Source organism: Alternaria hordeiaustralica (assembly GCF_023758085.1).
Source record: "Alternaria hordeiaustralica strain BMP 2776 chromosome Unknown scaffold_34, whole genome shotgun sequence".
Lineage (NCBI taxonomy): Eukaryota > Fungi > Ascomycota > Dothideomycetes > Pleosporales > Pleosporaceae > Alternaria > Alternaria hordeiaustralica.
The window spans coordinates 57,918-314,768 of record NW_026056806.1 but is presented as its reverse complement, the minus strand read 5'-3'; the positions used below and the strand labels follow the sequence as shown (position 1 = coordinate 314,768).

Genomic DNA, 256,851 nt, shown 5'->3' with positions numbered 1-256,851 from the left:
GATCTTTAACTTATTATAAAGAACCTACTAGTTTAATTAAAAAACTAGATAGTAAAGCTAGTCCTTATTATTTAATAGGATTTAGTAGTTCTAATATCTATAAATTATATAATTCTAGTAATAATAAGACTATTAGAGCTAGAGATTGTAAAATTATAGAAAGTTATTATTATAAACCTAATAATAACGTAAATATTAATAAAATATTTATAAAACTAGAAGATCTTTCTTCTAATAATAATAATAATATTATAGAAGAAGACTTTAGTAAAATAGAATCTATTACTAGTAATAATAATAATAGTAAAATTATTATTAACAATAGTAATAGTAATATTATTATTAATAATAATAACTCTAAATTTAAAGACTCTAAAGATAAGTTATTAATTAATAATAATAATAATAACTCTAATAAAAGAGTTATTTCTTCTAATAATAATAATAGTTTAGTAGAACTAGACAACAATTATTCTAAAGATAAACTAGCTATTAATTCTACTATTATTATAAAAGATAATAGCTTTAATAGTATATTAAATATTAATACTAGTAAAAATAATTAGAATACTCTTTATAATAATTCTATTATAGAGAATATTTTAAATACTAGTAATAATAGTTTAATAGAACCTAAAAGTTATAAAGAAGTATTAAATAGAAAAGATAAAGATCTATATCTAGCTGCTATAAAAATAGAAGTAGATAATCTTATTAAAACTAATACTTAGAATATAACTAATAAACCTAATAATATTAATATTATTAAAGGTAGATAGGTTCTTTCTAAGAAATTAAACTTAGATAATACTATTAAAAAATATAAAGCTAGATAAGTAGCTAAAGGCTTTCTATAAAAATATAATATTAATTATAAAGAAACCTTTGCTTCTACTAGTAAGCCTAGTATTATTAGGCTATTATTAGCTATTTTCTGCTATTTAGATTAGGAAATCTATACTTAGGATATTAAATAAGCTTTTCCTAATGCAGAAATAGATAATAATAATATTTATATACAATTGCCTATAGGCCTAGAAGAATATATCTTAAAAGAAGCTTTAAAAGATATTACAGATAAAAGTTTAATAAACTTTATTAATAAAGCTATTTTAAATAAAGACTTTAATAATCTAGTTTATAGATTAAATAAAGCTTTATATAGTCTAAAACAAGCTTCTAGATAGTAGTAATTATTTTTAACTAAAATTCTAGAGCAACTAGATTTTAAAGTTTTAAATATAAATAATAGTATTTTTATACATAATACTAAGCCTATTATATTAGCTACACACGTAGACAATATATTAGTATTTACTAAAAATATAAATCTAGTTAATAAGTTATATAAGAATTTAACTAGAACTTCTAAATTAGAAATAACTAATTTAGAAGAAATTAAAGAATTTCTAGGCGTAGAAATAATTAGAGATAGATCTAAGAGATCTTTAATTATAACGCAAAGAAGCTTTATTAATAAACTATTATTTAAATATAATAAGCTTTTTAATAAGCCTAAATCTATACCTTTACCTATAGAAGTTAAATTATCTAAAAATCTAGAAGATAGTTCTATTATTAAAGACTATTAAAAAGAAATAGATAGTTTAATTTATTTAACTATATTTACTAGGCCTAACCTAGTTTATAGTGTTAATTACTTAGCTAGATTTATATCTAATCCTAGTCTAGAACATTATAAATACTTAAATTTTATATTTAGTTATTTATTAAAGACTAGTAATTATAGCTTAGATTTAACTCTACAATCTTTAAAATCTAATAATTCTAATAATAATAATACTATTAATAATATTAATAATAGTATTAATTTATTAGGTATTAGCAATTTAGATTAGAGGGGTAATTTAGATTCTTAAAAATCTACTATAAGTAATATATTTATTTTAAATAATTCTAAAAGTAATTATAATAATAATATAGCTATTAGTTAAATTTTAAAACTATAAAAAACTGTAGCTATTTCTAGTGCAGAAGCAGAATATATAGCTTTAAAAGAAGCTACTAAAGAAAGTTTATATCTTAATAATTTTATTAAAGATCTTTTTAATAATAATTCTATTAAAGAATTTAGTTCTATTTTTAATAGAACTAATATTATTAAAACAGATTCTTTAAGTGCTATAGAACTAGCTAAAAACTCTGTTTTTTACGCTAGAACTAAGCACGTAGATATAACTTATTACTTTGTTAGAGAAAATCTACTAGATAATAAAATAAATCTAGTTTATAAAAATACTAGTACTATTCTAGCAGATAATCTAACTAAACCTACTAGTTATTCTAAATTTAAGGATTTTATAAATAGAATTAGTCTAGTAAAACTAGATTAATTATTTATAACTAGTTATTATTATTATTATTTATAATAATAAAAATAGTATATTAATACTATTACAGGGCTTAGGTTTTTAACCTCTAAGTTCTTATACCTTAGAGATTCTAGTCTAGGCTTTATATTTAGTTATTATTATATAATTATTTATATTAGCAAATAGAAATAGACATAGAAATAGGTTCTTAGTTTTAAAATAGTTATTAAAACTTCTTATATATATTGTTATTAATAAGTTAGTTATAAAAACTACTTATATTTTCTTATTATTTAGTTGTTATAAACTATAGCTTAAGAGAGTGTGTAAAGATTATAATAACTTAGTTATTATTATCTTTTTATTATTATTAAGCTTTATTAAGATTACACTTATTATTATTTCTTAACTAATTAGAAAAATTTCTAGTAAATCTAATTACTTACGTAATTAAGATTTTAGTAGCTAGTTTTAATCTACTATACTAGAAGATTCTAAAACACCTCTATTTATCTTAGCCTAGTTAATATTAGAGTTATTACGTAATTTAATAACTCTTATCTTCTTATCTCTCTTTCTATAATTACTAAAAGATCTAGTAATAAACTAATTATTAGTCTATACAATACAACGCATAGACTAATATAATTAGTACTAGTCTAAATTATAAATCTAGAAGATAAGAAAAATTTAGCAGACTTAGATTATAAATCTAGGAATTAATAGGAATTAAGTAGATTTAATTATAAATCTTTATCTTTAGGCAGAAATAGGCAGATATTTACGCAATTATTCTAGTAGCTATTTTCTATAAAAGAAATAGCAATTCTCTATAGTTATTCTTTACCTAGCAATAATATTATTACTTTTTACTTATTATTTACTTTGCAATTACTTTATTACAATCTTTATTAGTTATACTATTTATTATAGTATTTAACTACTTTGTTCTAACAAAGCTATATTCTATTATTAGAGAATAGTTCTTGTTACCTATCTATTCTTTACATAAATAAAGAATATAATAATTCTTATACTCTTACTACATACTTATAAGTCTAATAGTTTAGTTAAAATAGCTAGGTAAGAGCCTATTACTAAGTTAAATAAAATCTTCTTTAGCAATAATCTTTTAGCTAAACGTAGCTAGTAATTATAAATATAGTAGGTTTATTATTAAGAGAACTAACTAGAGCTTAAAAGCTATTAACTTCTAAATTATAATTATATAAGAAGTAAAACAAGTACTTATAATAGTATTAGCTAGTAAAATATAGATATAAAACTATACATTTTTACTTAAACTAGAGTAAAGTCTACGCTTATAGCTATTATATATATCTACTTAATAGTTATTATAAAATAAAAATATATAGTTTAAACTTTAGATTTAAGCTTTACTATTATATTAGATAATTTATTAGCTATTAATTTCTAGATATATATTATATATAAGTTCTAGTAAATAGACTATATAATTACTACTTATTGCAAAACCTTTATTAGACAAACGTTATATTAATATAAGTAAATAAAGAAGCTGCCTAAAGACCTAATAATTTAGTATTAGTAATACTTACTTAGTAGAAAATAATTCTACTAGTACTATTTACGCTTTTAGGCTATTTTTTTAGAGTTTATAGTATAGTAGATATCTTAATATACTACGCTAGTTATCTATACTAATATATACCTAGACTTAAATAAAAAATTTATTAATAATTATAGTATTTTAGTTTTTTTTTCTTACTAGAATTAAAATTTCTGTTTTGTTATTAAAACGCTTTATATCTCTAACTTAATTAGCCTTTTATTATATTAATCTTATCTAGTTAAAATATACTACTCTTAGGCTTTATATCTAATTGTTACTTTACTTATACTTTAACCTTACTTATCTCTTTATTTTTATATTAATACTATATTATGTTTTTTCTATTATACTTAAATTTATAGCTAATAAAAATAACTTAGTTTTCTAACTAAACTTTAAGTTTTAGTAATAGCTACTTATACTAGAAAAGTAGCTCTTCTTATAACTAGAGTAGTATTTTAAGTACTTTTAATAACTTTATTAGTAGCTTCTTATAGTAGAGTATAAATATAAAGTAAAATAATTAAATATAGTAAGTAAATCTATATAATAAATTTAAAATAACTATATCTTCTAAAGAGTTTGTAATTACTATATATAGCTTTATATAATATTAAGATCTTCTTTCTAAGATTTGTTATAAATATAAATAGTAATAATATACTTATAAAGAGTATTAGTAAAAAGAGAATAAACTTAAAAATATACTTAAAACTAGTAATAAGTACGTTAAAGATAAGGCTTTTAAGCTATAAAAAGGTTTAATATTATTAGTTTTAATATATAGATAATTTATAATAAAGCTCTTAGTAAGATTATTAGTAGAAAAATTAGAGCTTAGAGTAAAAGTTAAGGTAAAAAAGAATGTAGTTATTCTCTTAGCTATATAGCTTAGTAAGTAAATACGCTATATAAGTAAAATCTAAGTCTTAAATAATCTTAAATTATATTACTACTTTTAACTAAAATAAATATCTACGTAGATAAGTAATAATATTAATAATATTAGCTTAGAAGAAATTACAAGAACTCTATGTATCTAGAATACATTTTTTTCTTTTTTCTTTATTTAATAACGTTGTATTCTAAAAGACTTCTTTTATTTCTAAATAAGTAAAAAAATAGAATATTATTCTAAGTATTATAATTATTAAAATTAGTATTAAAGTAGTTATAATAATATAAAATCTAAAGTAATTCTAGATAGAATTAGCTACTTTGCTTTCTAGCTACGCTAGTAGATAGTATGTAGATTTTTTTAAGGTATAAGGCTTTTATAGATCTTAAAGCCTATATTAGCCTACTTCTTTAGCTTACTTATACTTTTATCTAAAGTTCTTTACTTCTATCTATAGATATATTATATTATATCTTATAGTACGTGTAATTATTTAAAGTTTTTATATTACTTACTAAGACTTAAAGTAGTAATCTAACGTAAGCGTTATATTAGCTTACTACTATACTCTATATAATACGCTAACCTCTATAACTACTATAATTACGTTCTATAGCTAATTAGATAATTACCTTTAGTCTACTAATTTATAGGTCTACTTCTATCTTATATTATATAACTAAGATTGTCTTATAAGTAGAGTAATTAAAATATAATAGATTACTATTAAGTACTAAGTAGTAAGTAATTAGTAGATACTACTACTTCTCTATATCTATATCTATAGTAATAAAGCTATATTAGATAATAAGCTTATCTATAGTAGTAACTTATATCTACTACCTAATTTTTATTACAAGCGCCTAGAATTAAGATACTTTAGATTTTACTCTTACTATTTTAGATTAGCTTCTAATTATAAGTATAGAGTTAATAGTAATAATAATAATATTTATAACTTAATCTAGTAAGAAATTAGTACTATTCTGTAGTTATTATAATATAGAAGTTTAGTATTAAGCTACTATAGCTAGATAATATATATTAGAATTTTAGTCTATTAATAACAAAGTATTATTTAGATTATAGTATTAGTAATTTTAGTATATCTTATAATAGTACTAAGAAAGTTAAAAGTACTAAGAGTAAGTAATAATAATAAAGTATATTTTAGTTTATAGTATTAGTAATTTTAGTATATCTTATAATAGTACTAAGAAAGTTAAAAGTACTAAGAGTAAGTAACTTTAAGTAACACTTAAAATTACTTACCTAGACTTTAGAATATAATACTTTATAGTCTTACTAAGTAGAAGCTATATATAAATATAATATCTAAGATAGTTCTATTTCTAGTCTCTATATATATAATTAACTTTACTATAGTACTTATTATTATAATACTTTAATAAACTTTACTTAATTTAGAAAATATATAGTATACTATAAGTATAGCTATAGTAATCTTTATTAAAGCGTATCTTAGAGGTTTTCTAATTTATAGATTTATTATAGTATTTAGATTAGTTTACTATTATCTTTTATAGTTCTATTATTCTTTTTTAATATAATAATAGTATTAGAACTACTATAAATATTATAGCTTAAATAGTACTTTTGTAACTAGAGCTAAGATTATAATAGATAATATAATGCTACTTTAGATAAAACCTTTCTAGTATACTAAATAAACTATCTAAAACTCTTAAGTCTTTAAGTTAAAAAAAGCCTAATAATTATAAATTTATAACTTCTACTAATACTAATTAGTATACGTCTACTACTTAATAACAAATATTAAGTAAGAGTATTAATAATATTTATATATATATTAAAGTTATACTACTACTACTATAATATATTATATAGCTTTAAAGTGCTAACTATATAATATATAGTGCTAGCTACTATATAATATATAGTGCTAGCTACTATATTAGCTATAGTCTTAGTACTAATAATAGCTACTACTCTATTTCTAATAATAGCTACTCTTCTTTTAGTAGTAGATATTATTATATCTATACTAGCTAATATAATATTAGCTCTAGCTACTATAGTATTAGTTCTTACTATTATATAGTTTAGATTAGTTATATTAAATAGATCTACGTATATATTACTAGTATTATCTATAGTTCTATTCTCTTTAAGAGATAGACTAGATAAGGTTAAATAGCTTTATATCTAGTAGTCTAAGTACTAAAACTAACGTATATAAGTAATACTAAGTTACTATAACTAAGTATATAATTAGATACTTTAGAACTATACATACCTCTTTAAAACTTAAAGCTAGTTTTTAAACTTACACTAATAGTAAGTTATATAGATATAAAAAGCTCTATAAATTTAAAATAGTTAGAGTTATAGTAGAAGAAAAAAATTTAGTTAGTATTTTAAGGTATTAATGTATAACTTAGTAAAAAGTTTAGAAATTATATATTTATACTTATTATAATTTATATTTTACTTTCTTCTAACTAAGCGCTCTATAGAGTAAATCTAGTCTAGCTTAAAAATAATTAGCTTTTATACTAGTAGATTATAAAAAGTATTTCTTTTTATTTTCTTCTAAAGAAGAAAATACTACAAGTCTTAGAAGTTAAATAACTATATAGAATGTTTAACTAATTACTAAGTAGAATATTAGGTTAGTTTATACGTAGGTATATTAATAGCTTCTTAGTACTTAATACTTAGCTATTATTTAGTTTCTTTCTACTATAGCTTAGAACTATAGATATTACGAATTCTAATAATAATATAATATATCTAAAGAGTTTATCTAAATAAATAAAGCTTATTTATTAAGTATATTATATACTATAAAATTAGACTTATTTCTTTAAAGCTTTAGAAAAGGTTATAGAAATTAATATATAGTTAATAAAAGATTACTTACTATATATATATAGTAGCGTAATTATTAGATCTACTTTAGTATTTAGAAGTAATCTTTATATTATAGGTAGTTAAAGAAAAGCTTTCTAAGTTTACCTACTTACATAGCTCTTAACTTAGTACTTAAGATTTATATTACTAGTATATAACTAAAAAGCTAATTTTAAAGATTATAATAACTTAGTTATTATTATCTTTTTATTATTAAGCTTTGTAAAAATTACACTTATTATTTTTTCTTAATAAATTAGAAAAATTCCTAGTAAATCTAATTACTTACGTAATTAAGATTTTAGTAGCTAGTTTTAATTTACTATACTAAAAGATTCTAAAACACTTCTATTTATCTTAGCTTAGCTATTATTAGAGTTATTATATAAGATAATAACTTTTATTTTTCTTATCTCTTTTTCTATAATTACTAAAAAATCTAGTAATAAACTAATTATTAGTCTATACAATACAACGCATAAACTAATATAATTAGTACTAGTCTAGATTATAAATCTAGAAGATAAGAAGAATTTAGCAGACTTAGATTATAAATCTAGAAATTAATAGAAATTAAGTAGATTTAATTATAAATTCTTATCTCTAGGCAGAAATAGGTAGATATTTATATAATTATACTAGTAGCTATTTTCTATAAAAGAAATAGTAATTCTTTATAGTTATTCTTTACCTAGTAATAATAATATTACCTTTTACCTATTATCTACTTTACAATTACTTTATTGCAATCTTTATTAGTTATACTATTTATTATAGTATTTAACTACTTTGTTCTAACAAAGCTATATTCTATTATTAGAGAATAGTTCTTGTTACCTATCTATTCTTTACAGTTCTAAATTAATATAGTCTATTACTAGTATACTTAATAAAATTTAACTAGAGGTTTTATCTACTTTTAAGAATAAATAGACTAAAGCTTATAGTTTTAGTGCTACTAATTCTAAAGTTATAAAAGCTTTTAAATTTAAGCTAGCTAGAAAGCTATTTTAGTACTTAAGTACTATAAAAGAGAATTTTTATTTAAGTCTATAAAAATATTATAATATAACTATACGCGCTAATTAGCTTAAAATTCGTTAAATAGTATATTTCTAAAGCTTTTACTTAGAATGTATATACTAAAACTTTAGTAGAAGTATACTTCTTCTATTTATTAGAACTTTATTTACCTTAGAATAAAATAGTATCTAAAAGCTAATACTTAAAGCTATATAAATTTATTTATTAATTTCTTAGTCTTTAAGGTAATTATATCTTTAATCTAAGATTTATCTTCTTATTAGTTATATTATACCTACTAATACCTAACTAGATAATTCTATTATTAATTTTCTGTATTTACTTACTTCTAAAGTAACTTACTATTTCTCTATAAATTTAACTTAGATTTATATAATAGATAGAGTTATAGTAAAATTTATAATTTTATTTTACTATTTTAATAACCTATACTATTATATATACTTTTAAGAGGTACGTAACTTATAATATTATACTTTCTAGAATAATAAGTTTCTACTATATCTAATATATTCTTCTAAGTACTTTATATATATAGGTTTACTAAAAATACTTACTAGAACTTTATCTTACAAAATCTTATTAGTTAGATAAAGTAGTTTTTTTATAAGCTAGATCTAAATATTATAGATTACTTAGTAGCTAGAAATATATATATTATTAAAACTTTAGCGAAACTTATTTTAGGTATACTAATAACTAAGTGTTTTCTTTAAAGTTAAAATACTATTTATATTTATTCTATTATATACGTAATTAGAACTTAAGTATAGCTATAATTAAGTATAATTATAGAATTTTATATTTAAGAAGAGATAGTAAGCGAAACTATAGTAACTATAGATTAAAAAGAAAGTATAATTATAGTAGATATTAGTTAAGTAGCTAGATTCTAGTATAAGTTTTAAATTAATTTAAGTTATATATTAAAGTATAGTAGCTAAAGAGCTAATAAGAGAAGAAAGAGCTAGAAAATAAAAAGTCTACTTATAAGAGAGTAGTAGTAAAACTATATAAAAGAAATTATAGAGCTCTAAAAAGAAGAGTATATTCTTAAATATTCTATCTAAAGTAAAAACCTAGTAAGTAAGAAACTAGTAAGTTAGCTAAAGTGTATAGCTAATTTCTATAGAACTTCTAAAGAAAGCTAATAAATATTATAGAAGTATATATATATTTATATATATATATATAAATATAAATTAACTAGTTAAAAAACTAGTAAAAAGAGATTTACGTGTAGCCTCTTGCAAATAATAAATATTATTAATTCTAATACTTAGATAATTTAGAAGTACTATAAGAAAAAAAAAGTAGTAAGTTATAAAATAAAAATAAGAAAACTATTAAATATATAAGTTCTAAAGATACTTAGATAGTTATTTTAAAATATAAAAATATAAAGTATATAAGTATAAAGAGTAAGTAGTAATAAGTTTAAGCTAATAGTAAGTAAAGATAATATATAATAATAGCTTTATAAATAAGTAGCTAAAATAGCTAGAAAAGCTACTAAAAAAAGAAGTAAGTAGTCTTATTTTAGAGAGTAGTAGTATAGCTTAAGAAAAAGAAATAATAGTAAGTATAAGATCTAGATAGACGCTAGTAGAATATAAGATAGATTAGAACTATACATATATATTTAATTAGAACTAATAAAATTAGTATAAAATATTAATTAAATATTATAATATATAAATAGTAAAGTACTTTATTATTATAATAAGAATAATAGTATTCTACTATTACTAGTAATAGTATTGCTATAAAAGTAGCTAAATATAAGGCTTTGTTTAGAATATTAGTATTTCTAATTAATATTATATAACATTTTAAGTATATATAGATAAAAATATTTTTTATAGTATATAAAGTAGTAGATAAGATAGGTCTACCTACGTAAATATCTTTTTGTATTTTATAGTAGTAAAGTACTATAATTTAATATTACTCTAGACCTAGAGTTTACCTACGTAGCTATCTAAACTTCTATCTATCTACTTCTATAGCTAAAAGAAAAGTGCTATACTCTAACTTTAACTCTTTCTACTAAAAGCTTTTTCTTAGAAAGCTTCTACGTTAACTTTTAAGAAAATTTTAATATTTCTATAGCTCTATACGCTTACTACTATCTCTTAGTTAATCTTTAAGTCTACTAAAGATATCTTTATTACTATTACTCTCTATAAGTATATTATTACTATTTATATATATAGTAAACATTAGAGAGAAAGTTTTATTACTTTAAATTAACACTTTACTATAATAAAAATAAATATAGATATATTATAAAAGTACTAGCTAAGTAGCTATCTAAGGTAGTAGGTGTTAAAGATACTATATAGGTTTAGTAGACCTAAGAGCTTTAGAGCTATATTAACAAAGTATATAGTAAAAAGTTATTTTAACTTAGAAAAAAGAGAATAAATTAAGAGCTAAAGTTATATTTACTATTAGTAGTCTATATTAAAATTTCTTTTTAAAAAAGTAATAAATAATAAATTTAAGATTAAAAAGCCTTTCTAAACTATTATTAGTATTTAAATACTATTAGATATATAGTAGTAGTATTATAGTTCTACTAAAGTAGGTAAAGATATAACTAAAGAATAGTTATTATATTATAGTTACTAGTTAATAAAGATAGTATTCTATGTATAGTAGATAGATAATATATTATAAGTTCTAATAGTAGTATATCTATTATTATATATTATATTGTATTAAGCTTTTTCTTATTCTAGTGTAAAATAGAAAGTTATATAAGAAAGTATAGAGGTAGTTTATAAACTAATAAACTTATTTCTAATAGTAATATATATAAAGTTTATATAAAAGTAAAAAACGCTATTCTAAAAGATAATAGCTTAAAGTCTTTTAATACTTTTTAGAATTCTTAATAATTATTTTACTACTATAAAGATAATTTAAAGTTTGTTTTAAGATATTAATAAGTATAAATAAATATATTTTTAGATATATTTAAAATACTTAATATACCTTAAGAGTAAAAAAGAATAGATACTTATAGCTTCTTTATCTTAATTATATAGTTATAGCAAGAGTACTATATACTATAATAATTAAAAATCTTCTCTAAGATAATTCTTATATATAAATATAATTTAATCTTTACACTAGTAAATATAAGCTTATAGCTTTTAAGTTGCTTAGATATAGTAAGAATAAAACAAAGTCTTTAATTACTAAATTTTCTTACTAGAAAATTTTAAGTTAAAATAATAATTATTAGCATAAAAATATTTAATTAATATAGTAACTAGAAAGTAAAAGAATATAAGTAAATTGTAAGTATATAAAAATAATAGAGCACTAATACTAAAATAGTATTATTAGATAATTAGAATAAGATTAATAAATCTAATCTAAGATAAGACTAGATATTAAATATATATTAGCTTTACAGGTAACTAAACTTATAATAATTATACCTAGAATATAATAGAGAATAATAAGTTTTAGTATATAATAACTAAATACTTTTTAAAAAAAATAAAATTAAGTTTTTAGTAAAAACTCTAGAACCTAAGTAATTGTGTAGCTTTAGCTAGCTAGTAATAACTACTTCTTAACTTTAATTATATCTATATAATAACCTATTACTTTCTAGAACTAAGATTTAATTCTAATTATCTCTAAATTTAATCTTAAGAATCTCTAGATTCAGTCTAAATATATAAATTAAATCTTTTTTCTTAGAATACTTATATAATAACTACTACGTATAAAGATATAGTAGTGTTACTACTTTATAGCTAAGATCTTTTACTAATAGCTTTCTAGACTATTAACTAAAATTAGTACTTACACTATATATTTATAGAAAAGTAGAGAAAGATTTAGTAAGTTTACTATAGGTTTTTAATATATAAACTAAATTAAATAGTTTTCTTTTTATCTAGTATAGGTTTATAAAGATATATTAGCATTAAAAGACTTTTATAAGGTAGATAAATAATAGAGTATATTTATATACTTTAAATATACTCTATTACTAGTATACTTTTCTAGTCTCTAGTAGTATATATTCTTAGAGTAGTTATAAAGAATAAGTCTATATAATATAGCTTAGTATCTTTAAATCTACTATATAAGTAAAAGAAGGCTAGAACTTAGTCTCTAGAAATAAATAATAGATAAGTACTTTAAGTATTCTTTTTACTAGTAAGAAGATTTCTAAAAGTTAGATAAATACAAAAGAAGTTCTAAAGGCTTTCTAGAATTAAAAACAAATAAAAAGGTTAAACTTATAGATATATAAAGCTAATTATTAAAGAACTTTTAAGTAAATAAAGTAGTATTATATAGTAGTTTATTAGTCTAGGTTTAAGATATTAAAATGTCTATAGAAAGAGAAATATATTTTAGAAAGAATAATTATAGTTAAGTTATATACGTGTATAGATACTAGTATCTTAGATATAATATAGAACTATTAATCTTTTAATTACGCTTCTTTTCTATTTGTATTTACTTTGTCTTATATATTTTCTAGACTTACTCTAATATCTATCTTTATAAAGTAGATTTTTATCTACTATAATCTATTAGTAAGCTAATAATTCTATAGCCTATAAGCTAGCTCTAGAGAGGTAGAATCTATTACTAGTATACTTAAAATAGTATAACTAAAGATTCTATCTACTTTAAGAGGTATAATATAACAGAAGCTAAAGCTTAGAGTTTAGTATAGCTATCTTAAAAAATAGTTAAGTCTTCTCTATATATACTAGCTATAGAGCTATCTTAGTACTAAGGTATTTTAGAAGCGTAGATAGACTTAAGATACTTTTAGAGTATAAGACTATAATTATATATACTTCTTAGCTTATAACTAGCTTAGAAACATCTTTTATAGCTTTATAGTAACGAATTTTTAATACTTAAATATTAGTAAAAGTTTATCTTTACTACCTTTTCTAGTTATATTATTAGAACTTTAAAATATTACTAACTTATTTAATATATAGTAATAATATCTTATTAGTCTTATAGATAATAATAAGTTATTATAGAAGTTATCTCTTACTAGTTATATTATTTCTTTATCTTACTAAAAATCTCTATAAAGTTAATTTATTATTACTAAATTAATTATTAGCTATAAAATAATATTTCTACTACGTACTAAAGCTTCTATAAGCTACACTATACTAGGTTAAAAACAGAGTCTTAATAAGGCTAAATTTAAGTTATTCTTAGTAACTAGAGTATTTAATCTCTACTTTCTAGTTTAAGTAGAAACAAATTCTCTATATATATTTAGTTAATATAGCTTAAGAGCTTTTAAGTCTACTAAAGCTATATAGTATTATAAGTATCTACTATCTTAAGTAGCTACTTAGCTAGCACTTTTCTACTATACTTATACTAATATTTACCTTCTATGTACTTAATTTATATACTATCTTATATACTATTTTATATATTAATTCTAAAATAAACTTTACGTATTTTATTATATTATATATAAAATAATATATTAAATTAAGTTCTATACCTAACTACCTTTTAAAAATACTATTATTAGTAATATTATAATATAATTACTATTAGTATAATATCTTAATTTCTAAGTAATATTAAAATAAGTCTTAATATAATCTTATAGCTCTAGCCTTTATTAAAATCTAGCTTAAGCGCTTTTTAGCTTCTTACTTTATCTAATATAAAGTACTACTAAGCTAGCTATACTACTAAGCTAGCTACTTTTTCTTAGTATTGTAAATACTATATATAAAATATAAAATTACTCTATATTCTCTATAGATTCTTTATATAACGTAGCTATATTAAATTTAAAATCTTTTTTAATATCTTTCTAATATATATAAGCGTTATATTTAGTCTCTTTATAATTACTAGAGTATTATTAAGCTAACTAAGTTTTTTTTTAACTACTTTTACTACTATCTTTCTTAAACTTTATATAAGTAGTAAAAGTACTTTTAGCTACTTATAATACTTTTATACTAAACTTTAGTATACTATTAATTAAAATTTACTTATTTTTATACTTTTTATACTTTATTAACTTTACTACTTACTTTTTAAGCTTTTATATATAGGCTTTAATAAAAAAATAGATTTATTTAATTACTTTATTATAGTCTATAAGTATAGAGTAAAGTACTTATTATTACTTAAAATATAAGATTATAATAAAATAGTAATATACTCTAATAAGTAAAGCTTAAGACTTAAAAAAAAAAAAAAAAAAATAAGCTTTAATAAAAACATTTTTACATAGTATTTTTTTAGCTTCTTTAATAAGCTTTAAGAAGCTTTTTTAAGTACTTATTAGAGATTATATAAAGACTTCTTTTACTAGCTTTAATTATAACTTAAATTTATATATATTACTTAGTATTTTTAACTACTAAAGTATTTTTAGTAAAGTAACTAGTAGTAGTATATAAAAGTAAACTTTAAGATAATTAAAAACTCTCTATATATTAATAGAAACTAGCTTTACTACTTTAAAGGCTTTCTTATAGTTCTTATATATAAATATAGTAAAAAATATATTTTTAAAAGCTAAAAAAAAGCTTTCTTTATTAATATAGTAAATATATTAGTATACTAAGTCTTATATATACTAAAAGTACTCTAGTTTTAATAGTAAGAAATATACTATATTATATAGCTAAAGTATATATAATAAATAAGTAAGTATATAGAGAGTTAAAATCTTTTATATAAAGTAGTAGTTTTTAAAATTCTAGTTAAAGTAGCTTTTATAGCTACTTAAGATAAAAAGCTTATATAACTTTACTTAATATAACTTTATATACTTATTAAAGTACTTTAACTACTTAAAGCTAAGCTAATTATTTTTTTAGCTATTCTCTAATATAATAAGCTTCTAGTTATATAGTATTAAAGTTTTCTTATACTATACTAAGATATAAATATATTTTTTATAAATAATAAAAAGTAGAGTTATATACTTTATAGCGTAAATACTTTAAATAACTATAACTTACTTATAATTACTTAGCTAGATTAAGTTTAGTTTTATATAATACTTTAAGCTTATAACTACTTTTATTAAGCTAATAATACTTATCTAGAAGCTTATTTTATTAAAGTTATAAATATTAGTATTAAAAACTCTATACTTAGCTTTTATCTTTTATATAAGCTTAAACTAAATACTAATAACTTTTAGATCTTTTTAAAGTATTCTTTAGTAATTTTTTACTTAGTTAAAAACTATTTTAAGCTTCTTTATATACTAAATAAAGTACTCTACTTAGTTTTTACTAATAAGTATATTACTATATATAGCTAGTAGATTATTTATAATATCTACTACTTTATAAAACTAAAAAGTAAATTCTTATATATCTAGCTTAAGAATATATTATATAATAGTTTTCTTTTTTATAAAAGAAAGTTTTTAATAGCTTAGTAGTACTTAAGCTTAATACTTAATTTTCTTAAGCTTATTAGAAAGCTACTAATATTATACGCTAAAAGTAGTAGTAGTATATTATAAAACTTAAAATTAACCTAAGATATAAACTATAAAAGTAAGTTTAATTTTACTTTCTTACTAATTAAATTTTATTATATATTATAATTATAGTACTATTTATATATAGTATTTATAATACTAAGAAAAAGTAGCTAGCTTAGTAGTATAGCTAGCTTAGTAGTGCTTTATATTATATATCTTAAATAATATAAAACTTATATTATTACTATAATAGCTTAGTAATCTTTGCTACTTTAGTAAAAGGTTTCTATATTTCTATAATTAATATCTTGTTTTAAGTAGCTAATATAGTACTTTATTTCTATTAAAATATAATAAGCTAAATAGTGTTATTAAATAATAAATCTTGCTAGATTTCTTTACAGAATAAGATATTTGTAGAGTAGTTACTATAATAAAGCGCTTTAAGCCTACGTACGTGTTAGAGGCATCTAAGGTCTCGTTTAAGCTAACATGCATCTACGCGACGCGGACAACTCTCTCTGCGCCCTGCAAGGCTTGGTCCGCTCGTACGCAGAACCCAGAACAGTCCTCGTAAATCAGCTCACAAGCTTAATACATCCTTTCGCTCTCGTCCGCCAAAGTTCGTTCACCCAATAACCTATCTCCGTTTGTCAAATGAAAGGTGAACCTCTCACGCCATGCTCGTACGGAGGAGGGGTGCTCTGCGCGTCAACCTGAGAGACTCAACGTACGGCGTGCTTCTCCGCGCGTTTGGACCGTAGGCTACAGCCATGTTGAAGCTGCATTGCTCGCTGCGCCCCAAAGTCTCCACCATTTGCGCTTCAACTCTACCTCGTCCGACGCGGATATAGGATGCCGCATGTGCAAACACCGTCTTTATTGTTCTATTTAATGCTTCATGTCCTCGCATCTGAGTATGGAACGCATCACGCTTAGACTTGCATCAGTTCAACTTCCACTATGCCTAACACAACCTTTAGCCCCGACGCTCTCCCTGATCTCAAGGACAAAGTGTTTATTGTTACTGGAGGAAATTCAGGCATGTACGTGTTGCAAACGCCATTAGTGAATGACCTATTCAACTAACAATACCTTCAACAGAGGCTACTACACCGTAGCCCATCTCGCAGAACATGGCGCGCACGTATACATGTGCGCTCGCAACGTAGACAAGGGCACAGAAGCAATAGCCAGAATCAAGAAGATGCACCCCTCCGCCCACATCGACCTTCTACAAATGGATCTCAAAGACCTCACCAGCGTTGTCGCAGCCGCGCAACGTTTCCTCACGCTCGAGACCGCGCTGCACGGCCTCGTCAACAACGCCGGCATCATGGCAACGCCCTTCGAGCTGACTCAAGACGGGCACGAAGCACAGTGGCAGACCAACTACCTGTCGCACTGGGTATTCACACACCACCTCCTTCCCTTGATGCTGACAACATCCAAAACGCTTCCCCCCGGAAGCGTGCGCATCGTCAATCTCACTTCGTCCGGACACTTGCAAGCGCCGAAAGGCGGGATTAACTTCGATAACCCCGCGTTGAAAGATGCGGGCGACATGGCTCGCTACGGCCAGAGTAAGCTCGCTAACATCCTGCATACCAAGTCGCTTCACAAGGCGTACGGTCCGGGGTCAGCAAGCGCCACCAACAACGAGGGGGAAATCTGGACTTCGTGTGTGCATCCGGGGCTCGTGGAGACGAATCTGCAAGAGGGTGTTAACAAATCGAATCTTGCCATGCAGGGCGTGATCACCGTCCTGCGAAAGACTGGTATGTTTTGGTCGTCGGATAGGGGCTCGTATAATAGTCTTTACTGTGTTGCGGGTGGTGAAATGAAAGCGGAGCAGAGTGGCGGGTATCTTGAGATCTTCGGGCGTTTTGGGGAGCCAACGTGCGAGAGCAAGCCTGCGAGGGATGGGAAGCTTGCGGAGCGGTTGGAAGAGTATACCAAGGAGGAGATGGAGAAGGGAGGTTGGGTTCAGTAATGATGTTGTACATTTTCTTTTTTGCTTTCAAGATATAATGGGAACTTAGATGGGCTTTGTAATACATAATAGAAGTTTGCTAGACGATATGTAGAGCGCAATCATGATGCGATAGGAATGAAACGAGAGAACAGTCGCTAAGAATGGCGTAAAGACCAAAGTGTACGAGGCGAAAGCCCGCCACAAATATGATGCTCACGAAGTCCCGGACGTACGTGTGGCTTTCACCTTTCGAGACCCAGGACCGTCATCACAGCTCTGATCTTCAACGCAGTCATCAGCTTCCTCGATCTTCTTCCGCTTCTTGCCCTCCTTATGATGAACGGCTTTATGATGCTCATTCATCTTATCCTTCCTCCCCCTAAAGCCTCTGCCTTTCTTACCACCTACTGGATTCCTGGAGCGCACGCAGCCGGACTCTGGGCAGAAGTACTCGATCGAACGACGCGCGTGTATGTTCTCGTGGTGTCGCTTGAAGTCAGCATGACGGTTGAAGGTAAGGTCGTCACCATCGTCGAGGCAGGCTTCGTTGAGACACTTGAACTTTCCCGCTAGGGTGACTTGGCCAATGATTGGATCGGTGCGGGAAGACGGAGAGTTTGATGTGCGGCGCCGACGTCTGTTTGAGCGTTGTGGGCTTGCAGGTGAGGACCGGGTAGGAGAGCAGGAGCTGGGTTGGGAATAGCTCTCCGACGCGATGTGGGGGGTTGGAGTAATGCGACTAGACAATGGTGAGTCTACAATCATCATGGGCCTTTGTCTTCATGCTTACGGTTGATCTTGAAATGGCGCATGTTCGCCAAATGGTGCTTGGAAGGTTCGAGATCTGGGCGAAAATACGGTTGAAAGTGCTGAATGCCTACGTTGCTGACGTTAGAGTCGACTCTGGAGATCGAGAACCAAAGAACTAGGTCTCCATTGTGTTCCAGACGATGAGGTACTCAGGTCGAAAACTATCAATAAATACAACGACGGTCCAAGGTGTATCATGATCACGCCAGATAGGCAGGAAGTCACCAGGTTGAGTAGGGCTCAGCTAAGATGCTGATACAGGCAGATGGCGAGGGGTTGGTTTCTCCGGCTAATATACGTCGTGGCCAGGTAAAACACGATGAAAAAGTGCGAACTAGTTGCTCAATGGGGATCCTGGTACTCTGTGGAGGAGCGGTTCAATTGTATCTCTTGTGTAAGGTTTGGAGTGATGCTGTTGGCCGAAAGGCCCTGGGAGAATCTTTTTGCGATAGTCTGAGCCTGCTCGTGTCCTTCTCTTGCCGTGATATTGGCATTGTCGTTTGTAATGAGATGGTTCGCATTGAGAATAGACGGGAAGAACTAAACAAGCTTTACCTTTAGAAATGACACATCGGGCGATGATAGTCCGGAATATAGTAAAGGCAATCGTTCCAGTCAGATTGAGTCCTCGGAGCGAACAGCTTGGGTCGTGTCCAGAGAAGCCATGTAGTGGAAGATTGAATCTCTGATGCTGTACTTGATGTGAGAGTAATGAACGTACGTCCGTCACCTGATATCTGTGTAATAAGGCTGGGAGGTGTGGTCGTTGCCAGTGCCGCATGCCGGATATCTTGATAGAGTAACGATGCTATAAACCTCGCTATGTAGGAGACCAGTCGATTCAACCGTTGCTCGACGGTAGAGGCAGGCCCTTGGAAGTACCAGAAGAGTGCGTAGATCACAGTGTAAATCTCCAGAACGGTCAGCCGAACGAGTAGTCGGGCACTCCAGTCGGAGCTCGTTGCGCAAGGTCGTTCAATGTCGAACAATGAGCAACGAGTTGCCACGATGCAAATGCGTTTGTCGCCCTTCGTTTAACAGACTGGCCCTTGCGATGTTCGAGGTTGAGGATTCCAGAATACCAATAAAGAGTCCATTCACGCGTAGGTGCTTGCAAATGGTGCAAGACGTTTCCAGGTCTGGATGTAAATGACGGTTCCATGTTCCAGGTTGGATTTCAAACAATCCTGTGGCTTGTTGATCGCAAACTGAATATTCTGAAGGAAACTTACTCGTTATCGTATCCGAAGTGACCAAAAACCTTGCTCTCATTCTCATGTTCTGGCATGCCTTCGTCGATGGCGTCGTTGATCGCATATTCGAACGGGCTCATCGCTGTCGCTGCAAAATGCTCGTATTCCATGTTTGGCGAAATGTCAGATGACCGTCGGGGACGAAAGTGCACGGAATGTGAGTTTGATCGAAACGGATAAGGCTGAGGCGCAGTGCGTTGGCTTGCTGACGTGCTTGAGATGGAGCGGGACATTGCTGACCCAGTCGGAACCAAGATGCTTCCAAATGAACCGCGGGACGCTCGCTGCAGGGATGTAGACAATGATCGCTGACCGGAAGATACTGGTGAGTATTGCGAAGCCGATCGCGACATGTCACCGTTCACCGGAACTTGTGTGTAGCCGATGGGGCTGTGTACTGTTTGGTGTATATTGGCACAAGGCTGAGCCTCAGCCTGGTGAGAGATCGAGTGTCGTGGTGTGCCGCCTATTGACGAGCAAGAGAACATCGAGTCATGTCGATGAGTTGTCGTTGGCGAAAGCAGCTGCTGGTTGTTTCGATATTGTGAAGCTGATTCGATTGTGTTCTGACCGTTGATATCGACACCAATTCCTTGACCGTTGAACAGGTCACGCATATTGCCGCCCCCACCGAAGTATGTGTTGTTGTCCATGTGAGTGGAACTGCAGGATTGATATGTTGAGAAGTTGGCACTAAGAGGTAGTGTGAGGTAGCTGTGGGTGTATCAGGAAAAGTGCTAGGCTCGGATGGACTGAGGTTGAGTATAGACTAGAATTTTGGTGGCAGCGTGCATCAATATAGCTTCAAGTGAAGCGACTAGGGCAAGCGCCCTGAACATTCCTTTTTGAAGGACCTCTGCAGCCGGCCTGCATGTAATGAGCCTCGAGGTGGCTGTTCGCACTGAGGCATACCGAATTCCAAGGCAAACTAGGCAAATGGGGCTTACGCGGGTCTTTTAGCTGTGAGGGCTGCATGCAGACTGCGACCGCAGTCGATAGGCCGATGATCGTGATTGGACACATTGATTGCGACATGCGAGTACTATCTGCACGGTGAGAAGGCTGAGGAGTTGGCATGAAATGTAAGTGGGAGAGGTATTTTGGAAGTAGCCGCACGATCACATGCAAGCAGAAAACGGCAGGCGCACCCGACCGCCTCACCTTTCGTCGAGGTCCTTCAAAAGCTAGCCATCACTCCCCAATCTGAATTGAATCAAGTTCCTGTCATCCACACCATGATGGATCGTTAATTTCTTTTGCTCATCTTTCGACTATTGGTTGACGTCTCACGCCTTCACGCTCCACACCTTGATGCTCGCATCGCCTCCCGCCGAAATGACCTTGAGACCCTTCTCCCATGCGACACCATTGACGCCATCCTTGTGAGCGTTAAGAGCCTTGATACGCTTGCCAGGGTCTTCTGTGCTCCAGACCATAACATTGGTGTCCAGACTGCCACTTGCGGCGTAGTTCTCACTCTCGTCCCATGCCAGGCAGGTAATACGTGCGGTGTGGGCACTCCATCTGTCCGTGATGACCTTCCAGTCTCCGCCTACTTCGAACGCGTAGATCTTGCCGTTTCCTGCACCCACTGCTAGCTTCCTGCCTGAGGCAGAAAAGGCGAGTGCGGAGATGGGAGCAGTTGCACGGCGGAGCACTGTATCGGTCTCCTTGAGCTCAGTGCCAGAAAGGGTGTAGATGTGTACCAGCTTGTCGTCTCCACCAACAGCAACGGTAGAGCCGTGCGCTGCGATTGAGGTAGGGGCGAATTTGACAGGTAACGAGCTGACCTGGGCCCCCTTGGAGTACACTGCGATGGCATCGGTAGAAGGGATCAGCACGGTACTCGATGTCGCGGCAACGCCCTTGGGTTGGAACTTGAGATCGTGTGCCTCGCCAGTGAAGATCTTGTCCGGAACGGACATGGAGCGTAATGTGTCGTCCCAGCCAACACTGTACAGCTCCGCCTCATTCTTGCTGTCGGAAGTCGTAATGCCGGCGACGTAGCTCGAATGCGCTGCGCCTTCGACCTTGTCAGCCAATCCAGTTGTGGTGTCCCATGCGAGGACTCGGCCGTCATAGCTTCCCGTGGCAAAAGTAGATCCAGCGATGGCAGCCGATGTAATGTTCTTTGAATGGCCCCGGATGATGCGCGTTGGCTTTGGGTTGCCGTCGACGAGGTAGTTCAAGTTTCCTTCAAGATCCACACTGACGATCAGACCATCACTGCGGCCGGTGGGCCATACCACACCGACCTGCTGGTCGGGTATGCTAGCGACGCCTTCCTCGCCCATCCTCCAGGTCTGAATGTTCTTGCCTGCTTCCGGGTCCCATATCCGGACCGTCTGGTCCGCACTGGCTGTGACGAACTTCTTTGAGTCCTTGGACCACGACACGCCGAAGATGCTGCCGGTATGTACACTCTCGCCAATCTGTCCCTTTGCCTCGCCGGTTTTGCCATCGTATAGCCATATGCGCTTGTCGGCGCCAACGCTTGCGAATACTGAACCGTCGGGCGAGAAGGCGGTGCCGAAGACGAAGCGGTTGTGCTGACCTCTCAGACTGGTGTTGAACTTGAAGGGAGCGCCGTGGTAGAAGACCAGGCTGGTATCGTCGGAGCCCGTGGCGGCGCGGAGGGGTCGTTGCTGGCGGATAGACACGCAATTGATCTGTGACGAGTGGCCTGAGATCTCGCCCACGCTGTTGCCGCTGTCTGCCGTGATGCAGTGGCCGAAGCGCTCCTTGCCGTCGCCGACAGCTATGATGCGCTGCGAGTCGCCGTCCCATGCCAAGTCGTTGATGCGGCCTGCGATGATGTGGTAGTCGCCTGCACCGCGTCAGCTCCCTCGCTCTATGTCCTGCTATGCCTCACCCACCTTTTGTAGCTCCTTCACCGGCGCAGTCCCACACCTTGACGGTACCCGAGACATCTCCACTAGCAACGTAGAACCCCGAGGGCGAGAAGCGGGCGACCGTTGTCTGAGTCGTGTGTTGGGTGTATTGTTTACTGACAGCCGGGTCGTCGATGGAGCGCAGGAAGACGGATTTGCCTGACTACATGTCCAATCAGCTCCGCGAAAGCTTCGGATAGTCGAAACACTCACGGCATAGGCAATGCGTTCGCCCTTGGGGTCCGAGGACAGCGGTGTTGCCTGTCCGCGCGTTGTCGAAGGGGACGCAGCCCAGATGGCGTCTGTTCACGGTCAGTAGCTGCTGCGAGAAGCTATCTGGGAGCTCATACCTGATACTAGAGACATTGTACGCGTAATTTAAAGGACAGTGAGGTAGCAAAGGGAATGGGTTATGGCAATTGTAGAGGATGTCTGCCTGTAGTTGGCAGCGTTGGCGGTGGCCTCTGCTTCGTCACTCGTCACCGCCTACGTTTCAGCGACCAGCCACGAGTCGCGGGGCAGGTGGGGGTGGCTCCTTCCTGACAGCTCACCTGGGGGTAGCTACTGAGCATGTTACTCCAGGTACCAGCTCTACATGTCAGCACCCATGTTCCGCGTTCCTTTTGCTGATAATCCAGACTTGCTACATGCTTCAGTCAAATCGCATTCCATCATCGAGGCCAGGTCTAGAACGAAATACCGCCGAGACCACTATGTAAATAGCTCCTTCGATCAAGGATACATCCCAGAACCACATGCGCATGCTTGCAATTCACCGCTGACTGCATGGAAATATCTGGTTGCGAATTGAAGAGGCTGGCAGACGGAACAACCTTGGAATGCCCCAGCAAACCCTTGGCGCACGTCATTTCCGCGCGTTGCAAGTCGCGTTGAGATATCTTCAAGACTGAACTGATAGACAAGCGCATCCTGCATCGACTCTTTGTCTCGCACATCGCCCATTCTGGACGCTTCTCTCTTCCATCGTTCGCTGTCGCGTCGTTCGCTGTACAACGTCATCACCCGGGAACCCGGCATCCGGTAGCCTACATCCTCAACATCATCATCACCTTTCTCATTGCGGAAGAGCAAGGACATCAAACACCATCAACATGTGTCTTATGCGATCTTACGAAACGCGCGGTCGTACCGTCATTGAGCCACCTCCCCGACGAGGAAACTACACGTCTCATACACCAGCTGGCGTGATGCGTCTGCCGCGCGAATGGCGCCGGACCTCAGTCGAGAGCTTCAGCGACGACGGCCGCTACGTCGAGTACAGGTTCGTAATAACTTCAATGGCACCATTGGTTGTCTCACACTCACATCATCCAGGCGATCGCGATCTCGTCCCCGTGCTATTGAGTACGTCGAAGAGCCTCGCATACGTGCAAGGAGCCGTGCGAGGAGTCGGGCGAGGAGTGTGTCCAGGCGACGCATCAGCGACGTTGAGATTGTCAGGCCAGCGAGGACCAGCTACATTGATCCACGTGGAAGTGGTTATGTGGACGAAAGGGTGACGAGGCGAAGTGTCAGCCGCGTGAGACATTGAGGAGTCACATCTCTGCAGACGAGAAAATGAGGTATGTGTCATCACAGAACAGAGCAAGCTCGTGCGTGCTAACACGCTCAGGTTTTGAATTGAATATGTACATATGGGATACATAGAAGTTTTGTAATTACCAACGTTTAACTTTCAACAAACCAACAATGCTTGCGGCAAGAAATGTCCCGTGTTGCGCACCAACTTCTTGAAGCCTACCCACTTTGAAGATCATCCCTTCAGGCCTAACACAACCAGCCGTCGAACAGCTCAACAGCAATCTATGATAGACATTTCGCATAGTCCCATCCGGGGATAATTATTAGTGTACATCTTAGGGCGCAAGAACCCCTGTCGCTAACCGCTTCCGAGCTGCACTCCAAGGTGGGGCGCTACATCCGGCTCATAGCTAAACTTCGTCATCAGATTCTGAGTCACGATGGGTGAACGACATACAAGTGTTTGCAACAGCGCTCATTCTTCATATTCTACCCATCATCTACACCATGGCATCCAACCCCATGCAACGATGCTGCATCGTCGGCGTAAAGCACTCAGGCACACCACAAGGCCAAATCAAACACATCGACAACAGTACACCTCCCTTCATCTCCATCCCTTAACCCTTCCCATCTAACCCACAAACAAGTCCGCACATACACCACCTACCCCCCCAACAACCCCTCCCCCTCAAACGCCATCCTCATCATGACCGACGTCCTTGGCATGGACTTCCCCAACACCCAACTCATCGCCGACCAATTCGCGCAAAACGGGTACCTAACCGTCATCCCCGACGTCTTCAACGGGAGCGAAGTGCCGTTTCCGCCTCCGGAATCGTTTGACTTGCAGGAATATATTCAGACGACGATGCCGAAGACTGATACTGTGGATCCTATGTTTGAGACGGTGATTAAGTATTTGAGAGATGAGTTGGGGATCAAGAGGTTGGGCGGTGTGGGATATTGTTTCGGCGGGAAGTACGTATGTCGGTTTTTGAAAGAAGGGGGGTTGAGGAATGGGGGGATTGACGCGGGGTTTACTGCTCATCCTAGTTTTGTGGATAAGGAGGAAGTTAGGGGGATTAGGGGGCCGTTGAGTATTGCTGCTGCAGGTATGACTTTCAATTGTAACATTCGCGTTTCATTCCTTCCATTCATTCCATTCATCAAACCTACTCCAAAAAACCAAACTGTCGAGACAAAGACATAAACAAAAAGAACGCACTAACGATACCAACAACGACTCTAGAAACCGATTCCATCTTTCCAGCCGAGAAGCGGCGCGAGACAGAAGATATCCTCAAAGACCATACCGTGCCGTACCAGATGTTCCTGTATTCGGATGTCGAGCATGGGTTCGGTGTCAAGGGTGATTTGTCGCATGCGAAGGCGAGGTTTGCGAAGGAACAGGCTTTTTTGCAGGCGGTGGGCTGGTTGGACGAGTATGTTAAGAAAGCGCCGGGAGTGTAGGGGTTTTCTCGGGGAGGTTGGTGTAGCTCGTGAGGATATCGCCCGGGTGTAGTGTGGGTATCTCGGTGGCTGAGTGTGCGTCTTGGAGGGCGGTGTCGTATTCGTGTAATGTGCATTTGAGCCTGGTGATCTCATCTGCTCTGTTGATCTGCCCTGCGCTCTCAGCCGTGTATTTCTCCAGCCAAAAGTCGCCGCTCATCTCGACATCGGTACCAGCATCCGAAAATTCGCAGTACGCCCGTACGAAGTCAACAATCGTGTCGATCGAAGCCAAAACTGCCGAGAGCACCCAGGCGCAGAAGCTGATGGCGAAGTACGTGAAGAGGAACAGAGTTATTAGAAGACAGCCCCAGAGATAGCCTGTGAGGATACTGTCGAGTACTTCGTTGGGTTGCGGCATGGGTGTCGATGGCCGGAACATGACCGCTTGGTGGGGGAAGAGAGGTGGCATGGTCGAGTGATGTGGCAGTAGGATAGGTTCGGTTGACTTGTGGGATGTAAGACTGCGAGGAGGCGTGCTGTCGACAATGTGCCGTGTGTAGCAATATGTGTGCTCGTAGTAAAGCTTGCTGATGTCAATGTACTGTCTGGAACAATATGAGTGCCTGGCAATGGAGGTCGTTGAACCTCGAGGTTAGAGGTTTGGGTCTGTTTGTGATGACAAGCGAGGTAGGATGCGGACTACAGCTGCGCTTGCGTCGTCGTCGAGAGTCGCGCCTTACGACCGGGGTCTATCCATAACAGTTCTCATGTTCAGGTGATAGATAGAAAGTGCTACCGTCGGTTCAAGAAGCATGTGCCAACATACCATCATTTAAACTCCCCTACCCATTTAAAGTACCCTCCTCAATCAAAATCCCATCTCCCATCTTAACTTTCGACGCCCACGGCGGCTCACCATCCTCATCAAACTCCGCCCACTGAAAAAACCCACAACTCTCCCGACCCGGCACATAACCCGCATGGCACATCCACATATACCGCCCCCTCGATTCCTTCTTCCTCGTCGCGCACCTCAACACAGTCGAAACACCACACTTGCATTTCGGCGTAAACCTCGGATGGAGGCTATCCTTATAGAACCGATACGTGATATTAAGCCGCTTGTTCTTCGCAAGCGGATGAGGATCGATAGCTTGGGCCGGCGCAATCGAGTGTTTCCATTCTTCTTGCATCTCAGCATGCATGACCAGGAGCGAGTTGTGTGGTAAATGAATGCTGATTTGGCCTTGGGCGTCCGCGAGAGAACCGTCGTCTTTTCGGTGCGAGTCGTCTTCGGCGACGGTCTTGCGGACCCGGAATTCGCGCGCTACTCCGAGGCTTAGACTGCCGATTACGGCTCGTGGACCGAGGTAGGTGAGTTGGTCGGCGTGGTATCCGACGCTTTCTTGTGGTCCGTCGTAGCAGTTTACGAAAGCGGTGTTGGCTTTCCAGGGGTGAGGGGATTGGTATTTGAGTTTCTTGCCGTTGGGGTAGAAGTCGCGGATTCTGTGTTGGATTTCGCGGTTGACGGCGTCTTCGACTTGGGGGCATGCGTTGAGCATTTCTGGGAGGCTTTGTCGGACATCCTGGGTGGAATTAGCATCTTGGTGGTGTTCCTTGTCAGCGGTCTTACCTCGATCTGGCCACCGTTGTAGATGTATTCCGTCTTTTGTCGTTCCGCTTCTTCTAAGCTGTTGACGTAGAAGGAGTACGTGTGTGGGCTTACAACAACTCTGTCGAACAGCTTGAACTCGTACCTGTCGTAGGTCGACGAGGCGTCCAGTAATTGTGACAGCAGTGCATCCGCTTGCTCTACCGGAAGGAAATTGTGTATGATTGAACAAGGCGTATGTGCTTCGATGTCTTCTGGGCTATAGAGAAATAGTGTCTTGCCCTTTCTCACAAGTGGCTTCTTGTTCAGGGTTCCATTCGCCGGAGCAATGCGATACGAGCTCAGTGAGGATTGATAGCCCACTGTCGATGATGCGGGTCGCTTGCGTGGGGAAGCAACTTGAGGTCGCGATAGACACTCCGAGGCTTGTTCAACGGCCCCGTCAGCAGCGAGCAATGCTTCAAGCAGAGTCCCTTCATCAACTGTAGGATGTAAAGATGCTAGCAAGGCCAACTTGAAATCAGTAGATTCTTCTTCTGGGTCTTTAGCCTCTGAAGGCCGCGTGCTCGTACTCGCCACTGACTTGGGCGGCCCCTCATCCCACTTCCTCTTGCGCGACACGAACGCGTCCATACCGACTGTGGTGGGTTAAAATGGCGCGCATAGTCGCATCAACAAAGTGAAATGGCCTCCTCGACAGTGGCGACTGGCGTAACAGCAGACGCGCTGTCACGGGACAACCGCCCGACGGCGCCACACCAGCCCCGCCAGAACCCAAAGGCGCCTCGGTCAACCGACACCTCGTCATCCGCAACCATGCTGCAGCACAACACCAACTCCACGTCCCGGCGCGACATGACGCGCCGTACCATACCTATCCTCCACGCGCCGTAATCCCAAATCCCACCCCCACCTTCACCACCCACGATGCTCGAGTTCCGCACCCAAGGCTTCAACGGCTACTCGGTCAAATACAGCCCCTTCTTCGACTCGCGCATCGCCGTCGCAACATCCGCCAACTTCGGGCTCGTCGGAAACGGACGCCTGTACATACTAGGCCTTACAGCGAATGGAATCGTAGCCGAGAAATGGTACTTCCATCACCCCTCTTCCACTTCCACCTTAACTATCACATGCTAACCCACCCGTGTCCCCAGGTTCGACACGCAAGACTCACTCTTCGACAGCACATGGTCCGAAGCGCACGAGAACCAACTCCTCACCGCCGGCGGCGACGGCTCGGTAAAACTCTTCGACATAAACGTGCCCAACTTCCCCATCGCATCCTGGCAAGAGCACGCACGCGAAGTCTTCGCCGTGCACTGGAACCTCGTGTCCAAAGACACTTTCCTATCCTCGTCCTGGGACGGCACAATCAAGATCTGGAACCCAAATTCCGAGGCGAGTATAACCACCTTACCGACGCATTCATGTACCTACAGTGCGAGTTTCAGTCCGCACAGTCCGAGCGTGCTGTCAAGTGTGAGTAGTGATAGCCATTTGAGGGTGTTCGATCTGAGGACGCCGGCGAGTGCGAGTAATCATTTGACGATGAGTGTGCCGATTCATCAGCCGCCGAAAGCGAGGATGGGACATGCGCCCGGCGTGGGTGTTGCGCCTGCGGAGGCGTTGACGCATGATTGGAATAAATATAGGGATACTATCGTTGCAACCGCAGGGGTGGATCGCGTGATACGCACTTTTGATATCAGGATGCCGCAGCAGGGGCCTGTTGCTGTTTTACCAGGACACGAGTATGCGGTTCGGAAGTTGAGTTGGAGTCCGCATTTGAGCGATATACTGCTTAGTGCGAGTTACGATATGACGTGTCGGGTGTGGACAGATGGGAGTGCCATGGGTGTGGGGAGTGTGAAGCAGGAGAACATGCTGGAGGATCCCATGTTTTATGGCGGGGGTAGGGAGATGGGGAGGATGGGGAGGCATACCGAGTTCGTTACGGGTGTCGATTGGTGTTTGTTTGGCGCGGAAGGCTGGTGTGCTAGTACGGGGTGGGACGAGAGGGTTATGGTGTGGGATTGCCGGGCTATCATGCAATGAAATGACGACGTTCCATGCAGCATGCGCTCGACACTGAGATATATCTGTTCTCCATTCCCTACAAAAGTAACAATGCTCAGCGAGATACATCGCGAGTCATAATGCCGACCACCAACTCAACGAGACAACAAGCAAAAGACAGGGTATCATCCCATAGCTACACCCAGACACCGAAATGCAAATCCCACATGCGCCGATCAAATGCCGAAGCTCACAAACGCCTCTATGCTCCTTCCCTCTATCATTCGCTTTCATGACCTTCCTGTAGATCGCCGAGGTTCAGAACATCGTCAAGCGCATCGTCCATCTCCTGCATGTCTTGTACGCTACCTCCTTGCCAAAGCATGCCCACTTCATCGTCGATCTGAATCGGGTCGCCAGAGTCAACTTGAAGACCGTCCTAAAGGTCTCCAAGGTTCAGAATATCGTCAAGCGCATCGTCCATCTCTTGCATATCCTGTACGCTGCCTCCTTGCCAATGCATACCCACTTCATCATCAATCTGCATCGGATCACCAAAGTCAATTGTCCAAGTCTCGCCGTTGAGGTCGTGCTTAGTCCCATTTGTAATGCCATTGATACCATTCGTGAGAGTACCATTCGTAAGCGGTTTCGCGGGCGCATTGTAGATATCCTCGATGCCGTGCGTATCCAGAAACCTCGAGTTCATTATCGATCCCGCAATCAGTGGTGTTTGTCCGAGGTACGAGTCTCCGAGTTCCAGCGCGAGTCTCAAGTCCTCCATACACAGGAGTTTCCGCTTTCGTCGCTCTTCTGCTTCGACGGGGAGTTCGCCGCCGATGCCTCGGGCCAGCTCGCCGCGGTCTACTAGTCTTTCTTCTCGCGCGAGCTTCTTCTTGAACTCACCTGTGCGCACGTATCCAGGGCCGTTGCTGCTCACCTTGCCTAGTAAGTTTGCCAGTGCTTCTTTTATGTATGTCTCGGTAGCGATGTTGAGGTAGTCTGGGCAATCGGACGTATGGCCCTGAGGCAGCCCGAACTCGTAGCATATTGGTAGGAGGCGGTAGGATATCGTCGTTGCAGTGGGGAATTCGTGCGTCTCGGCGTAGAGGGCCGAGGTATACCGTTTCCGAATCTCAAGTTCCCAGTCTGAGACAAAGTTGTTAGCATCTCAAGACGTAAAGGAAGGGTATAGCAAATGTCATGCACGTACTCGTCTTTCCAAATCCACCGCCCTGGTTGCTGCTCGGCCCAACATCGAGCTGCTTCGCCCGTCTCGCATCAACATACTCCTGCACCGGCCCAGCAGCACCCGCGCCCAAGCCCTCGAGCCCCGTACTCAGCGGGCTCTCGCCTGCCGGTATACCCTTCAGCCTCTTTCTCTCCCTGCGACTCAATTGCATAACCTCATGCTTTAGTCTCTTCTCGCTCTCGTCCCCTGTCCCCTTGACCGTCCCGCTAGTCGGCTTATCGCTACTCGACACCCAACTGGCAATGCCTGCTTCGGGCGGGTCGCGCCATATGTTAGCGTATATAGCCGTGAAGAGTGCATTGTGCGCGTGTTCGAGGGCGGGTGTGGTGAGGATCTTGGACAGCTTGTGGGACAGCTCCTCCTGGTTGAGGTTGCCGAGGAGAAAGAAGGAGAGGGCTTTCTTGTAGATGGTCCAGTCTGCATCGCTTATGGAGCCTTTGACTGCGGCGTACAGGGGCTCGACGTCGACACGGGGGGCGCGCGGCGCGTTGGGCTTCTTGGTGAGGTCGGTCTGGAGAGATGCGAGGCTGGGCAGGGTGCCCGACGAGAGCGTCGGCGTGGTGGAGACGTTCATGTCATTGGGCCGTATGGTGCCTGCCATGATGGCGGTGGAAGCGCGCCGTGGTGGCGCTCAATGCGTCGTGATGTGCGCGTTGCGAGGTGGTCGCGCGTTGGACAGATGCGCGTGCGGGCTGTGGAGAAGGCTGAGGGCGGCGGGAGAGCGACACCGGGGTCTGCGCGACGCTTCAGGAGTGCCAGCGGGGTCGCACGCGGATGCAATAATCAGCCCCGATGACGGGCAAGTTTGGCAGGCGTTGTGCGGGGCCTACGCTGATGGACAAGCATGCAGTCGTGGAGAGCGTGAGGTCAGAGCTCGGGGGTTTGCGGAGTTGATGCTGGGGCAGCCTAACAACTTCCACGAGCCCCATGAAACCTCCACCACATGCACCCTTCCTTTCGGTCCCAGAACATCCAATGTAAATCTCATTCGCTATGCACTTATATACTAACATGATTCGTTTTCACATGCGCTCCCGTCCCAATGCTAGTGCAGTCGCTTTTATGCCATGTACACCGTCCCAGCCATTGTACGGTATCGCTAGTTTTCACCAAACACATCCCCCAACTCCACTTTTCCGACGCTCCAAATCTCTCGCTCATCTTCCATCTCGTCGCTCGACAAGCCGAGACCGCCTGCTCCACCTTCGGCCTCCTTCCTCTCTCTGGCTTGCCCAGCCAGCCTCATGGCAACCCTCTTGAAGTAGTCGCCCATGCTGCGCTGTTGACCAGCAGAGAGGCTCTTGCCAGGTCCAGCCATGTACTTGTCGAACACGGCCGTCTCTTCGTCCACCACCGAGAAGATGGCAAGGAACGCCGCTTCAGCCGACAGCTTGACTGGAATCACCGGATCGCGCACCGATGCGAAGACCACCGGTATGAGGAGCGGGATATGCGGACGGATCAATTCGTTGTGCTCTCGAGCGACTGTACGAAGCACCACAAGCGCCAACCGCCTCGTGTCGACGGGATGGCCGGGCTCGACTACTGGCGCAAGGGCCTCGAAAATTGGCTTGGTGTGGTCGAAGCTCTTGCTGCTCTTCTCCGATAGAAGGTATTTGCCAGCGGCGAGGATCGAGTTATCCGAGATGAACGGTTGTGAATGTCCAACACCCTGGCAGATAACATTCACAGTCTCGTCTGCAAACGATTCTGTCAGAGCCTCGGGAGCATCTAGTAGAATGGCATTGAGCGCCAGTACAGAAGATTTGTTGTAGTGGGTCGTAAGCACGCGAGCCTTGAGAAGACTGGACGCGACATCTTCTGGAAGGCAGCTGATGAGGGCCCCCAGAAGTCGAGCGTTTGTAATCGCCATTGCATCTACCCCATATTAGTCACACTAAGCAGGTCAGAATCAGTCTAAACTTACCATTAGAATCATCGCTCTCGTTGTCGATGAGACCTAGGATGGCGTTCCTGCTTGCTTCGCTCATGTTCTTGCCTGCCTTGCTTACGACCTCAAACAAGGCCTTCAGCATAGCCGTCTTGACGTTTTCGTCGCTCGTCTTGGATCCGGTCACCAACTCCGCGATGAGTGGGTCCACCCTTGGTGTAAGCTTGATCAATGTACCAAGAGCCTTGGCTGCTCGCGCTCGCAGTACATCTGAGGATGTATCGGCAAGCGACTTGGCGAACGTGCGCTGGAGCTGGGGCAAGAAGGGCTTGAGGAAGGTCGGGATCTTCTCTAGCAGGTTGTTGAGTGTGAGCAGAATAGCTGCCTTCACCTCGACAGAACGCTCTGTGACCACACGGATGAGGGGTCCTGTGATCTGAGTAACAAATGGCTGGAGTGACTTCGCGCTGGTGCGGTCAATGACGTCGGAGATGGCCAGAGCAGCTTGAGTTCGCTGGTCCACTGAGCCGTTCATGAGACCTTGCAGGAAGATAGGCAGGATGGCGTTAATACCCTTCGGCAGTGAGAATCCAGGGAGGTCTGCACCGGCAACACCAACTTGGTTGAGTGTCTGGCGAGTAGAGATGACAAGTGATTCCATCTCTTCCTTCCGCAGACGTTTGCTTGTAAGGGTGCTGAGGGCAGTCCATGCAGCCTTGACGACTTCTGTATCGCTATCGCCAAACGAGATGAGAAGTGCCCGGATTAGGTCAGGGTAGTATCTCGAGAAATCAACGTCTGCCTCTGCGAAGAATTTGGCCAAGTGTATGTCGGCACGTGCACGTCTCCGCTCATCGTCATGTTTCGACAAGGCAAGCATGACGCTCATGGCCGTATTAAGACCATCGAATTCATCCACAGATAAGAGGACCTTGTCAAACGACGTCTCGAGTTCTGACCGGAGCTCTTCGTCCTTGATAGCGATGACATTGTCCATGATGGTGTTGAGGATGTTGGGCAGTCTTCGGGTCATAGCGGAGCTTGCCACCTCAGCCAACGATGCAATAGCGCGGGCATTGAAGGCAGACATAGGCGAAGTGAGGAGTGTTGGTAAGAGATTTGGTAGAATGATGTTGGACCGTTGCTGATCTGTGAGGAGGGTGAGAAGCGCTGACAGCGCGTTCTGTGCATCGTCGTCTGAACGCAGAAGATTGAGTAGGTAAGGCAGGACCTGGTCGACAGCCCTCTTGCCAAAGATTTGTTGTAGAGCGTCGAAGGCTTCCGCCGCTGCTTCTCGCACATCCGCGTTGGGATCCACCAGAGCAGTCCGTACAACTTGGATAAGAGTCTTCTCGTAGTCCTCGAGTTGCTCTGGCGAAGCAGCTGCGATGATTTCGCGAAGGGCGATGCAGATACCCTGCTTGGCGTCTGTATCGGTGGTATGTAGACCTTCCTCGAGGGTAGGCAACAACGTAGCAAGTACACCGTCTCCAGCTTTGCGAATGAGCTCTCCCAGCGCGTTTCCGGCGATGACCTTCTGCTCCATGTTTGAGCTTGCCAGACGGCGGATGAGAAGTTGAGTAAGCGTAGGAATAAGCTCGCGCAGAGTACGAGGACTGGCCACCAATGCCTTCCATACGTTGATGGAGGCTGTTCGTACAAGGCCAGACGTGTCGAATCTGCAAATGTATAGAGCAGACAGGACCTTGTTGCGCTTCTCTTCTCCGAGGACTTCGAGTAGCGATTGACCAGCCTCTTTCGCGCCCTCTTCCACCTCTTCCTCTTCCACCTTGCCGCTGATACCTGTGAGGTTGAACAGTAAATCTCCAACAAGCTCCACGGAACTGAGACGAATCCTGTAGCTGTCGTCTGCGAGACCCCTCTCAAGCTCTGGTAGTAGCAGGTCAATTGCCTTGGTGGCAAAGTTCTTGACCAGGAGACGACCAGCTCGCAGGGCAGTTTCTCGGATCGATTCCACTTCGTCTGCAAGACCGCCGAGAATGGGAGGAATGATCTTGCTGAGGTAGTTGGCGAAACTGTTTCCGAAGCAAACTGGCAAGAAGATGAACAGAGACATGAAACCTTCGCGGACAGAAGCTCTGCTGCTGGCCACGTTCTGCAGGATGCTTGGCAGTGTCTCCTCCAGACGTCCGGTTCCAAGACCTGCAAGAACCTCTGACAGAGCTTGGGCAGAACCAAGTCGATCTCCTGCACCCGTGTCGGACTTGAGCGTAGACATGAGACTTGGAATAAGATCCGGCAGAGCATCCTCTCCAAGCTTTTCGACGAGGGAACCAAGCGCTTTTGACGCGGTAGCACGTGTAGCCGGTACAGGGTCCACGATCGCAACCCGTAGTCCAGCGACCAAGATTGGCAGATGGGAGGTGAGGTCTTTCCTTTCCGAGAGGTATGCCAAGCTGCCGATGATTTGTGAGGACTTCCGCTTGGTTCCAGAGCGATCGCCCAGACCACGCTCCAGAATGCGCACCACGAGAGCGAGAGAAGGCGCATCGAGGAAATGCGCGAACTGGATCTTGATCAGAGCATCGAGGGCATCGTCTGTGTACTTTGTCGGGTCGCTGAGAGCCTTCAAGATGATGTTGACGACGCTCTTGATCTCAGGATTGCTGATGACTTCACCGAAGCGCTGCAAACTTCGGTTTGCTGAAGATCGGACTTCTTTGTGGCTGTCTGTCAACACAACGGTGAGGGGTGGAATGATATCGGGCAAGCTAAGAGCCAGCTGGTTGGGATCGAGATATGCCATGGCTCCCAAAGAGTCACAAGCACCCTTCTTACTACGCCACTGATCCTCATCAAGACCTTCCAAGAGGATTGGTAGAACCTGTTTCACACCAAAGGAACTAAGCGTGGAGAAGCAAGTCTTGGCAGCATCGAGACAGGCTTCTCGGACGTCTGCACTGGTATCGCCGAATCCAGCAAGCAATTGAGGCACTAGCTGGATGACGTATGGTTCGAACAAGCGACCGAGGATCAGCGAGAAGAGCTCATATGCCAGGTATACTCCCTGCCTTTGGTTTATGTCCTTTTTGTTCTCGCTAGCTCCTTTGAGGGTGGACATGATTCGATGTTCTTTGAGCAGACCCAGACCCTTACCGCGTACGACACCCGCCAGACCATAGGCAGCACCGCGACGCGAGGCATACTTCTTTGAAGTGAGTAATTGATCCATCATCTGATTGATGTAATTCGACACCTCTTGCTCGGAAGTACGGACCAGCGGTGGCAGACATTGGGCAACGGCGTATTGCACTGTCTCGGAAGGCGTACTGAGAGTTGCCAGCAGTCTCTGTACAACCTTTGGAACGCGCTCATCGCCAGCCGCAAGATGACGACCCAGTGCACCATAAAGGATGATGACTGCTTCGTTGACTTGATCGTACATCTCCGACTTTCGGTCAGGGGCTTCAAGAGCGTTCTCGAATAGTTCCATGAGAGGCTCGACCTTGGTTTGCGCTTTGACGGTGATGACTGAGGTCGCAGCTTCGATCAACTCATCTCTGACCGCGGGACTTCGATCTCCCAAGGGGCCCTCATAGATCAGGAAGTTTAAGAAGTCTACAAGGTCATCGGGCTTGAAACCTGGTGTCATCTCCTTGAAGGCAAGCGCAATACCATCTCTACTCTCCCAAGGGTCGCGAAGATCGACCTTTCGTGGCATGCCGTACTCATCACGCTCCGGAACGCGTGGCTTGGCCTTTTCGGCGTAGGTCTCGCGCAATCTCCGTAGAATGTCGTCAAACGTGTCAGGGAATTTGGTAATGATTTCGCCAATAGCTCGTGCGGTTGCCCTTCTGAGTGGCTTGTCGAGAGAGTCCAGGTAAGGCAGCATCTGGACGCCAGCATCTGCTTTGAGTTCTAAATCGTTCTCGTCCCAGATTGTTCGGGCCAGCTCAGCGTTCTCAGACTCATCGTCATGGCAAGCAATGAAGATCTCTTCACTGAAGGTCAGGTCGTTCATGTCGAGTTCAGCGTCAATGGCTTGCAAAACCGCGGTTCGGACGCCAGTCTCCGGCACGATGGTACCACGCAGCAAGGCGCCCAGCTCATCATTGGTAATGTTCGGGGCCAGTCCGCTAGCGAGATTGGTTACGCAATCCTTGATTATCTTGTAATGCTGCTGGTATTTCTGCATGGACCATACCAGAATCTCCAGTAAAGCTTTGCGGGGGAGACGAGGGTCAGTGCCTTTCGAAAGTGTTAGCAAGGTATCAGTGTCCGTGCTTTAAGAACTCACAGGAGTTGGTGTGGAAAGTCAACACTTCGATAGCCAGGATCAGCTGCTCGTCAGCTTCTTCGGGCGCAGACTTGCCAATACCACCCTTTTCTAGTACAAGGAAAAGCAGAGGGAAGCAGTACGCTAAGGATACCGCATCGAGTGGCCTCTGTTCGCTCAAGAACCGGAGACGGTAGAGGACGCGTGTTACCAGATCTAAGATTATCAGTAAGGTCCAAAGCTGAACTATCGGTTGAAGTGTACTAACCACCAAGATCCTCGTCTTCATACTCGCTAGCAAGCTGTATAGAACCGATCGTTCGCAGTACTGCTACACCAATAAATGGTCGCATCATGCCTAGACGGTTGGATACGCGCTCGGAGCACGAGATCAAAGCAGTCGCTGGAACGTCTCCCAGCAGAAGACCAGCACCAGCACGAATGGCTTGGATCAAGAGATCCACGGCAGGTCCCATCCATTGCTCCGCCTCTGTCGGAGGTCCAGTAGCGAGACTCCGGATGATGCCTACACCTCGCCTCATCCTATGCTCTGTGCCAGTCACTTCCTTCCTGATAGCTGACTCTTTAGCCAGCTGGGCGTTGACCTTGGCCTGGTCGTCTGCGCTCAGCTTCTTGGCTTGGCCCTTCTTTTGTGCAAGCTGTGCTCGTAGCTCTTCCTCCCACTTCAGGGTATCGTAGTCCTTCGTGTTCTTGTCGATCACCACAGGTGCTTTCTTCGAAAGAACGTCGATATACGCTGTGCCCTCTGGTGTACGGAAGATGGCTGCTTCGGTCGGTCCTACAGATTCCATCTGCTTTGGGTCGAGGTCTTCACTGAACTGCTTGACCACTGCCGGCAAAGCTGCCTCTGGCGCCACGAAAGCCATGTCGGTATAAGCGCTGTAGGCTGCTGCATCAATAGCGGGTAGTTTCTCATTGTCTTTGTTCTGTGTCGGACGTTAGCAATAGTTTCTCGAAAAGGTTGATGGTTGAGCAATAATACCTCAGTTGCTTCGTTAATAGTGCTCACAAAGTCTTGCAAGTTATCTCGAACGACCTGGCCAGGATCTACACCCATGCGAAGGCATAGGTCAATCCAAGACACTCTTGGCATGATCTCTTTTCTTGCCAATACAACGAGACGCATGGCCTGCTTTTGCAGAGCCACAGTGTCCACGTTTGCGTTCTCTTTCTTCACTGTCTCTGCAGGCAGACATATGCAGCTCAAAACAGCGCCAAGCTCAGCTGAACCTGCTTTGGATGCGAACGCAGCGCTCTCCTTATCTTCTTGTTCACTTGACCTGTACCACGACCACAATCCTTCTATTATGATATTGCTAATCTTTTCGGGCGAGGTTTGAAGATACGCTTGTGTCAAAGCTTGCTTAGCAGCCGCCTTCGCCTTGGCGGAGACGCTGGGAGCGACGATGAGGAAGATGAACGCCTGTGCCCATGCATCTGCGACTTCTTTGGAAGCTTGTGTGACGTCTGGCGCAATGGCCTTCAAGGCGCGTAGAGCAATGGAAACGTCCTCTTCTGAAGACAATTTCGAATAGACTTTGGGGTTGAGAAGGATGGAAGGCTTTGGTTGGGTGGCGAGCGATTGCGAGATGACATCAGATTTCTTATAGATGGATCCCAACTTCTCGTCCTTCATGTTCTGTACTCTATCGATGAGGAGCGCGACAGTGTAGTGTCCTACCGTGACCAAACCACTCTGAGTCGCAGGCAGCGGGTTTGCATTGACCTCCTGCCAGATCTCAATGAGCTTCGGCAAGATTGTTTGGCAGAATGCAAGTACGTCGGGTTGAGCTTGCTGTTCATCGGAGAGATTCCACCAAAGGTCTGCTGCGCGGATTGCCCAAAGCTTCTTGACGGGTACGCGTTTATCGGCCATACCCTTGATGAAGGCATCTGAGACGGCCTTGTCAAGAGCAACTCCGTTCGCTAGGCCGAAGTTTAGGTGTGTTGTTATTGCGGACACTTCAGCTACGACAGCCGGCTCACTCGGCTCTTTCAAGGCTACTGGAGCGATACCTGCTGGGATTTTCTTTGCCAGGGCTATCGACTCTGGCAGCGCCGAGAGCATCTGAGCATGAAGGACCTTCTGGTCAGCACCGGAAACTTTGCCTTGCTTTAAAGGAGTAAGCACTTCGTCTGCGACCTTGTCAATCTTGGCATCATCTTTTGATCGCGAAGCCAATGCTTTGAAGGTTCGCAAAGCGCCTGCGCGGATGGCTGCGTTGCTTGATTTGACGTTGGAAAGCAGCGGCTTCAGCATGTTTCCTAGCAGAATATCGGAGAGATCCATAGACTCGGGGAGGGCCAAGAACATGGGTGAGACGATGTCGTTGAGTACTACTTCGGGTGCTCTCAGTAAGGCCTTTTCAATGGGTGGTATGACATCCTTTCGCAGCTCCTCCAGAGTAGGGAAGCTGTCGAAGAAATCGTGCAACGCATTGGAGATGTGGTCCGGCAGCTGGCTCCTTGATCCGACAATCTCTCGTGTGTAGTAGGTGTAGTAGTCTTGTTTGCGGCCTTCGAGCAGCGGCTTGACGGTCGGTAGACGAGATGAGACGCCAGCGATGACGCCGAGGAATACAGCATTTCCAGCTGTGGGCGCGCTGCCCTTTGCGGTGAGGTTCGTGACGAGTTTGTCGAGGGCATCGTTGCCAATTGCCTCGGAGCGGAAGATGGCGCGCAGGGCCCGGCGCGTCGAAACGAGGGCCGCTATGGAGAGGCGGCCAGCTCGCCGGTCGCCCCCAGCGCTCACGCACGTCTCGAGGACGCGCGCATTTGCCAGCGCCACATCCAGGCCGAGCTTGGCCCACCGTTCAGGCGACTTTGCAAACTGCAGCAGCAGCACGGAACACCAGTCGTTGAGCACAAAGGCATTGGCGTGCGCGATGGCCTTCTTGGAGCATTCCTGCGTCAAGAATTTGACAACCGGCGGCAGTACCTTGTCGCCATGGGGTCCGTTTACCAGCGACTTGAGGACGCCTTCGACGGCGCGGCGTGATTCGCGGTCGTCGTATAGCGGATATGTTTCGAAGAGGAGTTCGAGCAGCGCTTGGAGGTCGGCAGTGACGAGGGCTACAGGAAGAGTGTTGAGTCAGCCATCGTTCGCTTCCACGTGCAGTCCCCAGAGACACCTACAGTCGTCTGCGACCTTGGTCTGCAGCCCCGAGAGCTCGTTGACTCGGCGCTTGGTGGAGCTTGTTATGAGCTTCGGCCGCAGCTCGTCGCGGTGGATTGCCCGCGACTCAGCGTCCCCATTCACAGCCATGTCTTCCAGTCCACATGTGAAGGCGGGTGCGGGGTGTTGGCGGGGTTGCGTGTCGGCGTCGATATCGCGAAATGATGCGCCAAGAGTTCTCGTTTATTTGCTAGGGCAATGACATCGCCTCGCTCCTGCCTCCACAAGGTGTGGAGCGCCCTTCCACCACCAAACCCACTGGCCTGCGCCCTCGACCACCACCGACCGCCCCTCTTGGAACCGTTGCGCCCTATGCGTCCAATAAACTACGACAACTCGCCCAATCTTGATCTCGCTAGGGATCAAGCCCCGATATACTCTATACGGAAGCCCGCCTGAGACCCCTGCACCTCACATTACCACCACTCAACCAAACTAAGAGTTTTTGCCATGGCGAAGAAAAAGAAGCCCGCCGGCAACCCCGCACGTGGATTTGCAACGACTTCCGTCGCCAGCAAACCAAAGCCTGAGAGAATTTCCCCAGACGTCCCCGCCAAGGTAGTCGCCCCGGTGCCGTCAAAGGAAGCCGCGCCTGCACCAGAACCCACGGAGGTGCTCCAGACGTCCCAGCAGACCGAGGCGGTCAAGCCAGACGTCGCGCCCACTCCAGAGGAACTGGAAGCCCAACTAGAGCGTGATGAACTTCAGCTGCTTGTTGAGAAGCATGCGCCCAAGGTCCGCCGCGAATCTAGTCGACATGTCTCAAAATTCCAGACAGACCGTAGGCTCCTCCGCGGCCAGTCGCACGCCATGACTGTGCACGACTGGCTTCCCAGCGAAATCTTGGATAGCATTATCCTCCTCGCCCAGGCCGAGTCGAATGACTCAAATAGGAGACAAGGGCAACAGTCCCTGCTTAAAACCCTGACCGAAGAGGATGCCATGTCTAAACTCTGGACCCTTGATCTTACCCTACGTGAGCTAGGCTTCTCGCAAGACCAAATCCAGCCGGTTCTGAGATGGCTGTGTGCCAACGCCGCCGGTGTCGATGCATCCTCCGGTGTATGGGGGCTCCAAGAAGCGCTGGAATGGCTTGCATTGGACCAATGCGAGGATCACTCCTTTTCGTACGAAGAATCGCAGCCTAAGCGTTCAACACTCGAAGATATTGACACTTCTCGGCCAACCACACCGCCGCCCCAGCCATCAGCGAACGGAGCAACCGCAACTGGACCCTCACCTTCCGCAGCACTCAATGCCTCGGTCCCGGCGAATTCTGATGACTCTAACATTGACGTCAGTGACCTTGATAGCGACCTAGAACTCGATGAGCTCATTCCAGCGTATCTGAAGATCAAGGGCAAACTATTCGAAATCGATCCTCAACTAGTCGATGCTCCTGCACGAAAGTCGCAAAAAGGTGGAAAATCTAAAAAGTCGGCGCCTCCGCCACCTCAGACTCCGGCTGTTCGGAAGTTGCTTTCTCAGTTGCAACAACTGACCTCCGATGCCCTCTTTGACGAAGACCAAGCTGAAGCACAGTGGCCCGCGAAGCGTAACCAAATCGCACAAAGTCAAGCCGAAAAGAGGCAACGTCAGGACGCACAGCCCAGTGATTCGCCCGTGCAGACCAAAGACACCTCCCTCGACACTCCCGTGTCGGCCAAGGCTGAAGCTACTGCCGCATCGTCGAAACCTCCAAGCGAGCACGAAGGCGAAGAGGATGCTGATCTGCTCGGAGGCATGTTTTCCGCAGTGCCTGACGCAACGCCTGCCCCAGAGAGTACATCCAATGGTTCAAGTGCTGACAATATAACCCTGCGCGACTTTGGCAAGATGAGCGGAATGTCCCCCCGCAAAGTGCTCGAAGAGGCAGTTCGATCAAGGTAGGTCATTCGACTACTTCTTCCGATAATCACTAACAGATCCAGGGATGCTGGTGCACGGTTGACTTATAAGATGATCTCGCCTACTACGTATACGTGCCGGCACTCGCTGACAATCTTCTGGTCTAAGGAACAAGACTTCGAGTACGACACGGAAATTTCCGGTGTGGTCTGTACTCCGTACAGAAAGCAGGTCACGCTGGCAGCGAACGAAATCGCTGCCGTATCCGTTGAGCAGAGTGAAAGCTTCATCTCTGTCGCCGCCCTCTTCTCGATATCTGCCTCCCTGCTAAAGGAGGAAAAGGTATATCTGCGCCTTCCGGCCAACTGGAGGGAGGTCTACAGGGAGTTCTTGGAGCGACGAAAGACACGTCTAGATGCAGCAGATCGTGATGCTATCAAACACTATCGCTCAATCATAGAAGATCAGATCGAGAACGAAGAGTCGGACGGTGTTGTGCTTACGAATCGCTTCAAGGCGCGCAATCAGGCCGCGACAAGCTCTAGCACATCTAACTCTGGCTATAGCACACCGGTACGGCACTACGACGGTCTGAGAGAGCAATGGTTCGCCAAAGCATCAACCCCATCATACCAGCGCATGCTCGTTGGTCGAATGAACCTCCCAGTCTTCAACTTTAGGGATGAGATTTTATCCACTGTGGACAAGAACCAGGTCACCATAATCTGCGGTGAGACTGGCTGCGGAAAGAGTACGCAAATTCCCGCCTTCGTCCTCGAGCACGAGCTATCGCAAGGCAAGGCATGCAAAGTCTACTGCACCGAGCCCCGACGTATCTCGGCGATTTCGCTTGCCCAACGTGTGAGCGAGGAACTAGGCGAAGGACCCAAAGATCTAGGATCCATACGTTCACTTGTCGGTTACGCAATTCGGCTTGAGTCAAAGACTTCCTCCCAGACTCGCTTGGTGTACGCGACGGTGGGTGTGGTATTACGAATGCTAGAGTCATCTGGAGGATTGCAAGAGGTCACACATCTGGTCATTGATGAGGTTCACGAAAGATCCATCGACACAGATTTCCTTCTGGTCATACTTCGGTCACTCATGGAACGCCGACCTGAACTTAAGGTCATATTAATGAGTGCCACGGTAGATGCCGCACGCTTCTCAAGGTACCTGAACGACGCACCGATCCTGACAGTACCAGGTCGCACCTTCCCGGTTCAGACTCGATACCTGGAGGATGCGGTCGAGTTGACTCATTACGCTGGAGCATCCGACGCGACCAAAGCTGCCGCCACGAGCGACAACGACGAGGATGACGGTATTACGAGCGATAAATCCGGTATTCCCAACAAGCTTCCAGGTTACAGCCAATTAACACGCGATGTGCTTTCTAACTACGTCGAGTATGCCATTGATTACGACCTGATCACACGATTGATCGAGACGGTCGCGTTTGATCCGCAGCTGAGTCGCTTCAGTAGCGCTATCTTGGTTTTCCTCCCGGGACTTGCTGAGATTCGTCAACTCAACGATATACTGGCCAGTCATCCCTCTTTCAAGGCTGACTGGTATGTGTACCCGCTACACTCCACCATTTCGAGTGAGGATCAGCAAGCTGCGTTCCTTGTTCCACCTCCGGGCGTACGCAAGATCGTGCTCGCTACTAACATCGCCGAAACCGGAGTCACGATCCCGGACATCACCTGTGTTGTTGACACCGGTAAGCACAAGGAGATGAGGTTTGACGAGCGCAGACAGCTGTCACGTCTGACTCAGTCCTTCATCTCAAGAGCGAACGCTAAACAACGCCGTGGTCGTGCCGGCCGTGTGCAAGAGGGCCTGTGCTTCCATCTCTTCACGAAATACCGCCACGACAGCCTCATGGCAGAACAGCAAACCCCTGAGATGCTCAGACTTTCGCTCCAAGATTTGGTCATGCGCGTGAAGATTTGCAAGCTTGGTGATATCGAAGCCACTCTTGCTCAGGCACTCGACCCACCCTCCTCCAGGAACATCCGTCGCGCTATTGATGCCCTTGTAGAGGTCGACGCGTTAACGCCGAGCGAAGAACTGACACCTCTTGGTCGCCAGATTGCGAAACTTCCGTTGGACGCGCACTTGGGCAAGCTTGTACTGCTTGCAAGTACGTTCGCATGTGTTGATGTTGCTATTACCATTGCTGCTATCGTATCTTCGAAGTCTCCGTTCTTGACACCATTTCAACAAAAGCAAAGAGCTGACATCGCTCGTCTTGCGTTCAAAAAAGGCGACTCCGACCTCCTCACAACTTACAACGCCTACAGGGCTTGGAAAGCAGTATGCACTACCCCGGGACGATCTGAGATGCAGTTCTGCCACAAGAACTTCCTCAGTCCGCAAAACCTGGGCAACATCGAGGACCTCAAAGCACAGCTCTTCTCCTCATTGGTTGAGGCCGGGTTCATACAACTTACGCCCGACGAGCGTCGCGCGATAGGCCGCTACCGGAATACGACACGCCATCGTGTCTTCGTTGAGGTGCCAGCACAATACGACATTCACACCGACAACGACGTTCTAGTCAACTCGGTCATCGCCACAGCATTCTACCCCAAGATCCTGACCCGCGAAGGCAAGGGCTGGCGCAACATCTCCAACAACCAAACCGTCAGCCTCGGACCAACCTCCGTCAACAAAGGCTCGCGAACAGCCGACTTCCTATCCTACTACAACATCATGCAATCCAGCAACAAGTTCTACAACGCGCACTCGACCTCAATCGCCTACCCACTTCCCATGGTACTCATGGTCGCTGCCGATATGGACTTCAAGCTCCATGCAGGCGTGATCAGTCTACCCGGTAATGTCATCCGCTTCGCAGTTCGTGAATGGCGGGCTGCTGTCGCGCTGAAGGTCTTGAGACGCCGTATCAAGGAGATACTGGCGAATAGCTGGAAGAACCCTGCGCGTCAGCTGAGCGATCGCGAGAAGGAGTGGCTTGGCTTGTTCTATAGGATGTTTGAGGAGAGGTTTGAGAAGGACGAGAGGATTAGGGAGAGGGCTGGTGGGAAGGCGAAGTGAGGATTGGGTTTGGTTGGAATATGTTAGATGGATCACTTGTAGATGTGGATTGTGTTGGTGTTGTGTGTGTTGGTGCTAAGCTATTGCTTGCATCACTATGACATAAAGTTACAACGAATACAAGATCTCTCTAAGCCGCTTACAGCCCTCAATCATCGTTTTCTTCCTCTCCTCTACCCGCCGTCTAAATATAGCATCTCCGAGTAAAAGCCAAATGGTCCCCCATGTAACAGGCGCTGCTGCATACTCCGCTAGACCGCGGAAAAGAGTTTTAAAAAACCCACGACGGCCCAAATGGAAGTTTCGTGGGTTCCACTATCATGAAAACGAACCCATGCCTGGGGGCGCAGAGTGACGCTTTGATTACGTGGAATAGCTGCTCCAAGTCGGTGGGTATGGCGCTCAAACAGCAGTTGTGGGCTTGGAGTAGTACCGTGTCGTACCCTGGGTTATAGATAGCCATCGATCCGCGGGATTGTAGTTCGACTGCATTGCCCAAGCGGCATTCGTGGGGGTTGTGTACGTTGGCGTTACGCACGATGTTGTTCATAGACATTGAGCCGCGCGAATGTAATCTTTTAAGCGCGTCATCCGTGAATACTTGATGTAGGGGCTGCATGCGGAGGGCTTCGTTGCGGAATAGACGACTGGTGTGGTATACAGCAGGGAGTTTGGGTAGCCGTACTGTTGCGCGAGGAGCGGTGGATACTGAGGCGTCGCTGATATCGTTTGTTTTGCAGGATGATGGTGCGTGAAGGTGCAGTACCAGTTCATCGTTACGCTGCGCCATATCCTCATCTAGAGTGTAGTTGATGATCATGACTTGAAGCTCTGATGAGAGATCGGGGAAGCAGGTGAAGGTAGTTGGGGTGATCATTTTTGCTTGTTGCGAAATCTTTTGTGCGGCTTGGGTGTAAGTTGATTGGGATTCAATCTATCCAAGTGTATTTCATGCGTAGTTCGTGTGTACTTCGAGCGTGGTTCATGTGTGGGGGTCTTTCTTTTGTGTTTATGTATGTTTCATGTGTAGTATGTGTAGCTTATGTGTGTGTTGAGTGTGATAGAAGAACTTTGCAGGAATATGAGAAAAAGGCTTCCTTTTATACTCTTTTACTGCCTTACGCTTGACTCAAAGCAGATTTAGGCACTACTGTTCATACCATGGTTGAACGGATTGGTTGTGGGATTGCGTCGCTACCGCCTTCTCACGTCTTCTGACTCATACATAAGCCAGTGATAAACTCAGTATTTCCTCTTATATACCACATCAATGAATTTTTGGTTGAGACTGTCGGATATGGGCGCGATACTGCGGCAACAGCCCAAATGTTATATGAGTCAAATTGGATCCACTTGATCCATTGGCACCATTTTGACGCAGAGCAATGAGCCACTCACAAGTTCCGCATTACATGAATTCCTCTATATACAAAAAGATACTCTCGGGATGGAGCGGCCACCGAGCGCTAGCGGCCAGCCAATTCAGAGCGACCACTTCAAACCATCCCTAGCCACAGCAACCTCTCCCTCCTTCGGAAAGACAACATCACCCTTCCTCGATAACGAACCCATATTACCCTCATTACCGCCCAAAAACTCCAAAGGAATGAAGAAATGCTTCTTCACCAATTCCTTGACATCGTCTCCACGAGTCAATGACAAGCTCGCGAGATCAATCGAGCAGACCCAAAGATGATGGTCGAGAAAAACAATACTATGCTCGAACGTGCCCAGAAAATGCTTGATGATGGCGGAAGAAAGAAGAAGAGTGGGTTCCGTACTTGCGCCTTCGCTTTGAGATTCGATGGCGTCGGCCCGCCAGACTGCGAGACGTTCCGTTGCTTTTGAACCGAGTTTGTGCGCGAACTCGGCGACGAGATTGGAGCCTGAAATGTCGGTAGCAAGGGCCTTGAGGGTGAGATCGGTTCCAGTGAGGACTGATGTGCCGATGTCGATTTTGCGCGGAGGACCCGTGGTAGCTAGTTCGTCCAGCGTCTCCCAGCTAAATCGGCGGATAGTCTCATCCACAACCAGAATGAGTGTGTCTGGTATTCTGATGGAGGACATCCATTTCCATATAGATCTAGGCGAAGATTCTAGAACCTTCATTTGCTGAAAGCCGTTGTTGGCGCTTCGTACCCATAATTGGTCGGCGGTGGCAGTCGAAATAAGAAGCCTATCACCCGCTTCGTTCAGTAGGAGCTGTTGGGCTGGCTCTTCGAAGCGAGTTTTCATCAGCTTCTCGGTTACTTTCAGTTGGTCGTCCTGCCCACCCTCCAATGCATAAGCCATAACCTCGTTGCTCGCATCTTGAGTGACGACCACGTCGCCAGCGCTGACTGCAATCATCTTCACAAAGATATCTTGCTGGTGAGAGTACGCCACACTTTGTAGCTCTCCTGAACGTCCCGAGTAGAAGTTCACTGAGCCATCATCTTTGCCTACAAGGATGACATCGCGAGTTGGGTGAACACAAGTGGCTGTGATTGGCACGATGTCCTCCTCCCCTTCACCGACTACCAGCGCGGGCAAGGTCACGGATTCGCTGATGCTTGAGTCCTCTTCGCCAGCTTTACGAATGAGGACGGCGGGCTCCCAGACTTTGGTTTTGCGATCGCGTAGCTCGATGATGCGAGTTCCACACGCTGTAAACGACAAGGCTTTTCCTAGAGTTTCTCTCGTATTGATCTGGCATAGTAATGTGAGAGTTTCGAAATCCCACAGTCCGAGCACACCCCAGCTGGATCCTGTTGCAAGCGTGCGACCGTCCGGCGAACAAGCCATGTAATGACAGTCTTGCTGGACAGCCTTGACAGCTCGCTGGCTCCAGGTTTCGTATAGCACCATGTTGCCGTTCTGGAAAGTCACTACTACCAAATCAACGGCAGGATTGGAGTTGAAGATGACACGTTGTGGGGAAGAGTTGCTGATCATTGCTGAGGAGTCAGCTTCTCCTCCGCAAGCGCCCAATAAGCGATCGTTGTCCAAGCTCCAGAGAAGTACGGCTTTACCTCGGTAGGCGAATGCTACCATCTTACAGTCTGGAGAGATAGCGATATCTAGTGGTGCCTGCCGGCTAAGGAAAGACTGATCGCGAAGTGTGCTTCCGTCGTCGCAGCCTAGTGTAATGATATGACTGCTTCTAGTTGCTACTAGCAAGAAGCTGTCGTCGGGCGCGAACTGAAGTAGAGCAGGGCTGTCTTTGATGTTGTAGCTCCATACTAGCATCTCGCTGTTGAGATCCCAGAGACGAACCATGTGGGCACCTGCGGAGGCGAGTCGATGGCTGTTGTCGAAGCGCAGAACCTTCGCTGATTCTCCGTGGTTGAGTGACATTCTCTCCTGGCAGGTACCCTGCCAGTAGAGAAATATTTGTCCAGATTTAGTACCGATGGCGAACGAATAGTCACCAGCAGCAACAGACATTGCGCGGTTCTGGCGGAAATCCATGTAGGATATAGAGTCCTCCCAAGCACTTTTCCCTACCCCAGCGATGGTCAGACCACTGTGAGAGTCTGCGAATTGCTGATGAATGGCGGAGTCTCGTGGACATAACGGCGTCACTAGATAGTAGATTGAGTCCGGGTTGTCTAGCAAATTACGCCCAAATTTAGCAGCAAGTCGCACTAGGTCTGTCGCCCATTGATTGACGTATCGATATGCTTCACCAAGCGGCGGTGTATGTTTGGCCCTACGGCCAAGATATCGCTGCAGGTTCTTAGCCGTTCTTGTCAAATGGTAAAGGTTCTTCTTGCTCTTCGCGATGTACTCAATCCACGTCAAGACGTTAGATCTCAGGAACTTTTCGAGTGCTGCAAAGAGAGCAGTGTCGGAAGACGATGCCATCGCCAGATGTTCGGAAAACGAAACACATGCGTACTCGGCAATGGGACTCTTAGCACCCCGTGAGATGCTGATAATGGTCCTGTTGCGAGGCGACCGCATCTCTTCACCACATAAGTAGTTGAGGCAGGTAAGTGCCAGGCGTTTATTTCCTTCTTCCTTGGATATCGCAAACTCGGAATCCAAGGACCCATCAGTGAGAAACGTACGCGTCGTCATGTGCAACACTTGCACGTATCCAGTTTTGTCGACATGGAGAAGCTGGCCGCAGAGACCCTGGACAGACTTCTCCAGGCTTCGCACGCTCATACCCTCGTCTATCTTGACAGCATTGGTGAGTTCGGAAGTATGGAGAGGGCGTACCGCACAAATGGCCCAAGCGAGGAGTGTTTTGGCGAGGCGTGTTTCACGTACGCTTCGTGACATTTCGCCAAGGATCCGTTCGTACAGAAGACTCATCTCGATAGGTAGTTCTTCGATAACCTCTTCAACTTGCTCTTCGCTGTATATTGATTGAAGCTCTTGTAACACCAAGCGTGCCCACAGGAAACAGCCAGCCGATTTGGTCACTAGCTTCTCTACAAGATGTCGCCTGTCGGCTTCTTCTTCAACTGGGAGCTGGTCCATGTTCTGTTCGAAGAACAGTCTGATGTCGTGCGTTGTATCTTCTACAGGAATAGTATCGGTCACGCCTCGACGACCGAGACGGGCGAATTGTCGTTCGAAATCAGGCCAAGGCCCTCTGCTGGTGATAAGTATCTGGAGATCGTATCTACACTCTATCCGCGAAAGTAATGGGAATAGCTTCATTGGGTCGATGCATTCATCCAAAGCATCAACAACCCAATATTGCGGCCTTCCGAGATTGAGCTTGAACACAGACCCAACGAACAGTTTCCTCCAGACAACCCTCTCGTCATCTTTATCGAAAGCTAGACTGTGCTCTTGCAGATCGTACAGCTCCTTGCGAACCGTCGGGTGTATGAAGGCCATCTGAAGTGCCATAGATCGTAGCATTGCGCTCAAAGTGTTTCTTCCCTTTTGTCCGTGTTTAAAGAAGTAGTAGCTACAATCCCGACCCTCGGCTTGGAGTTTCGTGATGACATGGCCCGCTAACACGGTTTTGCCGGTTGCTGGTTGGGCGGAAATCCAGTACAAAGGCACTGATGGCGAAGGCGTTCCAAACCATGACTGGAAGCCATCACGCTTCTCGATCCAAGAGCAAGACCCCGAGACTTGATTGTCCTGCTCATTGTTGAGCTCATCGATAGGCCTATCCATCACATCGAGGTAAGTTTGTAGAGCTGAGATTTGAGCACGCTCTTCGTCATCATTCCTGGCTAATGTATCGCCAAGTATATCCTCCACGATACTTGCTAGGGCATTTTTCACTTTGATGTAGTTTGAGTCGTACACGCTGTCGAATTTGCAAACCGTTCGATGGTCGGCGTTGAGCGGTTGTATGCGTTCGTGCTTGAGGCCAATGGAGGCGGAGTCTTTCTCAACAATCAACGCGGATTGAACCCCAAGGTTTAGTTTGAGGGTCTCGTAGAAAGATAGGAGACGGACCTCATCCGCATAATGTCTGAAGTCATCGTTGATGATGTCAAGCCCAAGGGAGTTCTTCTCAAGGTCGGCGAGAAATGGTTTTGCGTTGAACATACCGGCAGCTCGAAGCATGTTACTGAGCACCGATGCTAGTCCAGCACCTCGATGTGGTGTCGCGAGAAAGACGAGGCATTGAACGCGAGCAGCAAGCGCTTGGGTCGCAGCATCTCTCCGAGCAAGTATGTAGGCTTTTTTTATCACTAGATGTGAAACAAATCAGCTGAATGCTCAAATGCGGCCAGATTAGTTCATCAAAGGCTCGATTTACCTAAGCCGCCCATACTATGTCCGATAAGTATTATAGGTAGGTTCTGCTGCGTTCTCAGATGTGGATTGGTGGCCATCTCCCCCAGAAGATCTTTCCCAAAGTCATGAACGCTCAATATGCTCTCTTTTCGCTCGCCCCAGTCGCTGTTGTAGCCGAAGGTATGGATGCGCACATGTTGCAGATCTGGTTCTTGTGGTAGCCATGCTTGTGGCCAGAAGTTGTCGTCGTCTTCGCCCTTCGTCCAAGTCTTTACAGACCCGCCTCGCAAGCCGTGGACGAAGATCAGATCGACACGAGGCTCTGGTGGCTCATGTAGAAGAGTAAGTCCGTAAGGGCCAAATGGACTGGTCGGAAATGTCGTGTCCTCTGGGGATTTCGTACGCGTCAACAGACTGAAGGATCTTCGAACAGAATAGCCGTTTCTGCTGGTGATTCGTGACAAGGCTGTACTCGAGCGGCGCCTGTCATTCGTTTGGGGGCCGTCTTGCGGGGTAGCCTATAAGCGAATCAGCCTCTACTACCAACAGCGAAGGTGCTAGATCATCGTACATCGTCCGCCATCTTCCATATCTCAAGCGCAGAAGTTAGACAGTAGGCGCTTACTGCTAGGAAGGTGAAGCGCAAAGGCTGAACATTCGTGGGGCACGTGCGAGCGGCACGTCGCATTCCTCAATGATTGCGGCAGTGGCATGACGCACCAGATCGGGTGTATCGCCCGCGATGGCGCCAAATGATTGGCCTTAGATGGATGAGCTCACCCATCCGATGCAGTCATGTCGTGCGTCCCGAATCCTTTGGGTGTGTTCAGCCTTGGAGGCACAGCAAACCCCGCAGTTGCAGTGCGGCGGTTGATATATGAACTGAGCCGCGTCTGCCAGCGTGTTTTGTCGTAGCTCCGCAGCTCTGTCAACAATATGGTGAAGATTGACGACGATTTTACACAGGCTGTCTTGAAAGATGAGGATAAGTATGAAGGAAAAGACCTCGATGCCAACATCGCCGCAGGTATACTCCATCGGCCGACTGGCATATCCTTGCAACCTGATAATGTACTGATCCAATTTTCCAGCTCTTCCAGAAGGCGCAGAGATAGAATGGGTTTGCACACATGGGGCGACGCATTGGTCTGTGTCAACTAAAATCGATACTAGAGTCGATGGGAAACCGACCTCGTTCTTCCTGAAGGAGTATCGGGACGCGAATGCAAAAGACATGGTGAGAGCGGAATACGAGTCCACAGCCGCTCTACACGAAATGGCCCCTCAGAACGTGCCGCGACCGTTAGCCTACGGATCGTTCGCATCGGATCCAGAGAGATTCTTCTACATTCAAGCCTTCTGTGACATGAACGACGAATTGCCTGATGTCGATGAGTTCGTCGCTATACTGGCGAAGATACATCAGAAGAAGTCACCGACTGGGAAATTTGGTTTCCACATTACCAGTGCGTGTTTCCGAAACGGATCACATTGAGATTGGTGACGCTAATTTTCGAGACAGCTTTCCAGGGAAATATTCCGAACCACAACGAGTGGTGTGACACCTGGGAAGAGTACTTCACTCGCAACCTGATTTCCATAATCGATCTGGAGCGACAAATCCATGGCGAAGACCCGGAAATGGATGCGCTATCTTCCGATATAGTGAAGAAGGTAGTGCCCCGACTCCTTCGTCCGCTTGAGACCGGAGGCAACAAGATCGAGCCAGTCTTGATGCATGGTGATATGTGGCATGGCAATGTCAGTGTTGACAACGAGACGGACGAACCGATCCTATACGACGCGGGGAGCTTTTATGGACATAACGAATACGAAGCAAATCCGTGGCGCGCGACGCGGTACCAGTTCAATCGTACGCATTTGCGCGCATACCATAAGCTCGTGCCTGTCTCGAAGCCAGCAGAAGACCATGACGACAGGAACGCCCTCTACGCAGTGTACGCATGGTCCATTTTCTTACGGTTGCAAGCGCTAACGAATCAGTCGATGTGACCTGATGGTGTCGTGTTGCTGGAAGCAGACAAAGATTACTCGGCAGTTGTAAGTCGTGCCACCATCGGTGGCTTGTTGAGCTCCGACTGACCGAATGTAGGGCGATTGAGGGGATGCGGCGCCTGATCGCGAAGTTCCCAGATGGATACGAGGGCTACGTCGCCACGAATGAGGCGAGGGGTAAACGCGATTCTGGGAAATTCGCCGAGGACGTATAGAGAAGAGGTCATGAGCCTACTTTTGCCCAGTCATGCGCGCAGTGTCTTGCGTACGTAAGGTGTTTTTCTCACGGGCTTGCCGTTCATTGCGCCATGCCATACCTCTTATTCGAATGAAAATTGTTGCAACAACACTCAGTATCCCGGAAGTTGCAGCCAGAGCCGTGAAGAACCAGCCCTCACCCATAACGTCTAGCAGAGGCTGCATGGCAGCAACTGCTGCTGCTGAAAGAGCGCACCGAGTGATGTTACCTGCTGCAGCGGCGGTGCTTGTGTTCTGCGGAGAAATGTCCACGATAAGAGTGTTGTGCGTCTGGAAACTTGTTAATATTGATGACAGTTGTACAGTGTGGCAACACCTACCTGACATATGCATGTAGCAAGGAATCCATGAAGAAATAGGAATACTAACGGTACGCTTATATGCTGCATGGTCGTCAGTTTTTTGGGTGTGTGGACAGTGCGAACGGCCTACAATTTCTTTGCGCAAGACCCATCCATAACCCACTATGACTGCAGTAGATGTCGGAATGAGAAGCCACGATAACCGAGAGCGCGCTTTCTCTATTGGAAATTTGACCAGATCGTCGCCAGCAACCTTGTCGACGGTTATGTTGTTCGCCTTCGCCGTGGAGCGATAGTTGTAGTCCATTAGCTTACCATTGATATAACCACCAAGGATGACCCCAGTCCCTATGGAAAAGTAACATAAACCGACTTGAAGCTCATCGAGACCGTACATTTCCGTGAAGATGGCTGGGATAGAGGCTTGAATGCAATAGTAAGCAGCGTAGTAGACGGCACTAATGGAAAGAACCGCAGCAGTGTCCCTGTGGAAACAGACTAGCAGGGCCTTGAAGGGGTTAGGTATGAGGCTTCTCTTATTCCAAGCCCTCGGTTCGTTGGGTGTTGTCAACTGTCGCTGCCGGCTTGACTGCAACAAAGGTTTATTCCATTTGGGTGCTGCAATACTGCCGTTTCCCACGACGTTGCGCCCAGTCTCAGGGAAGACGAGGCTTAGAACGGCCAGAAAGGCAGCTCCAATAATGACTAGCAACCAGAACACCCATCTGTATCCAGTTCTTGATGCCATTACACCGCCGACTAAAGGGCCTATGCTTGGACCGAGGTTTGTCGCGATCATGGCAGGCCCTAACATGCTTCCTCGGGTTGCTGGCGTTGCTACATCAGCAATCACTCCGTACCCGATAGCTACCGTTGCGGAGCAGCCGAAACTCTGGAGACCACGCAGGACCATTAGGGCAGCATAATCCTGCTGGAGCGCAAGGCCCAAATTGGCGCAGACATATATAGCGAAAGTGATGAGGTACACGGGTCGTCGTCCGAGGTTGTCGGCCAAGTCTCCACAGAAAGCTGGCGCAATCGCTTGAACGATCAGGTATGTCGTGATGGTAAGGTTTATCAGGCTGGTACTGACGTGCACAGCGTGTTGCAGTTCCTCGAGGCATGGAAAGTATATGTTGGCTGTAAAGGGAGAGAAGAACATGCTGCACCCGATCAACCATGTGATCATGCGCCGCTCAGCTTTTGTAAATACTGTGTACGCAATGGCTGTTTCCGGCGCGGAAACTGCTGCCTTGATCTCGACATCTGTTGTGCTCAGCACGTCTTTATCTCTGGCAAGCACGTCATTGTTGAGCGAATGATCTCGCGAGCTTCGGTCTTGCTGGGTCTGCATTTCGTCGATCCGCGGGAGGCGATCAGGGCTATCGATTTTGGATGCTGCTGGGCGTCAACAAGGCAGTTTTCCGTATGCTGATGTGGGCTCTCTCGGCTCGTCTCCGCGTCGGTTTCAATCGTGATAGATGTTAGCAGACAGGCATGCCTCGCGTGGCGTCGCGTGCTGCAGCCAATCCTGTCCTGTCATGCAAGTTGTATGCACAGGCGGGCACCCCGCCATTTTGACGGTAGGTGGGGGCATCACGCGCCCTCCGTTGCAATGTCGCGTGTAGTCGTGCATTTTTGACAAACCTAAGGTGGTAGCAGATGAAGTTGGTAGTGGCTCGAGTTCGTGAGCAACACGTCGCTGCCCCCGGGCCCAGTTGGAGCCGAAGCTTATCCGCGCTAACCCAATTAGTTTCAGATGTCACTTTTACGCGACGTGCTTCTGGACGCGGGCGCTTTCATGACGGATTCTCATGAGCTTCGCCCTCGAACTCTAAGTCTTTCTACGAGTAACTCTAGTTGTGTACCTCAAAGGTTTAGTCATCCTGACTTCTTCCACGACAATTTCGACACTGGTAGAAAGCTTTACCACACTTGGTAACCTTTTTGATGCTACCCACACTTGTTTACACACACTTCTTAATACTCAGTGACGGTCACATGGCTGTCATAAGTGAGGGCTGAATTTCAAGTGGAAGCTGAGGAAAACTGCGGGCTTCTGTGCAAAGCTGAGATCACGATTTTCCTTCCCTGATTGCGCAGGGTATCATAGTATACTTCGGTAACACCCAGGCAATGGCCCTTTACCACAAGTGATAGTTCCTCCAACACTGATGACCACTGCACCTTACTTTTCAAAGCAAAAAAATTGGATATATGCATCTTTTACCAACTTTAGGTATGAACGCTCCAGATCACGCGTAGGTGTCTTCTGTATGGGTCCACGTCATAAATATACATACAGTACAGATGCTCTATACCTTCACCTCCTCTACCTTAGGCTTCTCAAACTCAGCCTTGCCATCTTTCACGGTGGCATACCGTATTGTGCCCGACGCATCTGTGTTGGGTATCGGTGCTTTTGTGCCTTCTCCTATTGACTTGATTTCCTCTTTGATCTTCCGCGTGGCGGCGTCTTCAACGGCGCCTGGTGGGCTATCCGCGATTTCATCGACGTTCCTCAGGGTAAGGACATCGCTGATTCGGGAAGCGCGGGACTGGATGAGCATGGTGGTTGGGCCTTCGAAACGGAGGAATAACTATGTGAATTAGCATTTGTGACAAGTCTTTTGTTAGGCTTGTAGCTTACCCTGTCGCCCCAGACTGTTCTCCGCAGCCATGTCTTGAGGGTGTAATATAAGGTTGCCAGAGCCCGCCATGTGGCTGTCTTGCTCATGGTTCGGAAGAACTTGGTATTCTGGACCATTGAGCCAAAGCCAAGGTCTGGCACTTGGAAGCGGAGATTCGACGACTTGAACCTGAAAGGGATTGGTGGGGTGTTGGAGGCTGTGTACGCTACGACGTTGCTGTTCTATCATTAGCACAAGCATACATGTGGACGTATCGTCTCAACATACCTGGGATGCGCAACATAGCTTTCGCCAGCCTTGACCTGGACCTGGTATATTTGCCCGTTTCCTGCAAGCGCAAGTAATCCTCTGCCAGTAATGTATGTGTTTCCCCAGTGTGCCAGCCCCAACTTTACATTGTACTGCGGCTTCAACTTGAGGGTGTGGCCAGTCCAGGCAAGCAATGCGTTTCTTTGGCTGACGATCCAGTCGTCTCTTCCGTCCATGTTGACCGAGACGATACTCGATATGGGTGCCTTTGTGGAGACGAGAGCTGTGACGGGGCTTGTCGAAGACACTTTCTGGTAGAGGAAGGGGATGCCGACGGGGGCCCTCTGGAGGGGCTCGAGGAAGGAGAGGGTTGATAGCGTGTTTTCCGACTTTCCGCTGAGGCCGACGAGTGTGCCGCGGCGGGTGTAGAGCGTCTGGGAGGCGGAGAGGGAGACGGAGAGGAGGGAGAACGGAGTGCCAATGACTTCGAATCGGGCGTCTGACGGTTCTTTTAGCCTTTGTACAATAAATGTAGTTATATTGAGTCTTCTTACCTGGTGTGTGCATGGGCGTCGCGGTGCCCTCAACACTGACTGCCTGCTGCAGCGCGGGCTCATTGGACGAGCTGGTGGCTGATATGTTGATGCATCGCGCAGCAACGGGCGTCCGCCGTATGGCAGCGGCGGATGTGGGCGAGATATTCCTCCAGGGCGAGGCAGCCGGTCGTAACATGGCTGTGCCGGGCGATTGGCGCGTGACGGGCGGCGAAGATGTTCTGGTGAAGCTCGGAGCAGCGATGATGCAAGAACGCCTCGCTTCAGCCCTGCCGCCCAAAACGCGCTAGACAACGTGGGATGCATGCGGCTGTCTAGGTACTCACAGCAAACACTCTCTTGCAATCTGGTCCTCCTCCGCCATTGAAGCTCTCCACAGCTTCTCTCTCCTGTGACAACCTTGGAACGGCTCAGAGACTAACATGTGACATCGCCATGTTAATCCAACCACTCGCCCGCGCCGCCAGTCGGCCGGGTCTTCGATCGTCCAGTTTGCGCCCGCATCCTCTACACCACGGCATTCGCGTATTCACCTGCTCTCCGCTACACAGAAAGGATGCGCACGGCCAGCGGCCAAAGCCCGGCTCTAATCCCGCCATCGAAGCCACCAAACCTGCCGCCGACCCCGCCGCGGCCAAAGTCGCAAAGACGGACCCATTGCTGCAGGAGCAGGTCCTGACCAACAAGGAGCAGCGCAAGGCTGACTGGGCCATTATGAAAGAGATGTCGGCATACCTGTGGCCAAAGGACAACATGGGCACGCGCTTCAGGGTCGGCATCAGTCTGGGCTTGCTGGTAGGCGCAAAGCTGCTGAACGTCCAAGTCCCCTTCTACTTCAAGAGCATTGTAGACGCCATGAACATAGACTTTGCGGCTGTTGGCGGCACAGCGACCACAGTGGCAGGCTCTATGATCATCGCATGTAAGCTAGACCCAACAATGCATCCCATGTCCACCCTGGCTGAGACTCCCTTCAGACGGAATGACTCGTATTGGCGCCACTGTTTCCCAAGAACTGCGCAATGCCGTCTTTGCCAGTGTCGCCCAGAAGGCTATTCGTAAAGTCGCTTGCAGTGTCTATGATCATTTGCTAAGGCTGGACCTGAGTTTCCATCTATCGAGACAAACAGGAGGCTTGACGCGCGCCATTGATCGCGGTACCAAGGGTATCAGCTTCTTATTGACTGCCATGGTCTTTCATATCTTCCCTACGGCATTAGAGATCTCGTTGGTATGCGGTATCCTGACATACCAATACGGCTGGCAATTCGCTCTCATCACAGGCACGACCATGACCGCCTACTCCGTCTTCACCATCATGACCACCTCCTGGCGCACCAAGTTCAGGAAGCAGGCCAACGCTGCAGACAACAAGGCCGCGACAGTCGCCGTTGACTCCATGATCAACTACGAGGCAGTAAAGTACTTTAACAACGAAAAGTACGAAGTCGGCCGCTACGACAAGGCTCTGAAAGACTACGAGAAGGCGTCCATCAAGGTCGCCACCTCCCTCGCCTTCCTCAACTCCGGTCAAAACATCATCTTCTCCTCCGCCCTTACCGCCATGATGTACCTCGCAGCCAACGGTGTAGCCACCGGTCAACTAACCGTCGGCGACCTCGTCATGGTCAACCAGCTCGTCTTCCAGCTCTCCGTGCCCCTCAACTTCCTCGGCTCCATGTACCGCGAACTCCGCCAAAGTCTCCTAGACATGGAAACACTGTTCAACCTCCAAAAGGTCAACGTAGCCGTCAAAGACAAGCCAGACGCCAAGCCCCTCGCCCTCAAGACGGGAGAAATCAAATTCGAAAACGTATCCTTTGGCTACCGACCCGACCGCCCCATCATCAAGAACCTCAACCTCACCATTCCTGCGGGCAAGAAAGTCGCCATTGTTGGTCCTAGCGGTTGCGGAAAGTCTACCATCCTAAGACTTCTTTTCCGCTACTACGACGCACAGGAGGGCCGTATTCTGATTGATGGCCAGGATATCCGCGATGTTACGTTAGATAGCTTGAGGAGGGCTATTGGTGTTGTACCACAAGACACTCCGCTCTTCAACAACACTATCCAACACAACATCCACTACGGCAACCTAGAAGCGACACAGGAACAAGTCATCGAGGCGGCAAAGAAAGCGCGTATCGACGAGAGTATCAGCCGTTTCCCCGATGGATACGAGACCATGGTTGGTGAGCGCGGAATGATGATTTCAGGTGGTGAGAAGCAAAGACTAGCCATCGCGAGACTCGTCCTCAAGGACCCGCCGTTCTTGTTCTTCGATGAAGCTGTATGTTCATATCCCCCATCCCTACTGCCTTACCTTTTCACCGATGACTAACATAACATCCCACACACAGACATCCGCCCTAGACACGCACACCGAGCAAGCCCTCCTCTCACACATCAACTCGCTCGTCAAAGAGAAGCGTCGCACGTCCGTCTTTGTCGCCCATCGTCTCCGCACGATTTACGACTCTGATATTATCATCGTGTTGAGAGAGGGTAATGTAGCGGAAAGTGGAACGCATCAGTATCTTATTGATCGGGATGGTTTGTATAGTGAACTTTGGAGTGCGCAGGAGACTATGTTTGTGGAGAAGGAGGAGGAGGAAGGGGAAGGTGGAGAGAAAGATGGGGGCAAGAGGAATTAGATAGCGGTTGGGAGATTTGGGGTAGTGTAGGATAGTCAGGTTTTTGTGAATGGTGGTTGTAAATACGCGGGTTTCTTCGAGTCTTCGCGTGCGTCGAAGGTGCTGTTCACAAGGCGGATTTGAAGACTCAATTGGGCGTTCAAGTAACAGGAAATAGACCACAAGGTAGGCCGGGGTATCCGCAGTACGGAAAGGGTGAAGCGGACAATCAGAGTAATGACTTGGAGAAGCCATAGCCGTCCAAAGCCCGGGTGAAGAAGCGATGGTAACATGTCATTACTGTAATGGTCTCCAAAGTTCCACACCGAACACCCCGATAGACCATCCACCGTCCCTTCAATCCATTTTCGCAGGAAGCGACACCACCCTCTTAGTCTCCATACTCCCTTCCATATCCACATTCACACCCAACTTTTCCGCTACGGTAACAAACCCTTCACTCCCCTCTTTCAGATCAATCCACACATCAACCCACCCAGCCTCCCTCTCCTCCTTAACCTTCCCCTCACTCCAATCCTCCTCCTGTGCCCTCTCCACATACACAGTCCTCAACCCACACCCCTTCGCCGCCTTGAGATCATTCAAATGCGCAGCCACCATTGCACACTCCTCCGGTCTAAGCCCCAGTTTCTCCGCCGCGCCCAGGTATACTTTCGGACTGGGTTTGTACGTGCCGAACATCTCGGCTGAGAAGATGTGCGTGAACGGTATCTGACTGTACGCACGGAGATCGGAGAGAAGACTCAAGTTACCGTTCGACAGCATGCATGTGTGGAAACCGGCGGCGTTTAACAAGGACAATCCTGCGACGGAGTCGGCCCAGGGGGATAGTTGATGCCATATTAGACTCAACGCGCGGATTTCTTCGTCGGTCCATAGGCCGTCTAATTCCCATTCTGAGATTAGTTTTTTGAGCGAAGCCAAATGGTGGTCGTCGACAGATACCCATGGTATCGATGGGTCGGATGCGAGTTGTTTTGTAAAAGCCTTGTAGCTGTTTCGCCATTGTTGTGCAAATTGGCCCCAGTGTTCGTCGCTCATTTCTGAGGCGCGGAGGCGCAGGCGTGAGGCTAGGGATGCGGTGGCGGAGTTTAGTGATGTGTGGGCGCATTGTGATAGCGCGGTTGTGACGGTGGAGCGCCAGTTTACGCAGGTGCCGAAGATGTCAAAGAGGAGGGCTTTGGGCGGTGGGGTGAGAGACATGGTGTGTTGTTTGATTGGCTTCTGTGGTGGTTGATGATGTTGGTGTGGTGTGTTGGCGAGGTGGAAAGTTTATTTTGGCTGATGGTGTAGTTGGTGGTGGTGGTGGTGGTTGTTTATGTATGTACGTCACCGGTAGGATTCCCCGGAAATAGATGGTTTTCCGGAAATGTGCGTGGGTTAGATCTTACGGGCGCAACAAAAACCATACAGAATGTCGTATTCGTAATACAATACTCATATCACGACACTCTGGTAGCCATGAGGCGCGAACGTCCCATGTGGCAGTCGCGTGGAGTAGACGTCATAGCTCTGATCTCTCCAGTGCTAGCTCACCAGCCACTTCCGTCCCAACACCGTCCGCCTGGAAGACTACCATCTCCTGCATCTTAAGCGCTTTACACAAAAGAACACAATTCAACATAAAGTAGTTCTAGATCGAGCTGACAACATGCACAAAGCTCCTCTAGAAGCCTGCCAAGTAGACGTCATCCCCAACCGTGTTAGCACCCTACACTAGCGCTTTGCGGGGGAACTTGGGGTAGGCCGAGCCAGCTCCTTCCGAGGTCAGCGTCGTCGGTCCCCTTGGACCGATCGGCAACGTTCTAAAACATCAGTGCTCATGACGCCCATATGCTTTCCCGGAAGAGCTACTCGTGCTTGACCGCATTCACTATCCTCAGGTCCGGCATATCGCTTACTTCTTGCTCGGCTCATAGCCCCATTGCCCGCACTAGCTTCGTTGTTAGACCTAGCAGACTACTTGCATTCTCTGCTTCACGAAACCAATTAACACACTCGAAACGGACGGACAATATGCCTCAAGGACATATCCAAGACAAGGTCTATGCAGCCTCCATCGACAACCCCGAGGAGTTCTGGCAGCGTCAGGCGAACAACCTACACTGGCACAAGAAGCCATCCAAGGCGTTCCAGAGGAGCGTCAAACACCTGAAGAAGAGCAATGTCTCACATGAGCATTGGGAGTGGTTTGCCGATGGCGAGATCTCGACGACTTACAATTGTGTGGACCGCCATGTGGAAAACGGCAATGGCGATAAAGTAGCTATTTGCTGGGATAGTCCGGTAACCGGGCAGAAAGAGCAGTACACATACCAGCAGTTGCTACAAGAAGTTGAGACATTGGCGGGTGTTTTGAGAGAAGAGGGAGTCAAGAAAGGCGATGTCGTGTTGATTTACATGCCGATGATACCAGCTGCGCTCTTTGCTATGTTGGCTATTGCCCGGCTGGGAGCCATACACGCGGTTGTGTTTGGTGGTTTCTCGCCCGCAGCGCTGGCACAGCGGATTGAGGCAAGTCGCCCTGTCGCAATCATGACGGCCTCTTGCGGCATTGAAGGAGCGAAGAAACCCACTGAGTACAAGTCGATGATCGAAGGAGCAGTCCACAAGAGTAGCTTCAAGCCATCCAAGACCATTGTCTGGCAGAGAGATCAGCTTCGATGGGATCCCATAGTCAAAGAGGAGGGTCAAAGGAACTGGCAACGACTAGTCAAAAGCGCGAAGAACAGGGGGTTGAAGGCCGATGCTGTGCCTGTTAAGAGCGGTGATGGACTGTACATCATCTACACGTCGGGTACAACCGGGCTTCCAAAGGGCGTTGTCCGCTCAGCAGGTGGTCATGCCGTTGGGTTGAATTTCAGCATCAAGTACCTGTTCGGAGTCCATGGCCCCGGCGATGTCATGTTCACAGCGAGTGACATCGGCTGGGTCGTTGGACACTCTTACATCGTCTACGCTCCGCTGCTGGCTGGCGCCACTACGGTTCTGTTCGAGGGCAAACCCGTTGGAACCCCCGATGCGAGCACTTTCTGGCGCGTCATTGAAGAGTACAAGGTGACGACCATGTTCACCGCTCCCACAGCTTTACGAGCAATTCGCAGGGATGACGGCGATAACGAATTCTTCGAGGCGAGAGGACGAAAGGGTGCACTGAAGACGCTCAGGGCCCTGTTCCTGGCAGGAGAGAGGAGCGAACCGAGCATCATACAAATGTACCAAAAGCTACTCGCGAAGCACTGCGCTCCTGGTGCAATGGTTGTAGACAACTGGTGGTCTTCCGAATCAGGCTCACCCATCTCTGGAATCGCACTCAGCGCCTCTGCCGGACTGGACTTCTCTTCTCAAGAACGACCCGCGCCGCTTCCTGTCAAGCCTGGCTCGGCTGGAAAGGCGATGCCTGGGTTCGATGTTCGCGTTGTGGATGACTCGGGTAAAGAGGTGAAGAGAGGCGAGATGGGCAACATTGTCATGGCGATACCGCTTGCTCCAACTGCCTTCACTACGTTGTGGGAGGACGAAGAGCGCTTCTACAAAGGCTACATGAAGAGATTTGATGGGAAGTGGATTGACACTGGCGATGCTGGCATGATTGACGAGGAGGGCTACATTTCAATCATGGCACGGGCGGATGATGTGATTAACGTTGCGGCCCACCGCTTCAGTACCGGTAAGTGCTCTACTCATGTAATTGATGGCGAGCTCGAGCTGACAATATCCAGGCGCCATCGAGCAAGCCATCACGACCCATCCTTCCATCGCCGAAGCAGCCGTAGTCGGCATCCCCGACGCATTGAAAGGCCACCTCCCATTCGCCTTCATCACACTATCCACAAACAACCATTCCGACTCCGCCGTAGCAGACGACAAGCTCCTCGCCGAAGTCCAACGCCTAGTACGCGAACAGATTGGTGCGATTGCCAGCCTCGGAGGCATCATCCAGGGCAAGGGCATGATCCCGAAGACGAGGAGCGGCAAGACGTTGAGGAGAGTGCTGCGCGAGCTACTGGAGAACGCGACGCATGGGGAGTTTGACAAGGAGGTTAGCGTTCCGAGCACGATTGAGGACCGCGAGGCTGTCAATGTTGCGCGGGAGAAGGTGCGGGAGTACTTTATGGTTAAGGGCAAGGATTTGCACAAGGCTACGGAGGCGCGGGCGAAGTTGTAGATGTAATGGGATGGGTGGTGATAATATGTAGGGCTTCAAGGGTATATGTGGTCTTCCATCGTGCCTTTTGTTTGGTCAAGATTCTCCCATCGTGCCTGCCTATGTTTGGTGGTCAAGATTCCCCCCGTGCCTTCCTTCCATGTTCAGTGCCTTCCTCAATTGCCGCTCACTTCGCTTGTCGCGTATATGCCAACCTTGCTGCATTATCTTATCAGTTCGTTATATAGAGCGTTTGTAATGACGTTCGTTGTACGATCCAACGGCAGCTCGTATTCGCAGCCTCGCCGCCGGATGAATCAACGGAGTCGCAGCGGGCCGTCCCCAGGAATCGTTAGAATCGTTAGAAATCATTGTCAACGCCCCAGCGCTCAACGCCGCGTCACCATCACCAACAGGTACTCGAGGTCCAACTCAAGCAGGGCAAAAAGGGATCCGGCTCCGTCACAGCGCATGTTGGTGGCCCCACCTAAACACGTGCTTGCACGTTGCTGCGAGCCATGGCCCAGGCGCTGGACTGGGCTCCGGGCTGACCTACATGACGCTCGTGCTGAGCTACCATGTTCCCGCCCACCTGGGAGCTTGACACTTCATCAGCGCACATATCAAGGCATTCCCTGGGTCGCTCATCTAGTCAGTGACCTCGGAGCCTCGTCACAGTCGCGCTGGCACTGGCTAGTCGGGCGTCTGGTCAGGCTATGCCTCGCGCCGCGTCGTCTGCAGCTTTGCACAAGCTTTCTTACCGGCAGAAGTCGTCGCAGCCAGGCGTCTGACATGAGATAGCAGGCCGCCGCCCGCATTCATGGCCAGAGGCGTGCCGGCGACGACGTCTGTTGGTGCAGTGCTCCCGTCGGCTCGGCAGAATATCAGGAGCGCAACAGTGGGCCAAGCGACTATCGGCTACACGCTGTCGCGGCTTGGGGTCCAGTTCCCCGAAGCACCATGCCTCGCAGCCCACGCCGGACGACGACTGAAACCCTGGCGCAAAAGTGGCCGACCTGTCCTGCAATGTCGAAGCAGCATTCACATGTTGGAGTCGTTGGAGTCATGGAGGTGGCCGCCCTTGGTGAGCGAGTCCTGGACTCCTTGGTGTGGCTGGAGCCGGGAGTCAGCGTGCTGGCGGGCAGGCCGCTCGGCGGCTTTCTTGTTCCTACAGAGTCGAGGGTGCATGTGTAGTGCCTCTCTCCCCAATGGCACCCCCAAGGGGGCCCCCGTTTGCAGCCCTAGCATGTCCTAGGGCCTGCCGCCTGCGCTTGCGCACTGAGACGACGGCAGCTCTTCTGGCCGTTTGGTCGTGACGGCACCACCTTGGGACGTGACGGGCGCACACAGTGAGACCAGGCTTCCACGACCTGGGGCGGCACGGCGTCGTCGGCTTATATGGGCACGCAGCAGCCAGCCACGGGGCCGGGTCGGCGAGGCGGTCCTGAGTGCTTCTGGCTGCAGGCCCTGGGCTGTTTCTCGTCTGGATGGCTTGGATAGGACTAGGCGGATTGACGTTTGGCAGCCCCCAGTGCTGCAGCGCCGTCGCCCAAGGCCCAAGGTGCCAACTCGACGCAGAAGCGTAAAAACCCCGGAGGCCCATGTCGACTAATCGCGTTTCTTTTTGACCTCCCTCATCCATCACGCCGCTATCGTTGCCCCCGTCCTCCGTGCTGCCTGCCCATCCCACGTCGCCCGCGCTCATGCAACGGAGCCCCGATAGTAGACGCTGCTGCTGATAGGTGATGCCCCGGACTCGGACGCTTGCACCCTAGAAGCCCTGATCGCTTTGTCCATCGCCCGCTTCCAAATCCACATCTTCACGTGGGGACACGAGCCACTCCCAGAGAACCCTGACCACGTCAAGACGCCTCGCCCAACTTTCTCCCATCCCCTCGACCACCACCGGACCACCTCCCAACTCGACTTGCTCCAACGCGCATCTGCTCCCCGCTCGCGTCTGCCGCCCCTTCTGCGTCGGCCCAGCTGCACAGGCCTCGCTTCCGCCGAGACGTCTGCGTGCAACCATTGTGCTCACCCAAGCCGATCCATTCTGAAGCGCCTGCAGCTCCCCGTCGACACGCGCCCCTGTGCTGCCGTGCGAGTGTGGACCGCCGTTTGGGACCACGACATCGAGACGCTCATTCTGGCCGCGCCGCCCCCTTCGTCCCGCCCCTCTGGATCTCTCGCAGCTCCCAACCTAGGCTGAACCCGCTGAGCCCGCTGGTCAGCTGCAATCCCGCTGCTGTACACGAGACGATACTGCGACGACGTGGCGAGCTGCTTGCACCACGCCCCGTCCTTTATCTGTGCCCCATCCGCCCTTGACTCGCTGCCTGCATTGAATTGACGAGGCCGACTCTGCTCTCCTACCGACACCATGGCGGGGAAAATGACGCTGTACAAGCTGGTGGTGCTGGGCGACGGTGGTGTGGGAAAGACCGCCCTGACCATACAGGTAGCCCTGCCCTCCTGTTTCCCCCATCCCCTTGACATTGGCTGACCGCGGCTAGTTGTGCTTGAACCACTTCGTTGAGACGTACGACCCCACCATTGAAGACTCGTACCGCAAGCAGGTGCAAATTGACGGCCAGTCCTGCATGCTCGAAGTCCTCGACACGGCTGGCCAAGAAGAATACATCGCCCTGCGGGACCAATGGATACGCGACGGCGAGGGCTTCGTACTCGTCTACAGCATCTCATCACGCTCCTCCTTCGCCCGCATACAGCGATTCCACAGCCAAATACAGCGCGTCAAAGAGACGGCCATGGCTGGCTCACCGACCTACCCCGGCTCGCCCATCAGCGCATCAGCTCCCATGTTCGGCCAGGCCCCTGTGATGCTCGTCGGAAACAAATGCGACCGTGTCACGGAGCGTGAAGTCTCCACCCAAGAGGGTCAAGCTCTCGCAAAAGAACTCGGCTGCGACTTTGTCGAGGCATCCGCTAAAAACTGCGTCAACGTAGAAAAGGCCTTCTTCGACGTCGTTAGACAGCTCCGACGGCAACGACAAGGCAGCGGACGCAACCCCACAGACAGGAAAGAAGCCCGCGTACGTACCGGCCTGCACGAGAAGGACCGCACAAGAGGAGCCGGTGACCGTCGCACACGGGGTGCCGGCATGACGGGCGGCAACAAGCGCGGCAAAGAGAAACCGAAGTGCGTCATTCTATGAGCTCCCGGCTCGACATCCACTCGGTCCAGCGACCGATACGCCTTCCGACATACATATTTGGATTTACTGCACCATAACGGGCTACGACACCTCCCACTGTCGTGCCACATCACTGATAGAAAGCACTCAACAAGGCGTCGGCATATGAGCGGCGTTTGCATCGATGGTCTCACTTTGGTTTTGCATGAGACCCATGGAGTATCTGGAGTACTACGAACATTAGCCTATTCTTATTTCCTTAACGACCGAGATCTGCGCAGCAACTGAGATCTTGCATGACACTGTACGGCTGAATTGATTAAGTGGGCTAGGGCTGGCGGGTTGCGAAAAGAAGGCAACAACATGTCGACAATCTGGAAGACGGGTACTGTGGTAGCATGTGTTTATTGTCAGCAGCGCATGGCATATTTGGAAATCTCAAAACCTGGAATAAGGACGGAAAAGTCATGGGTTCAGTTTGGGTCACACATTCTTCTATAACGCCCCCCGAGATACCTTTCGAATTAAACGTCTATGTTTTTTGGTACATGACTACTCCTCCTGCTCCTCCTGCCTTGATTCTTCACATGTGTGATCTTCATCTTTTCGTCCCGGATAGTGTGTCTCCGATGTTCCGGTACGTCTTCCCCACAAAGCAACCGACCCGACTCCGGCACTGAGGACATGTGGAACCCCGAGAGCCAGCCCTTCCCACGCGAGCGACAAGCGGGGATTTTGTATTTGAATTAATGGCAAACCAGCCAATCGCTCTACTTCCTCCATCGACAAATGAATCAAAGCACAATGCAGCTGGAGACGAGAGCGGCAAACGGAGACTTTTGCTCGTGCAGTAACGAGGGAGGGGGAGAGACAATCCCTTGCCTCCCCTGCTGTTTCGTGCGTGCGTGCGTTGCGGCAGCGGGCCAACGTTGGCGATATCCCAGCACGTACAGGCGGCGAGTGCAGCTGGTAGCTCCAGGTACACCCAGGCGCCGTGCATATCGACTGCGAACGAACGAGAGAAATTTTCGCCACCGTGAATTTGCCTGCATGCGGGCAGAGTCTATTGTTGGCAGTCCTTTTTCTGACCTCTTCTTCCCTCGACGTGTTGGTGGGAAAAGGAGAGGGGCGTTTCTGGCATTCTCCTGTCAAGTTGGGCAGCATTGCATACTGCGGGTCATCAAAGTGCCCTGCAAGTCCCCCGAGACGGCAAGGCTAGCGATGGGACTTCACCCATGTGCACTGGCTGGCTGTTGCGACGATAACCAGGCGGCCCTTTGATGCATATACGTTCGAGAGGTGGATGTTGTGCTTTGTGGGATGGAGTTCACAAGATACCATCGCTACGGCGGCCCTTCAAAGCTGATCTTGATTCATCTCACGATACTTTGAGCAACGTCTCACAGCATCAGAATGAGTCATGATGAGTTTACGCCGTTTGTGCACTTGTTCTTGTGTACAAAGTAAACCGCTACCAACGCTGCTTAGGATAATCCCATCTATCTTGCACACCATCAGCGAGTCCAGACCTCACGCAAGAGACGAGCAGGAGGAACTGCGGTCAATTTTGCGTCAGGCCTTGACGCGTTTGCAGTTTCAGAAGGCGGGACGCTTCGTACCTGTCAGTTCAGTCAGTCAACCACTGCGGGGTCCAGGAAACGCACCTCATTACCAGCAACAAACCATACGCGTAAGCCCAGAATGTCACTACTATACAGTTGCCCGTCCAAATCCCATCACGCCATCGTTGGAACTGACATGCTGTTCAAAGGATCACCGCACGTATCCTAGTTGCCGAACATGACGCTTCCGGATTTGGATATGGATATCGACCTGATGGGTGCCCAGCCCGCTCTGTTCAAGCTTTATACCCAACTTGCCTTGTTCTTTCCGCTGTCGGAGGGGCTGGTACCAGCGTCACGGGATGGGATTACTGCGATCATCACCACCGGATTGGCAGAGCTAGCAAAGACTTTCCCGTGGGTTGCTGGTCAGGTCGTCAACGTCCACGCAAATTCTCATCACTCCGATTCCGAATCCAAGGCCGCGCCCCTTTACAGGATCCGGCCGTACGAACCGGTGCCGCAATGTATCGTACGAGATTATACTTCCGATGCGGAGATACCCAGCGCGTCGCAGATCATAGATGCGGGTTTCCCGATGAAGATGTTGGGTGAGCGGGTTTGGGCGCCGTGTCCTACGCTCGCTGCTTTGGGGTTTGATCCGAGGGAAGCGTCTGGGAAGGATGATCGACCTGCTCCGGTGATGCTTGTGCAGATCAGTTATATCCGTGGTGGTATGGTGCTTTGTGTTAATTTGCAACATAATGTGTGCGATATGATGGGACAGGCGGCTGTGATAGGCTGGTTGTCCAAGGCATGTCGAGGTGAGGAGTTCACTGAAGAGGAGCTCAAGGTAGGTAATATGGTAAGAACGGGTGTTGTACCGCTTATCGAGGATGAGGGCTGGGACCCTGGAATGGAACTGCAGAACCAGCTTTTTCCTCCAGCTCCCACGGTTGTCAAAGAGCTAGATACCGCCGAGTCAACGGTTACTGGAGCACCTGTCAACTGCAGCTGGATGTACTTCGACTTCTCAGCATCGTCCTTAAAGTCACTAAAGCACCTCGCAACAACCACACTTCCCCAAGACTCCACCAGCTTCATATCAACCGACGACGCCCTCTCCGCTTTCATCTTCCTCTCCGTTCTACGCGCAAGACAAACACGCCTACCCCCTAACATATCAACGACCTTCGCACGAGCTGTGGATGCCAGACGCTACCTAAACATCCACCCCGACTACCCCGGCATACTCCAAAACATGACATACACCACCTACACACTATCCACCCTCCTCTCCACTCCTCTCGGCCACATCGCCGCCACCATGCGCCAATCCATCGACCCCAAAACCTCAGACCTCGCACGGCGAACACGCTCTCTCGCCACGTTCCTCGCCCAATCACCAGCCAATGCAGCGAAAACTAGTCCGACAGCTACCCTCGATATGAGCGTGGATATTGCGCTTAGCTCGTGGACCAAAGTACCGGCTTATGAGTGGGATTTTGGACTCGGGCTGGGTCCTGCGGTTGCTGTCCGCAGACCGGGCTTTGTGCCTGTAGAGGGACTGATGTATTTGATGCCGAAGAGTAGGGATGGGAGTGTGGCTGTTGCGATGTGTTTGCGAGAGGAGGATTTAGAATGTCTGAGGCGGGATGGGGAGTGGGTGAGGGTGGCTAGGTGTATTGGTTGATAATGTTCTGGGATGCTTTGATTAGGATGCGAACAGCATGATGGTGTTTTCGGGCTGAGTTGAGGCGGAAAGATTACTAACAGCTCAGCTTATTTATTGATCGCTATCTAACGTAGTTCTTGGTGGTCTTGGGTAGACAAGCTAATCTACCTTCGGCACTAGGATACTCAGACGCTCTTGATGGAGTCACGCTTTTACAGCATCAGGATTCGGAAGTGCCTGTGGCATACGATAGCGTTCCGTTGTCAAAAGTTACATTACCGCCATAGATGTCGGCGCTCAAATAATGTTATCAGTGATAAAGCCAGCCAACATACACCATTGTATTCGTCCAGCCACATATAAATAAACGCGGGAGACACTTCCGTGAGAAGATGCCGTTGGCACATTTGTGGTGCCATACTCTTTCGATTGGAAGACTAGCAAAATTCACGTCGACACGAAACGTCCTTTGGCGATTTGCATCACGGGTCAGCTTTCATAGAAACTTCAACTGGTGAGACTTCTGCCTCGGCTACACTCTCTGCGAGTTGACAATAGTGGGAAGCTATGCTCTCCAAGTATGAAACTATCGAGATGGAGCTTGTGTAATCACAGAAGAAAGTGTAAAAAGAGATAGAAGATATGTGAAGTAGCGCGTTCGTGCATATTGATCAACAGCGGCATACGATAAGATGATTGCAGCACCTTGTTTGACGTAAAGAATGAACATTCCGCCTACAGAGGATAGAAGTGAAGACAACTTCAAAGCCTACGTTGCGTTGAGATTTTGCTGAATTCCGGTTTAATAATGATAATGTAGTCTACGAAGCACTTTTTTCAGTTTCTTCCAAAACTGAGGTGGTACATCATCACGAAAACGAACAATAACCATATCGCACACCGCCACCAACAACATCCCTCTCCACCCACCCCCTAAACAGCACTCTTCCCCCTCTCCTTCGCCTCCGCCTCCCTCCTCAACCGACTCTTCTCCACCGCCTCCTCAACCTTCGTCTTCCGCCAACTACACTCGTCACTAAAATCACAAATCCGACACTTAAACGCCTCTTCAATCTCCACTCCCCTCGCTTCCCTCCTCCCCTTCCACCAATCCATCTCGCTCGCCACATACCCATCAACAACACTCGCTTCATACACCGTAAGCCGGCTGCCCAACACATCCCCCGTCTTCGCATACCTAAACTCCGCGCGCAGGATGGGCGAGAGGCTGGAGGGAGGGAATGTGGCTTGCATTTCGGTGACGAGCAGGGACCAGAGGGCGAGCAGGTTGGGGTAGGAGGAGACAGAGGTTTCGGGGCCGATGTTGCTGATTTCGGAGAGGAAGAGCGGGGTGAAGGGGGTGAGGGGGTCGAGGGAGTAGCGGGCGAAGACGGTTTCGGCATCGACGGTGTTGAGGGAGAGGGATTCGAGGAGTTTGCGGTAGAGCATTAATTGCATCCAGGTAGGGCGGAGAGACGCGCCGGTCGGGAGGGATTTTGCGGATCTGGTTTTTACGTCTGCGATGTAGATTTGGCGGTCGGAGGGGGGTGTGGAGACTAGTGGGCTGGAGGAGGGCGGTTTGCTGGCTTTTGCAAAGGCGTCTGTGATGCTGAGTTGGCCTGGTGGTAAGGGGACGATGCCGCCATTTTTCTCGGCGCGGGTTCGCTCGAGCTCCTCTTCGAATTCTGGGTCGGGACATTCGTAGGAGATCTCGTCGATGACGCCGTTGATGACTTGGCCTTCGAGCACGCCCCAAACTTCCAGTTCACGCGTAAGGCCAGTCTCGCGGAGACAGCGCAGGCCAGATATAGCGTTCCACATGCGTAGGCCGAATCGGTCTTCTTTGCTCTCGACCTGCACTGGCACTGTTGTGTGAACCTGGTCTTCCAGCGTTTGGTGAATCTTGCTACCGGTCTTCATCGCCTGCGTTCGTGGTTTGCGGCCAAACTTGCTCAACGTGTAAAAGTACTGCAGTTCGCACCATGCTGGTGAGACGAGATCGGTCACCGAAAGACACTTCTTGGGCTTCGTCCGGAAACGCTCGATGGGCGGCCGGTTATCGGTTTCGGCAGCCTGTACGGCCTGTGTGGTAGAGGCGGCGCGCGTAGACTGCGATATGCTGCGATCAGATCGGAACTGCGAGGGTCTGGGGGGAGAGGCTGATTGTTCGTGAGGAACTAAGCGCTGTTAGTCGTCAGTCATGCCAATGCCAATGCCACTGCTGCGAGTCTTGATCAACGCACCACTCCACGCCCGTCGCGATCGTTCGTCGTACTCGACTTCCAGCGCCTTGCGCTCTCGCATGGGCGAGCTCTGTATATCCCTCTGTGCATCCGCGTCGACACTGGCCTTGCCCTTTGCAACGCGCAGGACCGTGGGTCTATGAATCTGCACGAAGCCGTCCACATCCTGCTCTTCGTCTTCGAGTTCGCCCTCTTCGAATTCTATGCTGGGGAGGACTGCGCTCTTCTGGGTTTGCGCAGCGTCTGTTATCGTGTCAAAGGCGTCGGCGAGTATGGTGTCGTCGTCAATGTCAATGTCCGAGCCGTAGTCGCTCAGCGTCGCGATGGACTGGATGTCGATATCTGAGCCATACTCGCTCGCGCGAGTCGTCAGCCGTGTGGACGGTGCAGCCATGATGCCATGATCTGGCCGCGGCGGGTCTGTTGTGTGCGTGGCGACACTTTGACGCGCTTCGAGTGTTGGCGTGTTTTCGCGTGTTATCGTGAGGTCATCGGTGGGCGGGCCAATCGAGGGGTTGTCTTTGATCATCATGAACAGGAAATTTAGGAATACGTGTTATGAGAAGGAGTCGGGTATCTTATCACGACCATAGAGCGTGTACTCTTCACATGGTCGCGAGAAGGATACAAGAACGCGTTGTGCTTCACGGTCATCTCGTGCCTCAAATGCGACACATAATCCGCGTCTTCACAACGCAAAACGCGAGAACCGCACAACCATAATACCAACTACAAGCATCACATACAATCTACACAATCACATCAAAACAACCACACCCCCCATCAACCCTGCATAGCCTCAGCAAATCCCCCCGTCTCAAACTTGCCGCCTATCACCTTATCCACCCCCTCCTTAAAATCCGGCATATCATCCGCCCTCCCATCAACCCTACTCCATCTCACAGTCCCCTCTGCATCAACCCCAAAATTGCCCGCCGTCTGCCACCGACTCCCACTCTCCGTCGGCCTCACACTGATCCCTTCTTTGCTCAACTTGCTCGTACCAGGTATACTACCCAGCACATGCCACAGACTGGATGTGCCTAGACCCCACGCAGCATATGCTTCACGTTCTGCATCAACGATGATGCTGAGGTTAGATTGGGAGTTCTTCTCCGGTTCAGGCAACGATGCGAGCCAGCGGTCCGTAGCCGCCTGGTCGCTGTGCGAAACGGCTATGAAATGGATGTCTGGGTGAGCGGGCGCGAGGGCGCGCATGTTTAGGAAGGTTTTTTCTGCGACTGTGGTGGTGTTGGTGAGATTGCATCGTCATGGTTTTTGAATAGTGTACGTACAAGGACATCCGCAGTGCCGGAGGAAGGTGACGATTGTCGGCTTGCCATCTTGTGCTGGTATGGTGAGTTTGGGCGTTGAGGGCGCCTTTTGGCCGACGGCTGGGACTTCAGCGGTCTGCACTGTGGGTGGCGACATCCATGACCAGAATTCGGTTTGCCAGGTCATCGTGAAGAGGTATGTGTTGGGTGTAGATGCGCAACTGCGCAGCATTCACGGGAAGGCATGATAGTAGTCTCAGTTGTTAGTGTACCGTTCGCCGAGGTGCTGCGTCGTGCTGGTCGAGTTAGTAGCTGCGATGGGCGTCATGTTGCGGGGTGAGAGCCGCATCGCGACCAGTCGAGATAGCGCAATGGCATGAACACCAAAGAGCGGGGCGAAGAGGAGTTGGCGATACACTGAAAGTCAAAGCAAGCATCACAATCAAAGATGAAGATAGAATGAAGTAGAAATCTGTTGATTTCGTGGAATATCGCCAGTGACCATCACTGATTAACCTGGATATACTACATGCTCAGCACCGCTCGTGTGCACTCATAAACCGAGTTGAAGACCGTGAACCATGAACCCAAACGCCTAAATATCCGACCCAAAGACCCAATCCATCACCGACCCGAAGAAGTTGTCATAGTCGTGTCGATATATCGAAGGTGAGAAGCTTAACCGCGCTCACCACGGAGGCGGCGGGCGAGCTGGATGTCCTTGCTCTGGATGGTGACACGCTTGGCGTGGATGGCGCAGAGGTTGGTGTCCTCGAAGAGCGAGACGAGGTAGGCCTCGACGGACTCCTGGAGGGCGCCGATGGCAGAGGACTGGAAGCGGAGATCCGACTTGAAGTCCTGAGCGATCTCACGGACAAGACGCTGGAAGGGGAGCTTGCGGATGAGGAGCTCAGTCGACTTCTGGTAGCGACGGATCTCACGGAGAGCGACGGTTCCGGGCTTGTAGCGGTGAGGCTTCTTGACACCACCGGTTGACTAAGAGGATGTTAGAGAGATGCATCGCATGATGAGATGATGATGGTACTGACGGGTGCGGACTTGCGAGCTGCCTTGGATGCGAGCCTTGAAGTGAAGTTAGTATGCTGCGATGAGGTGCGAAGTAGAGCTGAGGCTAGACTAACTGCTTGCGGGGGGCTTTGCCACCAGTGGACCTGAGAGATTGTTAGTAAGATAGTTATTGTAGAGTTGATGCGGCGAAGCTTACTTGCGGGCGGTCTGCTTAGTGCGGGCCATGTTGTTGTAGTGGGATGGAGATGGAGATGTGGATGTGGTAGATGGTTGTTGTGATGGTGAGTGGAGTTGAGTGGATGAGAGATGGAGGAGGGTGGGCGGGCGCAGCTTATATGGTAAATGGGGCGGGCGGCTGCCTGGAAAATCAATCTTTGTTGCGCTCCCTCACAGCGCGCACCAGGAACACCAAAGCCATGCTAAGCATGCTAACCTGCGCGCGCTGCAACTTCAAAACCACCAAGTCCACACCGCGGCGCGCATTCCCCATTGGCTCGCTTGCTGCGCGCCCCGATTGGGAAGGGGCACGGGCGTTGATCTGGAAAGCGCGCCCGTGCGCGGCTTTGATCTGGCGTGGCTGGCGTGTGATCCGGCGCGCAAGACGACGCGCCCCGCTGCCTCATAAACACGACGCCCGCCGCCCCAACTAATTCCCATCATCACCAAAGTATCCAATCCACTACTACCACTCTCTCACTCTACAACCAACAACTCCACCTCCCCAACACAACAACCCCCCACATCTATCATCATGACTGGTCGTGAGTATTCCCACCGCCTCCACAGTTCGGCGCGCTCAACGCGTTGTCCTTTACTATCAACACTTTACTGACGCGTCTCCCAGGCGGCAAAGGTGGCAAGGGTCTCGGAAAGGGTGGTGCCAAGCGCCACCGCAAGATTCTCCGCGACAACATCCAGGGTATCACCAAGCCCGCTATCCGTCGTCTCGCACGTCGTGGCGGTGTCAAGCGTATCTCAGCCAGTATGTCTCCTCCACACCTTCCTTGCCTACCTCGCTAACCCACCTCAGTGATCTACGAGGAGACCCGCGGTGTTCTCAAGACCTTCCTCGAGGGTGTCATCCGTGACGCCGTCACATACACCGAGCACGCCAAGCGCAAGACCGTCACCTCCCTCGACGTTGTCTACGCTCTCAAGCGTCAAGGCCGCACTCTGTACGGTTTCGGTGGTTAAGCGCGTCGTCTTCTTCTCGCTCTTACGGTTTTCAATGTTACGACTTTTGTCCGGCTGGCTTCTTCAGCAGTCTACGGTCGCCTCTTCGGTGCTTGGTGGGATGGTCATGGCCTTGTATAGTATAAGAAGGCTCGGAGTTCACGGTTATATCAGTCGGGTTCTGATTTGCATGGAATGATACCATAATAACTTCATCTACTTGTCTTTTGCTGTGATGTGCGACGCGTCTGCGAACTTTGTGTGAACGCGGTGGTCATTGCTGGTGTGCTCCACTTCCGCGGTGTGCTGTTCCGCCTTTTGTTCTGCTAGTGTGTATGTGATTTAGCGTCATGTACAGTTTGCCAGACCGACTTTCATCTCGTTTACGTTCACAATGAACAGGACGTTTCGTGACTCATTGACTGTGCCGTTTGACCGGTCGTAGCATGACTCATAGCTTGCGCTTACTGCCACCTGCGTGAAGACGGCTGTGAAGTTTAGCTGCTGGACGTATGACGTCACGTCTTCCATACGTACCCGCGGCCATGCAACGCGGAGTTCGATACGTGAATGATATGTAGCATTTCGTATTCTTGACGTGCGTGTGACTGCATTTTTGCTTCCATGTCGCGTTATGCATCTAAAGCGCGTCGTGTGGTTGTGAATATACGCGTAGTTTGACTGCTCCGGAAAGACGCTTCCGCAGACCTCCAACGCGTAGACTTCCACGATGATGCCCAAATAATTTCAAAATCTCGTGAAGTGCTCGCACGTGTCATCTCAGTTGATGTGCCAAGTTTGAGGTGATTTGAGAAAGATGTGGTTGTGTTGTAATTTTTTGAACATGTTACGTGTTGAGTTCTAAATACCAAAAACATGTTACGAGGCTTTGTGCACAATCTGAATCATACACACAACAACTCAAACTCGGATGTCATGAAATGATATCGGAACATCATGATGTGTTCCAAAGCACTAAGAGCTTCAGGGAATCTATCCTTCGCATCTTTCCGAGCGATATGGTGGGTTGCGCAATACTTCCGGATGGCAGACATGGTCGGTGGAAGCCGCGCCGAACGTGTACGAAAGGCGCGCAGGTCCACAGTATGCCACCACGTCACATAAGGGACACAGAACACGCTGAAATCGCTACGAACCTCAATATTGGATATTCGATTCATCTACACGACGCAGGGTATCACACAAGAGATAAAGTCTCAACAATGGTCGGTCAAGTTCATCATGATCGTTCCAAGGTTATCATTAAGCTGGCAATATATATCCGGAGAGGTCCAGATACCTAGGTACTATCCAAGGTCTGTATGTAAGAGACAGGGCAGAAGCGGCTCTCTTCACAACCGTACCGACACAGCCGGTCGCCGCCGTTCAGAAGATACAAGTAAACCAGCCGCAAAGCATTAGAAGCTTCACAGCCCCGCCGTCATCCCGAAAACCCAGACACCACCTCAACAACCCCTCTACTGCCCACTAGGAACCTGATACGGCCCATACCCCGGCTTAGGAAAGTCCGGACTCCCATCCTCATTCCAGCCAAACTTCTGCGCACGAATCGACCTCGCACTCCACCCATTCGTCGGATCCTGCATACCATGGTAAACGATCCAATCCTCAGACCCATCCGGCGACGTCGTAAAAGACGCATGACCAACACCGTACGCCTTCTCGCTAGGGTTCTGGTAGAAGACGGGGTAAGGATGCTTGCGCCAGTCGCTAGGGTTCATCGGGTCGTCGCCAACGAGCTCGAGCTGACCGAGACAGTAGTTGCGGTTGTCTGAGCGGGCGGCGCTGTAGATGAGGAAGTTTTGGCCGGTGGTGGGGTTGGTGAGTTGTTGGGGGCCTTCGTTGGAGGAGAGGCGGTCGTTGATGGAGCGGCCGAAGGGTGTCTTTTCCCAGGCGTACTCTGGGACGGAAATGATTTGGCGCTCGGAGAAGGGGGAGACGGTAGTGGAAGGGTCGGACATCTTGGTGATGCAGAGGTTTGCTGGCCAGCCGTCGTACTTGTGGTACCAGCATGAGTAGATGTGGTACAATTGGTCGGCGTGCTGAAAGTAGGTTCCGTCGATGGCGAATTGATCGTACGTCTCGAGTTCGCTGTGGTAGCGGTACTCGGCGGTCCAGGGGTCTTCGCCTTCGCCGACAACGGTGAACATGCGGTGATTGACGGCGGGGCAGTTGTACTCGCACCACATCTCTACCTCGGGTGGTGGGGAGTCGAAGTTGGGGTCTGCGGTGAAGATTACCCACCAGCTTCCGTCGATTTGGTGGATTTCGGGCGCCCAGAGATCGGTGGAGTAGGCCTGGTCGGGCTCGGGGACGAAGATGGTCTTGGATTCTGCGGCGTCCCAGGAGGTCAGGGACTTGCTGCGCCAGAGGGTGATGTTGACGTTGTTGGTGTAGGTCATGTAGTAGTAGTCCTCGTGGCGGAACATCCAGCTAGATGGTGTTCAGACGGATAGTAACATAATTTGGAGGGATTGACTTACGGGTCTGCGCCAGCGCCCACGATCGGGTTCATGAATGTAGTCGAATTGGTCACGTTGGGCATGGCGTACTGGGACGCGCCCACCGCAGCAAGAGCCGCAGCAACCAGAAGCTTGAACATGTTGCCGTTACAATTTCACAGATACCGGGGAAGGGAGGCGTAGGAGGTGAGTTCAACAATTTACCCGGCTGTTCAGGTACTTATGCGGAGAGGAAGCGGGGTGGTGGGGATCGCAGGGTGCCTAGCAAGTGAAATGGGGAAGATACAGAACCTTTCGGGCTATGCACGATCGTTTTACTGTGGCGGCATAGCGTAACTCTCGTACAGGGAAACAGGTAGCATTTCCCTACAGTAGTCTTGTGATCCTGCATAAGCAAGATCGCGCTGCAACCTTACAGACAGCCAGCTAGAGCCGAAGCGGCAGGGTACTGAAGACTATGCAAATCAAGGCATTGTCCGTGCCTCGAGAAGTCCATACATCTACCATCGTGATCGTGCTGACGCAATAGAATCCGGTAGTAGACGAGGCTGGAGTTGTGTTGAGCGCTCAAGGTTCCCCGCGTTGGACCAGCCACGCTTCTTTAGCGTAGCCTCGCGTGGTGCAGGCGCGACCCAGAGACGCCTGCAGAGGCTTGGCACATCTTTTGCGAATCACGACTCTCCACCAACCTCTCAACTCGCGCACCATGAACAACTCGCAATTCAGGCGGCTGCTAGTCGAAACACCAAAACCTCAGGATGACGGCAAGGGCAAGTCACCTGCAGCGGCTACGCCGAGGGCGGTGCTGGGCGCGCGCAAGCACTCGAGCATACCAATGACACCGTAAGTCTTTCTTATAGTTTCTCGCGCAGGACTGATGCTAACAGATACGCAGTCGCCAGGTAGGCAAGGGCTCAATACAATCAGATTTTGCGCGCCAACTCGCCGAGCGCAACGCGAAGAACAACCCACAAAAGAAGGCCAGGAACGTAGTGCCCAAAGGAACGAGGCTCGCCGCAGGCTACACCGACCGCACGAAAGCTTACACCGACGAGGAAGACAATGAGATTGCCAAACGCGTCAAGAACCTCGAGGAGTCTATGAAGAAGGGCGATATCGACCGCGAGACGTTCGAGAAGCTGGTGCAAGAGATTACGGGTGGTGATGTCGGGACCACGCATTTAGTGAAGGGCCTGGACAGGAAGCTGCTCGAGAGAGTGAGGCGAGGCGAGGATGTTCTGGGTGGCCTAGACAAGAAAGAAGAAGAAGAAGAAAAAGAGGAGGAGGAGGCTGAAGAGGTACCAGAGGTCGAAGACGCGTTCGACGAGCTGGCAGAGGCGGATGTCGGCCCCATTACACGCGAGAAGGCTGAGAAGAAGGGCGAGAAACTGACCGGACCGCGTCCTGTCGCTGGCGTCAAGAGGAGTCGCAACGACATCCTGAAGGATCTCAAGAGGCAACGAGAAGAGGCTGCCGCCGCCGCCGCGGCCGAGCACGAGAAGAGGTTTCCCACATTAGGACCAGGCTTTCGCAAGATCAACGCCCAGGGAGACACACGCATCGAGACAGACGAGAAGGGTCGTGAGGTGCTGATCATCACCGGTCCAGATGGCAAAGAGAAGAGAAAGGTCAAAAAGCAGAAGGTCGAGGAGCCAGCGCCCGAAGTGCGTCATGATCTGGACGACGTGAATAAGCCGATCAATATGCATAACCTCCCTGAGCCGAAGAAGGAAGAGTCAGAAGACGAGGACATATTCGCAGGAGTCGGGTCGAACTACAACCCGCTCGCAAACTTCGACGACTCGGATGACGAATCGAACGAAGAGACAGCGAGGCCAGAGCCTACTGCACCTAAGCTCGATGCCGCGGGTTCACAATCAGAAGGGGAGGTATCTTCAGAAGCAGAAGAAGACGTTCCAGCGAAACCCAAAGACAACGCGCCCGCCGCGCCCGCCGCGCCCGCCAAACGAGACTACTTCGCAACCACAGCCCGCTCAACCTCCACAGCCGAACCCTCCGACCTCTCCGCCGCCGACGCCACCGTCCGCGCCGCGCTGGCCAAAGTCCGCAACCTGGACGAAAACTCCACACTCCTCCAAAACCTCGGATCCACCGACCCCAACGACCCCGCATCGAAAGAAGCGCGACTCAAGAAACGTGCTGCGGAGCTGGCGGCTACAGATCGCGATATGGAAGACATGGACATGGGTTTCGGAGCATCGCGATTCGATGACGCGGAGGAGATGGAGCGGGAAGGCGAGAAAGTCAAGTTCAGTCAGTGGAAGGGATTGGGTGCCGAAGGCGACGATGAGGATGGTGAAGACGGGGGTAAAGGACCGAAGAAGGTGAGGAAGAGGGGAGGCAAGAAGAGGAAGGGGGATAAGAATAATGCGGATGATGTGTTGAATGTTATGGAGAGGCAGAAGGAGAAGAAGGAGAAGACTAAGACGCTCGGTTGAGGGAATGGTCTGACAAGATGTATGATATTGTCTTCATGAGACCTCGGGATGGGGGTTTGGTTCAAGCACCAGACGGGATGATGTAGTCTCTGGCCCCTTCCGTACTAAACAACACCACAACTGACGTCTCATCCAAGCCCAAGGTTTCTTTCATCCTCCTATCCTCACACACCCTCTTCAACGCCGTCATCGTCGCAGCTCCACACGGCCCGTTCTCTATCCCCTGGGCATGCAATTCCAGCAAGTCATCGTGTACATCAATATCTCGTACCGTTACACTTACATCCACGCCTTTCCTCAACACCTCCCACGCCGTCGTGCTCGTTGTCCCGCAGTTCATGCCATTGCAGATTGTATGGCCAGTGGAGATGGGTGTGATTGCGCCCGCCTCCAAACTCGCTTTCAAACTCGCTGCTGTATCTGGCTCGACGGTTACGACAGTGGCGGGTTGGGCGAGGGACGAGGCTTTGTAGTGGCTGGTTACGGCTTGTGCCCATGAGCCTACGCCTACGGCGGCGATGGCGTGGGTTACGGGTTTGATATCCATGTCTTTGAGTTGTTTGTCGGTTTCTGTGAGCATGGTTATGTAGCCTTGTACTACATACTATTACACGTTAGTTTCCACAGCATGCATAGCTAGGCGGAGATACCTATGGACTGTGGCATAGGAATAGGCATTACCTCAGGAATCTCATCATACCCCTCCCAACTCACATCCATAACCAACATCCCCCCTTTCCCTTTCCCCGCCTCCTCCTTCGCTTTCTCAATCGAAAAATCATAATCCCCATCCACAACCACCACCGTCGCACCCTCACTCCTAATCTTCTCCTGTGTCGCCTCATCCATAAAATCGGGCACGAAAATCACTGCCTTCACACCTAGATACATTGCCATCCGCGCTACAGCCCTGCCCCAATTCCCTTCCGTACACGTCACCAACTCCACTCCTTTTCCCCTCGCCGCCGCACCCAGTTCATGGAGTGTGGCGGTGATGGGTAGGGAAAGTTTCTTGGTCAAGGCGACTTGGATGGCCCATGATGCGCCGAGGATTTTGAAGGCGGGGAGACCAAGACGGCTGGATTCGTCTTTTAGGAGGATGTGGCCTAGACCGAGGGATTGGGCGAGGTCTGGTAAGGGGATTAGAGGGGTGACGGCGTAGTCGGGGAGGGTGCGGTGGAAGGGCGAGACGGAGGGGTTTGTGGAGGGGGTGGTGTGTTTGTAGGTTGAGGCGGTGGGGTTGTGGAACATGGTGGATGATGAATTCGGGGGAGTATATGTGTTGATGGGTTTGGGGCTCAATTGTTCGTCTGTAATGAGGTCGGTTGGAAGGCTGATGCTCGGTTTCCACTTTGGGAGATCCAAGTCCTATATACATCGGAACACACATGGATCGTTCGCAGGGCGTGTGAGGCGTCTACATCGTCTACACATGCAGGTTACTGTAAATTACTGCAAGCCACAACGAATGCCATGCGCGTCTCCTCCGACGGGAAACGCTCAAGTTGGGCCAGGCGGATGGTGCAACGTGGGGGGAATGTGGGACCGCTCAGGGTCTCACTGGCTACGTCACTCCCGAGGTCTTTCTTACGCAGCTGCCTTCGCGTCTCTGTTTCACGCAAGCTTCAGCATCACCACGAGAACCACCACCATGTCACAGCAAGGAGTGCATGCGGCGTTGGGGAATATACCGAGAGTTGTAGTGCGGCCAACGGTGGATAATGTTGTAGCGTCAACGTATCTAGTCAAGGTATTTGTACTCGTTCTGCTGTTGTTGCGCATGTGCTAATAGGCAACAGGGTATCGTCTTCTTCCTCGCGCACCCGTTCCTGTACCCTCTACTCAAAGCGCGACTACTACCAGCTGTACTTCTCAGCCTCTTTGTGCTCATAAACCTCTTCGTATGGACGTTGCTACCGCAAGTCCTCTTCCTCAAGATATTCCACACGGCGGGTAGTGCTTGGGTCAACGCCGTATTTCTGGTCTTGGGAGAGGGAGCTGCGATAGTCGCATTACTGTTCGAGTCTTTCTTGGTTGTACGTCTCCACGCACTGCATGCTATCTTCAGGTACTGACACTGTCCAGGACGAGTCGCAAGTCGATGTGTTCGACGCCGTCCTCATTTACAAAGGCTACGAAGACCTCGTTCGCAAACACCGACCCGTCACTGAAGATGCGCTGAACGATCCCGTCCGCCGACTAGGCAAGCCTACACGCTCTTCTGTCTACGCGCCGTTCTCCTTCCGCCAGATCGCCGAGTTCGTCATACTGCTGCCTGTGAACTTTATACCATATGTCGGGGTGCCGATATTTCTTTTGCTCACGGGCTATCGCGCGGGTCCGTTCCAGCATTGGCGATACTTTCAGCTCCTGGGCTATGACAAGAAACAGAGGAATCTTGCCATCAAGAAGAGGAGGTGGCAATACACCTGGTACGTATTCTGCGTATGGTCATTGTGACGCGACTAATCAGTATTCAGGTACGGCACCGTCTATCTCATGCTGCAGTATGTGCCGCCGCTTAGCATGTTCTTCCTCATGACGGCACCAGCAAGCTCGGCGTTGTGGGCCGCGGACCTGGAGAGAGCGCGGAGGGAGCAGGAGGCGAACCTGGCTCAGGCGCCGCAGTACACGGACGAGCCAGACACCGCTGTATGATAGTGTTATCTAGTTGGTCGGAATACACCGCGTTGGAAGACAGCACAGCATGTGTGTTTGGGATCATCTGAGGACCTGAGCGATAGCTTGCTAGCCCGAGTGCTGAGGTCATGGAAGCTTGACGCGCGTGATCACGGGATAGCTTGCGCGCTCGAAGCCCACCGTATCCTGATTTGCGCATGCAACGAGACACGTGAGATGTGTCGCTCAAGTGTGCGACAGCTAATCAACCAAGTTCCATCAACAAAAGTGGCTGGCAGAGCACTATGCAGACCTCGGTTCTGGTTGTCTGGGGCATGGCGGGTGCGCCTGGCGCAGGTACAATCCTCGAACAGGGAACGTGTCACGCTAGTCGCACTGTCGGCCAGGCAGCACTGGTCACATTCGTCATTCGCCCGCCGCGCCTTCCCCAGCCCCATAGATAGCTCCAGCTTGAGCTCCATCCCCAACACACCACTCACTCCCCCCATCTCTCCCTCTCCACCCGCCATCCCATCTCCCATCCATCCATTCTTCTTCCATACCCCATCCGTCTCCATCAAACGTCCGCAATCATGAAGACGGCGGTGCTCCTCGCAGCAGCCACTTCGGCCTCTGCGGCTGTCTACAAGACGCCGCTCAAGAAGGTCTCTCTGTCTGACCAGCTGGTAAGCCATCGTCGCATTCGGACGCGCAAGATCGCAGTCTAACCATGAACAGGAATTTGCCAACATCGAGACCCAAATGGCTGGCCTCAAGCAGAAGTACTCCCAGCAGCACATGACCGGCCTCAAGGCCCAGTCGCACATGGAGGCTGCGCTCAAGGCGCCCTACATCGCCGATGGCACCCACCCCGTGCCCGTCAGCAACTTCCTGAACGCGCAATGTACGTCTTTAAAGCTCCATGCGCTCCGCAGCACCGTGTGGCAAAAGCTAACAGGCGCCAGACTTCTCTGAGATCTCTCTCGGAACTCCTCCCCAGACCTTCAAGGTTGTTCTCGACACGGGAAGCTCCAACCTCTGGGTCCCATCGCAGAGCTGCAACTCGATTGCCTGCTACCTTCACACCAAGTACGACTCTTCGGCGTCGTCAACCTACAAGAAGAACGGCACCGAGTTCGAGATCCGCTACGGATCCGGCTCGCTCAGCGGCTTCGTCTCGCAGGATGTCTTCCAGATCGGCGACCTCAAAGTCAAGCACCAGGACTTCGCCGAGGCCACCTCCGAGCCTGGTCTCGCTTTCGCCTTCGGCAGGTTCGACGGCATCATGGGTCTTGGCTACGACACTATCAGTGTCAAGGGCATAGTCCCTCCCTTCTACAACATGCTTGAGCAGGGTCTCTTGGACGAGCCTGTTTTCGCCTTCTACCTCGGCGACACCAACGAGGGCCAGGAGTCCGAGGCTACCTTTGGTGGCATCGATGAGAGCCACTACACCGGCAAGATGGTCAAGCTTCCCCTCAGGCGCAAGGCCTACTGGGAGGTCGACCTCGATGCCATCACCTTCGGCAAGGAGACTGCTGAGATGGACAACACTGGTGTCATTCTTGACACCGGTACATCTCTGATCGCTCTTCCCTCCACCATCGCCGAGCTCCTGAACAAGGAGATCGGTGCCAAGAAGGGCTTCAACGGCCAGTACTCCGTTGAGTGCGACAAGCGTGACAGTCTGCCCGACCTCACCTTCACTCTTACCGGCCACAACTTCACCATCAGCGCGTTCGACTACATCCTCGAGGTTCAGGGATCCTGCATCTCTGCCTTCATGGGCATGGACTTCCCCGAGCCAGTAGGACCTCTTGCCATTCTCGGTGACGCTTTCCTCAGGAAGTGGTACTCCGTATACGACCTTGGTAACTCGGCTGTCGGTCTTGCCAAGTCCAAGTAAGCTTCTGCTCCCCATGTCACCCCATCACGGTTATCATACAACTCTGGAACGTCATGGAAATGATGACGGCGTTTGGATCAAATTGTAGTTAGGTTTAATGACTTGGGTATTCGGTTGTACAAGAGTACATCAGCCAATGAGAAGGATAAAGAATGATTGTGCCCTTGCATGTGATGCTGTGGATCTTTGCATGCACGTTTCTGCTTGCTGTTGCAACCTCGAGATGCCAATATAAATGTGACCACTACGCGATTTGCCAGAGCTTTGGACCTGTCTCCCACGAGATGAATTCATGAAACAGCATGCCATACACCAACCTGCGGGCACGGATGGCTTAGGCGGCGGGCACGGGCTTGGCGGCCCGTGGAGAAACGCTCTTATATACTGCTACAACAGCCATTCTTTCACATACGACCATAGGATCTTAGGACCTCAGCATCCCGTCCGCTCTGCTATAGATAAACAAGATACCGGCGCATTAGTAGCTTCGTGGGTGACCAGAAGCGAATTCGCGCTGTTGTATGTTTTTGCCTTCTTTTTGCCAATTTTTGGATTCGTGGAAGATACCTTCTTTTTGCCAGATCCAGGAACGAAAGGGCTCATGATCGTGCGATCCATCCGCAACCGCTTGTCTGCCTGTCTGCGCCTCTGTTGGAGTACCTGGCTGTCATCGCGTGGACTATTATAGTCCACGTTAGCGGACGGCAGCGCCTTGGGCTGGCGTTTACACGTGCACCTATCGATAAGTCTGACCAATGACGTCTGTAGACTGCCCCAACGGACCTGGGGGCTTGCAGCTCGCAACCTAGAAGCATGTGGGATGATAACGGATTCGAATGAAATATACAGATCAATACACTGCCTGTCACACTCCACAGTTACCGGTCGCGGTCGTTGCCTGGAGGTGTGCGTGGGTAACCTTATCGTATCGCGCTAGTAGGTACCCCGGACGCATGCAGCACGCTCCTCAGCCACGAGACAGCTACAAGTCATTCCCTCAACGCTCCAATATGTGACCTTTAACGATCTTCCCAACTGCCCTGCAGCGAGCGATACCTTCCCAAAACGTAATTCGCAATACACTTCTGAGTCCACATCTCTGCCTTGACCAACCGTGGTACATCCGCCAGCACATCCGCGAGCAACCTTGACGATCCAATAACTGTTGAGTGCAGGCGCACGACGCCCCATCCCGAGATGGCGTCCCAAGACAGAAGCCAGGACAGGACGAGTCGCCGAATGAGCAGAAAGCGAAAAGACTCAAGAAGAGAAACGCGCGGTGTGTCTATGGACGTACCGGAGCGCTTCCGAGATGGCGACGATGCACAGGAGGATGTCACGGCGCCGAAGCGGAACAACACCATGTCGATGAACCAGTCGCTCTTCTCCATGATAACCCGCGCGGGTCAGCAGTCGCAGACGGACCTGGGCACGATGCAAGAAGTCGACTCCGGCGATAGCGACGACGGAGGCAAGAAGGCACCCTACCGCAACCTCGACGGCGCAGCACGACTAAGTCGCTTGAGCTCAGCCAACGACTTCCAAAGTCCAGCTGGAGACTTGGATGGGCCGACGACAGAGAAGGGAAAGCACAGGCGCACACTCTCCGAGAACAAACTATTGCGCTCCCTGCCCAAATTGAAGCTCTCCAGCCGGAAGGAAGCACGCTCAGACAGCCGCCGCGGCGATCAGATGTCCTCGTCACAGTTCCTCCCCCCGAAACCGTCACCCGATGACCTTCCGACCCCGCCGAGCGAACCGAAACCGAAGACCAAGGACAAGACCAAGGTCGCGGCCGGCGAGGATACACAAGTAGACAAAGGGAGGAGCTCAGGTCGAAGGAGTAGACACGGAAGCTCCGTAGGGCTTGCTAAGAGCAAAGCCCCTGTCACGCTTGCTCAGAGGATACAGCAAATATTCGAGTTTGAAGAGGTGGAGGAGGTTATATCCGAGTATCCATGCTGGCTGCTCCAAAGCATCCTGCTGCAAGGGTACATGTACATCACCCAGAAGCACATATGCTTCTACGCGTATATACCTAAGAAACATGTAAGCACCCTCCGCCCCGCAGTCAACATGATGTGCTAACCCTCTCAGCACGACGTCAGCAAAACAGGCTACCTCTCCAAACGCGGCCGCTCAAAGTTCAACCGCTACTGGTTCGTTCTCCGCGGCGATGTCCTCGCATACTACACCAACCCTACCGAACTCTACTTTCCGCGCAACCGAATCAACCTGCAGTACGCAATATCCGCCGAAGTCATCGAGCCCACAAAGAAGGGAGAAGAAGAGACTAGCTTTACCATCACTACGGATGAGCGAAAGTATCTGTTCAAGGCGGACAGTGCGGCGAGCGCGAAGGAGTGGGCGAGGAGTATCCAGAAGGTTATATTTCGGACACATAATGAGGGCAATAGTGTCAAGATTAGCCTGCCGATTCAGAATGTGCTGGAGATTGAGGAGAGCAGTATTCTGGATTTGGCGAATACGGTCAAGGTGAGGGTCATTGACAACGACGAGACTTTTGCTATTGACGAGGTATGTGTTCTTCCCCATCATACGAATGGGATATTTGCTCACTGCGACAGTATTTCTTCTCGTTCTTCAACCAGGGACAAGACGCGCTCAACGTTCTACGCATCATGATCAACGACAACGAGCACCATCAAGCCCTGCAGCAAGGTGTTGACGGCGAGGCATCTACGCCAACCGGTCAACGCGAATCTGTAGCATCGCCAACCTTGACCGCCGACACACCACACATTCAAGAAAATGTTCGTGCAACGCTTTCGCCTTTGCAGGTACCGCGTGCAGCAAGGTCGAGCATAAGCGATGTATCTGCTCGGTCTAGCCATGATGCCAACAGGAAGAGCTGGGACGTGCGACGTAGCATGGACGCGAGCCGCACCTTTCGACGGCCGAGCGGCGAAGTAAAAAGACCAAGCAATGAAGCGCGACGAAGCTTCAGCGGTAGAGGTCGGCCAGGAGACCGAACTCCTCTGTCGCCTAGAGGAGCGGATTCTGAGTCAGCCAACCTTTCACTCGATCCGGGTACCGAATCGTCAGTCGCGATTCAATCCATGGACGAAAGCAGCGCTTCTGCCTCGCAAATACTGGACCGCTCCGACTTATTCCGTGGTCCCGCCAATCACGCAATCAATGCGCCTTTGCATAAGCTAGACACTCAAGCCAGAGATTCACAGGACACAGCGCGTTCGGGCCAACCGAAATCCGCAAACACTGCGAATCGATTAAAGCAACCCCAAACACCGACAGGCGCGACTGATCTGGAAGACGATACTGACACTAGCGCTCAACCTCGCCTATCAGGGTCCTCATCTGCTCTACAAGATCTCGCCTCCTACCCGCTTCAGAAAGCGTCGGGCCTAGCGGGATTCTTCAGGACCCGCTCGAAGAAAATGGGCAACCTACTCGCGACCGAATCCATGGGTTACTACGAGAAGGTGTCGGGTATGCTCGCGGGCGGGCGGAAGCATTACACCACTGCCGACGGACTGGAAACTGGAGATCAGGTTCATGGGTTCGAGGACGACGAGGACGCGGCGAAGGCTGCGGAAAACTTCCAAAATCACTTCGCTTTCCCCGACACCGAGGTGTTACAGTCGTCGTTCTTTGCGTCGCTGCAGCGCGTCTTACCAAACTACGGCAAGATTTATATCAGCGGTAACTACTTTTGTTTCCGCGGCCTGTTGCCTACGTCCAAGACCAAGGTCATTATCCCCATGCGGGATATCGAGAATGTCAACAAGGAGAAAGGCTTCCGACTGGGCTACCATGGTCTCGCCGTCGTCATCAAGGGCCATGAAGAGCTCTTCTTCGAGTTCTCAAAGGCCGAGTATCGCGACGAATGCGCAATCATGGTGCATCGCGTTTTGGAGAATAATAGGTATCTCGACGATGAGGATGATTCTTCTTCGGGCGTTGACAGCGAGGACGAGGCTGCAAAGGCGGAGCACGATCTGCTACAACAGGCCCGCGACCATACCGACACAGACAGGAAGGTGGACGTATCGGAAGTCGTACGCGCTGCAGAGCACGATCGCATTCCACTCGTATTCGACGACCCTCTCGCCTCTATCATTGATTTCAAGCCCGCGAAGCCGCTGAAAATCGTTTGCCTTACTATCGGATCTCGAGGCGACGTGCAGCCATACATTGCGCTATGCAAAGAGCTGATCAAGGAGGGACACGAGGCGAAAATCGCGACTCATGCTGAATTTGAGCCCTGGGTGCGGAAGCATGGTATCGAGTTCGCCGTCGTCGACGGCAACCCAGCTGAGCTCATGCGGATCTGTGTCGAGCACGGTATGTTTACGGTCGGCTTCCTGAGAGAGGCCAACGCCAAGTTCCGCGGATGGCTCGACGACGTGTGTAGTTCAGCCTGGCGGGCATGTCAAGGTGCAGACTTGATCATCGAGAGCCCGAGCACGATGGCTGGTATTCACATCGCAGAGGCCCTCGAGGTCCCGTACTTCCGCGCCTTCACGATGCCATGGACGCGCACGCGAACGTACCCCCACGCCTTTGCTGTCATGGAGAACAAGCAGGGCGGTGCTTACAACCAGTTTACGTACGGAATCTTCGATAAGATGTTCTGGCTAGCCATCTCCGGGCAAATCAACGCCTGGCGACGACGCGAGCTGGGGCTCCCGCCCACAACCATGCGTAAGATGCAGGCGAATACGCGACCGTTCTTATACAACTTCAGTCCCCACGTAGTACCGCCACCTTTCGACTGGCCTGACTGGGTCCGCGTCACCGGATACTGGTTCCTGGACGAGAGCGAGGGCTACGAACCTCCAGCGGACCTAACCGCCTTCATCAAGAAAGCGCGCGACGACGGCAAGAAGCTCGTCTACGTCGGCTTCGGTTCCATCGTCATCGACGACCCGGCCGCCCTCACAAAAACAGTCGTAGACTCCGTCCTCAAAGCCGACGTCCGCTGCGTCCTCTCGAAAGGCTGGTCCGACCGACTCGAAACCAAAGACGCGTCCAAACCCGAAATCCCGCTTCCACCAGAAATCTTCCAGATCCAATCTGCGCCCCACGACTGGTTGTTCAAGCAAATGGACGCGGCGGTGCATCATGGTGGGAGTGGCACGACGGGTGCCAGTCTGCGCGCTGGTATTCCTACGATTATCAAACCTTTCTTCGGCGACCAGTTCTTCTTTGCGCAACGCATTGAGGATCTTGATGTGGGGATTTGGCTGAAGAAGGTTAATACTAGTGTGTTTAGTCGCGCGCTTTGGGAGGTTACGAATAATGAGCGGTATATTGGGAGGGCGAAGAGGTTGGGGCAGAGGATTAGGAAGGTAAGTCATCCTCCATCTCCATCACCATCACCATCTCCATCTCCATCATATCACCAGAAGTCGGTTCTCCTAACATATTTGACTCATAGGACAACGGCACTCAAGTCGCCATCCAAACCATCTACCGTGAACTCGACCGCGCACGCACGCTCATCAAGACTCATGGCAAACAGCCTGGTTATGAGGATGCTGATGCCACGGACGATGGGTTCGGCGACGAAGACGACTGGACAATTGTTGATGATGGGGGCGAGAAAGCAGAGGTTTCTCATCCTTATGTGGTTAAGGAACCGGTGGTGGGGATGGAGCAGGATGCGGAGAGGATGGGGGGTGGGAGTGCGGTGTTGGGGAGTATGGTACGAGAGGAGGCGGGGAAGACGAGTAAGCGGGAGAAGTGAGCTGGGGATGAGGGAGTGAGGGAGTGAGGAGACGTTAATCATTGCGGCGCGAATATGGACTTGGTTTTGGACTTGGGTATGGATGGGTTATAGGGCGTTTTTTTTTGGGTTCTGCATGATGTTATAGAGTAGATTGTTACGATACCACGCGGTTTTGATGTGCCTTGTGCGCACATGTTTTTTTCATCGTGGGCGTGTTTAGGCGTAGGTAATGGAATGGAATGAATGATTACACAGTTCTATATTCGAGAGGAATTTTCGGTATGTTGCGCGGCGGTCGATGGAGATGCGTGGGGGCTGATAGATCGTCGTCGTTGCCTAAACGTGGAGATGGTATTGACGAATCTTTGACTTGACCAATCGATGATGGACACGGATGTGTTGTCGCTTGTTTGCAAGTAGGGATATGATAGGTCGCATGCTGGTGTTCGTGATAGTGCAGTCTTGGTAGTTTGTGTGTGTAGATATAGCGAATGCAATGCTACTGAAGTGCAGCCTGGAAGTTGCATTAGTATGTGTGAGGGCTACATCTATTTCTGATGACTCGAATCTATACATCGAGCACGTGTGTATGCGGCAAGAGCATACAACTGTTGAGTCATATCATGTTATGTCGCCGCATGGTGCACTCCAAAGACGTTAACTTTTTCTGAGAATGGGTTGCTAGCGGAGATGGCACGTGATGTGAGACTGCATTTCATGGAGAAGAGGCATCTCCCAGAGCACAAGATATGTTGCTCGAAAAAGGTCCGGGGTATCTTTTACGATTAAGTGCAGCTGGTTCTCGTGACAGTAAGGTCTTGATGTGTGTGTGTGTGTGTGTGTGTGTGAGGCCTACATGCATCTTTAGTGAGTCAAAAGAATACGGCATGCGCAGATGTAGGCATCAAGAGTATACTTGCATAGGACTTCAAGGCTATGAAAATCGTGCGTATACGTCAGATAAGCCATCTCCCACAGATCGATCGTGCAATGTCGTAGCCTGGTGTTCGCGAGGGTAAAGTCTTGGCATTCCTCGGGGCTTCAGACGCGTCTAGGCCACTACTACCCTACCAAGTCGAAGGAGGTATCGCGGAAAAAGCATTGCATCAATTCCCAATAATAGGCACCGTTGGACTCGTGGATGCACTCGTGATGACTGGTGATAAACGCGTCGTCCTATTTGGAGAGCGCTCTTTGTCTTTGGTGGCATGTTTGAGGTAGTGGCAGTCGCGCTAGTATGGTGGCTGAGAGGTATAAAGATGGCCGCCCCTCGCTCCCAAATATTTGGGGGAAACCGAGCCGCGACGCCATACGTCAACCCCGGTCGCGCAGCACCTCACCACCTCATACACGAAATAAACTGAACACACTGGAGCCTACATTGACGCCAGATCTTGCAATCTACTTGCGCTATCGTAGTGTAGTCTGCAAACCTATTCAGGTTTCTACTTCTCCGAGGTCTCACCCACGCTCCACCTAGCCCGTCGCACCACATCCGGAAACTACACCTTCACTCTCAACTTAATTTCAGCACGTTGGCGCCAGACGTCATAGCGCATCGCGACTGCGACCAAGCTTCCACTCACCACTCGTCGCCGCGGGAGTGCCGAATGCGCCGAGCCGAAGCACAACGCGCCCACGTCCAACACCACCACGTCGCCAGTCGCATGGGCTGCCTCACCTCGGCATGAAGATCGTTTCGCCTCGGGATCTCAGCTATCCCGTCACCGTCATCGACCTCCTTAAGAAGCGCGACGATGACGTCCAGCGGTCGGGCAAGCTGTTCAACTACAGCTATGACAGTCGCGTCACCGAGGGCGACAAGTGGGGAGGCGAGAAGACGGTCATGAAGAAGTTCAGGCAGACGTTTGCCGCGAGCACAGAGGGAAAGATCACGCGCTGGTTCATCAAGCCCGGCACCGTCATTGAGCGATATGGGTAGGCCTACCGCGCGCCTGCTGCGCGCGCAACATGCTAACACGGCCGCAGAACTCCACTCCTCGAGATCGAAGAGCCATGCACGCACGAGACACAGTTTGGCGGCCTCTGCGTCGACTGCGGCCGCGACATGACGCAGGTCGACTACCTCACCAAGGAGCTCGATGTCGGACGCGCGACGGTCAACATGGCGCACGACAACACGGCGCTCCTCGTCAGTCACAAGGAGGCGGTAGCGGCAGAGGAGGACGCCAAGAAGCGCCTCTTGAGCGCGCGCAAGCTGACCCTCATCGTTGATCTGGACCAGACCGTCATTCACACCACCTGCGAGCGCACCATTGCCGAATGGAAAGCCGACCCCGAGAACCCGAACCACGATGCCGTCAAAGATGTACAGGGCTTCCAGCTGGCGGATGACAATGTCTCCAATGTGGCTGCGAACTGGTACTACGTCAAGATGCGCCCAGGCCTCAAGGACTTTTTCGACCGAGTCTCGAAGCTATACGAGATGCACGTCTACACCATGGCCACCCGAGCCTATGCGCAAGCCGTCGCAAAGATCATCGATCCCGAGCGCAAGTACTTTGGTGACCGCATCCTCAGCCGCGACGAGAACTACACAGACAAGCTCAAGAGTCTGACGCGGCTCTTCTACCAGAACACAGCCATGTGCGTTATCATTGACGACCGAGCAGACGTCTGGCAATACAGCCCACACCTCGTCCGTGTGCCAGTATTCAACTTCTTCCCTGGCGCGGGAGATATCAACGCGAGCTTCCTCCCTAAGCAGCAGGAGCTTGTGTCATTCGCAAAGGACAAATCGCCCCCGACACCGAAGAAGGCCACAACTGAGAACGCGACGACGAGTGTCGTATCTGTCCCAGGCAAGCCGCTCGAGACCACGACCGAAGCCACGAATGGTGACCTGAACGAGCTGGGACAACAACTCATATCATTAGCAGCGACCGAAGACTTGGAGGAGCAGGCCAAAGAGCAGGAGAAGCTCATTATCGCGCAACAAACAGAGCGGCCTTTACTACAACAACAGCTCATGCAGGATAGGGAAGATGAAGAGACACCTGCCGAAGTGGAAACTCGCGACTCACGACCGGTCGAACAACACAAGGTCCGACACAGTATCCTCAACGACGACGACAGAGGACTCGACGTCATCGAACACAACCTCAACCTCGTCCACCGCACATTCTACGATGAATACAGGAAGGCCAAGAAGGTGCCAACAGGCGGTCGTGTGGCTGAGCTCAAGGGCGAGAAGAGCCCAAAGAAACGCTCTATGGAAGAGGACGTCATTCCTGATGTCGCCGAGATTATGCCGCGCATCAAGAGCGAGGTGCTCGACGGTGCGGTGGTTGTCTTTTCTGGTATCATTCCGCTTGGTGTGGATGTCCTAACGTAAGTACTCGACAGCGAAGTCGCAGAGCGCAGCTAACCCTCCCCAGATCGGACTTCGCACTATGGATCGGAAGCTTTGGCGCAGAAGTTACCACGAACGTTACCCGGCGAACGACCCACGTAATCGCCAACCCCGATCGAAAGACAACCAAAGTAAAGCGAGCCGCCCGATACCCCCACATCAAGATCGTGAACCCCGAATGGATGTTCCAATGCTGCACCAGATGGGAGCATGTAGACGAGACACCCTACATAATCGAGACCGATGCGGCAGAGCGAGGCGGCTCACCCATCGCCGACCTGGAAGATGAGAGCATCGACGGAACAGGCGATGAAGCCGCAGACAATGCGTCCCCCGTAGTCGAAATGTCAAACGACGACTGGGCGCAGCTCGACGACGAGCTCGCTGACTTCATGAACGAGACCGACACAGACGGCGGCGGCAGCGAATCAGATTCCGACAGCGTCCGATCAGACAACAGCACAGCATCAGATACCCAGCAACAAGCCGCCAAGAAGAAGCGGAAACGCACAAACTCAACCGACGTCAGCGAGACGGAGGAGAGCGATAGCAGTGTCAACAGCACCACCTCGCGCCTCCAACGGCGGAAGAAACGTACCATGGAGCGGGTGACGTCACTCACCAACGTCGTTACCGCGGACAAATCAGGTCTACCCAGCCCAGAGACGACGGGCCCTGAAGAAGACCAGGGAGACGTCGATGGTGACGACGAGGAGATGAAGAATCCAGAGGCAAATGGGACGACGGCGCCAGATCTCCAAGACGACTATGACGATGGCCTTGAAGCGGAGTTACTGGCTGGCTTCGGGGATAGTGATGGTGAGGAGTAGTATTTGATCCGTCGACCTAGGAGAAACTGGACACTATGAAGACTACATCACTATTTAGTTTTGTAGTTCTACTTACTCTATCCTGGTGTAGTCTGCAGACCTGTTCATCCTTTTTCCCGTACAAGGTGACTGGTTCTACGTCTTCTTCACACCGATCTGTTTTTTCTTATGCAAGAGGGTGTGTGTGGCTTGCGATCTCTAAGTATCTGTCTACCTATCTGCATAGCGAGGTGTTTTTTGGCTATTTGGCGTTGCTTATTCTTTATATATTTTGGTGGGTTTTGGGGATTACGCTCGCTTTTGGGTGGCGAGGGGTTTGGGTTTGGGTGTTGCTTGGGGTGTTGCTTCAAGGGGAATTGGGACTGGGTAGATCGAGCACCTCATTCAAGGAAAATTCAAATACCCTAGAGCCTACACTCACGTTGGGTCACCTACTTTGCACGCTTTCATCTTGATGTAGGTTGCAGACTTGGTACTATGTCTTATTACTAAAGGGACTGTTGAAGTGACCGCCTTGTGACTTTCCACGCGACATCGGGTACGATATGTGGTGGCGGCGGCGGTGGCGGAGCAGCAGGTCACGGCGGTGTGTGCATATGGGATAGAGATGACCTCGGAAACGATTTGCAATGACCGTTGGAGGTGTGATGTATGTTATTGGGTTCCTCGCTACCCCGAGTTGAGCATCCTTCGTGATGTTCGTTCGCCTTGATGTTCGCCTTGCACAGCCCTGACTCCGCCCACGGGTTGATTAACCGGGTAAATGGTGGGTGTGGTGTGGTGTGCATCGCTTAGGAGTTTGGAAGGATTCAAGCATGGAAGGGGGATATAAGCTTTTGGGGTTCTGCTTGTTTTGAGGATTGGAGTATAGGGACTTTTGGGGAGATACAGTACAGTATACATCGCGACTATCTCACAACTAAGACCTGTTTACCCACCTACCTACAAGCTTCACACACATTCCTACTATCGAGCTCACCTCTACGCGCCCCCATCCAATCGCATTATATCATCATACCAACACCACCAACACCCTTCCAACACCCACCCAAAATGGGCTGCATGACCTCCTCCCTCTCGCCCAAAAACCCTCATTCAGAGCAATGGGCTCCCCACCCCGACACCACCAACGCGAATCCCTCGGGCAACGGACACGGTTCAGATGACGATGAAGAGGGCCCAAAGAAATACGACCCTGCGGCTGCGGGGAGGGAGATGGCTAAGACGGGGAGGACGGCGGGTGGGATGGCGTATGCGGCGATGGGGTCGGAGGCGTATGGAGGGCCTGTTGCTGGGTAGAGGGTGGGGGGATGGGAGAAGGAGATGGGAAGGGAAGGATGGGGGATGGGGGATAGGGGTGATAGACGTTTGGAGTTACGATATTCATGTCTCTGAACATAGGTTACCCGGGCGCCTACAACTGCTTACTTGATGCGTATGTGTGTTGTGATGTGTTACCCTGATGCACTACGGTAGCTTTTTGCTTTGTTCGGGTGATGTTGAATGTGTTTGTAGATGTCTGGCGTTTCCGACAGCGGGTAGCTGATTGAACAACGAATGTATGAATGCGGAAAACCATGCTTTGATGCACGTGAAATGTATGCGTGGAGGTGACGTAGCTGTCAATATTGAAACTAAATCCAGGCTCAAGCGCGAGAGTTAGGACACTGTCTTGGACTGTTGGGACGATCGATTGCATTGCGACCGAGCTGTCATCCAAACCACTCCCCTCTCCATATTCCCCACCTCGCTCCAATTACAACCAGCCAGCGCTGCACACGCGTTCACAGCCCAAGCTTACCCCAGTTTGTCGCTTAGGTTAGCGCTATTCACCTCCCGCGTGGACCCTTGTTCTTGGGCGGAGCTACATCGGTGGGTGGGTCTTTGGCGGGACACAAGTGAGGCTGAACCTACGAAGGGCTGCTTGCCTGCGCGCTTACTTCCTTTTTCCTGCCCCATCAACCCTTTCCGCTCCTACTCCACTTTTACCGGTCAGTTTGCCGGACGTATTGCGATCGACTGCAGCTGCGTATCTTGCGGGCGATTAGGCAGCAGAGGAGAAGAAATACTCCAAAAGCCAAGAACAGGACTTACGTAGACGGCCGCGCATATCGATAAGGCGACGAGCGAACTTGCTACGGGGTGCTCTTTGTGATATCTGGAGGGTGTCGAGGAAAAGCACACATGATGGCGCCGCGGTTGGCGTTTATGGACCTTTCGGTCGATCTGAAGACGTTGATAGTCCAGCATGTAAGTCTCTGGGTTGATGGCTGGTTTAAGGTAGCAGAAGGAGCACCAGGCTGACACTAAACAACGCAGATCAACCGCCCAACCGACCTCAAGAACCTCTGCCTGACCTGCAAACAACTTCACGAGATCACCGTCCGCCAACTCTACTACGAAGTAACCCTCGACGTCGGTTCACCCCACGACACGCGGCTCGCAGCCTTCCTCAACCCCAAGAACATCGGCCTACAACATGTCCGGAAGCTGGACCTCTACCTCGCAGATGTCTTGGATAAATGCAATCAGCAGCAACAAGCCAACTTTGCTATTCGCATGATCTTGGAGTTGCTGCCGGAGAACCAACTGGAGAAGTTCTCGTGGCACCCGTGGTCGCCGTTTTCCGGAGACAACCTGGTGTTGCTGTACAAGAAGCAGAAGCGCATGCGGTGGATGGAAAGCATTTCGCTGGATCGCAACGTTCTGCCAGAACTACAGAAGCTGCCGAATATTGAGACGTGCTTTCAGGAAGTACGGAAGCTTGGCCTATACCCAGACTCACGCGAGGTCCTGGACTTTTGTCATTTCTTGCTAAAGAACGTGGCCGGGCGCAAGCTGGAGAAGATTACGCTGCATGCGAGCTTCGATGAGATGGATCCGACCGTTACCATGCGCGAGCTGAATGATACGGTCAATGCACCTGGACTCATAACTTCGACCATGTTCAGCCATATGCAGCCGTTTGCGAAGTGCACGCCCATCACACTCAATGAAATCACACTACAAAAGTTGCATCTGCGCTACGCTTCGGAAACATACTGCAAGCTGATCGACTTCCGGTCCATCAAGAGCATCCGCATCTTTGGCTGTTCTGGTGCTGATGCCCTGTTTGCGGAGCTCAGCAAAAGCTCGAAGCTGCCCGACAAGCTCGAGACACTGGAGTTCAAACACGATGATAACGCAGAGAACGACGGCTTAGGCGCTATCGACGGCTTCCTCGTTCTCGTCTCGGGTATCGAGACGCTCACTCTTGACCTGACATACGTCAAGGCCTTGCCAGCCGCCGCCGGCATCGTGCGCCATAGCAAAACACTCAAAAGCCTCAACGTACACGCCAGCACCGGCCCGGACAGCTGCGACGAAGAGCTCGTCTACGACTACGCCTCCTTCTCACAAATCTGCAAAGACTGTACACTGCTTGAGCAAATCTCCGTAGCCTTCCCCGGCGTCAGCGTCATCCGCAGCAAGAACGACAGCTTCGTCAACTTCGAGAACTGTCTGGGTGACTTGCGCAATCTAGCGACTCTCAACATCACCACCTGGCCTACCAATAGCCCTTCGTCGACTAAGCTACCACGCAAGATCTACGAACACTTGCTTGCTGGCTTGGCACAGCAGGGCTTTGACCGCAGCGCCGCTCATGCAAAGGAGAAGGAGAGGAGTTCGAAGTTGGGTATCATCGCGTTTGGCTCGTCGGATAAGGTGTATGACCGTGAGGATAGCCAGAACCAGATAAGTACGTATCAATCTCGAAGCTATGGAATACCTTTTACTAACCCACCGTCTAGTCTTTGTCAAAGGCCGTCAAATCGATCCACTCGGTAACGAAACCTCGACGGCGGTGCAGATCGGATGGTGTTTGCGCAAATTCATTGATGCAGGTTCCAAGTCGGACATTCTGGATTTCTCGCTGTCGCGTAGTTCGCGGCCGCCAACGAGGAGCTCGCCGGATAGCGATGATAGCGATTGACAGGGGGATGAGGTTGTCGAATGGGGGCAACCTGATGGGGATGATGGATGGTAGTGGTGTGGAGAGTGGTGGCGATGGGGGGTTAATGTTAAGAGGAACTGGATTATATGGCCGGAATTATACGGTGGGTTGAGATGTTAGAGGCATGGTGATGCGAGCATATATACCAATTTGAAGGGATTAGCGGGCGTTGATACAGAAAGTCATTCTTTTTATCGATGTCGTCTCCGGTCCAAATGTCAAATCTGAGCAAAATGAACGCGTCCATGACATGTTTGTCTACGCGATTCGTTCATCGGACGAACATGCGTTCGTGGATCTCGGAGTATACTCCTTTCGAGACGATCGACGCGCTAGGAGATTATCTGAATTGCGTCATTGAGCGGAAATGAAATCTGGACATGATGTTATGACAATGGGTCTACAATCATGCAGAAATGAGTATCATCACGCGTGGTGTAACGAGACTGGGGGTCCTGGAGAAGATGTTTTCGTCCTGCGGATCGTGCCTGCCCTAACATGATCTGTAGCTTGAAACAGCCTCTGAATTTTCATGCCATGAGCGTGCAATGTCCAGCACCAACTCTAAATCGTCCACGTCTTCCCATTGCTAGCATCTGGTCTTGTTACACTCAATCGCACACCGCGAGCGGTCTCAGACCATCTCTCCTTGTCCCTGTAACCATCTAACCGTGTCGGTAATTGCCGCGTGTGATCGGACCGCGAAACCTGTATGCAAGTAAGCCTACTAGAAACTCTACTAGACCTGTCACGTTCGGCCAGGCAGTTGATCGCGCCCTGTCGTCTTGATACATCTGGAAGCTACCGAGCAGTTGTTTGTTTAACCGGAAGCTAACGGGACATCAGCCAACGTCCTTCCCTCGTCACGGTAGAACTGCGGCTACGCCATGACTTCTTCTCCGCATGCGTCGCAGTATCCTGCACCACCAGACGGCCAGGACCCGCATAATTACACGCCCTTGTATCCCAACGGGCAGGTTCTCGACGGTCAGGCACCGTCGTCGCGCATAGCCTACCCGCAAGAAGCCGCATACCCGAAGCTCGAGAATATCAACGAGGTGCTCCAGGCCCAGCAGGCTCTCCAAGCGAACCATGCCTTGAATCCTCCGCTGCCGCAGCAGTCCAAGCCGAACCGCCTGCGCAAAGCTTGTGATTCGTGCAGCATTCGCAAAGTCAAGGTGGGCGCATTTAGTCATAATACCATGATAGACACTGACGTCTGTAGTGCGACGAATCGGGCCCGCCGTGTAGAGCGTGCCTCGCGCTGGAGATTCCATGTACCTTTGAGCGCCCGAGCCGACGACGCGGACCGCCCAATAGGCATGCCGAAGCTATCAAGAAGCGCAGGATAGGCGATCTGGATTCCGAGTCGTCGACGCCGCAGTCTCCTACCAATGCCGCCCATGCGCTGGCGCAACTGCAGTCGTCGCATCCAGCCCAGCTCTCTGCCGAAGAGATATGCGCCCTGCCCACCCTGAACGCCCTCATCGACGACTTCTTCACCTTCATACATCCGCTATGTCCCTTTCCGCATGAGCCGTCGTTCCGCGAGGCATGGGGGCATAGGGAGGACCTGACGAATCCTTCGTTCCTCGCCTTGCTGGCGTCCATGATCGCGGTCCTCGTCGCGTCCTTTCCTCGAAAACCACGTCTCCATCTCAACACACAGACGCGACGCGAATACCCAAATCACCTCTCCCTCGTCGACAAGTGCCGGGACGTGTGCGCGCGGGCGCGAGGACCCGGCTATCTCGACCGGCCGTCTCTGAACGTGTACGACGCGTGTACCAGCTACTTCCTCGGCTTGACCGGAGCCTACGTGTTCCAATGGCGGCAACTGCGACTGTACCTCGCCGAGTGCCTGACCATCATACGCTCCCTGGGTCTCCATAAACCCGAGGCTCAGGGCTATACCTATCTTGGTGGCATGCCGAGTGCGTGGGGCTCCAACGGACCGAACCACGATGGCTCGAGAGAGTTCAAAGTAGACTACATCACCGAGGAGATTGGTCGGCGCGTCTTCTGGACGGTTTTTGTGGGTGTGCGGTACGTTTGGGCATTCTCGCAGTGTCGACCATGACTGACTTTGACAGGACTATACAACAGCTCGGCGCTTCCTTCGGCGAGCTGATGATTGCGCCTGCCACACCTACCGAGCCTCTACCACCACTCCCGCGAGAAGTCGACGATGTACACATCTTCCCAAATGAGATACAACCGCAGCGCGAAGGGGTCGTCTCCATGCTCACTGGGTTCAACATCAACGTACGCATCTTTCTGTCATACTCGTCGCTAGCAACGGCAGAGATGGCATTTGGCATTGACGAGATATTCGACTGGGATCGACAACAACAGATCTTCACACAAAGCTTGCAGCGTTGTAGGCAGATTCTGGACAGCCTACCAGAGGTGCTCAAAGTCCGGCCAAAGTCTAGCAATAATAGTGGGCTTGAACAGCAGAAACCCTACTACCCGCCCATGCCCGAATATTCTGGGATGCGAGACCCCACCATGGATAACCATCACAAACCGGAAGCGCACGAATTGCGACGCTACGAGATCCAGAAAGCGAACATCTACGCCAGCCATCTGTCCACTCGCTCGCACCTTGTGGAAAAGTACTTCCTTCAACTGGATAAGTATCAGCGGTCGAAGGGCCAAGCTGGTGCGCAAAACACGTCCAACGTCCTCGCAGCAGGAATCGACAGGTTTGTATCCGGAACGACAACCGACTCCGACGCGCTCGAAAAGGCAATGTCAGAAGAGCGCGAACAAGTGGTCAAAGACCTCCTCGTCGTACTGGGCAGCATCGACATGGTCAACATGGAGCCCAACGGCGACTCCTTTGTAAGTCTCTACGTTTACTTGCAAAACTCAGATTTCCTCTACCCCGTCCATGAGATTGACGACTACGTCATCTCCATGTCGACTCGTGATTTCTTCCGCCCAAACACCATCAGCCCGATCGCAAGCTTACGGTTCATGTCGACACAGACGCAGAAGATTCGCTCGATTGCTAGTACCCTGCTTGAGGTGCCCAAGGAGAGGAGGGGGAGTGTGGCGTTGCAGCATCAGGACTATCTTTACAAGTTTCTTGATATTTTGAGTAAGCTGGAGAGGGTGAGTCCTGAGGCGAGTGATCCGAGTGGCGCGCTGGATGAGGAGAGTGAGTTGAGGCTTTGGGCGGATTTGAGGGATCATCAGTTGAGGTTCCAGGAGCAGGGGGGTGTTTATGGGTTTTCGTGAGGGAGAGACATGAGGGAGTTTTATGACAGCGCCGGTCCTTCATGAGGAATGACGAGATCGCATGGGAGTATGCCGGTGCTGATGGTGTGCTCAGAGCACTTAAGGTAATACTGAGCACCAACTCGAACGGATGGAACGCAGCTCACAGCGCCGAGTCTATTCTCGCATTGAGATTCATGCCAGGAAGATTTGGGGTGAAGTTGTAACAGTGGGAAGTGTCATTGCTATCATGTCGCAGTCATTGTTAGATACAGTCAGATATTTGTTGGCACCAAAGCCTCGTCGTACTTACTCTAATCACAAGCCTATCCCAGCATCCCAGTTCATATACAGTCGAAATTGATCATGCATCATGAGTCTATCCAGGTATACAATGTATGTACAAGCTCTTCTCCACTCAACACGTAAAGGCCCTCAGAGTATGCCATGTGCCCAAGCCTCGTCCCACAGCCATGTAATATCTCGCGCTGGCTCTAATGCTCTTTCATCTCTCTAGCCCCCCACAATCCCCACCTCTTCCTAGCACCTCCTCCCCCATCTACGGCACAACCACCACCCCAATACTCCCCGCCTGCCCCACCACACTCCTCGCCACGCCCTCCAAACTCAACCCACTCAACCTCGTCTCGCCATGCTTAATCTTCGCAATCTCATACACATGTTTCAAACTCACAGTCCCCACCGTCCCCTTCACAGCGTTACCCACCGTCGGACTACTCGTTGACGTCTTGCCCTTTTGACCATCGTGGTTGTTCATGGGCCCGGGCACGTTTCCAGCTCCTCTTATCTTGTTCTTGGTGGGGAGCACGCCGGCGGCGGAGAGGAGGAGGGTGGCTGTGGGGGGCGTGCGCAGTTGGAAGTGGAAGGAGCGGTCTGGGCGGACGGTTATGCGTGCGGGGATGGGGGTGCCGGGGGTGTAGTGCGCGGTGCGGGCGTTGAACTCCTGTATCATAATCAGTATACATGAATTGGGTATGCGACGATGTAGTATGAGGATATGCGACAGTCGGGGCGATTGGTAGACGTACTTTGCAGAAATCCATGCTCTTCACACCTTTACTTCCCAGCGCGGGACCGACGGGCGGCGAGGGCGACGCTTGCCCTGCGCCTACGATCAATTTGACGATTTGGTCTTTTGCTATTGCTTTTCGCGCCATGGTTGGGTGGGGATGTGGAAGTGTGTTGGGGTGGGTTGCTGGGGGAATTTGCGGAGATGGGCTCGGAGGTGTCGGTCACAGGGTTTTTCGGGATATGGAGAGGTGGGGGATTGACGCGTTGGACGTATGAAAATAACGGGAATGCGATAAGAAAGTAACTGAGATACGGACTCTAGGTATGATGGAGATTTTGGATGTTGGTGGGATGACGATGCTGCCTGTCGCGCCACGTGACGACGTGATTGAGCTAACAATCTACGCGTCGAGATTCCGCCACCTGCGAGCACTGATCAGCACTCCCGCACGACACTCCCTTTCCTCCCATCTCCCACCACATCGACCTGATACAGGCTGCCAAACCTCACAGTGCCTATCACAAGTGTCAATTCCTCATGCATCGGCCAAAAACTCTCGCAGCGGGCGAGGCCACCCCGGCGAAGCCCGCGGCGCGTCTTTATGGTGGCACTCCTCAGTCAACCGAACGCCTCATCAAGCCTTTCCGATGTCCCGGCTCAGCAACAGTATCCAGTGTCTCAACGAAGCCCGCAAGAAAAAGGAGGAAGGTCGATTACTCCGGTGCTGGAGGTGAAGATGGAGAGAGCGATAAGCCATACTCGAATGAAGACCGCTTAGCCCTCGCCACACGAGACGCAAACCGATTTCCCGTCTTCAAGCCTAAAGACAAAGATACTGCGTTCAGAACCAAGTTCATCGTCCCTTTAGTCAACAAGGATGTTGGCGCCTACAATCCAAATCGGCCAGCGCCGCTGCTTGGTATGCGAACCGGAACTGTCTTTGTTGCGCGACCGCTACACGACCCTAGCGGAGAGTTTGCGATAGTACTCTACGATCCCACAGTTGACGACAAGCCAATACCGAAGGAAGAGGCGGAACCGAAGCTGAGTCAGACAGAGAAGAAGGAGATGGAGGCGCCGCTGGTACACAAGAGTTTGGCGGAGATACTGGGGTTGAAGAAGAAGGTGGACAATGAGCGACCGCGCGTGCCAGTCGTCATTGATCCGAGACTTGCAAAGGTTCTGCGACCGCATCAAGTCGAGGGCGTGAAGTTCTTGTACCGAGCCACGACGGGTATGATCGATCCCAAGGCGAACGGGTGCATCATGGCAGACGAGATGGGTCTCGGGAAAACGCTGCAGTGTATCGCGCTCATGTGGACTCTGCTCAAACAGTCACCCGACGCCGGCAAGTCGACGATACAAAAGTGCGTCATCGCTTGTCCGTCAAGTTTAGTGAGGAATTGGGCGAACGAGCTTATCAAGTGGCTTGGGAAGGACGCTGTCACACCCTTTGCGATTGACGGCAAGGCATCGAAGGAAGAGCTCATCCAGCAAATACGGCAATGGTCGATCGCATCCGGGCGTGCAGTCGTCAGACCTGTCCTCATTGTGTCATACGAAACCCTGCGCCTCTACGCCGACGAGTTTGGACAAACACCTATCGGCTTGATGCTTTGCGACGAAGGCCATCGACTGAAGAACGGCGACAGCTTGACCTTCACCGCGCTCAACAACCTGAACGTACAGAGGAGAGTTATCCTTTCCGGTACACCCATCCAGAACGATCTGTCGGAGTACTTTGCGCTACTCAACTTCGCCAACCCCAACTACCTCGGCACGCGCATGGAGTTCCGCAAGCATTACGAGATCCCTATTTTGAAGGGTCGCGACGCGAACGGAACGGATGCGGATATCAAGAAGGGTACTGAGCGACTCACCGAGCTTCTCGGTCTGGTCAACAAGTTCATTATCCGGCGAACCAACGACATTCTCTCCAAGTACCTGCCAGTCAAGTACGAGCACGTCGTATTTTGTAACCTCGCGCCATTCCAGAAGGATTTGTACAACCACTTCATCAAGTCACCAGATGTCCAGAGTCTACTCCGCGGCAAAGGTTCGCAGCCACTCAAGGTCATCGGTATGCTCAAGAAGCTATGCAACCATCCCGACCTACTCAACCTACCAGAAGACTTGCCAGGCTGCGAAGACAAGCTTCCAGACGACTTCGTACAAAAGGACGCGCGAGGGAGGGATCGCGAGGTCAAGACATGGTACTCCGGCAAGATGGCTGTCCTGGACCGCATGCTGGCTCGCATCCGCGCCGAGACAAACGACAAGATCGTCCTTATCTCCAACTACACGCAAACCCTCGACATCTTCGCCATGCTATGCCGCTCACGCGGCTACGGCTGTTTCCGTCTCGACGGCACCATGAACGTAAGCAAGCGCCAAAAGCTAGTCGACAAATTCAACGACCCCGAGAGCCCCGAGTTTGTCTTCCTCCTCTCCTCCAAAGCCGGTGGCTGCGGTCTCAACCTCATCGGCGCGAATCGCCTCGTCCTCTTCGACCCTGATTGGAACCCCGCTGCTGACCAACAAGCCCTTGCGCGTGTATGGCGTGACGGACAGAAGAAAGATTGTTTCGTGTACCGCTTCATCACCACCGGTACCATCGAAGAGAAGGTCTTCCAGCGGCAGTCCCACAAACAGTCTTTGTCGTCTTGTGTCGTCGACAGCGCGGAGGATGTGGAACGCCATTTCTCACTCGATTCTCTCCGCGAGTTATTCCAGTACCGCGATAACACTACGAGTGACACACACGACACGTTCAAGTGTAAGCGCTGTAGGAAGGAAGATGGAAGACAAGTCGCGAAAGCGCCGGCGATGCTGTATGGTGATACGAGTACGTGGAACCACTTTGTTAATGATGGCGAGACGGGGCCGTTGGGCAAGATTCAGGATTTGTTGTTGAGGCAGGAGACGGGCGATGGGTTGAGGGATGTTAGTGCTGTGTTTCAGTATATTAGTCATTGAGTGGGTGGTGTGGTGTAGGTGTGGGATGAAGGTGCTGATAAGTACGATGGAGGTGTTGTCAGCATGTGTCATTTGCATAATTCTTTCGATGTTTTAATGTTCATGCAGCGTGGTGTTAAGATGGGCGGCGTTAGCGAGTGGGTTATGATAATGAATATGATATCTTTATGCTGGCGAGACTTTGTCGCTGCGCTTACGAACTCATGTCGCCCATGTTTGCATCTCGCATATGAACTTGCGAGCAAGCATCGCGGCTGCCGAAACCTACCTGTCGCGCTATGATCATGACGCACACTCGCCTATCTTGATGGGCACATATTCCTAAAGCGAACGTGCCGTGTAATCGCTGTTGCTCCATTCGCGGAACGCGTTGCGTCATGCTCTTTGAAACAATGACGGAGTCACATCGGATGGAGTGATCGATGTGGTTGGTGCGGCCAACCGCGAATGTTGATTTGCAATCCGCGGTCATTGGCGTGGTGGCTTCTTGGTTGGGAGGGAAGTCGCGACTTGATGTTGGGGTCGGACGGCAGGTATTGGGTACGGAGCAAAACGGCGAAGGGTTTCCAAGGTTGTGATTGTGGTTCATGTTCTGCCGTCGATGCGTGATTATGCCGCTTGTCATAGGTCTTGTGTGGACGTTAGTACTTTCTTTGTTTAGGTCGCGGATAGTGCTGCGCTTTAACAAAGGATGTTGAAGGTAACATGGTAAGCTCAAGAGCATATGCTATTCTGTGCCAAAGTACTGTTTAGCACTGTGAGTATGATATTGTTAGCGGGTATGGAACATTCCTCCGGGGCCTATAGACCGAGTGTAGTGTCTGCAGCAGAACCATGGTGTTCGCTCCATTCATGCCAGGCACAGTACCAAAGTCTGCGATGACTTTCATGCTGATACGTGCCACACTCTCACCATGCGCAAGAGTTCCAGTCAATGGCTACCATCAGTACCGTTCATACGCAAACTCACCTATCACCATCACACCATTCTTCTCTCGTCCCCACTTTTACCTTTACCGTTCCTTCCCTTCACGGCGGCTGCCTATGACGTAGCCCCACTGTTGTGACTCTTCTACACCCGCCCGGGCATGCTTCAGCCAACTCACCTCTCACCTCTCATCCATGGTTCCATCGGTACCAGTCTCTTACCTACCAGGCTGCTGTCCACGCTAGTCTCTGAGACGCCATATAGCTGGCTCCCCTCCCGCCTTTCTTCCTTCCTCCTACACTCTTCTTCCTCTCAACTTCCATCAGCCCACTCTGTGAAGACCAGCACCTGGAAAGCGCCTACCCTGAGGCTACAAGAACTTTTCATCTGACGAACCAACGAAACGTACGGCGTTGTATCCTCCAGGCTCAGGTTTTGTCTCCATCTTGTTGCGGACAAGTTGAGGATTTCACGAACTTTTCATCTGACGAACCAACGAAACGCACGACGTTGTATCCTCCAGGCTCAAGTTTTGTCTCCATCGTGCTGCAGACAAGTTGAGGATTTCACGAACTTTTCATCTGACGAACCAACGAAACATACGACGTTGTATCCTCCAGGCTCAAGTTTTGTATTCATCTTGTTGCGGACAAGCCTCGTTGTAGTCGGCAACCGAAGTTTCCATCCCGCTAGCTAGCTCGCGCCACCTGGTCCGAGCTCCAACATTTCGTAGTCCAGCTCCACCATCCGAGTGAACCCTCGACGCCCACAAACCTCGCGCGCATACGCATACCATACCCTCGACTCGACACCACGCTCCCCCCGAATCGCGCGACCGCCAACACACTCGAACTACCGCACATCATGGATTCCAAACGCCGCAAGACCGGCGACCAGGATGTCAGCGCCTTGAGGTTGGCGTCGCGCCAGAAATACCTTGCCGAACGCGAAGCGCAACAACTCGCCCTACTCCGCCGCCAGGTCGCCGAGGAAGCAGAAGAGGAGGCGAGGTTGGGGAACAAGCTGAGCGAGAGAGAAAGAGCCGAGTTTAAGAAGAATCGTCAGACCCTAGAGCTGGCCGAGGCGCGAAATGCCATCGACGATTCCCGACTACAGGATGGCTTTCATTTTCAAACGGACTCGGATAACCCCCTCCTAGAGGGTACCGCGAGTAAAAACGACGTACTTTATCGTCGACACAACGACGCGTACGACTCCAGGCCTCAGCATGATAATTCTAATGACTACATGTCTGGTCCAAATATCCCTCAACCTCAGGACCAAGACAACATGTACGAATACGTTTTCGATACAGCCAACGAGGTGCGCTTCACAGCGGAGGATGTAGCTCGCATGGACCCTGCCAAGCAAGCTCTTGAAGCTCAACTCAATGCCGCGGAGAAGCGAAGTTTGTCAATCCAAGAAACTCGCCAATCCCTTCCAATCTTCAAGTATCGACAGGAGTTACTCGATGCTGTGGCCAACCACCAGACCCTCGTTATGGTCGGAGACACTGGAAGCGGCAAGTCTACGCAAATGGTTCAGTATCTTGCCGAAGCAGGTTATACGAAGACGGGCAAAATATGTGTCACACAACCGAGACGCGTTGCGGCTATGAGCGTTGCCAAACGCGTAGCAGAAGAGTACGGCTGCAAGATTGGCAACGAGGTCGGCTTCGCGGTCAGGTTTGAAGATAAGACGTCGGAAAAAACTGTCATGAAGTTTGCCACGGACGGGATCCTGTTGCGAGAAGTCATGGCAGATCCGCTCCTAATGCAATACTCGGTGATTATGATCGACGAGGCTCACGAAAGGTCCATTGCTTCCGACCTTTTGCTTTGTCTTTGTCGCGAAGTTTGTCGCGCCAGACCGGAATTCAAGCTCCTCATCCTCTCTGCAACTATCAACGCCACCGAGTTCTCGGAATACTTCGACCGGGCGCCTTGCTTTTTTGTGGAGGGACGGAATTTCCCAATTGTGAGTTCATTGTCGATTCGCACATGAGACATATACTGATCTATCTTAGGACATCCGCTACACCGTTGCTCCAGAAGCAAACTACCTAGCCGCAGCATGCACGACTGCTTTACAAATTCACTTGGCATCACCTCTTGACCATGGCATGGGCGGAATCCTTATATTCCTCACTGGCGAAGAAGAGATCCTGGCTGCTGTGGAAAATCTCGAAACAACTATGAAGAAACTCGGGAGCAGGGTGCCAGAGCTTATCGTTCGTCCTCTGTATAGCGCGCTATCCAGTGATGCCCAAGCGAAAGTGTTTGAGCCGACTCCGCCCAATGCTAGGCTCGTTGTAGTTTCGACGAATATTGTAAGTTTTACCCATACATGGATTGATGAAGAACATGTGCTAACTTTGTACGCCTAGGCTGAGACATCACTCACAATCGACGGAATCAAGCATGTCATCGACTGCGGCTACGAGAAGGCCCAGACTTACGACCCCGTCAGCAACGTCAGTTCGTTGACTATCAGCCCTATTTCTCGAGCATCTGCGAACCAAAGAAGTGGTAGAGCTGGAAGAACATCACATGGTCAGTAATGCCCCTATATGAAATGCATTTGAGGAATATACTAATTTCGTACGTTAGGTTATGCATACCGCCTGTATACGAAACACGCTTTCTACAACGAGCTCCCCGAGCAGACAGAGCCCGAGTTGCTCCGTAGCAACTTGGATGGTGTTGTCTTGACCCTCAAAGCGCTGAACATTGACAACCTCCTCGAGTTCGAATTCTTCACAGCTCCCAGCCCCAGTTCTATGATACGTTCTTTAGAGTCGCTCTACAGTTTGGCTGCGTTAGACTCGACCGGGAGGTTGACGAAACTGGGACGGAGGATGGCCGAATTACCGCTTGACATCAGATTATCGAAAATGGTGCTTGAGTCAGAACGCTACCAATGCCAGCAACAAGTGCTCAGTATCATCTCGGTCCTCAGCGAGGCAAGCAGCCTCTTCCTCAGACCAAAAGACAAGAAGGTAGCAGCTGATGCGGCAAGAGCAAGATTTTCAAGCACCGAGGGCGGTGATTTCATGACCTATCTCAACATCTGGAACCAGTACGAGGAAAGCGGCTTCGATAGTCGTTGGGCTACTGAGAATTTCCTCCAGTGGCGATGTCTCAGTCGGGCTAGGAACGTTCGCGATCAGCTTCAGAATCTTTGCGACCGCGTTGAAGTACCGTATTCGAGTTGTGGCAGCACAGATCACGTCGCCATCCGGAAGTGCATAACTTCGGCCTACTTCGGCAACGCTGCGAGGCTTGCGCGCGATGGGCTGAGTTACCGCACAGTATCGAACAACGGGATGACGGTATTCATACATCCCTCCTCAAGCTTGATCGAAAACCGGCCAAAATGGATTGTCTTCTACGAGATCGTAGAGTCGTCCAAGACTTACGTACGATCCGTCCTACCCATCCAACCAGAATGGCTAGTCGAGGTGGCACCTCACATGCACACTGAGAGCTCGATATCCAAGCTCGGCGACAACAAGAAGATGCCCAAGGCGACGGCGAAGATGCTCAAGGAAAGATAGAAGGGAGGCTATGGGTATCAGATGAGCATCAACACGAGCATGACTTGGGGCGCGGCTCAAGTCTTTGGCATAGCAAATCAGAAGCATGCTGTGTAGAAGAGTTCGATTTACCATGTTTCACTTCCAACGGTTCGCTTTACAAATCATGTCATTTTTCGGCATGCGTGGTTTGTGGTACATAGCAATGTTTGCTATCTCGGAATGCCTTGCGCATAAGGCTGCGATGTTCATATGATACTGATTTTGCGAGATCGAGGAAAAGGCGTTATGGAGGAAGAAGGATGGTTTACTGTGTTCGATATGATACCCCATTTCCTATTTGTTTGGGTCAGGCACTTTCGGCTTTTAGCGTAGCATAATGCATGGAAGACTTCAAGTGCAGCAATATCTACATCTTGGTACCGTGAAATGACATGAACTCTTGTGTGGTTGTAGTTAAGAATGAGTCTTGGGGCGGTTAATATAGGTGGAAACCGGCCGGGAGTACAAAGCATGCGTTCGAAGGTTCTTTATGCTGCGTTTCCACGATAAGTAAAAAGCATATGTACGTAGCGAAGCAAGTAGCTGCGAATACCTTGAAGCGTTGCGATAAGTTAAGGTACGTTTGACCCTTGGTATGAGAATGAATCCCGGGATTTCATTCTATTCAAAGATATCAAGTTCACTTCATACCGCCTGACTAGCCCACGACATCTAGATACTCCACTACGGCTCATGTTGTATGCTTCAAACGGGTATATTGCAGTACGTATCTATGTTTCAACCTTCGCGGTAGTCGTATCGCACACCGCAGACTTGGTTAGAGTGCAGCTAGAGACTTCGTCGCGACTTGTATCGTATGCTTCAAAAGGGTATATTGAAGTATGTATCGATGTCTTAACCTTCGTGGTAGTCGCATCGCACACCGCAGATTCAATCGGAATACAGCTAGAAACGTCGGTATGACCTATATCGTATGCTTCAAACGGATGTGTTGAAGCATGTATCTGTGCCTTAACCTTCGCGGTAGTCTCAACGCATACCGCGGATTTGGTCGGAATGCAGCTAGAAACGCCGACATAACCCATATCGTATGCTTCAAACCTGTGCATTACCTAGGATATATACTTCCGTATCTGTGCTAATGTAGTAGGCAAGGCCGACATATTCCAAGCTAACAATGTCCATAATACACCGTCCGATCAGCAAGATAGCAGCCAGAAACCGGATCATGACCTATATCGTGTGCTTCACACGTATACATCAGAATGTATTCCTCCGTATCCACTTCGATGTAGTAGCCTGAGTCAAAATATTCCAAGCCAAGAAAGCCCATAATACACCGTCCGATCAGCAAGATGGCAGCCAGAAACCGAATGATAACCTGCACCGTGTTCTCCAAAGCGATACATGGAAGTACAGATCTACTTTGTAGTCTTAGAGTAGTCGCCTGGGCCTATTACCGCAGCGCGCACTACAAAGAAGTTGATGGGGGTAAGATGGCAACACCGTTCGCTGAGAGGCTATCAGAGGCCTCTCGACTGCTTTCGCAGCGTCTTTTCGGTGTTGTACGCTATGGATCGGCTGTGTGAGCGATGTGGGTAGGTGGATGTTTCACGCTTTTACTGCAAAGCAAAGTGATCCTTTGGTGCGAGTGAGCAGCATGTAATGAGCTTACATGTTGCAGCTACTTCTGATAGCCCTCTTGTTGACGTTGGTGGTGATGTTGGCGGGTGTTGCTGCGGTCGTGGCCGAGATGGAAGGAACGACCTTTTGACAGACTCAGAATTTGACATCAATCACACTCTGTTGGGCTAACAGCCCATAGTCAGCTGTCATACCTCTGACAGCTTTCCGCAGGTGTTTAGAGAAATGCGCTTTTTGGTTGTATGCGACATGGTAGTATGATACGAGGTGTGGCGTTTCTTACGCCCTCGCACGAGCGCCGTGGGGCCTGCGCAACCTTCAATCTCGTTTCCAGGAATCGCGACGCCGCATTCAGTATGCAACTGGAGTTGATTCTAGCTTTTTGATGCTTTTTGCGATGCGAGTACCGAAGAGAAAGACTTGTCTAGAAGGATACTAGCCTATTGTTTGGTGATCACTGCTCTGTCCGTGATGATTTTGTGACTCGAGTTGGTGGAGCCGAGGAAGTTGGAACCGGTTTCAGCAGGCCTTCTGCTATGGTTGAGCCCTACACTGGTGTACGACTTGCTACATATACGCTATCATAGCACTTGTAGGTGCCTCGCCGATCAAATAGGATGCCGCGGAATACCTGGCTTAAGGCTGTTGTCGGCAGATGCAAAAGGCGGTTGTCGCGTGTACTCAATGCTCGTACCACCGAACCGGAGCTGAATTGGGCGGCTGACGTCGCAAGTCAGATAGTGTAGGAAGGGTTGGTATTGGTGCACGATACGGTGCGCTGTCACCGGCGAAAGATACATGCGCTGGTGATGACACTGCCAGGCCTCATGTCGGAGATGCAAGTTTCCAGCATGCTGTATAGACTGCGACAACCGCTCACAACACTACCCACTGGCACCTTCGACGTGGATGTATTCGGCAAACCTTTTATCCTACCTTTGAATAAACTCGTAGCTTCTCTATTAGTCGCCTTGCTTATACCTAGATCTACTATCTTTAGACGGTTTCTAGCATACGAAGTATGTCGAGAAGCTCGTGCACCAGCGTGCAACCTACACCAGCATATATCCCATACTCCAGAACTATCCCGGGGCTCTTCACGAGCTTGTTTTGCTTGTAGGCCTTCGTAGGATCAGCTTGGGCAAACATGCAACCGCCAAGTACCGTGCCGTCACGCGCGGTGTTTGTGTCCCATATGCTAGCAGTCCAAGGCACAAGGTCGGGTCGCATCTGCCGCAAGAAGATGTACGTGTCCTTGATAACCTTCTGTCGGAAAGGCATGTTGTTGTACAGCTTTGAAGCGCAGACGAGTTCGATGTAGTCGTCGCCCCTCGGCTCCGGTTCGGTGTGGTCTTCGTTGTGGACATCTGAGGAGAGGAGGATAGGTGCGTTGACGGTCCCCATCCGCTGGCGCTTTCGCGGCGGCGCGGGCGACGGGGGAGGAGATGAGTGGTGGATAGGCTCCGTGCCCGCACCGTTTCGGTCTTCGCTATCAGCATGCACTGGAAGAATCTTCTGGTTGACTTCTAGTGCTAGGGGAGGCAGCGTCTCAGGCAATGTAATGCCGGCCCATATTGTATCGAACGCTCGCAGCCTTTGCTCGGTGGCGTGCAACTCTCGGTATTTCGTTCCTTCCAAGGTTAGGGACGCTTGCACCTGCTAATATGGAAGCTCACTTGGCGGAAGTAAACACCAGCGAGGCGGCTACAAAGACGTCGGCGTCGGTTTTCGAGAGTGCAATGCGCACACAAGCTGACTACATGCACAGTGGAGGAATCAGTGGAGGTTGCCGTGGATTGATGTAGTAATTTGGCGTTCTATTGAATTAGTGCACGATTGTATTCAAGACTATGGGTGCGGTATCTTCGCATCGTACCCTTGCGATGAAGGGAGGCAGCTGCGATAGAGAGCGTTCCTTCCCAGAACCCTGATCTCAGTTCCAGCTCTATAAAACACTCGGGATGAATAAGCGCATGGACAATAGCCCCGGAATGCTGGTGATAATGGTATACTTCTCTACTTCAGCCCTCTTCATCTGAATTCCTGGCAAGTCTTCTGTAGCCATCCGATGTATCTACAGGCGACACAAGATGCCCAAATAAGACCGAATAAACTTTCGTAGCACGCAACGACGTCTCCTTGGAGCATGGTTGGGTGACCGGAGGATGACAAGCTGAGCTGTAAGATGGTAGAAACGGCAGGCGCAAATGCACACGCATGCGGCACCGGTCTACCCAAACAAGTTCGCAATATCGCGGCTCTCGGCATGTCGTTTTCGTGAAGGAAGCGCATCCCACAATCTCGCCATCGATCCTACGTTCTCGAACAGCGCGGCACGCATCGCGCGAGCCACGCGTCAACCCTCACCCAAGCAAAAAAGCAATATATCCACTCGCCTACCCAAGTTCTGCAAACGGCATCAGGAATGGATGTACGCGCCGTGACTAAAACAAAGGGTCGCAAGAGCCGAGATGCCGTCAATTTATTGTTAGGTTGGACGAAAGATTACGCGTTCGGTTATTGGCGGTTGTTGGCGTTCTTGGGGCATGCACGGGCGGATGAATGGGTGGGGGGCCACATGCCAGGCACGAGTTGCGGCAGGGTAAGGCGGCCTGTGTAATTTCCCGGTGCAGGGTCTCAGGGGCGACCCGACTTGAACGATGGTTCGCGTGCGAGGATCAAGGTAAAGAAGGAAAGATTGTCAAGACGTCAGTACATTAGATATTTTTGGAGGTGAGGGTATCGGCTGTCGCAAGAGGAAGCATGTCGAAGTTACGATCAAAATGCATTGATGGTAAAATATGTACAGAAGGGTATCAGGTAGACAGTCAAGTCGTAGAGTAAAGGTGGAAATCATGTCATTAAGATAGCCAACTCTTCTCAGAACAGGCAAAGAGTCTAGGAACAAAAAAGACCACCGGGGACCACACGACTCCCTCCATAGGGCCAGTAAGCATTCCAACCAAGGCGTATTACAATACCAAGTATATCGATCCATCGAAATGCCGCTGCGACTTGATTGCGCAAGGAAGCAAAGGGCTCGTACCACTAACACCGCGCTCCCAATCCTAGACTGAATCGTGATGCAGAGTCGAAGTCGTAACCCGTGAAGCCATGTTTAATTTCCTCCTCTTTCCACAACTCGAGAAGAGACTAGCTAGGCCATGGAAGACCATGACCCGACGAATCACTCAAGAGCGAACCGCTTACAAGAAAGCAGCGAGGGCACCAGCGATGGCGAAGAAGCCAACGGAGACCTTGCCGGCGGCACCGGTGAACTCAGCGGGCTTGGAGGCGCTGGGCATAGCACCAGTGCCAGTAGGAGCAGCAGTTCCGGCAGGGACGTGGGGAACGGTGCCGTTGGAGGAGGGGTAGATGGGAGAAACCGGGGTGTAGGCAGGCGCAGTGTGCTCAGCAGCCGGGACGGAAGCAGAGGTGACAGTGGGCATGGGGACAGCCGGGATCTCGGGGGTAGGGGTGTGGACGTAGGTAGCAGTGTACTCAGGGATGCTGAGGGTGGTGCTGGAGGAGATGGTGTAGGTGGAGACACCGTAGGTGATGGTGGTGGGCTCAGGGCAGACGTAGCTGGTGGCGTGGACAACCTCGGTGGTGGTGTAGGCGGGCTTGGAGGCAGAGTAGACGGGAGCCATGGAGCTGGCCTCGTAGGCGGGCTTGGAAGCCTCCATGGAAGCGGAGGGGGTCTCAGCGGGGTAAGACGGGTACTCAGCAGCGGAGGAGGTAGCGGCCTCGTAGGCGGGCATGGAGCTGGAGGCCTCGGGGGTCTCAGCAGGGTAGGCGGGGTACTCAGCAGCGGCGGAGGAAGAGGCCGGGGCAGCAGGGTAAGCCTCGTAAGCCTGGGGAGCGGCAAGGGCAACGGCGGCGAAGCCAGCAATGACGGCGAAGGAACGCATCTTGATGTTTGGTTTGGGGGGGGTGGTATTAAAATACGGAAGGGTATTAAGTTGTAAGGCGTTGGAGGTCGTTGAAAACGAGTGTGATCGGTGATAACCGTGTATTAGTGAGTGTAGTGAGTGTGTGGTGAGGAATCAACTGAGGAGCAGCTGGCGAAGCCATTATATAGAACTATACACGAGCTGGCCTTACCAAGAGCGCCAGCGTCCATGAACAGGGGGCATTGGCGTAGTTGCATTCGGTTGGCAGTATCGCGAGGGCTCTGGCGTGCCGGTGGCGCCGTTTGGTGGACTGTGCCTGGGATAGTACGAAATAGGGGAACCTGTGGAAAGCTTCGACCTGGGCCGTTGTGAGCTGTTTATTGATGGAAGTCGAGCGGGCCAATCAAAAGGTGGATTGCGTGCAGAAACGAAATGAGGTTGACAATTTCCCCTGCCAAGGGGCCTTGCCGCCCCAACACATCGCCCGTCGTTCTAGCTGCTTTTGCCGCAAGCGTTCGATTTGTGCACGCGGAACATGTTCAATCGCCCGGTAGGTACCTATCTCCGGTTCGTGATCCGCACCTGCATGTCAGCTCTGAGCAGACAAGAAGCCGCGCGACTGTATCGAGGTGTAAGACACACTGGCAGCTGGCATTGGCGCCGAGCCGCTGACTGTGACAAAGAACACCTGAACAGAGCGACGATTAGGGGCTCCTTGCCAGAGGCACTGGAATCCCGATCAGAGTGGAGATGGGTAATCGTGACAGCATCTGGAGCAATCCCCGCGTCTGAGCAAAAATAGCTTCGCTGATAGGAGATGGGCCAGATTGGACCGGTCTGATGCTGGCGAGGTCGTTGGTTCACGATGGACTGGGGACGTGCGGGTTCCTGCATTGCCCTTGCATCTAGACCTCGACTAGATCCAGCGAAGGGCCGACAGCCCGTCCAGTGTTGCGAACTATTGTAGCCATCGAGATGTAGCGGAAAGCTGTTGCCGGAGCTGCTGTGATCTCGAAGGTCGGCCAGCTTTCAGCTCTGTCTCAGCTCTTGTCATACGGGGGCTCTTCTTGCGAGAGTCATCCACCCACAGTGTTCCTTGCAACAGTCGTAACGCAATCTCGCATCCAGCATTCCTCAGGAGAGGCGCATGAGCTTAGTGAGCGCCACAATGGTAGTCGCATGTCACGCATTAAGCGCGGCACCTGCTTGGGCGCAGGTGTTTCGTCGGAGAACGAATGACGCGCTGCTCAACACGAAGAATCCCGATCCTTCCGCGTTATCATATCCCACAAATAGTGATCATTTCCGCGCAGAGCTAGAGAGCGTCGCGTCGATAAAGGGCGAGGCGTAGTGTGGTGTTAGTGAGTGCTACGGTGAGCGAGAGTGGGTGTTCCTGTCGCTTCTAGCCCGTCCCGCCGAAGTGTTGCCGGTCGGGCAAGAGCCCCTCGGTACCACGCTGCCTTTGACTTTGCTAACACAACAACTTCTCCTCACCACCTCGCCGCACAATCAGTACTATGCATCACCGAAAGGCACAATAGCCAGAGATTCCACATCTTTGTCGCGAGCTTCTCGCAATTTTCCGAGAGGGACCAAGCTTGTCGTCTCGACCCCCGCGAAGGAACGACTGCCTGACTGGATTAGATGAAAGCTGCGCAACTCTATCAAATTCGATAGCAAGATGCCAAAATCATCAGGCGCTGTGCCGAAGGGGTGGGATGGGCAAACCATCTACCTTCACGCACCTTCATATTCCAAGAAGCTTTGTAGAGACAAAGTTAGCGCACTTATATTGCCAAAGTCCGATCTACCACCCGATACACAGGTTTACAAGCCGAATGGGCCGTACTCGAACGTCAAGATCACACCCGTCACGGACTCTGCGCATCCTGCACACGGACAGCATGCGCTTTATGCTAACCAGCATCTGCCACCAGACTCGTTCATTCTGCCGTACTTGGGCTATGTGCACGATCAGACTGACATTGATGAAGCATCCGACTACGACCTCTCACTCGACCGCGAACTAGGCATCGGCGTTGATGCATCCAAAATGGGCAACGAAGCACGCTTCATCAACGACTACCGAGGCGTCGCTGCCGCACCGGTCGCCGAGTTTCGCGACATATTTGTAGACATCGGGAACGGGAAGGTGGAGAAGAGAGTCGGAGTCTTCGTGCTCAGCGCTGGCAAAAGCGGAAAGAGAGCGAAGGGCATCGGACGTGGGCAAGAGATTCTCGTCAGCTACGGCAAAGGGTTCTGGTCAGATCGACACTCTACTGAAGAGTGACACGCCTGTACCACACCGCTCTCATGTCTTGCAACATACCGCATCACTTTCATATACATCCGCTAAATGCCGGTACACGCTTGCTTTTCGGTCAATCCCTTCCGCAGCGACCGGGCGTCGATTGACGACGCCGTATGATCTGCGCGGTCAGGCCCTCGATCTTCTAAGACCAACCCCGACCAGGCAGTGAGGTGTTTGTGCCGTACGCGTATCATGCGGAGTATGTCGCTCCGACATGACGCTTACTCGAGGACATGCGAATACCTGAATGTTGGGTGTAATCGCGGCGCGCCAGGGCGACGATAAGCCAAGGTCTTGTTCCCGCTGTCATGGTTAGGCGGTATCGTCCACAATGTACACGAATCCCACGAGCATGCTGTCACCAACGTGGCACTCCAGCGTGACACTTCCCTGCCGCGTGAAGGATCAAGGGTCTGTTCTGGAAGCCTTGTCGTGGAACCTTTACGGGGTCCTGATACGCTAGAAACGACGATCGAATTTCCAACAGCACTGTTATGCCCATGGTTGGGGTTTGAGGCTTGCACAGGGACGTCACACCCAAGCCGAAACCCGGATACACGTGGGACTGAGCCACTAATGTGGCGTCGAAACCTGATTTTTCGTGCTAAGCCTGACTTTTGGCCTCAAGACACGTTGAGGGGGATCGAAAGCAGTCAAATGCAGCGCCTAATCATCATTTGGGATGTCTCCAAAAAGCCACATGTGTGGTAGCGCTGCACTGTGAAGCCGCCCGCGCAGCAAAGTTGCCCAATGTCAGCTCCATGCAAATGTGACGTCGCAGGATGTCTCCGCGCCGCCTCGGCCTGCGCCGAATTGACTCAGACATAATTTTGGATCAAGCGAAACGTCATACTGTGTCACCATGGCATTTCCGGCAGCATCATGGCATTGTGATGGAGGGCAGAGAATTCGCATTACCCACAAGTTACCCACAAGTGAAGGGTAAGAGTCTGCAGGCAAAATTACTCACGATAATGCAGGTACCATGTGCCATCGACTGCTTCAAGACCTTTCATGTGCGATCCTGTTACTGGATCACGATCCTGCGCCGTGGCCCTACATTCAGGTTCTTACCAGTGACGTTATATCGCTTAGTTTACCTTTCGGGGAAGCAGGAGGATCAGCAAGGGGGCTGACTCCGCCAATCACAGCCGAACTACGCCCCAACCCCTGGCTATCCCAACAGGGTTCTGCGAAACGGGCCCCGTTACTCAAAGGCGTCTCGACACAGTGACCGCGGAAAGACGGATTCAGCCGCGCTGTGTTTCGGTGCAGGTGTGTTAATCGCACGTCATGGCCTATTCCGGGAATGTGAATGCGCGGCCCCATCACAAACTGTTTAAGTTGCGATCAAATCCCCAGACTCAGGAGACCGCATTTGCGAATCCGTCAAACTCTGGAATATTCTGTCGACATCACCGGCCTCGATACTTAAGCGTCAACCATCACCGAGTCGTCGCAGCAGCATCACCTTATCACCATCACTCCACTCTGGTCCACCACCAAGAACTTTTTCGTACCCACACTTCTGGGGCTCCGCCGATCTCCTAGCACCAACGCTCTTGGCATTGTCAACTGGTATTTCTATCAGTAACCCGACAACCCCACATCAGCTGGAATCAAATCTCCCTCCACGTTAAACGATCCGAGCACCAAGCAACACCATATCAGACTACACCATGGCTCCCATGTCGCGACCCACTTTATGTAGAGTGAGTTCCTCCGAAGTGCTTCCTTCCTTTACACATACTAATATGGCTATGCAGAACGAGTCGATGCAGAAGTACATGCTCCTCTCCGCCCAAAAGGAAGCTCTCCAACGCCGCATGGCCATGGAGATTCCGTTCAACGCCCCAATGGCAGCATCCTCGCCAGAGTTTCAGTCTCTCTCCTCTTCGCCCGAGTCCTCACCCAAGTACTCCACGCCCTTCCCCGCAGCCAGTGACCCTGTCGCCGTCAGTTCCAGGACCAGCTCAACCCCGCGCAACAGTGTCGACGACATGCACACGGAAGAATCCCACAAGCTCGCCGTGATCAACCAACAAATCGTGGCTACCCTAACCGAGCTCATGAACACAGAATGCATCCGCAACGACGAGAAGCAGCGCGCCTGGGTCCAAGGCCGCCTCATGGAAGCCGAGCACCAAATACGTCGCGAGCGCCGTCGTCACTCTTCCAATGCTGGCGGCGACTTTGCCGACGCCATCGCACAGCATCTCGAGCTCGGTCTCAACACTTCCAAGACTTGGGCTTAGGCCTATGTTCTGACGCACGTCCGCACCATGTAAGGTTTCTCATGGTGCAATGACGTGAGGGTTACGAGGATCACGATCGCGATTTTGTTCTCCTGTGTTTTACGAGCGGCGTTTGCTTTTTTTGGACAGGCAATTGGCGCAACAGTTCTGAAATGAAGTGCTCAAATCAGAAAAACAGATACCCCCTCTTTGATGCAATCGTTGCATCAAGTCGATGGAACTGCTAGGTTCCCGACCAGAACTCTGTATAGTTAGTTTTATGAAATCATGATCACTTTATCACGTATCATCACTGTCATTGCTACTGCTGTTCATCCCGTCCCGTGTCGCGTGCTTTGACGACGTAATATTTGCCGTTCACGCAATGCTTCTTATGCACTTTGTTTTATCATCCCGAAATAAACCTTCGTAAGCGTACCGGGGCGTTTGGCCGGTAGAGCGCTTCCCGTCCAATTGGAACTTTTGGCGACATGTTGGCGCGCAGTCCCTGCATCCCCATGGTTCTATCGTGCAGCGTGCTTTTTCGTAAGTTCTCTCTCCGCACCGCTGACGCGCGATCGCTCTGTTTAATAATCTTGATGACTTCAAACCGCGTCTTTCCAACGGTGTAAAGCGGGGGTATCCTTTGCTTCTACTTTCCGGCCCCTTCGGATGATGTCTAGATAGCGATAGCGATAACGTTCGCGACAACGTGGATGCCACACCTCAACCACGTTGCCCTTCGACCAAACAACGTGCTCATGACGTCACCCACCGCTTTCCCCCACAAACGCAATAAGCAACACCACACGCGACACACCCACCAAAACGCATCGCATCGCTCTACAGACACCTAAACGGTGGTTCAAAGCCGTTCATACTTTCCCAACAGAATCGGGCGTCGAATAGATGGTGGTTCGATCTCGCTTTAGATAGCGTGCAGGTGTGTTATCGGTCCGTATGCATGCGGTATGGGATCGGCGGTGCTGCAGCAGGCTTGCGACTGCTTTACTTGGGCGTCTTACCCCTCATTTTGGGGAGGGAGCTGGTGAAGGGAAGGTCTAGATGCGGGGCTGTTGTGGTTAGGTGGCCGTTTTGGGGAGGCTGGGATGGGAGGCTGGGGGTTGGAGGGTCTGGATGGGTGAGGGGGTGTGGTGGTGTGATGTGGTGTCCTGTGGGATGAGCTTGGTGGAATGTTCTGGAGCTGGAGGCATGCTTGAGGGAGTTCGTTGGGTTGCACGATTAGAGGCTGGGCTGAGGTGGTGAAATGGTCTGCTATGTGCGTTTTGTCTCCCCTTCTTGCCTTCTCCCCATCAGATAACAACAGCTGTTCGATCTGCGATGCGCGAGGCAAATAACTAGTGTATGTCTAGATAGCAAGGACATAAGCTCACTGGTGTTGGTGTTGCACTTCCATAAGTGGCTCTCGTATAAAGCAGTATAGCCCGTTGATTGTGAGCGAAATTCGATTCTGCCACCCTTTTCTGGAGTGCGGCATCAGGCGTTCGTATGGCTAATAGGCCGGAAGTAATTGCTTGCTGAGATGCGCCTCCCTTGGCGTAGGCAGCAATGATCGCGGGGCATGTAACACGTCACTCTCTTTGCAGCCTTCTCGTTCACACTCCAACTTACTCCCCTACGGATGTCTCTATGAACTGAACCACAGCAACCGATTTAGTTCTGTCCCGCAAACTACCGACAACCGTGGATATGGAAGGAAATGTTGAAGTTGCGCTATTAAACTCTCGAGAATCACCGGGCGCGGACGCTTTGTATTGCGAGGAGTGCTTACGTGCGGATCGATCCTTCAACGACATTCCGAACAATATAGCGTCCAGACACGATCACCAAAGACAGCTGGTTCTTTCGCTGAAAGCTAATACAACCGACATTAAGCCAGACACGACCTGCCCATCATGCAGAGATTTTCTCAATATACTCGACGAAGTGGACCCCGATGCGCGGTACTTTCAGCTTAAGATCAGCATGAGCCGCCTCCATCCGGAGGACAGGGGGATATGGTCAGCAGATTTTGATACATCAACATACATTTCCAGTCCTCCAGATCTCTCCAGTTACCTGCTACAGCGCTCGGACTATCCTACGCGGCTTCGAAATGATTCGGCCACTCAAACGGAGGGAAAAGATCTCCCCACGATGCTTATCAAATCGTGGCTGCATACATGCGAGCGCGAGCATGAAGGCTGTCGGTCTAATTCTGCCAACGAACTGGACATGCCGCTCTACCTAATCGATGTAGTCGAGGAATGTATTACCCTCAAGCCCGTTTCTAATGTGCACTATATGGCTCTGAGCTACGTTTGGGGTAACGTCAAGTCTGCCAACTTGACTTCTGGAAACATAGAGATGCTTCGAAAGCCTCGAAGTCTATCATCCGGATCTCATGTCGCTACTGTTCCGCAGACCATTAGAGATGCTATGCGTCTAACCGCAGACTTGGATGTCCGCTACCTATGGGTGGACTGCCTTTGCCTCATTCAGAACGATCCTAATATCTCTTTCTATCTGAACCAAATGCATTTGATCTATGCCAATGCATTCCTGACTATCTTGGTGGCAAACAAGGACAACGCAAACGGCGGCATCACCGGATACGATACCCGTTCGACTGGCCGTATTCTACCCGGTAGAGTGATAAACTATCCAAACTACGTGCTTGGCATAGGTGCAGAGACTCGAAAAGCAGCTAAACCTGCCTTACCATGGTGTTCGCGAGCTTGGACACTACAAGAAGGCTTTTCCTCTCGGCGGGTGCTAGTAATCAACGATCGCATTTGCGTCAAATGTGTAAACGACTGTTTAGAAGAAGGCACAAGTCTTGGATCCAAGATCAGTTTCGAAGTTTCGCACAGAATACGAGATCTTCTGCCAACCCTGTGTCAAGCGTCGCTGACTCAACGGAAACCAAACTGGAACGCATACTCGCTAGCGGCAATGAGTTTCGCTCCTCGTGAATTATCGTACGACCAAGATTCTATCAAAGCATTCTTAGGGGTCATCAATTTCTACACGAGCCTGGATGATCTCCAGTGTGCAGTTACCACGAGATTGCTATATGGTCACCCAATATGTAAGCTCTCACACACACTCTTGTGGAGTTCGGAAATGACTGTCTTGGAGAGAAGAATGTTGCTACGCCGAGATGGGTCATTTGTCATACCCAGCTGGTCGTGGATGGCCTGGCGACATAATCGTCAAACGACGAACAGGAAACCTCTTGGCTTTTGGCTTCGTGATGAATATGATGCCAAAGAGCTTCAAGTACCCGCTGTCATCTATGCGCAATGTGGTACTTGTCTGCAAAACCACCAGATGACTAGTGAGAAGTGCAGCGAAAAGGCGTCTCCGGAGCGAATCAACCTGGAACATCTTGATCCATATCTGTACATCAAAGCACAAAGAGGGCGGTTTAGTGTATCATGCGACGCCAGAAGATACAACAAAGCTAAAAGATCGCTGATACATCTGGGCACTACACAGAATGCAGAGCGCACCTGGGTAGGCGAGGTAACCTTCGATCACCTGCCTCCGCAATTACTCCTGGGCGCCCCTAATGCCTTGGATTTTATCGGTATGTACTATACTGTCGTTACTCAGCTGCACGATGTTAGACATGATAAAGTTGAGGCGCTTTGTGTCATACCAGTCAACGGTAAACCAGGCGTGTTCGAGAGGCTGGGTGTAGCTACAATCTTGAAGGACGCATGGGATCCGGCTGCTCAGCTCGATGAGATCATACTAGGATAGCGAATGACGTATTAGTGGCACGCAATACGGTGTAATCAAGCAATTGCAATGGATGAGAATCAGCTATGACTATCAATAAAATTGCCTTATCCACGAGGAAGTGATAGTATGATAGGACGGCCTAACCCTCCCGGGAAGTAGATAGAAACGGAATACTGGCACGAGTCGCAGCTGCAAATCCCCAAAAGACCCTGACAAGGAGCATCAGTAGTCTTTGCCAACGACATGCTTGGCCACACTTACATGCGTGAAATTACAGATCTCACCGCAAACTACAGTTTGGCGACCCAACATCTTAGTGCTGCGCGGCGTGACGGGTGCACGTCCAGCTAGGTAAGCGAGAAAGGCAGCGAGGTCGATGGTGATAGTTTGGGAGAGGGTTATGGTTGCGTCGGAATAGGGTACGGTGGTAGAAATGCAAAGTGATCTTGTACTATGTAGATAGCAGAGGAGGCATGAGCCTAGCTGGTAGCTTAATAGTTGCTAATCGCGAGCAAGAAGCCTTTCTTATAGATAGCTGGACGAGCACCGGAACAAAACTGAGTGACCAGCTCGGGTGAAAGAAGTCGAAATAGTGTTTTGGGTTGCTGGTCCGACACCCACAGCTCATCGCTGTTGTCTAACTTCGTCGATGCAGATTTGCAGCGCCCAGAGCCATTACCACCGTGGATGAAAGTTGACTTGCGCGTTCTGCAATATTCTTCGCCATCAGCCACAATATGCATATACCTAGCCCGTCAACGGCTGGTACAATGGCATGATTGATCCAATAATACTGCAGCTGATCGCGTCTCATGACACATCCGACTGCCCAGGCAGAAGTAGATCACGGCCATTGTATGCACTGTCGAAGTCGCTCTCGTGTATTGCATCAAACCACGAATGATCAGCGAGGTCGGTCCCTTCCAGCGATGTATGGTATATTCCTCCATCATGTTGGGTAGCGGAAGGAGTCGAGGAAATAGACATGGGCCTATTACTCTCAGAGACAAGCGCACCATTATCGTGACTTGATCCCATGCTGGCTTGACGACCCACCGCTGTAGCGGGTGAGTTGGTTTCGTCAGTGATGGCTTTCATTAGCGCACTGGACGACACATCGAGTGACACTAGGGCTCTTTCGAGGAAGTCTGCTGATTTGCTCGAGAGGCGTATGATCCATCTATACTGATCTAGATGAGCACGGTATCTGCTTGCTTCCTCGCTACCGGGAGATGTCACCCAAAGAAGTGAGATGAAAGAGCCAATGAGTGTGAAGTTGTAGGTGGACGATGAATACCAGAAGGATTGGAAGTGTTCGGGTCGGAGAGATTGCACGAAGCTCATGGCAGATGTGAGTCGGATCTGTGCTGCTTGCCGGCATATGGTGTGTATTTCGGGGTCGTCTGCTGGAGACAATGAGCGGATGATGCGTCGGTGAAGCGTTATTTCGACTGCGTAGTAACCAAGGTGAAGATAGCCGACGCTGGAGAGCTTCCTCGCAGCTATGTCCTGCGCTTTTAGCGCAGCTGGCATGTTGGCATACCATTGACGTAGGGTGAGCTGCAAAGGTTTTGCTGCAGTAAGCAGTGGTCGTACGCCTTCGTGCGCACGGCTGGCGAAGTCGCGCTCTGCCTTTAGCGTATAGAATGTCGATAGGATCTGTGCCAAGATCTGTGTAAGATCTACCATGTAGCAGAACAAGATCCGGCCTTTCTCCACCTCAGTACTCCCGTCTTCGTCATCCTCATCAGCAGCACTCTCTGGGAAGTCGGCTACCGTCAGAGGCTGTACATCCCAATCCATCGGCGTAATGTGCGAGGGGCGACCGTGCACTAACGCACCCCATTTATCCTGCATGAATACAGCCCATGCCAAACGTTTGCGAAGACCACACTCCCAGGCTGGGATATGCCACGTCGTACAGTCAAGTTGGAGTCCCATGTCCTGCGCTAGTCCGACCAATTGAGATGTCAGCGACCAGCTGTTACCCTCTGGTCGCTGGAGAAGCAGCAACCCTGCCTGTATAGTCGAAAGCTTAGGCCGGTGAACGATGTTGCTGAACGATCTTATCGTTAGTGACTCTAGATGCGAAACGTTTGGCTTCGACTGCAGTGCGAGCTCGCTGGAATACGACCACCAGTTGAGGGCTAGGAGATATACTGCAGCTAATAGCGGCGGCGAGAACTCTCGATGAGTCCGCTCATACTTTTCAAGGAACACTTTCTTATGCAGAATCGGGAAGCTAGGATGTACGATCCGAAAGAAGAGATGTATCAACGCAGCGCCATGCGGTGCGACGGCTATCTCGATAGCGTCGAGATCCGGAATGTCGCCTGCACTGTTGAGGGTGCCGGCATCGGGCGATGAGACGAATGTCGTTGCATGGGCGTCATCTACTTTTCGTAACTTTGGATGGCCAGCCAAAGCAGCAGCAGTGCCAGCCGGTTCAACTGGCTCAAGTGCTAATAAAAGACGTTCGTACTCCGAAGTCGAGCCGACAAGACGACTGTGCCTGCTGGTCTGCAGGCCCAATGTCTTCTTCAGGAGCGAAGGGCCGTGTAGATTTGCGTAGTCATCGATTGGCGGATCCTGTCGGATTCTGGCAGTAGTATCCTGAGGTGATGTAGACTGGGCAGTGTTACTCCTGTATTCGTTTGCAAGAGGTAGTTGGCCGCGGGTGGTTTCAGTAGGCTCAGAGACTTCGTTGGCAGCCACGGCACGCCTCTTCCGTGGTAGCGGGTTTTCGTTGAAGGTGCATTCTTGATCATGGAATTGACAAAGAACGCATGGTGGTCCGCTGTCTGATATTTCGCATCGTGACTTCCGGCGCCGACAGGGATCGCATGGACGTCGCGATTTTGGCTTCGTAGTGTGGACGTTGGATATACGCGGGAAGTGGTAATTTGGCGGCGAGTTCTCACCAGGCGTAAAGTTCATGCTTGCATCTCAGCACGCAGTATATGTCCGTCTCAGTAGCAGACGGATAACCCCAGTATGTTGTTGATGAAATCGCGATACGTGGAACGCGTCCGCGTGACGACTTCGCGAGATGGCTGACGATGATGATTTTTACATGAATGCATAGCATCACACTGCCATTCCTGCTTGACGCCAGTTGAACATTGCTACAAGTTCATTGATGTCGCTGATGACGTGGATGCCATGTGCGCTGAGTTGGTCCACCGGCAGGGAGGTTGGGGGACGAAGAGCACATCAGACGAGAGGTAGCCGAGGCGGCCCACCCTGGGTAAGCACGGACCAAGCGGAAATTAATCAGCGGCATCACCAATGGAACACAAGAGCTTCACATCTCGTTCACGACATCATCTGTAGAAGGCAGAAGAAGACATCATTTTGTTCGGATTGAAGTTTTTCGTGCGATATCGATTAAGCCATATTAGCCATCTCCTTCTCCTTCGCCACAAGAGTTTCCTTGTTCGATAATTCCTCGCCCTCGAGAACCGGCGCGACCACCTCACCCTTTTGCGGCGGATACACCGCGCATTCTACCAACGATCCTGTCGCCGGCGAAATGTATGTACATACAACGTAATGTGTAAATAGCGAAAGGAAGAACCCGAATATCCAGGCAAACGTGTATACTTTCCATGCGCCACCGATGTCCAAATCATTGTCGATGCTCTTAGCAAAACCCGGGAGGAGGGGAGCGAATCCTACAACGAAGGACATATACGCCCTCCAGTTCCAGCCTCCATTGTACCAGTATATTCCGCGATGCGTGTATAGCTGATCCACATCCAGCTTGCACTTCTTGACGAGGTAGTAGTCGCTGACCATGGTACCTGCGAGAGGACCCATGAGGCATGAGTAGCCGCTCAAAAATGAGAGCAGACCCGATGCGTTCTTGATGATGTTCCATGGCGTGGATATGATGCAAAAGACGGAAATGATGATCGTAGCTCGGAAGATGTTGATGTACTTTGGCAGCATGCCAGCTACATCGTTCGCAAACGGGTAGGTATCCGCTGCGATCTGGTTGCCGATTGTCGCGAGGAGAAAGCTGGCGGATACGAAGAACTTTGCAGCTCGAGAGTCAAACTTCGCAATGACAGTTGGCATATACCATTCGAACTCGCCCCACAGGTACGAATGGGCATCGGTGACAAAGATCGGTGTGAGTGCGCCCAATGTTCCGATGATGGGGAGGGCGAGGAACTGATGGTAGCCAGCGAGCTGATTCTTGGAGAACCTGCCGAAATCGGGCATGTTGACGGCCAAAGAGGAGAAAAGCCCAACGACAGCGTTGAGGCCGGTGAGCACTGAGTAGGTGGTGTTCATGTACGTTGATGTAATCTCCACCTTTCCTTTGATAAGCGGACCGCCACTGGAACCTTTGTCAGCATCGTCCATCATTGCGGCCTTGAAGAGATCACTTACCCTTTCGTCACTATGACGGCCCAAAGAAAGAGAGCGAAGAATGTGGGCGGCACGACGATACCCTTGATCCAGAAGAGGACGCGCAATTTTGAGATTGGCATGAGGGCGAGCGCAGTCTGCAGGAACCAGTACAAGAACAGGCAGAGCAAACCGGCCGCTACAGCACTATTAGTAACGTCCCAACATGATCTCAGAAGGTGGGCCTTACAGTCAATACCAGCGCTCTCTGGTAGGTGATTCGGAAAAGTGATGAAGCTTGGCCAAATCGCCTCAAGGCAGCGTTGCAAGAAGTTGCTCGCCTGGACTGTGAGAATCGCAGCCCACATCATGGCGACGAATGCTCGAATGCAGATGGCCGGGAACGAGCCATACATGCCAAAGACGCTTCGGATGATGACGGGGAAAGACACATTGTATGTGGCACCCATCTTGCCAGTGAGTGTGATCACAACGCTGCAAATGGCAAAGCCGAAAAAGACGATCGGGATCGTCTCTCTCGCCGTGAAACCAAGAGCCATGACACTGCTCACGGTTGATGCCAAAGGAGGTGCGAGCATGTCCGAGCACCAGTATGCCCAGTAGTCGAGACCACCCCAGGTACGCTGCTCTGGTGGCACAGGATCAAGATCTGGTGTTGGCGCGACGATCAGCTTGAGTTCATTGCATACGAAAGTAGCCAGAAGACATACCTTTGTTCGACCAGCGCGAGCCATACTTGCCGCTTTCGAAAGGCACCCTCAAATGAAGTTGAGGTGCAAGTCTCGCCTTTAGCACAGACATGGTTAAGGGAACAGCACGGTGAATTCGGAAAATGCGAATGAAGAAGAACTACGTCCACAATTTATCAAGCTCTAGAGTCTTGGTCTTCGTGCCGTGATGGCTACGTACATCTCCGTATCAAGATCGCCTCCAGCTTGATAGCCATATCGGCTCCTGGCTCGGAGATAGTCGCTGATTACATGGCGGGGTGCATGCGGAGACGAACATGGTTCGGCATAACTCTTCAGACATGAAGTGCTATAATCTGGATTTTTGGACAGGCATGCAAGAGCGTTGGGCGCTGGGCATGGTGGAGAATGCTCATCGGAGAGTCGAGCTAGGCTAAACTGGTTCTAGCGTGACCCGATACCGATAAGACACCTGGGCATCTCCAAATCCCGCCCGTAGGCCCGTAGGCCAGCTGCATACTCCGTTCGCGGCCCGTGTTGGAGTCCCCACGTTCATCCGATGGAGTCGATATCGAACGTAGATATGGCGCGTCGTCGTTCCCTGACGAATTCCCGTATATGTTGTTTTCCTACATGAGCGTGTCAGCACTTACACCACCTTCCAATTACCGGACTCCTCAATCGCCAAAGTATCACGAAGATGGCAAACACCTCACCCAAAGGCACGATGCTCTCTTTTGACGCGAAGCCATACGCGTTTTCTTTCCCTCTGGAGCATACCGCGTTACTCATAATCGATATGCAACGCGACTTCCTTCTTACCAAAGGTTTCGGCGAAATCCAAGGCGGAAACCTAGAGGCGGTCCAAGCATCCATCGCCCCAACGAAAAAGCTATTGGAAGCGTGTCGGGGTGCCGGCATGACTGTCTTCCACACACGCGAAGGCCACAGACCAGATCTCTCCGACTGCCCATCGTCAAAGTTGATAAGACAAGAAGCTGCGCCGGGCAACACCCAGCACAAACTAGTCATCGGCGACAAGGGGGAACTCGGTCGCCTGCTTACCCGAGGAGAACACGGACACGACATTATTGATGAGCTGAAGCCAGTTCCTGGGGAAGTTGTCATCGATAAACCTGGCAAAGGCTCGTTCTGGAACACGACTATACTGCATCAGCTCAAGGCGCGAGCAATTACACATCTCATTGTCTCTGGTGTGACTACGGAGTGCTGCTTTGCTACTACTATCCGGGAAGCGAACGATCGCGGTTTCGAATGCTGTGGTATCGAGGAAGCTACTAGTGGATACAACGATGCTTGCTTTAAGAAGTCAACGCTGGATATGATACATTGGTCGCAGGGCCTTTTCGGATACATCGGTAGCTTGCAGCCTTTACTAGATGCCCTGTCACCGTTGTCAAGTAAGGGGCCGGTCGCCAATTCGACGCCTCCTCAAACACCGCCGGTATTCGATGGCGACCTCACGATATCCACTTTGCAGCGAGCGTACAAGAGCGGACTTTCACCTGTAACCGTCGTTGAGGCGATCTACGAAAAGATCGAAGCATACAAGGAGATAGACCCAGCAGTCTGGATACACTTACAGCCACGCGAAGTAGCTCTAGACACGGCAAGAAAGCTAGCATCGACTTACCCCGACCGAAACGCACTTCCGCCCCTGTTTGGCGTTCCCTTCAGCGTCAAAGACAGTATTGACATCGCTGGTCTTCCTACCACAACCGCATGTCCACCACTTGCGCACGTACCCTCAACCTCCGCTCCCGTATACGACAAAGTCATCGCCGAAGGTGCCCTGTTCATAGGAAAGGCCAACCTAGATCAGCTCGCTACCGGCCTCGTAGGATGCCGCAGCCCATACGGAATCCCCCACTCAGTATACCACAAAGACTACATAAGCGGCGGATCAAGCAGTGGCAGCACAGTCTCCGTAGGAGCAAATCTCGTCTCCTTCTCACTGGCAACAGACACAGCCGGGTCAGGCAGAGTACCCGCTGGTTTCAACGGCATCGTCGGATACAAGCCTACACGAGGGACGATCTCGTTCCGAGGCATCACACCAGCATGCTTGTCGCTGGACTGCATCGCGCTCTCCACAAAAACCGTCTCGGACGCGCGAACCCTATGGCAAATCCTAGAAGCCCACGACCCTCTCGACCCCTACGCGAAACCTGAGATGGGCTTCGAACGCCACATCAACAGCATCGGCCCCCAATCACGAACATTCAGATTCGGCATTCCGCCACCCGAAGCACTCGCCATCTGCTCACCACCAGCCCGTCGCATGTTCAACGAAACGGTATCGAAACTCCAATCCATCGGCGGCATCCTCACACCAATCGACTGGTCCCCTTTCCAAAAAGCCGGTCAACTACTCTACGACGGCACATTCGTATCCGAACGCCTCGCCTCGCTTCCAGACGACTTCCTCGCCAAGAACCGCTCAGCCCTCCACCCCGTAACAGCACAACTCATGGACGCCGTCGTCGCGCGGAAGAGCTCAGCCGTAGACGCCTACCGCGACCTGCAGGCCCAAGCCCTCTATACGCGACAAGCAGAGAAGGTTTTCGCGTACTCCGCATCTGGCGTTGATGTCGTGGTTGTGCCGACTACGCCTACGCACTGGCGCATAGACGAGGTGCTCGCTGATCCGATTAAGAAAAATAGTATTCTGGGTGAGTTTACGCACTGTGGGAATGTGTTGGATCTTTGTGGGGTGGCGGTGCCGGCGGGGACTTATTCGGTTGAGGAGTTGAGTGGGAAGGAGGGGGATGGGGGGGTGTTGCCGTTTAGTGTTACGTTTTTGGGGGGGTCGAGGTTGGATGCGGAGGTTTTGGAGGTTGCGAGACGGTTTGAGGAGGAGGGTATGGAGTGAGGCAGCCATATAGGGAGTTGTCTTCGAGCAAGGATCGAGCATATGGCGTGCAGATATCGCATGCGATGGGTTCACCTCGCTCGTCGTGTCTGGAGTAAGACAATGAGAATATCTTCAAGATGTCTCACAACCCGGACAGCATTGTTTCCGGTCCCACCCCTACCTAAGAACTGGAGACATGACTTACAATGTATCACTCCCAGCAAAGTCATTGTCAATCCAATGTCTTAGACTTCCATTCACCAGATTGTATATTGCCTACCACACGGCTCATTAGGAAGCACAAAGCAACATCACCCGTTCAAGGTATCTTCCAAAAGCCACAACCGCCCTCTAAAGGCCGTCAATTCCACCACGAAGCCAACATCATGCCTTCAAACGCTGACGCAGCCGACTCTCAACTCACTGAGCTCCCCAACTCCTCCATGCAGGCCAACAACGCAAACCAGCCACATCCTATTAGCCCAATCAACCGCCAAAGCGAGGGAGTCCAGCACTCGCCTACCCATCCAGAACCCCAGTCTATCAGCTTCTTCCGCCCGCGCAGTTCAACTCTTCCGCAGCGCAGAGCCAATCGCTCCCATTCTGTCTCGCTACCTCCGCGCAGTCCCTGCCACCCATTCGTTCGCATGGGCTACCTCTCTCTCGCTATCTCTACCAAAGTTGAAGCACTGAACCTACACAAATACAGCGACTACTTAGAATATATACGCACTCATCCCACCCTCAATACGCACGCAGACACTGGATCTGGCCCAGGAACGGACGCGGATGCAGTGGCTGGAGGCCAAAACAGTCGTGAGGATGGTGTGTAAGTTCCATAAGTAGAGGTTGACTGAGGAGAAGAAAACGGGGAATGTGAGCAGTGAAGGAGTATGTGGGGGAGGCTTTCGTTGAGTACTTGTAGTCAGTTGTCGTAGTATAAAATTGGATAATAGATGAGATAAAAGTCGATAACACAGGTCCCACGAGCGTTTATCGAATTTAGATAAGATGGTACATATACAGTCTTATATCTCGCTTCCGTGCTCAACTCGTCTCCTAGAATAGTCCAGGAGAAGGCCGAAGGAGAAGGCTCAAGACTTCTAGAAACATCAATGTCAATGTATCGATATCCACGTTCTTATCAAACCACTGTCTTTGAGAATGCGTTTGCTAAACTATACAAGAGCCGCGAAAGCGTTCGACAGGGGCGCAGAAGCTAAATCTCCCACTCAACATATCTGCCACGAGCCCTCAGTAATGGCTATTGACGAAGTAGGTAGGACCGTGTCTTCATGGGGAGACTACATGGTCGAATGTCCTAGCGATTCTGAAATGATAGCCTACAAGAAGAATGAGCCCACCGTCACTCATAAAATCGAGCCCGAAAGCAACTCACTCCCTGTTGAGAGCGCCAACCGCTTAAAATACTACCGGGTCGTTCGTGAGCTTGTCTCAACAACCCAATTATCGTGTCCTCATTCACCTGAAAGCACACACTCTTCTTCTACTTCATCATCATCAACTCCATCCTCTTCTTCTTCGCTCCCTCTTTCAACCCCTTCCCGCTCCCCGTCCCCCTCCTCCATCTCCGAAGATGAAGACAGATCCCAAAACACAGAGAACATTCCCATCAACCCATACCACATCGACGCGCTCGACGCACTCGACGCCCTCGACCGAGCCACCCCCCACCTCCTCTACAACCTCCGCACCCACGCCGGCCGTATCGGAGCGCTCAACGCGAAAAAGAACAAACGCAACGGCCCCAATCTCGACCAGATATGGGATGAGTCATGGAGCAAGTTCATCAACCGAAAGAAGCCACAATTACCTAGATGCCTGTATGGTAGCAGGCGGAAACTGGATCAACGAGGTGATGATCGGCTAAGCGGGGTGTGTTGGTTTCACAGGTTGAATGTGGGTAGTGGGAGGGAGGATTGTCGGCGGGAGAGGGGGAGGAGGATGCGGTGATGGGGTGGTGAGGGAAGGGTGGGTAGGTGGCATGGGAGTGTGCGTCGATGTGGATCGAGGAAGTTGTTACGGATATCGACGTGGATGGTAGAGCGAGAGATGTTTTCGTATACAAGAATGTGAGGATTGAGTCTGGTCTGTTTGCGCATGGACAAGGAAAAGTGCTCGCTCACACACAAACAGTCCAGACTCAACCATCACAAAACAATCTGATAATTGTCCCAAGGATAGAAAAAAGCTATGCACAGTAGATATCCAAAACCAACGCGGACCATGCCGCTATGCCAAACCCCCAAATTACATAAATCCAAAAACCATCAAACACCATGCTTCATGTACAATCATCTCAAACCACCATCATCCCTACAAACTCAGCGCAACAGCCGCAAACAACGCAAAAACAAAGCTAATCGTCGCACCGCTCTGCAGCTTACCACCCGCACTATCGCCATGAATTCCCAAAATCTCCGCTTGCCTCGAAAACGTAACATTCTGCGGAATACTCTCATTCAAACACTGTCCATTAACAATATCCAGTCCCGCCAAATCATTCGGCTCACGGAAGAACATGTAGCTCCTGTTATTCAGACCCTTGAAACCTTCGGTGTTGTACGGGAACCACATGTCGCTATCCGTCGCGGAGGTGTTGCGCAGGAAGATGCATTGGACCTGGTTGGGGTAGTCGTGAGCGAGTTCGGGATACGCTTTCATGACATCGCTGTTCGAAGTATCGGCGACGAGGACGAACTTGCGCGTGGGGAAAGTCTCAAACACTTTGGTAAGGAGGAATTTGCGGATGGACAGCGTGGCGGATATATCTGAGAAGTTCAAGGGGCGCGTATCGAAGGAGCCGCCGGGGTAGGTTTTGTAGATGAAGTCCATATACAGACGGGTGGCTTGCTCAGGGGTCGTGGTTAGGTAGTGGAAATGTGTGTTGTTGGGGAGGGTGCGGGACCAGTTTGCGTAGATATCCGGCATGTTCATCCAGGGGGTGAAGGGGCGGGCGAAGGAGTTTAGGAGACCTTCTTTCGGGTCGTAGATTTTGGTCACGCGTAGGATGTCGTCGATGTCGGAGATGAAGGTTATGCCCTCGGAGGGGACGAGGAAGGCGGTGGCGTTGCCGCTGTTGGTGCCGTTGGTGTAGACGTTGAGGCGCTGGACGTTGTTGGTTTCGTTGCCGGGGATCAGGCCGTTGGATTGGATGGGGACGAAGACGTCGAAGTCGCCGAGCTCGGTGGTCTCGTAGGGGAGCGTGAGGTTCTGGACGCCGCCGGGGGCTTCGATGGAGTTACCGCCGCCGGGCTCGCCGTCGCCGCCCTGCATGGGCGCGGGCTCGAGCGACATGGAGACATTGACGTCGCCTTGCTGGACGATGAAGATGGAGCGCGTCAGGTTGCGGGCCTGCTCCTTCTGGTTGTCGGGCAGCTCGGCAACACTCGTGTCGATGAGGAAGACGTTGGCCAGGTCGTCGACCTTGTCCTGGCTGATATCCGGGAACTTGTACACATTGCCGTGGAAGCGCACGTTCCAGCCCTGGTCGGTCCAGTTGGCATAGGGCGGGATGTTGAGGACCTCTGTGGGCTTCGCAGCCAGGTCGTCGTCGCCGATGCCGAGGCTGGACAGGACTTCTTTGCCGGTGGGGAGGCCTTCAAACCAGCCGGGGATGCCTAGAGGAAAAAAGTCAGCACAAGCCTTCCTAGCGCGAAGCTTGCCATGCAGGCGTTTGCTTACCCTCTGTGAAGAAGCTGGGCAGATCTGTTCCCAGCACGCTGCCTATCGAGGCTGCGTAGTTATCCACGCCGCTCTTGATGTCGTCGATGATGTTCCTCTTCTCCACGTAGCTGTGCCGCCCTACGAACCGGATCGCCGCGGGAGTCACAACAGGCGCGCGCACTTCGACCTTGGCGGGGACAGCTGTCGGCTCTGGCAGAGCGAATGCATTGGCGAGGCCGAGTGTCGCGCTCAGCAGGAGAGCCCGCTGGGATGCGCGTTGGTGCACCATCTTGGTGGTGTTGTTGTGGTGGCAGGGGCTAAAGACCAAGGGGCGCTCGCGTGGTCGTCGCGTACAGGGAAATTAGAGTCGAAGCGACAGACTAAAGGGAATACAAAGAAATGCAGAGGACTGAGGAGAAGAGAAGAGGCGGACGGGCCGGGAAAGATGGCACGATGGCAATAATAGTGGAAACACGCTTGCCGCGTTTCGCACGGGGCTAGACAGCAGGTTTGCGGTCAAATTGGTGGTGTTGGTTGCTGCAGGTACAGCCAGCATGATGTCATCCTGCATTGTGGCTGGGGGCCGAGCCACAATGCGTCGATCGCCTCCCGTGACCCACCCTTACCAAACTCTCCACACCGCAACACTCCTTCGGAACTCGGCAGTCGCAGGTTGATGGCGAGACATATCTGGTACTAATGAAGGTTTTGATTGTTTTACATGCCGTTCGCAGAGACTGCTCCCATGGTGCGAACGAAGGGTGATATGGAGTACTTGGAAGTAGCAGAGCTAATCCAGTGTGCTTCGTTCGACTCCCCAACGACAACCCAAGGCCCCAATAGCGGCATATCCCTCAACGCATCCCCCATATGATGGTACCCCTTCCTCAAGGGCCAACACATCTTTGAGTCGCCCAGCAACGTCTTCATCTCCCACCCACCGCGTCGCCGACAAGTGTCCCATGCTTCCATTAGCACGTCGTGCACCTTGTCGTTCGGAGCAATGTCCTTGATAATATGGAAAAGCGACCTCATGCAGAACATAACCTGTTCTTGATCGCAATACCCCAGAGGCTTTATATCCCAGTGTCCGGGGAGCGTGCTTGTCCAGCGTGTGCCAGATGGATGTCGCGTTTCTTCGCCGTACCACCCTATCATGTCTAGAGTGAAGTGCGGGAGTGTACTTTGGTAGGAGGTGAGGGGGGGGTGCAACGCGGAGGGGGGCGACGGCGAGGGTTATGGTGGAGCAGATGGCTCTCTCGTCTTGTTGGGATATATGAGTCTTGGTGTTGTGGAGGAAGTGTCTATGCACCTTGCGTACAAGATCGGATTGAGCTACCAGGTCTGCGCGCTCAGAGTCGCAGAGTATGGTGTTTGTGTTGTCTGGTACGGGGATGTTGTACAAGGCTGCGTTTAGCGAGTCGAAGTCCGCGTTGAAGGTTATTGCAACGATTTCGATGAGAAAGCGACGGATCTGTTCGGTCTTGCATTCTGGTGGTTGTGCTTGCGATGGAGAGGTGTACTTGATCTCGCTTTCAGCGATGTCCGTGTACTCAGGTGGCGGGACTGATGGGACGTCTTGGTGCTCTCCTTGCGGTATGTCTGATGGCGGAAGATAGGATATCTGGAAGCGACCTAGACGGCCTAGATCGAAAACCGGCATGATGGTGATGTTGAGGTACGATCGAGGGAGGTTGAAGTGAGACTGAAGATGTGCAAGAGGGATGTTGTGCGTCTGCCGAAAGTGCGCTGGTAGAACCAAGGTTCAGGGTCACCTCGTTCAGCGAAGAGTCGGCCAGTACCAAACCCCGTTGTCAAGACGACATGGCCTCGCGAGGAGGAAGTTCTCTCGACCATCATGATGTTTGGAGACGACATGTCGAACGCGCGAAGCCAATACGAGTGGCTCAGGTCCAGTTGAAGCATACAACGACTTCGTAGATCGAGTTGTCGATAGCGTGTTTTGGATGTCTTCGGCAAACCGGGAGTGAGTTGTGAGCTGTGACGAGCAGCGCTCTCGCAAACATCTCCAAGCGCAGCCTCTTCAAATAACGAATAAGAATACCCCCGTCCGCACCACTCCCTCTCATCACCGGGAGTGGCCCCAGGCCTAACCGCGGGGAGTTGGGGTTCAAGGCCCTTAAAATATTCCCTAGATAACAAAGCTAATAGCTAACCATACTAAAAGAAAGATATGCTGAAAACGAAAGGACGAACAAAGGAAAGAAAAGAAATCAACTACATACATCGATATACGCACTAAACATACCGATCAATAATACCGTTCATGCGGCGCTCAAACGCCGCCAACACCTCCCTCCTCTCTCTCGTCTCCCGCCTCTCCCAGGGCATCTCCCAGCCCGCCCAACGGGCCCAGCGGAGCAGCGCTATGGCCAAAACGGCCGTGATCGTGTGTGCCACGAAGGCGTCGAAAACGCGCGTGGCGAAGGTGCAGTCGGACATGGTGAGGAGACAGCTAGACGTGGGTTTGTTAGTGAAAGTGATTTTCATGGAATAATAGGGTAGATAGAAAGAGTTACGTACCTAATCTCCTGTGTGTGGTTAGCTGGAGAAGAGAGGAGATGGGACGGCGGGCGGGAATTGGTATGTTAGGGGTGTGGGAAGGGGAGGTGTGAGGAAGTGGCTGCTAAGTTTATGGGTGGGTTGTTGGTGCTTGATGTGTGGGTTGAGGAGCGATTTCCTGTCTGGAAGCGGAAGCGGAGTTGCGTAGGGCTCTTACCGCGTGGTAGCCTGCAGAAGACATGTACGCTAAAGTGTTGGAAGAAGCACCTGTTAAGTATCTTTGAGGTATACATTGCAGGTAGCGGTAGTATGCACATATTCAGAGTTGTTTTTCATCTATACACAGTCTTCTGTAATTCACGTCTGTTACTGTAAAAAAGTGCAAATGCCTCCGCGATATAGTGATGTGTTCACGATCTCGATCGTACTAACTAAGATTTCTCTTAGAGATGGCACCTGCAGAGCGCTTGCCTCGCTATAGCCTAGAGGCAACATTAACCTTAGAATGTTAGCAAGCGCGTTCGCTGGGCACCTCTAGAGCATACGTTGTAGGTAGCAGCTACCGATATTTATTCTAGTGTATCCAAGGGGTATACATAATCCTAGCTACCCTCTGTATGTTGCCGCGAAACACAGTGAATACCTCCACGGTGAGGTATGACATCAACATAATCCACCAAAGCATCCAACGTCCCCTCCAAAACCCTATACACCCCTAATGTCGGCGCGTCGTACAGAACCAAACAAAAGCTATACCTGCTCCCTCTCCGCCTATCTCTCGCACTACTCTACCCTCTTCAAGCTTCCTCTAACGCGCGATACTGTAATACATCTCGAAAAGGTAGAGCCTGAACGAAGTCTTCGATATCTTCGTCGACTGGACGTACGGTGTTTGTGTCTAGTGCCCACTGTCGAGCATCCTCGCAAACGTTGGCATATGCCCAGACTCGTGAGACTCCGCCTCCGCAACATGGAAGTTGTCCATGGGCTTCGTTGTGTCCTAGAAGGCGCGCTTGGCCGCGGCCTTGTCTTCGGGGGTGATCGGAGCGGAACGCGTGTTCCTACGCGACCTCTTGCTGTTGGCCTGGAGGTCGGGGGTCTTGTTGAATTTGCGGCGCCGCTTGAGGTTGGGGTCGTATTTGGCCCTGCTGGCCTTGCGCTCTCTCTTGGGGGTGAGGCTGCCCTTGCGCTCTTTTCCGGGTGTCAGTGCTTGTACTTCCTCTTTCGACAGCAATTAGAAGCCTTTGGATTGCCAGATAGGAAACATGATCTGCGTGAGGGTGATTGTTGTGAGGCTGAGGCGACCCCTCTTGGCCACGACCTCTTCGCTGATCGTATCAAAGTCGACGTGGCCCATAGAGCTCACATGACCAAGTTGATTTTGGTAAACTGACGCTGGGCTTGGGTCTGCGCGATTGTTGTAATTGCGCTGGTAGTACGTGACTCACAGTCGTTCTCCGGCCTGCGATCTTGCGAATGCCATGAACCTGCCATCAAGGGCGAGTGGTTCCCGTGCCATTTTGGCTCTTTCTTGTGGAATGGATAAGTGGGTGGAGTATTGCGGGTACTCTGGGATTTAAGAGTCAGGGTGCCAGATTCCTAAAAGATGTTTAAGTATCGCTCGTGCTTGGGAATCTATTGGGATCCATCACCAGGGGTAGTTTTCTAGGTACTATCTGTTTTGCATGTTGCTGCGTACACACCACTATATCTTTATATGTTGTAACTGCCGAAGACAATGTATACTCCTACCTTCATGATTGTTTTGTGAAATGTGACACGAATCGTAGATGCCTCTTTCTGAGGGTGCCGTAAATCAGCATACGGGATAAGAGGACGAACTAGGTGATGCACATTGGCAAAATCCAAATGGAAAGCATCGATACCAGTCCGTCGACCATGAAAGCCAGAGAAGCGAGGAATGACCTGGTTGAACAGGTTTTGCAAAAAGGCGAAGAGTTTGGAGACCACGAGGACACTGTGTTTTAGTGAGAGCAGAGCAATATGCCATCCTAATCTACTTGAGCAGCCGTATATCTCTTACAAGGAACTTTATGTCTCTTCCAGTCCTGCAGTTGGCGTTGCCGTTCGCAGTAGAAAGCCGAATTGCATGCACCACACGCATTCAGTTCAGCCAACTTGAAGAGCCCAGGGCGGCCGTCGTTCTGCACACGGAACGCGTAATGTGCATAGGGACACTACATAAGCCTGTTAGAGGAATCACTTCATGCTTTCCCATGATCAACGTACCCGTGAACTCGAACACACCATCGTTCCGTCACTCGCACCTTGCAGTCGAATTTCCTTAGCATCGGAGATCTGGCCCAAGCCTTCAAAGATCAAACCCAACTGTTCCCTCGCCAATGCCGCGGAGTTTTCTTTCTCAGCATCGTTTCCTGCGGCATATATTTCCAGACTCTTCTCAGTGGCTTCCTTTGCTTCCTGCAGCTGAGAGGCCTTGAGATGTGCTGATCCGATCAGGCACCATGCACCAGCAACGGGTGGTGACTCGGGCTTGTAGGCGCGCAATCTAATACGCAGCATCTCTTTGGCGAGCTGAATGTATCTTTCACGACCACTTGCGTTGTCTGCAGCCATTTGTTGGTGGATTAGACGTTCTGTTTCCCGGTCCACTGCGTGGGCTTCCGCTGAGGTGACATCGTCGCGGAAGTCGGGGTGGATGGAGCTCGCCATGGAAGGCATGATTGCTGTCTCGTGCTGAGTCGGGCGTTGGTAGGTAAATTCTGGTGTTTGTGAAGAGACTGTACGACAGCGTTCAGAGGCCTTTGACTCTGCATGGTGAGGGCAGACCGCCTTCAAGCTCCTCTGCCGCTTGCGGAGCTGGCGCGCCCCCACCTCAACTTTCTTCTTCCTCTTCAGCGCAACGCGAACAACAGCATCGAGTTTCTTTGCGTTGAGTTTTCTTCACATTTTGTATCCGCGACCCAAGCGACTGCATGTCGCATACTGCGTTAGATGGCGGGCTTGTTTGCAAGGCTGTCTTGTCTGCGCGACTCTTTACTTACAACGCGCAACAAAGAGCGCGCTTGCAACGGAGTTATCGGTTCGCCAGCCATGCTGTAGTCTTCGTTTATTTCGCGAGCTTTTGCTAATATGAGGTTGCATCTGGGTACTTAGGTATCCAGCCGGAAGACGAAAGAGTAGACACAATGACGCTTTGCATCGATCAGGTTGCGCAGCGGGCAGACATGGTCTGTGCGCGGTTGCCTTGGATGTGCCACCGCCGTCCAGCATCCACCACGATGCTTACATGCTACTCGTTTCGAACAACCCTACAACCTTGCAATAGGATATCAGGCTGGCGATCAGTACTCGTCGTATCGCGATGATGCAGTGACGCACGCGACACGGTTCGCCTGCTCGCCATCGTGTCGCTTCACTCTGGCGACCGGTCAATACAAGTGGCGGAGTTGCCGGTAATGAACGATTGTGTGGCTGGCGGCATGCACTTCGATTCGCCTGGTTTCGATTCCACATGCAGTAGCAAGCTTCATAGGTGCACTTACCGCATAGTCTCGATTGGATGGATATGCAGCTTAGCACGGCGCCCGCGTGAGGCTGAACATTGACCTAGGTAATCTTTGCCGCAATGACTTCCCCGCAACTTCCTAACGACCTTGTCTCTTTCACGACCGCCTAAGGACTTTCCAAGACCATGCAACGGCCACTGAACGACTGCGAGAGCCGCGGTATAGGTTGTACCCGCAATCGTGCCCAGGTCTGGTATTGTGTGGACTGTGCCTGTGAGTTCTGCGACCCATGTTGGCAACACTTTTTGGCGCACCGTGGCGGGAAAAAAGGAAGAGATGGATCGCACGAGAAGGTAGAGTATCATGTGTATGCGAAACTCAAGAGCATACTGGATCCACAATACGACGAAGATAAAATGGAAGAACTCCACGAGGACGACCTGGCCACTACCTGGTTTGGTACAATTTGTTCCTTGATAAGAGCTCTTATAACTACTGACCTCTTTTCAGGAATAAAAAGAGACGACGATCCGGAACATTACGACAGCCTCCATAGAAGAGGCGACCAGTCAGACCGTCAACAATTTTTCGACTATGATGTGTATTCAGCCTTGTTGTGTAACCCGCTCAAAAATGGAAAAGAAAAATACCCGCAACTGGTATCTTTCATCGGCCAAACTAGTAACGGATCCATCAATTGTATCGTTAACTCTTCGAGACTAACCGCGCACCAGATGCTGGGAAAAGTACATTGATAAAGATGCTCATTCAGTTGCAAGGGACCAGTGGTCTGAAAGAACGCTATCCTTCTCCTGTTGTTGGCTTGAAGCGTCTAGAGCCACAGTCTGGACATGAGAGGCTCGGTAACGATCCAGTGGAGCACACTCCAACATCGGCCGACGTACATCTGTACGCAGACCCAATGAGCACCGATTCTCGAACACCTCTACTGTACGCAGACTGTGAGGGCTTAGAAGGCGGAGAGAATCCGCCGATCGGTGCCCATGAGAATCGTAGGTCGCGGTCGAATCCCGAACGCATCCATGCGCAACTGGGTGAAGGCCGTATGCGATCATTGGCATGGGCTACTGCAGATACTGAGAGGGCAAGAAGAAGATATATCGTGAAAGAGCTTTACCCACGCATTCTCTACACTCTTTCAGATGTTGTGGTCTTTGTTATGCATGGCACGAACTCCAAGTATGTGTAAGGTCTCCTATTGGGCTCTTTTTGCTTATAATTACTTAGAACATTCGAAGTCACGACTCTACAACCTTTACTGCAATGGGCAGAAGCATCATTGGAGACATCGGTTAATCAACCAACACTTCCACACGCCGTTATTGCACTGAACCAATGTGGGCCGAGCGCCAATCCATATGAATGGGACAACGAATCGGCAACAGACAGCTTGTTAGCGGCCAACAAACACTGCATTCATCCGAGACATGGACACCCCTTCTTCATCAGCCTCGTCAAAACCTGGAAAGAAAGAGGACGACGCGTCAGAAACATTCTGGAACTCATACAATGCTACTACTCCACATTTCAAGTCATACGCATACCACGCGGAGGTCGATATCGGCTATTGCACGATCAGGTCGATCGACTTCACCAAGTAATCACGAAATCGTGCGAAAGGTCCTTCAATACTCGGAAACGAGCGAACATGCTCTTCAAATCTTTTGAGTTGGATACGCATTTCCAGTCAGTGTTCAGTCATTTCTCACGGACACTCACTATGCCTTTCGACTTTGTTACCATGTCTCTGCGCAATAATCCGATACCCAATGATTTTGGTGGCCATATGCTTCAGCTCGCCCTGGCCATAGAGGCCCACGACAAGCAAATCGCGCTTAATACACCCTCTCTTGAGACGACGCGCAAAGCTACGCTCATATTCGATCGCATGGCTAGACTTGTGGCTTCTAGTATTTCTCTAGATTGTGTCCGTCATCGAAAAGGTACGTGACAGTTCTTTTGCATAGTTTTGCTTTGAGGGTCGACATACAAGATGCTCATTTCGAGCGCCTGGCCGACACGAGAATGCCGACGCAGCAACTATGGCCAGTGTAATATTATTGTAGCTATGAGCCTAGTCTCTGGTTACTGCCTTCTTCCGCGGGTGCTACTGGACTTCTTTCCGCCAATCGTTTCTCCTATTCCCCAATTATTCGTCTTTGCTACTTCTGACGCACGACAGGCTCTCCTCTAGATCACTTCGCTCATTACACGGACTACTGCCAGTTCTCAGTAGAGACTTTTTGGAGTCAACATCTCATCTGTGAATTCCGCAACGGTTCGTATCAATGCGTAAACGTTGCTGCCAATCACAACCCGAAAGGGCACCAAGACGCTAGAGGCAGAATAAAACCAGGCGAATTTGTGTCCAGGATCAACCCAGAAGGCTATCTACCATCTTGGAAGAAGGAAATTCGGTTGCAGATGCGCAACATCGATTGCGAACTAGAGAATGCCTCGCAACGAACCCCAAGCTATTCCAAGGAAGCTTACATGATGCAAATCCATCGCGACGACATGGTGAGCTGTTATGATGCTTCTTTGGGTTCAGCTGGTGGGATTTTGAGTTACGCCACATGCTTCTGCTGTCTTATGCAGTCACCTGAGCACGCTCTTCGTTGCGGTCATGTACTCTGCACGCAGTGTGTGCGAGCCCATGGACAACCTCTGCACGACAATAGTAGCACGAGGTCCGTTATCAGACTAGACTGCTGCCCTTTACACCCGAAGAAAACGGATTGGGAAGTGCCATGCCTCATTAGGTTTAAGCCTGAACACGCGGGAGTTCGCCTCCTATGTCTTGATGGGTAAGTCAATTCTAGCTTCTATTGAGAGCTCTTCATCGCCCTTCAACCCCGGGTGAAGCAAGCAATGGCCTCGTATACCCATATCCATCGATCTCTACCCCCATTTCCTCTTTCAGTTGATCGATTTTATATGGAACGCTGACATATATAAAGTGGTGGCATCCGCGGAATCGTTGAGCTCGAAGTGCTAAGAGCCCTCCAAAACCAAATCGGTGACAAAATTCCTATTCAGGCATTTTTCGATTTGATTATGGGAACGAGGTAAGGTTCCAAGTACTCACCAATACCACAAGACTCATACCTCGCAGTACCGGTGGCATTATTGCGCTAGCAATGGTTGCTAAAGCTTGGAGCCTTCGGCGCTGCTCCGATAAGTTCAGAAAGCTGTGCAGTACCGCTTTCACACCGCGGATGTTGCACAACATCCCTTTCTTGAGACACCTGATAACACTGAGGCTTGCTTCCAAGTATTCGACTGGCCCTCTCAGGCAGACGTTGTCGCGAGAATTTGGGGAAGAACACCTTTTCGGCAACTATGGAGAACGGAGCTCGTATCTTAACACAAAGGTCGCCGTGACCGCCACGGACAAAACCGGGTCTAAAGCGATCGTTATTGCGAACTACAGCCGGCCGGAGGGCGACAAGAAAAGACTGCGCCCCGCAGAGTATGAGTTTCTGCGACCAGATCGGCCAAAGTTCGGCTTCTCCATCGCAGACGCGGCAGCTGCCACGTCGGCTGCACCCAGCTTTTTCAAGCCGTTCGAGCACGCTCATACCTATCGCACATACTTAGACGGCGCGCTTTACCACAACAATCCCGTCCGGCTCATGAACCATGAGAGAAAGCTGCTCTGGCCCGATGTAGCTGGTCAAGACCCCGATCTCTTCCTTTCCATAGGCACAAGTCAAAACAAGGCGGACGTGCAAGCCGGCCAGCCCGACTCGACAGCAATGGCTTCTGAGTTAAAGTAAGCATATTCAACGTTACATGTCTTAGTCTTCCGGGTTCTCAAGATGTGCCTCAACAAGCAGTTAAGTGGAACGTACTGATGAAGAAAGTGCCCGACAACCTACTTTTCACACGATGCCTCAGATCGTTTCTACAATGGTACGTCCTTCCAAGATTTGCTTCAATTGCGACGCGAAGACTTCTGAGAACTGTGCTGAACAAATCGGCAGCGAAACCTCATGGACAATATTCTCGACGCAGAGAAAGCGTGGGATAAGTTTCGCTCTGACATGTGCGCAACGAGTAGCCGTGCTTCGCGCTACGTGCGCATCAATCCGGATATTGGACGTCGTCCACCATGTCTGGACGAGGTAAGCGAGATTGGACAATTAATCCGTGAAGTTCGCGCATCCATGAAGACCCCAGAAAGCCGTGCTCAGATTGCAAGAACTATGCACATACTTGTGGCTAGCTCGTTCTACTTCGAACTGCTCAATGGCCCTTTGCCGAATGACGACGGAACTTTCTCTTGCGAAGGTACGCTATCGTCACGGATAACAATATGAGATACATCTGACTGTTGTACAAGGCCAAATTTGCTGTCGATTCGAGAACGACTCGCCTTACCTCTCGGGCCTAGGCGACTTTTTCGCAAAACGGCAGACAAGTAATTCCCCGACTTTTTTCGAGATTGAGTCCGATCTCCATACCCACCAGGTAGGCCTACCGGTGATGACACCAATCCCCAGGCTAACCTTCCAAGATCCCTTTGACGTTGCAGATTATTTCGGAGATGCGGCAACTGGTGTCGTTTCAACTGCCTCTCATTACGATACGCGCAAAGAGGAAAGACTCAAAGATTAACATCTCACTGCACATTCGAAGCCGCGATTCGGCCCCCGCAAAACACCACATAAGTGGTTTCCCGCGTGCGGTCATGAATGACAATCAGCCGGGGTGTGAGTAGCAGCGATACTGCGGCTATAAGCAGGGTGCTAATATCGTGAAGCTTCCGGCAGCACAACTTTGCCGAGTGTAAGAAGGGACTCGCCTCGCGATCATCACGAGTTACCAACTTCGAGCGAAATATCTGAGCTGGACGCACAACCGCCACGGCCCGCAATTCCTTACAGAAGCGTCCCTGAACGGACTACCTCAGATAGTGCTGAGAGGTTATCGACTTACAGGAGGACGAGGCCGAGGTCGATCGATACCGTGACCAGTCATCAAGCCAGGCGACGACAGCCAACAGTCGAGGTACCAGCAGAACACATTAGAGGTACTCGTATGCCTCAAACATCCACACAGTATCGACCGGCGGGCCATTCTAACAGTGTGAAGCCAGTAGAGTTACCTAGCATCGATAAGCCCGCACTTAACAGGCCATTGAAGCAGCCAAAACGAAAAGGCAATACATCGCATGCCGCCACCACTTCTACTGACCCGTCTGGAATTTTGCAGACGCACGACTCACAGCAAGCTCGAGGGTTGCATAGAACAATGGAGATTGGCCATGTACCAGCTACCGAACGGCGCGCTCAACGACACGTCTCAGATACCCAACCAACAAGCAACACTACTCGGGTCTCAGACACCAGACGCATGAGCGATCAGTCAAGTGTGCGAACGACTAGACGGCCTCCCACTCTGGGCGAAGCACAAACTTCAGACAGCATCAACCAAGCACGGCCGATGCCGCTACCTAGATCCAGAGGCACTTCATACCAAGGACCGTCGCGCCCCAGCTACGCAGAGACGCAGCGACGACAGCCTTTCCTGAATCCAATGCCATCTTCTCTCAATCTTCCTACCCTAGAGCGCCCTCCTAATACACCGTCTCCAGGCATGTCTTCAGAAGCGAGTGCACCGAGCGTGCAAGCACCGTCTCCCTTATCAGAAATCTCCGATTATGAGGATGGCCCGCAGCGAGAGAGGCAGTCGCGGTTTTCGCTGAGACATATGGCTTCGGTGGTGTTTGGTGAGGACGATGGGAGTGAGGTGTCGAAAGCGTCTTCGCTGGGGCGGAGGAGGCGCCAATAATGTTTTTTGCCGCATGATAGTCTTAGCCATGCGCAAAGAAGACCGGAGTGAGCCAAGTTCGTATGTGTTTGTTGTGTTGTGTGGATGAAGAAGGGCCGTCTCATTTGGCGATGGCGACGTCAGCGTCCGCCGAACTTCGCGCTGGCGATTACCTGTCGCCGAATTGTTGTACAACCACAATCTATCCTCCAAGCAGTTGCACCCTTGGTAACTCATATCTAAGCAGCAGCCTATTTCTTAAGCTCTTTCCCTGACTACGTTTTACCCATCATGCGCGACAATACGCGCCACCTACATGGGGACAGGTTCGCCATGATCGTCGCTCAGCATCTCCGCAGACTTTCTAGCAGTGCGTTCGTCCGCTCGCTTGCATAATGTGAACGTGGGCACATCATCGGTGATGAGTTCCGGGTCTCTAAACTTCGTCGTCAACGGCCACCCTGATACCAGCAATCAAATGAAATATGCGCGATGGTGCTCTCGGTGTCTTGTAGCTAAAGAGAGTACAGATGGTTTCAAGGTGTCACAAGGCGACGGCATTTTACAACGTCGATGTCGCCATCAGGGTCCGCGGGGAGATTGCGCTAAGATTATTGCCGGCCGTAAATCCGACCCGGAGTCTGCCCGGGCAGCGGTGTGTGGAGTCGACTTTTCCTCCCCTCGCCATACATAACAAGCTCGCCAACCTTGACCATGGCGGCAAGCTCCTTCCGCTCGTCCAGCTTTGTTGAAGCATATCTTTTAGGGTACCTTCAGCTGGTATATTTGCACTACCCCGCGTCTCCTTCGACTAGGTAGCTTTCTTAATTTGGAGTCCGCCCTGTCATGACGACATCTTCGATATAACACCTCCGCGAGCAAATACCCGTAGCGTACCAGCCCAAAGCCACGCCTCCGCCATCGTCCAACCATGTCTTCAGAATACGCGAATAGATCGTGGAAGTCGCGTGTACTCCGACCATCGAAGCGCAATGCCACGTCCAACGACGATGCGATAGCTCGGGAACCCACGCGTCAGTCGCATGGAACGGCAGCCTCGAGCAAGAATGCTTGGTGGAAGACACGGCTGTTCAGTGGCATGATAAACGACATACGGCGGCGAGCACCTTTCTACCTGAGCGACTGGAAAGATGCGTGGGACTATCGCGTGGTACCTGCGACAGTCTACATGTACTTTGCGAACATTCTGCCAGCGCTCGCCTTCTCGCTGGATATGTTCGAAAAGACCAACGAGAGCTTCGGCGTCAACGAGGTCCTTCTCGCCTCAGTGCTGGCTTCGGTCGTTTTCTCTCTCGCAGCAGCGCAACCTCTAGTCATCGTGGGCGTCACCGGCCCAATCACCGTCTTCAACTACACCGTATACGACATCATCACCCCTCGGGGCACGAACTACTTCGCCTTCATGTGCTGGATAGGCATATGGTCCCTGATCTTCCACTGGATCCTCGCAATCACGAACTCCTGCAACGGCCTACGATACGTTACGCGCTTCTCCTGCGACATATTCGGTTTTTACGTCGCATTCATATATCTACAAAAGGGAATTCAGGTGCTGACAAGGCAATGGGCTGTCAGCGACGCGTCAGCATACCTTTCGATTATGATTGCGTTGCTGGTCACTGCGGTCGCATACATCTGCGGCATTGTAGGACAGTCGTCGCTACTGCAGCGGCACGTTCGCAAGTTCGTCGAGGACTACGGTACACCGCTTACCGTGATCTTCTTCACCGGTTTCGTCCACATCGGAAAGATGGCTGGCATTGAGTTGCTCAAGCTACCTACTTCGAAGGCATTCTTTCCCACTACTGATCGCGGGTGGTTCATCCACTTCTGGGATATCAGTGTCGGCGATGTGTTCCTGGCTATTCCGTTTGCCGTACTTCTGACTATTCTGTTCTGGTTCGACCACAACGTTTCTAGTCTAATCGCGCAGGGCACGGAATTCCCGCTGCGCAAACCGGCAGGCTTTCATTGGGATATTTTTCTCCTCGGTATCACGACTGGAGTTGCGGGATTACTGGGCATCCCATTCCCGAACGGTCTCATCCCGCAGGCACCGTTTCACACTACATCGCTTTGCGTTGCACGCACTGTCGCCGATTCCGACGACGAAGACAACAAAGGCCATGGCAAACGCGTTGTCGACCATGTGGTAGAGCAGCGCGTGTCAAACCTCGCTCAAGGCCTCCTCACCCTAGGCACGATGACTGGACCTCTTCTCATCGTACTGCACCTCATACCACAAGCTGTACTAGCTGGGTTGTTCTTCGTCATGGGAATCCAGGCACTAGAAGCAAACGGCATCACACTAAAACTCATCTTCCTCGCAAAAGACAAGCACCTCACATCACGATCCGACCCATTAGCACAGATCAAGCGGCGCTGGGTCATTTGGGCTTTCGTCGGACTCGAACTCGTTGGCTTCGGTGCCACCTTTGCGATTACTCAGACAATCGCTGCCATTGGATTCCCGGTCTTCATCTTCCTGTACATACCCATGCGGACGTTCTTGATGCCAAACTTCTTCACGCAAGAAGAGTTGAATGTTCTTGATGCGCCGACTGCTAGTCCTTTTACCATGGAGTCGGTGGGCGGTAACCATGGGCAGGTTGTGGAACCGGATTCGAATGAACAGGTCCTCCAGGAGAGTGAAGAGGCTGAGAGAGGGGAAAGGCGGAGTAGTCATGACGAGAAGATGGGTGTTCTTGAAGGGCCGAGTAGGAGGAGAGGTAGTTTCCAAAGGGCGGACTAGTCGGAAGACTCAAAGAGCAATTAGTAAAGTAGCCGGAGAAGGCCACAACGTTAGCAGAATCTATGGGCCTAAGCAACGTCTTGAGAAGCGAATGACAGAGATTTTCGGTTGAATAGTACACTAACTGCACATGTAGACATATCGCGCGATTACTCTCTTGGCGCGTTGTAATCGATGGCTGTGGTTCGGAGCGGAAAACATACCTAATCGTACCCAGCTGTACTTGGCAAGGGCATCGCCCAGACGACGGACTGTCTTGATCTCCCCCCACTTATCTACATCCATCAGCCAAGACTCCAGGATATTGCCCGCTCCAATCATGGATCGGCTGGCAGATGCGCCGAAGCCCAGCTTCCAGACCTCGGGATTTGGGATTACGTGCGTGAATGCCGGCGAGAAGTTGCTGGCTACGAAAACAATACCTTCGCACGTTGGAAGATCATTGTTTCTCGAGGACTCTGGAATTACGCAGAGATATTGGAAAAGGCTTTTGTGAAAGAGAATTGATATCATCTAGCAAGTGCTGACACCGGGGGTGGACCGGCGGCTTCTCGGTGAGCTCACACCTGGAGAAAAAGCCCACGGCACCGCACGATAACATCGCGGGATGACTGATAGATACTCAACAGTGGGCATCAAGGACATCAAGGTAGATACCAGCGATGCTTGGTATTGCCAAGAATTTCCTCTGAAGATTCATAAACGGGCATGTCGAAGAGCAATAGCATGAGGTCCTTGATTACCGACTTCGTCTTCCATCAGCCTCCGGTATGCCGTCCCTCACCAAGTTACTGCCGCTTCTGGCAAGCATTGCCTCGCTCTCAGAATCCAAACCCTTGAACCAGCCATCGGTCGTCTTCGCTCCCTTGAAAAGCACTACTCCCGGAAGCGCGCAAAACATCGTTGTCGACTACTACGGAGATGTCGATGGTGAACTTACGATCACATACGCGACTTGTGACGATGCTGCCGCTTCCATCGTTTCCGCGAAGCAACGCATAGGCCAGACGCATGTCGGCGCTCATCCTTTGGCGAGACGCCATGAGGAGCATGAGAACAGGCGGCCGAACAAATTCGTTTGGTTGACTCCGGCTGAGATGTCTGGGGGCTGTCTTCATGCCTTTCTTGATGGAGAGCTCATCGGAAAGTCTGACGAGCTCGTTGTCGCTAAGCGCTATGCTCGCCGACAGGAGAGGAAGTCGTTTGTTGACGTTGCGGGGACTGACAGCAATTGGTTTGATGGCGTTGCATATTTGCAGCAGAAGCAGCCTGATGAGGTTTTTGTTGCCTCGGCTAAGAACAAGTCTTTTGGCATTTTGGGTGGAGGTATCTCTGGACTTGCGACTTCAGTACGTATACGTATCAACCAAGATATCAAATTCGTGCTAACGAGACGCCCCATAGTTGATGCTGGACTCCGTTGGCATTCACAACTGGAAGATCATCGAGTCGTCTCAGCGTATTGGTGGTCGCATTCGCACAGCCTACCTCAACGGCACTTCCCCCGATGAAGGTCAATATCACGAGCTTGGGCCCATGCGTTTTCCGTATGAGATCACAGACTCTGAGACCAACGAGACCTTCCCCTTCAACGATCAGCGCATGATCTTCCAGCTAGCCGACGTCCTCAACGAGCTCAACGCTGACAAGGAAGAGCTTCACGTCAAGTTCATCGAGTGGATCCAGTCATCTCCCAACACCCCAGCCGACAGTCCCTTCCGCCGTCCCGATGGAACAATCCCCAGCAAGACTGAAATCGCGACTGACCCTGCATACAAGAACACCATCGCATACGGCAACGCCACTGCCGTCGAAGAAGCCAACGCCGCTCTCGATGAGTTCAAGGGTCTCGATGCAGAGCGCGTTAAGATGTACGCCACCAACATCTTCAAAGCCTACAAGCAAGCCAAAGACGACGGCATGTTCGATTACTCCGAGGTAGCCTACCTCCGTAACAAGCTCAAATTTGATCTCAACACCACCGACGAAGTCGGCCAATCCCACATCTACTGGCCCATGTGGGAATACGAAACCGTCTACTTCCTCGCCTCCAAATGGGTCACGATCAAAGGCGGCCTTTCCAGAATGCCTGCAGCTTTCGAGCCCCTCGTCAAAGACCGCATCCAATACAAAGCGAAGATAAATGGCATCCACTGGAACCCAAACAACAAAACCGTCTCCGTATCCTGGAAGCCCACAGGCTCAGAACCCTACTCTACCCCCGACAACGTCGAAAACTTCGACTACGTACTCAACAGCGTGCCCCTCAACCTCATGAAATTCTGGACTCTGCCCCGCTACTCCAGCCTGCTAAAACGCGCCATCGACCGCACCCTCTTCGCCAACGCGTGTAAAGTAGCCGTACAATTCAAGTCACGATTTTGGGAACACCTCCCCTCCCCCATCTACGGCGGCTGCACGCGCCTCTCCACGCCCAACCTAGGCCAAATCTGCTACCCCTCCCACGACATCAACGCGACCGGCCCGGGCACAATGCTCGCATCCTACCTCTCCGACTACGAAGCCACCGTCGCGTGCGCGATGCCCGAAGCCGAACACATGGCGTATATCAAACGCGGCTTCAGCCTCATGCACGGCGAGTCCGTAATCGAAGAGAACTGGACTGGCAACTACGAGCGGCAGTGTTGGGAGCAGGATGAGCACCAGGCTGGTGCGTTTACGATGCAGATTGCAGGGCAGCAGACGCTGTACTTGCCGGCGTTTTATCAGACGGAATACAATACGGTGTTTATTGGGGAGGCGGCGACGTTTACGCATACGTGGATTTTTAGTGCGTTGGAAGCTGCGGTGAGGGGGACTGTGCAGGTGCTGCTTGATATGGGGTTGGTGGAGGAGGCGAAGGAGGTTACGGGGACGTGGATGGCGAGGTTTATTGAGGTTTAGCATGGATGTAGAGTAATTGGTTGATGTGATGATGGATCGATGGACCGGTTTGGAGTCAACATAGCGGTATTGAGTGTCTTCTCTAGGCATTGCCAAAGTATTGTCGGGTTGTCGCGTATTCTTTGCCCACAGTGTCTTTCGCTTTTCTTTATCATGTCGTCGTCTTGGTAATGTTTTGCGTCATTATTCTATGCTTGCTTCATATTGTAGGCACGAAGTCGTCTGCTGTCTTTTTGAGACCGCCAAGGCCATGCCTGATTGGGCCTAGCTTCTGTTGCCCAGAGAATTCGGGGCTCCTTCCAAGGTTCGTCTTCGGTAACACCACTTTGCCGGTTCCTGCACCCAGCTGATCATCGACATCCGAATTTCCTACAATCTATTCGTCCATGTTTGCGCAACGCGGTAGCCGCGGCAATACTCGTACCAACTCCGACAGCATGCGTTATGCAGAGGGTTCAGAGTGCCACGTACGGCGCTTCCCCGAAGCTGCAAGCCAAACACCATGCATTGCAGTGTCCTTCTTGATTTGACGAATTCATTCCAGTTGCAATGGCGCGACATTGCAGCTTTTTTTTTTTGAGGACGATTGGAAAGCGACGCACTTAGTTTAGAGATGAGTATGAGTGCGACGTTGGCAAAATGTGCTGATGGTCGAAATTTATGGAGGATCGTTGCGGCGCATGTCGATTGGATCTCGTTCACAGCGGTTAACTGCAGGGTAGCTGCAGAACCCAAAGGCTGTGCAGCACGATAGGGGCGGTGCCCCGCCTACCCTTCGCAACAGAGGTGTTAGCCTTGCCACACGTCCTGCCAGGTCGCCAAACCATCGCCAGCTCCGTTCCTGACCGTGAATGGACCACATATTCAGCGTTCGTTACACTCCTTGAGCATACTTCCCGGACCTTGAGGTGTACAGCTTCCGCATATCTGCTCGCCGAACGAAACGGCCCTATGGCCCTGCAAAGTTTCGAGGAGGACCTCTTACGAAGATGGTTTCCTCCCAACGCTGAAGAGACGTCGGCACCCTTCACCGAGAACGACATTCGCGAGATCGCAGACGTGTTGACTCGCTGTGCACGGGAGCGCTGGAGCCGGGTCCCAAGAGTTTATAGCATACTCAGGAAGATTGGCCAGCTAGAGACGATTGACGCATTCATTGACAGCGACATAACAGACGTTTACTTCCCATTCACCAAGAGTACGCTACCGGAGGCGCTCCGCGATCATTCTGCACGACTCAGATTCCTCGAATTGCAACACCTCGTCTACAACCGGGAAGCGCTAAGTCTTGAGCGACATGCGCCTCACGGACACTTCAACGATTCTACAGAGGTACCTTTCAAGAAGGTTGGAGAGTTAGGCAAGGGTGGATTCGGATACGTCGATCGCGTTGTCAGCACTATAAGTCATAAGGAGTACGCACGCAAGCTCATATTGAGAGGAAAGACCTTCAAGAAGGACAAACAAGTCTTGAAAGACTTCACGACAGAGCTATGGAATCTCAAAAGGCTATCTCACAAGCACCTTGTTGAGTTGGTCGGCAGTTATACGGACAGGAAATTCGTAGCCATCGTAATGCTCCCAGTAGCCGATGCGAATTTGCAAACGTTCCTGGAGAGAGCAGACTTGAACGAAAACTCCCGGTCCTTCTTAAGACCCTTCTTCGGCTGTCTGACTTCCGCGCTATGCTATCTACACGACAATCGTATCCGACACAAAGACATCAAGCCGTCAAACGTACTTATCAAGGGCGACCAGGTCTACTTCACTGACTTCGGGACAGCACTCGATTGGTCCAGCAGTGGTAGTAGCGTCACAGCGACCGCAGCGCCTACGACTCCCCGTTATTGCGCTCCTGAAGTCATGGCCTACACCGAACGTAGTTCATCGTCTGATATCTGGTCCCTTGGCTGCGTATTCTTAGAAATGTGGACTGTCCTGGAATCGCGCACGCTCGAAGACTTAGGAGCACACATGATTGCGCATGGTTCTGGCGTGAAGGCGTATCACTCCAACGCCGAAGCCGTTACCATGTGGATAGAAGTTCTTCGACACTCCTCAAGACCACCAAGTGACCACATTCCCTCCAATTGGATTGTAAATATGCTACAAGATAAACCGACAAACCGCTGGAATATACACACTCTCGACGATCAAATCCAGGAAGTGAGCATAGACCCATCATCAGAGCATGCGTTCAAGGGTTTATGCTGCCTTGAGCCAGATGACGATACTACCAATGAAACAGAATCCTTTGATGAGTGTTTCGAAGCCGACGCTCGTACACAGCCGCTACATACTCTCGAACGAAGAGATTCAGGGCAGCTCGTAGGGCCTGCATCGTTGGAAGAGCACCGGCTTGAGGAAACAGTGGAAATTGAAGCCACCAGTTCTGCCGATCTATCGTCGCTATCCCAAGCCGATGCATCTGTTCCCCGGATATTGGTGAACGACTGCTCTGTTCCTCCTGAGACCTTCGTAAAAGATAGGAGTGATTCTTTAGCACGTGAGCTATATGATCCTTTGGTACCAACTAGATCTACGGACGACACGGAAGAAGCTGGTCCAAAAACCGACGATATCATGCATTCCGCCACGGACCACACTTTCAGTGGCTCGGACGATAAAACTCTTCAGGACGACGGGACGAAGCAGGCACAAACGCCACTGTCTCCGACTTATGTTGCTATGCCACCCTCCAGCACAGCATTTCCCTCGTTATTTAGAACAGTGCAGCCAACTCTTTATTGTCCAGAATCTGGGAAAATGCTCTATAACCCAGATACTAGACAGCGCCATTGTGACATTATTTGTAACATCTGCAATTGGCAGATAGCAAATGTAAAGTCAGATCCGGTCAGACTTCCCTGTGATCATTGGATCCACAGGAAATGCTATGCTCAGGACAAGATAGCCATGGATTATGCCTGTCCAGCATGTATCTTGGCGAGCAAGAAACCGGCTGGCCAAGCGAATCGCCACCTTTGGGGATCTTATGGTCGCGCCCAAGAACGCAAAGAAGCTCAAAACGGCTTGAGAAATGCTGGAGCCAACAAGCCATCGCGCGACAATCCTAGAGGATTTTCACCTATTGTCCCGGCGGCGGTAACCAGGCCTGACGACGTGGAACTTACATATGAACTGCCTCGGATACCTTACGCGCAACGCCATATGCTTCCGGAGGACCACCATCTTTACAAACGTACTGGACGGCCTATTCCGCGCTCAGATCTAGAATTGATGCTGCAAAAGTATCGTGCGGCTAGTGAGAGGAGATCCAAGAAGCTTGAGTCCAGAAGCTTGAGTACTGACGCCAAAGCGACAGTTAAGAGTGGCCGCTCAATATTCACCCCGCTGCAAACCTTGTTTGCAGAAAAGTTTTCAAAAAAGCAATTGCAAACGGAGGTGGAGGAACTCAGAGGGCGGCTCCCTTCCAGACCAATGTTCCATTTTGTGGAAATAGATTAGCCTGCATACTCAAATATTGAGGTCAGAACGGGCTGGAATAGACGCAGTAGTAGTAGTAGTACGCTCTCTTGATGAAGAGATATGGCACGTTGAGAGTGGGTCATCGGATTGCAACTGCGACCGGGAAAAATATACAACATCTACGGAATTTTGTATGGCAGCAAACTACTGCGACACGTGATGCGGGCGTTCTGTGAACTTGCGTCATTGATCATCTAATGATACCGTCTATATTTAGCCTGACCAAATGCCTCTAGAACTCCACCCGTCATAGAAGCTTACAAAAGAGTATCGCCAAGCGCGCACCTCACAATCGAAACACCAGCGCGAACAGTGTCGCCAGCACCCTCAGCATCAAGGCTGGGGTTAACCTCAACGAGATCCAGCGCTATAAGTTGACCAGTCGCAGCAACGCTCTCAGCGATGAAGTCGCCCTCGCGCAGCGTCAAACCACCGCGTACGGGAGTACCGGTGCTGGGCGCCCACATGGGATCCAGAGCGTCGACGTCGAAGGAGAGGTGGATGGGCGTGTCGCTTCCGATCCAACCCAGTGCCATATCCATGACTTTGCCAATGCCGTACCTGTCGTCCTGTTAGCAACCCAACCCCAGCTTCGGGGCAGGAAATACAACATACCTGTCAATCTCATGCATACTATACGCCTTAATCCCGTGTTCCCTCAAAATCTTCTTCTCCCCCTTATCAATATCCCTCAACCCAATATACACCAACTTCTTCGGACTAATCAGATGCTCTTTCTCCAGCCACGCAAACACATCCTCTCTCTTCAATTCCTCCTTCTCCTTATCCGCCACAAGATCCGCCAAAAAGGCAACCGGCATACCATGAATATTGCCGCTCTCGCTCGACTCAGGCGTATTAATATCCGCATGCGCGTCCACCCAAATCACCGCAATCTCCTTACCCAACCGCTCCCGCACGGCTTTTGCAGTCCCGGAAACGGTGCCGATGGCGATGGAGTGGTCGCCGCCGAGGGTAAGCACGAGTTTTCCTGTTTTGGCGTGGGCGTAGACTTGGTCGGAGACTTGCTTTGTAACCGCGGACACGAATCTGGGTTGCTTCATTCTGTGGACTTCGGGGTCGGAGGCGGGGCGTAGTTCCGAGTAGTTGTGCACTTGGCCGTCGTAGGTGACGTTGAAGTCGAGGTCTTGTTCTAACTGCTTGATGAGGCCGTTTTCGATGAGCGCCATGGGGGCGGCGTCGACGCCGGCTTTGGGCTAGAGGAAACATTGTTAGTTACTCTTGTTTTGGGTGGAAAGAGGTGTGGTGGGTGGGTGGGCTTACCTGGCCGCCGCTGAAGCCGACTGCGACGATGCCTAGGTCATGCTTGTTCGGCAGGAACTTGGGCTGTAGTGTGGGTGCGGAAGTCATTTTGCTGGAGGTGAGGTTAGTCATGTGATTTGTTGTGTGGTAGTGGGCAGAGATGTGGGAAAGATGGGATTGTACGTGGGTTGGTCGTCGCAGAAAGTGCGACTTCTAGATAGCAAACCACCACGTCGCAAACCACGTCATCAAAAGCAATTGCAGTTGTCTCTTACCTTTTGCTGTGAATTCGTATACCAATAATAAAATGTCTTCCAATCTATCATGCAAGAAAAGTGCTAATACCGCAATGCGTACAACAACACTCTTCCAAAATTATCCCAACTCAACTCAGTCAAGAAGCCGAAGAAATGCGAGATATGCAGAAACCAACTCCAAAACCGAGGGCGGGCAGCCTTTTATGCATTTTATCTGCGCCGGATACGCTTACAATCTCTTACCTAATTCCGTGTTGCTGAATTTTCCCTCCATCGTGTGCACCTGTACTTAAGGGAAGCGTCTGATGAGGCTCTCGTCAAATTTATCACTTAGGGGAAGTAGTCTTTATCTTAGGACCGGTAACGCGTTAGGTACCGTAAGAATGCCCCCACTACCGCCCCGGTTGCGCGCCAACACGCTTTAGGGAGGTGCGCATGGCTGGGGTGGTGTCAACGTGGCTTTTGCGCATGCTGTGGAACAGTGAAACTGTGTATGTATTTGTTGACCACGGCTGTGTAGAGGCTCGCCTTTGCTGGTAGGATGGCTCGGAGGTGCACTGGAAAAGCGATTGGTTGGGCAGGAAGGGGTCTAATCCCGGCGTGGAATGGCCGGCTGCGATCGGCTTTGCCGGCACCTGGGTTCAGCCGCATGCTGAGGCTTGGAGCCAGCTGACCTTTCTTGCACCGTTCATCGCAGTCACATGCACTCTACCGTGTCCAACGCCAACGCCAACGCCGCTAATGCCCGGTCCCGCAATACGTTTTGTGGCTTCCAAGTCCGCGAAGAACAGCTCAGGAACTGTTCATCTGCTGTGTCATGTCAAGCCTGGGGTTAGTGCGCAGCGCGAAGGCATCGCAGCAGTCTCTGATGAGCGCATTGAGATATGCGTTGCCGCTCAGCCGAAAGACGGAGAGGCGAATAGGGCGGTGAGGGAAGTCATTGCTGGTGCGCTTCGAGTTGCGAAGTCTGATGTTGAGGTTGTCAAAGGCATGAAGAGTAGGGATAAGACGGTAGTTGTTCGTACAGGCGTGGTTGGCACAGCTGAGGAGGAAGTCAATCACATCAGAGCAGTCTTGGAAGGCAAAGAATGAAGTTTCAAAATCGTGTCAAGGCATTACTATTATATTACTTTTGTGCCCGGGTCATTAAGGAGCGTCATATGTACAGCATGGATATCTCCATCTACCCCTTCATGTTCATTATCCAATAGACATTAAAGATCCCCACTACCACCATTTCCAGGTGTTAGAGCGACATCTAGTATTGCCAGGCACCAGCATCTTCGGTCGCAACTGTAGAGAATCGTTAGCACATGTTTGAAATGTCAGAAGAAGCAGAAAACTTACCAGTAAGAGCGCTGAAACCGAGGCACTCATCAGAGAACTCGCCGTCCTCAACGGCACCAAAGACTTGGTATCCCTCGCCCTCGCCAGCCGGGCAGGCAACGAAGCCAGTCTCGTATTCGAGGTATCCGAAGGCGTTGCCGTTGGCAGGCGCCGTGCGGCTGAAGCCAGTGACGTCGGAGCCTTCGGGCTTGGAGACGGAGTGGGCAGTGGTGTATTGGAGAGCACCGCCGGGCGCAACGTAGACCTCCTGGCCACCGGGGACGACAACGCCAAGGGAGAGAGTTCCCTGGCCGCCAGCCAGCACAGTGGTGTTACCAGGAGGGCAGCTTCCAGCGGGAAGGTTGGAAGGGCAGTAGGACGAGGGAGGGCCGCCGCCGAGGTAGAACTTTCCGCCGCGTGCGGTCAGGGACTGGAGGTGGATGGGCGAGGCGCTGCGCGAGGAGATGACGCCGAAGTAGCCGGTGGGAGCGGCTTCGGCAGGAGCGGTCGACGACGAGGCAGGTGCGCTGCCGGTGACGGTCGCAGTGTGCGAGGGCTTGGGGCAGTCGGAGGAGATGGCAGTCGCCATGGCGCTGGCGATGAGCGTGGTGATAGCGACGGTGTACTTCATCGTGGCGAGTTGTGTGTGATGTGGTGTGGAAGAACTTCGAAAGCGAGTGTTGTAAAGGGAGTTATAAACTAGTCTTTGCTGTGAATTGCTTTTGAAAGTTTGCTGAGGATGATGACCCTTTGTGCAGCGCCGTTCGCGGAACCCTTTATAGTAATGGCCAACAGACGGAGACGGTGCAGGGTGTGAGGGGTTTGTTTCTGTTCTACCGTCTTCCAACCTACAAAACGCGACTAAACAAAGTAACATTGACCCTCCGACCTGTGTTCCCCACCGTCATTCCTCGTATCCATGCAGACGCAGTCGCTGCACTGTCCCTGCAGGCTTGAACCATGCCCGTAGCAGTAATGTCCCGGCCGTTTAAGCTCACCCTAAGCATGCTTCAGGCACTGATCAGCCCGTCAATATCGCTGGAAACATGACGAAAACGGGTGAGCTAGCCTGCGCGCTGCATCCTCGCATTGAAGCTTCCGACACGCAGACGTCATATCGACTCTCTGACGTACCGTACCGTATACGCCTTCTTGTCGACAAGCTGATCACCTCGTGTTTCAATGTCACCAGACTGACGTTGGGCAGTTGGCTGGTTGTGTGATCTAATACGGTGGTCCCGGTCGCATCGGGCGAGAGTTTTCCCACCACACGATAACGGCATCATACGGCGGTATGTATGCGAAAGTGCCGGTGGATGCGGTGGCATTGAATCTTTCCGCATCCCGCATCTCGGTATCGCTAGCCGGTCGCTATTTGGATTTGAACATCAACCTTCCAAAACCACCTCGATAGCTCCTCTCCACCTCACAATTCCCATTACACAACAAATTCCCCCTTCGGAGGTTATCCGTATGGCGCCATCTCCCCAGCCTCCGTGCCACGAGGACGTGTTACCACGGTACCTGTGTTCGTTGATGTCGTACGAGCTGTACACGGTCGAGAGGAAAAAACGAGGCTGGCAGAAGGACACGATCCCCGCTGGTGCCACACCCGCTACCTTAGTGCTCCTACCCACCCATCGCCACATCCGGAAATAGAAACCCACCAAACCTCGTATTTGCAACCAGCGCTACCCGTGAAAGTAGCAGGCGACAGTAGCAGATACGAACCGGTTATATGGAGATCGTGAGGAAAGGGTACAGCGCGGATGGTGGTAAGCGGGCGGAAGGCGTCGGCACCTTTTTGTTGCGATAAGACAAAATCATGCCCAGGTGTCATGAAGTTTTTCTGCTTACGCCGGAGAATTGTCCGTCGGAAGTTCTATTCTTAACGACAAAGCGCGGTAGCGGAGATGTCTGTTTCTCCGACGGCAGACAGCAGACAGCACATGTTCCTCATGGCAAGCACGCGAGTACCGTTCTGTCAAGTTCATGTTCGCGCATGAAAAGACCGGGCCGTCCCCTGTCGCATACTATGGAGATACTGCTGCTTTCGGCCGAATGGGAAAAAACAAACCACGGTACGCGAATTATCTAGCCATGTACCTCACATGCGATAGTCGCATACACGCATGCGTTCGATAAATTCGATAATCGCGATGGCTCTGAAGTTTTTTTGGGATGGAGGATTCATGCATGGACTATTTAATTCCGCTTTTGGAGAGGGTGGAGAGGGTAGAGCGGTGTAAATGGCCGTGGATGTGGGGAATTGAGAAAGTGAGTGAGGGTGCTGGATATTCCTTTGTGGAATACCGAGGTTTGTGAGTATCGGAACATTCGAGAGTTTTCACTCTCATTCACTAGCTGGAAAGAACTCCAACGACGAGCACAAGAGCTTGGATGATATTGAACCAACGGCGATTCGATGGCAGAACTTCCTGCTAGAGATCCATACGAAGTGTTCCTTGTGTCCATACAAACAGCTATTGCGATCGCCCCGCCCACCAAGGTACAACCTCAATAGCCGGCACGACGTTACCCCACAGTCCGACAAGCGACCTCGTCTTCGACCACGGAAGCTAGCTTTTAAGCAAGTTTGTGTATCCTCTAGTAGTCCAAGTCCCCCTTACTAGCAAGCGCGAAGGTCGTGAAACTAGAGTTGAGCTGACCAGATGTTCAAAAAGAAGGTACGGACACATGACCAAAGCTACCGTGAGGGCGTGAAGTTCGTGAAGATGATAAAGACAACTGGTATGAGCGCATTCGTAGAGATGTTTCACACAGTCAAGTGACAAAGGGATTGTGATCGTTCCACCCATCCAGGTACAACATCAACGGCACCAAAGAAGGTCAGACGAACGTGTGAGCTGAACGCGCAAGCTCCTCACCATGATGTACGTATACATTTACGAAGCAATGCAGCTTAAGTAGTGAGAAGATCCAGATACTCTGGGACACTAGCAGCGCCGGACTCAGAGATTAGGAGATGCTTTCCATCTCATCCTACATCTACCAGTTACCCAAACAATACCCCAAAGCTAGCGTCCTACCCGCCAAACTACAAATCCTGAAGGCCGCGGTGTAGCTTACGCGGCAATCTGAGCTGACGGTTCCTCGCTGGTACACTTCCTCATGGTATCAAGCCAACATATCCGCTCCCTACGCTGATCGCAGAAGCCACTACAAACATTCCACCGAAGACGCAGCTTACACAACACTCGACTCCCTGCGCAAGCTTCAGACGGAAGCATAGTCTACGCCAATAACGCGTCTTACTTCTCGTACAACGCCTTCGTACATCCACCCTAGCCTGCCACCCTGCGTACTCAAATGTTGAGGTCAGCACGGGCTGGAATAGACGCGGTGGTAGTAGTAGAGTAGTAGTACAGTACTGGTAGTAGTATCAGAGATGTACTGCTGCTACTACCAGTACTGTACTACTACTGTACTACTACCACCACTGCGTCTATTCCATCTCCCTCCTCCCTATCCCATCCCTCTCACATCCCTACATCCACAAACACAACTTCCCACTCGCCGTCCCCGCCGCCACCCAATCCAACGTCGGATGAAACTTGGCCACCGCCGGCACAGCCGTAATGCCCTCGCCCCCCAGCTGCGCCAATTGCTGGCCTTTTGCGGTGTAGATATCGACGAAGCGGTTCATGTTGCCGATGCAGAAGCGTTGGACGTTGTCTTGGGGGTTTTGCTGCCATTGTGCTCGGAGGCTGTGGGGTTCGTTAGTGGGATGTTTGAATGGGGAGGGAGGGGGGAGGGGAAGGTAGGGAAGGGTATGAGGAATAAGGGGACAAACATAGTAACCCAGCGGCCTGTTTGGTTGTTATGCGGCACCACAGCCGTCGGTTCCATAGCCTCTTCTTCCACCGTCGTACCGACTTTCCACTCCGCACAGTTTCCAAAGTCATGTATTTTAATTGTATCGTCGTACGACGCAGTTGCTACCTGCCCCGCACTATTCCACGCAGCATGCGATACGGACAGTTTACTCGTGTGTTCTCCAACTAGCGCGGGGGCCCTGCTTTCTCCTTTACCGGTAGTTTTGCGTAGGTCCCAGATCTTCAATGTGCGGTCAAGGGAGGCAGTGGCGACGAGATGTGGATGTAGCGGATGTAAAGTAAACCCTCCAATTTTCTTATCGCTCAGCTGGAAGATTTGCAGTCCCGCTGCTTTCTCGCTCGGAGCGCGCATGTCGTAGATGCCGAATTGGCCGTCGAGCGTGGAGAAATACAGGGTGTGAGGATCGTCTTTGCTGATTTCCAGACCGGAAAGGGGTGCTTCTTCGTCTTTGTCACGAGGGGCGTAGACTTCGACTGCGACGCCCTTTGCCAGATCGAGTTTCCTGACCGATGAGTCGTAGGATGCCGTGTATAGCGCGTTTGCATCATGAGGACTGAATTGGAAAGTGTGTATCGTGCGTGTGTGCGGTTTGAGCGTCGTGATAGTCGGTCCCTCCCTATCCGCGTCTTCGTCGTCTTCGACTTTGACTTCTGCCACTTTCTGCGATGCATCACAGATGCCCAGGTTCCCCAGCTTGTCACCAGCAAACACCAATGGCTTGTCGGTTGTGGGGTGGAGGCCCATGGAGTATATGCGCTCGGGTGTGATCTTGATTTCGTTCGGCTCGAAATCTTCCCAGAGGGCTAGGCCGCTCATGCGCTCTCGTAGGGCACGTAATTCCTTGTCGGTGGTCTCCTTCACGTCGTTGTAGTCAAATGTGCGTGCGTACGGATCTGCTGGGCCGACAGAGAGGAAGTTCCCACTCCGATTCCAGTCCTTGCCTGCTACGACTATGTCACTGAAGTTGAAGGCATCACTAACGCGTTGTCGCTTTGCGCGATCAGCTGCTTGTATCGCGACGTATTCATTCTCGGCTTTGCGCTTTGCGACCTCGCTGTCTGCCACAATGCCCTTTAAGCGGGAGGAAGTTCTACGTGGCGCTTCTTCTTCTTGCTTGATCTTCTTAGGCGCGGGCTTCTTGACTTTCGGTCTTGATGGCACAGAGGTCTTCGCCTTGCCTGTGGGACCCAGACCGGCTTCTGCAGCCTCCATCTCGAGGTTGCGCAATAGCGCCTGCGTCTTTGCAATGTTCTCCTGCCGTTTCCGCTCATACTCGCTGACTTCGACATTTTTGCCGCGCGCCATGTTGGAAAGCAGGTCCAATCCCTAACTGTATACGGAGAGGGGTCTCGAATCGGGGTCGTGGCGGGGACGTGTAGGCTGCGATGCGCGTGCGGTCGTGGTGGGTTGGAGATCGCGTTTCGATTCGTTCAGATGTCGCCTCTGAGATTTGCGGGGTATCCGATGGGTTCCTGAAGATCGGATGGCAATTGTCTGCTGGATGCCAGGGGAATTGTGGACTACAGGCAGGCAGATGCTGGATCGCAGAAGTGTTGCCACTAGCGCGAACGCGTTCGACGCGTCGGTCACGTGGCGACGTGATTGACAAGATCTGGAACTGCAGTCGTATGCGGATCTTCAGCCTCCTGCACGATTTGGAATGGTGTCTAAGGGCCACGTGGTAAGATTATTTCGCCTCCAAGATCGATATGCAGACGTTGAGATCGATTGTCAAATTCAACGTCGAAATTGATCGACAGCTCTACGACGTCACAGGGTTAGTGTGAGATCTGATCGATTGCGGTCTTGGCAGATTTGCGGAGAAAGCAGCAAATGTCCGCATCGGCTGATCTCTACATCTTCAATTGCATCCACCATGCCACCATCACGACTAGCCAACTCGCTACTCGGGAGTGTCCGAGCAGCCTCACTTCGCCCGGCAGCCGCTTTACGACAACGATGCCGGTATCATTCGTATGACTACGCGCAGCCGCCGCCATTTCCTCCCGCCGAGTCCGCCATACTCTCCTCCGCATACGCACACGTACCCAGCCATGGGTTTACTATGGACGCACTGAAGCTTGGTGCTCGCGACGCCGGTTATCTTGATGTCTCTACGAATCTGCTTCCGCGGGGTGTCTTCGATTTGATCAATTACCATCTTGTAACGCAGCGCTTGGCGCTACAGAACAATGTTCAATTCCCAGACCAGGGAGAGCAAGGGAAGAAGATGGGCGTTGGCGCAAAAGTCAGGACGTTGACACTGGCGCGGTTGCGGGCGAATGAACCCGTCATACATCGATGGCAGGAGGTAGGACAGTGCATACACAACAGCAGAGGTCAGCGTGCTGATGGGTGATAGGCACTCGCGATCATGGCCCAGCCCACGTACGTTCCGGCATCTATCGCCGAACTTGCAAGACTCGCAGACGAGATATGGTTTCTGTCGGGAGACCAGAGTGTCGATAGCAGCTGGTACACCAAGCGAGCGACACTCTCGGCCATCTTCTCCTCGACCGAGTTATACATGACACAGGACAAGTCGGCCAACTTTGTAGAGACGGAGCAGTTTCTGGATAACAGATTACAAGACCTAATGAAGGTTGGCGGCTTCATGGGAGGACTGGGCGAGTGGCTCAACTATACGGGCCATTCTGCCGTCAATGTGCTGAGGAGTAAGGGTGCGCGCATCTAAGTTCGTCTGTCCATCGGAGGATGTTGACTGTTTCATGGCATGTTAAGCCGAGGCCATGATGTATTCTGTGTTTCTACTTTTTCCGCTACACTAGCGAAGACGTCACGGCACATACGATCTCGATGAGATGTTGAGTGTGACATTTCCAGTATGAAACCCCTTCAGGTTTTTGAGTGTCTAAACATCATCGTACGATTTAGACGAGCCTAACTCCAGCATCGCCGATGGTGTTGTGCATCCTAACGAGTTACGAAACAATATTGGTTGCGATTCGGTGATTAGACCGGGGCGACCTCCCGGCGCGCTCTGCCCTGCATGGTTGTAACGAGTAATCTGCGATCCGAGCTCAATCGGTGATCTGAAGTTGAAAGTGGCATCACCCCACCGTGAGAGTGAAAAATGTTGGAGATGGTCAGCGGTCGTCCCAGGTCAAAGCCCCTGAGGATCCAGGCGTAATAAGACCCTTTTCGTATGCTTGTCGGAGGGAGTCAGCTGCATGCCTGCCGTGAGATGCATTAACGAGTGTTCCAGCTGGACCCTTTATTGCGATGGCCCTCTCGATTGCGATGCTGGCAGCGATGAGGGCGGCACAGTGGGAGTCAGTCGCCCGCCAATCATGATGGCAGGGTGTCTGAGCCGAACAACCAAGGACAGATCAGGGTCCAGGAAATCGATTGCGCTTCCCAGCCGTTGCCAGCACCGTGCAAGAGTGACCTCATCTAGGGAGGGGACACGGGGAGTGTGCGTCAGGAGAGGGCCGGCTAGCATTTGCAATCTCGATGGATGCTGTGGCCGTGTGTGAGAGCGCGTGTGGCTGGTGAGGCTCTAGCGGCAGCGTGTCAACGGTTCGTGCCGCCACGGTTCTGCTGTGATGGGAAGCCATGGTGTGAAGAGGGTCTGGACCATCTCTATGCCGTGCAGCACTGGCAGCAACTGTCAGACGCGGATCTAGACGGTGGCAAGTGTAGATGTGTGCGGGCGATTGCATGTTGTTCGCAGTGCGGCAGTGCTGCTAGAAGGTTGTGTTCTCCGGAGAAGCATAGGAGAGGACGGCCATCACAGATATGGAGAGCCATCGAGACGGCAGGGTCAACGGGCGGAACAGAAGGGCGATGGTCTCCCTCCTGGGCGATGGTGGGCTGGAGATCAAGGCCCATCGTCGATTGCCGGTAGTTCTTGCGCTAGGCCCGAACGCCACACTTCCTCTTCGCGGCCAGGTACCCTCGATCTCCAGCTGCAGTCTTGGCAGCTTGGAAATCGAGAGCATCGACATGCTTACCCACATCAAGATCGATGCCCATCATGGCTCACCTGCACAAACCAGCGCCGAGAGAGCCCACAACTCTCTTCAGCCATCTTTCAATTTGCACGCTGAAACTGCCCTCGCACCATACGACGACGCCGCTACCAGCACCCTACATACCATTCGAACCACCGCCGCGGAAGCGTCTGATCCATTCGAGCCTGGGCACAACAGCCTCCCGGTCTACAATATACGCACACCTTGGACATTTGATCGCTAGCGGCCTGACATTCACCATCATCCACATGGGGAGCATCCTGCCTGTCTAGCCCCCAACTCTCACCCGCCTCTCTCCACCCGCCATGAACGACCGCCCGGGAACCATTCCCATGGCTGCGCGTTCCCACCCACGCCGCCCGCCAGCCCACCGCTCCGTCTCTCTCCGCCACAGCCCGCCGCCTAAACCTCAACCATCAAGACGCGAGCCCAAGAAGGCGCCGACTGCTGAGACGTCGCCCACCCTCGCCAGCGACAAGGCCAATCCGCCCTCGAGCGTGTCTCCCCAGCTGCTCTCCAACAAGACCAGCTCGGGCGAGAGCAGCGACGCCGGCCAATGGTTCGAAAAGACCAACAACACGGCCAGCCAGGGCAAGTCGGCCTTCGTCGACAGTGAGTGCCTCCGACAGAGTAGATGAGAAAGTGTGACTGACTATTAAGATGAACCGCCCTTCTTCCTCCGCAACTCGTCTTCGTCCGAGACGCCGCCCGACACCACCCAGGCACAGGTCGCCATGCCCTACCGCCCCCTCGGCCAGATTGGCACCGACGGCAGCAGCACCGAAGACTTCCGCAGCGTCATCGACGACCTGACCGTCGCCAACAAGAAGCTCAAGCAGCGGCTGCGGAAGTACGAGAAGCTCTACGATGCCCACCTGCAAGAAGAGAAGCTGTTCGAGGTGAGGTTCCATGGCCTGCCCGACCACAAGAAGAAAGAACTCGAGGAGACTCTGCGCAAGTTTGCATCAGATCTCGACGAAGGCACCGCCAACGACTACGCCGACATCTCAGCCTACACCCCGGCACTCCAAACCCACAACACCGCCTCCTCCACATCGCGCTTCGCCGAGTCGGGCTACGCTTCCCTATCTGCATCCGGCCCTAACTCGTCAGGCCAATCCAATCAAGACAACGACCACCGCAAGATGACCAAATCCGCCTACAGCCGGCAACAGCAAAACATCCAGTCGTACCTCCACGACATCCCCATGGGCCTGCTACCCAACAACAAGACCGCCCCCATGACCGACAAGTCCAAGAAGAAGATGGTTGTGCGCCGCCTGGAGCAGATCTTTGCTGGCAAGCGCTCTGCGCCCGGGTCCCACCCACACCCAATGCAGCAACAGGAAGTAGCCCAGTCGGCAGCAACAGCCGACCGTGCCCAGCGAGAAGCGACGGGACAAAATCAGAAGCCCGAGGGTCAGCGTGAAGCTCGCATCAGGAACGACCGCGGTGCTAGTGCTGCTCGGGAAAGTCATGCGGACCAGGACGAAGTCCTACAGGGCTTCCGCCCCAGCCTGCATATCGAGGAACAGGACTTCGCTGGCTCAGGTCTATCTCCCGACCAACGACCCACACGACCGCTAGACCTGGACCCTTACCGTGCGCAGGTGCCTACAGAGAACATGGACTACATCCGCCATCTTGGCTTCACCCCACCGGACATGGACTCTGGAGAAGCACCCCTCGGCCACGGCTGGATTTACCTAAACTTGGTCATCAACATGGCCCAACTACACACTCTAAACGTCACACCCGAGTTCGTCAAGGACGCCTTGCACGAGTACAGCAACCATCTCGAGATCTCTCGCGACGGTCGCAAAATCCGATGGAAGGGCGGCCTCGACATTACCAAGCACAGCGGCGACAGCTCGTCGGAGCATTGGAGTGGTGCTTCACCGAATGAGTCCGGCTCCCAGTCGCCTTTCAAGGGTATGAAGACTGGCAACAGCGGTGCCAGCAGCGACATGATGGATGAAGCCACGATTGCCAGAAGGCAAGCTCGTGCCCAGCGTGAGAAGGAGCAAAACAAGTTTGCGTACAAACCCATGTTCTTCCACAAGGATGAGTCGGAGAACGAAGACGAGTTTTACGCCTTCGACGCCGAATCCTCAGCCAACTACTCTTACCAACCCCAGCCCACGGGCAACTCCTCGGGTTTCAGCAGTTCCATCATGCAGAGCTCCTCATCAAAACCTCGCAGGCGCGATGACGGGCCCATGATCTTCTACACCAAGGCCAAGTTCTGCACTGACCTGAGCGGTGATCGTAACGGCGCCTTCCTTACCATGCCCGGCAATTATCAGCCAATTACGAACCAGCCGCTTGGTGCCAAACAGGGCACGTCATCCCCGACCAAGAGGACGTCGTTGGACCTGGCCGAGCCCCGAGGTCCTTTGGACACTACGCCGATGGATGTCGACAGCGGATCACGCACTGTCTCGAGTGGAGATGACCTTGGCTTCTCGCCCGAGGCCTTGAGGAACGACAGCGGTAATACCAGCCCAGAACTCATGGACTTTGAGGCTTCGGGTCTGGGCGGTGTACAGCCAGAGGACAATTTCTCCATCCACGTACGACGATCACAAGTACCCACCGCGCCATCCCATGTCGCCGCTCGCCGCTGGTCGACCTTGTACCCCAAGGCCATCCAGGATGCACTCAACAGGCAGTCGTCTCCCGAAGTCGAGTCTCCTAGATCAAGTCCTCAGCGTGTGATTGAGGAGAGGATTCTCTCTGCGTCACGGAAAAACCTTCCTAGCTCGACTCTTCCTCCCGCCTCCTTCCTTCCATTGGATTCTTGCTCTTCCGGCGATGTCGACTCGGACCTTGCATCCGACGCCTCATCCGAACCCGACAGCGACAGCGACTCTGGCGGCCCTACAACGGCCATGCAGATCCTCAACATCGCGCCCATCGCCTCCGACGTCTCTGAAGGATCCGAGTCCGATTACGAAGACAGCGACGACGGCAGCGTCGACATGCTCGCTACAGCCCGCCAACAAGACCCCAGCGCTGTCCGTGCCAGCGAGCGCGAATACGACGCTGCTCTCGCCGATCGTCTCGCCGAAGAGATTCCCGCAGGAAGTTCGGCTGCAACCGCTGGAGGCGGAAGTGGGTTCAACAGCCCCGCCGGTGGTGTTCGCATTCGCGAGGCTGCCAAGTTGGCTAAGCGTGCTAGCCAGGCTAGCAGTGGAAGCAGCAGGGCTGGTCCACCGGCGAATCTCAAACGCGCCCGCACGAGCGATTCTTTCAACCCGCCTCCGAAGAAGAGTCCCAAGACGCGAATGACGGGGGAGTGATGGATGATGTCTTTTCAATTCCAGTAAATTATATAGTGAGCGTTCACGTTCGGATGATCCACGAGGCGTTTTGGATCTTTTTCCTCTCTTTATGGATGGATGGGCGGCAAGGGACTTTTTCACATGGATGATTTGAAGCCATTTTGATACCCCCCTTTTTGCGATATCGTTGATTGGTTATTTGAGTACCACACATACTGAATGGTAGTACATAGCAATCCATGAAAGTATCAACTGCCAGCTTTGTTCGACCAGACATGTGATGGGCATCGTGATATGACTACATATCTTTCTATGGAAGTTGCAGAACAAAGACTGATTTCATTTCCACATCTCTTAACTACCCGAACGAAAGCCTGGATAGTACACATTACATGCTGCCACCATACCCCCCTCCATCCTAAGCCATGCACTTCGCCCCTAAAACCTACTCACATCCCTCCCAAAAACCCAATTAACCACCCAATAAACCGGCACTAAGACCTTATTCCGCCAACTCACCGTCCTTGTCAAATACGCTCCCCGCCAAATAATCCACGCCACATAGCCCTGTAGTCTGCCACCCCATTTCCCGCCTCCCTGGAACAACGCATTCCAGTTCCCGATGTAAGCTAGTGTTCCGAGGTCGCGGTATGTGAAGCCTTTGGAGGGGGAGGAGGGGGATGGTGGAGTGGACAAGGAACCGTCGTTGAGGCGTTTTGCCAACCAGAAAGCTTTTTGAGAGGCGACTTGGGCGGTTGCTGGGTAGGTTGTTGATTCGATTATTCCGCAGTCGCCGAGGGCGAAGACGGAGGGGTGGACTGCTTCTTGTGCGGAGGATTGCGCTGTTTCCGAGGTGCTGGCTGGGGTGGAGGGGATGAGTTTGACGCGGAGGTGGTCGTCTGTTATGATGGAGCCGGATTTAGAGTCTTTCTTTACTATCCATTTTACGTCTTTGCCTGGAGTGGTGGGTTGGGTAGATGGTGGAGAGGAAGAGGAGGAGCTTGATGGGAGGTAGAGGTCGGTTGGCGCTTCGCGGACGGAAGAGAGGGCGTGGTCGACAAAGGGGTTTTGCATTAGTCCTGTGCCTGGGGTGTGGGGTTAGTGTCGTTCTCGAGTGCGTCTGAATGGAGAGTGGGTGATGTGAGAAGAAGGAAAGAGAAGGGATACTTACTCCATACACACATGCCCACGCCAATCTCGCCCTCCTCTTTCACCTTGAGCGTATACAGATGATAGTCATCCACATCATCCGAAAAGCTCCTTTCCGCCGGCGCCCCCGGCCTCAACTCTTCGACATGGTGACTTGTTTTTATATCGATTCCCTTGCGTTTGAACTTCTGCATCGCGTACCCCGCAAGTTTCTGGTCGAACATCGGAAGTACCTTCTCCGCGACATCGTAAACAGTAATCTTGTGGTACTGAACGAGTTCGGGGTACAGTTTCTTCATATCCTCGTTGATCAGGTCGTGCAACTCCGCGCTGAATTCGATGCCAGTGGGTCCACCGCCCACAACAGCGAAGTTGAGGAGCTGCTTCTTCATTTCGATGGAGGTGGTGGGCAGCGCGGCGCCTTCAAAGCATGCTAAGATGCGATTCCGGATCCTGCGCGCATCGCCTACGTCTTTGAGAAAGAAGGCGTGTTCTTTCACACCCGGCGTGCCGAATGTCTGACTATAACACCCCACCGTCACAATCAACTTGTCGTACTCGACATCAAAAAGCTTCCCTACTTTCGCTTCCTTCTTCTTCTCCGCCTCCCTCTCTTCCGCTGTCTCTCCAGCATGTCGATCCGTAGTCAGCGCAACACCTTGTTTCGGATCGTCAACCGCCTCTTCAATCGTAATCGTCCTGTTCTTGAAATCGACATCGTCGGCCCATCCCTGGAAGAAATCCACTTTCGTTCGCCGGCTGCGCACGGGTTCGAGCGCGGTCCTGAATTCCAAGGTACCGACTGCGGTGGAGGCAAGGAGAGGTGTGAAAGCAAAGTAGGATCGTGGCGATACGACGAGCGTTTGGAATTTAGAGGAGTCGAGACTGCGGGCGACTGTAAAGCCCGCCCAGCCGGATCCTAGGATGACTACGCGCTCGCGGTCTGGGATGGGGTTGTTAGTAGCTGGGGTCTTGTACCAGAGGTGAGCTCAGCAAGGAGAACAACGTACTATCTCTCCTCTTATCCAATTGCTCAATCGTAATCATCCTCTTTTGTTCCAAGCTCTTCCCATACTTTGCGCTTATCAAGGCTCCTGTTCGACATAGCGATGCCGTGCGCGATCTCATCGTAGGCGCAGACACCAGTTCCCTAACACCACCCGGTAACAGCGACATTCGAGTCGGCGACAGCATCTTTCAGTCTTGATTGCCAAATTTCCATTCGCGATTCCTGGATATTGAACGAAAACAGTGTTTACCAAAACCAAAGTTTTATTTATCGACACCCACCCACTCGCCGGGTGCTTGCGGGTCGACCAACGGAAGTCGGCGTTGACGCCATGACGTATGGCTTTTGCAAGCTTGACGCGCCGAATGTTGCCGAGGAAGGTTCCCACATGTGATTGTAGACTAGGGGTTTGAAAGCGCGAAGCTCAAACAACTTGTTCGATTGAACAGAATGCGACAAAGTGGCAGGTGGTGTGGTCAAGTTGAGCGCAGGGTTGATAGGCGTGGTCAGCACCGACGAGAAGGGCCGTGAGATCGCGTTAGTCCTACGATGCTATCAACATGGTTTAAAACTGTGATCTCGCCAACTAGCATTGTGTGCAGTGTTGATGATGGGTTGGTGTAACCAACTAATTTGATAGACGATGTTGGCATCTTCGGACTGGTGACAAATGTGATGACGGGTGGCACGTAGATGATGAGACCATCTCAAAAGTCACATTGGGGTGGTCATTAATTTCAGAACAAAAGACGCCTTTGGCCACGTACAAGATACTTGCATAACACGCCTTCCTTTCAAAAACGACTCTTGTGCTATACATCTCATATTCACACAAGCAGCAAGTAACCTAGTATCCCGGCGAAGCGATATCTGCAATAGCAATACGCGTGGGTATCCCATAACCTGCCGATTCCCAACCAGTCCATATACTCCAGGAAAGAAAAACGCCCATAGCTGACCTCTCCCAAAACATCACTCACTTCTTCCCATTCCCACCCCCCAAGTACCCCACCACATCCCCCGCCCTCTCCAACCTCGCCCTCGTCTCTGGCAACCCCTTGTTCAACCTCTGCAATCCCGTCACCGCCCTCTCCCAATTCCTCTCTACCTCCTCTTGTCTCTGCAGTGCCTCCACCCCAGCCACATCCCCATCCCCATTCCCAGCAGCAGCAGCATTCTCCGCCATACTCTCCTGCAGCGCCGCCCACACCCTCTCCTCCTCTTCAAACCCCTTAATCCACGTCTCCGCCGCAACTTTCGGCGTTGTCCTCCGTTGCTGACTGATTTTCGCAATGAGCGCATCGCGTTTCGCTACTGTAGCAGATAACTGACTCCGCAGTTTATCGTCGAAAGGTTCGTATTCGACTGTTTCCACCATGGACTCCCCTTCTCCTCCTCCACCACCACCTCCTCCTCCCCCATGTCCATTCACAGCCCCATCCATCCCCTCCCCATCCCCACTCTCCACAACATCAATCCCATTGATGCTAACATTCTGCCTTATCCCCTGCAGTACTTTCGCAACAAATATCTCAACGAGGTCTTCAACCGAGCGCCGCAGTTCGTCTGGCGCATCGCCGTTTGTAGCGCTGGAGGGCACGGGAGGGAGGTGCAAGTCGAGTTTCTGGCGCGCGGCGGTGCGGATTTGCGATGTGAGGAAGGTGAGGTCCGAGGGGGATTGGAGTTCGATTTTGCGGTGGGAGGTGTCCATTTTGCGGTGGTATGGCAGGCGTGGTAATATGTGAGGGCTGTTGTTGCGCGGGCGCGCTGTGGTGGGGGGTTGTGGGTCGGGTGTGCTCTTGTAGTTAGATGAACGGTCTGCGCAGAGGTGTTGTTGTAACTGTTCTGGGTAGTAGCAGTGTGTTGAGTCGTGGAATGCGGGTCGTCGTTGTGGTGGTCGACTTTGTTATGGTTCTCGTTTGCGAACGCGGAACGTGGACCGCGCGCGTCTTCGTCGGCTTATCAGCCTGCCTTATCGGGGCCGAGGTGTGGGGCTGCCTGCATCCCTAGAAGCTGCGATGAGCACTCGAACAACGCAGTCGATACAGTCGGATGTAGGATAATGTATCGTTAACTGTGAATTGTTTGATTTGAGATACATCCTTATGGATAATCCCTAAACCCCAAGAGCAGTGAGTAACCGCATCCCGCAACGCCGTAACCCATCCAGTCCATTCTCATGATATACAGCCCTCAACCCAAACGCCCATGATTCCATACCAAACGCCTATCCCAACCCATATAAACATAACCTCAATACCGCGTAATCCATAAAATGCCAAAGCATATGCACATCCATTAACCAAGAACCCGGCGCTTGTATCATGCCCACGCATCTCTCCACATGTACTCCGCACCACCCAGCCAATCTTCTATGACGGGAACATATTCCTAACCTCCTCATCCGTAACAATAATATCCTTCACAGGATCCTGTCGTCGCTCAAGATCATCGAAGTGGTAGTCGACGTAGGAAGGGAGGAACATCTCTGTCGCACACACCGTCATTAGCCCAAATCCACATACCCATAACCATATAACCCATCGTCCAGCCCCGCCACCAAACCCTCTACATTCTACCGCTAAAAGAAGACGAGAGAAGAGGGAGAACAACATACCCATATTCCAATCAAACCCCTGACTAGCCTTGACACACGTAATCAGCCTCAGCGCACCCTCCCCCTCCTCCTCTCCCACATTAATAACAGTATGTTCCTGCCGCGAAAACGTTTCGCTCATCAGGCTCTCCCGGCGCCGCATACTGCTTGTGCCGCTCTGCGGGCTACTAGACGACGAAGAGGGTGTGGAGCCATAACTACCACTACCGCCCGCACTACCATACGAGAAGCGGTTCGAAGATGGCGTGAAGTTGTAGTTGTAGTTGTAGGTATTCGGTGTCGAAGGCGTGGACGCCGCGAACGAGGATGACGAGGAGGAGGAGTGGTGGTGGTGGTGGTGAGAAGAAGACGCAGGGCCCTTGCCCTTACGCTTTGGTATCGCGATGGCGGTTGAGGATGACGACATGGTGGGATAGATCGCTGGAGAGCTGGGTAGATAGATGTAGCGGTAGATAGGTAATGGAGATAAGGACCAAGGACCAAGAAGACCAGACCAGCAGAACAGCCGTTATAAATCAAACATGCAATTCCCCGAAAGACCAGAGAACAAGAAGAAGAGAGGAAGAACAACGACAACGAGGAGTAACAGTCATACGCCTCGGACATGCCAACCCCAACCCGTCCGCGGTATAGCCCGCACCGCCGCCCAGTCCAAGTCCGCATCGCGTCTGCCTGACTCCTCCCTCCAACCCTAACCTCGCAGCTCCACCGCAGACCCCGGACTCTTAGCCGATCTCCAGGCGCGGACGTAAGGTGTGTAGCGCTGTGATTGGCTGGCTGCCTACATTAATGGATTCCGCTCACGCCTCGCTGTATCGGCGTGGGGCACGTGTGACAGGCACCCACTCCGCACCTGGCCTGGCACCCACGCACCTTGGTGTCTTGCTTGCGTCTTGCGTCTTGCGTGTGCATGAGGCGGCCACGGGTGTGTTGCGTGGGTGCATGGAGCATGATGCATGCATTAGGTACTTAGGTACTGTAGAGGAAGTGTAGGGGAAGTGTAGCTGTTATCTATCTGCTTATCTATCTTGATGGATGAGGGTATGGAGTATTGAAGCCGACAACATCCGGTGCATTTTCCGCTGGAGAGATTGACTGCATTCATCATTCTGGCTATCATCGGATTGCACATGCCAGAGCCGCGATTGCGATTGCGAATATGTGGGGGAGAATCAGGTCATCCGGGTACAGTGGGCGAGACAGGTGACGTAGCGACGAGGGAGGCGTTATCGCCCTGTCGGTCCGTACCTGACGTGCGCATCGAAAACAACGCATGCATATCCATGCACTCACCACTGAGCTGTTCATCAAGGTGGATAGTCTTGTCAACATCACTTCGCGTACATCACGTACATCACATACACGAAAACCACACATGTAGAAGTATCAAAATGACGAGCTACAAACGCTCAATTCCATTGGAAGGGACAAGCATAAACCACACAACCAGCCCACTCTGCATCAGTCGGCAACCGCGCAGATTGCTTCCAAAAACACCCTCGCATATACTCGCATACGCGTTTCCTATATATCGTACAAAACCAACTGTGGATATCGCTCGTGTGTTTCGCTCGCAAGAAGGACTCTGTAAAAAACTGCCAATCAAAACAGCAGCGAGGTAGGAACTTCGGATACCTGCCGATGAACTCGTAATTAGTAGCGAGAGACTTTGAAAAGGTTAAAAAAGCAAAAGCACATGAACAACAAAAAGGACTGGCATAACCTCCATAATAAACAGAGCGCGCTAGAAACCAAAAACAAAACAAAACCATCGCAGCAGAACAACCACCAAAAAGGAAGTAAACTGCGAAAAAACGGAATCAGACATGTCCACCGTGATCCTCAGCAGCAGCCCAAACCAGTCCTTTCACCGGGGGTGGGGGGTATCCTCGAAAATATAGGAGATGCGCCCAATATACGCCTGTACTCCGGGCTGATGACTAGATGATTCGTAGAGACGGGTTTTTATGTTCCGCGTTGTTGTTGGGTAGTAGTAATAGAAAGGAATCGGGAAATGAGTGTAGGTAGATGGTGTCGGGGCGTCAAACAGCAGGAAAGACGTAGTAATAATCGGGGGTATCGTATCTTTTTCGTGACGTTGTGTACGCAATGTCGCGCGCAGGGAGGAGACGAATCTACCATCCCTTCTTACGTGCAAATCGCTTGTTGAGGAGGACCAGGACCTTGGTCACGTTGAACTGGACATATTCGAGGTCCAGATCTTCTTGGTTGTCCTTTTGCATCTCCAGTAGATCGTCGAGCTTGAGGTCGAGCTCGAGAAGACCGCGATTCCGCCCTTTGTAGTGGAGCGAGATGACAAAGGTGCCGGGTAGCGGGCTTGTGAAGTTGAAGTAAATGTTGGCTCTCCTATTCTCCGGGACATTGCTCTTCTGGATCACGCCTTCTCGCTCGAGCTGCTGGTGGGTGAATTTGTAGGGTCCGAGGACTTGGTGTTTTTGCTGTTTCCTTGTCTTGCCTTCAGATTGACTTCGGACGTTGTGGAGGTACGACTTGTACGTGTCAAGCTGGCTGACCAGGAAGCCATTGTGATCGCGGATGGTGCGGAACACTTCCTCGAGCTTCCGTGTCTCTTCGATGACCTTTTCCTTCATGGAGCCCAAGTGCACCAGCTCTTGTTCGACTTCGTCGCGGAGTAACGAGAAGCCGTCTTCCTTGTCAATCACGCCAAGATCCTGCAGTTGGCTGAGCAGCTCCATGCTACGGATACCCTTCTTGACCATGACAGAGTCGTTCTTGGTCGTGGCAGCTGCTTCCGCAATCCTGTCGAGGCGCAATGGCCGTCGCGTGATGGAAGTGTTGGAAGGAAGCGAACGAAGGATCATGACGAATGTCGACTTGGCTTCCATGAAGAAGATCTCTTCCTGCGTAATGTCGAGCGCTGCGGTCAGATCGTCAAGCGGCGTTTCCCATTTGCTGAATAGCGGGAGATTGATGGCTCTGTTCTCTTTTCGGGGAAGCTGTGCTGGAGCGGAGCCGAGCTCGTTGAGAATGACGCCTAGATGCGAACTGTCTTCTTTGGCCTGGTTTTGTTAGTACGGCAACGCGCATGGATGTGTGATTGCTTACCAGTTCAGCTGCATGTCGCTCCAAGAGCGAGTGCGTCGCATACACTTCGTTCAACGTGATGGACAGCTCTAGATCCTTCTTAGACAGAGCAACGTAGTTGTCCATCTCGAGAGTATCGTAAAAGTCCTGTACCTCGCACAGGTCCAACAAGAACTTATTGATTCGCTCCTTGTTCTGGTGGATGAATGGCTGCAGCTTGACCATGTAGGGCTCCTTGGCATACGATGGCTTGTTTGCGAGATTCTGCAGCATCTTGGCGATATACGTTAGTGTCCGCTTGGGGTTCTCTGCTGGCAGCACATCGATGAGCATGTACGATCTTGGGGTGACGATGGCGGGGTTGATGAAGCGCAGGAAGAAGAAGCCTCCGATGAGAGTGCAAATGGTCTGGTCCTGGGCATCAGGGTACTTTCGTCTCGACAGACTTCGAATCTGCTTGCATATCTATCGGATGCCGTATGGCGTCTCCTCGAGGCCTTTGATGATGGTTGTGAGGAAGTTGTTGGCAATCTCCATGAGCATGTTGACTCGCGGTGTGATGATGTTCTGTACCGTCTCGTTCTCGGCAGCCTGCTCTGCGGTAACGCCCTTGGGCAGGTTCGCGGGAAGAGTTCCTTGGATCTCAAGCTCAGTGACCATCTTCTCGTATACCTTGAGCGGGTTAATCTCAAGATCGAGGTCCTTCAGCTCAATGAGCGAGTTGATGCTGTCCTGCAAGACGACCTTGAGGTAGCTCTGACCGGGTCCTCGGCGGGTGTATGTGGTCATCATGCGCGAGACGGGTGTGTTGGCACGCAGGAGCGAGCTGTAGTCTGGGGTGTTGTCGAATTGATACGTGAGTACAGACTGAGCGAGGTTAGCTGTGATGCGCAAAGCTGGAGGCGCAACCTACCTGGAACATGGTCAAGAGCAAGTGCTCTTCGCGGCTCTCATACTGGTTTCCGTAGATTGTGAACATGACAGTCTGCAGTAGGGCATCAATCTCGGCCATGGAGACGAGTCGACACAGATGGGCAATATGGCGTGGCTCGGATTGGAGGAGGAAGAGCAGGTTGCCGTACTTCTGCGTCTTCTCGTCGTTGGGAAAGAAGCCTTCCTGGAGTTCGAGGCCGTCTCCCAGGTGGTCGGCGACTTCATTCTGCTGCAGGAGAGTCAGTACAGGCGCGGGGCGTGTGCAGCGTTGAGCGCACCTCTTCCAATGCCATGCGGTTCTGGATCAGCAGGGCTATCCGCGAGTCGAGATAGCGCACATCCTTTTCCAGGACGAAGTTCTTCTTGGACTGCGACGAGATCTTGGCCTTGAGTTCGCGGAGTATCTTCTGGGCTGCGAGGGTTAGTTTATTGTAGTATATTGCGAATGAATGGCGGCGTACCTCGGGCCAGGTCATCTTCAATCTCGAGCTCCTTGTCTTTGGCGGACATGGACAGGTACAGGGCTGTGACGGAGTAGCGCTTCGACTGGCGCACCGAGCGCGAGCCATCGTGCGACGACATTGTGTTCTGGCGCGAGACGGGGACAAACGACGACGAGGACGACGTCGAGGCGCGCGAGGGAGCATGCAGCATAGAGACGGCCATGGCGGGTCGGGGGTGTCGCGGCGAGGGCGACGGGCAGGGCGGAGACGGAGACTTTGTTTCTTTGTGTGCGCGGTCGCGGTCGGGCGGGTTGGGTCAATCAGCGACGGCGACGGGGATTGCAGCGACTACGACGGGGGAATTGCAGCGGGAGGGCCCGTCCAGCGAGAGGTCGACGGGTGGTGCAGCGTGCAGCGCAGGGCCGTGGTGTGCAGGCAGCGTGGGTGTTGGTTGGATTAATCTAGGGGGTGCCTCAGTCACCGGGAGTCGCGACGAGGGCGAGGGGTAGCTCAGACGGTGAGTGGTGGGAGACAATGGGCAGGCTGCGACATTCCAGATGGCGCGACTTCCGCTTCAGATGCAGATGGCAGGAGCGACAGCGACAGTGCAGCGACGGTGACAGCAACGGCGGGGGTGGGGATACTTGGTGCAGGCGGGAGGTGAGAGTCTGAGTACTCCTAGAGGGGAGAGTGAAAGTGTCTACCTGGGAGTAGTATGGAGTGGTCTGAATGGGTGTTTCAGTGTCTTGCAGAGTGGAGAGGGCCAAGCATGTGGAGGCCGCAGGTGGGACGTCAAACGAGGCAGGGGCAAACGGCCACCCACCAGACTCGCGCGCCAGATAGCAAGGCCATGGAGTCGGCATGGGTGCGAAACCGTCGTCAGCTGCTCGCCTGCCCCTGAACGTCCACCTCGACGTGCCTGAAGCAGCAACGTGGTCCGCGCCCAACCGACCAAGCTGGTTCCTGGCTAAGCCCGACTAGCACACGTCAAGCCCGACGCTCTCTACATTGACTTGGAGCCTGCATCTCATCACATGGTCAACATTTGAATATCCCCGACCTTTAGTCCATCCACCCGCGTGAATAACCCGTCGACTTGTGCAGCTACCGGAGGCCTTCGCTGCCGACAGCTTAGCACCTTAGCAACGCCTGTGGCGGCGGGCTGCACGAGATGTGGAGGTGGCCAAAGCACTAACCTGCCTTACTGCCCGCACAAGTGTACTAGGAAAATTGCCCAGCCCAGCATGCAGTCCGCCCGTCGTCGATGGACAAGGGCATGCCATCGCAAAGTCCGACCCGCCGCCATCGACTCCTACTAGACATGATCCTACCAGACATGATTACTCTGCATAGATACTGACCCGTACTGTACATACAACATTGTCCTCCGCGTCGATCAACCCATCACCATCTCATCTCGGTCCGATGATCTCTACCATTTGTCCGCCCGCTGCAGAATAGTTTCGAAACATACGTGGCGCACAGTGCTGCACAACGACGACTATCGCAATGTAATGCTCCAACATCGCTGATAGCCATGTCGTCCTAGCGCCGACCGCGGTGATCAAATACCGCCATACCAATACAATGCGCCACAAGACTTTTGATCGCCGCGGAACAACTGCCCAAACCGTACTTGCACTTGCTTGCACAGTGGTCTATAAATGACTCCGTCACATTCCCGCCGCCTGTCCATCACCTGCAGCATTTCATCACGCCATTGCCCCGCTCCGCGTCGCTTCCTTCAGAACTGGAGATTGAACTGATCCTGCGAGTCCTGGCGACTCATGTCACATGCTTTGGATAGAGTACTTTGGTAGCCGCTACTGGCTGGCGGGAGACAGCATATCCGGGCCTCGTTTACCGTTTACAGTTTACAGTTTACCATTAGATGACCACAAAGCAAAAAGACCCGAAGAAAAATATTGGGGCCAAGGTGAGCGCCAATGGAGCGGAACTCCAATATCTCTAGTGAGCTGCGCTGCATGCACACCTCACACCCTCTTTCCCATGACTATGCGCCGCGCCGTGCCGGACAATAGAGTGAACGCCTGCGAACCATATAGTACAGCACTTTACACACATCCATCTCGTACAGTACGCGACGCCAGAAGAAGACCATGAAAAAAAAACTGCAGTAATAACGAGAAAAAACGGGAAACCGAAAAACCGAAGACTCCACACTTTGCATGCCCATCTCCTCGGTCAGACTCGCTGTGCGGGAAGCATACGGTACCTGGACACCTTGACGCGCCTTGCGCAGCTGCTCCGCTTGCAAATAGGCCCGTGCGCCCGCGAAAACCATGGGCGATCATGGCGCCGTGGCCGCCAAACTCCTCCACCTCGCATGCACGCGCGCCTGCATGTGCCCTTGCGAGTCAAGCGACTATTCAGCCCGCCCGTCAGCGCACCACGGCTGCGAGGAGCACATTCACCCCGAAATAGCTGCTTGCGTTAGCCTCGTCATCTCTCACCAACTGCAGGCAAACCCGCGCGCGCGCGCCTCAGGAACCGGCCAAGGCACCGGATAATGCGTGGGTAAAAAGACGTTTCTGACATGTTTCCGTCCGAAAGCATGTCCTGGAAATTTCCGAACGGGGTGAGAGTTTCTTCGCCCCACGCGCCCGTCTTGCCCGTTTGAGCATGTAGACGTCACGGTGCAGACGTTGCGATATTGCATCGCGGGCGGGAATTTGAGAAAGAGAGAGAGGACTTACACTGAAGCTGCCGCAGCCCACTCACGCGTAGACAGCATATTCCTGAGCTGAGGGGTCGACGTGACCATCTTTAGCTCCGCACCAACGATAAGCACGATAACGAGGAGCCGTCCAAGCAAGCTGGGGACTATCGCAAACGCCATGAGGGGTAGTACCAGCGTTAGTGGAAACCATATTGCTGACTGATCTTGGCCGGCAGCCGGAGCTGCCGTGCTGGGAGGAGAAGAAGAAGATGAGGAGGAAGAAGGAACTTTCCGCGGAAGAGTCACTAGGTCGGCGTCTTCCTCGAGAAATTGGGATTCCTCCTCATTAATCGGGTCATGCTCATCCATCCACTCGCGATAGGCTGTGATATCCTCCGCAGACGCGGGATCGAGACTTTTGGAGAGCTTGCTAAACGAAGATAAAGCCCTGTCTGTACCGAGTCAGCGGAACACTCTTGATCGGTAGCAGCGACGATCCCCATGTTGACATGGCGTTCCGACTCGTTGCTTCCGGCTTAGCCACAACTTACTGTATTGCTCTAGCTTCTGGTAGATGCGCCCCAGGAGTTCGGTCCTCTTGAAGTGCATTTCACTTCCGTAGCGTGCGTCACCCCGCCGCGACGCAGGGTACGCGTACCCTGACGCATCTCGAGGCGACATCTGGGCTATGCATTCGTCTAGGTGACGCAGCTCTTCTTCGAGTTCGCACGTTTCGTCTTGGAGATGTAACAAGACGCGGTGGTTTAGATGCTCAAACTTTCGGTACATGGGCACGAGATTCTTGCGGCCGTGAGAGCTGGGCTGAGTCGATCCGCTAAGCTCGTTGGCGAGGAGTTCATATCCCACCACCGTTTGTCGGGTCTGGTTGGGCAGTGGCGCGTGCTGTTGATAAAGTGGCGGCTGCCCTGGATGTGGGGTGAAAGGTGACGGCACGTGCTGGAGCTGGCCGTCAGGTGGCCGTATCGATAGTGGATGCGCATGCACTGCTTCCGGGGACTGATGAGGCGCATATCCTATGGCTAGCGGAGCTGGGAATGAAGGCATAGGTGCCCATGCTGGTGGGGAGCTGATTGCCGCAGGCACTGGAGCCGGAGATGCACCAGAATAGCCTTGCTGGTTGTACATCGGCATCGGTGGGTAGCCGTAGGGGTGTTGCTCTGCGCCATATTGGTAGTCTCCGTACGGCTGTGGTCTCTGGAAGATGTGGCTAGCAAGTTCGCGTTCCTGCTGCTTGAGACGTCTGGCGTGCGGATCACTCTGATGAGACGTCGCCGACGGAGCTCGAGGAGGGGTTGTTACTGCCGGCTGTTTGTTGGGCATCTGGTTTCCTTGATTAACTTCCTCATCGCTCTCTGACCCACTTTCACTCTCCTCTTCACTGCCCTCTTCTTGGTTGGCTTCGACGTCATCTCCAGGGCCATGCACAAAGCTACTGGCGTACAACGGCTTCTTGAACGACCGATAGTCCTGGTTGGGTTGGTGTGATGATGTCTGGAGGGACCGCCGCGTGGAGGCTGGTGAAGTCATGGCGGAGTCAGGATGCTGTGAGTCTGCTGCCACAGATGATCGACCATCGTCATGCTGAGTGTCACCTGACGAGGATGACGATGACGAGGCAATAGTCGATGGAGGCATAGCCTGAAGATCCGTAGGCGTAGGACTTCCAGGCGTGTCTTCAGATTGCAGAAACTGAAACACTCCCGCTTGGGCAGCGTCCATGTTGTTGAATGTGATGCTTTGCATCGCCGTGGGTGCGGGCGGACTCTGGCTTTCTTCAGACTCTTGGTACTCGGCGACTTGGCTATAACCGCCGTACGGTCTCTGCATTACTGTAGAGTTACTGTCACCCGACGCATCTGACTGTTGCGTCACACTCGAGACCAGAGAGGGATCAGACATGTTGGCCATATTCCCCGCATGCCGTTGCAGAGAGCTGTGTTTACCACGTGCGTGTGAGCGTTTCGCGGCGTCGTCGCCAGTATGCCTGCGGCGCAGAACCCGCGGATCGACCGGAGTACCAACGGCAGAGCTCCCTCGTCGTCTTGAGCGTGTGCTGACCTTGCTCTTGCTTTCTCTTATTTGACCGAGCCGGGGCATGTAGCCGACGTTACTGCCCTCCTCATCTAACTCTTCCTGTTTGGCCTGTGAACTCGATCCAGTAGTGTCGGTATGATGTGAGTCGCGTCTTAGCAGCTTCTTCAAAGTGTTGCGAGGCTGTTTAGATCTCTGCTCGCTCTCGTCATGGTCGTCTCCGCGTGACGGTGAGGCCGAAGGTGGAGTACCCTTGGTGCCCGAACTGGTGCGTGATGGACGACGTCTAGTGTGTGGTGCGCTAGTAGCTGAACTCGTGCCTATGTCATGGAGGCCGTCGTAGTGGTATTTCGGATTGCCTGTGCGTGGACTGCGCTGTCGGGGAGGTGAAGCTGCGCCCTCAAAGGCTGCTGCTGCTGCTGTATGATCCGACTAAGTATCGGAAGTATCTACGTCAGTTTCCAAAAGCAATATGGTAGTTCAGGGCAGAGAGAGAGAGAGAGAGAGGCAAAGAGCGTGTTTATATTGTCTACCCACCATGCTACGTATTGTTTACAGGGTCCAGCTGTGTAAGCAGAGCGGTGGCGCTTGCGTCAATAAGATCTGGTACTGGGGGGTGCGATGGCGTGGTGCGGGGGAGTGTAGGTGATGGGGTGTGCGGGAAAAAAAGATGAATATAGACAATGCGTGACGTTTCCGTGCGATTCGCGATTCCTTGCATGCTGAAGCGATTACAAGCACACGTTGTACGACTCTAGAGGCTGAACGGCACAAGGCTCGCAAATCGTGTGGATGTCGTGGTACGCCTCAAGGCCTGCTGAATCTGTATCCTGGTGTGCGCCATAATCACGGGCGATGCGGGTATAGTTTGGAATGGGGGGAGGAGACAAAGGGAGAACGCATGTTGAACTGGAAGAAGCAACGACACACGAGGAATATTGTGCAGCCAGTCAGTCACCGCCTTGCGCATGCATGCGAGTTAACGTTGGCAGAGCTGACCGGGTGTGCACCGGAAGTGCCGCGCGTGTACCCAATGACGTCCCGTTGAGCCCGTCAAGCGATCGAATACCCCACTATGTGGGCCCCCCATCACCGCGTGCCCTCTCTTCCTCCACGCTTCTACAGTCTGTCTAATCTGTCGACCCGCATCGTGGTGATGCTATCGCATGCCAAACTCTGTCCAGTGGTGAAGCAACTTTTCTATTGTCCCGGCGCGGTTCGTCAATCCGTTAACGAGACCATGGTCTTCCGCTGCTCACTCACTGCCACGTCAACGAGCTACTGCAACCCCGAACCAGGATTGTCGAGGTGAGCAACGTACAGTTCTGCCATCTGGTTCACTCCACTTGCTCGCTCTCGCGTTTCGTATCTTGACTCTTCCCCGTGCTAGGGATCCTAGCAAAGATCAGGCTTGTGCTTGGGATTCTAGAAGTCAGGCTTTACTCCACGCCAAGTTTCAACTTGTCAAGGCGAGTAGATTCGGAGACCGACGAACTCATGCATGACGTCTTTGGCGTTTCGACGGTATGTCGATTTTACGACGATGTAGCAGAGTTACGACAACAAAAATAGCTATGGGTCGAAGGCTTCGTCTGGTACTTTTGATGCATGTTGTGTGTGAATCGATGCGCAGCTGCTGATGGCGATCCCCAAAGAAAGGCCTCCAGGTATGTCCATGTCGCCTCTTTGGGTAGACATGCTAGGTTCAGAATTGCTATGTCCAAATTCTGTCAACGTAAGAGCATAGACACGATATCGACTTTAGGAGGGAAACAGTGGTGTAACTAATTCCTTGCCACTCACGTCTTCGACATGCCAAACATGCCTTTTTCCACACATGAACACTCGGCTCTCCTCCACGTCCATCTCGTCGAATATGCTCATCTAGATCCAGACTATATAATCGCTTATGTTGAAACAACCCCCGCGGTTTTGACTGCCTGACAGGAGCTGAACTTACGATAAAGTTCAGTAGTAACACGATTGATCTACCATAGTGGTATATGCAAGCATGGTAGCCAAGAGCAGGGGAGACTTCGACGCCACGAAAATGTGACGCGTATACCGTTGATCTTGATCGACAAATCTTATTCTTAGAAGTTTTACCCATGCATCCATAGTATCGGACTTATTGCTATGCTGGATATATGGTAGGACAACTATGAGACTAAATACTTCTGATAGCGAGGAAAAGAGTGGCAGACTACCGAGTGTGATGTGCGCCGACGGCTGAATGAGAAGTCGACATTCCAGGGAAGGTAGAGGTGGCATATATGAGACCGGCGGGTGATCGATACCGGGTACGAGAGAATAACTATGATATTCCTATTCACCTGGCCGTCCCAAATAACAATACGAAGATGCCCCTCTCTTGGCTTTTCGAGCTCAATCAAACTAATAGATTCTGGGTATCTCACACTTCTGCATCTACATCGTCTATTTCGTCTACAAGCCTCACGACTCCTCGCTCACACTTCGGCTCACTTCCCTCGCAACAAAAGCATCGGGGTCGACCGGAATTGCCTTCAAGTCCACCTTGTGTGCATCTGCCCAAGCCCTTACTCTCGCTTTATTAATGACAGCGTCGGCACCTCCTTTCTTCTTCTGCTCCAGCACGTCCATAGCCTGTAGTGTCGCAATGATATCCTCGGGCACAATGTACGTCTTCTCGCGCAGATCTTGCACTGTAAGTATTTTCTTGGAAGGGCACGCCAAGATCGTCCGAGCGAGCGTTTGCGACCAGTAATGTATGTATGCGATGCGACCGAGATCCGACAGCGCTGTAGTAGTAGTAGTGTTAGCAGAGGTACCATGCGCTGATACAACATCAACCTACGTTTCTCAGGCCCACCCAGCCTCTCCTCTCGTCTACTCATCTCATAGCTCGCGCCCATGAGTATCTGCCCCAGTCCCTGTTTCTGCCACGGCGGAAACACCAGGATGCATGCGAGATTGTTGTTGTCCCAGCTCATCTTCTCTTTGCTGAAGAAGCCCACGACTTGCCCTTGCGCACCGACTCCACTCGCCGCTGCATCGTCGCCGAAACTGGTATTCGGTATCTCCGGTGTGGGGTTGTGCGCGACGAGGAGGTAGTATAGGAATGTCGTTACGTCGTAGAAGACGGACTTGGTATCGAGGAAGAGCTTCGCGAAGAGCGAAAGGTTCTGTGCGTAGAGCTTGTGCTTCTCGCCGTCGATCTCGTATAGCGAGTAGTTATCTTTCGTGTAGACATTCACGCCCGGCGGTGGTGTATTGCGCAGAGGACATGCTTTCTGCCACTTATCAGCTTCCCAATCCAACCCTCACACGCAGCGCATATCCGTCCGAAAGCTTACCAGATGCCCAATAAAACCCACCAACTCTTTGCTATACTTGAAGCACCATTGGCACACATAGAGCCGCTCTACGCGTCGGCCTACAAGCTCTTCCGGGTAGAAAGACGGGTACCACGGCTGGATGAGCAGCGAGCCGAAGACGACTTCGAGGACGTTGGGGCCGGACGGGGGTTTCTGCGATGGCTTCAAGGCAGGCGTGGAGGGCGTCGAGGTCATGGAGGCTACATCGGGGGCCATTGGGCTGGTGACGACGCGTCGAGGGGCCGTCGGCACATGCTTGTGGGGAAGAGAAGAGCTTGGGCCGGGTTGTCACATTGGGTTAGCGCGACGCGAGGGCACGTGGGTGATGGGGATATGCCGTTCACGCAACTGACCCGATCGCCATTACACCTACAATCCTCAAACCCGGCCCAACTCGGATGAGTGTTACCGCGATCTTTGAATTGATTAGTATCACCATCAAAGATAAGCAACATTATCTTCATTTTCCCGCTACGCCAGTTCAATGCTCGCTGACAAGCGAAAGCGAACGTGGCCGTAGGAGCCTGATCATCATCTCCCGGCAGTTTAAGAGTAGTAGCGCAAAGCTCTTTACTTCTCTAGGACTCCATTGTTCTTTATCTACTTAGAGCTATTAGCTTCAACCATCTAGTAGCTCCAACTATCTCTCCGACTCCGCTATCTTCCGCTTTAACAACATTTGACGCCGCGCCACGATCGCTTCCAACACCTCTAGTAGCCAGTCCGGCCCTATGTGCACTCCGAGAGACGTAGGAACCACATTCCGGTCTCCTATTGACCTTTGTCTTGACACTTTTACCACTCCCCGGAGGATCGCGACGACCTAGGCCCTCTTCGCAGCTTCGAGACCGAAGTATACGTTCGTTGCTGATGACGCCGAGCTTCAGCCAGTTCGACCCAGCAGGAGTTCTGCTGCGACTGTCCCATTCGACTCTCTTCATCTGGTCAATTTCAGTATCGGCCATATGTACGGCGTTCATCGTATGTCTTACCCGCTTCTGCACTCCTATGTTGCGTAGGATTCCGATACGCTAGTGTATCTGTTCGTATGTGGTATCGGAACACGAACCCAACAACGGCGATCACTACGGTGAGGAAGAGACTGAGAAGAGTAAAGATGGCTTCTTTCGACCACTGAGAGGTTGTACGAGATGTGTCGCGCGATATGGTGTCTATTTAGATCGGTCAGTGTGCAAACAAGGACCGATTGGAGGGGAAACATTACTGTTGGTCACCATAATGTGACCAGATTCTTGACAGCGGTCAGAAGCTAGCAAGCGACGGTTGACTGTTGCGCGATCGAAACCCCTTGGCTCGGAGGATATGTATAATCAGACGAAGATGGATCTCATACAGCTAGTCCAGCGTTCGAGTACAGCGCAGAGTGATTAGAAAAGAGAAATTTTGGCTTTCTGAACACGTACTGGTACCTGCTGAACGGCTTTCATGGTGCATTTATACTGCGCATGTTAACTCCTGCGAAAGGCGGACGGCATCCAAGAACCGAACACTCTGTAAAAGTTATACGACCTTATGGGCACTATTCTGACGGGTGGGGCACCACTCGTGGTCACCTTTCCGCCTTGGCCGATCCAGTTATTATGTATAAGTGGATCGGCCAAGGCGGAATGCCTATGTAAGTCAGGCCTGCACCTTTCGAACAGTTAGGTCTTCTATTGGGTCAACATACAAAAACCCAGCCGCGCCTGCATACTTCAGGATTCCCTCAGTTAGATAAGCGAGACCCGTACCAATCACCAGTCATCGGTCTGGACAGTCGTGAATCGGTTAATCCGGGGTGAAACGGAGGCTGCATTCGTTCGAGGGGTTAGGCTAGAGGTCTGCCGAAGATTACGCCTGGATTGCTTCGGTACTACATGTGTACAGAGCACGCGGCATGATACTGGAACGTGTGTTCCTGTCGCTGGGGCATGATGACAGTGTGGAGCTCCACGAAACTTGACAGGGAGAGATGATTGGGCGGCTTTGTGCTTCAGGTTTTGTGGCTGAGCACACCGGTTGCTTACACCATAGCTGATGCGCACAATAACGCTCCGGCTTTGAAAGCTGTACTGGGCGGCTTGCAGATCCCCGCCTGGGGCTGGATGCGAGATCTCGTCGCGTAGTCCAATGTCCTTCGCGCATTCGCGATTGCCAGGTATACATCAGGCTGGTCTGACCCAGTACGCCAGGCTCCGCTGCACCAAATTCATCCCCGCTGCACCAAATTCATAGGTAGGTTCCGCTGTACTAAATTCATAGCCCGTAAAGTAATCTTGTAACACCAATCCGGTTTACCCACTGTGCCTTGCAAACCTCCACTCCGCATCTGCCCAGAAGGCTGTTACAACAAAATGGTCCTTTGCTTATTACAGAACGCGCGACAGTTTCTTTCCAAATTTTGTCTCATTATCGATGTCCCGTTCTGTGGCTGGCTCTGGGAACTAACCCACCTTAATGACTCTCGCCGCCAATAATAGCTGACAGTTCGACATAACTATTTGCGATCCTTCTGTCGGTAGAGTGTTGCCCTCTTAAGGTAGGCTGAAGAAGAGGAACTGGTCAACCCGATGGCTATGAGAAAGAAGCCAACCGATCCACAAAAAGTCATGGTCGGATACAACGAGCCTTGGTCACACATTATCGTTTGAAGGGAGATACAAACTGAAAACAGCCGCACCTGCCTCGACTCGCTTTCTGCAAAGCTTATGAACAAATCATTCGTTGGACAAGATGGCATGGCTGAGTAAAGCATGTAGCAGGCTGGGTGAGTGTAAGTTTGAACTCGTTCCAAGGCCAGACCTCACGCGACCGTTGGGCCACTGTCCGCGGCTGAATTAAGCAGGAACACATAACACAAGGACAATGAGCTTAGATAATCTTGGAAGCATTCTGCATTCGATTTCTACCAACTCCCGTATCCACCCCTTCAGCCCTCCCGTCCCCAGCCTACGAAGTACAACTCTGTCTCCACCAAATCCCCGCAATACTAACATCCAAATTACACTGCTCCCCCGGCGGCACAATCCAGCACTGCAACGCATCATTCGCTGCCGGACTCTTGATCTTCACAACCACATCACACCTGAGATGGTTCACCATGCCGGCGAACGTGTCAGGCCCATACTTCCCGTCTTTGAAAGCGACGGTGAATTGCGCTTGGTTGTGCTCGGGGTCGTTGTGCCCGTTGGATTGAACGGCGATGTCGGGGTCGTTGGGGGCGGAGCACTTGGAGGTTTGGTAACAGGCGAGCGTGGTTGTGGTGAGCAGGGCGAGAGGGAGGAAACGCATTTTAGGCTGGCTGGAGTTAGTGGTGCGAGGAGGGAGGAGGAGGGAGGAGGAGGGAGGAGGCGGGGCATTGTTACCTTGTGGTTTTGGTTGGGAGGAAAGGCAAGTGTTGCGATTTTGCGGAGCGTAAGAAGTTGTGATGCTGGTGGATGGAGATGCTGGATCTGTTCGATGAGTTTAAAGAGATGGTCAGGTCGGGTCTTATATACACATCGCTCGTGTTTGGTGAGCATACATCTTTGTATAGTAATAAGGGAGGGAAGTTAGTCCGGTGTAAAGTTTATCGATGACTTTACACATTCGTGTACGTCCGCCTCACCGGACTAACACAACACCTCCGCGACAGTGCACGACTAGCTATCCGCCAATAGGATCAACGGACGTGGAGCAAGGGCCTCATTCAGAGAGTCTATAATCTACCTTACAAGGAGACGAGGTGTAAGCATACCTGTGTTAGTCCGTACTAAGACGAATTAGAATCCGGGGACATCTCCGGGCTTACACCCGGTGATGCCGCTTCAACTCTCCCAGAGTCTTCCACAATGCGAAACGCAGAAGAGAATACGATATTGGGTCAGACCGCTTTTTGGCATGTTTTGCGATGGCGAAAGTTTGTTGTACACGGTGTAGAGCTCGAGGTAGACACCCGGGGTATATCAATGTACACTACATCCTTAGCGTAAACAACGGCGTATACTTATATAAGCTCTACTCTGACCGCCACAAGGCTGTCATACACCGCTCCACCACGGAACCTCGAAGATACCAAAGCACGCGTACGATGATCAGTCATCTTCGTATCATCCCAGCAAAGCCGCGCAGTATACCCTGAAGTCTTACCGGCAAAGAACCCATCAAGCAAGTCTTGGTACGAGGCCCAGAAGTCTTCTTCGTCTATGATTGCAAAGTGCGCGAAAGAGCTGAGGATCCGCCCAGCGGGTTGGGAGAGCGCTCCTGCAGGAGGCTTCAAGAACGGCTTTGGACAGCGAGGAGCGGCACGTTGCTAACATTCCAAGCTTGTCGCGCTTTCCCCCCAAATCCGACACACCAACGTCGCGCGGTATACCCTCAAAATCTACCCTTAAAGAACCCATCCAACCTCCCCCCAACATCCCGCACCCCCAACCCGCCCGTCAAACTTCCCCGAATCCACTTCGGCAGCTTGTCTTGAATGCGCTTGCTTCCATACCGTCTATCCAACATCAGAATCGCCGCATAATCACCTTTATGACGAATCGCCCTGCCCACACACTGATTAACCGCGCGCATACAGACGTTTTCGTAGAACTCGCGCGCAGCAGCCTTGCCATCACCACCACCACCACCGCCGCTTTTCGCTTGTGTTTTAGCGGAGATATACTGCATCTTCGCCTTCCACTCCGCAGAGTGTGGGTTAGGAAACGGGAGACCAACAACAACGACACCGCGGCCAAGTGCATCGCTGAAATTGATGCCTTCGGAGAGGGTGCCGCCGATTACAGCGAAGAGGAGGGCGCCGCGGCCTTTTCCTGATGCGATTGCTGCGCTGTAGGCTGTGAGGACGGAGTCTGCGGTTGCTTCTTTGGATGGTGGGGGTTGGTTAGACTGAGACGGTTGTTGCTGGCTGCGCTGCTCAAGGAAGACGGGCTTCGTTTGGGTGAAGCTGTCCCAGAACGTGGATGTGGATGTGGATGCTGAAGGCAAGGGCTTGATGCGCTTCCACGCGACGATGCAAGCGTCGAGGAAGGAGTAGCTGGGGAAGAAGACGACTACGCCATCGGGGATGTGTTGCGCGAATGTCAAGATGGCGGTGCCGAGATCGATCATCGTCTTTTCTTTGTTGCGGTTCTCGAAGGTGAAATCGAAGTCAGCGCCGCTTGTGCCTCGGACGATGGGTGCAGCGAGGAGGTTCGCGGGCGGAATGACGTGGCCGCAGGATAGTGTCATGATCTTTGAGGGATCCAGGTACGATAGCAGATGCTGCTCGTAGTCGCTCATTGGTGACATGGTGCCGCCGGCTAGTACGACTGCCCTGGCTTCTTCGACAATGTCTTTGAAGTGGTAGGTTGGGTCCAGCAGCATGTATCGTAACGTTGTGCCTGAGGCTTCATCCTTCGCGTAGAAGAAGCGGCCTTCACTGGATGGGTTCATCAATGACAGGAGGAAGGCTTGTACGTGCATCAGAACTGGTACAGTATGTCGCGGGCTATTCTTGACTGACTTCACGCTTGGCTTCTGAGCGCTTCCACTCTCCGCTTGTTCGGCGAAGACGGTGTATCCGTCGACTTTGCGCGCCAGTCTGCTTTCCTGGAGATACGTGTTAAGCTTGTAAATATTGATCTGATCAACGCCTTTCCCAGACATGATCGCAGCCATGTCTGCCAAGCCGTCTGCCGCTTTCGCGTTGGCATCGATGGACTGCAGATACGCGATGATAGAGTCCAAGATGCGGACTGTCTGGGCAACATACACGCGGTTCTTCCCTTTGAGCTTGTTCCGGAACTTCTGGAGGTAGGCTGTGAGTTGGGCACGCGCTTGTTGTACTTGGTCGAGGGTCACGGATACGGAATAGATGCCTGCGATGGCGTCCATCAAGTTATGCGCTTCGTCGATGATGACGATGTGGTCTTTGAGGGAGAGGCCAAGCGCTTCACGTGCTGTGCGCTGGAGGAGTAGCGGGTAGGGTAGCGTTACGATCTGAGCCTGTTAGTGCATGAACACATCGCAGGAATGAATAGCGGACTCACCTCGCAGTACTTGGTAGCTGGTCTAGAAGCGTAGTATGGACACACACCCAGTTTCCTACCCAACACCCCCAAATCCTCAATATCCCTAATCTTCGCAAGCGCATGGTCGCGAAAGTCATTGACCAACGGCTCGCTTTCCTTGGTCGGCATATGCGGACACCGGCTTTCGGTTTTGCTGTTTTGCTGTAGCTCCAGACATCGTTCGTTGATGGCCGTAGCGCTACCGAGCTTGTTGACTTTACTGTTGATGCAGAGATTCTTCCTGGATCCAAGAGTGAGGTGCTTCACATCTTCTACAAGCGTCTCCATGCCACCGCTGCTCTCATCGCTGTCTGGGGCAATAGCGGGCGGCATCTTCACACGCCCCAGCTCGCTCGAGAATTGCGTCAACTGAGAGTGTGTTCGCGAGCAGAAGAATATTTTCGTCTCGTCGGGCGCCTCTCCGTCGTCATCTTTCGATGCATCGGCGCTGTACCCGAGTGATGCCATCAAAGCCTGGGTTTCTGCCGACAGACCAGACTCATCGAACGCGCCGGCTCTTGCTCGTTTGTGATACTCCTCGTCGCTTTCGTAATCATCCAAAGCGAACTGAGCTTCATCGTCATTCCCGATATCCCCCGCTGCAGTCTTCTGTCTCTTGTACTTAGGCTCGCCGCTCTCATACCGTTCCTTCGCACGCTTCTCTTTCGCTTTAATCTTAGCAATACGCTCATTCAGATCCTGTTTACGCCTCAGCGCCTCCTGCTTCCGCTGCTTCTGAGCATGTTCAACGATCCACGAAGGCTCCCCACTATTCGCTGCGTTCGCTGCATCTACTGCGAACCCTTCTTCGAACGTCCGTCGCTTATGGTCGCGTAGCCAAGTCATGGAGCCACATATCAAGCTCAGCGATTTGCCGGTTCCGGTCGGCGACTCGAAGATGCCGACTTTGCCTTCTTCCAGACATGTGTAGACAGCGCCCATGAACTCATTTTGGATGTCGTAGGGCGTGTATGGGTGGTGGAAATCTCGTGTTTCGTTGGTGTTGTGCATTGTAGTTTGGTGGAGGTGGGTTGGGCGACGCGACGCGTGGAGGAAAACGGGTGTTCACGTGGTGCGTTTAGCGCCTTCTGCGGAGTATCATGACGCGACAATCGTCATATCGTTTCCACCTTTCTTCCATCGCGAGCGTTCTGGATCGTATATTGAAGCACGTTCTTGTCGCTCTCCACGAACTTCAACCCTCTCAAACATGAGTCATGGCCCAGCGGCGGAGGGGTTGGCTTGGATCCAAAATCTCTCTTGCCTCTCCGTGGAAATAGTAATGTCCAACGTTACAAATGGGGACAGTAGTAATGGGATAGATATGCTTGCCTAATGTTCGTCCCAAAAACGTAACGCTAGATCCATATGGCCTGGTCTTAAGTCTCGCACTATCCATTATACTCCATGCCATCCACCCAAGTCACTACCCATCAAGCAACCCTTCAACCGTCCACGCCACACCCTCCCCTCCCCGTCCATCTCACCCCACAATTCTCCCCCTCAACTCCGTCCTCTTCAGCACCTCTTCCTCTCCCAACCTATCTACCCTAACCTCCCCCTCCTTTCCCCCCTTCCCCGTAATCCTGAACCCCTTGACAAGCCCTGTCCCACTCTGCATACCCACCCCCTCACCCCACCCCCAATTCTCCTCCATCCACGTCACCGGCCAAAGCAGCACAGTGCCCGCGACGCAAAACACCGTAGCCCAAGCCTGCCAGAGCCAGATCAACATCCAGGCGCCTGGCGCGACGAAGCGTATCCATTGGTCGACTTGGTAGAGGTCTTCTTGTTTGGCGATGTGGTATTTAGTTGTGGTTGATGTGTGGGAGGAGGAGGTGGTGGTGGAAGGGGATTTGCGCAGGTGGAGGACGGTAGTCAGGCGGACGGGCGCGTAGTAAAACGGTATAAACCAAATACGGAAGATCTGGAAGATGGTTGCGTATAAGATAAGGTTCGTTTCGTCGAATGCTGTCGTTCTTAATCAGCCCTTGCACATCTTTCTTTCACTTCCTGGCACATCTCCTCGCGTCCACGACCACCTTCTCGATGTCAAATCTCGTCTTCGCACGCAGTGCGAACACGCAGTGCGAAGATTGAGTAAGACATCCATCTCCTCCCCGTCTCCTCCCCCGCCCACCCCTGGGTTATTACGTACCGACGCTCTGCACCGTACAATCAACCCTCGGACTCATAATCTTATACCAGCGATACGTCCGCTCAACCAACCACCTCGAGTTCGGTCGGCTCCATGTGCGGCAAAAGGGGTGCGAGAAGGCGGCATCGGGTGTGAAGTATTTGTCGATGGTAGCGCGTTGGAGGGACGGGGGTGATTGCGTGAGGAGGTGGATGATGGCGGGTATTTCCTTGACTGTGTTGCGATGGGAGGGCTTGGTTAGCGAGACGCGATGGAGGGATGAGGGATGAAGGATGGGCGGAGGGAGGGGGGCGACGTACCTGGGTCTTCCATTGTATATGTATATGTGTATAGGGAGGTTATGGGGGATGCGACGGGTGTTTGGTGGGTGAATGCTTTGAGTTGTGCATGGTGCCGAGGTTTGACGCGGAAGGGCCAGGATGGAACGCGCTTGTGTGACGTCATTCCTAGTTTCAACAAGCTCACTCTGCAACAACGATATCGTGGTAGGAAGTATGATTATTATTCATTTGTCTCTTCGTCATCATTGTTCTATCTGTTTCCCCTTTCTTGGAGTATCACAAGGGAACGATGGCATCTACTGGCTCCTATACTGCTGAATCTCCGCCTCATCAAGATGCCTCAACTTATTAACATTCGGCGCCTCACCAGTCGCAATCCCCTTCGCCAGCTCCACAAGCCCGCCAATCTGTGTCCGCTTCGACACAGCGTACTGCGCAGTGCTGACCTTGACGCGGATGATGCCAATGCGCGGGTCCTCTGGGCCACCGTCGTGCTTGCCGTCACCGAGATCGCCAATCCACGCCTTGAGCGCGGGAGAGTAGTGCTTGCGGACGACGTCGCGGTCTGTCTCGATGGAGGCGTGGCCGGAGATGGAGGCCCACTCGCCTGAGTTGTTGATGAAGCCGACGTTGACGGACTTGTGCTCCTTGAGGTCGTCCGTCTTGCCGGACTCGGTGTTGGTGTGGAAGAGGAGGTCGAAGCCGTGGCCCTCCTGTTGTTTGTCAGCCATGTCTTTGATCATCGATTGGGTGTACAGTACCTTTGCAGCGACAGCCATAGCTCTCGAGGCCAAAAGATCGCTGTCTGCGGCCTGTGTGGTCAACAGGCAGAACTTGGTCTTGTCGACGAAGTTGAGCAGGTCCTCGCACTTCTCCTTGAGAGAGGGCTCCTCGAGGTTCTTCTGGGTGTAGGGGTCGGCCGTCTTGGAGCCGGTGTCGGTGTTGCTGAAGCCAGACATGGTGATGGTGGTTGTAGAGAATACGCGTTGAGCGGCGTGGTTGTCTGGTAGCTGGGGAGAAGGCGTCAGCTTCTGCAGGCACAATGTTCGAGGCGACCTTCGCGCCGTTCTTGCGATGCACTGAGAAAGGAAACGAGAGGAAAGCATACCTTTGGAGGGGTAGTTATCGGTAGGCAGGTAGTGTGTGGGAGGGAAGCTGAGAATGTCGCGCGACTTTGTAGGACTTTGCCAATGATGTCATCAGTACCACCACCACGCGTTTGGGAACCACATCCACCCCGCTATGTATGTGGGGTAACTCCTTTTGGCTGTCACCGGCACCGGCTCCTGTTGCGGATGGTCTAGTCTGTAGTTCAGGGTCTTGCGTCATGTCATTCTTCTTTGAGCTAATGACCAAGTTCTAGATGCTTAGTCGTACATGTCACTTTGATCGACGCATTGAAGATGAGATGGTGATATTAACCTTTTAGGTCTGCTGCGCGTCTAAATGAGACACATCGTACTCCACTCCGTGACCCCGTCCCATGCCATGCTGGTATCTCGTAACAATAGCGGACAATGTACCGATTCCAAGATCCCAAGCTAGAAATGAAGATGTGGGCTAGATCCTACACCATACCAATGTCCCGGAAATATGGCCCAAGTTTTAAGAGGCTAACACCCCTAGCGACAATGTTTGACACTGCGCACTCTATGCGTCGGCGGCAGTCTCCTTGTCCTCGATCGTGGCCTTCTTGAGGTCGTCAGCAGCGTCCGCTGCGGCGTCCTTCTCCTGTGCAAGCTCAGCCTCGGCGGATGCGTCGCCGTTGACGGCCTGGTTCTTCTGGGCGGGCTTGCGAGCGGCGTCGGTGCTGCCGTTGGCGGCGTCCTCTGCGGCTTCTTCAGCCTCAAGCTTGTCGATTTCCTTCTGCGCCTTGGCGATGTTCTGAAGACTCGTTAGCAGCATCCTCGCAGTGAAATGTAGAATCACTCACCTCCTTGGTCTTGCGGTCCTGGTCCTCTTTCCAGTGGGCAAGCTTGGCCTGGAGCTTCTCGACGGTGGCGGGGACTTCGTCCTGGCTTGATGGGGGGTCGACGCCGACCTTGGCGAGCTCCTCGATGATGCCAATGTTCAAGTTGAACTTGCTAGCAGCGGCACCACCCTTCTTGCCCTTCTTTCCCTTCTTGCCACCGGTACCGGCCATGTAGCTCTCCTCCTCGGTGTCCTTCTTCGATATGCGGGTACCCTTGAGGCCCGAGTCGTCGACGGTGCGCTGAGCGGAGGCGGCGAACTTGCTGGCAGCGGTGGTCTCCTTCGCAGGGAGTGCGGAAGGGTCGAAATGGCGGATCAAGCCCTCGCAGGCAATGATCTCGTCGCCGTAGGCGGGTGCGCTGGCTTCCTCAAGACGCTTGGAAGCAGTCTCCTTGCGCTTGCCGGCGACGTACTGGAGCTGCTCGAGGCGCCTCTTCTCGTTGCGGATCTTGCGCGCCTCGAACTCGTAGTTCTTGAACGCACGGAGCTGCTGGAAGTAGTTGTCCTTGAGCTCCTTGCGGGCCTGGTACTTCTCCTGCTGCACTGCGCGCGCCTTGTCGGTCTCCTCACGGAGTGACCTCAGGTTCTTGAAGGCCTCGTCTTGCTCAGCCTTGAGTCCGTCGAGCTCAGTCTGGAGCTTGGTGTACTTCTCGGAGAGGGCCTTGTTCTCCGGGTCGTCCAGCAGCTTCTTCTGCTCGGCGATCTGGGCCTTGATGTCGTCGATCTTCTTCTGCTGGGAGTCGAAGCCGGAGAAGTTCTTCTTGGCCTTGTTGAGGGCGCTGATCTCGGCCAGGGCCTTCTTCTCGTCGACGAGCTTCATCATGCCGCCGTCGACCTGCTTCTGCAGACGGGCAATCTCCTGGTCCACATCCTCGGCCGACTTGTAGTTGGACTTGCCCTTGGCCGTCTTGAGCTCGTTGAGCTGCTGCTTAAGCTGCTCGTCGAGCTTCTTGATCTTCTCGAAGATGGAGTTGCGGCCGGACTTGTTGCCCTGCTGGGTGGAGCGGATGGCGTTGAGCTCCGTCTTGAGCTCCTGCTGGCGCTTCGCGTTGGGCGAGTCCTTGTTGTTGGGCTTGGCGAGGTCGAGCTTGGCCTTGCACGCGTTCTGGCCGTCGTTAGTAATTTTCCCGAATTGAATGGTGGTGTGCGATGCAGCCACCCGTCAGCTCGTGGCCGTGCGACTGCGCGCACCACACGGGGACGTGTACTCACCAGCTTCTCCTGGGCGGCGGCGTGCTCCTTCTCCAGCTTGGCGAGCTCCTCCTTGTACTTGTCCTCGTCGGGCTTGTCGGGCTTGACAACCTGCTGCTTCGCCGGAGGGGCAGCAGCGCCGTTGGTCGAGGCCTGGGCGGCGGGTGGAGTTGCGACGTCGGCCATGTTTGCTGTGCAGTCAATTGGGTTGAGGGGCTGACTGGGAGTTGCAGCGGGGGAGAGAGGTCTGCGAGATCTGGGTAGACCGCCGAGTCGTGGATGTGCAGGCGAGGCGTGCAGGCGGTGGGAGGACAACTATTAAATTCGAGGGTCTCGAGTGAACCACGGATGCTGGCAACTTTTCCCGATGTTTAGCGGGCGGCCTAGTGTGCCGCCCGCAGTCCTGACCCTTCACTCGGGGCCTCGACCACGCACACACCAAACCACGGCTATGGCGGAACAATCGCGGGGCAGCATCCCCATTCTGCTGCTCAAGACCAAGTCAGTGCCCAAAGACACGTACGAAGAGCTTTTCCTTGAGCTCGACGACGGCAGCTATGCGCCCGTCTTCGTGCCCGTCCTGGAGCACAGGTTCAAGCGAGATGCCCTGCGTGAGGTGCGCCAACATGTCACCGATCGCGGCTTCGTGCCACAAGCGCAGCAGGGTCTCGCGACATATGGTGCGCTGATCTTCACCTCGCAGCGTGCAGTCGAAGCCTTCAGCGAGGTTGTCGGGGAAATCCGTAGAGAAGGCGCCCTCGACATCGACGACCTGCTGCCAGAAAGTCTGCCGCTGTACGTGGTAGGCCCAGCTACCGCTCGTGGACTGCGATCACTGGGTCTTAAGTGTCCAATCCTGGGAGAGGAAACCGGCAACGGCGAAGCTCTGGCTGGCTTCATCTTGAAGCATTACAACGCCCTTTATCCGGGTGTTGCGAATCCACCCGTACTGTTCATGGTCGGCGATAAGAGGAGGGATATAATACCAAAGACCCTGCAGTCAGAAGAGTTGGACCCAAAAGAGAGGGCAAGAGTAGATGAGTTGGTTATATACGAGACTGGAGAGATGCAGTCTTTCAAGGAGGACTTTTCGACAATTTGGCGCAGAAACGCGGATCAGGGCTCGAAACGGCAGTGGGTCGTTGTGTTTTCTCCAAGCGGATGTCAGGCCATGCTCGAGAGCCTTGGTCTGCTCGACATAGAGACTGGGAAAGCCAAGGCTACTGCTGATCAGAGAGACATCCTGATATGCACCATCGGTCCGACCACACGCGATTATCTGAAGCAGGAGTTCGGCTTCACTCCTGATGTATGCGCTGAGAAGCCAAGTCCGGAGGGCATCGCCGACGGTATTCACGCCTTTCTCGAGAGGCACGAATAAGCAAACCTCGTTGTGGCTTCGTCTACGTAGACCGGGGTGCGTTCGATGAGAGGATGTACGATACGAAGGCCTTGTATATCAGCTTCGATAGGTTTGCTACGTCAAGCACGTGAATGCGCGAGGATATTTCACGCGCTCTCAAATCATCGCTCATGACCGCTCGCGGCTTCCGTCTCATGGTCCAACGCTGCACGTGCCTTCCTGACGCGTCGATGTGCTAATGACTGCCATTGACGTCACCATTTCACGCGACGCGCCTGCCACAAACCACCAGCGCGCGCAAACAACAGCCCCTTTCATCACTCCCCCAATTTGTCTCCCATACTTTCACTCATATCTTCAATAATCTACACCAATTCACTCAATTGACCTCACTGCATCCACAATGGCAGGAACACGCTCCTCTGCACGCAGCACCGACGGTGGCTCTAGCCCAGCAAAGGGTAACGATGTCGCAGCCGGTACCAAGCGTAAGCCTGAAGTCGAGCCGTCTCCGAAGCGCGACCGCAAGGCGTCCAAGAAACAAGCCACCATCGAAGAGACAATGGACACCAACAAGGAGTCTGACAGCGAGATGAAGGACGCCTCTGATGGAGGCCAAGACTCGAAAGACGCAGAGGAGGCTGAGAAGAAGGCCGCTGAAGATCTGGTTGATGCAAGCGACGCGACGGCGTTGGCCACTGGTGACGACGACAAGCCTGCATCAACTGATATGGAGACTGCGGACGACCAGGCGGAACAAGACACCGACGCCGCCCCCAAAGCCGAAGAGACTACACAGACAGAGAAGAGCGAGGACAAAGCGGACAACGTGACAAAGGAGACTGGTGCGGATGGCGAAGGCGCGATCGAGGAGTCCTCCCAGCGCGCAAAGCAAATGCCGTCCAACATCCTCGAGAAGGGCGTTATCTACTTCTTCACCCGCAATCGCGTCGGTGTCGAGGAATCTGAAAGCGTCGGCGACCTTCAACGCACCTTCTTCGTCCTCCGGCCAATGCCATCCGGAGCCAAGCTAGGCGATGGTGCCCTCGCTGACGACAACAACATCCGACTCTTTGCGCTACCCAAGAAGGTCTTCCCGAAGTCGCACAATGATAAGTTCATGGCATTTGTCGAAAAGGCGAACACTTCCATCAAAGAGCTGAAGGAGAGCTTCTTTGGTGCGGACGAGTACGAGACGAAGACACAAGGCAGTCGACGCACCGAGCCCGTGGCACCGGTAGCGGAAGGCGTGTATGCGATTACGCGCACTGAAGACCGGACGTGCCATCTCGTATACTCTACCACCATACCTTCCGAGCTTGGAGAAGTTCAAGAAGACCTGGGTATCAAGGACCAGGGCAGCTTCGTCATGAGCGTCAAGAACCCTGAGCGCAGCGGGCCGGCTTCTGCCCAGCTTCCTCAGAAGCCCGACTTTCCCAAGGAGTAAGTGATCCCGATATGCCTGATTATCCATGACTGATCATTGCCAGGTTCATCGAGGAGTTCCGCGGACTGGCTTGGGTCGAAGTCAAGCCGAAGTACCTGGACTATGAGTACTGCCAGATCTTGCTCATCGGCGAGAAGATGGAGAGTGGCGTTGAGCCGACTACCAAGGACCAGAAGCACGATAAGGAGACACCACAAGAGGAGATTGAGAAGCTTGAACACGAGGATGAGCTGCGCGTCGAGCATCTTCACGGTACGTTGTTCAGTTGCTGGCAAGTGTGATGTGTGCTAATCAAGTCTTAGGTGACGACTCTGTCTATGACGACCTGAAGATCAGCAAGAAGGAATACCCGCAGGTCGCGACGACCTGGTAAGCTTGATCACAAGCTCAGCGTTGTGCGATATCAACGATCTTCTCCCGAATTTACTGTACAACATATGGATCATCGGCGTTCAAGGGCGCGTTAAATATCACGGCATAACCTCTGGCACGGAGTGTCGGATTCAAATGATCAAAGGAACTGATTGTAGGGTTCGGCTTTGCCCACGGCTTTGATAGCACCGAGTCGCAATATAATAATCGATTTCATCCTACGCCTCCCAATGGACGCAATTGATATACAACTCTTGAATCTAATCATCACGCTGAACTTACGACAGTCGCTTAATCGAGTAAGCGGATTAGGCAGACCCTTGGGTTCCTGTAGCGATGCTGTCGCGACAATCTCCGCTCATCGCTCACTGCTCACCGCTAACAGAACCGCTATCCTCATCACCGCAAAGCTGGTACTGGAAACAGTTCGCCCCAAAGTCGACTCTCGTTATTGATCTTATACACCTTCCTCACACCAACGACCCTTTGATCCATATATCACCGCATCTCTCGCACGGTCTTCAACATTTCGCATCACCATGCCTCCCTTCCCGAAGTCCATCGCCGAGGACTCCAAGTCAGTTCTCTGGCGGCTCCAGTCCTTCTCCATTTGCCAGGAGCAGAAGACCATTGGTCCTACAGCCCTCTTCCTCGACCGCGCCAACGCTGAGTTTGGCTTCCTCAAATACACCTCCTCTAGCATCGTATCAGTCCTCCGCTTCCCCGAAACCAATGAGCCAATATACTTCGAGGCCAAGAGCGCCCGCGCAGCAGCCTGGCGCGACAAGAGCAAAAAGGTCTCGATCCTCTTCCAGCACCTTCAAGTCGATCTGGAGTTTGCGGCACCGGACCAAGCTCGTAGCTTCCTAGATGTGCTGGAGGATATTGCGACGGCGGCTGGCAACCATTTCTTCTACAGCTATGAAGTTCCACAGTAGGCACCATCCCGCACTCGATGCCGTGTCTGAGACTAACATTGCCGGTAGAAAGGTCGCATTCGTCAAGCGCGACTTCGACATGGAACAGCAGGGCTTCACGAGCCGAGCTCCGCAGCCTTGGATGGCGGTCCCTGCTGATTCGTCTGAGTGGCCTCGTCTACGGAAGACGGGTGAATGGTCAGACTTCACCATTTTCGCGGGTGGCAGTCAGTTCCGCGTCCATCGCGTGAAGCTTTGCAAAGAGTCGTACTATTTCAGGGCGGTATGCAGCGGTGGCTTCTCTGAGACCGCGAAGCAGTCCATCGAGCTTCCAGAATCAGCACAAGTCGTATCCACACTCCTCGACGAGATGTACGGTGTCTACAACCCCACAACTGGATCTATCTTCACCAACTTCGCGCTTCGTATGGAGATCGAGAAGGAACTCATGATGAACCAGCTCCTGGACCTTTTCATCGCTGCGGACAAGGCAACTGCTCTCGTACCTCTCTTTCCCTACCTTCATACTAACCCCCAACCCAGTACAACCTTGAGAACATCAAGCGCCGCGCGGCCGAAGCCATCATCGACCGCCTCCCCTTCATAACCGACCCACTCATGATCGTCGACCTGGCTACATGCATCTACCACGAGCAATGCCCAGAAAACGACCGCGGACTGCGCAAAGCCATCATCGAGTGTGTAAGAATGAGGATGCCTGCCATACTAAAGGATGAGGGTGCGTGGGAGGAGTTCTCGGAGAACAAGAACGTACTGAGGGCTTTCCATGTGTCGCAATGTGAGGCGCGTGAGGGTGATGGTATGATTGCGGGTGGCGGTGGAGGTGGGGTGATGACGCCGCCTGCTACGCCTAGGTAGGGGGCTGTTCGAGAAGAGGAGGGGATGGTGGCTTGAGGGGCTAGGCTACCGATACGCAGGAGGATTGATTTGCTAAGAGGTAGTTGGGGCGCATTAAACTGTGGTCGGCACTCGATCAAATGCGTTTGATGCAAAGGCCTTGATTCGCTTTCGCTGGGCTGTCGCGCACCCTTCAAGTCCGCTTCGAAGGGCGATCGCGATTCTATTAACTGTACCTCCGGGCCTTTCTTCTTGAGCAAGAATATTTGGCAGAAGCAATATTTGCCCACTAGTAGCATGCCCAGCTCGCGATAGCTATCAGTCCTAACTGCATTTAAATATGATCGTTCATGTGCGATTGCGAAAGGCATGGCTTTGAACGGTTGTGATGTGTTGTGGGGTATTCAGCAACCGATCCGGCCTAGACCGGACACGAGCACCGTCTCACCTTCCCGAGGCCGCGAACGCGTGTCTTCATCTCCAATCTCATCAACTCACGGCTCAGTCTCCATATTTCAGGCAATACCGCGCCGCCATGAACGCAATACGCATTCCGACCATGCCATGAGCGTGCGCACAGGATATAGCAGCAAGAGACTTTGATCGCCGTGACGGGTCCCAATCAAGTGAATAGGACCACCAAGCACCAAGAGAGCATAACCAAGGAACACCTGATCGAACAACTCAATTCAAGATGGCTTCATCTTGGCGACAGAATGGTAAAGAGCGGGGTGCCTACACGACTGTTGCGCAGACCGAGACCGCAAGTGCAAACCTCACGGTACATGGCAAAGACGTTGCAAATGAAGACGCGGATGCCGTTCCTTTTGAAGCGCCTGTTCATATTGGCTCCATACCGACGGCAGAGGATCTGCTATTTCTGCCTCGCGTAGCGGATACGTTGCCATATGGCGCTTTCCTAGTCGCCGTTGTTGAGCTCTGTGAGCGCTTCGCCTACTACGGACTCTCCGGGCCCTTCCAGAACTACATCGCCAACGAATACAACGACCCCAATGGCCTACCTGGCGCTCTTGGCTTGAAGCAAAGTGGCGCGACAGCGATGACGAACTTCTTCCAATTCTGGTGCTACCTCACGCCTCTATTTGGCGCCGTTGTTGCGGACCAGTATCTGGGGAAGTATGCGACGATTAAGTGGTTCAGTCTGGTGTACATGGTCGGCATCGCCATTCTCTTCGTTACCAGCTTGCCGTGGGCGGTTCGAGGCGGAGCCGCATACCCTGGACTTATTGTCGCCATGCTGGTCATCGGCCTGGGTACTGGTGGCATTAAGAGCAATGTGTCGCCGTTGATCGCGGAGCAAGTGCGGTCCAACAAACCTTTCGTTAAGGACTTGCCCGGAGGAAAGCGCGTCATTGTCGATCCAGAGATCACGGTACAGAGGATCTACATGATATTCTACATGTGCATCAATGTGGGCTCGATTTCTGCGATCGCAACGACTATGTTGGAGTTGCATGTTGGATTCTGGAGTGCTTATCTTCTACCATTGGTTATGTTCTGCGTGGGCTATGTGGTGTTGGTGAGAGGAAGGAAGCAGTACATCATCAAGCCACCTCAAGGTGGCGTGATTGGAAACTGCTTTCGCGCCCTATACATCGCCGCAAGGAACGGCGGAGATCTTGACAAAGCGAAAGCATCCGCTCAAGGGCACGGAAGAAGCAGGTCAAAGGTGACTTGGGACGACAAGTTCATCGACGAGTTGAAGACCGCGCTGGTCGCATGCAAAGTCTTCTTGTTCTTCCCAATCTACTGGCTCTCGTACTCGCAGATGCTGAACAATTTCGTCTCGCAAGCCGGCCAAATGGAGTTGCATGGCCTTCCCAACGACATCCTTCCCAACATCGATCCCGTCACCATCATTCTCCTCATCCCAATCATGGACCGCCTCGTCTACCCGTTCATCCGTACACGACTACACATCGCATTGATGCCAATAACACGCATCTCTCTCGGTTTCCTCATGGCCGCGCTCGCCATGCTATACGCAGGCGCTCTCCAGTCAAAGATCTACGCGGCACCACTTTGCTACTTCAGCCCATCGAACTGCGACGCGGGAAAGATCAGCGAAGGGAAGTTCAAACCAAACGAAGTCCACGTCGCATGGCAAGCCCCAGCATACGTGCTGATCGCGCTGAGCGAGATCCTCGCTAGCGTCACCGGCCTGGAACTGGCATATGCGAAGGCACCGGAAAATATGAAGAGCTTCATCATGAGTCTCTTCCTGCTCACAAGCGCGGGTGGAAGCGCTCTGGGTATCTTGATTGCTCCGTTGGCAAGAGACCCGCACTTGCAGTGGTTGTACTTTGGATTGGCGTTGATCGCTGGTATTGCGGGGGTTGTGTTCTATCGCATGTTCAAGGACGTTGATGATAGCACTGCGGCGAAGTTGGCTGATGCTGGAGAGTACGAGTTGACCGGACGAGCGAGCGCTGACGATGATGGGTATTACAGCGACGATGCGGACCCTGCTCAAGGCTTGCAGCGCGCCTGAAGTACGACAGCTTGAGGTGGACCATCCACCTGCATCCACCCCCAAAGCCATAAGCCGGCCGCGCTTCCGCTCCACCATTCAGCTCCACCCTTCCGCGCACCCCGTCCTTTTCTCTCCCTTAGCTTGGACGCCTAAGCTAACATCCGTGTGGCATGCTGTTGGATCTTCCTGTGCGACCAGTTGTTTCGTAGAAGCGCGATTTGAGCAGCACTAGGTTTCCATTCCCACAAGGGCATTTATAGAACATCATCGTCAATGTTTTGCGCGCAAGACGGATGACCTCGAATGTCTGTTGTGTAGAGAACAAGAAAAAGCATAGCCGAAAATTGGGGCGCGGCAACCTGTTGATGTCATCGTTCATTATCTCCGAGAACCGCTTAACTGCGCCAAAGTCCTTCACATTTCCACTCACGTCGCGACCCTCCGACCACTCTGACCCATCAGCATTGGCTTACATGTGGGTATGGAGTCGTCGCAGTTCAACTCATGGGTTACAATTCAGAAACATACAGCTTCAAAGTCAGAGCTGACGTTGGACCGACCTCCATGATTCGATGACGCTGTGGATTTATGCGGACGCTCGGTTGGCGCCCTCCGCGGAATGACGAGCTCCGAACCCTTACCAACCATGGCCTCGGCCGAACCCATTTCATCATCCGCGCAGCAGTGTGGCTTGAATAGGCCTATGTATAACGCACCAAGCCGTGGAGAAAGGCTTGTTTCCACCTGTGCCTTCTCCCCACACCCTATCCTAATCGTCAATCATGGAGAAGCTCGAGCGATTCTTGTCGCGGCCGACAGCGAAGCCATACAAGACCGGCGACATAGAAGCCTCCGAAGAAATACACCTCAACGATGAAGGGTTGCTTGAGTTCGGCCCCAATGATATCGAGAACCCTAAGAACTGGTCCACCGCAAGAAGATGGTACATCACCGTGGTGTCGGTCACCCTAGTTGTGAACGCCACATTCGCTTCGTCCAGCCCATCTGGTACGCTTGAGTCTCTATCGACAGACTTGCACGTCTCCACCGAGGCTGGGGGGCTCGTTATCACCTTATTTCTCCTGGGGTACTGCGCTGGTCCTCTGGTGTTTGCTCCGCTCTCAGAATTCTTCGGTCGCCGATACATCTTCTACGTTACCTTTACGCTCTACCTGGCCTTCAACTTCCTTTGCGCGTTCACGCCTAACTTTGGTGGGCTCCTGGTGGGACGGTTCTTGACGGGTACCTTTGCAAGTGCTCCTCTCTCCAATGCACCAGGCGTACTGGCGGACATCTGGGGACCTCTCGAGCGTGGAAACGCAATGGCTGCCTTCTCCATGATGACTTTCATCGGTCCATCGCTCGGACCCGTCATATCAGGCTTTCTCCAACTGAAGAAAGACTGGCGATGGTGCTTTTACGTCCTTCTCTGGCTAGGTGCCTTTACTGAGATACTAATGTTCACGATTCCGGAGACATTGCCCTCAATCGTGCTCCGCAACAAAGCCAAGCGCATACGCGCCCTGAAGATCCCTGGCTATGAACAGGTCAAGGCACCAGTTGAAGTGACGGATAGGACCCTCGCAGGCATGTTCCATGTTGCCCTCACCCGACCGTGGAAGATCCTCATCGACCCCATCTCCTTCGCCGTCGCCATCTATCTCGCAGTCGTATACGCCCTGCTGTACATGCTCTTCACCATCTACCCAATCGTCTTCCAACAACACCGCGGCTGGAACTCCGGCGTCGGCGAACTCCCGCTCATCGGATCCGCCCTCGGTGCCGCCATCGGCGGCGCCATCATCTTCGCGAACACAGCCCGGGACAGAAAAAGAGCAGAAGCCGGCTACAAAGCCACACCCGAAGACCGTCTTCCCGTAGCCATGCTCGGCGGCGTCATGTTCCCCATCACCATGTTCTGGTTCGCGTGGTCGGCTGAGTACAATAGCGTTCACTGGGTCGTTCCTACGCTCGGCGGTGTTTTCCTCTCGACTTCTATCTTGTTGATCTTCGTCGCGTATCTCAATTACCTCACCGACACGTACCTCATGTACGCTGCGAGCGCGTTGGCAGCGAATACCGTTGTGCGCTCCGCCGCAGGAGCTGCTGCGCCGTTGTTCACACAGTACATGTTCGACGCTCTTGGTGTTGGTGGTGGTGGCTCGCTTATTGCTGGTATGGCGTGCGTGCTTGCGCCTATTCCGTTTGTGTTTTATAAATATGGTGGCCCGATTAGGGAACGCTCGAAGTTTGCGCCTACGCCGGAGAAGAAGGATGAGGGGAATGGGGTGAAGTAGGAGGCGAGAAGTCACGCCAGAAAAGCGAGTTGATACATTTCATAGCTGTAAATCCTACTAGAGTTCCAATGTGATCATCGCTTTCTCCAGAGCGAAAAGAAACGGAACTCGCCGTGTCTGGTTCTTTTCGATAGTGACCCTCGTCATCTTCTACTCGTGATACAGTCGGCAAAGTTTGTGAGCATACTAGATAGTGATCTTGAAGAAAGCGATATATTGTTCCCTGACTGCATTTCTGTGAACCGCCGACGAGGACGTCCGATGTTGGCATGCTTACATCAACGGCATCTACCGGAAGCGTTCTGTCGACCATCGGGTATTATGTCGGCTCCATTTCGCCCGATCCTCAACGTTCGTGTCGGGCCGTGGACTTGCACCGGGAGCGCATCGTGTGCTTTGTTGTTGGCAACAGAGGACGCTCACGGGAGAGCCCGCCATAAGATCCCCCAGAAAGACGTGACTCGAGTGCGCGCGCAAGCCTGTCGTCCTCTATTATTGTGGCGAGGCATCTTCAGTCCGGCGATCTTTCGACTGCGTTCGTTGCAGCTGACGTCTGTGTTTCGTTGCGACAATGGGCGGCGGCGTGTTGTTGGCTTTACGTAGCCTCGCGGTCGTCCATCTCCATCTACTGTACTAGAAGCAGACTGGACGGGTGCGCATCACGGTCAGACATACGGCGCGAGTGCTGCGTGCCTAAGGCTAGGGTTCTGGCACGAGGCCGACGTCGTTCACGTCCACAGCTGGTAGCCCTGGTCTCTTGGAAAGATGAGCTTCAGCTGAGGAGCACGCCCGTCATCTTTGCACGTGCGACGCGCATTGCGCTGACGCGACCAAGCAGCGCTGAGCCTCTGTCCACGACGGCGGTGTCGGGATGAGAAGGAACTTGCTATATTGCCAAACAGTCGTGGCATACCTAGCGTAGTAAGCAATTCAATGCCCGGATGGTGCCGGTAGGGAAGAGCCAGCGTTGAGTCAATGCGCGGATGTGGAACGCGGGGGATCTTTCCAGCGATCCTCCGTGATTGGTCGAAGACACGTTCCCCTGATAAATAGAGTGCGCCTCGAACCCAAACACCGAAGTAAAACCACTACTTTGCCCGCCTTGAGCCTCGTTCTGTCAGCATGGTGCTTACCGGTCGTTCTTTCGGAAAGTGCGTTTCTTGGTTGCGCATCAACGTGGTGGCGCGCACAAGGGCGATGACGTCCACGGGTGCGAAGACGCTGCAGTCTCGAGATGTACGAGACTCTGCGCCTGCCACATGGCAGCTGGAAGGACCAGTGCTAACCGAAACTAAAACTCAGTCTGCGTTGAAGATGCAGTCTACTCTTCGTGCTGTGCGGAGGTTACCGGAGGCATTGTCGTTGAGCGATGGAGGGCTGACGTCGGAGACGGCGGTATGTAAGATTACCTGGACATCCTGGATTAAGGCTTGAGGCTTGGGCGACAAACCAAGCAGACTAAGTCTCTCGACATAAGATGATAGAACTGCCTTTCTAAGGGCTCTTTTCCTTAAGTTCTTCTTCATCCGCTCGCTTCAAGAATTTGTCATCTCTCTATTTCGCCATACTCGCCCACCAACAGTCCTTACCATATCTCAGCCTCACCATCGGTTTCGACGATGAAGAACCTCTTGGTGGCGACCGTTTTGACGGCCGCGACTGCTGCTACAGCCCAGAACGCCCCATTCGTGCAATGCCTCCAAACGGCCCTCAGCAACGATACCAGCACTTGGATGCTGCCGAACGACCCAATGTTCTTGCAGGGAGATGTACACCCCTACAATCTTAACTACAACATCGTTCCGGCCGCAATTTCATTCCCAAAGACGCAAGAGCAAGTATCTGAAGTCGTGAAGTGTGCGAACGCCGCAGGAGTTGCAGTACAGGCGCGCAGCGGCGGTCATAGCTATGCGAACTATGGTAAGCCTGAACCCAGAAGGACGAGTTGTGATTAAGAACTTGCTAACACAAACGCGGCATATAGCACTAGGAGGGTTCAATGGCTCGTTGGTCGTAGACATGAAGAATATGGCATCTTTCTCGTACAACGAGGGTGACCACACGGTGACTTTTGGTCCAGTGAGTGACCTCCTGACACTACACCTGTAATGAAAACCCTTTGTTGTACATTCGCTGACGTGCGCACCTTTCACAGGGAAACCTCCTCGGCAACATCTCCGAGAAGCTTCTACCTCTCAAGCGGGTTATGGCATACGGTGAAGTAGCCGTCATCGGCACGGGTGGCCACTTGACCATTGGAGGTCTCGGAACGCTCAGTCGCCAGCTGGGCGTTGGAGCTGATCAAATCGTGTCAGCGCAATGTGTGCTCGCAAACGGCACCGCCGTGACAGCTAGTGCAAACACAAACCCCGACTTGTTCTTCGCCATCCGAGGCGCCGGTTTCTCTTTCGCTATTGTCACAGAGTTCACCATGAAGACTGCACCCGCGCCGACCGAGATTACCAAGTACGCGTACACCATCGCGGCCGACGACGCGAATGCCTTCGCAAGCACATTCCAAAAATGGCAGAAGTTTGGCACGCAGAAGAACCTCGACCGCCGGTTTTCCAGCACTATGACTCTCAGTCAGGGCTCGATGGTCATCAACGGAAACTTCTACGGCCCAAAGTCCGACTTCGATAAGCTGAATGCGCAGTCTATTCTTCCTTCTAATACCTCAACCGTCGTTGTCGACATCACCGTTGGCGAGCTTCCGTTCCCAGGACTCGGCGACCCAGACCTGACAGCCAGCGGCAGCTTCCCCATCCCTTTCTACGCCAAGAGTGTCAAGACGCCAAGTCACAAACTGCTGTCGGACGAAGCCATCAAATCCATGTTCTCCTACATCAATGGCACTGAGAAGGGAGCGCCCGTGTGGCTCGTCATTTGGGATCTCGAAGGCGGCGCCATCGCCGATGTACCGCAGACCGCTACCGCATACTGGCACCGCGACGCCGCCTACTTCATGCAGAGTTATGTCGTCAATCTTGGGGGCCCCGTCACCGACGCGTCCAAGACGTTCTTGTCTGGTCTTAGCAGCTTGGTGCAGAAGGAGACGTGCGATCAAGGCGCGTACCCAGGCTACGTCGATCCTGAGCTTGCGGACCCTCAGCAGGCCTACTGGGGCGGCAATGTGCCTCGCTTGCAGCAGATCAAGGCTGCGGTCGATCCTGATAATGTCTTCCGCAATCCTCAGAGTGTGCCGACTCAACATCAGGCTCAGCAGCGTCGGCAGGTTTTCGTAGGATCAGCGGTACAGTCATACGCTGGGCAGTTTGGTTTGTTGGTTTCCTGCATTCTGTTGGCGGCAATCTTGTATATCTAATTGCATACAAGCTGGGAAGTTGTTCAGAAGGCATTGCATGTGGTAGTCGTAATGTAATGCAGATTAGGAAAACACAGTACCCTGCAGTGACCGTTGTATTGTTTGAGGTCGTCCTCCAAAGACCCAAGTATGTCGATCGAAGTGCTGTTGCGAGCATGCGAGGCGAAAGTGGCGATACGATTTGTGTGAGTTAGACGAAGATTGTAAGCCTGTTGCGTTGGCGTGAAGGTGCGTGCGGCGATTCGGGCACCTGAAAAGGCACGTCCCAACATCTCAACACCTCGCCTCACCAACAATGGACCCGTCTCAACCTTTCCTCGCCACTTCAACAATGCTCTGCGTGACAACGTATACCGCCATCGCGACCAGACCGCACTCCGATTAGTGCTGCAACACGTCTTCGCGAATCGTCGCGATGACAGCTGCGATGAGTGCGACCTGCCTGATGCCGCCGCTGCTGTGCCACGAGGCTTGACGCGTCGGATAGACGGGCAATGGCTTGACGCGCACAAGCTGCCTAGACTGTGTAATTTACATAAGCTTCCCTCATTGCGCCTGTCGCTATCGCAAAGAGGATAGGTGCAGCTTAGGATGTCTGCAAGAGCTGCCGACGACTCCATAGGCGGCAAGCCTGTTCACAGCGAACCAGTATACTTGCGACTGCGAATGCAGCCAAGAGCTGTGTATGCTGACGCAGACGAATGAGAGCCTGTACAGACCAGCCACAACTACCCCTCCGAAGCTGAACGGGCATCACGCCAGGCTGCATCATACACCGGAACCGGTGCCAGCTGGATCATAAAAGCGTCGCATCGCCTCATTTCCATTCCGCAGCGCAAGACAACCACCCACTGTCGCCATCATGTTCCATGTATGCGCTAGCAGCCTAGACGAAGGAGAGGAGGTGGACTTCAGCGGCGGTCTGGTCGAGATCGCGGCTCTGACTGCTGTGATCGGGGGCTCGACTGCTGAATTGATTGCTCTAGGGAATCGCGGCGCTTGCGGTTTGCCATGGGCGGCTTTGAGCTCCTTTGGGTCGATCTTCATCGTCAAAGCATGCATATCCGCCTGCACACCAGGATGGCTTCGAGATACCGTTGGTGTGAGAACCAGTGGCTCTGATAAGGCTATTGGGTGTTGCATGAGTCTGAGTAGGAAGGCAAACAGTCGCGTAGTCACTGGCAGTGCTGTTGGAGTGACGGTGAAATGGACCAAGGTAAGTCAAAATTAAGAAGCACATACGAGGACATGTCTAATCGACTTCAGACCAGCGAAGGTTCTACTTTGATAACCGCTGGGAGCGAAGATTTCGAAGATGTTTACGCTTTCGATGAATGGACGGCCGGCCCGTTGCGATCTTGTGCAGTAATGCAACCTGGGGAGCATCTACAAGCTCACGTCTACATGCGAGATCATTACTGGGAGATTGTACAACGCTCACAGACCAGAAACGACTGGATTATTACGTTTGCAACCTTGCTGAAGGTCGTAGAGATGTATCTGCTCTACCACTTCGGCTCTCGACGCGTCTTCCTGGTTACTGGAGTCATCTGAGCGTACACCTTCTTCTCGGCGATCGCGTTGCAGTTGTTTCACGTCGGAAGAGCTACAACACCTGGCGAGCAGTCAAGACATTTTGATGTCGTCTCTGGGTCGCTGCCTACACCGCAAGTGATTGGGGGAGAGCGCAGGATTCTCCTCGGGGTACCTGTCAACCTTCGCAGAGGTCGCGCGTGGCAGATATTCTGGATTATAGGCGCCGCCGTTTGCATTACTTCCCTTCTCGGCACATACGCCGTTCTTTCGAATGAGCCGGCCGTTTGTTTCCGGATCTGGCTTGGTTTCCAGGTCATCTGGCTTGCGCTTCGATCGATCTTCTTTCACTTCGCACAGCAGGTAGACGACATGAAACACATCATTACACCGAACATAACGGACGAGAACCGGCCACCCGAGTTAAGTTTGCGGCTACTCGGACTGGCGGTTGGAGTGTCGAAGCACCAAATTCTGAACCACCCCCGCGGCGTGCTTAGCTATGCAAACGACGCACAAGATCCCGTGATTATTGGGAGGCTCTTGAGCGACGCCAATTTGGAGTACACAGACTACTTCGAGCTTCCAACGCGTGCAGATTCAGGATCGGAGCTGGGCGTCACTGTGGTCGGCGTCATTGGTGACACTTTACTCTCAAGTGTCGCATGGCTCATGGGCTCGCCTCTGGCCGGAATGGATCTTTACGATTCATGTATTTTGGCTGTCCGTGTCTCTGGCGCGATACAACTGATACCGTCGTGTCGCGTGCTCTCCGGTCGCATCGCCGACGAACAAGTCCCGGACCCCGAGACGACGTTGCCTTCCAACTTCCGACCCAAAGGCGCAGCGAACGAGGGTTACAACATTAGCTGGCGGTACTGGATACCATGCGGCGGGAAGATGTGGTTGTGGTACAGCACACCGTGGGCGACTACCACAAAGGTCGACTTGGGTATCACGGGTACGAAGAAGATGACAGTCACAACAGGAGATGACATCACCAAAGAGCTCTTGTCCGGGACGTTGCAGATCAGTATGAGCGATGTACAAGCCGTTGAAGATGCTATCGCGCAGTCTGCGAGGGCGGGTACAATTCTGCAAAATATGTTAAGAGAAGATTTCACACGATTCGAGAAGAGCGCAGAATCGTAGCACGATAAAAGCAACGTCAATGCGGCCACAAGCATTGCTCCGAACCCGACCGAGCCCGACCGAGCATCATCCAGGCTGTACCCTATGACGGAAACTAGAAAAGGTTCCCCGTACGATAACTGCACAAAACGAGATACGAGATACGATGGTTTGTGGGGAAGTCCCCGTGCGGGGTACCCGGCTGCCCAGAGAACCCTTAGTTTCAAGAACGCTCCGACTGAACTGGCCAATGGTGAGCGGATATCTGCCGAAGCTACATCGCGTCGGTTACATTTGCACCGAGAGGCACCATTCCATCGGCTATTCCTTCTCCACCACCTTCCGACCATCAGTTGTTGTTGTAGGGACGACCGCTGGTTATAATCATGGTCCGGCCGCATTGCCAACGAAAGCCCTGTCAAGATCACCTCGCACGGAAGCAGCGATGGATCTTCTTCAGCGTTTTGCGATTATCACAATTCTTGTCAACCCATTGACGACTGCGTAAGGCTCCAGTGATACATACAGAAGACCGTCCACTCACATAATAGCTTTGTCGAATATGGCTCAATTGCACCTCAATCACACCTACAGCAATCTGCACCCTCATCATCGGGCTTGAAGCCGTGGACGAACGAAACCCTGATCCTATCGCCAGATAGCCCACTCGTTACACTCGACTACGGCACTGAGGTAGCCGGCTTCCCGTTCTTCCACGTTTCAGCAATTTCTGGAACGGTGCAGATCGAAGTAAAGTACAGCGAAGAATACCGTGGCGTGGAAGAGCCCTTCTCGGACGGGCCTTGGACATTCTCGAATGGACTATCCAACTCTTTCCGAGTAGAAACTTTCAACGTCACGGAAACGGGATACATCGAGAGCTTCTTCGTCCAAGGAGGCCAGCGATGGCAGACCGCACGGTTGATCACAAATGGCTCCGTCACGATTGATCATCTGGGATTTCGCGCAACAAGCTCAAACTTGGACGCCGAAATGCTACCAGGCCGCTTACAGACATCCGATAAGACTTTGAATCGCGTCTTGGACCTTGGAGGTCGCGTCGCTCAAGTAGCATGTGTAGATGCCGGAAATGCGCCATCCACGTGGGAGACCACAAACGAAGGAGCATATATCCGGGGCCAAACCAGTGCGCAATCTTCTCTAGGAGTTGACGCAGTCAATTACACACTGGAATTCGACGTAAAGATCGCCCGCGGCGGCGCAGGCTGGAGAGTAGCAAGTGCAATGCCGCCACTGGGGCCTTACTTCGTGCTTACATCCGAATACCCTGAGCAGAACACGCTCGCAAACACCAACCGAACCCTCTTGCCTCCAAACACACTGGCGTTCACTACTGGATGGAGTCTAGTAAACCAGAGCACACTATCCGTGCCAGAAGCCCAGTACTTTACTATCAACACAACCATCAAGGAGAACATGTGGTATCGCGTGCGCACATCAATCGAGGAGACTGGATATCGGGTAAGCGTAAACGGAACCGAGATTGCGTTCATACCTTTACCTCCGCCTGCACCCCCCGGGAACTTTGGCACACCTTCTCGATACCAAGGCACATGGGGCTTCGGAGGCATGCAGGACCAGATCGCGTATCACAAAGACGTAACTGTCACTGCTGGAAACGGCACTACCATGTATCGCAATCCCCTGACGAGCGAAGATACCTTGGCCGAGTATCAGGTCGCACCCTTAGAACACTCAGTCTGTTTGGATGGCGCCAAACGGGATCGGCTAGTCTGGACAGGAGACTTTTACCACACAGTGCGTGTTGTCGCAGCTTCATCTGCTCGATTTGACTACCTCTTGGGCACCATCATATACGCGCTAAGCTTTCAGCTTGATGATGGCCCGTACGCCGGCTTTACCCAAATCTCTACGAATCTTGGAGCCCGCCCCCAGTACAAGGAAGCAAATATCGCAAACTACGCTGGGTTGGTGGACTACCAAGACCTATTCTTGGCGGGAATCGGCCAATACTTCCGCTACACCGGAGACCGCGACGGGCTGAAACCTCACTGGGATCAGATCAAGAAACTTGCGACCGCGAGATTGGCTTTTATTGATCCCTCATCTGGTCTCATTGGAGGTTCTCCGGAGGTGCCATCGCCATTCAGCTTCCTGGGGCCAGCCAACGGTAGTGCAACGACCGGTCTCTTCGCTTACATGCTTGAGGAGATCGCGCCACTTGCGCTTGCGATGGGCGACGAAGAGGCTTCGATAAACTATTCCCAAACGGCAAGCAAGTTGCGCGAGGCGCTCAATCGCGAGCTATGGAATGATCAGCTCGGAACATACTCACTCTCAACCACCGATCGAGGTAACTTCTCCTTGACCGGGATCGCCTGGGCAATCCTATCTGGTGCGGCCAACGATACCCAAGCAGCATCTTCTATTGCGAAGCTTGAGGAGCTTCGCTTCGCAGTAGGCTACAAGACTATCTCGAGTGACGTGGAGACAGACGACTACCAACTTGCTCCCAATCCATCAGGCTTTCTGTTGGAAGCTCTATTCAAGTCAAGGCGCGACTTCGGAGTGGACAGCACACCTGCCATCAAGCATCTGCTCGACAATCTGTGGGGTAGCATGGTCAACAAGAACGAGTATTACTCTGGCGCGAGCTGGGAATACGTAAAGCCCGATGGTTCTCCTGGCATCGATCTCTTCACTAGCTTAGCGCATCCGTGGGGTGCAGCTCCGACGTATGTACTGCCAGAGTACCTTCTTGGCGTCGCTCCAACCTCTCCCGGGTACCGAACGGTTCTTATCACTCCCATGATAGGATTGCTGGATCAATATGAAGTCAGCGGGACGGTGCCAACACCCAACGGACCGATTAAGGTGGCGTGGACGTTGAGCGGCAAGAGCGTTGCTTTCACGATTGTTATACCGACTGGTACGGCAGCTACACTACAATTGCCAGCTGGCGCGACTGCGGTCGGCAGGAGCTTGCGCAATGGACAACTTGAGCTTCCTTGTGGAACGATGGAATTAAGAATAGATATGGAGAGCGACTCATGGATAGAAGAAGAGAGATGAAATCATCTACCGCCGCCATCAGTTCTCATGTATGCAATGACAGCCTCTTTCATCCGCGCGAGAGTTTACTACTATACACCTCTAGTCCTTGGGCGCTTTGTACTGACTTCGATCCGGCTCCTTGTTGCTGAACTGCCTGCGCTGGTAGTTGATCGCTCTCTCGTCGAACTGCAAAATCGTCCACATCTGTTTCTGTACTTTGTCCGTCGACTGCGGAAAATACTCAACTCTCATCTCTTTTCCATCTTCCTCGACAACGCGCGCGACGAAGACGAGATCTTCGTCCTTGGAGAATTCGTTGAGGAAAACAAAGTACAGGTCGCTCACAGGCGTGTCAACCCTAAACTTCTTCTCATCCGTATCTTGGGTGCGCGGCATCGCCAGCAACCACTTTGCGCAATCTTCGGGCGTCTTGCCGAGCCAGGGTGAGACGAAGGAGGATGCGACGGGGGGCTGGGTGCCGGTGTCTGGAGAGGGCTTGTGGACTTCGGGGCATGCGGGTAGGTCGTCATAAGAACCGGTCGCGACCCAGAAGTTCCAGTCCACACCACCGTCGCCATGGTGGGCGCGCTCAAGGACGGAGTTTAGATACTGTGATTGTTACTATCGTGCACATGGTCAATAGATGCAGCGGTGCTGACCTCGTTGGTGATGCTCTTGTCGAGGACGAAGAGCGCGTAGGGAGGGTCTGACATATTGCTTGTGCAAGGTTGTGGTTATTATTTGAAAGTCAGAAAGCTACAAAGTCTGCGGAGTTATTGGTGCGACGAAGTCGCGGCCTTAATGGTCTTACTATTCACTGACGTCACATGCGTTCGCAGGCACAGGCAGTGACGCGGAGCGGATGCCTACGCGAGGCCCCCCGCTGCGCAGCTGCGCCGCACCTTATTCTTGACCTGCACCTGCACCGTAAGCTAAGACGAGGATCCCGAAACTCCGAAACGTTCAACGCGGCGAATCACGACTGCATCACTAGCATGGTTGTGTGGGTATCGCAATCTTTTTCGAGTTACATGTACTCAGCCTTGTCGCACATTGTTGGCGGCAACGTAGACAGCCCCACGATCACTGCCTCGTACACGCTGACTACGCATACCATCGCCCGGCTCCTGGCCCCCCGATATCCCACTTTTCTAGATACTAAGATTACCTACGCATGTGGCCGTATCGCTCAAAGTAGTCAGGCGTTCTTCGCACTCAGGACATGCCGGGGCTGTTTGGCCTGTCAGACTTTGACTTGCGAGTCTACGCTGATGGACGCCTGGGTGCTATGTCGAGTATGAGCACCACGAGAGTATGTTTTCTTGTGGGGAACGTATTATGCAGCCCCCAAGATACAGCCGCCAGGATCGAAGTCATGACCATGATGGTAGAATGCGCTGAGGTAGACGTGGTCTCGCATTGGTATAAAAGAGGTTGCAACATCCTACTCATGTTTCTCTACTACCAGCACATTTCTCCAGCTTGATAGCTCTCTCCGTTATCAGTCTTCTTCTTCCGCGCATCCTGAACGCAGTTTGCGCTTTTGACTTCCTCCCGAGCTTTCCAATACCTTACTCGTCAAACAAGTCCGTTCCGTTGCCCAACATGCGTTACATCGTGGCTATCTCTCTGCTACTCCAGGCTTCGATGGGCTTGGAGCAGGGCAACAACATGCCCGACATAGTAGCACCCGGAAGGGCAGACAGAATGTTCGTGAAGCGCGCTGGGACAGATTTCGGCAAACAGACCGTAAATTGTAAGGGTGGAGAGGGTGCTTGCAACAATGCTTGTTACTACATCAATTGCGTGGTTAGTGTTTGCCAGCTCACTCTCTTTGAACTCGAACTGATTTGTGTCTGCGGTAGGCCCCAGCCGCCGGTATCCAGAATCCAAGCAGAATCGTGTACGTCGGGCCCACCAAGGGCAACGAGTTGGAGAAAGCACACAACCGACAGGCATCTGGGTGCTCTGCTGGAGGCAAAAGCCCTTGTGGCGAGTTCCCCTTCAGCCAGAAGTTCAGCGACAAGACAGCAGGTCCGGGTGAATACGATTGTGATGAATGGCCACCTGCAATGTCTCAGCAGTTACCATTCGGCGATCCGAACCGACTGGCGCCAAACAGTCTACGCTGCATGGTAGCTGACGAGAATCAAGACATCGGTCGCAAGCTGGGTCGCATTGTAACAAGCAACGGTATGGTCCGCGACGACTTCTTCGACGTGGACTTTGACATCACTGGTGCTGATCAGAGCAAACTCGCATTTTGTCAGCCAAACCCAAACCCAAGAGGTGTCTGCGGTTCCGACGGCCTGCAATTCGAGCTCATGGAGAAGACGTTCGCTTCCGGCAAGCTCAGCAGTTACTACAACCGCAATGGCGACGATAACAAGTACATATTGACCGACACTGCCTACGCGGAACTGTACCAATGCGGCGTCGAATTCACTCGCGACGGCGATGCGACGATCAAGGACATCAAGCTTAGTGACTGGGAGAACAAAGAATCGACGCCAGCTCAGTGCAACTTGCCCAACAACAACGACTCGTGCGACCTACAGGGTCTCCCCAACGACCTACGAGTAAAACGTACCGGCAGCTTTGGTACCAAGCTGGAATTTGAGTACTCACCGGTCCAGAAGGGCGTCAACTACTTCGATTGGGACTCGGATATGAAGGGCAACGGTCGTGGTCCATGGACTGGGAACGATGATACGGACCCGACTGCGCAACCCTTGCGCTTCTGCAAGGTTGTTGATGGCAGTGCACCGAATACGCAGAGCTTCAACTGCTGGTTCCCTTGCTACAAGAATGCGGACGGTAAACCCTAGATATTTTGGCGGGACCGTGTGGCGAGGCGATGGACAGTTTTTGGGGGGGATTTGCATCGCAGTAGAGGCGTTTGGGAGGGGCGTTTGGTATCGCGTTCGGCGACAGCATATATGTGGACAATCGTTTTGCAATGTATAGACTATGTGAGGAAGCGCATCCAAGTTCGTGAGAGTGCCCACGTGAATGCTGACGCGCTAACGCGTGACGTCATTGGCGGCTTCCCCGCGGCGAAACGCACTGCCTCTTGACGCTCCCCGACACCCACACGAGAACATCGCGCCTCTACACTATACTGCCATACCTCACTCGATATTAACTATGCGCTCTGGCACGGAAGGGTTGCGCGCTGCGACGTCTGGCTGAGAAGCGCATCTACGAAACCATCGACCTCGGCACGATCTACAGCCTCTATCATCTAGCCTTCATCTACTGAACCGGTATGCGCGCGCGCGGGCGGTCGAAGAGCTTAGGCTTCGGTAATCCCACGACTTGAAGAATCTGGAGGAGAGTATGAATAGGCGCAAGACGCTCGACGAGCGCGTCGCACATATAGTCAACCTACGCGACGCAAGTAGAACAACGAGAGCCTGCACATTAACGGCGGCGACTAGGCGCAGAGCGAGAGGCCGGGCGCATAAGCTAAGAACAATATACAGACGTGCAGGAAGATACAGAGGAGTTAAGGGCAGCGTTTGAGCTTGCATGCACCGAACGTCCACTCGAAGCGCAGCCTATACAGGCAGAGAAGAGGCCTAGAGATGCCGTCTACAGAGCAGTAGGCCTAGCGTCACGGGAGCGTCGCATAGTCCACTCGCATAGCGTTACAACGCACTTCTCGAACCTCGACGGCTTCTACTACCTATTCTACTACCTAACTCTCTACTATATTTATAACTATCGCGTTTCTTAGAAGAAGAACGTTATAGAGTTTATAGCGCATAACCTAAAACACTTCTATTATTACTTATCTTCTATAAGTGTGTAATTTATCTAGTAGCTCTATACGCTACTTTAAAAAAGCTTATAAAGCTAAAGTATTTATAGTAGCTCTTAAGAGAGCTTTATTATAGCTACTTATAAGTTAGTTATTATATATACTCTACTTAAGATAATATCTTAGAGCTACTAAACCTAAGTAATTTTTAGTAAAGATAATAAGTACTAATAAGAAATAAAAAGTAGCTTTAAAGTAGTAGCTCTAAAGCTTTTAAACTTTACTACTAAAAAGCTTAAATTAAATCTAAGTAAACTATTTTATATAAAATAACTATATAAATTTAATACTTTACTTAGCTTATTAATAGCTACTTATATTATAAAGTTATAAAGTAGAGAAGTTTTAGACTACTATACTTACTACTAGTATAGCTTATATATATATATATTTTTTTTTTTAGAGTCTATTAGTTTTTACTAGTTAGAGTATATTTCTATCTTATATTACTTTAGTTATAATAGCTATAATTATAGCTTATATATAGCTAGAATTTAGTACTTATAAATAAATTTTAATACTTATAGCTAAATTTTAGACTTAAAGTAAATCTATCTAAGAGAATGTCTTAGAGCTACTAGACCTAAGTAATTTTTAGTAAGAGTAATAAGTACTAATAAGAAATAGAGAGTAGCTCTAAAGTAGTAGCTCTAAGGCTTTTAAACTTTACTATCTAAGAGCTTAGATAAAATCTAAGTAGGCTATTTTGTGTAGAATTACTATATAAATTTAACGCTGCACTTAGCTTATTAATAGCTACTTACGTTATAAAGTTATAGAGTAGAGAAGTTTAGAGCTAAATTTTAAAGTTCTTTATATAATTACTATACTTACTACTAGTATAGCCTATGTATAGCTAGAATTTAGCGCTTATAGCTAAATTTTAATATCTATAGCTAAATTTTAGGCTTAAATTAAAGCTAAAATTAGACGCCTATAGTTAGAATTAGTTACTAAATTAAGTACTTAAAATAGGCGCCTCTATAGCTAGAGATTAGTACTTCTATAGCTAAAAAAGAGCGCCTTTATAGCTAAATCTAACGTCTATAGCTAAATTTTAATACTTATAGCTAAATTTTAAACTTAAATTAAAGCTAAAATTAAATACTTATAGTTAGAATTAGTTACTAAATTAAGTACTTAAAATAGACGCCTTTATAGCTAGAGATTAGTGCCTTTATAGCTAAAAAAAAGCGCCTTTATAGCTAAATCTAATATCTATAGCTAAATTTTAATATCTATAGCTAAATTTTAGACTTAAATTAAAGCTAAAATTAAGCGCTTATAGTTAGAATTAGTTACTAAATTAAGTACTTAAAATAGGCGCTTCTAGTGTTAAATTTAGTATCTCTATAGCTATATATACTCTATTATACTTAGTGTTAGTAGCTAGCTAGTCTAGAATATTATTTCTCTAGCTCTAGAGCGCGCTAGCTCTACCTTCTCTTATTATATCTTACTACTTATTATCTTTACTTTTCTATCTATCTTCTTACTAAATTACACCTTAGGTACCTTATTTTATCTTACTATAGTATACTATTTTTATATCTACTTACTTACGCTTTTTCTTCTACTAGAATTATATTAACTAAATACGCTTACTTTAAAATTAACACGTCTCTACTATAGATATAAGCTCTACTACTACTTTAATCTACTTTTTTACTATCTTTATAACCTTATAAGAAGCTAAGACTAGGTAATTTTTTTAAGCCTAGTAGTAGTATAATAACTACTAGCTCTTCTAAAGACTAGAGTACTACTAGCTCTTCTAAATACTAGAGCACTACTAGCTTTTCTAAATAATAAAGTACTACTAGCTTTTATAAATACTAAAGCACTTTACTTTCTACTACGTTTTCTTATACTAGCACTATTACTACGTACTATAGTAATTTTATATAGATAGCTAAATAGCTATTTTATAAATTTAAAAAGAGCACTATTTATATTAGGTCTCTTATATAGCTTATTTACTACTATACTAAGAAGATTATAGCTATTTATAAAAAGAAGAAATATTTTAAAAAATTAGCTACGCACTATAAGTAAAAGGTAACTAAGGCTAAGAGTAAAGTTAAATTATACTATAATAAAGTGTAGAGCGTACGTAGAGAAAGTAAAAGGTATTAGAAGTAGATTAACTTCTTAGATAAGATAGTATATAGAGTCTATAATATTATTAATAAGGCTATTTATCTATACTCTACTAGCCTATCTAAGTTAGATAAGCTAATTAGTAATTAGCTTTCTTTATATTTTAGGCTTATAACGCTACCTTTTATATTAATATCTCTTCTTCTATTACTATAGAGTTATAGCTCTACTCTTTAATAAATAAAAAGCGCTATTAAATTAGTAAAGTATAGTCTATAGTGTAGATATTATAAAAGTAATTATATAGCTAAAAACTCTACTTCTTAGCTACTTTATAACTAGTACTTTTACTAGTCTTTAGGCTAATACTCTACTTATAATATCTATAATAGCTCTACCTATCTACTAGCTCTAAAGCTTAGCGCCTAAAATTTAAAATCTAAGTAACTACTTAAGCTATCTACTAGTATACTAAGTTTTTATCTATAAAGACTATAGCGCTATCTATAGTTAGACTAAGTATCTTAAGAAATTTTACTAAGTTAAGAAGAAAGAGTAGTAAGCGCTAGATAAACGCTATTAGATTAGTACTCTTCTACTTACTAACCTAAGAGATATTACTCTTTTACTACTAAATTAACTACTAATACTACTTCTAGGCGCTCTAATTCTAGTCTACTCTAATACTTATATAGGCTATATATTTATTACTAAGAACTATAATAAAATTTAGCGCTATTATAATAAAGCCTATAACTAGAGAATAAGTCTCTAAGACTAGAAGTCTTAGGCTTATATTTAAGTATAGATATTTTTCTATACTAGTAGCTTTTAGAAATACTTTAAAGTATAGTCTATTACTAAAAATAAAAGTAGCACTTTCTCTAGTAAAATTTTACTTATATTATAAGAAATTTAAAGTTTATAGATAAAGTATATAAAGTTACTTACTATAGCTAATACTATAGTTATAAAAACTAACTACACTAGCTAGTTTAAGAGAAATTACTAGCTAATTTATCTTACTAAGTATAATCTTCTCTATCTTTACTAGATAAGCTATATACCTAATAAAGATAATACACTACTTACTTAGGTAGCTACTATTATTAAATAAATAATTAAATAGATAGTTAGTAGGCTTTCTACTCTTAGACTTAAGAGTAGACACTAGTTATAAAGCTCTAACACTAAGTAAATTAATCTATATCTAATAGTACGCTTATAAAACCTAGAAAGCTAGAAGTAGTATACTAAGTATATAAAATACTTTATCTACTATCTACTACGTATCTATAACGTCTAAAAGATAAACACTAATAGTAGTAGAAGTAATTTATTTTAAACTTAGCTTAGTATAGAGAGTAAACTAGATTTAAATACTAATAGTTAGACTAGCCTCTTACTACACTATAGAGATAAAATACGTAATATAAAGTAGCTATTTCTCTAAACTAGCTACTAAAAGTAACTTACTAGAGACTTTATTAGTACTATATACTTAGATAGCCTAGCTTCTTAAATTACCTATCTTCTACGCCTATTTTAAGAGTTTATATTTTATATTACTAGAGATAAGCTCTTTAGTAGTAGATTAATTTACTTTCTTACTATTATAGATATTAATAAGACTACTAACTACTTATAAAAGGCTTATAATTACTTCTATATACTAGTAGAAGTAGTATACTATATATATATATTAGCTATTAAAATTTTACTTTCTATAGCTAATTACTAGTAGTAGACTAAGTAAGATAGAAAGAATTTTATCTAGGTAAGAAAGTAGTACCTAGTTAATAGTACGTATAGCCTCTTTAGTAAAATACTAAGCTTTTTAGTATATTTAAAGTATATTATATTAAATACTACTAATACCTTTATCTTATAGTAGTCTAAAAATAAAGGCACTTTGTATATATATAGTTAGCTAATTTTATTAACTAGTTTTTAAGTAATAGTTACTAGTATACTATAAAAAAGAGAGAACGTTCTTTAGAAGAACTTACTTTAGACTACTATAGAAGTAGAGTAATTTTAAATACTACTTATAAAAATTTAAAATAATATTACTTTTAGCTAAAGAAGCTACTTCTTTCTTTTATACTCTAATAATAAATTAGTAAATAGTTTAGAAAAAACTATATCTAAGATACTAGCTAGTTCTTAAAGCTATAAACTACGTAGCTTCTAAAATTCTTTCTAGTAACTCTAAATAGTGCGCTACTATCTAAAAAAGGTAAACTAATTTCTTAAAATTCTTCTCTTTCTTACCTACGTTACTAGTAGGTAGTTTACTAGAGGTACTAAAATTACTTCTATCTACTATTATAATAGCTATATATAAGACTAAAATATATTTATTATAGATAGCTAAGTAGTATTTATTAGCTAGTATTATAAAAGTTAGGCCTTATAGAATAAGTCTAAAGTTATTCTATAGTTTTTACTCTAGTAAGTTAGTTAGTTATTTACTATCTACCTAGTATATATCTAGCTACTTACTAAGTATCTTAAAAGTAAAGTATAAAGTGCTTCTCTAATAGACTATATCTAGGTAACTACTACTAGCTCTTAAAAAACTAACTAGCTTAGTAATATTATTATCTATAAAACTAGAATCTAGTTAGGCTACTAGCTTACTACCTTATAGTACTACTACACTACTATTATAATTAGGCGTAAGATAGTTAGCTTAAAGTTTAGTAAAAGTATAAAGAAAGTACTTACTAAGAGTAAATAGAAAGAGCCTAAAATATAGTCTAAAAGTAGATTAGATCTTTAGGCTAGCTGCTTAGAGCTTATAGGCACTCTTTACTATAGTATTAAAATAGATATTATATTCTACTTTAGCTACTACTTACTTAAACTATTTTAAACTTTAAGTAGCTAGTAGTACTTATTTCTTTAACTTTTAAGCGCCTTACCTACTAAGCTTATACTAAAAGGCGTAATAAAGAGTAGTATATTAGATAAAGAAAGAAGTAATACTAAGGCTATCTAGTTAACTAGTCTATCTAATTACTAGCTTATAAGTAATAAAAAGCTTATAGTAATTAGTAATTCTAATTTTTAAGCTTTAGTTTATAAGATTATATAGAAAGAAAGCCTACTTATATTTAAATTACTAGAGTAGAAAATTATACTATAAGAAATTCTAGCTAGTAAGACGCTGCTTATTATAGTGCTTCTAATAGATAGTAGTAAGAGTCTTCTCTTTATAGCGCCTACCTATCTTTTAAACCTAAAAGTTACTATTATTATTATACTCTTTTATAAGCTAATTTAAGACCTAAAGCGCTAGTTAGTAGAGGCTTAAATTCTAATAATTAAATAGCTAGTAGAGCGTACTAGGTATACTCTAGCTACTATAATTATAGTTAGTATAGATACTATAGAAAAGTATAAGTTTCTTACCTTTATAAATATACTAAGCTAGAGTAGTATACTTAGATACATTATTATTAATAAATATTATTTAATATTTACTAGCTATAACTAGCGTCTAAAGTTAGCTTATTTTACTTACCTACCTGCTATTTTAGCGTAGATAGTATTACTTACTACTATCTAATCTTCTCTACTTAAGCTTAAACTAGAGTATACTATAAGTATAAGAACTCTATATATTATATACGCTCTTACTATATGTATAAATATTTAGTACTTAGTTTAGAAATATTAGCTAGAGAAACTATTATAAGAGGTAGAGAGTATTACTAAATACTAGTTATACTAGCTACTTCTAGATAAAAAAGTAATTATCTATTACTAGTATATAGATTAGTGTAAAAGAATAGAGAAGAAGTTAAACTACTCTTACTTTTATACTTAGCTAGAGTTAAACTACTACTTATAGACTTTAAAAACTTAGCTTACTAGTAGAGGTCTAATTATAGCTACTTTATCTCTAGAAACTAGTATTAACTACTCTAAGATTATAAAAGTACTCTACGCTAGCTCTTTATATAAAATAATTAACTTTATATAAGAATTAGAGCACGCTAGTTATTAGAGTAAGCTAGTTAATTTAGTTATATTAGTTAAATAGCTTCTACTATAAAGGCTCTAGATAGCTAAACTAACTAATAACTTATAGTGCTTATTAGATAAGAGCGCTATATAAAGTTTTATTAATACTAGCTAAGGCATCTACTAAAGAAGTATTCTAAGCTACTTTCTAGATAGCTAGCTAGTAATCTATACTAAAATTTTAGCTACTAACTATAACTTTTATAGTAAAAGTTAGTCTAAATTAGTAGCTTTAATTTAGAAGAAAGCTAAAGATAAAGCTAAAATTTATAAGATACTATAAGAGTTAGCTAGTAGTTATCTAATTTATTAGATAGTAAGTACTATAAACTAGTATAATTACTTATACACTAAATATAGCTAGTATAAGATATATTAGACTTTTAGGCTAGAGAGCTATAAGAGGTTTAGAGATTACTTTAAGAAGTATACTTAGTAGACTCTAGTAACCTATACTTACTATAAGTATAGACTTAGCTAATACTTCTACGTAACTAGTAAGAAGATTACTATAACGTATTAGTATCTAGGTATAATATTTCTAGTTCTACTTATAGTATTTTTATATAGTAAGTAAGTATTTAATAAATAGAGAATTATATCTAAAGATACTAATACTCTACTTACGTAGTTTACGTAAAAGTATAGATAATAAAAATAGAGCGCTATTATTAGTAACGTAATAGTAGTTTTAAACGCTATTCTTATCTAGCTAAATATACTATAGGCTCTTTACACTAGACTTTAAAAGTAAGACTATAGATAGTTAGTTATAATATCTATAGGCTAGATAGTAAAGAGAGAAGTACTTTAGTAATAGATTTAAAGCTAGGTAACACTTTTACTCTACTAATAATAAATTCTTATCTTTATCTATAACTTTACTTAATCTACTCTTTCTAAGTAGTATTATAAACTATATTAAATATTAGTATATACTTTTAAATAGTTATCTAACCTACTCTTTTTAAGTAGTATTATAAACTATATAAAATATTAGCACTTACTATAGAATATTTACTTAATCTACTCTTTCTAAGTAGTATTATAAACTATATAAAATATTAGTACTTACTATTAAATATTTACCTAATCTACTCTTTCTAAGTAGTATTATAAACTATATAAAATATTAGTACTTACTATTAAATATTTACCTAACCTACTCTTTCTAAGTAGTATTATAAAATTAATCTAAAGATTAGTATATACTATTAAATATTAATTTTAAGATATACCTAATTTTATATTTTATCTTTAGCTACCTACTAGCGTAAAGTAGAAGAGACGTTTAGAAAGTACCTAATAAGTTTTTTATATCTTAGTATAGAAACTAGATACTAGGTTTACTAAAAATCTATTAAAAAAATTATTTTTTACGCTAAAATCTACTTAAAGAGATACTATTTAATGTCTTAACTAGCTATTATAGCTATAGAGTATTACTAGCTAATCTAAAGAATTTTAAAATAAGCTTACTACTTTAGATAATCTCTACCTAAAGATAGAGGTAGCTATTATAGCCTCTAGAGATAAGCTTCTCTCTAGCGTTCTATAAAAAGCGTCTTTTAATTTTTTTTTAAATTCTATCTATAGTTTAGCTATATTAAAAGATACTTCTATAGAGCTATAGCTATTATTAATTTCTATTTTAATATAACTTTTCTACTTTAAAGCTATTAGAAGTAGCACTTCTAGTACTCTAAAAGAGTATTTTCTAATTATTTTTAAATTCTATATATAGTCTAGTAACACTAAAAAGTACTTCTATAAAGCTATAGCTATTATTAATTTCTATTTTAATATTACTTTTCTAACTTAAGATTTTTAGAAGTAACGCTTCTAGTACTCTAAAAAGAGCATTTTTAGTTATTAGGCTACTAAAGTAGGCTTTTAACTATTAGACCTAAAGATTACTAGACTTATAATATAAGCTAAGTATTATAGAAAATTACTAACTTTAAATATTATTATAATATTTTTAGATTTTATACTAAGTAAACTTAACACTTAATAATACTAACTAATAGTAAGGTATACTCTAAAAGGTTCTCTATTAATAGTAGATGTAAAAAAGAAAAGATTTTATAAAAGTAAAGTAAAAAGGTAAACTTTAATATTAGATACCTTTTACTTATACCTAACTATACCTTCTACTACTAGAAAGTACTCTAAAGTACTTTTCTATTTTCTAAACTATAAATAGTTTAGTTAAAGTATTTATATTTACTTCTATATTTTAGTTATAATTTAAAGTCTTATACTAAGTAAACTTAATACTTAATAATACTAGCTAATAGTAAAGTATACTCTAAAAGGCTTTCTATTAATAGTAGGTATAAAAAAGATAAGATTTTTATAAAAGCTAAATCTATTCTTAGATTCTAATACTAGCTCTAAAGCTAATAAAAATTATAATAAATATTTTACCTCTCTATACAAATACTAGCTTAGATAAGTACTAGTGTCTATATTTAGATAATTAAATTTTAACTTATTTAATTAAAAGTATTAAGATTTACTACTACTTACGCTTACGCGTATTATTTCTTTAGCTTTAGATCTATCTAAAAGTAGATTAGAGTAAAGAGTTCTATTACTACTTTATAAAAGTAGTAACTAATAATAATTAAAATAAATATTTTACCTCTCTATATAAACACTAGTTAGATAAGTTTCTAGTACTTATATTTAGATAATTAAATTTTAATATATTTAATTAAAAGTATTAAGATTTACTACTACTTACGCTTACGCGCGTTTTTTTTTAGCTTTAGACTTACTTAAGAGTAGATTAGAGTAAATTAAGCTAGCTACCTATAAGTTAATAACCTATAGAAAGTAAGCTAGAACTTACTTTTAGTTATAATACTAAGAGTTCTAGTAAAGAGTCTCTTAGAAAGAATCTAGTACCTAACCTAGAATTTAGAACTACTCTCTAATAGATTTAGTATTATAGAAGTAATAGAGAGACTAGCGTAAATATAACTAACTTCTATATTATAGTTAGATTTAACTCTAACTCTAAATATATAATTACTAGTTACTTCTTATATATAGTCTTTATAACTCTAAATCTCTTTTAGCTTTTCTAGTAGTATATTTAATAGGTTACTTTATATTAAAGTAGTAGATATTATAGATTAGCTCTAATTATAACTATAATTCTCTAGTTTAAATATATTAACCTTTTCTAGAGCATAGGTTAACTTTAAAACTTAACTTTTATTTATTTACTTATTACTACCTAGATCTATAGAACCTAATAGCTAGTAGAGTAGAAAGTTACTTAACTATTATAGCTAGAAAGCTATAATTCTATAAAATACTACTAAAAAGGTATCTCTCTTAAAAGAGAGATATATCTTTCTTTTCTAAAAATCTAAAGAAGTAGTATATAAGACTAACTATTTTAATAAGCTATTTATAGTTTTATAGTATAATTACTTATACTTAGATATATATAGCTTAATCTCTAAGATAAGTATATAACTACTAGTAGAATTAACTAGGTAATAATTATACGCTAGAGTACTAAAGCGCTAAAATAGTACTTCTAAAAGAGTAGACTATACTAAAGAAAAAGATTACTAAAATAACTCTAACTATCTACTATAAAAGTACCTAGAGCGTAATTATAGTAAGTAGCTTATTTATTTACTTCTACTAAGTTCTCTAAAGTATAGTCTACTATAAAGCCTAACTAGTGTTACTACTAGTAGTAAGTCTACTATATATACGCTTTAAGAGAAGAAAGCTTATACTACCTTATATATATAAAGTATAGATAGATAGTAGAATAGTCTCTAAAGAGCTAGTAAAATTATTAGTAGAGCTATTAATCTATAAACTCTAAAAATAGTACTTACTTATAGAAGTAAGTAGAACTTTAGATATTAAGTATAAGTATAGATATAGCGCTAGAGCGCTACTTTATAATATAGGCCTTAGCCTACCTCTATAAGCCTCTAATAGTTACTAAGTTCTAGATAATACGCTAGCTAGAGTTAATATCTCTAACTACTATCTAGGTAATAAGATATATAAATATAAAACTAATTTTAAGCTAGTATAAGTAAGCTTAAGAAAAGGTAATAAAAATAAATTCTAAGATACTTTAGTTAAGATTATATATATATTTAAGAGAATCTATCTACTATAATCTATACACTAGAAGTTATTAAGAATAGCTCTTTTATTTATTAATTTTTACACTATATTATTTAAAATCTAAATACTATCTATAAGATTTAATATCTAGATAATAGATATAATAGAAATATCTAGAGTTACTTCTAAATAAAACTATCTACTACTATAAAAGAGTTACTTTCTAAGTTATACTCTAGCTATCTTAAATAGAGAGCTAGTATTAAAAATAACTTTAGCTATCTTTTCTATAAACTATCTACTATAAAAGTATCTAAGGCGTAATTATAGTAGATAGCTTATTTATTTACCTCTACTAAGTTCTCTAAAGTATAGTCTACTATAAAGTCTAACTAGTATTACTACTAGTGTAAGCTAGCTATATATACGCCTTAAGAAAAGAAAGTCTATAGTATTAAGTATAAGTATAAGTATAGCGCTAGAGCGCTACTTTATAATATAGGTCTTAGCCTACTTCTATAAGCCTCTAATTATTACTAAGTTCTAGGTAATATATTAAAAAGAGTAAACTCTCTAACTACTACTTAGATATTAAGATATATAAATATAAAACTAAAAAGTAGCGCTTACTCTAAAACTACGCTATAAAGAATACTAAAAAGAGAGAATAAGTAGAAAGTATAGCTAAAGTAAAAGGTAATCTACTACACTAAAGTAACTAGTATAGCCTAATAGCTACTAATCTAATAAATAAGAATTATAATAAGTAAAAGCTTTAGTAAAAACGCTACTTTAATTTCTAGGCTAAAGTCTATTTACTTTTACTACTAACTAAGAAGACTATTTATATACTAAATATTAATTTAAGTTACTTTATAAAAATATTTAATCTATAGTAAAGTATAAAAGAGTTACTTTCTAAGTACTTCTAGCTAGTTTAGTGTCTAAAACGTTTATCTACTAGCTAAATATTAATTTAAGTTACTTTATAAAAATATTTAGATTATAGTAAAGTATAAAAAAGTTACTTCTAAAGCGCCTCTAGCTAGTTTAGTGTCTAGACCTAATTACCTACTAGTGTAAATATTAATTTAAGTTACTTTATAAAAATAGTTATACTATAGCTTAAAAGAGTTACTCTCTATAAACCTTACTAATCTAATACTAGTCTAGCTAGATAGATAGCTAGGTTCTAAGAACTCTAACTACTTTTCTTATATTTATACTTTATATATAGTAATAAATAGCTACTATATAAAAACTATATAATATCTTTAGTAGAAAAAGTAAGCTCTTCTACTAATAGAGTTATCTTTTCTCTCTAGCCTAAGCTAAGAATTAATAGTATATAAAAGTATATTCTAGCTAAAACTAAGTAATTAAAGCTAAGTAATTAAATAGTTTTTAGTATTATCTAGCACTAGCTCTTTAAACTTTTACTTCTCTTAGAAGTTATTAATAAGTAGCTAAAAGTAATATCTTCTAGCGCCTAAATAGCTCTTTTAATAGCTTTTTAGATTTAATCTAATTTAGTTTACTTAGAGAAGTAGACTACTTATATACTAGCTATAGCTACTATAACTATAAATATACTACTAAACTTAAAGATATCTACTCTTATATCTAAAATAGTTATTACTATATCTAAAATAGTTATTTCTATACTCTAAATTATTATCTCTATACTCTAAATAGTTAGTAGAATATACTAGTACGCCTACGTTTAGTTTCTAGTATTACCTAGTACTAGCTCTTTAAACTTTTACTTCTTTTAGAAGTTATTAATAAGTAGCTAAAAGTAATATCTTTTAGCGCCTAAATAGCTCTTATAATAGCTCTTTAGATTTAATCTAATTTAGTTTACTTAGAGAAGTAGACTACTTATATACTAGCTATAGCTACTATAACTATAAACTTACTACTAAATTTAAAGATATTATATTAGACTACTCTAGAGAGTAGAAGAATAAAAGAGTATAAACATCTCTAAGATAATCTAGTAATAGATAAGAAATATAAAAAGTAATCTTTAGGTATAGTAGTTAACTAAAGATACCTACTAACTACTATCTAAATTATCTTTACGTATCTTATCTCTAGAAGCTTTAAGCTATAAAATTTTAAGTATTTCTCTCTATACTTTTAGATAGAGTAGCTATCTAGAGGCTTTTATAAAGCTACTAGCTATACTTTTAGATAGAGTAACTATCTAAAGGTACTTATAAAGCTATAAGCTACTTAATTATTATTCTATTAGTAAAGTATATAAGTAGCGTAAGCTTTAGGTAGAGTAGATATTAAAATACCTAAAACTACTATCTAAGTTACTATTTTACGTTTCTATAGATAAAGGCTTTAAACTACTTTAGATAGAGAGGTAGCCTAAAGATACCTAACTTTATTAGATTTATAACTTTTACTATTAAATTCTATAAAATTTAGTCTATATATCTTTATATTCTAGTACTAGTCTTATAGCTTAAGCTAACTCTAGAAGCTTATTTAATACTATAAGCTAACTCTAGAAGCTTATTTAACACTATAAGCTAGCTCTAGAAGCGCGTTCTCTACTATAATTATATCTAGAAAGTATACTTTATAGCATAAGCTAACTTTAGAAAAATACTTAATAGCGTAAGCTAACTCTAAAAGAATACTTAATACTATAAGCTATATATAGAACTACGCTAGTAGTGTAAGCTAACTCTAGAAGTATACTTAACACTATAAACTAACTCTAGAAGTGCACTAATAGCGTAAGCTAACTCTAGAAGTGCGCTTATTAATATAAGTATTATAACTTCTAGACTTATTTTCTACTACTTTATAGATAGAAACTATACTATTAGATTACTTCTATATTTCTAGAATAAAACTTAACATTCTATATCTATAAATTTCTAGGTATTACTAGGTAAAGTTCTAATATTATATATATATAAATTCTTAGATATTACTAAGTTAATCTAACCTTTTACGTCTATAAGAACCTGCCTATTTATATACGTAAATTAATAGAATTTTAATAGTAAAGTATACTTAGAATTACCTATTCTCTTATATTACTACTATTTACACTAGTAAATTAGGCTAACTTATATTATCTATTAAGTTCTAGACTACCTTAAAGTTCTATTATATATCTTAACTAGAGGTAAGTAAATCTATAAAAGTCTAATTAATAAAGTTAGACTTCTTAATAGACTTTAGTAGAAGTTATATTAGTAGAGACTCTACTTTTATATAACTTATAAAGATTAGTTCTATAACCTTTACTATCTCTATAGTATTACTATTATAGATTATAACTATATTTATCTAGTTCTATAGACGCGTAATTAGTCTCTATTTAATAAATAAATTTAGTACTTTACCTCTTAGTAGTAAGGTAAAGATTTCTACTCTAAATCTCTCTTAGAGTATAAACTATTACTTTCTATATTCTAACTATCTATTCTATGTATAAAGTATAATACTACTAATCTTAGTAAATAGCTACTCTTACACTACTATTACTATACTCTACTTTTATATACTTTTTAGATTAATTCTATTACGTAAAAGATATTCTAGATATTTATATTTAGCGTAGAGTATTAATATATTCTAGTAATACTATATATTACTAAGTATATCTATAGTTTCTCTTTTTTATATAGTTATAACTAATCTCTAGATTTCTTTAACTTTACTTATAGTTAGTACGTTAGTTAATATTCTATCTACGTTAGCCTAGAATAACACTAGCTAGTTATTTTATGTATTAAGAACTATATCTATATTATTACTTAGTCTAGTAGTTATATCTTCTACTCTAGTAGTTATATCTTCTATAATATTATATCTAGTTAATTCTATAGTTATAAATAAATAGAAACCTTCTTAATATAACTACTTCTATATACCTAGAACTACCTTCTATTTTTATAAATAGTTAACTATAGTAACTACCTTTATATAGTTAATTATTTTAGCTATCTTACTAATATCTATATACTTAAATATTTTAGCTATATTCTAGTACTTAAGCTTATAATTAGAATACGCAATCTTATTTATTTTTATAGTAACTATATTCTAGAAATTTACTACTATTTCTACTAACGTATAATCTAGTTAATTCTTTAGACACTTATTTACTTATTTTATAGTTATTTTCTTATATATACGCTTAGAGAGACGCTTATAGTTTTTATTAGTTAGATTAGTAAAAGCGCGTTCTATATCTACTTAAGAATTATTATAAATCTACTAAATATACTTTAAGAGTTATTTCTTACTAACTTATTAATAGATCTAGTAGATTATATTATCTAGAGAGCGTATAAGAAAGGCCTAGATAGGCTCTACTATGTCTAGTAGAACGTAGAATACTACTATATAGAGTTCTAATATTATAAAAGCATTCTAGACTAGTAAACTAACGTTATTATCTTTACTAATAGAGACTAGAATAAGATTAAGCTTCTATAGCTATATAGCTATATTAGTTAGCGTACGTATATATAATAGAGATAGTATATACTATTAAGTATAAAATACTATCTAGTATCTATAGTATAGGTAATGCTAAGAACGCTAAGAACACTAGAGCTTAGATTTTAGAATACCTAGCCTCTAATAACCTAAGCACTACTTAATATATAAAATTAATTTAGCTAGTGTTTCTAACTATATATAGACTAAAGTAATAAAGCTACTAGTAGTAGTATAATTTTCTATAACTTAGATAAAGAGGCGCCTACTCTACGTATTCTTAGAGTATAATAGAATAGCTTTATTATACTACTTTATAGCTAGTTTCTCTCTCTATATAGATTAAAATACTTTATTCTCTTCTTAATAATAGCCTCTAATATATTTTACTATAATATTATTATCTAACTTCTCTACCTATTTACACTAGTATTATATTATACCTACTCTACTTAATATATTTATCTTAAATACTAACTATAGTATTTTTATCTACTTCTTTTATCTAAAAGTTATACTACTACGTAGTGTTAAGGCCTATTTTAATAAGTATTATAGTTATAATATTAAGGTAAAGTAACGTGCTAGTATATAAGTAGAAGCTCTTACTCTTAAAGTATTATACTTATTAAAAGCTAATTATAATAAGTTCTTTTTTATCTAGTCTAATAGATAGCTACTTCTATAAATTAAGTATCTTTCTATATATAAGAGTTATATATATAGTATATATAAGTATATTACTATCTAAAAGAGTACTAATAAAAATATAAAGAAGTACTTATAAAAGGCTTATAGTATTTATATAGCTAGTAAAACTTAGAGTACTTCTCTACTATAAGAGTATATATAAACTATATCTACTTAACACTATTTTAGAGGTATATCTATAAACACTAATACTACTATATAACACTTCTTTAAAGTAATATACTCTACTTACACTAGAGATAAGCTTCTACTAATATAGGCGTGTAGCTCTACCTCTAATATAAATAAATATAATAATAAATATACTTCTTTAGGTATCTAACTATAGTATATTAAGCTACTACTTATAGCTCTACTAAGTTATAATAATAGTATACTCTATAATATAGAAGAATAACTATAGAAAGTAGAGGTATAGATAAAGAAAGAATATTAAGCCTAGCTTATAGCTATACTCTTAGCGCTAACTATATAAACTAGCCTATAGCTATTCTATATACGCTTTCTAGAGATACTACTATAGACTTAGAAAAAGGTATATACTTTAACTAATACGCTAATATAGGTAACTAAGCTATCTCTTTTCTATCTATATAATATAGTTAAGAGTATAGTACGTATCTAGTAGAATTTAATAACTAAAGTGTTACACTACGCCTATATCTATATAATATAAGAGAATAAGTAATATATATCTATATATCTACTTAAGGCGTACTAGAATAAGTTACTTTAATACGCTCTTTCTCTATAAAAGGTTTTTATCTTTTTATTCTAAGTACTAGTGTCTAAGAAGCCTAGTTCTAGCTAGCTTATACTATCTACTATATAATAATAGGCGTAGAAGCGCGTAGTTAAGTAACTAGATAGCTACTATAAAGTTTTTCTCTTACTTAACGCAAGATATAACTATATAAATCTAAAAGCTTTAGAATAATAATGCTATAAATTCTAGCTTACTTTTATTAAATATATATCTCTTTAGAATAAGTTTAAGTATCTACTTATTATTACTACTAGCTTCTAATATATTTTCTAGAAGTATTAGAGACTATATAAAGTATATAACTTTACTATAGATATTAGCGCGCTAAAGAAGATAGTTTATCTAGCTAGTATTTAAAAGTTTAGAGAATTATTTACTATACTTTACCTAGTATAAGAAGAAGTAAACGTAGATAGTGCTATTAATAAAAGTAAAATATACCTATTAATCTAAGAGAGTAAGGCTATTACAGCTTAAAGCTATAGAGATAATTATAGTAACTAGAATACTATAAACCTTTTTAAGAACTAGATCTATAACTATCTAATATAGAAGCACTAAACCTCTATATATTAGCTTATTAACACTACTTAGTACCTAAGCTACTTCTAATATAGAGAAAACCTTAACGTCTTTATAAACTAGAATAGTAATACTATAACTTTTTATAGTATCTATATAATACTCTCTAAGTATACGTTTATAGTCTATAATATATATAAAGAAGCTACTACCTTTATACATAAGCTTACACTTATACTAGACTAGAGGTCTATACTATCTATTCTATAGAATAATATTATTAAAAACCTAAGTAACTATAATATAGAATTTAGACTATTTAATTCTAAATTACTTATCTTAATATTATAATCTACCTTTATCTATAAATAACTATTAGACTCTATTTATACTTAGCGTAAGAATATTCTTTTTAATAATTCTTAGAACGCTATCTAAATTAAAGCTTACTTAGATAGTGTTTAGAGGTTTCTAGACCTTCTTCTTACTTTTATATATACTACTAGTAGCTAGCTAGCGTAAGGTATAGAACTACTTAGTATATACTATAAAAATCTAAGTAATAAAAAACTTTATAATATCTTTTTATATAATAGACTTATTACTATTATACTATAGTACTATAAAGAGTATAATATAGACAAGACTATTAAGATTATATATTAGTTTCTTCTCTACTCTATTAGTAGCTTATTAGTGTAGTATTTTTAGCTTATTTAACTTTTTTATATTCTTCTCTAGTATATAGCACTAACTAGTTTTAAAGAACTATATCTTTTTTAGGCTACTAGTAGTCTTCTTTAGGCTAATAAAGATAGTTAGTAACTAACTAACTTCTAGTGTCTATTTAGTGTTATTATTAAAGTTACTAAGAAGTAGATAGAGTACTATATTAGTATTAATATAATATAGTATCTTATTATTATATTTAGATAGAAGTTTAATATAGATAAGTATATACTCTAGAAGCTTACACTAGAAGAGATTAATAAAATAGTAAGTACTATAGACGTAGAGAAACGTAAAATATAAGTAGACTACTCTACTAGAATAGAAACTACTATCTATAGTTAGACTATTATTACTATATTTTAAAAGAAATTTAAATATATAAAATTTTAATTTAAGGTCTCTATTAAATAGTACTCTATCTTAGAGTTTAAGTAAAAGAGTAAAAATAGCTACTCTACTTAGCTATCTTCTACTCTAACTAATAACTTATAATAGTGTATTTAGTATAACTATAAAAGCTTATTACGTAAAAACTTTAGTAAAAAGGCTATATTTTACCTAAAATAAAAAGACGTTATTAAAGCTATTATACATAGTAATACTATTATTATATATATTACTAGTATAGAGGTAGGTAAAAGTCTAGTATTTCTTCTTTCTTACTATTACTATAACTACTAGTAGAGTATTATTATTATTCTACTTACTATATTATAATAAGATATTACTATATACTATAAGGCCTACTATATCTATACTAGTATTTAGAAAGATAGACACTATAACTAATCTATATTTATTATTCTAGTAACACTAGAGGTACTTACTAAACTCTTCTTTATAGAAATAGTGCAACGCCTAAATAGTTATAGTAACTTAGAGCGTATTATACTAGATAAGGTTTATTTTATACTTTTAAATAATTATACGTACTAATCTTACCTAGGTAAATTATAAAGAGTAGTAAGATTTAGTATTTACTTTACTTTTCTATTAGTAATAATACTAGTTAAATAGAAAGTTAAGTTTTTCTAGTTACTTTCTCTACTAATAGACACTATTCTTTTCTATACACTAACTAATTAGATAAACCTAGCTTAGTAAGTACGTTACCTTATAATAATAAAAGATAAAAAGACTAAATTTCTTACTAGCTATATTTAAACTAAAGTAATCTAGGCTAAGAAGCTTCTTATCTACGTACTCTTTATTAAAATAGTAAATAATCTAGATATAGCGTTAAACTACGTAGTATATTATAGATAAATAGATATAGAAGACTATAAGGCCTTTTAGATAAGCTTCTCTTCTTATAGTATAGATATACTTATTATAATAACTACGTTCTTAGTTAGTATTTATATTTCTAATATTAATAGTATTCTATAGATAACTCTTTCTAACTATTTTATTAATCTAGTATAAGAACTAGAGCGTAGAGATAGAGATAAACAGCGCTATTTTATATAAGTACTTATTTTAGTATAGTTATCTAACTTCTATTATAAGAAAGCTCTATAATACTAACTCTATTAGAATTAATAATAATTTACACTAGCTATTTAGCCTTAAGGTTTAGAATTTTTAGACTTTCTTACTATATTATTTTATATATAGATAGAGTATATCTAGTTATATAATATACTTTAATTCTAGCTTTTAATAATTAATATTTAGTATAGTTACAAGGTTTAAAAGAAAAATAGTCTATTTTTAGAAACTTTTAAATCTTTATTTTCTTTCTATCTTTAGTTATAATACTAAAATAGAAGCTAGTAGAACTCTATTATAGTAAAAATATTATATATAAAACTAGTACTTAAAAAAATATAGTAAAGTTAAAATTATAAAAAAAAAGTAACTAAATTTTCTAAGGTAAAAATATTTATAAGATAAATATTAAGACTTAAGAATTTATTTAGTATAAATATTAAGACGTTAGTTTTTATAAGATAAATATTAAGACTTTAGCTTTTTTTTATAATAAATATTAAAGTCTTAGTTTTTATAGAATAAATAGTAAACTTTACTATTTATTAAAAATAAATACTAAAGTTTACTATTTATTCTATAAAAACTAAGACTTTAATATTTATTATAAAAATAATAACTAAATACTTAACTCTTAGTATTTAATTAATAATATAGATTTATAGTAAGCTTAAATAATTTACTATAAATAATAAAGTATAAAGTTATAGTATTACTATTTAATAGATTAATATTTATATCTTTATAGTTCTTTTTAAGTACTAAAGCTAGTAAAGTTTTTTCTAGCTATTTAAATAATAAATAAACTTTAATATTTTTATATTATTATTTTTAAAGTAAGTATTTATATAAAAGCTATATACTAAAGTACTTATTACTTTTTTAATTATATATTACTAGTATTAATTATATTAAATATATATTAATTTATTCTTTTTACTTTACTTAAAAAATACTATAATTATATATACGTTACTTAAGTATTTATTTATTTTTTAATTAAAGCTAAGTTTTTAAAATATTTTAACGTCTAGTATAGTAATAGTAAGCTTTATAGTTATATAGTAATATATAATATAATATTTACTTTTTTAAATATTTTAATATCTTTTAATACTATACTTTTAGTTTTACTTTACTATTATAAATTAATATTAACTTTTATAATTTCTTTAAAGCGTTATATAAATAGTAAGTTTTAAAATTTATATTATTAATATTATTTTATAACTTTTATAAGTATTATTTTTAAAAATCTTACTATATAAATACTAAGTATAAATATTTATATTATTACTTTTTTTATAAATATTAATAAAAGTTTTATATTTATAGTTTATTTATAATATAATTTTTAAAAAAGCCTAGCTTAAAAAATAGTAACTATTTTAAAAGTAGTAATACTAAAAAGCTAAACTTTAGTTTACTTAATACTATACTTTTAAAGTAAGTAAAACTTTTTAAAAAATATATTCTAGTTTACTACTTATAAACTTTATATATTTAAAACTTTTTTATTTACTAGATAATAGTATTAGTTTACTAAAAAAAAAAGTCTTTCTTAAAAGTATAGTGTTAAGATTTATATAATTCTTTTTTTTTATATTAATATTTATCTTTAATATTTATAAATTTTAATATTATATAAAAACTTAGCTTTAATATTTATATTAAAGTCTACTATAAAATTATTAAAGCTTAAACTTTATAGTAGTTTATTAATAAGTATAAAGCTTTTATTTATAGAAAAGCTTTCTTTAGAATAATTAATCTTTTATATTTATAGTAGTTTTTTTATAATAATTCTTAAGCTTTAATATTTATAAATATATAATTTCTATAAATACTATACTTAAATATTTATATTACTAGGTTACTTTAAAATATTAAGCTTTAAGATTTTTATTCTTTCTTTATTATTAAATATTAAGTCTTAGTATTTATACTAGTTTTTCTTTTTAAATATTAAGCTATAATATTTTTAGTTTTTTTCTCTCTATAAAGATTAAACTTAAATATTTATACTATAGTTTCTAGTATAAATTATAAGTATTAATATTTATAGAAAGATTTTATTAATAAATATTAAGCCTTATAATATAGTTTTGTCTTAGTCTTAAAACTCTATCTCTTAGACTTCTAATTAGAGCTTCTATTCTACACTCTTCTCTACTATATAGAATACTGCCTTTCTATAATCTTGTAGTGCTTAATAGTTTACTATACTCTTTAGCATATTAATATTCTATACAAACTATCTCTTTAGGTATATAAAGCCTTAATTATCTATATATTTAAAGAACTATTTTAACTCTTAATAGAATGCTTAAAAGCTGCATTTAAAGATTAAATTACTATACGCTTGCCTTCTATAGATACTACTATAGCCTATAGGTAAATATCTATTATTTAAGGTTTATATATACTAATATTCTGCTTACAGTCTTTCTTTATCTCTACTCTCTAGTATAGGTAATAGTAATATAACTGCATTACTATCTTATTACAAAGATTCTAGTAACGCTATTCTATCTAGCTCTTAATCTCTAAATAGCACTCTACCTATGCCTAATATAAAAAGCTTAAATAAGGCTATTATGTCTCTAGTAGAAGAGGCTTTTAATAGTAATAGCTTTTAACTACTAAGTAAAATTAACTAGAATAACTAGCTCTATATTTAGTATTAAGCGTATATTAAATCTAATAATAATGTAAATACGCTATTACCTATAATTGCTCTTAATTTTAATAATAGGTTAGTTATTACTAATAATAATAATATAGTAGGTTTTAAAGATAGAGAATTAAGTAATAATAGCCTTTACACCTTTACGCAATACATTCTATTATCTAAGTTCTATCTATCTAAAGCGTATATCTAATCTCTAGAAGAACATATTAATAAATTTACTAACTATAACTAGATTTACTACAAAGTCTAGAAAGTATATAAGAACACTAAAGAGCGTTTACTAAATATTCTATCTTAGCTAAAGATATTAACGTTAGTAGAAGCTAATAAGCTTTCTATTACTAATACCTAGTTTAAGATAATATTTAGCGGTATTAACTCTAAAGGTAAAGTTAAGAATATATACCTATATAGATTAGAGAGGCCTAAGGCAGAACTGTAGTTCTTAATTTAATAGAATCTTAACAGCATTATTAGTTTTACTAATAGCTTTACTACTTTTAAACATTCTATTAAGTTTATACTAGTTTTAGTAAACGCTAGTAAGATTGCGTTAAACCTATATTTTGTATATAATATATATATTAAGTAAAGTTAGACTTTAGAAAACCTAGACCTTAAAGAAGATACTTCTAACCTAAACTAGCATATGCCTATTTAAGTACAGAATTACTATTATTACTACTTTAGAAAAATTTATTATATTTCTAAGATTAAGATATACTTTGTTTAGCTAGAATATCTAATTAAACTATAGAAATCTTTATATCTTATAGATAAGAAAGCGCGCCTCTAGATAGATTATGTGTTAGAGCCTACTATCTAGTTAAACAACTACTAGACTAACAACGCAGCTTAACTAGCTAGGTATAATAATACTATTAGAGATAGCGCTGCGTAGATAGAGTACATAGTAGAAGGTACGTAATTCTTACTCTACCTACGTAAATAACACTAGTATAACTCTTATATACTAACCTACTACTTCTTGTATAGAAAGAGGTAATTATAGGCCTCTAGAATATTACTTAAGCCTAGAATATCTTACTAATATCTAGAAGAATATTACTAAAAAGGTTTAAAAGCTAGGCCTTAAGAAGTTCTATAGAGTTCTACTCTTCTTCTTATATAAAAGAATTAAAGGTAGTGCTATTATAAGTAACTTCTAATACTACTCTTTTTTTAACTACTTTATATAGTAGAATAAAAAGCTCTAAAGAGTACTAAATCTTAACTATATCTAACCTAGTAATTAGTACCTAGACTTTACTTACTTATTTACTCTAGAGACACGTAATATAGAAAAGGCTTAAGTATTACTTTAGAAAAGATATAATCTTAAGTATTATATTAGAAATCTATATAACTAGAGATGCTACTAAAAATAGTTCTATAACTATAGATTTCTACGTAACACTTACAACGTAATAGTAGAACTAATATTAATATATCTACTATATAAATATAGGCTTTGCTATACGTAACTCTATAGCTTATACAAAAACATCTTTAATATCTAGAAGTAATAGCTCTTTAATATTCTATACCTAGAGTATCTAAGTTTTAATTCTACTATATACACTAGTTTCTAAACTATAAGTAGTAATACTTATATTAACGCATAAGAGATTAGAGAGAACTATAAAAAAACTAAAAAAAGAGGTTACTATAGTATTAGAAAGATTCTAAATAGTAGCTAACTAAATTAAAAAAAGCACTAAGCTTTGTATGCTTTTTAGGCTAAAAAGATAATACTACAAGTTAACTAGTTAGCGGCTAACCTACCTACGTAACCTAAAACCTTTAAGAAAATAAACTATACGTAGAAAATTCTAGTTAAAGGTTAGGCTAGCTTTCTATACGCTAATATAAATAAAATAGCTATATTATTTAAAGTTATATTAGTAAAGGTATTCTAAAAGCTAGCTCTAAAGAATACGCTTCTAGCGTTTACTATAGTAAAGCTTCTTTGCCTTACTCTATTAGTAAGTAATATTTATAAAAATAGCGCTCTTAGCAAAGACTAATATTTAGTACTAGAACCTAATAGTACTAGAGACGTTGTTTACTATAGTCTAGAAATGCTAGAGGGTATAAATACTACTAGCTACAGCTAGATTATAACTAGAAGAATTAACTAGTCTAATTTTAACTTTAGTTTATAATACGCTAGAATAATACTATTTTAGATAGACTAATTAACTAACTAATACAAGCGTATATATGCAACGCTTACTAAAATTAAAAGTAATATAATATACATTAGGTAATATAGAGATTAGCTTCTAGAGTATAAAAATAAGCCTTTATATACTAGCGTTAGGTAGATTCTATATAACTATATAGCGTATCTAGTTTTTTAATTATTCTAGTAGCACGTATTAAGAGAAATACTTACGCGTACTAAATAACTAAAACATAAAATCTAGAAGATTCTACTTAGAGATTAATACTAGCTTTATTACTAGAATATCTACAAGGTACTAATAACTAAGAATATTTTAGTTCTTAACCTCTAGTTGTCTAATGTAAAGTAGAATTTACTTACTAGCTAGTTTAACGTATACTTTAGAAATATTAAATTACTACTAGTAAACCTATTACTAAAAAGAATATATTAGTATAATATACTCTTTAGACTAGCCTATCTCTAGATAGTTAAGTATATTAAAGCTTAGAAGTTATCTACTAACTAGGTTAAGAAATTTATTACTAATAACCTAAAGCTATATCTATTTAAATTTAACTATTTTTTCTCTAACATTAATAGAAGTAGAAATCTTATACTATAAGTAAAGCCTCTAAATAAGCATAAATAGAGAATAATTTAAAAGTTCTATTATAGCTATAATAAAAGAAAAGAGTAGTGTTAGTATAGAGAGTAGATCTATAGTACACTAAGAGTATACTATAAGAGCAGACTAATAAAAGTACTAGACTATCTGTCTTAGTTAATCTAGTAATAGAAGTTATACCTTAAGACTATATAGTAGAAGAGAAAAATAATACCTCTAAAAATACAAAAAGATCTTTGTTATTATTATAGCGTTAATTTATTTCTTTATTACTTAGCGTTCTAGATTAAATATATATTTCTAATGCTAAGTATAGTATACTATTATAAAGCTAAGTTATAAATCTTAGTTATACTAAACTCTACTATTGTTTACTTATTTTATTACCTAAAGTCTATAATAAAAGCATTAACCTACTAGGTTAATACTTTTATTATATAAGATTTATAATAGAATAGCTTAAGTAAGTAGGCCTTAGCTTTTCTACTAGATTTATATTTTAAATACAAGTCTATACTTATATAGTAGGTATTATATTTATATAGAAGCTATTAGTATAAGCTTACCTTAATTACTACTTATACTCTCTTTTACTTCTACTTACTAGACTCTAGTAGAGACTAAGGTATTATTATATTAATTGTATAACTATAGTGTAATATCGCTAAGCGTTATACTATATAAGTAGGTATTACTTCTTATATCTTTGTTAAACCTGCATAAAGCTATTTTTCTAATATAAGATATACTTCTTTCTTATATGTTATCTATACTAAAGTGCCTTATAAGAAATAGTAAAAAGCTTAATTCTAACCTAAATTAGTATATTAAGAAGTAGTATAGAAAGAGAAAGTAAGTAATTATTAAAGATTATAGAAAGAGTTTAGCCTACTATAATAGAGTATAAAGAATATATAATCTTAACTATAGGCGTTTTAGAAAGATAGAGCTAGGCTTTAGAAAAAGAAACTTAGAATAAAAGAGGTAATAAAGTTATCTAATAAGGCTAAAACTTTACTTATATAAGAGTATAAGACTATAAAAGTAAAGATAGCGTAAATAGTAGAGCTCTATAATAAGTTACTATAGCGCATAGAGAAAACTAGTCTAAAAACTAATAGTTAGTTCTCTAGACTATAACTTATAGCCTAAATGTAAATATAAAAGTTTTCTATTATATCTTAGTAGTTTTCTTCTATATACTATACTAGTGCAACCTCTAGAGAATTAGTGTTAATTAGATTAGTTATACCTATCTTTATATCTATGCTAATCTTACTATACCTAAGCTTTGCTTTAGTAGCTCTATAGACTAGTTTTGCAAAGTAGTTCTATATAATATTCTTTACCTATATTTCTCTTGTAGTAGAGTAGTTTTAAATATACTCTACTACACTAGAGAAAGAGAATTACTCTATAGAATCTAAATCTATACTATCTATAATAATAACTAAACGTCTACCTAGATAGGTAAGAATTTAGCCTATTACCTTTTTAGGCCTATATTATAATAGTATATCTAGCAGAGCTGCTTTGTTAATACCTTTTATAATTCTATAAAACTTAGAAAGAGGTGTAGTATCTTCTACTATACTAGGCCTTTATAAGCAAAAGGCCTTACTAGTAATATAGCTTACTATATTCTATAGTGCGCGCTATTTAAGAGTTAGAGTAGTAGTTATTATTTAAAGAGCGCTAAATTAGTTATCTAATCTCTAGAAAGTGTCTACTTATAGCTATAATATAATTACTATCTTATTCTTACTCTATTCTTTAGAGTAAACTACTTGCGCTCTAAGAGATATAATATTCTTTACTTTTTTATAAGTCTGCAACTACTTTTCTATAGCAAGAATAAAGCTAGTAATATATAGCGTAGTGTAGTTTAGTAATTATATAAGCTAGCTCTACGTAAGTTTACTATTCTTAGAGTAAGCGTACTTAAGTAAGGCTATATAGTTATCTACGTATAGTTATAAAGTCTAATTAGCTTCTATTAATATAGTAATTAATTTCTAACTTTAGAAGGTACCTAAGCAGTTAATAGTATTAATATCTTCTATAGGTTAGTAAAGATACGCTAAAATAGACTAGTAGCTTATAGAATTAAAGTTGTTTACTATTATAATAGTAAGATATAGATTATAACTACACCTTATATAGAAAGGTAGTAGTGCGTATAGGCTCTATTATCTATAAGAATAGAAGTAGCTTAGTATATCTCTTTATATAAATAAAGCTTAGGCTCTTAGTGTATAAGAGAGTAGAAAGAATAGAGTACGTAGTAGTAGATAAGAATATAGTAAATACATAGTAGTTATATAACTATAGTAGTAAGCTTAATATATAGACGCTGCGTAATACGCTATAGCTCTAGAGTACTCTACTACCTAGAGACAGCGCACAATATAACGCCTAATATACCTAGATAGAGTTACGTAATTCTATAATATTAGATATAAGTAGCGCTAACATACTAGTAAGTCTAGAAACTAGGTAGTTCTAATTTACGTTCTTTCTCTACTATTATTTTATTATTATAAATATTTATATACTACTACTTTGCTAATACTCTTATATAATCTATACTCTATATAACTATTTAACTTTTTATACTATATTAGATTATAGCCTCTCTAATACGTAGTCTAAGCTGCGCTTTTATATAGCACTAATTACATTAAAACTTCTTAGATAGATAAATACTACCTCTAATATACTATTACTTTATAAAGATATATAACTCTTTATAAGATTAGATTCTACTTATTAATATACTAAGCTACTATATTAGTAGTACTATCTACTATTAATATCTATGCATTTTTAAATTCTTTAGTAGATGCTGCTAATCTACTATTTACCTAAATAGTAGTACCTAACTTCTAATAAGTTATAGTAGTATATATCTTATAGGCTATCTAAAGCGTTCTAGGTACTAATAATATAGTGCTATAGATAAGTATAGTATCTAGCTTTGTATGCAGATCTAATAGAATATATAAGCTAATTACTATAGTATCTAGATTATTGTCTTTGTATAAATAAATCTAAGGCCTTAACCTCTCTATACTATAGCTACGCTTATTTATAGCTTATTAGTATACGTCTTACTACTTATAATTAGAGTACTTAGGCGTAATAGAACTAATAAATTTTAATAGTTAAAAAGAGGAGAGTAGCTTACATTATATATAGACTATATAGTCTAAGCCTCTATGTAATGCTATAGTCTTTAGCTAGAGCTCTTTCTCTAGTAGAGGCACTATAGTTTATAGGTTTAGTATTAATATATTAATTCTATTAATATTCTAGATATATAAGCGTAGTAAGCAGCCTTTATTAACTAGGTTAGATAACTATATATAGAAAGAAGAAGGTTTTGCTTTAGTAGCGCTACACTATAACTCTTAAATTATATTATAAAATACTCTAGTTAACTTATTATTATTATATACTACTGCGTTAAAAAGATCTTTACCTAACGTCTTTAACTTATATTTTAACTTAAGGCTTTTAAATAAACTATTTTCTAAATAAAAGTCTAGTATACTAGCTAATATAGAGATGCCTGCACTAGCTATAATAATAATTTTTTTCTTTATTATTAGTATATGCTAGAGGTAATATATTACTAAGGCGTTAGGTAGAGCTACTTTAAGATCTAGTTAAAAGCATAGTAGTTTAATAGGCTCTATTGTATCTACTATTATTAACTTATAAGTCTTAGTAGCTTCTTTACTTTAAGGTTTATATTCTTTAGAGCTTTTTTTATATATTTTAATCTTTTTTACGCTATAAGAAGACTTTCTACTATTATCTTCTACGCTAATTATGTTTAATAATAGTCTTTAATTAACTAATATATCTTAACTAAATTCTATCTAGCTAGACGTTGCTATATCTAATACTAATTCTTAAGAAGATACTATTAAATAATTATTACTATTTGTACTAAGGTAGAGCATCTTATCTATAATAGCTAATATTCTAATATTATCTCTTTATCTAATCTTATTAAGTTTAGAAGGTATAGGTATAGATCTATAGGTTTGTAGAAATATACAATTCTACTTTATTAGAATCTCTAGCTTATCTATATAAATCTTTTATTTCTAATTTATAGTTCTAGTTCTAAAGCTATTAGATTCTAAATATAAGGTAGAATTAGATATAAGCTCTGTCTAGCTAAGGTCTGCCTAGAAGTATACTCTATAGTTAAGATTATTTGCTGCTAATATAGTATAAGCTCTAGTATTAGAAGCTATAGAGATAGATACGCGTATTGTTCTATTTTGTTAAGTAAACGCTTTCTTTAGATAGTCTAAGTTATAGTTAGTAATAGTAATTAACGTTTAGGTTTAGACTATTTACAAGAGCTAGCTGTAGTAGGTATGCTAAAACAGATACTTAACGTATACTTATTATTCTAAAAATAGCTCTATATAAAGTCTAATAGAATACTTATAAGTTTATTATTATTCTAAACGTAGACTCTAAAGAGATAAAAATAGAGAGAATATAATTTAATGTTAACTTAATTACTTATCTACTAATTTAAAAATATTATTAGTTTTTATATAAGAATAGATAGCTAGACGTTCTAGGCGTCTATAACTAGGTTTTAATTACAATCTAGAAATAAAAAGTAAAATATAAATAAATATAAAGTCTCTTCTCTATTATAGGTTTATAAATAAATAGTAGTAGTCTAGAGGTTATTATAAGTGCAACTTTTTAGTGTTACTAGATTCTATTATATTAGCTAAGAACTGCTCTTTATTATAGAGCTGCTCTAGAGCTAGCTTATAGATAGTGTATCTATTATAGTATATAGAGAATCTCTAGTTACTATTAGAATAGTATTATTATAATACGTAGAGCGTAATATACGTATTATATAATAGAATATTAAGTTAGCTACTTTCTATAAAGTAGTAGAAAGTATAAGCGTATAATTGCACTAGAAGCGCGTAGACGTACTCTAGATATTATAGTTCTAGAGCTACTATAGCGTAGTAGCCTTAACTATCTAGAAGAAGTATTTACTTCTATAGTTTATTACCTTAGTAAACCTAGGTAAGTTTACTATAACTATCTCTTTTTACTATCTATAGCAGATTTCTAAGAGTTTACTAAACTCTAAGTCTTATACTTAGAAAATTTAATAAAAGTCTACTTATATAATCTAAGTCTTTTAGAGAATGCGCGTTTATAAAGCTGTATTAGATATACTTAGGCGCAGTAGAATATAGTTTATTAATACTAGTATAGTAGATTCTCTATACTATAGTAGTGCGTAAATAAGTAGCTACTATAGTAGACTTATAACTATAAGTAGTGCTTAATTAATAGCTCTAGGCTCTAGACCTTATAAATATAATTAGCGACTAGTGTATTATAATATTCTTAGATTAATATACCTAGTATATAGTAGTAACTATATATTTAAAGCTTAGTAGGTATTATTATAGCGTAAGAGAAAAGTTCTATATTATTTAGTTACGTCTATATAAGTGCAGAACTATTTAGACGTATTAACACTAGTATGTTAATAATTATATACTAGCGCGTTAATAGTTAGACTTATTTTCTAGGCTCTACGCTTAGGCTTTAAAGTAGCGCGTTAATACTTAGCTTTAAGGCCTAGAAGCTACTTATTAACTAGGTAGAGTAAGGCTTACTCTCTTATCTTTACAAATAGTAAAACTTAGTAACCTTTCTTCTCTACTAATTATTATTTTTAGCTTATAACTTCTACTTAATAGACGTTATAGAGAGAATCTACTTAAGTATTAACTATAGCGTCTTTATATTATTTCTACGTATATTTAAATGTACTATTTTGTATATAGGTACGCCTACTAAGATATAGCTAAAGGTTCTTAATTATCTTAATAACTATAGTGTAAAGAATCTCTACCTTCTGCTTAAAGTATCTATAGTACGTAATCTCTTCTCTTGTTTTTAAATAACTATATACTAGATTCTAATAAGTAAATAGAGCTATATAAACTAATACCTATAGTAGCTATATAACTACTATAGATATTATAGTAGATAATATATACGCCTGCATGCTTAGCTAACTAATACCTATAGGCCTATATAGTAGTTATTACATAATATCTACTTAATACACTACCCTCTCTAATATCTCTATTAGTATTACTAGCTTCTATTATTAATAAGTAATATAATACTAACTATACTACTATAATATAAGAGAAGTAGGTATAGAGAGTAAAGAAGTTAAAATAGGTATACTATACTATACTATATATTATAAGTCTATATACACTAATACGTTTTAAGGCGCTGTAGAAGAGAATAATATTCTATCTCTAGTTTTCTATAGACTATAAAATATTCTATAGGCTAGAATTAGAAAAAGTATAGTTTACTATAGACTTAATATAATATGCAAAATAAAGTATAGCTTTAGAAGTAGTATAAGCAATAAACAGAGTAGTATATATTAATATAGTATATAATCTTATTATAAACTCTCTTTAGCGCATCTATTTAACTTTACTCTAATATCTACTTATATATTACTATCTGTAATATTATATTTAAATAGAATAGACTCTTTAATAATACCTTTACTAAAAGAGCCTTTCTATCTTAAGCATTATAACGTTTCTATAATACTATATCTCTCTACCTATACTATTAAGTAGAAAGCTTATATAGCTTTCTATAGTATTTAAAGTAATTCTAATTACTTAGATATACGTAGATACCTCTTAAAATATATCTTCTAGTAACGTTAGTTATGCTTTTATATTATATTATAAATATAATACTCTTTTCTAGCTATAGATAGTTATAGAGTTTAGCTATCTATATATTATTAATTAGAAGATACCTTAGTAATTAGTCTAAACACTTCTACGTTGCTATAAGTTATTACTAGTAATAACTATTCTAGCATAGCTTCTATTTACTAAAGCCTATTTCTAACTAGTATTAAAGCGCGCAAGTAAGAGAAAGCTTACTATTTCTATAGCGTTAAGCTATAGTTTTTATTGTAGACTTAATATAATTTATTAGTACTATCTTTTCTTTATATATAGATCTAGTAAACCTGCTAATACTATAATAAATATAAAAGTTATATAGTTAAAACGTCTAGATAGCTATTAGAGACTTAAGTAGTAGAGAATCTACTATCTAAGCAAGACTTTTAAAGCTGCTCTTATTCTACTATAAGAAGCTTACTATATATATCTTCTTTTAAAAGACTACCTTCTAATCTTGTAATATATATTTCTATATTATTTTTCTAATCTAAAGTATAGTGTAAAAAGTATAGTAGGCTATAGAAACTATACTAGTAGTATAGCACTTAATTAGAATTATATTCTATAAGTAGATAGTAACTTCTAAACAGAATACTATATTAATTACACTATTCTAGGCACATAACATTATTTTACTATTCTAAGAAATTCTACTTTTTATAATATTCTAAGAACTTATAATAGACTTTCTAGCTAGTAGAATTACTTTATTAGCGTCTTTTTTAGCTAGATTAGAAAGTAGATAGGTACTATACGTAGAGAACTATATCTATAAAAGTAAAGAGAAAGTTTTAGTGTAGAAGAGACGTAGAAGAAGTTAACCTTGTAAACGCTTCTATAGTAATATATAAGCTATAGCTTAGTAAGAGCTATATCTAATAAGATTTATAGTATATATATATAATCTCTATTATTAACGTAGATATTAGATTTAAGTAAATACATAAGTCTATTAGTAACTAAAGATAATGTAACTAGAGTTATGCATATAAAGATAAGTGTTAGCTATCTTAAGAGTAGTAGCTATACTTCTAAGGTTAGTAGTAATTTACGTTAGTTCTAGAATAGTAAGCGTATAACTTAGTGTTAGTTAATATTCTAGTAGTAATTATTAGCGCTAGCTACTCTTGTATATAGCTATAAGATTAGAGGTAGTTATACTAGTATTACTAACACTAGGTCTTTTACTATATAGTTGCTATGTAGTTAAAATAAGCTGCGCTACGCTAGTGCTGTATTATTTAAGTTTTATTATTACTTATATATTTCTTAATTCTTTACTTCTAGGCTAGTTTTAACAAAAACTACTTTTTTATAATCTTACTTAATAATAACTTATAACTACCTACCTAACACTACCTAGTATAGAAAACCTAGCTACGCTTTTAATACTTATAAGTAATTAAGTCTATTCTTTACCTTACTTCTTATAAGAAGCGCCTACGATTTAGAAATTTACTACTAATAAGGTTATTAGGTAGTTAGAAGTAAACAAAGCACTTATTAAGCTATTTAATTAGTTATAGCTTACTTATTACGCTATATAAGGTAAGTTCTAGAGGCTTATTCTACTATATTAAGAGCTTACCTATAATATAGTCTATTAGGCGCAAATTATAAATATAAGTACTTAGGTCTAAGAATTACTAGATCTTACTAGTTCTTTAGAAGTAATATAGAACTATATAGATTAGGCAAATAAGAATAATAACCTTAGAAAGATAATAAGCCTAGTAGACAATAAACTAAAAGGCTTAGAGTATAGACTTAGGTCTAAGATTATCTATAGTTAGCGTAAAGTAGAAGCTACTATACTAGACATTAAAGATAGAGAACTTAATACAGGTATAGATATAAAGAAGTTATAAGAATTATTATTACATACTTTTTAAGCTATAGACTTTATAAAAAGCGCACTATTTAAGCTTATAACCTCTATAATATAGTTAAATATATTTTTACTATAGCCTTCTTATATATTTAAAACCTATCTATAAACTTACTTTTAAAAAAGAGATGCGTAGTTACTACTATTTAACTTAGTTCTAAGACCTTTGCTTTCTAGTAGATTTAGTAGTGTTTTTATTCTCTATCTTAGCCTTACTTTTATTCTTACTACTCTTTTTACTTTAACTCTTAACCTTATTCTTATTATTATTAATCTTCTTTAACTTACGCTTAGAAATAGTAGCTCTCTTTCTCTTAATAGAGCTATTATTAATAAATAAGCTATTATTAGTTAGATTAGATAATTTCTTATTAGTAGCTTTCTTATCTATGTTAGCTTTAGAACGCTTTAATGCGTAAGAAGAACTAGTTCTTAAGCTCTCTACTATAGATTTCTCTAGCTTACTCTTTCTCTTTAGGTCTCTTAGTTATTTTAGAGATAGCTTTATACTAGAGAACTTCTACTCTAATTTCTTATAGAATAGCGTGCTTAGAGAAGCCTTAGAGGCGTAAGAGTCTAGAGAAGTAGTTAATAGATAGCATTATTATTTATTTAGCCTACGTACTAGACCTAGAACTCTAACGCTAATAGGCGCCTAGTGTAGCTAGCTCTATAGTAGTACTATCTTCTAGTATATAAGAAGGTGCTTCTACTTAAACTATTAAAGTTAATAGTTAGTATTCTATTATTAATATAGTTCTATA

At 47.4% G+C, this 256,851-nt stretch overlaps 69 protein-coding genes across 69 annotated transcripts; 37 read left to right on the top strand and 32 right to left on the bottom strand.

Moving 5' to 3' along the window:
* Nucleotides 1–17,210: 17,210 nt before the first annotated feature.
* Nucleotides 17,211–18,795, top strand: J4E84_010002 (uncharacterized protein; the record flags this gene model as incomplete). Its single annotated transcript, XM_049392561.1, has 3 exons — nucleotides 17,211–17,293; nucleotides 17,352–18,226; nucleotides 18,497–18,795. 3 exons carry the CDS (start codon nucleotides 17,211–17,213, stop codon nucleotides 18,793–18,795), a joined length of 1,257 nt encoding a protein of 418 aa, XP_049239791.1.
* Nucleotides 18,796–21,571: 2,776 nt separating this feature from the next.
* J4E84_010001 (uncharacterized protein) lies at nucleotides 21,572–23,542 on the bottom strand (the record flags this gene model as incomplete). The annotated part of the gene is made up of 4 exons (XM_049392560.1): nucleotides 21,572–23,112; nucleotides 23,162–23,339; nucleotides 23,390–23,478; nucleotides 23,527–23,542. The coding sequence occupies 4 exons, from the start codon at nucleotides 23,540–23,542 to the stop codon at nucleotides 21,572–21,574; spliced, it is 1,824 nt and encodes a 607-aa protein (XP_049239790.1).
* A 2,626-nt stretch (nucleotides 23,543–26,168) lies between these two features.
* J4E84_010000 (uncharacterized protein) lies at nucleotides 26,169–28,418 on the bottom strand (the record flags this gene model as incomplete). Its single annotated transcript, XM_049392559.1, has 3 exons — nucleotides 26,169–26,778; nucleotides 27,206–27,759; nucleotides 27,807–28,418. 3 exons carry the CDS (start codon nucleotides 28,416–28,418, stop codon nucleotides 26,169–26,171), a joined length of 1,776 nt encoding a protein of 591 aa, XP_049239789.1.
* Nucleotides 28,419–28,712: 294 nt separating this feature from the next.
* On the top strand, nucleotides 28,713–29,843 carry J4E84_009999 (uncharacterized protein; the record flags this gene model as incomplete). Its single annotated transcript, XM_049392558.1, has 2 exons — nucleotides 28,713–28,876; nucleotides 28,943–29,843. 2 exons carry the CDS (start codon nucleotides 28,713–28,715, stop codon nucleotides 29,841–29,843), a joined length of 1,065 nt encoding a protein of 354 aa, XP_049239788.1.
* Nucleotides 29,844–30,084: 241 nt separating this feature from the next.
* On the bottom strand, nucleotides 30,085–31,657 carry J4E84_009998 (uncharacterized protein; the record flags this gene model as incomplete). The annotated part of the gene is made up of 3 exons (XM_049392557.1): nucleotides 30,085–30,243; nucleotides 30,334–30,953; nucleotides 31,018–31,657. The coding sequence occupies 3 exons, from the start codon at nucleotides 31,655–31,657 to the stop codon at nucleotides 30,085–30,087; spliced, it is 1,419 nt and encodes a 472-aa protein (XP_049239787.1).
* A 498-nt stretch (nucleotides 31,658–32,155) lies between these two features.
* J4E84_009997 (uncharacterized protein) lies at nucleotides 32,156–40,470 on the bottom strand (the record flags this gene model as incomplete). Its single annotated transcript, XM_049392556.1, has 6 exons — nucleotides 32,156–32,934; nucleotides 32,984–37,156; nucleotides 37,206–37,400; nucleotides 37,453–38,131; nucleotides 38,188–40,277; nucleotides 40,341–40,470. 6 exons carry the CDS (start codon nucleotides 40,468–40,470, stop codon nucleotides 32,156–32,158), a joined length of 8,046 nt encoding a protein of 2,681 aa, XP_049239786.1.
* Nucleotides 40,471–40,830: 360 nt separating this feature from the next.
* J4E84_009996 (uncharacterized protein) lies at nucleotides 40,831–45,294 on the top strand (the record flags this gene model as incomplete). Its single annotated transcript, XM_049392555.1, has 2 exons — nucleotides 40,831–42,266; nucleotides 42,312–45,294. 2 exons carry the CDS (start codon nucleotides 40,831–40,833, stop codon nucleotides 45,292–45,294), a joined length of 4,419 nt encoding a protein of 1,472 aa, XP_049239785.1.
* A 1,482-nt stretch (nucleotides 45,295–46,776) lies between these two features.
* On the bottom strand, nucleotides 46,777–50,817 carry J4E84_009995 (uncharacterized protein; the record flags this gene model as incomplete). The annotated part of the gene is made up of 1 exon (XM_049392554.1): nucleotides 46,777–50,817. One exon carries the CDS (start codon nucleotides 50,815–50,817, stop codon nucleotides 46,777–46,779), a length of 4,041 nt encoding a protein of 1,346 aa, XP_049239784.1.
* Nucleotides 50,818–52,267: 1,450 nt separating this feature from the next.
* Nucleotides 52,268–53,222, top strand: J4E84_009994 (uncharacterized protein; the record flags this gene model as incomplete). Its single annotated transcript, XM_049392553.1, has 4 exons — nucleotides 52,268–52,457; nucleotides 52,514–52,949; nucleotides 52,996–53,052; nucleotides 53,105–53,222. 4 exons carry the CDS (start codon nucleotides 52,268–52,270, stop codon nucleotides 53,220–53,222), a joined length of 801 nt encoding a protein of 266 aa, XP_049239783.1.
* Nucleotides 53,223–55,882: 2,660 nt separating this feature from the next.
* J4E84_009993 (uncharacterized protein) lies at nucleotides 55,883–57,199 on the bottom strand (the record flags this gene model as incomplete). Its single annotated transcript, XM_049392552.1, has 4 exons — nucleotides 55,883–56,167; nucleotides 56,218–56,434; nucleotides 56,486–56,966; nucleotides 57,022–57,199. 4 exons carry the CDS (start codon nucleotides 57,197–57,199, stop codon nucleotides 55,883–55,885), a joined length of 1,161 nt encoding a protein of 386 aa, XP_049239782.1.
* Nucleotides 57,200–57,456: 257 nt separating this feature from the next.
* On the top strand, nucleotides 57,457–59,675 carry ATM1 (Iron-sulfur clusters transporter atm1, mitochondrial; the record flags this gene model as incomplete). The annotated part of the gene is made up of 3 exons (XM_049392551.1): nucleotides 57,457–57,943; nucleotides 57,999–59,311; nucleotides 59,382–59,675. 3 exons carry the CDS (start codon nucleotides 57,457–57,459, stop codon nucleotides 59,673–59,675), a joined length of 2,094 nt encoding a protein of 697 aa, XP_049239781.1.
* Nucleotides 59,676–60,011: 336 nt separating this feature from the next.
* On the bottom strand, nucleotides 60,012–60,878 carry J4E84_009991 (uncharacterized protein; the record flags this gene model as incomplete). Its single annotated transcript, XM_049392550.1, has 1 exon — nucleotides 60,012–60,878. One exon carries the CDS (start codon nucleotides 60,876–60,878, stop codon nucleotides 60,012–60,014), a length of 867 nt encoding a protein of 288 aa, XP_049239780.1.
* Nucleotides 60,879–61,691: 813 nt separating this feature from the next.
* On the top strand, nucleotides 61,692–63,843 carry J4E84_009990 (uncharacterized protein; the record flags this gene model as incomplete). Its single annotated transcript, XM_049392549.1, has 2 exons — nucleotides 61,692–63,345; nucleotides 63,398–63,843. The coding sequence occupies 2 exons, from the start codon at nucleotides 61,692–61,694 to the stop codon at nucleotides 63,841–63,843; spliced, it is 2,100 nt and encodes a 699-aa protein (XP_049239779.1).
* Nucleotides 63,844–66,202: 2,359 nt separating this feature from the next.
* RAS1_2 (Ras GTPase) lies at nucleotides 66,203–66,998 on the top strand (the record flags this gene model as incomplete). The annotated part of the gene is made up of 2 exons (XM_049392548.1): nucleotides 66,203–66,280; nucleotides 66,336–66,998. The coding sequence occupies 2 exons, from the start codon at nucleotides 66,203–66,205 to the stop codon at nucleotides 66,996–66,998; spliced, it is 741 nt and encodes a 246-aa protein (XP_049239778.1).
* Nucleotides 66,999–68,777: 1,779 nt separating this feature from the next.
* On the top strand, nucleotides 68,778–70,232 carry J4E84_009988 (uncharacterized protein; the record flags this gene model as incomplete). Its single annotated transcript, XM_049392547.1, has 1 exon — nucleotides 68,778–70,232. The coding sequence occupies one exon, from the start codon at nucleotides 68,778–68,780 to the stop codon at nucleotides 70,230–70,232; it is 1,455 nt and encodes a 484-aa protein (XP_049239777.1).
* A 915-nt stretch (nucleotides 70,233–71,147) lies between these two features.
* On the bottom strand, nucleotides 71,148–72,986 carry J4E84_009987 (uncharacterized protein; the record flags this gene model as incomplete). The annotated part of the gene is made up of 2 exons (XM_049392546.1): nucleotides 71,148–72,391; nucleotides 72,458–72,986. 2 exons carry the CDS (start codon nucleotides 72,984–72,986, stop codon nucleotides 71,148–71,150), a joined length of 1,773 nt encoding a protein of 590 aa, XP_049239776.1.
* A 254-nt stretch (nucleotides 72,987–73,240) lies between these two features.
* On the bottom strand, nucleotides 73,241–73,918 carry J4E84_009986 (uncharacterized protein; the record flags this gene model as incomplete). The annotated part of the gene is made up of 2 exons (XM_049392545.1): nucleotides 73,241–73,698; nucleotides 73,753–73,918. 2 exons carry the CDS (start codon nucleotides 73,916–73,918, stop codon nucleotides 73,241–73,243), a joined length of 624 nt encoding a protein of 207 aa, XP_049239775.1.
* A 491-nt stretch (nucleotides 73,919–74,409) lies between these two features.
* HHT1 (histone H3.1) lies at nucleotides 74,410–74,985 on the bottom strand (the record flags this gene model as incomplete). The annotated part of the gene is made up of 4 exons (XM_049392544.1): nucleotides 74,410–74,727; nucleotides 74,781–74,814; nucleotides 74,874–74,903; nucleotides 74,957–74,985. 4 exons carry the CDS (start codon nucleotides 74,983–74,985, stop codon nucleotides 74,410–74,412), a joined length of 411 nt encoding a protein of 136 aa, XP_049239774.1.
* Nucleotides 74,986–75,511: 526 nt separating this feature from the next.
* On the top strand, nucleotides 75,512–75,954 carry J4E84_009984 (uncharacterized protein; the record flags this gene model as incomplete). The annotated part of the gene is made up of 3 exons (XM_049392543.1): nucleotides 75,512–75,521; nucleotides 75,605–75,742; nucleotides 75,791–75,954. The coding sequence occupies 3 exons, from the start codon at nucleotides 75,512–75,514 to the stop codon at nucleotides 75,952–75,954; spliced, it is 312 nt and encodes a 103-aa protein (XP_049239773.1).
* Nucleotides 75,955–77,411: 1,457 nt separating this feature from the next.
* Nucleotides 77,412–78,556, bottom strand: J4E84_009983 (uncharacterized protein; the record flags this gene model as incomplete). Its single annotated transcript, XM_049392542.1, has 2 exons — nucleotides 77,412–78,387; nucleotides 78,438–78,556. 2 exons carry the CDS (start codon nucleotides 78,554–78,556, stop codon nucleotides 77,412–77,414), a joined length of 1,095 nt encoding a protein of 364 aa, XP_049239772.1.
* Nucleotides 78,557–79,122: 566 nt separating this feature from the next.
* Nucleotides 79,123–80,875, top strand: J4E84_009982 (uncharacterized protein; the record flags this gene model as incomplete). The annotated part of the gene is made up of 2 exons (XM_049392541.1): nucleotides 79,123–79,259; nucleotides 79,312–80,875. The coding sequence occupies 2 exons, from the start codon at nucleotides 79,123–79,125 to the stop codon at nucleotides 80,873–80,875; spliced, it is 1,701 nt and encodes a 566-aa protein (XP_049239771.1).
* Nucleotides 80,876–82,526: 1,651 nt separating this feature from the next.
* Nucleotides 82,527–83,533, top strand: J4E84_009981 (uncharacterized protein; the record flags this gene model as incomplete). Its single annotated transcript, XM_049392540.1, has 4 exons — nucleotides 82,527–82,625; nucleotides 82,675–82,911; nucleotides 82,961–83,307; nucleotides 83,356–83,533. The coding sequence occupies 4 exons, from the start codon at nucleotides 82,527–82,529 to the stop codon at nucleotides 83,531–83,533; spliced, it is 861 nt and encodes a 286-aa protein (XP_049239770.1).
* Nucleotides 83,534–84,087: 554 nt separating this feature from the next.
* Nucleotides 84,088–85,400, top strand: PEP2 (Vacuolar protease A; the record flags this gene model as incomplete). The annotated part of the gene is made up of 3 exons (XM_049392539.1): nucleotides 84,088–84,180; nucleotides 84,233–84,398; nucleotides 84,460–85,400. 3 exons carry the CDS (start codon nucleotides 84,088–84,090, stop codon nucleotides 85,398–85,400), a joined length of 1,200 nt encoding a protein of 399 aa, XP_049239769.1.
* Nucleotides 85,401–86,597: 1,197 nt separating this feature from the next.
* ATG26 (Sterol 3-beta-glucosyltransferase) lies at nucleotides 86,598–91,131 on the top strand (the record flags this gene model as incomplete). The annotated part of the gene is made up of 4 exons (XM_049392538.1): nucleotides 86,598–87,449; nucleotides 87,498–87,938; nucleotides 87,989–90,733; nucleotides 90,823–91,131. The coding sequence occupies 4 exons, from the start codon at nucleotides 86,598–86,600 to the stop codon at nucleotides 91,129–91,131; spliced, it is 4,347 nt and encodes a 1,448-aa protein (XP_049239768.1).
* A 1,669-nt stretch (nucleotides 91,132–92,800) lies between these two features.
* Nucleotides 92,801–95,316, top strand: J4E84_009978 (uncharacterized protein; the record flags this gene model as incomplete). Its single annotated transcript, XM_049392537.1, has 3 exons — nucleotides 92,801–93,051; nucleotides 93,103–94,464; nucleotides 94,512–95,316. The coding sequence occupies 3 exons, from the start codon at nucleotides 92,801–92,803 to the stop codon at nucleotides 95,314–95,316; spliced, it is 2,418 nt and encodes an 805-aa protein (XP_049239767.1).
* Nucleotides 95,317–97,503: 2,187 nt separating this feature from the next.
* On the top strand, nucleotides 97,504–99,289 carry J4E84_009977 (uncharacterized protein; the record flags this gene model as incomplete). The annotated part of the gene is made up of 3 exons (XM_049392536.1): nucleotides 97,504–97,566; nucleotides 97,636–99,055; nucleotides 99,108–99,289. The coding sequence occupies 3 exons, from the start codon at nucleotides 97,504–97,506 to the stop codon at nucleotides 99,287–99,289; spliced, it is 1,665 nt and encodes a 554-aa protein (XP_049239766.1).
* A 908-nt stretch (nucleotides 99,290–100,197) lies between these two features.
* Nucleotides 100,198–102,556, top strand: J4E84_009976 (uncharacterized protein; the record flags this gene model as incomplete). Its single annotated transcript, XM_049392535.1, has 3 exons — nucleotides 100,198–100,488; nucleotides 100,536–101,356; nucleotides 101,404–102,556. 3 exons carry the CDS (start codon nucleotides 100,198–100,200, stop codon nucleotides 102,554–102,556), a joined length of 2,265 nt encoding a protein of 754 aa, XP_049239765.1.
* Nucleotides 102,557–103,094: 538 nt separating this feature from the next.
* On the bottom strand, nucleotides 103,095–103,713 carry J4E84_009975 (uncharacterized protein; the record flags this gene model as incomplete). Its single annotated transcript, XM_049392534.1, has 2 exons — nucleotides 103,095–103,499; nucleotides 103,585–103,713. 2 exons carry the CDS (start codon nucleotides 103,711–103,713, stop codon nucleotides 103,095–103,097), a joined length of 534 nt encoding a protein of 177 aa, XP_049239764.1.
* A 392-nt stretch (nucleotides 103,714–104,105) lies between these two features.
* Nucleotides 104,106–106,544, top strand: RHP54 (DNA repair protein rhp54; the record flags this gene model as incomplete). The annotated part of the gene is made up of 1 exon (XM_049392533.1): nucleotides 104,106–106,544. The coding sequence occupies one exon, from the start codon at nucleotides 104,106–104,108 to the stop codon at nucleotides 106,542–106,544; it is 2,439 nt and encodes an 812-aa protein (XP_049239763.1).
* A 1,792-nt stretch (nucleotides 106,545–108,336) lies between these two features.
* Nucleotides 108,337–111,028, top strand: J4E84_009973 (uncharacterized protein; the record flags this gene model as incomplete). The annotated part of the gene is made up of 4 exons (XM_049392532.1): nucleotides 108,337–109,449; nucleotides 109,499–109,801; nucleotides 109,859–110,024; nucleotides 110,082–111,028. The coding sequence occupies 4 exons, from the start codon at nucleotides 108,337–108,339 to the stop codon at nucleotides 111,026–111,028; spliced, it is 2,529 nt and encodes an 842-aa protein (XP_049239762.1).
* A 2,622-nt stretch (nucleotides 111,029–113,650) lies between these two features.
* J4E84_009972 (uncharacterized protein) lies at nucleotides 113,651–114,058 on the bottom strand (the record flags this gene model as incomplete). Its single annotated transcript, XM_049392531.1, has 1 exon — nucleotides 113,651–114,058. The coding sequence occupies one exon, from the start codon at nucleotides 114,056–114,058 to the stop codon at nucleotides 113,651–113,653; it is 408 nt and encodes a 135-aa protein (XP_049239761.1).
* A 1,802-nt stretch (nucleotides 114,059–115,860) lies between these two features.
* J4E84_009971 (uncharacterized protein) lies at nucleotides 115,861–116,565 on the bottom strand (the record flags this gene model as incomplete). Its single annotated transcript, XM_049392530.1, has 1 exon — nucleotides 115,861–116,565. One exon carries the CDS (start codon nucleotides 116,563–116,565, stop codon nucleotides 115,861–115,863), a length of 705 nt encoding a protein of 234 aa, XP_049239760.1.
* Nucleotides 116,566–118,228: 1,663 nt separating this feature from the next.
* J4E84_009970 (uncharacterized protein) lies at nucleotides 118,229–118,837 on the top strand (the record flags this gene model as incomplete). The annotated part of the gene is made up of 1 exon (XM_049392529.1): nucleotides 118,229–118,837. One exon carries the CDS (start codon nucleotides 118,229–118,231, stop codon nucleotides 118,835–118,837), a length of 609 nt encoding a protein of 202 aa, XP_049239759.1.
* A 1,700-nt stretch (nucleotides 118,838–120,537) lies between these two features.
* Nucleotides 120,538–121,113, top strand: J4E84_009969 (uncharacterized protein; the record flags this gene model as incomplete). The annotated part of the gene is made up of 2 exons (XM_049392528.1): nucleotides 120,538–120,570; nucleotides 120,625–121,113. The coding sequence occupies 2 exons, from the start codon at nucleotides 120,538–120,540 to the stop codon at nucleotides 121,111–121,113; spliced, it is 522 nt and encodes a 173-aa protein (XP_049239758.1).
* Nucleotides 121,114–125,652: 4,539 nt separating this feature from the next.
* Nucleotides 125,653–127,630, bottom strand: J4E84_009968 (uncharacterized protein; the record flags this gene model as incomplete). Its single annotated transcript, XM_049392527.1, has 2 exons — nucleotides 125,653–127,601; nucleotides 127,627–127,630. 2 exons carry the CDS (start codon nucleotides 127,628–127,630, stop codon nucleotides 125,653–125,655), a joined length of 1,953 nt encoding a protein of 650 aa, XP_049239757.1.
* A 599-nt stretch (nucleotides 127,631–128,229) lies between these two features.
* J4E84_009967 (uncharacterized protein) lies at nucleotides 128,230–130,020 on the bottom strand (the record flags this gene model as incomplete). Its single annotated transcript, XM_049392526.1, has 4 exons — nucleotides 128,230–129,187; nucleotides 129,241–129,397; nucleotides 129,449–129,868; nucleotides 129,930–130,020. 4 exons carry the CDS (start codon nucleotides 130,018–130,020, stop codon nucleotides 128,230–128,232), a joined length of 1,626 nt encoding a protein of 541 aa, XP_049239756.1.
* Nucleotides 130,021–130,635: 615 nt separating this feature from the next.
* J4E84_009966 (uncharacterized protein) lies at nucleotides 130,636–132,801 on the top strand (the record flags this gene model as incomplete). The annotated part of the gene is made up of 1 exon (XM_049392525.1): nucleotides 130,636–132,801. The coding sequence occupies one exon, from the start codon at nucleotides 130,636–130,638 to the stop codon at nucleotides 132,799–132,801; it is 2,166 nt and encodes a 721-aa protein (XP_049239755.1).
* A 2,319-nt stretch (nucleotides 132,802–135,120) lies between these two features.
* On the bottom strand, nucleotides 135,121–136,759 carry J4E84_009965 (uncharacterized protein; the record flags this gene model as incomplete). The annotated part of the gene is made up of 2 exons (XM_049392524.1): nucleotides 135,121–136,424; nucleotides 136,489–136,759. 2 exons carry the CDS (start codon nucleotides 136,757–136,759, stop codon nucleotides 135,121–135,123), a joined length of 1,575 nt encoding a protein of 524 aa, XP_049239754.1.
* Nucleotides 136,760–137,187: 428 nt separating this feature from the next.
* J4E84_009964 (uncharacterized protein) lies at nucleotides 137,188–138,133 on the bottom strand (the record flags this gene model as incomplete). The annotated part of the gene is made up of 2 exons (XM_049392523.1): nucleotides 137,188–137,517; nucleotides 137,783–138,133. 2 exons carry the CDS (start codon nucleotides 138,131–138,133, stop codon nucleotides 137,188–137,190), a joined length of 681 nt encoding a protein of 226 aa, XP_049239753.1.
* Nucleotides 138,134–139,993: 1,860 nt separating this feature from the next.
* On the bottom strand, nucleotides 139,994–141,696 carry J4E84_009963 (uncharacterized protein; the record flags this gene model as incomplete). The annotated part of the gene is made up of 2 exons (XM_049392522.1): nucleotides 139,994–140,214; nucleotides 141,282–141,696. The coding sequence occupies 2 exons, from the start codon at nucleotides 141,694–141,696 to the stop codon at nucleotides 139,994–139,996; spliced, it is 636 nt and encodes a 211-aa protein (XP_049239752.1).
* Nucleotides 141,697–145,723: 4,027 nt separating this feature from the next.
* On the top strand, nucleotides 145,724–146,284 carry J4E84_009962 (uncharacterized protein; the record flags this gene model as incomplete). Its single annotated transcript, XM_049392521.1, has 1 exon — nucleotides 145,724–146,284. One exon carries the CDS (start codon nucleotides 145,724–145,726, stop codon nucleotides 146,282–146,284), a length of 561 nt encoding a protein of 186 aa, XP_049239751.1.
* A 2,927-nt stretch (nucleotides 146,285–149,211) lies between these two features.
* Nucleotides 149,212–151,053, top strand: J4E84_009961 (uncharacterized protein; the record flags this gene model as incomplete). The annotated part of the gene is made up of 1 exon (XM_049392520.1): nucleotides 149,212–151,053. The coding sequence occupies one exon, from the start codon at nucleotides 149,212–149,214 to the stop codon at nucleotides 151,051–151,053; it is 1,842 nt and encodes a 613-aa protein (XP_049239750.1).
* A 770-nt stretch (nucleotides 151,054–151,823) lies between these two features.
* J4E84_009960 (uncharacterized protein) lies at nucleotides 151,824–153,957 on the top strand (the record flags this gene model as incomplete). Its single annotated transcript, XM_049392519.1, has 2 exons — nucleotides 151,824–152,402; nucleotides 152,458–153,957. 2 exons carry the CDS (start codon nucleotides 151,824–151,826, stop codon nucleotides 153,955–153,957), a joined length of 2,079 nt encoding a protein of 692 aa, XP_049239749.1.
* A 951-nt stretch (nucleotides 153,958–154,908) lies between these two features.
* On the top strand, nucleotides 154,909–156,994 carry J4E84_009959 (uncharacterized protein; the record flags this gene model as incomplete). Its single annotated transcript, XM_049392518.1, has 2 exons — nucleotides 154,909–156,687; nucleotides 156,872–156,994. The coding sequence occupies 2 exons, from the start codon at nucleotides 154,909–154,911 to the stop codon at nucleotides 156,992–156,994; spliced, it is 1,902 nt and encodes a 633-aa protein (XP_049239748.1).
* Nucleotides 156,995–157,703: 709 nt separating this feature from the next.
* On the bottom strand, nucleotides 157,704–158,817 carry J4E84_009958 (uncharacterized protein; the record flags this gene model as incomplete). The annotated part of the gene is made up of 3 exons (XM_049392517.1): nucleotides 157,704–158,007; nucleotides 158,062–158,663; nucleotides 158,731–158,817. 3 exons carry the CDS (start codon nucleotides 158,815–158,817, stop codon nucleotides 157,704–157,706), a joined length of 993 nt encoding a protein of 330 aa, XP_049239747.1.
* Nucleotides 158,818–159,707: 890 nt separating this feature from the next.
* On the top strand, nucleotides 159,708–160,058 carry J4E84_009957 (uncharacterized protein; the record flags this gene model as incomplete). The annotated part of the gene is made up of 1 exon (XM_049392516.1): nucleotides 159,708–160,058. One exon carries the CDS (start codon nucleotides 159,708–159,710, stop codon nucleotides 160,056–160,058), a length of 351 nt encoding a protein of 116 aa, XP_049239746.1.
* A 166-nt stretch (nucleotides 160,059–160,224) lies between these two features.
* J4E84_009956 (uncharacterized protein) lies at nucleotides 160,225–160,923 on the bottom strand (the record flags this gene model as incomplete). The annotated part of the gene is made up of 2 exons (XM_049392515.1): nucleotides 160,225–160,259; nucleotides 160,314–160,923. 2 exons carry the CDS (start codon nucleotides 160,921–160,923, stop codon nucleotides 160,225–160,227), a joined length of 645 nt encoding a protein of 214 aa, XP_049239745.1.
* Nucleotides 160,924–163,800: 2,877 nt separating this feature from the next.
* J4E84_009955 (uncharacterized protein) lies at nucleotides 163,801–165,455 on the bottom strand (the record flags this gene model as incomplete). Its single annotated transcript, XM_049392514.1, has 2 exons — nucleotides 163,801–164,020; nucleotides 164,107–165,455. The coding sequence occupies 2 exons, from the start codon at nucleotides 165,453–165,455 to the stop codon at nucleotides 163,801–163,803; spliced, it is 1,569 nt and encodes a 522-aa protein (XP_049239744.1).
* Nucleotides 165,456–166,026: 571 nt separating this feature from the next.
* On the top strand, nucleotides 166,027–166,845 carry J4E84_009954 (uncharacterized protein; the record flags this gene model as incomplete). The annotated part of the gene is made up of 2 exons (XM_049392513.1): nucleotides 166,027–166,461; nucleotides 166,513–166,845. The coding sequence occupies 2 exons, from the start codon at nucleotides 166,027–166,029 to the stop codon at nucleotides 166,843–166,845; spliced, it is 768 nt and encodes a 255-aa protein (XP_049239743.1).
* A 1,605-nt stretch (nucleotides 166,846–168,450) lies between these two features.
* On the top strand, nucleotides 168,451–171,447 carry J4E84_009953 (uncharacterized protein; the record flags this gene model as incomplete). The annotated part of the gene is made up of 2 exons (XM_049392512.1): nucleotides 168,451–168,757; nucleotides 168,806–171,447. 2 exons carry the CDS (start codon nucleotides 168,451–168,453, stop codon nucleotides 171,445–171,447), a joined length of 2,949 nt encoding a protein of 982 aa, XP_049239742.1.
* Nucleotides 171,448–171,739: 292 nt separating this feature from the next.
* On the bottom strand, nucleotides 171,740–173,920 carry J4E84_009952 (uncharacterized protein; the record flags this gene model as incomplete). Its single annotated transcript, XM_049392511.1, has 5 exons — nucleotides 171,740–171,787; nucleotides 171,949–172,514; nucleotides 172,601–173,521; nucleotides 173,589–173,596; nucleotides 173,916–173,920. The coding sequence occupies 5 exons, from the start codon at nucleotides 173,918–173,920 to the stop codon at nucleotides 171,740–171,742; spliced, it is 1,548 nt and encodes a 515-aa protein (XP_049239741.1).
* A 643-nt stretch (nucleotides 173,921–174,563) lies between these two features.
* J4E84_009951 (uncharacterized protein) lies at nucleotides 174,564–175,298 on the bottom strand (the record flags this gene model as incomplete). Its single annotated transcript, XM_049392510.1, has 1 exon — nucleotides 174,564–175,298. The coding sequence occupies one exon, from the start codon at nucleotides 175,296–175,298 to the stop codon at nucleotides 174,564–174,566; it is 735 nt and encodes a 244-aa protein (XP_049239740.1).
* Nucleotides 175,299–178,339: 3,041 nt separating this feature from the next.
* On the bottom strand, nucleotides 178,340–179,603 carry J4E84_009950 (uncharacterized protein; the record flags this gene model as incomplete). The annotated part of the gene is made up of 2 exons (XM_049392509.1): nucleotides 178,340–179,245; nucleotides 179,292–179,603. 2 exons carry the CDS (start codon nucleotides 179,601–179,603, stop codon nucleotides 178,340–178,342), a joined length of 1,218 nt encoding a protein of 405 aa, XP_049239739.1.
* A 132-nt stretch (nucleotides 179,604–179,735) lies between these two features.
* On the bottom strand, nucleotides 179,736–180,869 carry J4E84_009949 (uncharacterized protein; the record flags this gene model as incomplete). The annotated part of the gene is made up of 4 exons (XM_049392508.1): nucleotides 179,736–180,137; nucleotides 180,184–180,432; nucleotides 180,482–180,615; nucleotides 180,665–180,869. 4 exons carry the CDS (start codon nucleotides 180,867–180,869, stop codon nucleotides 179,736–179,738), a joined length of 990 nt encoding a protein of 329 aa, XP_049239738.1.
* A 2,919-nt stretch (nucleotides 180,870–183,788) lies between these two features.
* On the bottom strand, nucleotides 183,789–185,444 carry J4E84_009948 (uncharacterized protein; the record flags this gene model as incomplete). Its single annotated transcript, XM_049392507.1, has 1 exon — nucleotides 183,789–185,444. The coding sequence occupies one exon, from the start codon at nucleotides 185,442–185,444 to the stop codon at nucleotides 183,789–183,791; it is 1,656 nt and encodes a 551-aa protein (XP_049239737.1).
* A 2,388-nt stretch (nucleotides 185,445–187,832) lies between these two features.
* J4E84_009947 (uncharacterized protein) lies at nucleotides 187,833–188,950 on the bottom strand (the record flags this gene model as incomplete). The annotated part of the gene is made up of 3 exons (XM_049392506.1): nucleotides 187,833–188,158; nucleotides 188,215–188,650; nucleotides 188,714–188,950. 3 exons carry the CDS (start codon nucleotides 188,948–188,950, stop codon nucleotides 187,833–187,835), a joined length of 999 nt encoding a protein of 332 aa, XP_049239736.1.
* A 4,205-nt stretch (nucleotides 188,951–193,155) lies between these two features.
* Nucleotides 193,156–195,780, bottom strand: J4E84_009946 (uncharacterized protein; the record flags this gene model as incomplete). Its single annotated transcript, XM_049392505.1, has 3 exons — nucleotides 193,156–193,214; nucleotides 193,294–194,698; nucleotides 194,749–195,780. The coding sequence occupies 3 exons, from the start codon at nucleotides 195,778–195,780 to the stop codon at nucleotides 193,156–193,158; spliced, it is 2,496 nt and encodes an 831-aa protein (XP_049239735.1).
* A 1,724-nt stretch (nucleotides 195,781–197,504) lies between these two features.
* Nucleotides 197,505–198,167, bottom strand: J4E84_009945 (uncharacterized protein; the record flags this gene model as incomplete). Its single annotated transcript, XM_049392504.1, has 2 exons — nucleotides 197,505–197,921; nucleotides 197,970–198,167. The coding sequence occupies 2 exons, from the start codon at nucleotides 198,165–198,167 to the stop codon at nucleotides 197,505–197,507; spliced, it is 615 nt and encodes a 204-aa protein (XP_049239734.1).
* Nucleotides 198,168–198,858: 691 nt separating this feature from the next.
* On the bottom strand, nucleotides 198,859–200,556 carry J4E84_009944 (uncharacterized protein; the record flags this gene model as incomplete). Its single annotated transcript, XM_049392503.1, has 3 exons — nucleotides 198,859–199,092; nucleotides 199,142–200,284; nucleotides 200,392–200,556. 3 exons carry the CDS (start codon nucleotides 200,554–200,556, stop codon nucleotides 198,859–198,861), a joined length of 1,542 nt encoding a protein of 513 aa, XP_049239733.1.
* A 265-nt stretch (nucleotides 200,557–200,821) lies between these two features.
* J4E84_009943 (uncharacterized protein) lies at nucleotides 200,822–201,751 on the top strand (the record flags this gene model as incomplete). The annotated part of the gene is made up of 1 exon (XM_049392502.1): nucleotides 200,822–201,751. The coding sequence occupies one exon, from the start codon at nucleotides 200,822–200,824 to the stop codon at nucleotides 201,749–201,751; it is 930 nt and encodes a 309-aa protein (XP_049239732.1).
* Nucleotides 201,752–202,136: 385 nt separating this feature from the next.
* On the top strand, nucleotides 202,137–203,553 carry J4E84_009942 (uncharacterized protein; the record flags this gene model as incomplete). The annotated part of the gene is made up of 3 exons (XM_049392501.1): nucleotides 202,137–203,176; nucleotides 203,224–203,432; nucleotides 203,483–203,553. The coding sequence occupies 3 exons, from the start codon at nucleotides 202,137–202,139 to the stop codon at nucleotides 203,551–203,553; spliced, it is 1,320 nt and encodes a 439-aa protein (XP_049239731.1).
* A 538-nt stretch (nucleotides 203,554–204,091) lies between these two features.
* Nucleotides 204,092–205,348, top strand: J4E84_009941 (uncharacterized protein; the record flags this gene model as incomplete). The annotated part of the gene is made up of 3 exons (XM_049392500.1): nucleotides 204,092–204,486; nucleotides 204,539–204,971; nucleotides 205,013–205,348. 3 exons carry the CDS (start codon nucleotides 204,092–204,094, stop codon nucleotides 205,346–205,348), a joined length of 1,164 nt encoding a protein of 387 aa, XP_049239730.1.
* A 543-nt stretch (nucleotides 205,349–205,891) lies between these two features.
* On the top strand, nucleotides 205,892–207,839 carry J4E84_009940 (uncharacterized protein; the record flags this gene model as incomplete). The annotated part of the gene is made up of 2 exons (XM_049392499.1): nucleotides 205,892–205,897; nucleotides 205,962–207,839. The coding sequence occupies 2 exons, from the start codon at nucleotides 205,892–205,894 to the stop codon at nucleotides 207,837–207,839; spliced, it is 1,884 nt and encodes a 627-aa protein (XP_049239729.1).
* A 764-nt stretch (nucleotides 207,840–208,603) lies between these two features.
* Nucleotides 208,604–210,118, top strand: J4E84_009939 (uncharacterized protein; the record flags this gene model as incomplete). The annotated part of the gene is made up of 1 exon (XM_049392498.1): nucleotides 208,604–210,118. One exon carries the CDS (start codon nucleotides 208,604–208,606, stop codon nucleotides 210,116–210,118), a length of 1,515 nt encoding a protein of 504 aa, XP_049239728.1.
* Nucleotides 210,119–211,737: 1,619 nt separating this feature from the next.
* J4E84_009938 (uncharacterized protein) lies at nucleotides 211,738–213,443 on the top strand (the record flags this gene model as incomplete). The annotated part of the gene is made up of 3 exons (XM_049392497.1): nucleotides 211,738–212,038; nucleotides 212,103–212,197; nucleotides 212,274–213,443. 3 exons carry the CDS (start codon nucleotides 211,738–211,740, stop codon nucleotides 213,441–213,443), a joined length of 1,566 nt encoding a protein of 521 aa, XP_049239727.1.
* A 1,905-nt stretch (nucleotides 213,444–215,348) lies between these two features.
* On the top strand, nucleotides 215,349–216,128 carry J4E84_009937 (uncharacterized protein; the record flags this gene model as incomplete). Its single annotated transcript, XM_049392496.1, has 1 exon — nucleotides 215,349–216,128. One exon carries the CDS (start codon nucleotides 215,349–215,351, stop codon nucleotides 216,126–216,128), a length of 780 nt encoding a protein of 259 aa, XP_049239726.1.
* A 424-nt stretch (nucleotides 216,129–216,552) lies between these two features.
* On the top strand, nucleotides 216,553–219,161 carry J4E84_009936 (uncharacterized protein; the record flags this gene model as incomplete). Its single annotated transcript, XM_049392495.1, has 2 exons — nucleotides 216,553–216,611; nucleotides 216,659–219,161. 2 exons carry the CDS (start codon nucleotides 216,553–216,555, stop codon nucleotides 219,159–219,161), a joined length of 2,562 nt encoding a protein of 853 aa, XP_049239725.1.
* Nucleotides 219,162–219,242: 81 nt separating this feature from the next.
* J4E84_009935 (uncharacterized protein) lies at nucleotides 219,243–219,856 on the bottom strand (the record flags this gene model as incomplete). The annotated part of the gene is made up of 2 exons (XM_049392494.1): nucleotides 219,243–219,752; nucleotides 219,803–219,856. The coding sequence occupies 2 exons, from the start codon at nucleotides 219,854–219,856 to the stop codon at nucleotides 219,243–219,245; spliced, it is 564 nt and encodes a 187-aa protein (XP_049239724.1).
* An 892-nt stretch (nucleotides 219,857–220,748) lies between these two features.
* J4E84_009934 (uncharacterized protein) lies at nucleotides 220,749–221,971 on the top strand (the record flags this gene model as incomplete). Its single annotated transcript, XM_049392493.1, has 2 exons — nucleotides 220,749–220,892; nucleotides 221,009–221,971. 2 exons carry the CDS (start codon nucleotides 220,749–220,751, stop codon nucleotides 221,969–221,971), a joined length of 1,107 nt encoding a protein of 368 aa, XP_049239723.1.
* Nucleotides 221,972–256,851: the final 34,880 nt, after the last annotated feature.